The sequence below is a fragment of the Rana temporaria genome, chromosome 3, assembly GCF_905171775.1.
Source record: "Rana temporaria chromosome 3, aRanTem1.1, whole genome shotgun sequence".
NCBI classification, from domain to species: domain Eukaryota; kingdom Metazoa; phylum Chordata; class Amphibia; order Anura; family Ranidae; genus Rana; species Rana temporaria.
In genome coordinates, this window is record NC_053491.1 from 197,344,734 (window position 1) to 197,633,091 (window position 288,358).

General features: G+C 42.3%; 1 protein-coding gene across 2 annotated transcripts; it reads left to right on the forward strand.

Moving 5' to 3' along the window:
• The first annotated feature begins 82,609 nt into the window (after nt 1–82,609).
• On the forward strand, nt 82,610–231,763 carry HMGA2 (high mobility group AT-hook 2). Of its 2 annotated transcripts, XM_040344092.1 has the most exons (6): nt 82,610–83,130; nt 86,585–86,674; nt 120,369–120,419; nt 206,493–206,519; nt 207,139–207,176; nt 227,727–231,763. In XM_040344092.1, exons 1-5 carry the CDS (start codon nt 83,026–83,028, stop codon nt 207,154–207,156), a joined length of 291 nt encoding a protein of 96 aa, XP_040200026.1. In that variant the 5' UTR covers nt 82,610–83,025; the 3' UTR covers nt 207,157–207,176; nt 227,727–231,763. The 2 variants fall into 2 exon arrangements, with proteins under 2 accessions (XP_040200026.1, XP_040200025.1); XM_040344091.1 differs by lacking the exon at nt 207,139–207,176 and having other exon boundaries at nt 82,618–83,130.
• Nucleotides 231,764–288,358: the final 56,595 nt, after the last annotated feature.

Sequence of the window (288,358 nt, forward strand, 5' to 3'; positions counted from 1 at the left end):
GCTTCCATCATTGCAGTGAGAAGAGGCGACGTGTCAACATCGGAAGAAGGGAGAAGAAGAACATGACGTCACAGAAGACCGCGCTGGCTGCCTGCTAGTAATTGAGCTAACACACGAAGATAGCAGGCAGCCAGCGCTGAAGAAGAAGGCACCGGACAGCTGCAGAAGAACCGGGGTGCGCCGAGTCAACAGCGGAGAGCCGCGAAGATAGAAGAAGACCCCCGGAGAGTGGAAGAAGAAACCCCCCCGGAGAGCGGAGAAGACCCCCGGAGAGTGGAAGAAGAAGCCCCCCCTGGTATTAGAGCTAATAAAGAAGACAGGGGGGGCCTCCGGAGCAGACTAATAAATTATTTTAAAAACCCTTGTGTTGTGTGTTTAATAACTTTAACTTTTTGCCTCCAGGTGAATGGGTAGGGGTACGATGTACCCCATATCCATTCACTTAGGGTGGGGGGCCGGTATCTGGGGGCCCCCTTATTTGAGGGGACTCCCAGATTCCGATAAGCCCCCGCCCGCAGACCCCGACAACCAACGGCAAGGGTTGTCGGGAAGAGGTCCTGTCCTCATCAACATGGGGACAGGGTGCTCTGGGGTGGGGGGGCCCGCAGTGCGCCCCCCTGCCCCAGAGCACCCAACCCCCCCATGTTGAGGGCATGCGGCCTGGCACGGCTCAGGAGGGGGGGGGGGGCGCTCGCTCGTCCCCACTCCCTTTCCTGACCGGCCGGGTAGCGTGCTTTGGATACGGGTCTGGTATGGATTGTAGGGGGACCCCCTACGTCGAATTTTCGGCGTAGGGGGGGTCTCCTTACAACCCATACCAGACCTAAGGGCCTGGTATGCTCCTGGGGGGGAACCCATGCCGGTTTTGAATTTACAAATTGCCGTGGAGTTCTCCCTCAGGAATGCATACCAAATGCCGTCGCTTGAATGGGCCTTTACAAGGTGTGACTAATTTTCCACATTGTAAAACCAGCCCTAGTTTTGCGCAAGCAAATCGGAACTTACGCAGAAATCACAATGCTGAAAAGCGTTGTGGATCTGCTTAAGTCCTCATTTGCATACTCAAAGCTGCATTTCAATGAGAAATGCCCCCAGCGGCGGATGCGGTACTACATCCTAAGATCTGACCGTGTAAGTGTCTTACACATGTCAGATTTTCTGCCTAACTTTGGAAAAAGCCTTTTGAGGATCGTTTCCAAAGTTAGGCACAGACTGAACAGCAGTTCCGCCTGCGTATCTCTTTTGGGAATTTGGCCCTATAAATTTTGCGCAAACCTAACAATAAACGCTTATTGCGATTTTTTTTTACCAAAAATAGGTAGAAGAATACATATCGGCCTAAACTGAGGAAAAAAATAGTTTTTTTTATATATTTTTGGGGGATATTTATTATAGTAACAAGTAAAAAATATTGCATTTTTTTCAAAATTGTCGCTCTACTTTTTTTTTTTGTGCAAAAAATAAAAACCGCAGAGGTGATCAAATACCACCAAAAGAAATCTCTATTTGTGGGAAAAAAAGGACGCCAATTTTGTTTGGGAGCCACATCGCATAACCGCGCAATTGTCAGTTAAAGCGACGCAGTGCCGAAATGCAAAAAGGGGCCTGGTCCTTTAGCTGCATTTTGGTCCGGGTCTTAAGTGGTTAAGCCCTGTACACACGGGCCAGAATCTCGTCAGGAAAAAAACATTGTTTTTCCTGACGAGATTCTTGGCAAGAATCTCTTGCCGCCCGAGTGTACAGACACTCCTTTTTTTTTTTATAATATTTTATTAACGTTCTTCAGTAAAGAATAAGGATGAGCCGAACACCCCCCTGTTCGGTTCGCATCAGAACTTGCAAACACACCAAATGTTCGTGTGAACTTTAGAACCCCGTTAAAGTCTATGGGACTCGAACATTTGAAATCTAAAGTGTTAATTTTAAAGGCTAATATGCAAGTTATTGTCCTAAAAAGTGTTTGGGGACCTGGGTCCTGTCCCAGGAAACATGTATCAATGCAAAAAAAAGTTTGAAAAACGGCCATTTTTTCAGGAGCAGTGAATTTAATAATGCTAAAAGTGAAACAATAAAAGTGTAATATTACTTTAAATTTCATACCTAGGGGAGTGTAAAGTCAGCATGTGAAAAAGCGCATGTTTCCCATACATAGAACTGTCCCTGCACAAAGTGTAATTTCTGAAAGAAAAAAAGGCATTTAAAACCGGCTTTGCGGCTCTAATGAATTGTCGGCTCTGGCAATTCAGAGATGATTCATTCATAAAAAAAATTCCATTAACACACCCTTCAGGTCTGATATGGATATTAAGGGGAACCCCGCCGTCAATTTAAAAAAAAAAATGACGTGGGGTTCCCCCCAAATATCCATACCAGACCCTTCAGGTCTGGTGTGGATTTTAAGGGGAACTCCACTCCAATTTTTTTTAAAAAAATGGCGTGGAGTTCCCCCAAAAATCTGCACCAGACCCTTATCCGAGCACGTTAACCTGGCCGGCCGCAGAGAAGAGGGGGGGACAGAGTGCGGCCCCCCCCCTCTCCTGAACCGCACCAGGCCACATGCCCTCAACATGGGGAGGGCATTTCGTCCGTCAAGTTCCTCGGTCGTGTGTACGAGGCTTCATACACACGCTCGGTATACTCGGCAAGAAAGCTCTGCCAGCAGTTTTCTTGCTGAGTAAACCGAGCGTGTGTACGAGGCTTAAAATAACTAAATGTAAAAAATAAATAAATAAATGCATTACTGTGAAAAAAGATTAAACTAGAAGAAGCCTGTAAAAGTATAGTACTAATAAGCAATCAGGCTATCTCACTCCAGTCTCTGCAGAACTATAGCCTCTGCTGGTATCTGACATTTCCCAGTGTGTCAGATTTTTCATTTAATGATGCACACTATGGCCCTGATTCACAAAGCACTTACGCCGACGTATCTCGAGATACCCCGCGTAAGTGCAAACTGAGGTACGCCTGAAAATAGGCTTCATCCGACCGATCTAACTTGTCTACGCCGGCGTATCGTGGGCAAATATTTACGCTGGACGCATTTGGCGCTCCCATTGATTTTCTATTCACATATGCAAATGAGGGAGGTACGACGATTCACGAACTTCCGTCCGTCCGACGCAGTGCACGTAAAGTCATACATCCGGCGTAAAGTTATGCCCCATAAAGGAGGTGTAACTCAGCAGCATCCATGCAAATGGCTGCACCAGGGAACACAAGCTGACGTATTTTACGTAGTTTACGTAGGACGTGAATATGACTAGGCGTAGGTTACGTTCACGCCATAGGCAGTGATCCGGAAAATCTTAGGGAGTAGTTCCGACATGATTCTGAGCATGCGCACTGGGAAGCGTCCACGGGACGGCGCATGCGACGTTCATTATACGTATCTGTCTGAGACTCAGCCCATCATTTGCATGGGGTCATGCCTCATTTGCATGACTCACACCCACTTCCACATATGCCGGCTTACGCCTAGGAAACCCAGCGCAGATTTGGCAGCACTGGCTTTGTGAATCCAGTGCTTGCCTCTCTGCGCTACGTCGGCGTAGCGTAAAGGAGATACGCTACGGCGGCATAAATATGCGCCGATGTATGTGAATCCGGGCCAGTGTTTCCAACATCCCTGTCCAACTCTGTCCTTAAAAAGTATGGGAACAGCTTTTGAATGTCTGGCAGTGAATGATAAGGAACAAGCACTGAGTGATGATGGAGGAGCAATGAGTAACATAAAATGAAGATGAACAAATAAGAAAGAGTAGTGAGTGATGAGAGTTTTATGGATGGACAATAACTAATGAGTTATGACACGCTGTACTTCAATCTTTATAGGTGTCACTAATTAACATCCTTGCCTGATGTTACTAATTGAACTAAACCCTCTTTGGCTCATTAGAAAAATATGGCGAGGGAAAGTTATTGTGTGATGGGAACAGCTGTTCTCCTGAGACAAGGAGCTGCAAAAGAGAAGACCAGAGAGTAAAAAGTGATGTGAGATGTCTCACCTGGTTGTAACATTACATTTTCTCTCTGTAGCTTTTTTCTCTCCTTTAGGGCTGGTTCACACAGGTCGAAATATGTTCCAATTTTGAGAGCGCAAGTTGCATGACATGTCAAAATCAATAGTTCCCTATGAGAGGCGTCTAAACTGGCCCGACTTGTGTTGGCCCGACTTTAAAAAAGGGTTCCTGCACTACTTTGGTCCGACTTGGGCACAATTTCAGCCCATTGATTTGAATGTAAGTCAAATACAACTTGGATCATCATCTTAACTGATCCAACTTGTGGCATGTAAAAAAAAAAACAGGTGAGCCCCCCCCCCAAAAGACCATACTGGACCCTTCAGTTTGGTATGGATTTGGAGGGGAAGACCCACTCCAATTATTTTTTTTAAACGTAGTGAGGTCCCCCGAAATCCATACCAAACCAGGCCATATGCCTTCAACATGGGGGGGGGGGGGGGTGGGTGCTTTGAGGCAGGGGGGCTCTGTGTTCCCCACCCCAAAGCACCTTGTGCCCATGTTGATGGACATTATGTCTCTTCTGCAAAAAAAATCTTGGCTGATCACCATATTTAAAAAAAAAAAAAAACACAGTTATATACATTCATCATCGATCACAATGTAGATCCACGTGAATTCTCATGCCTGGCAAAATTCCTGAAGGTCGACAATGCGTCTGATCCCATCACAAACTAGCGCCTAATGAAATCTTCTGGGCCCTGTCGCTAAAACTAAACAAAGGGCCCTCCTGAGTCTCCTCAGTTGGGCCCTTTGTTTAGGTTTTTTTGGGTCTCCTGAGTGATGTCATTGACCAAATATGATGAGTGATGTCACGCTTTCCCTGCCCTTTGTTTACATGGCTAAGAATTCAATCTTTCAAATAAAGATCTAACTGTGTATAGCCAGCTTGAGGACATTCTGATGCATTACACACAGGGTAATGTCTCTTTTCAACTGCGTTGGGAATTTATTAAGGCAATATTTAAAGCTGAACTACAGGCATTTATAGAAAACACAGATGAATGCATTTCTTTATTGCATAGGGGAGACAGCAAAGTGATAGAGATATAAGCTCATCTGTCTTTTGCTTCTCTAGACTGTTCAGTCACAATCTGGGGGAGGGAAAATATCTCTAATGCCGCGTACATACGCTTGGAATTTCTGACAACAAATGTTCGATGGGAGCTTGTTGTCGGAAATTCCGACTGTGTGTAGGCTCCATCGGACATTTGCTGTCAGAATTTGCGACAACAAAAATTTGAGAGCTGGTTCTCAAATTTTCCGACAACAAAATCCGTTCTTGTAAATTCCGATCGTGTGTAGGCAATTCCGATGCACAAAATTCCACGCATGCTCTGAATCAAGTATGAGATGGAAGCGCTCGGTCTGGTAAAACTAGCATTCATCATGCTGTAACGGCGGACTGAAAAGCACGAGGCTGAAAAGCGCAAATCGTCTCTCACCAAACCTCTACTAACACGACTGGTATTGAACTTCCCTTTAATAGTGCTGTCTTACATGTTGTACATGACCGCGTTCTTGGTGATTGGAATTTCTGACAACATTTGTGCGACCCTATGTATGCAAGACAAGTTTGAGCCAACATCCGTCTGAAAAAAAATCGATGGTTTTGTTGCCGGAATGTCCGATCGTCTGTACACGGCATAAGTGTAACCTGTAACTGCAGCACAGCAACATCAGTTCTCCTGTTCTGTCAGACAGGACTGTCTTGAACGATGGGTTCAAATCTCAGAACTCAATGGAAAGAAATAAAACAGCTCTCATATCTGGATCATGTGTGTATTTATTTGTTTACCTGTAGTTCAATTTTAGGATACTATTGGTGTGTCCTGGCATTCTTCACATATTGTGGTGGATTGTACGACCCAGATAGGTAAAATAGACTGTGAGGCATCCAGCACGAAGGACAACAAAGATCTCAGCACACTTGAGACAGGTAAGTATTTGGTAGGGGGTCTGGGAAATGGAATCAGAGGCCTATATAGAGCACTTTCTAAATGTAAAGTTATTCTGCAAAGGGATGAGTAAATCTGCCAGCGCTTGGTTCTCAAACTGCTTTATGAATCATACTCGAAGTTCGCAAACTTTGTTGGCAAACCCTAATAAGGCCTATGGTTGAAGAGTGATGATCTTGATATTTAGTTCTAGCTATTTGCAGGTCTTATAAGCAAGCTATTGTCGAAAAAGACCTGGACAGTTGGGTGCTTTCTCCAGGGACATGTATCAGTGCGAAAATGTAATAATTAAAAATAAAATAAAAGTACGGGATTGGATGAGCAGTGATATCTTGACTTTTACCTGCTTCCTTGCATATTTTTGGCAGAAAATTAACAGTTGCTCTTTCTTTAGGGCTTTTTATGGTACAATCTGATAATAAGTAGTTTATTATTTAAGAAAATTAAGAAAATATTTGGTTTTATTTACGACTCGTCACACTATGGGATTGATTTACTAAAACTGCAAAACCTGGTGCAACTCTGATTAGAAACCAATCATCTTCCAGGTTTTTTTGTCAAACCTAATTGAACAAACTGAAGTTAGAAGCTGATTGGCTACCATGCACAACTGTACCTGATTTTTCACTCTCCAGTTTTAGTAAATCTACCCCTATGCGTTCCGATAATGTACATCACATCTAGCACATTTTTGAAAAGCGTACTCCAGCCCAGGTTAGTTCAGTACTGCCCTTCAATGCACATCTACCAGCAAGTGTGTTGGGGTGTCATTCATTGTCATATTTAAATGAATTGCATCTCATTTCATCAATACTTATAACATTGTTTTTTTTTTTGTTGTTGTTGATGGTACAATAACAAAAAAAAAATGTAATTGAATAATGCTTTATCAAAATCATATTTAGATTCTGGTGTGATTAAATAGTGTGTTTGAGACATGAAGAAAGAATTCCTTTGTGTTCCAAACCTAGCATCCTATAACTGTTTTTGTTGCTATTTATGTGGCAAACCTCAGTGAGTGATGTGAGCCAACTGCTGTAATGTGATTTTATCCTAAGTCTTGTTAGAGCACTTGCACTAGCAGAAGCTATACATTACACTTGTATCTAAACATAGAGGGCACTTGAGGACATAACATTGTATGCCAAGGAACTACATACTGACTTGAGTGTATGATTTTATAGACTATTAAATGTTTCCTAGAGGATTTAAGATGTATTTATGCTAAACTAGCAGAGCATATCGAGAAAGGGAGTGAAGAAAATCCCTTTATGTGTAGCCATACAGTCATGCAGGGTTTCTGCTGGGTCAGAGTATTACATGAATTAATACTGTAAACCTCCCGAGACCATACTAACAGAGCTATAAGACTACATAAGCAGAAAATGCCAGTCATGAGGTTTCACATTTAATAGGGACCACCAAAGTATTGTTTAGATGATTGATATTCAATAAATTAGGTAATACGTGTACATTCATATCTAGTTCTGGTATATCTTTTTTTATACAAGTTATCGTAAGGTTGTTAAGAGGAAGGTATTTGGGAACATAAGCAATTGTTGTTGCAGGTAAAAGCAGCAAAGGCTGCATGATGCTTTATTACTGTAACTGGAAATGATCATAACTGCCAAAACCTACTGAAAAATGTAAGTGTCATTAAACCCAGACTATGAAAAACTCTCAGTACATGCTATATAACAGCGTGTTCATACTAACAAAGCCACTAAAGCATTTGTTTTGTGTAGAGTGAAATATACCTGTTGATCTCTCCTTCATCTGTCCCTCCAATCCTCTCTGTATCCCTACTGGAGGTTGAAATTGTGTAGATCAGCTAGTGTTATCTACGGAGCCTGCTCTATTTCAGTTCCCTTCTGAGATCTTAATTTCCATCTTTTTCTTATATGTACAGCCCTCATGACTATAGAGGCGCACATGTGGGTATATGCACAGTGGTAAATTGCACTCCCCTTCCTCTTCATGTCCTCCCATTGCTAAACACTATGGGGGTGAGATATAGCATGCTGATTAATAGCATTTACTAAGAAACACACAAAAATGCTTAGTTTTAATATAAATCAGTATTAAATATATCTAATACTGTATAACTGCTAATACCTGTAAAGTAAAAAGAAAAAAAAAATGAGCCACGAATGCAGATGCCATTTAAATAAAAAGAAAGCAAGTGTCAGTCATCTTTTACTCCTTCTACACCAGTGGTTCTCAACCTTCCCAGTGCAGTGACCCCTTGATAAAGTTTCCCAAGTTGTGGGGACCCCTAACCATAAAAATAATTTTCGTAGCATGGGTTGTCAGCACCCAAGGCACGACAAGTAATTTGTGCCCCTAACCCACAGACATTTAGCGCTCCCAGAGTCCCTTTCACTTATACAGTATTAAAACCCTTTATGGTACGTTTTTGGATGTACCACTCTTTCTTTGTTCTCCTTTCTTTCCCTTTTATGTCTCTCTATCCTAATTTGCCCCCCCCCCCCATCCCTCCAGGGACAGCCCTGCTGGGCAGCCACCAAAAAGGCTGGGAGAGCGATGCGGGCTTCAGGAACAGCCCAGGATTTGGGGACCCCTGGCAAATCGTCATTCGACCCCCGAGGGGGTCCCGACCCCAGGTTGAGAACCACTGTTCTACACCATATTACTGCACAAAAAAATACACTTTTGATGTTCAATAAAGATTTATAGAGAGTTGTAAAATAGTTTTTTGATATTTAGAATTGTATTTGAATTGCTCTTCTAAAACAGTTTCCATGGTCATGTGACTGACACAGCATTAATCAGGGTTGGCCAGACATAGACTCACACTTTAGAGAGCACATGGCATGATATATATATATATATATATATATATATATATGATTTATGTACCTGAATATGGCAATTAACACTTTTTCATTTAGTATCACTTCAAAGGAAGCTTCCCCAAAGCCTCTTCCAGGACAGCTACATGAGAGATGACTGGCTCCACCCTCTACAGGAAACACAATTCCAAAAACAGTTAAAAAAAACTCCCACCTCCTGTTCGTCCAGGAAGCCACACTGTTTCTGTTTGTTGTTTTCTGTCCAAGGTGGGTAATTGTGGTTCCCTGCCTCTCTTTCAGGTTGACTGGTCTGCCTGTGGGTAAGGTTCCACACCTCTTTGCCTGGATCTCACTCCATCTCTTGGTGTGGACTGACTCCAGATGCCTCTTAGTTCTCCCAGATGTGTCTTGCGATGTGAGTCGCCTGGTGTGGAGGAGTCCCAAGATGGTGGCTTCAGTGGATGGAAAATTTCTATGGTACCAAGCTAGATGGTTTTACGGGTATAAAGAGTGGCAGTGCCCACGTCCGAGGTAGCATCTTGCACTATCTTTGCCTGCTGGCTGAGACCCTGGGCCTCCTTCGCATCTATGGTGCACCAAAATGGTGGACGATCTTCACTTCAGGACAGGAGATGATGTAGCTCCAGTAGATCCCACCTTAATTGATCATGTGTTGCAATAAGGCAGCCACTGCTACTTCAGGCACCGGGGGGGGGGGGGGGACGAACTTCCAGTTGCCGCAGAGATATGCCGTGGCTGCATTTTATATGAGAGGACCTGCTTTCTGTGGGAAGTGGTCGGACTTGGAGGCAGCCTGGATGCTCTCTATATTTCTTCCTAAAGCTAACCTAATCCCCATCTTTGACCTAAACAGAATAAGGAGATTGGTGAAACACTGGATGTTCCAGCATGCACGAAGGGGGTATAGTGGACACCAATGGAAGTCCTCCTATTTGAGAAGTTTTTAAGTTCTCAGACTTTTACACTAAGAATATATGTGAAAAGTGTATTGTGTTGGTGGTGGGGTCAAAGTCAGTCTCCTTAAAGGGGAGCTCCACCCTGGAAAAAAAATCCAAAATGCTGCAAAAAAATAAAATACATTTTCTTATACATACCAGAAGTGCCAGTTGCTAGGCAGATCGTCCTAATCTGCCACTTCCTGATCCGTGGTCCGTCTTCTTTCTTCTCCTCCTCGCGTTGCCTCTTGGGGAATGGTGTAGCGGTGTCTTCTGGGACCTTGTTTGTGTCCCAGGAGACATCGCCCATTCACGTAGCGCCGCGCAGCTCGTGCATGCGCAGTAGGGAATCGGGCGGTGAAGCTGCAACGCTTCACTTCCTGATTCCCTCACCGAGAATGGCAGCAGGACAGCCGAGACCCGAGCGATTGCTCGGCTTCGACTGCCATCATCGCGGGCACCCTGGACAGGTAAGTGTCCTTATTAAATGTAATTATTATTATTTTTTTTCGGACCTCCGCTTTAATGAAATAAAAGAAGAAATTACATTTTGCTTGTTTAAGAAAGCTATTTCAGATTTCGGCACAGTCGCTTTGTATTATCGGCCTTGAACACTCAAACAATTTGTTTCCCAGGCTTTTTTCAGATTTAGAGGAGGAGAAGGGTCTCCTCCCTCCTCAGGGGAAGGGAGTTTACAGATGGAGGAAAAAGACCTGACGGGAAGCTTTTCTAGTGGGTTCATTTTTCCAGTGGAGGAGACTGATCAGTTGGTGAAAGCCATTTACGGATCTGAACAGATTGAGGTGGATCAGCAACCTCAGTCAGTGCAGGACCTTATTTACAGGGGATTGCAGAAAAAAAAAGGACAGAACCTTCCCTATGCTTAAGTCTTTAAATTATATAATTCTTAAGGAATGGAGCCAGAAAAGAAACAGTTTATTTTCAAAATCCATAGGTGTAGATTTCCTTTCAGTACCGAGAAATACATTTTAAAGTTAGATGCCCCCTATCCCAGGTCTCCAAGAATGATGATCTCTCTTTTGGAGATTCAAGGTTAATCAAGGACCATATGGATAAGAAGGCAGAGTCGTTGTTAAGCAGAGTTTGGAAAGCTTCTGCTTTTTTCCTAGGTCTGGCCCTGGCCTCCAGCTGCTTGGCCAGGAATTTCGGCCTGTGGGTTGGTGGGTTAAGCAAGCTCCTTTCATCCAACATGCCCATAGCTGGGTATCTATGTCAGTGGCATTTCTGGCAGATGTGGCACTAGAAAGTGTCAAGGCCACTGCAAGAGATACAGCACTGCTAAATTCTTCCCAGAGGGCCTTTTGGCTAAAGGTCTTGGGAAGGGGACTTGGCATCCAAATTCAAGCTTTGTAGCATCCTGTTTGAGGGTTTTCTCCTACTCAGGACAATTTTAACTCAGTCTATGAAGAAAGGAGCAAGTTCCTGATTATGATTTTTTTTTTAGGAAACCAAGGTTCCTTTCAGAATCGCCCAAACAAGTCTAAGTTTAATGCCAAAAGGGCTCATTCAACTAAAAATCGCTGGTCCTTTGACAAGGGCAAAAAAAAGAGGGTAGCCTATTCACTTCTCGTATTCCTGACACTAAGGCCCCTTTCACACGGGGCAGCGGAGGTACGGTGGTACGTTGTATTTACCACGATATTCGGCCAATAGCGGTGCGGTTTTAACCCCTGCTAGCGGCCAAAAACGGGTAATACCGCCGGCAATGCGCCTCTGCAGAGGTACATTGCCGGCGGTATTACCGCGGTTTCCCATTGATTTCAATTGGGAAGAAGCGGTATAGGTGCGGTAAACACCCTGCTCCTATACCGCTCCAAAGAGCTTCAGTGCGAAAGCCTTCCTGTACAATTCATGGTTTGAACTGGCCCAGAGAGTGTATTGGTGCTGAGACATTATAGGTGGAGTTACTTATGGGTGTGCATACTGCTAAGGTAATTACTGGACTATGTTACAAGTCCAGCATTGAGGAGGAAGAAACCCAGCTTCTTACACAGAAAGAAAGGGCTAGAACAGCGGTAATAATGGGAGATATTTAGCTACACTGAAATTGAGTGGTGTAATAGTACAGTAGAATGGTGGAAATGTATAAACTTATACTGGACAATTTTTCGGGACAATTTATAGAAGCCCTAACTGGAAACAATGCTCTGCTTCACCTGTTAAAGTGTAACTAATCCCAAAAACGATGATGGTGGCTGTATTCAATTTATTTAATTTTTAGGCTAAGAACTTTTTGAACAAGTATCGAAATGATGTGATGATGATCTTTCTAGAAATGCAGAGTCCTTGTAACGTCATGTGAACTTAACAGAAAGAAAAAACAAGCTCATCTTTCTTCTGTAAACGAATCCCGTCATCCTCTATTTATTGGAGATGAACAAAGGCTGACCTGTTTGAAGTCCAGCCTGGGTATATCTTTAACCTCCCTGGCGGTATGATTCTTTCAGAAAAAACATGCTGAAAGCGGTACCATTATTTGCAAGGAAATTTGGCGTTTTATATTGTAGGCCTGTAATTTTTAGAAATAACTCACTTAAATCTGACCAAACAAGATTCTAATAGGCATCCCGGGTATGACATTTTTTTAAAAACAAAATTATAAATTATAATATAATAAATAACTATAAATAATTATAACAAATAATAATATAATTATAATAAAAATTATTCAATAATGTAATCAAATCAAAATCACTGAAGTTGCAGAATTGTCGTTGTCATTATTTTTTTTTTTTTATGACAAATTTCCCCACAAATCGCTATCGCACAATTCTGCAAGTGATTATAATTTATTATCGCTGTTTTCTAGCTGATCTAAAACTATTTTTGACATAAAGGGACACTTTTGGTTGCTATGGACAATCTACAGTTTGCAGGGAGAAAAAAAGGTTTTTATTATATAAAATGACATGCAGGACACTGGGCAGACCACTAGGGACAAGGGGGGTGTGTTTTTTTTACATACAGTACTGTAATCTATAAGATTACAGTATACTGTATGTATTGTGTTTGTTTACCTTTTTAAATTTGGCGCCGTTCTCTGTCCCCGTGCGTCGTAACGTCGCAGGGAACGGAGATCGGCGGCACAGGAGGACGCTGTGTGAATCGAGCGAGGTCCCGCTCGCTCACACAGCGCGGTGGCATCGCTGGATCCAGGGACAAGGTAAGTAAAACTCCCTGTACATCCAGCAAGGCAAGCCCAAGTCTGAATCGGGGTTACCGATCCTAGCCCAAAAATCTCACCCCGAGTCAGACTCGGGAACACCGCCCAGGAGGTTAAAGCAGTGAAAATGTGACTTTTACCAAACATTCACTGGTGGTGAATCAAACATTCATTTAAAACACATGCACCTAGAGGATTCACCTGCAGTGAATGTTAGATTCACTGCTTTTAAAAAAAATATCCCCCTAAATTTTGAGAAATTTTCCAATGCTGAAGGCCGCTCCTCAAAACGTATGCTGCATACTCACGACCGTTTTTCCGGTTCTAAAAAATGAAGTTTTTAAGGGTCTAGAAAAAAACTTTTTTTTTTTTCAACCCGATCATTAAAACGGCCTTGCCTACACACGATCCTGAAAAAAAATGCTCTAGCAAAGCGCAGTGACATACAACACGTACGACGGCACTATAAAGGGGAAGTTCCATGCGGATGGTGCCACCCTTTGGGCTGCTTTAGCTGATTTTGTGTTAGTAAAAGACGATTTGCGCTTTCAGTCTGTTACTGCGTGATGAATGTGCTTACTACGAACGGTAGTTTTACCAGAACGAGCACTCCCGCCTCATAACTTGCTTCTGAGCATGCGCTGGTTTTTCACGTCGTTAAAGCCCAGACACGACCATTTTTTACAACCTTAAAAACGACAACGTTAAAAACGTTGTGAAAAAATAGAGCATGTTCGAAATTTTTAATGCCCATTTTTTAGATCGCGGAAAATGCTCTGGAGCCCCACACACGATCATTTTTAATGACATAAAAAAAAACGTCATTCGTGTGTACGCGGCATTAGAGTGGGGGAAAATATTGTCATAACAAAACACAAAAGAGAAATTAGGTTGTTTTAAATTGACTTTATTTAAACACATTGCCAAATTTCTTTCCATGAGCAATTTGTTTTAAAGGCTAAAAATAAAAGCCACGTGGCTCATATCATATGTTAACAAAAGCCATAAACAATAGTATACAGCATTTAAAAATATAAAACTAAGGAACACTTACATGATTGGAAAACTAGAAAGAATACAACAATTTTAATTGAGATGACAACAATTAAAAATAAATGACAGATTAATAAACAGTAAAAAAAACTCCCCAAAAAATCCTAAAATATATTAATAGTGAAAAAAAATGGATCTGAGCATGTAGGCCCTGTAAACAAAAATAGTTGGTCACTGAGGAAATCCCTGTGTTCTGTATTTACAAATGAGGGCAGTGGAGCTAATGTACAAAATGGGGAAGGTATTAGTACAATTTTAATACTGATATGGTCCAGAAACATGCAAAAAAGAGGAATAAATGACATGGACTTGATAGCTCACACCCATGTGTACTCAAAGAACTGAGCTCAGTTTTTATTCTATTTTATTTAAACCAGAAAGGTAGATTCCCTGTACATGCGGTCCCTGGGTTACAAACAAGATAGGGTCTATAGGTTTGTTCTTAAGTTAAATCTGTTTGTAAGTTGGAACAGGTGCTTTTTTTAAGTGTAGCTCCAGCCAAAAAAACTAATTTTAAGCTTTTTGGACAGCATAGGGAAGGGTTAACACCCCTGTAACATTTGTTTTTCTGTCTGTGCCCCTGTTCAGAAGACTTCACCTTACTTTCTGTCCCAATGACAATTGGATTTTAAAATCTTTGAGAGGAATTATAACCAGCACCACCATATAGTTTCCCAGTGTATTTCTCTGAAGATATTGAAGAGTGGCCCTTGAACAGAAGCTCATCCCTCAAAGAGAGCTCTCCCCTCCTCAGAGTGGACAAGTCTTGGAATACTGTTCCCTTTGATGCAGTAAGGATCAAGTCCTCCATTTTATTTATGTATTCCACTTTGTGGAGCCAATGTTTAACGGTTGGTGGCTGCGGACGTTTCTAAGTAAGGGGAATACGCGATTTAGCCGGATCAAGGATATGTCGTACCACAGAGCGTTTGTTAAATTGTAGCAGAGATAGTGGAGGCGTGGAGAAGAAAGAAAGCCAGATCATCCAGAACAACATAATCCATGAGTTTTTGAACAATCCTCCGCACCTCTTTCCAGTAATTTTCAAATTTGGAGCAGGACCAAAAAACGTGTAGCAATGTTCCTCGCTTCTCCTGGCATCTCCAACAACGATCAGTAGTGTTTGGGAAAAATTTGTGTAGCTGAGACAGTGTCCGATACCATCGCGACAGTACTTTAAAGTTTGTTTCCTGTATTTTTGTGTAAATAGAGGATTTGAGAGTGAACCTAATAATATGGTTCCTCTGCTTTGGCGTGAACATGCAGTCTAGGTCAGTCTCCCATTTCATCACCCAGGGCAACCGGTGTTCCTCAGAAGGTTTGATCAGCAAGTTATATGTGTGGGGCAGTGTGCCTTCATCGATACAATATTCCTCAAAGACAGTAAGGTGACATCTGTAAGTACTTGGAGATGTTAGAGAATGTAAGAAATTATGCAATTGAAGAGCTCTCCAAAAGTCTAAAAGAAATGGGCCTGAGGATCTTGTAAGGGACGGTACCGATGGCCAAATGTCCGCTACCAGAAAATGAGAGGCCTGAAAATGACCAGAGACAAGTAGGGCACAAAAGATCTTATCCTGAAGACCCAGTAATAATTGTGGGTTTCCCAGGATTGGGAATAATGGAGAATATTGGGAAGAAAGCAAAGCATTGGCAAATAATTGCGAGCATATTCGTTTAGTAGGTCCTATCAAGGGATGAGCTTTCAGGTTATGCGGTAATGATTTATAGCACCCCGGTGCTCTGGTAAGCTGAACATCATTTTAAACCTGTTCCAGTTGAGGCCAAAGCTTGTTGCTTTGGTGATGGCAGCAATCAATTAGTCTACTCAAATGGGACGCTTGACGCTTGAGTATTTATGTACATCCTAAACTGCCAATCCCCATATTTCTTAGGAAGTGAGATTAGTCGTCTTTGTATCTGAGTTTGTTTTTGGGCCCATATGAAGTCAATGAATAGAGAGTGAACTTGTCGGAAATAGTGGGGAGTGATTACTATCAGTAAGGCTGAAAAAGATAAAAAATATTGGGTAAAATACTAATTTTAATGATATTACAGCGTCCAAACCGAGTGAAATCCGTGATGCCACTTCTTAAGTAAAGAACGTATTTTGATTAATAGCAGGGGAAAATTGAGGTCAATCTGTGACAATCTGGACGGGATGTAGGTTCCCAAGTATTTCAGAGCGGTATCTGTCCATTTGAATTTAAACTGAGCTGCATATTCTGAAGGAGAGATCTCAATTCCCATCTTCAGATTTGGTAAAAGAAATTTTCAAGTTGGATAAAGCTCCATAAATATATCAAACTTGTGAATAAGGTTTGGTAGGGAAATTGATGTATTCGTTAGGGGAAAAAAACATGTCATCAGCGTATGCCGATATCTTCCGCTGAATCCCTCCTACCTCCAGTCCAGTAATGTCCGGGTGTAGATGGATCTTGCATAGGGAAGGGTTCAAGTGATAGGGCAAAGAGGAGGGGAGATAGGGAGCACCCCATGTCTTGTCTTATTAGTGATCGACAAGGGCTCAGAAAGAACACCATTTACCTTGACCTGTGCAGTCGGGGATGACAAATACCTTAGAGATCCAATTGGGCACAGTGGGGCAGATCCAGAGAGAGAGTACCCCGGCGTATCTACTGATACGCCGGCGTACTTTCAAATTACCCGCGTCGTATCTTTAGTTTGAATCCTCAAACCAAGATACGACGGCATCTGAGTTCGATCCGACAGGCGTACGGCTTCGTACGCCTTCGGATTGTAGATGCAATACTTCGGCGTCCGCTGGGTGGAGTTTGCGTCGTTTTCCGCCTCGGGTATGCAAATTAGCTTTTTCCGACGATCCACGAACGTACGCCCGGCCGTCGCATTCTCTTACGTCGTCTCTAGTCGGCTTTTTCCGACGTATAGTTAAAGCTGGTATTTTGCGGCGTATAGTTAGATTTGCCATGTTAAGTATGGCCGTCGTTCCCGCGTCGAAATTTGAATTTTTTCTTTTTTTGCGTAAGTCGTCCGTGAATCGGGATGGACGTAAGTCACGTCTAAGTTTAAAAAATGACGTTGTTGCGACGTCATTTCGCGCAATGCACGGCGGGAAATTTCGAAACGGAGCATGCGCAGGTCATTCGGTGCGGGGACGCGCTTCATTTAAATGAATCACGCCCCCTAATCGCCGATTTGAATTCCGCCGCCAGAAATACACTAGGCCGCCGTAACTTACAGTGCAAAATCTTTGAGGATTTGATAGGACGCCAGGTAAGGTACGGCGGCGTAGCGTATCTCTGATACGCTGCGCCTATCCATTTCTATGTGGATCTGGCCCAGTGTCTCCAAGCCTGCTATATCGTAGGACAGAGAACATGAACCGCCAATGCACCCGAGTAAACGACTTTTCGGCGTCCGTTCCCAAAAACACATCATATTGGCCATATGCACCAGATTAGGGGCCTAATGCCTTGTACACACAATCAGGCTTTTGCCCGGCCAAATCACTTTCGAAATTCCGACGGAATTGCATCTGAGTAAAATAGAACATGTTCTATATCTAAACTCTGACGGAATTCATAGGAATAACCGATGAAAAAACTCAGATGGGGCTACACACGATCGGAATATCCGATGGAAAAAGTCAGTCTGACTTTTTCAATCGGAAATTCCGATCGTGTGTACAAGGCATTAATTGTATTATCCCTAGCTTCTCGGGATGGTATAAACCCTACCTGATCTAGATGAATTAACTGTGGCAGATGATGTTGAAGCCATGAAGCCAATATCTTGGCTTATTGACTGGCTTGATACCCATGGACTTGTGCTAAGAAAATATGCCAATAAATCAAAAATGTGTGCAAAACGATATTGCGCTAGGTGCATATAAAATAAATAAGTGACACAGGTGATCCATGACGGACAGCAGCTCTCACAAAAATGTACACCTCATAACAAAAAATCTAAATCAACGTGTAGCCCTGTCAAAAATTTTTGAATTTTTGAATAAAGTGCAAAAGTCCATCTATTATGTTAAAATAAAGATGAAAATTAAAAAGGGAAAAAACAATAATAGTCAAAATATTACTGTTGATCCAATATTCAATCAGTGAAGATACCGGTGCTCCGCACAAGATAGATAGGGCAAATATATCTTCTTATCAGATTTAAAGACCTCCCAAGGTCTATGGGCCAAATCCTCAAAAGGGATACGCAGGTGGAACTGCTGTTCAGCCTGCGTATCCCTGTGCCTATCTTTGGAACTGATCCTCAGAAGCAGTTTTCCAAAGATAGGCAGAAGATCTGACATCTGTAAGACACTTACACTGTCAAATCTTAGGATGCAGTACCGCATCCGCCGCTGGGGGCATTTCGCATTGAAATGCCGCTTTGCGTATGCAAATGAGGACTTACGGAGATCCACAAAGCTTTTCAGCTTTGTTTTTTCTGCGTAAGTTTACGTTTGCATACGTAAAATTAGGGCTGCTTTTACAAGGTGTAAACTGTTTACACCTTGTAAAAACAGACCTTTTTTTCGATCGCCGCAATTTTTTTTAAATTTTGAATTTTATTTTTCGGCGCGTAACTTTTTTTTTACCCGACGCAACTTTATTGTCCCGTCGCAATCCACAAAGCCCGGCGTAACGTAATTTTGCGAGCTGCCCGTCGGGAAAATGACGTCACGAGCATGCGCAGTACGGCCGGCGCGGGAGCGTGCCTCATTTAAATTGTCATCGCCCCCTGCAGAAGAGGACCGCCTTGCGCCGGAGACATTTAAGTTACACGGCCGAAAATTTCTAGGTAAGTGCTTTGTGGATCGGGCACTTAGGTAGAAATTTTCCGCCAGTGTAACTTAAATGGTAAAAAGTTAAGTTACGCCGCCTGGCTGAGGATTTGGCCCAATATGCGCATCAGTGAGCTTTCACCCCTCACTGCTGGTATAACCGCATCAGCTATCAAGCCTGCTTGGTTGAATCCCAGGGAACTTCAAGTCCGGTCACACAATGTACATATGGAAGAGGAAGATATACTCATTGCACAACATTTTTTAAAAGTACACAGGGTTTTTTTAACCTCCCTGGCGGCATGATTCTTTCAGATTTTTGATGCTGAAAGTGGTACCATTATTTTGCATTAAAATTGGGTGTTTTATTTTGTAGGCCTGTAATTCCTAGGGAAAACTCACTTAAATCTGTCCAAACAATTCAAAAATGTTCTCATATGGGAACAGAATTAACGATTTTAACCACTAAAGGACCGGAAGGATTTACCCCTTAATAACCAGGCCATTTTTTGCAATATGGCACTGAGTCACTTTAACTGATAATTGCGCGGTCCTGCGACGTTGTGCCTAAACAAAATTGACATCCTTTTTTTCTCACAAATAGAGCTTTCTTTTGGTGGCATTTGATCACCTCTGTGGTTTTTATTGTTTGCACTATAAACAAAACCTTTTGCTATAATAGATATACCCAAAAATGTTTTTAAAAAACGAATTTCTTCATCAGTTTAGGCCAATGTGTATTCTTCTACATATTTTTGGTAAAAAGAATTGCAATGAGCATATATTGATTGGTTTGACCAAAAGTTATAGCGTCTACAAACCATGGGAAAGACTTTTGACATTTTTATGGCATTTTTATTATCAATTTATTTATGTTTTACTAGTAATGGCAGTGATCTGCAATTTTTAGTAGCACTGCGACATTGTGACAGACAGATTGTACACTTGTAAAACATTTTTGGGATCAGTGACATTTATACAGCTATTAGAGCTATACAAATGCACTAATTACTGTGTAAATGTCACTGGCAGGTAAGGGGTGAACACTAGGGGGTGATCAATGGGTTAAATGTGTTCCCTCATGAGTGTTTCTTACTGTGAGGGGGATGAGACTGACTGGGGGACGAGACATATTGTTGTTTGTAATTACTACAAACAGCATATGTGTCTCACATCAGGTCCCCCCGCCGTGCAGCGGGCACATGCCTGCTATGGCTCTTAAAGGGGAAGACGGTCCCATACAACGATTTGCGTGAATGTGCCACTTTGCCAATGTATATCGGCGTGAGCAGGTCGGTAAGTGGTTAATATGTACCATTTTCGTAAAAATTTCATACAAGAAGAATCAGAAAAGAAAGACTGTGCATGATCAGAAAAAAAAGCCTTTGTCGCACAAAAATTTTGTATGAATTTACATTCATCGGTTATGATTTGCTGTGAAGCAACGAGTAAAACCGGATGATCATTCACCTGGTTTTCTTATAGTGTGTCCCCTTCTTAAGACATTTGATGTTGGATGGTTAATTATGCAGACACAATCTAACAACCTTGAGGACAAGGACTACCGAAATACCAGATTACACGTCTACAAGTCGTCCAGAACACGGCAGCCAGACTGGTAACTGGTAAAAAGCCGTGGGAACCAATCACCCCGGCCTTGAGGTCCCTCCACTGGCTGCCCGTACAGGACCGGGTGACATTCAAGACTCTCTGCCTCACCCACAAATGTATACAGGGTAAAGCTCCTCAATACTTAAGCGAGAAAATAAAACCCTACGTCACCCAGCGCGTGCTCCGATCAACCAACCAAAACCTTCTCCAAATCCCCAAATCTCGCTACAAATCTAAGGGAGAACGTAGATTCTCGGTCCAAGGACCACGGCTCTGGAATGCTCTACCCACGACTATCCGCTTGAAAGAAAACCATCGGGTTTTTAGGAAAAAACTGAAGATCCACCTCTTCTGAAGACCTGTACAACTCTGGATGCCAGCGCCTTGAGGCGATTAAGTTCGCATTTGTTTGCGCTATATAAGTTTCTCACTCACTCACTCACTCACTCACAAGCTCTCATCAGAGAGTACTACAGAGAGATCTAATAACTTGTAAACTCTGCTTGGCTATATCTTCAATGGAGAGAGGAGAAGATAGAGAAGGTGGCATGAACATTGTGCAGGCTTATCGAGGAAGAACAATAGCAATTGGAACAGGTCTTCTAGCCTTCCCAGTTATCTGCTTTGGTTTACAGCAGCTGTCCAGCAAGCTCAGGGGCCAACACACAGACATGAGATCAGGTGACTGTCATCTCAATTTATATGGGTATATGTAGATCTGTCTGCTTTTCTTTCGCTTGGTAAGGGTATTCCCCACAGATCTTAAATTTTCTTTAGAAATTGCTTTATTTTGCTAGAAATCTCTAAATAATATAGACATGATAAAGAAAGATAAATCTAATCAGACAGTAAATGTTGCTTTAGACATAAGAAAATCTTTTCTAATTTCAGCAAGATCAGGCAACGATTGTTAGATTTTTGAACAGCGTGTAATATTTGCAGACGATCACTGGTGCTGAAAACCTTGAAAGTCATCAGGTAGAGGGTAGACAAAGTGAGAAAAAATAGCTACACACCAACATCCGTCCAATAGGTGTATTGAAAGACTGCCACCAGGACTAAAATAACAGAGTGACAACGTTTCAAACATACATTGTGCTTCTTCAAAACCCTGTATTACTATATTACTTACCTGGAGCAGCGATCTGTCTCATTTCTCCTAACAGTCGAAGGGTGCAGTAACTGTAAAGATTGGTGAATAGGTTATAAATGAGGAGTTAGCATTAGCTGGATAAAAAAAAAAAAAAAACACGAGATGCAGTGACTTTTCTGAGAATTTGGGATGGTTTTTGCAAGTTAGTTATGGGTGCATGACTGCAGGATTAGAGAAAGATGCCAGGCGAGCGTGAGAAGCTCTGATATCACATCATCTGATATCATGTGTTCCTTTATCGCCATTTACTACATTCTTTGGACTTATATATTTCAGAGTCAGATATATGTCAGGTGAGGTCACACATCCAGCACATGTTTTTATCATTCCTATGTAAATGCCATTATAGGTTCTGGTCTTGAATAAACGTAAAACCTCCAATTAGTTCAATACATACCAATACTGTGTTGTTGTAATTATGTAGTAATACAACTTAAATTATTTAATTATTTCAGTCTTTTACTTACTTGCTATATCTTTTTTTTTAGAGAATGTTTAAAAAAAAACAGAGTCTGTTCTCCTATTCCTCTGGCAAACTTCCTAGAAAACAAATTGGTTGGCAAGCCAACAGTGTTGTAAATCCAAATAGAGAATATGCCGTGGATGCTTATATCATAGATATTTATTGCAGTGCTGTTATTACAACATATTTATAGAGCAATAACCATGTAAACTGTTTATTTACTATTTTTGGACACACGGGTTTAGTTGAGTTTCAAACACTGAAAGTGTAATTCTCTTTGGAGTGCTTTCAAGAGCAAGATACTGCAACGGTGGAGCAAACATTTTTTGTTGTAATAGGATGTGATTTCTGCATTGTACTACCGGTAGTTTCTCTTTTTTGTTTACAAAGGTGATGTCGGTCTTTGAAATGTACGTACATCCACTTGGATTTTTTTTTTAATTATCACCCATAAGCATATGAATTAATTAATATGTCCATGCAAGGACATGCAGTGGGTCCAACATATAGTGCAGGAGGTGGAATTTCACATATGGTGTGATCCACCAGTACAGTTAAAGGGTCAGGTAAAGTTGATCCAGGGTAAATCCGATTGCCTCTCGGGGGATCAGGAAGGAATTTTTTCCCCTGCTGTAGCAAATTGGATCATGCTCTACTGGGGTTTTTTGCCTTCCTCTGGATCAACTGTGGGTATGGAGTTGGGTGTATAGGATTTTACTGTGTTTTTTATTTTGTTTTTTTATTTTTTGTGCTTGAACTGGATGGACTTGTGTCTTTTTTTTCAACCTGACTAACTATGTAACTATGTAACTAAACATTTTATTTTTTTGCTAAATAGCTTCCTTTACCTTACTGCAGTCCTGGTTTCATGTCCTCATTGTTCGTTTTTGCTCTGATGTTGCTGTAATCCTTCTCTGTTCTGAACAGTCTGTTTCCTGATGAAAAAAGTCATGGGAGATTTCTCTCTGTGGTCACTAATCAAGGAGGTGTGATTACTGTGTGTCTAAAACCCCTCAACACCAATCAGTTTCGTTTTACAAACCATCACTGCCCTGTATTGGCTCTTTGTCTCTGTTCATCACAGAAGCATGAAACAGCATGCAAAAACGAAACTGAAACTGTAGGTACATTATATGATTGATTTTTATCTATTTTTAATCATTTTTAAAAGGAATCAGTTAACTATTATGTCTCTATACCCTGTAAACAGTCATTTCAGCAAAAACATGTTTTTCCTTTACAACTCCTTTAATTCACTCATCACTGAATTGTAAAGAGCTTCCTTTCCAGTTCATTAAACTGCTTCTTGCTATGTGTTTGAAAACCTGTGGTCAGGGCTAACTGCTCTTTTGTTTACAGAGAGAAATAACCAAATAGCAACCTATATTTTTTAAAGATTGCTTTGCACGTGGTCTTAACCCTCTGTGCGGTATTCCCGAGTCTGACTCAGGGTTACATTTTTCTGCTGCGATCGGTAACCCCGAGTCAGACTCGGGCTCGCCTCACAGCATTCGCAGGCAGTGTTTACTTACCTTGTCCCTGGATCCTGCGATGCTGCCACGCTGTGTGAGCGAGCGGTGACCTCCTCGCTCGATTCACAGTGCCTGTTTGCCACCGATCTCCGTTCCCTGCGACGTTACGACGAACGGGGGGCGGAGAACGGCGCCAAATTCAAAAAAGTAAACAAACACATTACATACAGTATACTGTAATCTTATAGATTACAGTACTGTATGTAAGAAATACACCCCCCCTTGTCCCTAGTGGTCTGCCCAGTGCCCTACATGTTCTTTTGTATAATAAAAACTGTTCTTTCTGCCTGCAAACTGTAGATTGTCCATAGCAACCAAAAGTGTCCCTTTATGTCAAAAATGGTTTTAGAGCAGCTAGAAAACAGCGATAATAAATTATAATCACTTGCAGAATTGAGCGATATCGATTTGTGGGGAAATTCATCATAAAAAAATAAAAGTAATGACAGCGACAATTCTGCAACTGAGCAAATTTCAGTGATTTTGATTTGATTACATTATTGAATAATTTTTATAATAATTATATTATTATTTGTTATAATTATTTATAATTATTTATTATATTATAATTTATAATTTTGTTTTTAAAAAAATGTCATACCCGGGATGCCTACTAGACTCTTGTTTGGTCAGATTTAAGTGAGTTATTCCTAAGAATTACAGGCCTACAGAATAAAACGCCAAATTTCCTTGCAAATAATGGTACCGCTTTCAGCACCTAAAATCGAAAATAATCATACCTCCAGGGAGGTTAAATTTTTTTTGATATATTATGTAATTACCTTTTGAAATTTATGAGGTTTTACAAATAGGGACTTAGTATTAATAAGTTATAATATGAGCAACTACATCAATTGATGATGCTGTGTGCTCACAAAGCTATGTGCTGCACTATCTGCAAGATGCTGGGATTGCAGCTGGCACAGACAATGTAACTCCTGTGAAAATATGTAGGGGTTACATATGTAGCAGTCACTCAGTGGGCAGAGATGAGCTGCATGGGACCTGGAATATAAGGCCGAGAAGATGGCAGATCCAGTAGAAGATCTGTAAGAGACAGCTTTGGTCTGTCATCGCTGGTGGAGAAAACGGTCTGGTGATTTGAGTTCTACTTTAATATTCACTTGGAAATAACTCATGGCCCCTTACATACAGGCACCACAGGATATTGGACCTTTCTCCTTTACTGCTTTGTCTCACCTTATCCTTTGTCAGACCTTTAATGCTTTGTCATATTGTTTGCCTATAACATTTAAAGATTTTAAAGGATAAGTTCACCTTTTGTAACATGTTACACCTTACACCCATATTCAGGGTGTAACGTGTAACATGATACAAATCCAATGGACCTTCTCCCCCTACTCTCTGTCACACTCTGCAATGAATGTGGTGGTGTGGTGCTCCGCCGGCCTGGCCGCATCATTCACTCACAGCAGGCATGTGCAGTGAGGTCAGTGGCTGGTGAGGCACTGGCTAGTATCAAAGCCAGATACACACAGGTTCCATACACTGTAATCATTTGAGGGAGAGCAATAATTCTAGCACTAGATCTAATTTGTAACTAAACATGTAACCTGTAAAAATACTTACAGGTACAGCGTTCGCCTATTCGCCTATGGATATTTTTAGGTACCGAAGTTTGGTGCCATTAAACAAGTGTGCGCAATTTAAAAGTGTGGCATGTTAGGTATCTATTTACTCAGCGCAACATCATCTTTCACATTATACAAAATAATCGGGCTAACTTGACTGTTATTTTTTTTATTCTTGAAAAAAAAACGCATTTGAAAAATTGCTTTGCAAAGACTGTGTTTACCATTTTATACCCTAGGGCAGGGGTGTCAAACTCAATTTCATCGAGGGCCGCATCAGCAGTGTGGTTGCCCTCAAAGGGCCAGTTATATCTGGGTCGCACTACATACAGAGTGCAGAGTTTAGGATTACGTCAGGATTATGCTACGTACAGAGTGTAGGGTTCAGCAGTGCGTTACGTACAGAGGGTAGGAATTCAGGGGTTTGCGACGTACAGAAATTCAAGGGTGTGCTACGTACAGAAATTCAGGGGTGTGCTACAAATTCAGGGGTGTGCTCCACGTACAGAAATACAGGGGTGGGCTACGTACCGAGTGCAGGGATTCAGGGGTGCGCTACGTACAGAGGGCAGAGCTTAGGGGTGGACTGTGCCCAATGTGCAACATCTCACTTTCACCCCTCCTCCTGGGTTCTAACCCTTGCACCCAGCACTCTGTCCCCAACTCCCACCTCTACACGCATCTTCCTACACACCTCCACAGTCCCCCCCCCACCTCCCAAAGCAAACCAGGCAGGTCAGGAGAGCATGCACCAGGGAGGTGAGGAGAGCACACACCAGGGAGGTCAGGAAAGCATGCACCAGTTAGGTGAGGAGAGCACACACTAGGGAGGTCAGAAAATCATGCACCAGTTAGGTGAGGAGAGCACACACCAGGGAGGTCAGGAAAGCATGCACTAGTTCGGTGAGGAGAGCACACAACAGGGAGGTCAGGAAAGCATGCACTAGTTAGGTGAGGAGAGCACACACCAGGGAGGTCAGAAAATCATGCACCAGTTAGGTGAGGAGAGCACACACCAGGGAGGTCAGAAAATCATGCACCAGTTAGGTGAGGAGAGCACACACCAGGGAGGTCAGGAAAGCATGCACTAGTTCGGTGAGGAGAGCACACAACAGGGAGGTCAGGAAAGCATGCACTAGTTAGGTGAGGAGAGCACACACCAGGGAGGTCAGGAAAGCATGCACTAGTTAGGTGAGGAGAGCACACACCAGGGAGGTGAGGAGAGCATGCACCAGTTAGGTGAGGAGAGCACACACCAGGGAGGTCAGGAAAGCATGCACCAGTTAGGTGAGTAGAGCACACACCAGGGAGGTCAGGAAAGCATGCACTAGTTAGGTGAGGAGAGCACACACCAGGGAGGTCAGGAAATCATGCACCAGTTAGGTGAGGAGAGCACACACCAGGGAGGTCAGGAAAGCTTGCACTAGTTAGGTGAGGAGAGCACACACCAGGGAGGTCAGGAAAGCATGCACCAGTTAGGTGAGGATAGCACACGCCAGGGAGGTCAGGAAAGCATGCACCAGTTAGGTGAGGAGAGCACACACCAGGGAGGCCAGGAAAGCATGCACTACTAAAAGTGGGGTATGCCTGTAGTTAGGTGAGGAGAGCACACTGCAGAGCACACTGCTATAGTTGTATCCAAAGTATCACCTTGTGAGGATACACAATAAAAATGAGCCCTTTTCCAAGACTCCAAGCTGTCCATTGAGCTCAGTGCCTCTGACAAGAAGTGAGGAGAGGCACAGTGAGCTCATCCTCTCAGTCTGCTGCAAACAGAGTGTGCCAGCTTGTATTTAAACTGCCACTCTGTATGTAGCTTCTGATAGGCTGTGCAAATAGCCCCGTATCTCCAAAACCATAGGTTGTAGGAGCCAGTGGTGGGGTAGAACTTCCCTTACCTACCCCCCCCCCCCCATGTGCATTTATTTTTTTATTCTTTTAAAAAGGTGAAGTTATTCTTTAAAGTGGAAGACCATGCTAAAACTAAAATCCCAGCATCCATAGACACCCACGATCTAACACTAACCTATCTAGCCCTGCAGAGCTTCTGCCACTGGAGATCGGGTCGGATCTAGGGTGACCATGTGTCCCGGATTGTCCGGGACAGTTCCGCATTTTGCAGGTCTGTTCCGGACACCTTCATTCCAGGACAATACAGAGTCCTGGAATGAAACTGACACAGCCATCCCCTGGGATAATCTGATGCCCCCAAAAATGGGCGCCACATCACTGCTTTACTCACTGAGAGTACTTGCCTGGAGGAGCACAATCCCGCCCCATGCTTGTGATTGGAGAAATCATAAATCCGCCTCTTGTGTCCAATCACTGTGCTGTGATTCGTTACAGCACAAGCGGATTTTTGGGAAGGGGGGGTGTCACTGAATGGTAGTTTTGAAATGTGGTCACCCTAGTCGGATCGGCTTCAAAAAAGGTATGCATACAAATTTTTTCTTTACAGGGCTAGATAGGTTAGTGTTAGATTATGGATGTCTATAGATGCAGGGATTTTAGTTTTAGCATGGACTTCCACTTGACTTAGCCACCCTCTTTGGGTATGCCCACTTTTGATAAGTTGGTCTGAGCAGTGACAGGCTGACCCCCCAACCCATCATCCCCTGCAGCAATTTTGGCAGCACTCATATGTCTATTTCCCAAAGACAAACTTTGGATATGACGCGAGCACATGCATTCAACTTCTTTGCTCGACCATGGCGAGGCCTGTTCTGAGTGGAACCTGTCCCGTTAAACCGCTGCATGGTCTTGGCCACCATGCTGGAACTCAGTTACGGGGTCTTGGCAATCTTCTTATAGCCTAGGCCATCTTTATGTAGAGCAACAATTCTTTTTTTCAGATCCTCAGAGAGTTCTTTGCCATGAGGTGCCATGTTGAACTTCCAGTGACCAGTATGAGAGAGTGAGAGCGATAAAACCAAATTTAACACACCTGCTCCCCATTCACACCTGAGACCTTGTAACACTAATGAGTCACATGACACCAGGGAGGGAAAATGGCTAATTGGGCCCAATTTGGACATTTTCACTTAGGGGTGTACTCACTTTTGTTGCCAGCGGTTTAGACATTAATGGCTATGTGTTGAGTTATTTTGAGGGGACAGCAAATTTACACAGGCTGTACACTCACTACTTTACATTGTAGCAAAGTGTAATTTCTTCAGTGTTGTTACATGAAAAGATATAATAAAATATTTACAGAAATGTGAGGAGTGTACCCACTTTTGTGAGATTCTGTATGTCCTGCAGGACCAAGGGTGAAAACAATAGCCGCCTGACTGAGAGATCACTCCCCAAGTGAGTCACATATGGGCAACACAAGACTACCCTTTGTAGGCTCCTAGAGGGGAGTCTAGGTTTAATTACCCTGGCGGTATGATTCTTTCAGATTTTAGGTGCTGAAAGCGGTATCATTATTTTGGCGTTTTAGATTGCAGGCCTGTAATTCTTAGGAATAACTCACCTAAGTCTGTCCAAACCAGAGTCTAGTAGACATCTCGGGTATGATAAAGTTTTAAACACAAAATCATAAATTATAATATAACCACTTAAGCCCCGGACCAATATGCTGCCTAAAGACCCAAGGGGTTTTCACAGTTCGGGACTGCGTCGCTTTAACAGACAATTGCGCGGTCGTGCGACGTGGCTCCCAAACAAAATTGGCGTCCTTTTTTCCCCACAAATAGAGCTTTCTTTTGGTGGCATTTGATCACCTCTGTGGTTTTTATTTTTTGCGCTATAAACAAAAATAGAGCGATAATTTTGAAAAAAATTCAATATTTTTTACTTTTTGCTATAAAAAGCAATGGTAGGCTGCATTTGGTGGGCACTAATAAGACTGCAATTGGTGAGCACTGGTAGGCTACAATTGGTGAGCAATGTTAGGCTGCATTTGGCGGGCACTGGTAGGCTGCATTTGGCGGGCACTGGTAGGCTGCATTTGGCGGGCACTGGTAGGCTGCATTTGGTGGGCACTAATAAGACTGCAATTGGTGGGCACTGGTAGGCTACAATTAGTGGGCACTGGTAGGCTGCATTTGGTGGGCACTGGTGAGGCTGCATTTAGTGGGCACTGGTGAGGCTGCATTTGGTGGGCACTGGTGAGGCTGCATTTGGTGGGCACTGGTGAGGCTGCATTGATCTCTTGTACCATGTCTGCAGTCTCTGACCATCTCTTGTATAATGTTGGAAGTCTCTGACCATCTCCTGCAGTATGTCTGGGGGCTCTTTCTAAACAGACTCTCTAACAGAGGCCCTCTCTGTGTCCATTAGAGAGACCCCCCTCCAGGTCCAAGAGTACTCTGCTTCTCTTCCTGTATTTTGTTTATTGTTAAGAGATCGTGGGAGGATCCCAGGGCAACAATGACTCCTTAGGGGAGCATCTCTGTGTTTGAATCGTTGCCATAGAAACATTTGTAAAGGGGGAGGAGTTAGTAAGGTGACCACGCCCTTGTAGGGGCGCCAGAAATATTTCTGCACCCAGGCGCATATGACCCTAGGATCGGCCCTGTTTATACCTAATTAGTACAGTGTGAGTGAGCAATGATGATAAACAAGTAAACAGATAAAACCATCACAGTAAAGAAATAGGGAGAGAAGGCATCCATTTCACTGATATTTGCATTATGTGATAAAATCATCAAACCGATTAGGTGAACGATTATGTATGATTTGTGTAGAAATATTCAGCGCAATTGAAAAAAAAAAATTAATTGAGTTATTATTAACCCTCCTGGCGGTGTTCCCGAGTCTGACTCGGGGTTAGATTTCTGTGCTACGATCGGTAACCCCGAGTCAGACTCGGGCTTGCCTCGCAGCATCCACAGACAGTGTTTACTTACCTTGTCCCTGGATCCAGCGATGCCACCGCGCTGTGTGAGCGAGCGGGACCTCGCTCGATTCACACAGCGTCCTCCTGTGCCGCCGATCTCCGTTCCCTGCGACGTTACGACGCACGGGAGCGGAGAACGGCGCCAAATTCAAAAAGGTAAACAAACACAATACACACAGTATACTGTAATCTTATAGATTACAGTACTGTATGTAAAAAATACACACCCCCCTTGTCTCTAGTGGTCTGCCTAGTGCCCTACATGTTATTTTATATAATAAAAACTGTTCTTTCTGCCTGCAAACTGTAGATTGTCCATAGCAACCAAAAGTGTCTTTTTATGTCAAAAATGGTTTTAGATCAGCTAGAAAACAGCGATAATAAATTATAATCACTTGCAGAATTGTGCGATAGCGATTTGTGGGGAAATCCGTCATAAAAAAATAAAAGTAATGACAGCGACAATTCTGCAACGGAGCAAATTTCAGTGATTTTGAGTTGATTACATTATTGAATAATTGTTATTATAATTATATTATTATTTGTTATAATTATTTATAATTATTTATTATATTATAATTTATAATTTTGTTTTTTAAAAAAATGTCATACCCGGGATGCCTACAAGACTCTTGTTAGGTCAGATTTAAGTGAGTTATTCCTAAGAATTACAGGCCTAAAGTATAAAACGCCAAATTTCCTTGCAAATAATGGTACCACTTTCAGCACCTTTTTTCTGAAAGAATGATACCGCCAGGGAGGTTAAAGATAAATTAAAGCTGCTCCTCTGTGACAAAGTGTATACTTGCAATGTGTGAAGGTAAATATAGAGGGCGCTTATGTATGATTAAAGAAAGAGGAGAAAGGAAAGTATGATAAAAAAAAAAGAGAGAAAGGAAGAGAGAAAGCTAGAGAGGAGAAATTCAGGCTCTCACATGGCCAGGCAATGAAGAGATAAGGAAAAATAATTAATAGTTAGGAATATACACTAATAGATTAGTTATAGAATGGTTTTAAGTGTAGAAGAGGTGGAGAAGTGTAGCCACACACACCATAAGATTTTGAACTTCTCAAAGGTATCGCTATCCAGCGCGAGCATCTCCTCCATTCGCATAATATCGTTGACGACAGTGACAGTGGAGGGGACTTGTCTGTTTTCCAATATAGAGGAATTATTTGTCTCGCTGCAGAAAGAAAGAAGCGCAATAAGCTTTGTTTCTGAGGCGATATCAAACATGGAAGTATTGATAGGAATGCTATTTCTGGGGTTGGTGTCAGGGAATTCTGATAGATTTTATTATAAACGGCAAAGACTTTGGACCAAAAAGGGGGTATCCCACTGCATTCCCACCAGATATGTAAATAATTCCCATAGGCTGGCATCTCTGGGAACATCCTATGTATCGACAAGGGGTTCCTGTACCATCTAGAGAGGATTTTAGAGTTATTTTCTTGTGCATAACAAGAAATCGCGAACTTGTGTGTAAAGCGAAAAGGAGGTCTGCCAATCTTTAATCGTAATCTCTTTCCCCAGAGCCGCAGACCATGAGACATCATGTTTTTATGTCACTAGTTAAGAATAACCATCAGCCATAAGTGGCAAAGCTATGAGTCAGAACTTTAGTCAGCCAAAGCAAACAAAACAAAAACACATGTATTTTTATTTATTTTTTTACAATTATAGTCATTCTTATATGGCAAAGTATTACAGTTGACTGCAAAATTGAATCTGAATAATGACTTCCAAGTAAAATATGTCCGTACCCTTGTTAATGAAGGAATATTTTTGACAAATAAAATAAATGATGCCAAGCCATGCATACATACAGGGGCCCCAACCTACCTGCCTGTGCCTTTTTTTCCTTGAGATTAGTGTTTAGTACCATGCCACTCTAGTGTCAAAACTCAATATTCAGTGATATGCTAAAAATCTGGAAATGTAAAGTTCAGGTGAGGTAATTAGAGCTCTGACAATTGTTCTCCCAATGTGTGCTCTGCCACAGCATTAATGCCTGGTACGCACAATGAGGTTATCGGACAAATGATTGTGTTTTTTTTTTTTTACATGCTAATCTCATATTGAAAATTAAGAGTTTACTAAAGTTAGGAAAAATCTAATACAACAGATTGGAAAATTGGAAGTGGTATAATTGGGGTTATTTACTAAAGGAAAATCCACTTTGCACTACAAGTGCACTTGCAGTCCACTTGAAAGTGCAGTCGCTGTAGATCTGAGGGTGACATTCAAGGAAAATAAAAAACAGCATTTTAGCATCCACATGATTGGATGATAAAATCAGCACTGCTTCCTCTCATTTCAGATCTTCCCTTCAGATTTACAGCAACTGCACTTTCAAGTGCACTTGCAATGCACTTGTAGTGAAAAGTGGATTTGCCTTTAGTAAATGACCCCCATTGTGTTGTAGTAAATTTGTATTTTATTTTAAAATAACTGAATAAATGAAAAATCATACGAGAAGAATTTTCGTGCTTGTCCCATAGGATACCATCAGATGAACTGTCGTGATCATCTCTCGAAAGCTGTGTGCTAATGATTAAATTATCGTACATTGCTTCGAAAGCAGTATTCTTCATACGATTTTCTGATCATGTGTACAGGCCATAAGATTGCGTTATTTGGCATGATGCAAAGAAAGGATCAAATAGGATGCTGGATTCAGATTTTCTAAGGTTCACTGAATTGTCAATGGGCACACTGGCTCCTGCTCAACAGCAATCTACAAAATGGGGACCACCTTCAACAACTGGGGAAGGGACCCAAAGTTGAGAATCTGCAAAGATATAATCCAATGAGAGCACCAAATAAACATCCAAGAGTCCAAGGTAATTTAAAGTGGAGGAACTTTAGTCAGAAACTTAAGTCCTGCTAGATCACTATAGGCTGGCTCTTTTTGCAGGTATACCTATGTAAAGCATAAATTAAAATCCAGTAATACACTGTCTCACCCTGCTCTGCACATACTCAGTTGCTCTTTATTTTTAGGCACTATACTGAATGTGTATATGCAAGAAGAAACCGGAACAACGCTGGAGGCAATTTATAGCACACACAAAAGAAAAAAGTGGCACATATTGGAACTACCTGAATTTGGTGCACGAGTTGCTGTCAGAACCAAAGATGTTGCAAATGCTTCATAATTTTGGTGCAACCCATTAACAAAGGGGAATTAACGCCAGAAAAGTGGTGCAGCAGCTTTATTGAATTCACCCACCCACCACCAGATGTGTTTCAGGGGCCAAACACACACCCATCCAGAAGCCAAACACACATCCTTTCACCAGGGCTTAAACATTTTGACTTTTCTTAAATTAACCACTTTCCGACCGCCGCATGTATATGTACGTCCACAGAATGGCACGTACAGGCAAATGGGCTTCCCCGTGCTTCACTGTGGCGGCTGCATCGATTGAGTGATCCCTTTTATAGGGAGACTCGATCGATGACGTCAGTCCTACAGCCACACCCCCCTACAGTTGTAAACACACACTAGGTGAACCCTAACTCCTACAGCGCCCCCTGTGGTTAACTCCCAAACTGCAACTGTCATTTTCACAATAAACAATGCAATTTAAATGCATTTTTTGCTTTGAAAATGACAATGGTCCCAAAAATGTGTCAAAATTGTCCGAAGTGTCCGCCATAATGCCGCAGTCACGAAAAAAATCGCTGATCGCCGCCATTAGTAGTAAAAAAAAACTATCCCCTATTTTGTAAACGCTATAAATTTTGCGCAAACCAATCGATAAACGCTTATTGCGATTTTTTTTTACCTAAAATAGGTAGAAGAATACGTATCGGCCTAAACTGAGGAAAAACATTTTTTTCATACATGTTTTTGGGGGATATTTATTACAGCAAAAAGTAAAAAATATTGCATTTTTTTCAAAATTGACGCTCTATTTTTGTTTATAGCGCAAAAAATAAAAATTGCAGAGGTAATCAAATACCACCAAAAGAAAGCTCTATTTGTGGGGAAAAAAGGACGCCAATTTTGTTTGGGAGCCACGTCACACGAGCGCGCAATTGTCTGGTAAAGCGACGCAGTGCCGAATTGTAAAAACGCCTTTGGGCATTTAGCAGCATATTGGTCCGGGGCTTAAGTGGTTAACTGAGCCGATATCAAATAAATCTGGGATTTACTGCTTGGAACAGTTTCAGGAGGGCGGGTTAGGTACTGTTTGTGAATGCAACAAAAGGTACTGATATGATATCTGTTCACCTGAGTCTGTTTAAAATGTCTGTTCAAACTTCTTAAGCCCTGATGAAGTTGGAGTGTGTTTGGCTCCCAAACTGGGCTGGCTTTATTAAATTACCTTATACTCTTGGACATTTGTTTGACACTGTTTTGGATTACATGGTATTGGGCATTATCAACTTATGCCAAAAACAATGGCCCTGTACCATGTGATTGCTCTGACCAATCCCTGCGATCACAGTAATAAACAATGGCTGCAGCCAAACATTGTTAGAATTGATTGCTTACACAGTGACTGTATAAACAATCACATTGTAAAAAAAGAGAAGTGCAGTGTTTCTATACGTATGTATATTGTAACATTTTTTTTTTTTTTACTTACTTACTGTCACCAGAGCGAGTGCAGTGTCACTATGGTGACATTGGACTGCTATGACAGTGATCATGTACAATGGGTGGGTGTTCTGATATCACTATATGTCAGTGCCAACAGCCTCTGATCAAAGCCAAAAGCAGTACTATTTCACCAGACCAGTGCTGCCAGACAGTGTCTCCATTCACCACCACAGCAGTTACTGTGTCCCTGATCACCACCACACAAGTCACAGTGTTCCTGATCACTGCCACACCAATTAAAATGTCCATGATCCTTGCCACACCAGTGCCAGTGTCCCTGATCACTGCTACACCAGTCTCAGTGTCCCTAATTTCTAAAATGTTCTGTTTTTTTCCTTTACATAGCAAAAAAAAGAAAGCTCTATCTGTCTAAAAAAATGTATTAAGACATTAATTTGGGTACAGTGTTTGATGATATAAGTAGTTATCATTCAAAGTGTGACAGCACTGAAAAATGGCCTGGGCAGGAAGAGGGTGAAACAGTCCAGTGTTGAAATGATTGAAAAGTCCCATTTCCCCCCACATGATCCCCATCATTCTATTCATCTGGGTGTCAAAACCTGAATAAGGTTCATGATAGTGCTGAAGCTTACACAGAAATACTGATTCTTTAAAAACAGTCCAAAACTGATATACCATATATGTTTGGGAAAAATGAACTATTTGGGGTCCACAACCCTGCAAAAAACAATTCCTCTCACCCAGGCTGGTGAACAGTTATTCTGACTTGATGAAATCACCTACAGGATACAATTTGAAGGGAAATTTACACTGTATCAAGAGACCAGCTCAATGTTAGAAAAAAAGGATTTATATCAGCTAAAGAAAGAGATTATTAAACAGGCAAAAACCCTAAAAAAAAAAAAATTGTCTGTTAGAAATAAGCCCCCACATATCGATAAGTATCCTAGATTTATAAGACATTTTCAGTATTATTTATAGTGAGTTGTCTTTTCCCTCTTTCTGAGACTTGCTGTTGCAAAATAGAGTTATTTGCAGAACACCTTTAATAGTAAAAACCTGTTTTAACATGAAGAAAGACAATATGTCTCAAAACATTTTCTAAAGGTAAAATAAGGACAGTAGACCCCTGGAGAAACACTCTGTGCTGTATTCTGCATTGCCGTCTTTTGTAACTTGGAAGCAGTTTATTCTCAAAACATTCTATTATTTATCCCATAGCAGCTGTCCCTTTTATAAATATTTGTCTTTTTGGTTTTGGTGAGATAAGTCAGAGTATTTTTATATTTGTTTTGTATTACCTTTTCTAACATTTGTTATCAAGACAGGTGTATATTAGTATTTTTACAGGACACATTTTAGTGGTTTGCTACCAGCCAGTACCTACTTTTTTAGTTATTATTTAACCCAGCCATAGACGGATCAAAATTTGGCCTGGTTAAGCAGGAACCAGCCGAATTTCAATCCATCTATGGGCAAGCTGGTTGTACTGAAGTCAATCCTTTGATTGACTTCAGTACAACCAGCCTTTGTTTTTCACATGATTACTACTATATATTTTCTACTATAGCTGCCAGTTCAGCAGTGACCATTGTATTCTGCCAATGGGGCGGGCTCCCAACATTCCCCATCGGTAGAACCCCATAGCGCTGCGGGAGGGATTTCAGTGTCAGTCAGTTTTGATGGTCTGACTTAGCGTGATTTATGGGCGTGACTTAGCTATTTTGTCCTGTTTATTTGATCACAGTTTTGTGCATCATTGCTACACTGCGGAACACCACAGGTTGCAGGAAATAAATTTGCTCCATTCCCCCATCAACACAGACAGTGTTGCGGGAATCCCTCCTGCAGGGTCATTATCTACTTCTGGCGGGAGGGCAAGGAGAAGAAAGTGATTATTGCTAGTGGCTATAGCAGCCACTAGCTATAACCGCAGCTAAAACCCGGCATGCCGGTTGTACCTAAGTTGATCGATCTATCAACTTGGCACATTCAGCCTGCCCGTACATGGTTTGAATCTTGGCCGGTTCCTGCTGAATCGACTGAGATTCGAACCATGTATGTATCAGATTTTGCACTCTCCAATTTTAGTAAATTAACCCCATAATATCCTTATATATAAAATCTCCACATGCAACAGTGATTAAGAAATGTCCCACAAAAGTGTCCATATAAAGGATCTTCGGGAAAATCAAATATTAACAAGAGTGTTGACTAAATAGGCATTACGTTCTACTGGCCTCGAACCGTCAGTAGGTTTTGGTGATAGCTCAATAATAGTTCATAGTACCACTTATATGTTGCAGCTGGCCATCAAGGCATACCTGCTGTGCTGCCACATGTATGTGTAATACTGTCATAAAGGGGTTAAATAGCAGTTTAGATTTTCTAATCTGACAGTTTAAATGCAATGTTTGTTGGGTGCTTTAATATTTTTGGGCACCTTAGAAAATGATTCAGTTTTCCAGGAACTGCAGTTTGTCAATGAATATTCCTATGTCCACCCAAATGTTGTTTCTGTATTGCTAGAGGTTGGTAAAAGTTATGGTAGAAAAAATACATATTTTCATTTTATAGGTGTTTAACCTGCCTGGCGGTATTCCCGAGTCTGACTCGGGGTTAGATTTTCCTGCTGCGGGCGGTAACCCCGAGTCAGACTCGGGCTTGCCTCGCTAGATCCACAGGCTTGGTTTACTTACCTTGTCCCTGGATCCAGCGATGCCACCGCGCTGTGTGAGCGAGCGGGACCTCGCTCGATTCACACAGCGTCCTCCTGTGCCGCCGATCTCCGTTCCCTGCGACGTTACGACGCACGGGGACGGAGAACGGCGCCAAATTCAAAAAAGTAAACAAACACTTTACATACAGTATACTGTAATCTTATAGATTACAGTACTGTATGTAAAAAAAACACACACCCCTTGTCCCTAGTGGTCTGTCCTGTGTCATGCATGTCATTTTATATAATAAAAACGTTTCTTTCTCCCTGCAAACTGTAGATTGTCCATAGCAACCAAAAGTGTCCCTTTATGTCAAAAATAGTTTTAGATCAGCTAAAAAACAACGATAATAAATTATAATCACTTGCAGAATTGTGCGATAGCGATTTGTGGGGAAATTCGTCACAAAAAAAAAAAAATAATGACAGCGACAATTCTGCAACTGAGAAAATTTCAGTGATTTTGATTTGATTACATTATGTTTTTAAAAAAATGTCATACCCGGGATGCCTATTAGAATCTTGTTTGGTCAGATTTAAGTGAGTTATTTCTAAAAATTACAGACCTACAATATAAAACGCCAAATTTCCTTGCAAATAATGGTACCGCTTTCAGCATGTTTTTTCTGAAAGAATCATACCGCCAGGGAGGTTAAAGAATCATGGCTTTAAGTTGGTAAGATATGAAAAGACACAATTGTCAGCTGTTAACAAGAAATCCAATGCAGGATGTTAAACTGTAGGTTGTATGTCTATATTTATTCTTATAAATGTTTGTCTGTTAAAGAAATTGGGCAAGTTGGAAGTTTTTTTCTGCAATCCTTCATTCATCTGCAACCATAAGAAAGAAGTAACTGATAGTGACTAAGTGGTTAATGTTGACCTTCCAGTGCTAGATTTCTGGGTTCAGCACCTTACTAACAGGAAGTCTGAATTTTCTGCTTGTTTTCCAATCTGGATCGAAGACTAATGGACTAAAACCTTAAGAAGTATGAGAAATGGCAAGAATTGCTGGAAAGTGTTGGCTTCACCAGAAAGGTATGGTATTTTCTTGCCATTACAATTTATATAATCTGTTACTAAATCTTAAACAGGAAAGGTGCTTTGGGTCTTTGCTGGCATACTTGTACTGAGGGAAATATATCCTTACCACTGTAAGAATCTCCAGATGGCTATATAACCATAGAAACACAAATTCGTTTTTTCTAGGTCTTAGCAATAAAATGGAGAATTACAGTCTATAGCTCATTCCCCTTATGTACTGTTGAAGACAAAAATTCAAGTTATTATTATCATTCTCTTAAAACCAAATAAGGATTTGCACCTTTATAATATCATATGCACTAATATTAAGCCCCATGCACACTGGGCTTAAAAAAAACAAAGGTCAGTTTCCTTGGCAGAAAAAAAGGTTCACATAGAGCGTTTTTGTATACAGTTTGGACGTGTTTAGGACAGTTTTGTGTTTTTTCTTCCAGAAAGCTCCACTTAGAAACGCAAACCAGAGCTCAAAATATTCCTATAATCGTTCTAACGTGCATGGACACACAGGATAACATTGATTAGCTTCTATAGGCAGAACACAAAACTCCTGTAGAAGCAGCAACTTTTAAGCCAGTGTGCATGAAGCCTGACTTCTAGAGTCTAAGGCCCTGTACACACAGCCGGGAATCCCATCAGGAAAAAAACTTTGGTTTTTCTGACGGGATTCCTGGCAAGCTTGCCGTGCATACAGATGGCCATTCAAAAGAACCGCCATTCTTTTGAATTGCTAGAACGTGGTGATGTCATCGACTACGATGAGACGGCACTCGTCACATTCAATGCCATTGCCGCCATCTTGCTACACCCCACACTAAACTTGTATGCTACCGCGCATGCGTCAAAATCTTATCGAGCATGCGCCGGTTTACCTGTGACAGGTAAGCATACAGACGGCGAGAAAATAGAGAGCAGGGTTCTCTATTTTGCCGTCGGGATTCTCGGCTGTTTTCCTGATGGGGAAACTGCTAGGGAGCATACACATGGCCGGGATTCCCGGCCAAATGCTCTCCTGGCAGTTTTCCTGCCGAGAAAAACCGGTCTTGTGTAGGAGGCTTAAGATAAATATCTTGTCAAAAACATTTGTTTCCCAACCAAATAATGTTATCCTCTCTCACACAAACCATGATCAGTATTTATGCTAGCCAAGACAATGGCATTGAACATTTGATGGTTACACCTAAACTTAGAAACTGTACACACTGATACCGGAACTAGAATAGGGTCCTCACTTGACGCCGCTATAGTATTTGAATCTTTTGAATGTAGTAACTTGGGCCATACAATAACATTTGTCAGAACGTATAATAAATTACACTTGTGTGCTGTATTTATCCCTTAATGTGAGAGTGTTCCTTAACCACTTCAGCCCTGGAAGAATTTACCCACTTCCTGACAGGGTCATTTTTTGTGATACGGCACTGCCTCGCTTTAAATGACAATTGCGCATTCGTGCGATGTTGTACCCAAACGAAATTGATGTATTTCCCCCCCCAAAAATAGATCTTTCTTTTGATGGTATTTGATCACCTCTGCAGTTTTTATTTTTTGCACTATAAACAAAAAAATCGAACATTTTGAAAACAATTTTTTTTACTTTTTGCTATAATAAATAACCCCAAAAAATGTAAAAAAAAAAATGTCTTTCTCAGTTTATGCTAATATGTATTCTGCTACATATTTTTGGTGAAAAGAATCCCAATTAGCATATATTGTGCAAAAGTTATCGTGTCTACAAAATAAGGGATACATTTATGGTATTTTTATTATTCTTTTTTTTTACTAGTAATGGTGGCGATCTGCAAAAAGATAGCGGGACTGTGACATTGCAGTGGAAAGATAAGACACTTTTGACACTTTTTTGAGGCCAGTGACATTATTTATACAGCGATCGGTGCTATAAAAATGCACTGATTACTGTATATAAAATGACACTGGCAGGGAAGGGGTTAACCAAAGGACATTTTGATTTTTAAGAACTTTGTTTTGCATTAGGAACTTGTAGCATAGAGAGAAAAAGAGTAGTTAAAGCGTAGTGTATTTACTGTTCTTTTTTTCCCCAGGATATGCAATAAAACTGAAACAACTATAGAACTAAATTTAAAACTAGTGTACAAAAGAGACCCATAAAAAAGCAGATTTTAGGAAACAAGAATTTTTTTTTACATTACGAAGCAGTCACATAACGGAAACAAGGATGTGCCTCCATTAAAAGACATGCAAAGAAACATCTGCCTATATAGAGTATGATCTGTTTGATCTGAGTGCCATGTATGTAACATACACCATGCTTCCGCTTTGTGTGCATGTTGATACTTTTTTAATAGTATATTGGGAAATAAATAAATATTTTATACTTATTAGAAGCTGTAATTTACAGGGCTTTTGTGGCATGTTTACTTTATTTCTCATGTTCTTTTCCCATGCTTTTATTTGGATTATTTTTATAATATCATTTATCAATAAAACAAATGTTTACTGTTGCATAAAAGCTGATTTTATATAATTTGTGAAATGATTATGGAATCTTTAAGATACATACCATAACATATAAATATGCAATTCACTAACAAACACAACTTTTATATTTGTTGGTATTAACTCATTTGATATATCCTTCCTAGTGAAAAGGTTATTAACTTCAGCATCTAACCATAGTCAATATTATTTTTAAAGGTATTGCTCAGTCTGCTCAAGGGTAATAATTGTGGTTTTGGGGCAGTTTTCTTTTAATGTTTTTTTTTTTTTTTAAGTGGAATTCCAATACAGATCTAACTAAGCTTATAACAATACCTACAGTTGCAATAAAAGGTTACAACAATAGACAATAACAGTCTACTTAAACTAATAACACACAAAGAATTAAATGTTACCATGTTTTTATTGAACACACCATGTAAACATTCACAGTGCAGGTGGAAAAAGTATGTGAACCCTTGGATTTAATAACTGGTTGAATCTCCTTAGGCAGCAATAACTTCAACCAAACTTTTCCTGTAGTTGCAGATCAGACGTGCACAACGGTCAGGAGTAATTCTTGACCATTCCTCTTTGTAAACAGTTCTGTAGAACTGTTTCAGTTTAGCAATATTCTTGGGATGTCTAGTGTGAATTGCTTTCTTGAGGTCATGCCACAGCATCTCAATCGGTTTGAGTTTAGGACTCTGACTGGGCCACTCCAGAAGTTGGAGTATTTTCTTCTGTTTAAGCCATTCTGTTGTTGATTTACTTCTATGCTTTGGGTTGTTGTCCTGTTGCAACACCCATCGTCTGTTGAGCTTCAGCTGGTGGACAGATGGCCTTAAGTTCTCCTGAAAAATGTCTTGGTAAACTTGGGAATTCATTTTTCCTTCGATGATAGCAATCCATCCAGGCCCTGATGCAGCAAAGCAGCCCCAAACCATGATGCCCCCACCACCATACTTCACAGTTGGGATGAGGTTTTGATGTTGTTGTGCTGTGCCTCGTTTTCTCCACACATAGTGTTTCTTCCAAACAACTCAACTTTGGTTTCATCTGTCCACAGAATATTTTGCCAGTACTGCTGTGGAACATCCAGGTGCTCTTGTGCAAACTGTAAACGTGCAGCAATGTTTTTTTGGACATCAGTGGCTTTTTCTGTAGTATCCTCCCATGAAATCCATTCTTGTTTAGTGTTTTACGTATCGTAGATTTGCTAACGGGGATGTTAGCATATGCCAGAGACTTTTGTAAGTCTTTAGCTGACACTCTAGGATTCTTCTTCACCTCATTGAGCAGTCTACGCTGTGCTCTTGCAGTCATCTTTACAGGACGGCCACTCCTAGGGAGAGTGGTAGCAGTGCTGAACTTTCTCCATTTATAGACAATTTGTCTTACTGTGGACTGATGAACAGCAAGGCTTCTGGAGATACTTTTATAACCCTTTCCAGCTTCATGCAAGTCAGCAATTCTTAATCGTAGGTCTTCTGAGAGCTCTTTTGTGAGAGGCATCATTCACATCAGACAATGCTTCTTGTGAAAAGCAAACCCAGAACTGGTGTGTGTTTTTTATAGGGCAGGGCAGCTGTAACTAACACCTCCAATCTCATCTTATTGATTGGACTCCAGTTGGCTGACACCTCACTCCAATTAGCTCTTGGAGATGTCATTAGTCTTGGGGTTCACATACTTTTTCTACCTGCACTGTGAATGTTTACATGGTGTGTTCAATAAAAACATGGTAACATTTAATTCTTTGTGTGTTATTAGTTTAAGCAGACTGTGATTGTCTATTGTTGTGACTTAGATGAAGATCAGATCACATTTTATGACCAATTTGTGCAGAAATCCATATCATTCCAAAGGGGTTCACATACTTTTTATTGCAACTGTATATGATAACTACATGTGAATAATTCAGTAATACGTGTGACAAAATCACAGAGATTTGAAGTATAGATCGAAACCCAATGTATAATAATATAAACAAAGTTCCAATTAAAGTTTGTAATAATTATTAACACTGAGAGCATCCATAAACCGAATCTGGGTGTCTCCACATTCCCACTTCCTGTTAGAAAGAGTTCATTTCTGCCACCAGATGACACCAAATAAAGGGGCCTCTTACCAGAAGGTGTTGACCATGAAGTTATAAATGGTCATAAATGCTCAGCTATGTTCTCTGGACCAGGAATGACTGGACTCCAAACACGACTACTATCCAGTTTAATTCGCTAGCATCGCATGTGTGTCAAAAAATAAATGATGGTGCAAACCCATAGTGAAGTGTGTAAAAAAAACTTACTTTAAAAAACACAATGGACTTCTTTAGAATGCAGCAAAGTTGTAGCAATATGGCTGTATGGTGAACACACATACCATGTAGCCACTATGGGTATGCACCGTCTTTTATTTTTTGACACACATGCGATGCTGGTGGATTAAACCGGATGATGGTCATGTTTGGAGTCCAGTCATTTCTGGTCCAGAGGATATAGCTGAGAACATAGAAAATAACTCCCCTAGCATATGGCTCAGAGGAATGTACAAACAACAACATAAATGAATAAGCAAAAAGTATTTATTAGTATCAAAAGCTATTAAAAATTATTGAAAAATTATTACATACAATACATGAACAAATTGTTAAATGTTCGGAAGCCACAGGCAGGAGATAAATCCACTCAGTGGTAATATTGGAGATTGATACAGAAAACCATAACCAACACGTTTCGGAGTCTTTAGAGCTCCTTTTTTAGGGAAAGTTTTAACAATCTTGTTAAATACAATCTATAAGACAGAACACATGTTAGCGCATTCATTGCTAATCATTGATGGCAAGATGAGAACATAAAGGGAAAGCAAAAGGGCAGGGCCGGTACTAGGGGTGGGCAAGAGGGACAGCTGCCCTGGGCAGGATGATTTAGTGTGAGAAGAGGGCGCAGTTTGCCGGGTACAGCACTTCCAATTACAAAATATGCTGCAGAATGTAACACAGGCAGAGAGCGGCTTTGTCCCTGCATGTAGATTGTAGCACTGCACCCACCCCCCTGCCTGCACAGTGCACAGCACACTGTACTAGTCTTTCGGCAACAGTAGTGGAGCAGGCAGGGCACGTGAGTTTGGGAAGGTATCAGCCCTGTCCTGATTCAGTGTACAACTATAAAACTTTCCCTCTCCTGGACATCGGCTTCTCCCCCCCCCCCCTCCCCAGTCATTTCTCTCCTGCTTTCACTTTCACAGTGTCCTGATGTCTGTGGGAAATCTCCACCGCCGCCCCCCCCCCACCCCCCAGCCTTGTGTTATCTCTCAGCCTCCTGTTATCTCTCCCTGCTTTAGACGATCTCAGAGCCTATTCCTGCTCTGTATAGTGACCCCCCCTTATCTCCTGTGCCCTTCTCTTGGACCCCCTCCTCTCTACATGCACAGCCAAACTGAGTGATGGACTCTCCTGCCTGTGCTGCTGAACCTGTCTCTACTCAGCCAACAGGTAACAGTAACTGACTTTTAGGCTTCATATCACTGCTAATTGCTGTGGAGACAACTGTTATTTTAGATTCTATTTTTAGTAAGGGCCCATTCTCAAGGGGTGCAAACATGCATCTCCCATGCAGGGCTGTTGTTTATCAGCAGGGGGATACATAGGTGTTGTGTGCATCCCCGTGCCAGCACCCCATTTATATCTACTGGGACATGGGGCTGCATGGACTCAGCCTTTGTATCCTAATATGACGTGCGGGTCCCAATAGACGTGAATGGGACGCTGGCACAGAGATGGCACACAATGCCCGTAAATCCCTGTGCTGATTAGAGAGGACACACGCGTCTGCACCACGTGTAAATGGGCCTTAAAGAACTTGTGTACATGGAGGCTTAGTGAGCTCCCCAGGCATAAGAAAACAGGAGCTACTAAACCCGGCCATAGATGGATGGAAATGTAACCGCTCCAGCAAGGACCGGACAAGTTTCAATCCTTCTGTAGTCATTCTTGTTATAGAGACATCAATTTAATCATCAACTTCTCTCAAACCAGCAGAAATGTTTCCTTAGATCCACAGCACCAATATCGATGTCTCAGCAGAAGGGATTCCCTCATCCACCTTAGTTGTGTGGATTGGGGGGATCCATTATTTTTTTCGATCACATGAAAAAAAAAAAAAACGATCTATGGCCATCCTCAGCTTACCATACGTTATACAATCTGATTGTACAATATCTTTTGGATCTACCACCAACACTATGTAGTACAAAGGCCTGCCTGATTGGATACTACTTAAATTAATTGTTTAGGTTGTCCATATATTACAAAGTTCGTAAATCTAAAGGAGATTGTACAAATCATAAAAGAAATAACAAAAAAGAAGCAGGCGCCACTAGGTGAACTGTACAGCTTTTACTCAGTGTTTGAAATAAAAGTACTCACATTAAATTAAGGAATTCAGGCATGTAGTTGTTGTCCTGCGATTCGTCCGGGTCCAACCGATAGAGGTGAGTATCCTGGGGTCTCTATCACAGCGCTGGTGTTGGGCTGTGTTTGTAGGTGTAACCTTGCTGGGTCCATACACTTGATTGTAGGGGTAGTAGGTGCACAGATGTGCCGATGGAGACGCCGGAGCGCACGCTTGTGGATGCTATGGTTGCGGGGAGAAAGATGACGTCATCGCCTGGGGACAGCAATGTGCGACGCGTTTCCGTGCATGTGCTGTGGTTCGATGGGAAGACGTACACACAGCGCGCACCTTTGTCAAGCTGCTATTTGTATATAATTGATTGATATAAAAAATGCGCTTTTTGTATATAATTGATTGTACAAATCAGACTGTATAGTGTATGCTATACCTACAGTATATTATTCTTATTCATGAGTATTAACAGTGACAAATGTTTTCCCTGTTATCTTTATTCTCACCTATGTAGATTTGTTTGCCCAGGAGCTTTGTCTTTGTTTTTATTAAACAACCTGACACATTGTCTAAAGCTGGGTACACCACTCGGCAGGGGTGCCCTTTGTCGCCCCTGTTGTTTGCCCTGGCTCTTGAGCCACTGGCCATTCACATTAGAAACAGGCAGGATATAGTGGGGTTTCAGAGAGGTCCCAGAAAAGATGTGGTTTCCCTTTATGCGGATGATACATTGATATATCTGGGGGATACGGCAAGCTCCCTGCAAAACGTAATGGGCCTGATTGCTGACTTTGGTCGGCTCTCGGGGTTCAGTATTAACTGGAATAAATCAGTTATTATGCCACTAGACCCTCTGCCAAGCCCTCTGCCGGACTGTGCGAAGGACATTGCAATAGTAAATGAATTCCGTTACTTGGGCATACAGGTCACGCCTAGTCCATCCCAGTACCTTGACAAGAACTTATCTCCACTAATGCAGAAACTACGGCTGAAATGCTCAGCCTGGAGAAAGCTACCTCTATCCGTAACCGGTAGAGTTAACCTAATTAAGATGGTATGGGCACCTCAACTTTTATATATTTTTCACAACTCCCCGATCTGGATCACTCATAAATGGTTTACCCGCATAGACTCTCAATTTAGAGAGTTGATATGGAGGGGGGGGTCGGCCCGTATTAGTTTGCATTCTCTGCAATTACCAAAAGATCAGGGAGGTATGGCAGTTCCGCATTCTCGGTTTTACTTCATAGCGTCGCAGCTCCAGCAACTTGCTAACTGGGGAATAGCAGATGAATCTGACCCGATAAGATCACTGATAGTACCAGTGGACTCAACCCTTCCGGCGCTGGTGTATCTAGAGGCAGGCCTTACTCAATTCCCTACTGCACTGCCCACAATTAGTCTATTAACCAAGTTATGGGACTATGTAAGGTCCATTTTTAAGATCAAGACAATGTGCCAGTTCACCCCAATATGGAGGAATAGACATTATTGTGAACTTCTTAAGTTGAAGGGATTCGGTTCGTGGGAGGGGTTGGGCATACATTATATCGCCCAGCTGTTCTCTGGAACTACACTTAAATCCTTTGCGACTCTAAAAGGGGAATATGGTTTATGTAACTCCCAATTTTACCAATACCTGCAACTGAGACACGCTGTACAATGCGAAAGCAGACTTACTCGACCAGCTGTAATGGTACACCCTCTGATGAGAGATGTGCTCATTGCGGATGACCGGGCGGGCATGATATCTAGAGTCTATGCAAGACTAATCCAATCTACACATGATGCAAGTAAGCTCCCCTGCAGACAAGGATGGGAACGAGATTTGGGGCCTGTAGACGGTGAAACATGGGAACTGTGTCTGACGTCCGCCCCACTGGTGTCTGTATCGGCGTCACAGAGGCTTTCTCACTTATATTTGCTACATAGGGTATACAGAACCCCGGCTAGGCTACATAAATGGGGTCTTAGAGAGACACCTTTGTGTCCAAAATGCAATGCGCATACTGGAGATCTCTTGCACATGTTCTGGAAATGCCCGAAACTCTTTAGGTACTGGAAGTATGTCCTTGATACCATAGCTCAGGTATTTCAGATACCAGTAATTACTGACCCAGTGGTCTGCCTCCTTGGCGCGTTGGAGTTACCTGATCTGTCACCAAACGGTCACACGGCGGTGCTACGGTTGCTCTACCTAGCTCGCAAGGAGATTGCGAAGATGTGGATTACGCCTAGGGTACCAACGGGCACATTATGGGTGAAACAGGCCAATAACTTACTGATTCGTGAAAAACTAACATACCAACACAGGGGTGCTTCGAAAAAGTTTTATTCATTATGGCAGCCCTGGTTAGATGTCCCAGGATTGGGACCTCTTCAGCTAGTGAGGGACAGATTACTACAGGGATGATCACTCAAAACAAACGACGATAAGTCAATATTGAATAGTGTAATTGTATTAACAGTGGGGTATGAGGAGTGAGAATACCACGCTACCCTTTGCTATACTAGGTGGAGGATGGAAACATGTTGAGGACCACAGTCCTAGAGATAAAGATCCTCTCCTTCTTTTTTCTCTTTTCTTTTTCTTTCTTTCTTTCCCCCCCCTTTTTTTTTCTTTTTTCTTCTCTTTCTCTCCCTATTTGGTTTTATCTTTCTACATCCGGAGTTAAAGAGTTACTATTGAAATACACAGTCAGACTGAACTAAAGTGGTAATGCCTTGTGTGATGAAGTAAGTTATACTATCATACTCATCCTTCTATAAGTCTGGAGTGTAGATATTGATTCGCTCATTTAATATTTGTCTTGGCATTACTTAAAGATTTGGATGTTTGCCACTGTGGGAGTACATTTGTATACTCCCTTTACCATTCTGATGCACTTTCTATTGATCTGCCTGTGTATGTATATATGTTTGTATTGATACAATAAACTTATTTTTGATTTAAAAAAAAAAAGCTGGGTACACACTAGGGTTGCACCAATACCTGTTTTGTACCAACAATACTTGTGCTCAAGTACTCGCTGATACCAGTTTCCAATACCTTTGCGGTGCGATTTGAGCTATACAAAATTAATGGGCTCAAATCGCATTTTAAAGAACTACACGTGATTTGAACAGGAATGTGGTGCGATTCCTGTCTGAATCACATGTGGTTTCCCCCGCACCACTCCTGTGTGAACCCAGGCTGAAGTCATTATGACAAGCCTAGGTTCACACAGTGTGTGAGAAACAGCATGTGAGTCAGACAAGAATCGCACCACATTCCTCTTCAAATCACATGTGGTTCTTTACAGTGCGATTTGAGCCCATTCATTTTGTATGAGCTCAAATCGCACAGAAAGTGTTGGTTCTAGATATTGGAGTGTTTGCAAGTACTCTTGCAAATGCTTAGTATCAGTAACAATGACAACGGTGATGATCAACGGTGACGATAATTGGGGGGGGGGGTGTAGTTTGCCATCTTCGCCCTGGGCACCAAATGACCTTGTCCCAGCACTGCAATTGGGTAAGAGGGGAGGAAGGAGCAAGACAGCAGCTACTGCATCGTAGAACGTGACCCGAAAGTGGGCGGCGTGTAGCGGCCAATGAGATGCAGGCGGGGGTAACACAAAGGGACATGGCCCCAAGCTTCAGCGAACACCTGAATCTCACCGGCCCGGGCGTGCCAGGTGCACCATCCAAACCGGTCGCCCGAAGCCAAGCAGGAGACCTAGCAAATAAAGTGAGATAAAATTAAAGCAAATTAAATAATGTAAATAAACTTAAATAAAATAAAATAAAAATAAATAAATAAAAAATAAAACATTTAAATAAATCAAATATTTTTTTTGTGAGAAAAAGTAAATAATGGTAAATAGATTGGTACCTGGAAACTATGGTACATATATGTAGAGAGTAGTAATCATCATATTGATGATGATAGTAAAGCTTCACCTTAGGCTGGCATGCATGCCATCACAAAATCGCAGGCACATAGTCATAGCAGGAAAGGTGAAATGGGGAGAAGGAGAGGAAAAGGCAGTGGGATTAATGTTCCATACCCCCCCCCCCCCCCCCAGAAACAAAAAACTTTCAAAAAAAGATTTGACAGCCTTGTTGAGGCCTGAGTGTGTAGTGGCCCTTAGCAGGTGGATCCACCTCTGCTACCTCTGATGGAGAAGTTTATTCGAATCCACCACCGGAAGCAGGGGTGGATCCGATCCAACGCCCAAAATCTGACCCTAGGAAAAATCCCCTCATGCATGACTCGGACGTGTCAGCAAAGAGGTATGTCAGGGTTAGAAAACTTGCATACTAAGTATATGTCTGTAAATTCTCTTACCCATCACTATACTACAATTACATCTTACTTATACTTTTGTATACAACGTACACTTTTTATTTAGCGTTTTTCAGTGAACGAGATTAGTGCTTGGACACTCAGATCCTGGATGTTACACCTCGTGTAAGACTTTACCAATGTGAGCACTGCTCAAGCCCTTTTTTGTTTGGGATACCTGCTGATCAAGGGAGTTGTAAAGGCACTAACAGCCACCTTCTGAACCAAGGCTCCTTTGGTTTCTTATGGGGTAATCTCCTCTAAGATAAGGTACGTGTATGTGTTTTTTTTTTTACATCTCCGCCATACTCCAATTAATATAAATATATATATATATACAGAACTTCCCCCTCCCTTTCCTTCCATTTATACCAGGTATTTCCCATGCACCCCACGTGGTATGCCCGTTAGCCAAGATGACCTCTCATTTTACTTTTCTGCACATCTGCTTTACCTGGATTCAATACAAATATTGTTTTTACCTTTTACCTTCGGTTGGCCATGCATGTCCGTTTTCATCAAATCGCTCCATAGGAGACAGCGGTGCCCGACAAGCCCCTCCCCACTCAGTGAGCAGAGAGGAGCTTGTCATCCGTCGGCTCAGCGGAGATCTGCGGACTGATCTCCCGCCGAGCTGGCGGACTCCGTAGCGACGGAGTCCGCTTCGTGTGAATGAGGCCTAACCCTTTTGCTTTCCCCTTATGTTCTCATCTTGCCATCAATGATTAGCAATGAATGCTCTAATATGTGTTCTGTCTTATAGTTTGTATTTATCAAGATTGTTAAAACCTACCCTGAAGAAGGCGCAAGACTCCGAAACGTGTTGGTTATGGTTTTCTGTATCAATCTCCAATGTTACCACTGAGTGAATTTACCTCCTGTCTGTGGCTTCCAAACATTTAACAATTTGTTCATGTATTGTATGTAATAATTTTTTTATTATTTTTAATAACTTTTCATACTAATAAATACTTTTTGTTTATACATTTGTTTTGTTGTTTGTACATTCCTCTGAGCCCTAAAAGTCCCATATGCTAGGGGAGTTCTATTCTCTTAAATCTACAAGGGATGTGGCCATATTTAAAGAAAAAATGTAAACCTCTCTTTTTTTTCATAGCTGAGAACACGTGACCATTATATCTTGATGGTCAACACCTTTTGGTAAGAGGCCCCTTTATTTGGTGTCATTTGGCAGCGGAAGTGCACTCTTTTTAACTGGAAGTGGGAACATGGAGACACCCAGATTCGGTTTATGGATGCTTACAGTGTCATTAAAGTGGAAGTGGTCCAGTCAAAAATGAAAAATGTTCTATTAATTATATGTAAAATATCTTTATCTTTGACACTATTATTTTTTTGTATAGCTGATTGTGTCGCTTATAAAGTCTAATCAAAGCCAATCAGATTCTTCCTGTTCTTTAGGGACAACCTTACTTCCTTATTTCTGAATTCTGCATGGGGGCCTCTCACTTCCTGAAAACGTTGTCCTTCTCTTCTACACGCCCCCACCTCTACCTCTCCTTTTTTGACAGACATGCCTAGACCTGCCCAGCCACACCCCCACCCTCAGCTCTCAGCTCTCCCCCTGTTTTCACAGCCTTGTTTTGGATAGCAGTTTCTCCTGAGTGAGGGGGAGGGCAGGTTTTGGAAGTATGTTCTGTTTGTTAGAAACTGTAATATAGATAACAATGCAACATGCTGCAGATTTTCTACAGTGTACAACCACATAGTTGTTTCTGCATGGCACTGTGTGCATGGTGTGGCGCACACCGAGCTGAGGGAACTATATGTGAGTAATGAGTTTAAGGCTCCGTTTCCACTAGTGCGACTTGTCATGTAACCTTGGACACATAAAGTCGCATGACAAGTCACAACCCATTGATTTCAATGGCAAACATTTCCATCTATGAAACTTTGAAAATGGCATCACTACTTTAACCCCCCTGGCGGTATCCCCGAGCGTGACTCGAAGTTGATTTTTTAGGCTGAGATCGGTAACCCCGAGTCACGCTCGGGGTAGCTGTGCAGAGCCTGCAGCGCGCGCTGGCTTACCTTCTCCTGGATCCAGCGATGTCACCGCGCTGTGTGAGCGAGCGGAACCTCGCTCGATTCACACAGTGTCCTCCTGTGCCGTCGATCTCCATTCCCTGCGACGTTACGATGCACGGGAGCGGAGATCGGCGCCAAATTCAAAAACGTAAACAAACACTATACATACAGTATACTGTAATCTTATAGATTACAGTACTGTATGTAAACCCCCCCCCTTGTCCCTAGTGGTCTGTCCTGTGTCATGCATGTTCTTTTATATAATAAAAACCTTTCTTTCTGCCTGAAAACTGTAGATTGTCCATAGCAACCAAAAGTGTCCCTTTATGTCAAAAATGGTTTTAGATCAGCTAGAAAACAGCGATAATAAATTATAATCACTTGCAGAATTGTGCGATAGCGATTTGTGGGGAAATTCATCATAAAAAAATAATAATAATGACAGCGACAATTCTGCAACTGAGCAAATTTCAGTGATTTTGAGTTGATTACATTATTGAATAATTTTTATTAGAATTATATTATTATTTGTTATAATTATTTATAACTATTTATTATATTATAATTTTGTTTTTAAAAAAATGTCATACCCGGGATGCCTATAACTCAGGGGAGGGCTGGCAGGGGGGGCAGGGTGGAAATCTCCCCCCGGGCTGGTGACACTGCACAGCCACCGGCCGCCACTAACAAATGCTGTTTTTGCAGAGCAGGAATATGCCTGCTGGAGCTCTGTTAACACAGGTCATGGCCGCTGCTCACCTCCCACTGTGTCAGCTCCGAGGTAGATGGCTGCAGAGCTGAGCTATGTCTCGTCTCACACATAGCTCAGCCTCAGCACACACCAGCGCTGACATCCCCTTCTCTCTCTGCACAGACACAAGGAGAGATAGAGCTCATCTGCTCCTCCTCCTTCTGAGTCTGCCCTGCCTACACTCCCCAGGCATGTGTGGACAGAAAGTTTGAACCCAAAAAAGCATCAGCCTGCCTGTGCCTCAGCCTCCATCCTGGTAAGCTCACCCTTTCTAGTCTCTCCTGCCTCCCAGTGTATAAAAAGGGGTGCTCTGTGGACTTTGTTAAAGGGGAGGGGGGGCAGGCTTTGGTGAGCAGAGACCCTCCTTACACAATAGTCCACAGCATGCACCCTTAAATTAAATTTCCCAGAACACCACTTACGTCAGATCTGATGTATATGGGGTCTGTGCGGACTCTGATGTATATGTGGTCTGTACGGACTCTGATGTAAGGGGAGGCCTCTGTGCGGACTCTGATGTATATGGGGTCTGTGCAGACTCTGATGTAAGGGGGGCCTCTGTGCGAACTCTGATGTAAGGGGGGCCTCTGTGCGGACTCTGATGTAAGGGAAGCCTCTGTGCGGACTCTGATGTAAGGGGAGCCTCTGTGCGGACTCTTGTGATTATGAAAAATCTTGGACTGTTTTCCTCGATCCATCACTCTTTTCCACGCTCTATGGGCCACTTGACTGAACTTGCCCCCCAGGCCTAAGGCTGTCAGCCCTCCCCTGCTATAACTATTGGTTTGGTCAGATTTAAGTGAGTTATTCCTAAAAATTACAGGCCTACAGTACAAAACACCAAATTTCCTTGCAAATAATTGTACCGCTTTCAGCATGTTTTTTCTGAAAGAATCATACCGCCAGGGAGGTTAATGCTACTTTGATCCAGAGTGTAAAGTTGGATCAAAGCTACACTCAAAGTCGCACAGCTTTGGAGTCGCACTAGTGGAAACATAGCCTTAGTCTAGAGTGCGACTTTGGAGTGTGACTTTAATGCAACTTTACACTCTCTAGATAAATGTTGCATCAAAGAATTGCAGGTACCCTTTCAAAGTCACTGATTTTTAAAGTCACATAGATGGGCTGTGACTTGTCATGCGTCTTTATGTGTTCACAGTTGCATGGCAACTCATACTAAAGTTGAGATTTGTATATTAGAATGTCCAAGGATTCTGGGCCCATGGGTCACCTACAAATATCTGCTTTTGCATTAATGGGCCAGTTTAACCACTTAGGAACCCCCTCACGCCGATATACTTCGGCAGAATGGCACAGCTGGGCACATCAACGTACCTGTACGTTGCCCTTTAAGCGCAGCCGTGGGGTCGGGCGCGTGCACGCAACCCGGTCCGAAGCTCCGTGACCGCGGCCGCGGGACTCGCGGACCCGATCGCCGCTGGAGTCTCGCGATCGGTCCCCGGAGCTGAAGAACAGGGAGAGCTGTGTGTAAACACAGCTTCCTCGTTCTTCACTGTGGCACTGTCATCGATCGTGTGTTCCCTTATATAAGGAATCACAATCAATGACGTCACACCTACAGCCACACCTCCCTACAGTTAGAAACACAGATGAGGTCACACTTAACCCCATCAGCGCCCCCTTGTGGTTAACTCCCAAACTACAATTGTCATTTTCACAGTAAACAATGCATTTTAAATGCATTTTTTGCTGTGAAAATGACAATGGTCCCAAAAATGTGTAAAAATTGTCCGAAGTGTCCGCCATAATGTCGCAGTCACGAAAAAAATCGATGATCGCCGCTATTAGTAGTAAAAAAAATGTTTTTTATAAAAATGCAATAAAACTATCCCCTATTTTGTAAACGCTATAAATTTTGTGCAAACCAACCGATAAACGCTTATTGCGCTTATTTTTTACCAAAAATAGGTAGAAGAATATGTATCGGCCTAAACTGAGGAAAACATTTTTTTTTATATATTTTTGGGGGATATTTATTATAGCAAAAAGTAAAAAATATTGCATTATTTTCAAAATTGTCGCTCCATTTTTGTTTATAGCGCAAAAAATAAAAACCGCAGAGGTGATAAAATACCACCAAAAGAAAGCTCTATTTGTGGGGAAAAAAGGACGCCAATTTCGTTTGGGAGCCACGTCGCACGACCGCGCAATTGTCAGTTAATGCGACGCAGTGCCGAATCGCAAAAACTGGCCGGGTCCTTTAGCTGCCTAAAGGTCCGGGTCTTAAGTGGTTAAAGTGATTGTAAACCTTTACATATACCTAGTGAAGTGACTGATACACAGCAATGAAACAAATCCTCCTTCATAAGTTGTGCCTGTTTATCTACAGTCTTCAAAGTACAGAATTTATAAAACTTGTCTAAACCGTCAGAAGAAAGGGGGCGGAGAGCTGAAGTTACCCTCTGCAGAGCTCAATGAGGGCTGATTGGAGGGAAGGGACACACCCCCTTCACACAGTACACAGAGCTGAGGCTGTCAGTCAGCTGGGAATCCCTCCCCTGTCACCTATTTCTCTTGGTGTCAGGAAAACTTGTCAGACGTGATTCATGCTAATAGCAGAGGAAGAAGGCAGCAGACAGAAATTACACTTAGTGCTCTGGATTAAGACAAGTACACATTATAGAGGGATATGCTTTGTTTGATTTCGTGTCTGAGGTTAACAATCACTTTAAAGGAGTTATTAAGCAGTCAGGGGAGGCAGGTAAGGCAGAGACTCACCTACCATGAACATTAAAAAAAATAAAAAAATCGAGCTCCGAGGGTCGTAGCTTGGGGGGGTATGTAGCCTAAGTCCTACCCCACCACTGGTAAAAATTTGGGGCTCCTACAACCTATGGTTACAGAGATACAGGGCTCTATAATGCGTGCCTCTCCTCACTTCTTGTCAAAGGCACTGAGCTCAATGGACAGCTTGGAGCCTTGGACCAATGGTAAAGTACCATTAGCCCCAGCTGTCCAATAAAAATGCTGCAGTGGAGGCACGTCTCTCACTGCAGTGTCATAGAAGAGGCAAATGCTCCCTTCCAGCCCAGCCCTCTTAACTTGAAGGAAATAACATATGTTTATGTGTATAAGATTTACCCACAATCCCATGTTTTTCTCACACAGTTAAGAGGGAGAATGAAAATCTACTGCTGTTAACCACTTGACAACTGGGCACTTAAACACCCTTAATAACCAGACCAATTTTCAGCTTTTGGTGCTCTCACGTTTTGAATGACAATAACTCAGTCATACAACACTGTAACCAAATGAAATTTTTGTCCTTTTTTTCCCACAAATAGAGCTTTCTTTTGGTGGTATTTGATCACCTCTGCGTTTTTTTTTTTCCCGCTATTAATGAAAAAAGAACGAAAATTTTGTAAAAAAATGAATTTTTCTTCATTTCTATCATATCATTTTGTAAAAAAGTAATTTTCCTCATACATTTGGCCTAAAATGCATACTGCTACATATTTTTGGTAAAAAAAAAAAAAAAATTTGGATATTATTTAGTCTGGGTGAAAGTTATAGGGTCTACAAGCTTTGGTACCAATTTCTGAAAATTGAACAATTTGATCACACCTGAAGTACTGACAGCTTCTCTCATTTCTTGAGACCCTAACAAGCCAATAAAGTACAAATACCCCCCAAATGACCCCTTTTTGGAAAGTAGACATTCCAAGGTAGTTAGTAAGAGTCATAGTTAGTTTTTTGAAGTTGCCATTTTTTCCCACAATTCTTTGCAAAATTAAGATTTTTTTTTGTTTTTTTTTTTTTCATACCAATATTGTCATTATAACAGGTTATTTCTCTCACATGGCATGTATATTCCACAAATGACACCCCAAAATATATTCTGCTGCTCCTCCTGAGTATGGCGATACCACATGTGTGAGACTTTTACACAGCGTGGCCACATACAGAGGCCCAACACCGAAGTAGCAACTTCAAGCATTCTAGGAGCATAAATTACACATCTAATCTCTCAACCACCTATTACACTTTTGAAGGCCCTGGAGCACCAGGACAATGGAAACGCCCACAAAGTGACCCCATTTTGGAAAGCTAACACCCCAACGTATAATCTATGAGGCATAATGAGTCTTTTGAACAGTTCATTTTTTTGCAGATGTTTTTGGAAAATGTGGAAAAAAAATGAAAACGCATTTTTTTTACACAAAGTTGTCCATTTATAGGATATTTCCAACACATAGCATGTACATAGCAAAAATTACACCCCAAAATATATTCTGCTGCTCCTCCTGAGTATGGCGATACCACATGTGTGAGACTTTTACACAGCGTGGCCACATACAGAGGCCCAACACCGAAGTAGCAACTTCAAGCATTCTAGGAGCATAAATTACACATCTAATCTCTCAACCACCTATTACACTTTTGAAGGCCCTGGAGCACCAGGACAATGGAAACGCCCACAAAGTGACCCCATTTTGGAAAGCTAACACCCCAACGTATAATCTATGAGGCATAATGAGTCTTTTGAACAGTTCATTTTTTTGCAGATGTTTTTGGAAAATGTGGAAAAAAAATGAAAACGCATTTTTTTTCCACAAAGTTGTCCATTTATAGGATATTTCCAACACATAGCATGTACATAGCAAAAATTACACCCCAAAATATATTCTGCTGCTCCTCCTGAGTATGGCGATACCACATGTGTGAGACTTTTACACAGCGTGGCCACATACAGAGGCCCAACACCGAAGTAGCAACTTCAAGCATTCTAGGAGCATAAATTACACATCTAATCTCTCAACCACCTATTACACTTTTGAAGGCCCTGGAGCACCAGGACAATGGAAACGCCCACAAAGTGACCCCATTTTGGAAAGCTAACACCCCAACGTATAATCTATGAGGCATAATGAGTCTTTTGAACAGTTCATTTTTTTGCAGATGTTTTTGGAAAATGTGGAAAAAAAATGAAAACGCATTTTTTTTACACAAAGTTGTCCATTTATAGGATATTTCCAACACATAGCATGTACATAGCAAAAATTACACCCCAAAATATATTCTGCTGCTCCTCCTGAGTATGGCGATACCACATGTGTGAGACTTTTACACAGCGTGGCCACATACAGAGGCCCAACACCGAAGTAGCAACTTCAAGCATTCTAGGAGCATAAATTACACATCTAATCTCTCAACCACCTATTACACTTTTGAAGGCCCTGGAGCACCAGGACAATGGAAACGCCCACAAAGTGACCCCATTTTGGAAAGCTAACACCCCAACGTATAATCTATGAGGCATAATGAGTCTTTTGAACAGTTTATTTTTTTGCAGATGTTTTTGGAAAATGTGGAAAAAAAATTAAAACGCATTTTTTTTACACAAAGTTGTCCATTTATAGGATATTTCCAACACATAGCATGTACATAGCAAAAATTACACCCCAAAATGTATTCTGCTGCTCCTCCTGAGTATGGCGATACCACATGTGTGAGACTTTTACACAGCGTGGCCACATACAGAGGCCCAACACCGAAGTAGCAACTTCAAGCATTCTAGGAGCATAAATTACACATCTAATCTCTCAACCACCTATTACACTTTTGAAGGCCCTGGAGCACCAGGACAATGGAAACGCCCACAAAGTGACCCCATTTTGGAAAGCTAACACCCCAACGTATAATCTATGAGGCATAATGAGTCTTTTGAACAGTTCATTTTTTTGCAGATGTTTTTGGAAAATGTGGAAAAAAAATGAAAACGCATTTTTTTTACACAAAGTTGTCCATTTATAGGATATTTCCAACACATAGCATGTACATAGCAAAAATTACACCCCAAAATATATTCTGCTGCTCCTCCTGAGTATGGCGATACCACATGTGTGAGACTTTTACACAGCCTGGCCACATAGAGACCCAACATCCAAGAAGCACCATCAGGTGTTGTAGGGACACAAATTACACATCCAATTTCCTTACAATCTATCACATTTTTGAAGGCCCTTCATATTTCTAACACAGCATGTACATACCAAGAATTACACCCTAAAATACATTCTGCTGAGTAATGGGTACAAAAAAAAAGGATTACCTGTGTTTTTAGTAGTGCAATTGTCCACAGGAGGAGAGCCCTGATCCAGGCAGCAGGCAGGGACGTGGTCAGCGACAATGAATGGAATTGTCCAGGCAGCAATATTGTTCATAGTCGGTACATAGCCAGCAGTGCCAAAATATTGGTCCTGGTAGTAAGGCCAGGAAAGAATGGGGACAGGGGTAGAGGCTTCTCCCACCCAAATCTCTTTGAAGCCTCCGGGCAACCAGACCCTAATCTGGGAATGAGAAAACTAAAAAATTAGTTTTTTCATCCAGAAAAACAATTCTGGAGCCCCTCACATGTGTGAGACTCCTGTGTTCCCACTAGCATAGCAGGGTAAAAGATCAATCCAAGGGGCAGGCAAAAAACGTGGTCAAACAGTCCAGGGTCAATTCCAGAGCAGGCAGATGTAGGTACAGTTTAGGGTTAGGCAAAAGAGTGGTCGTATAACAAGCCAGGGTCAGTTCCAGAGAAAGCAGAGGTATTTTTAGCATTAGGCAAAATCGTGGTCGTATAAAACAGTCCAGGGTCGGTAACGGAGAAGGCAGAGGTAGGTACAGTGCAGTGGCATAAGGGGTGTGGAGGAAAATGACAGGGAATTTGAATTTTGTTTACCTAATAATTTTCAATAGTGTGGTAACGGCGGAAACATGCACCTAAACAGAGGCCTGGTTGGGAGGGACAATCGGGACAATAAACTGTTGTGTCTCTTCTGACTCCTCCTCTGGCGCACACCCGACATTTCTTCTGACGGGCTGCACCTGTTCGACGGGGGGGGATTTTGTCAGGAAAGTGCCGTTCGTGAAGTCTGCTCACGCAATCAGTGCGAAGAATGTCTGGTGGCATTTCAGGGAACAAAAGGGCGGTGATAACGTCTTCTTGGTAGAGTAGATATGGAACGGGATTCTGTGTTGCTTTTTTGTAGATAACATAAGAGTTATAGAAGGCCAAACTGAAAAAGTAAATGGACACTTTTTTATACCAGTGACGGGATTTTCGGGAGGGAAGATAGGGTTCAATCATCTGGTCATTGAAGTCTACGCCACCCATAAATAAATTGTAGTCGTAGACACAAGATGGTTTCTGCACTGGGCCGCTTCTTTTGGGGACTTCCACGTAGGTGTCATTGTGGATGGTGGTGAGCATGTGGACATCTCGTCTGTCCCTCCACTTGACAGCCAATAGCTCCTGGTTCCGTAAAGACGTCGTCTCTCCTCGTCTCAGCTTCTGATTCACCAATTTTTGGGGGAAGCCCTTTCTGTTTATTCTCACTGTGCCACATGCTGGGGTGTCTCTCCGGTAAAGATTTCTAAACAGGGGCAAGCTAGTATAAAAATTGTCCACGTAAAGGTGGTATCCTTTTCCAAGTAGTGGATAGATGAGCTCCCAGACGACTTTTCCACTTGTTCCGATGTATTCGGGGCATTCGGGGGGATGTAGTTGGGAGTCCTTCCCTTCATAAACAATGAAGGAGTAGATGTACCCCGTGTCTCGGTCACACAGTTTGTACATCTTCACCCCATATCGGGCCCTTTTGCTTGGGATGAATTGTTTAAAGCCCAGCCTGCCGTGGAATTTTACAAGGGACTCATCTACTGATATATTTTGTTGAGGGGTATATAACTGGGGGAATTTTTCAGAAAAAAAATTTAGAAGTGGCCGAATTTTAAATAATTTGTCAAAAGCAGGGTCATTTCGGGGAGGGCACTGGGTGTTGTCATTATAGTGGAGGAACCGTAGAATCATGAAGTATTGGGATCTGGGCATACGGGATGAGAAGACGGGCATGTGGTGGATGGCTTTGGTAGACCAATAGGCGTACCCTTTGTTTTTTTTGAGAGACCCATATTGAAGGTCAGGCCTAAGAATATTTTAAACTCCTCTACGGTCAGGTCTCTCCAATGAAAGGGGCGGGCATAGCTGGAATCGGGGTTGCTTAGAATAAATTGCTGAGCGTAGAGATTGCACTGGGCCACAATAGATGACAATAATTCGTCTGTAAAAACTAAATGAAAAAAATCAATCGTGTCAAAATTATCGGTGTTCACCTGTACACCTGGTTGGGCGGTGAAAGGGGGGATACTTGATGCTCCAGAATTCGAAGGCAGCCACAGGGGGTTTTGAAGGCCATAGGGAAGGCTGGCATGGCCCCTATCCCTTTGGGGCAGAGAGGACACCCTACTGGTGCCTGACCTTTGTTGCACTGCTTGCGGGGTGGACGGCACTGCTTGCGGGGTGGACGGCACTGCTTGCGGGGTGGACGGCACTGCTTGCGGGGTGGACGGCACTGCTTGCGAGGTGGACGGCACTGCTCGCGAGGTGGACGGCACTGCTTGCGAGGTGGACGGCACTGCACTAGTAGTAGGCTGCTCCACGCCAGAACGCCTTCTTTTAACGGGCACAGGTTCCTCCTCTGAATCAGTATCAGACCCGCTTCCTGTTACGGGCTCATAGGCCGAATCGGAATCGGACAGAGACTCCTCACAGCTGTCATCAGACGCCCATAGTTTCTGGAAGGCCTGCTCGGTGGTAAAAACATTTTTTGCCATACTGGTGGCTAGTGAGGCTGGACTGCAGAACACTGGTGGGCACTAGTGGCACTGCAGTGGCGCAGGTGTAACTGATGGGCAAATGTGGCACTGGTGTGGCTCTGGTTGCACTGCTGTGGCTCTGGGGTCACTGATTAGCAGGCGGCACTGGTGGGCACAGGCATCACTGCAGTGGTGCAGGTGGAACTGGTGTGGCACTGGTGGGGCACAGATGGCATTGGTGGGGCACAGATGGCACTGGTGGGGCGCAGATGGCACTGGTGGGGCGCAGATGAGCACTGGTGGGGTGCAGATGAGCACTGGTGGGGCGCAGATGAGCACTGGTGGGGTGCAGATGAGCACTGGTGGGGTGCAGATGAGCACTGGTGGGCACAGGTGGCACTGATGGGCACAGGTGGCACTGATGGGCACAGGCGGCACTGATGTGGCTCAGATGACACTGGTGTGGCACTGGTGTGGCTCAGATGACACTGGTGCGGCACTGGTTTGGTACAGGCGGCACTGGTTTGGTACAGGCGGCACTGGTGTGGCACAGGTGGCACTGATGGGCACAGGCGGCACTGATGGGCACAGGTGGCACTGATGGGAACAGGCGGCACTGATGTGGCAAAGATGACACTGGTGTGGCACTGGTGTGGCTCAGATGACACTGGTGCGGCACTGGTTTGGTACAGGCGGCACTGGTTTGGTACAGGCGGCACTGGTGTGGCACAGGTGGCACTGATGGGCACAGGCGGCACTGATGGGCACAGGTGGCACTGATGGGCACATCAGTGGTTCAGATGACACTGGTGTGGCTCAGATGACACTGGTGCGGCACTGGTTTGGTACAGGCGGCACTGGTGTGGCACAGGCGGCACTGGTGTGGCACAGGCGGCACAGGCGGCACTGGTGTGGCACAGGCGGCACTCGTGGGCACAGGCGGCACTCGTGGGCACAGGCGGCACTCGTGGGCACAGGCGGCACTTGTGGGCACAGGTGGCACTTATGGGCACAGGTGGCAGTGTTGTGGCACTGATGTGGCAGTGTTTTTACTTTTACTTTTTACTTTTGTGGCACTGGTGTTCACTGGTGTAGGACAGGTGGCACTGTTGGGGCACTTGTGGGGCACAGGTGGCACAGATGGCACTAGTGGGGCACAGATGGCACTAGTGGGGCACAGATGGCACTGCCTGGGGCACAGATGGCACTTCCTGGGGGACAGATGGCACTTCCTAGGGGACAGATGGCACTGCTGGGGTAAAGATGGGGCACTGCTGGGCACTGCTGGGGACTGCTGGGGATTGCTGGGCACTGCTGGCACTTACTACTGATTTGAAAAATCTCTCTCCTCTCACGCTGCAACGGTGTGAGGAGAGGAGAGAGATGACCTGCATCTGACCCAGCCGCAGGGTTTGTTTACAAATGTGATCGCGCCGTCATTGGACGGCGCGATCACGTGGTAAGGAGCCGCGTCCATTGGCTCCTTACCGCGAGTGCTGTTGCTGCGGGTCCCGTAGACCCGGCGAGCACCGGCGATCGCGTGTGCGCGCCCGCTCGGGCGCGCACAACGCAGTCTCTGGGAGGACGTACATTGACGCCCTCCTAGAGTACAGTAACCGCTCTGTAGCCGTATTTTGGCTATAGGGCGGTTACCAACTGGTTAAAAGGGTACTGTTATAATCAAGCTAAATCTTATATTATTATCCTATATGTTATAAGATAACCATTTATTATTTATCTATTTACTGTGAAATTACTGGTTTGAAGTTATAACTTCAAACTTCACTAATTTGTCCGTTAAGCCACCTGCTTGAGTACAGATTTTGAAAATATAGTAAATTACCTTAAAGCAGAGGTCCACACAAAAATGGAACCTCTGCTGTACGGATTCCTCCCCCAAGGCTTCACTTCCTGATTCCCTTACCAAAGATGATGGCGGCAGCGTCCGAGGACCGTGGCACGGGTCAGCCTCAGGTGCTGACATCGCGGGTGCGCTGGACAGGTAAGTGTCCTTATTTTAAAAGTCAGCAGCTGCAGTATTTGTAGCTTATGACTTAAAAAAAAAAAAAAACGGCGGACATCCGCTTTAAAAACAATATATAATAATTATTTGCATATTACTTATGGTAATTAACCCCTTGTCACCCAGGCCAATTCTAAAACTTCTCTCCTACATGTAGTAATCATAATTTTATTTTTTTTGCTAGAAATTGCTAGAATACAATATATATATTGTTTTAGCAGACACCCTAGGGAATAAAATGGAGGTCGCTGCAACTTTTTATGTTACACTGTATTTACGCAGCAGTTTTTCTAACTTTTTTTGGGGGGAAAAAAATTGTTTCATGAATATAAAGAAAAAAAAACCACTAAAGATAACCTGTTTTTCTTTTTGTATAATGTGAAAGATAATGTTGCGCCGAGTAAATAGATACCTAACATGTCACGCTTTAAAAATGCACACACTCGTGGAATGGTGCCAAACTTCAGTACTTACAAATCTCCACAGGCGACGCTTTCATTTTTTTTTACAGATTACATGTTTTGAGTTACAGAGGAGGTCTGGTGCTAGAATTATTGCTCTTGCTCTAATGATCGCAGCGTATGTAACCTGTGTGTATCTGGCTCTGATACTAGCCAATGCCTTACCAGCCACTGACCTGACCGTACGTCCCTGTTTTAAAGGCAGAACGTTTTTTTATCTGAATGCATTCTATGCATTAGAATAAAAAGCCTTCTGTGTGTAGCAGCCCCCCTCAGCCCCTCTAATCTTTACCTGAGCCCCCTCTCTGTCCAGCGATGTCCACAAATGTCTCAGCCGTCCGAGACTCTCCCCCCTGATTGCCTGAGACACAGCAGTGGCTTCAATCAAAGTCAGTTAGCCAATCAGAAGAGAGAGAGGGGGCAGGATATGGACATACGGAGCTGCGGCTCGATTTGGGTGCCCCCATAGCAAGCTGCTTGTTGTAGGGTCATTCGTCAGGAGGGAGGGGCCAGGAGCAGCGAAGAGGAACCTGAGAAGAGGAGGATCCTGTTCAAAAAACATTGCACAGAGGAGGTAAATATAATATGTTTGTTATTTATTTTTTTAAATAGACTTTACAATCACCTTAAAGGATCACTAAAGGAAAATATTTTTTTAGCTAAATAGCTTCCTTTACCTTACTGCAGTACTGGTTTCATGTCCTCATTGTTCGTTTTTGCTTTGAAGTAGCTGTAATTCTGCTGTGATCTCCACACTTCCTGCTTGTCTGGCTCCTTATGAAAAATCTCATGGTAGCTTTTCACTGTGGTCCAAGCTGTGTGTCTAAAACTTCCCAGAACCAATCAGATTAATTTTAAAAACAAAACACTGCCCTGGATTTGTTTGTTTTTGTTCTGTGTCTCTCTCTACTTCACAGAAACATGAAACCAGTTTAAAAACGAAAGTGAAACTAGAGGTACATTATATGATTGATTTTGATCTATTTTTAATCATTTTTAAAAGGAATCAGTTAACTTTTATGTCTCTATACCCTGTAAACAGTCATTTCAGCAAAACAAATTTTTTCCTTTAGTGACCCCTTTAAAGCGGGAGTTCACCCGAAAACATTTTTTTAACATTAGATTGGGCCTAATTACTGGAAGCAGAATCTGGTGTTTTGTTTAAAATCAATGCAGTACTTACCGTTTTCGAGATAGATGTTCTCCGCCGCTTCCGGGTATGGTCTTCGGGACTGGGCGTTCCTATTTGATTGACAGCCTTCCGGCGGTCGCATACAGCACGTCACGAGTTGCCGAACGTCGGTGCGGCTCTATACGGCGCCTGCGCACCGACGTTCGGCTACTTTCAGAAACTGGTGACGCGCTGTATGCGACGGGCGGAAGCCTGTCAATCAAATAGGAACGCCCAGTCCCGCAGCCCATACCCGGAAGCCACGGAGAACATCTATCTCTAAAACGGTAAGTACTGCATTGATTTTAAACAAAACACCTGATTCTGGTTCCCGTAATTAGGCCCAATCTAATGTTAGAAATAGATTTTTTGGGTGAACCTCCACTTTAAGTATTTGTCTGTGTATTTTACAGGAAAACCTGGTGAAAATCCTGACAATTAAACAGCTGCAGTATTTGCTAGTTATTACTAAGGGTTAATTTACTGATGTCATTGCCTAATCTTATTGATTGATCTTTAAACTCTGTTCAGGCTAAAAACAAGCACATTTTGTCCTCTGTATGCTTTATTTCCTAAAAGCATGTTTTTTTTTTCTTTCAAATGCATAATATATACAGTACATTGTTTTATATTTTACAAGGTGCATATAAAAGTATCTTTAACCCAAGAATAAAAATGTAAGATGTTTCAGTTTACCACCTCTTAGGCCCCTTTCACACCTGCGGACCATATGTCTGCTTTTTCATCCATCCGTGTGCGGATGAAAAAGGGACATACATTGGTCCCTATGCACCCGATCTCGTCCGCTTCCGCAATGCTCCGATTCTGCAGATGGAAGAAAACCCTAATTTTCCTTCCATCTGGGGATCGGATGAACACGGACATACGGTCCGTGTTCATCCGATCCCCCCATAGGGGAGAGCGGAGAAAAGAAAGGGCGGTCCCTGCACAGTGTGCGGGGACCGCCCTGTCATCCGCCGGCTCAGCGGGGATCAGGGGAGCGATCTCCGCTGAGCATACGGAGGTTCACGGGGCGGATCATTACTGATCCACCCCATGTGAAAGGGCCCTTAGGTGTAGTGAGTGCATTCGATTTCCTTTTGCAGACTACAAACATTTTCAGTAAGTACATAAAATACCTGTTCATCTTGCCTGAAAGGCAGTGTCCTTGTCAACTGTGAGCTGACCAGAAAGCACAAACAATGTTAATCTGTTGTAAACTACTACTCTCCACACCTCCATGTAATGGAAATGAAGAGAGGAAGACATATTTGAAGTCCAGCCTGAGTGACAACCATGACTACCTATGTGGAGTGAGTATAGCCACCCAAGGAGAGGAAGTGTACAGGAATATCTGGTTAAAATAAAGGGAAAAACACAAAAAAAATGAAAATTAATACAGGCCAAGGTAATAATTATTTTTTCTTTTATGTTACTGTGTTTCCCCGAAAATAGGATCTACCCCGAAAATAAGACCTATCGTTATTTTCCAGGAGGGCTGCAATATAAGTCCTACCCTGAAAATAAGCCCTAGTTTAAAATGCTTGTAAAATCCTATAATCCACTCTATTACAGTAGTATATAATGTACAATGTGTGTGTTTCTGTAATATAATTGCGGGAAAGAGAGCTCTGGCGGGTCACAGACGCGCAGAGCGGCACTATAATGAAGGTATTTGGCACAATTATATTACAGAAACACACATATTGTGGATTATAGTATTATAGGATTATACAAGCATTTTAAAAGAAGTCTGTTTTTTTTTAATTTGCTACTCATACTTCCCTCGGTGGATGCAGCATCAGACTGATCCCCCAGCGTCTCTGCACTGAGAACCGCGCCATCGTACACCACCAATGGCTCGGTTCTCACTCCTCCCCGAGCAAAGCGATGCTGACTGTCAGCATGTCTTTTGCTCTACTTCTCAGCGCTCATTGAAGCGCTGAGCAGTGAAGGGGTGGGGAGCGGCCATCTCAGCATCTCAGAGGCTCACTGAGATGCTGAGACTGCCATTAATTTAGGGCAGCTGGCGGATCCAGACTTGGAAGTCGGGATGACCCGCTGCCCCCGACTGATGGCAGTGATGTCAGTGGAGAGTGGACTTCAGACTACTCTCCGCTGAAAACGGGTCACAAGAGTGCAAAACCAATTGCAGTCCTGTGTCACGTATCAGATAAGACCAGAACTGTGTGGACTGCAACAGACATGTTTAAGTAAAATATGATAAGTTATTAAAGATAAGTGAAATAATATAAATACAACCACCTCCAATACCACACAGTGCACAACAACCAATACAACATAACCCACAAATAATAACAGTAACAGACCAATATGTACAGGTAATGGGTACAGGTAACCAGAATCATAAACAGGGCCAGGCCAGGGTCATGATCGGGAGGTCAGCAGCTGGGGAAAGGGAAAACAAACAGGACAAGGAGAGGATGAATGGATCACAGGAGGGACGGGTACAGGAACAAAGCACAGGGTTCAGGGTTCAGATAACAGACAGGATCAGGATCAGGTACAGATGCAGAGCTTCTCAGGTTCAGGGTCAGGGCGCAAGGAGAGATACCAAGGCAAAGTATGATTGTGTCTGTCAGGTGTTTGTACACATCTCCTGCAATCGGCCTCAGGTGATGCCTGATTGCAGGAGATGTTGGCCCCACACTGCCAGGAACCCCCCGCTGGTGGACGTCAGTACTGCGGCCCAAAGATCACATAATACCACCACCAGGGGAGAGCTCCCCTGGCAGTTTCAGACTGCCAGGAGACACTTGCTGGTGGACCACAGTACTGAACGCCAAATATCAGGCAGTGTCACCAGCGGATGGAACCCTCTTCTGACATCCTGTGATACTTAGGAGAAGCCCAGCCTAAAAAGCTCAGGCTGTACTTCTCCTTTAACTCAGTTCACACTGGGGATTCCTGTCAGGCAGGGAGAGAGAGGGGGGGAGAGAAAACCGCACAATACATGGTAAGAACTACCCTGAAAATAAGCCCTACTGTATCTTTTGTTGCCAAAATGAATATAAGACCCAAGCTTATTTTCGGGGGAAACACGGTAGATACATGTTAAAACAGTCGTTGCACCAAAAGGCAATTTCAGCTAAGTACATCAGGCCTCCCTTGTAGATCTGCAGTATTAACCACTTCCGGACCGCCTCCTGCACATATACGTCGGCAGAATGGCACGGCTGGGCACAAGCACGTATATATACGTCCTGTACTTGTACCCAGCCGTGGGTCGCGGGCGCGCGCCCGCGGCGCGCTCCCGCGACCCGGTCCGAAGCTCCGGGACCGGGAGTCCCGTGGACGCGATCGCCGCTCGAGTGCGGCGATCGGTCCCCAGAGCTGAAGAACGGGGAGAGCCGTGTGTAAACACGGCTTCCCTGTGCTTCACTGCGGCGGCGTATCGATCGCGTCATAGGGGAGACACGATCAATGACGTCACACCTACAGCCACAACCCCCTACAGTTGTAAACACTCACAAAGTGAACCCTAACTCTTACAGTGCCCCCTGTGGTTAACTCCCAAACTGCAACTGTCATTTTCACAATAAAGAATGCAATTTAAATGCATTTTTTGCTGTGAAAATGACAATGGTCCCAAAAATGTGTCAAAATTGTCCGAAGTGTCCGCCATAATGTCGCAGTCACGAAAAAAATCGCTGATCGCCGCCATTAGTAGTAAAAAAAAATAAAATAAAAAAATGCAATAAAACTATCCCCTATTTTGTAAACGCTATAAATTTTGCGCAAACCAACCGATAAACGATTATTGCGATTTTTTTTTACCAAAAATAGGTAGAAGAATACGTATCGGCCTAAAGTGAGGGGAAAAAAAATTATATATGTTTTTGGGGGATATTTATTATAGCAAAAATTTTTAAAATATTGCATTTTTTTCAAAATTGTCGCTCTATTTTTGTTTATAGCGCAAAAACTAAAAACCGCAGATGTGATCAAATACCACCAAAATAAAGCTCTATTTGTGGGGAAAAAAGGATGCCAATTTTGTTTGGGAGCCACGTCGCACGACCGCGCAATTGTCTGTTAAAGCGACGCAGTCCCGAACTGTAAAAACACCTTGGGTCTTTAGCCAGCATATTGGTCCGGGGCTTAAGTGGTTAAAGTGGGAAAAAAATATGGAAAAAGTAAAAAACTATATTTACCTGTTCCCTGGCTTTTACACAAAGCACCTACACAAGGGTGATTTAACGCTCTTTCAAGCAAGATTCTGGGAACAATGAGTATCCCGAATCTTGTGAGAAGATGCTCCTGCATTGTGCTGTGCTGCATTGAGTGTCTTTTCAAAATATGAGGCATACTTCGCATTCCCATAATCTGGATGTCACCCTCTCCCTTGCAGAAATCAGAAGTCAGTCCCGCTAAAAAATGCAGATCGCTGCCATTAAAGTAAAAAAAAAAATTCCATAAAAACATCCCATAGTTTGTAGACGCTATAACCAATCAATATACACTTATTGATTTGTTTTACCAAAAATTTGTAGTAGAATACATATTGGCCTAAATTGGTGAAGAAATTCGATTTTTTCTATTGGGTATGTTTTATAGCGGAAAGTAAAAAAAATATATATTCTTTTTAAATAAAAACTGCAGAGGTGATCAAATACCAGCAATTGAAAGCTCTATTTGTGGGAAAAAAAGCACAACAATTTTATTGGAGTACAGCGTCGCAATTGTCAGTTAAAATAACACAGTGCCGTATTGCAAAAAATGGCCTGGTCAGGAAGGGGCGGGGGAGTGACTCTTTTGGGGATGAAGTGGTTAAAGCAGTTGTAAAGTCACTACTGACAAATCCTGCAATCCCCTCTCTTACAGGAAGATCTAATGTGCAATATTTAGTTTTTTTTAAATATTACGCAAAATACCTTATTTTACAGCGCAGCTGGGCACTCACATGACCTGCCGGTGCTCTCCTTTCCTTATAAGAGCACTACAGCAGGAGGGGTTGAGATTCCCAGCTGACATCAGCCAGGAGGAGAGGAGGAGATTGGTGGGAGGTCACGTGAGCGCCCAGTGGCGCTGTCTAGAGTGATGGTGAACACTCCTACTTCCTGCAGACCCCGGAACTTAGAACCGAATCCTGCAGAGATACCCTCATCCCTCAATTGAACTATAAATGGCAGGTCCCACAACACTGTTCCTGACTGCCGCAGTCACCACCCGGGTACAATCTAAACATAAAAAACATATTTAAAACACCATAAAATACCTCTTACTATACATATGCTCCTTTTTACCTCTCATATTTCATAAGACCTTTTTTATTAATCAAACTCATCTACATGTATCAAAACCTACCTATTATCTAGTAGAATAATTCCCAATATACATGTATAAATTCTATGCAAATATACCTTATAAAAAAATATTAAAACTATAAATCATTATAAGAGTATATAAAAGTATATAAAATTATATATATATGTGTATTTTCCCCTATATACCTACTATATTAGAGCCCTTAACCCTCTATATATGTATTAGAATAAAAAAAAATGGTGTAGAAAACCTTCATATTCTTGTAATAGGTTAACTATTATTAATGAAGCAATTTAAATCAAAGTCTACATTGACACCCTTAGGTGCTAAGACTTGGGTCTCATATATGCAGAACGACTCATGTTGACTGAGAAATCTGATAAAATTGCCCCCTCTCCTGTGGTTATTAATCTTTTCCACCCCTCAAAACGTCAAGCCTTTGGGGTTCCTGTTGTGGACCTCTCTGAAGTGCTTAGAGACACTGGGCCAGATCCACAAAGCGTTTATGCTGGCGTATCTATTGATACGCCGCATAACTTCTAGTTTGCTCCGGCGTATCTTTCTTTTGTATCCATAAAACAAGATACACCTGAAGCTGGGCTAGATCCAACTGGCGTACGTCTTAGTACGCCATCGGATCTAAGGTGCATATTTACGCTGGTCGCTAGGTGGCGTTTCCGTCGATTTCCGCGTCGAGTATGCAAATTAACTAGATACGGCGATCCACGAACGTACGTCCGGCCGGCTAATTTTTTTACGTAGTTTCCGTAAGGCTTTTTTCGGCGGATAGTTACCCCTGCTATATGAGGCGTATCCTATGTTAAGTATGGACGTCGTTCCCGCGTCGCATTTTGTAAATTTTACGTCGTTTGCGTAAGTCGTTCGCGAATAGGGCTTTGCATAGAATGACGTTCACGTCGTAAGCATTGGCTTGTTGCTGGTTAATTTCGATGGAGGGGATGGATCACACACAGACTCCCGAGCTGACAGGCAGGAGAGAGGGGGAGAGAGAAGGGAAGTGGGATGACGAAGCCATGTATACTGACCAAGGATCAGCAGGATCATGGATCAGCAGTCATAATTACCACAGGAACAGGCAGAACCAACCAGTTTTTTAGAGCAGTGGTCCCCAACCATTTTGGCACCGGGGATCGGCTGTGTGAAAAAGAATTATGTCAAGGCCCGGTTGGGGGGGATTGGTACGCGGGGGTAAGCGATTTTTCTTGGGCAATTTGTCAGCGCATTATTTCTATTATTACATAAAAGTAATAAATTAAATAGTTCAACTCACCATAATGCAAAATTAGTGGGAGCCCTGAGTGTGTCACTTGCCACGTCGCCTGCAACCAGATGCAGAATATTACTCTCACATCACCTGCCACCAGATGTGTATTGTCACTTGCCACATCACCTGCCATGTTGCCTGTCACTAGATGCGGAATGTCACTTGCCATGTCATCTGCCATGTTGCCTGTCAGCAGATGCAAAATGTCACTTGCCACGCTGCCTGCCACAAGATGTGGAATGTCACTTGCCATGCTGCCTGCCACTGCATTGGTGGCAGCACTGGTCCATTTATCACAGAGGGGTGGCCTAGTGAAGGCAGGAGAGCGGTGAGAGATGATGTCACTTGCCTGCCACAAGATGGGGAATGTTACTTACCATGTCACCTGCCACGTTGCCTGCCACAAGATGGGGAATGTCACTTGCCACATCACCTGCCACGTTGCCTGTCAGCAGATGCGGAATGTCACTTGCCACGTCACGTACCTTATCTCTCTGCTCCCCGCCGCACCTCCGACATTAAGGCTGACAGGGTGGAAGAGCAGCGATGCAGGGGCAGAGAGAGATGATGTAATCTCTCTGCTCCAGGCCCCGTACACACGTCCGAGGAATTCGACAGGCAAAACACATCGTTTTGCTCGTCGAGTTCCTTGTGAAGCCGCCGAGGATCTCGGCGAGCCAACTTTCCTCATTGAACAACGAGGAAATAGGCCCCGTACACACGACCAAGTTTCTCGGCAGAATTCAGCCAGAAACTCGATCGGAGCTGGATTCTGCCGAGAAACTCGGTCGTGTGTACACTTTTCACCGAGTTCTCTATTTCCTCGTTGTTCAATGAGGAAAGTTGGCTCGCCGAGATCCTCGGCGGCTTCAACACAGAACTCGACGAGGAACTCGATGTGTTTGGCACGTCGAGTTCCTCGGACGTGTGTACGGGGCCTTAGAGAACATGTTCTCTATTTGGCTCGCAGAGGAACTCGTCGGCTTCCTCGGCCGAAAGTGTACACATGCCGGGTTTCTCGGCAGAATACAGCTCCGATCGAGTTTCTGGCTGAATTCTGCCGAGAAACTCGGTCGTGTGTACGGGGCCTCACAGAGGCAGAGTGCCATTCTGTCTCTACAGAAGACATGGATCCTGTGTCTCTGCTAAGCAGAGGCACCGATCCATGCCTTCTCCTAGTACAAGCACCTCCCTCACTGTAGTAAAGCACTGGTCAGGAACACATTTAACCGTTTGATCGCCCCTGATGTTAACCCCTTGCCAGCCAGTGTCTTTAGTACAGTGACAATGTGCCGGAATATGGCGGTCCCACTTTTAGTCGCTGATCGCCGTCATTACTAGTAAGAAAAAATATCATAGTTTGTAGACGCTGTAACTTCTATGCAAACCAATCAATATATATGCATATTGGGATTTTTCTAACAAAAATATGTAGCAGAATACATATTGGCCTAAATTGATGAAGAAATTAGATTTTTTTTTTATTGGATATGTTTTATAGGAGAAATTAAAAAATATTGTTTTGTTTTTTTCAAAATTGTCGGTCTTTTTTTGTTTATAGCGCAAAAAAAGAAAACCGCAGAGGTGAACACCAAAAAAAGCTCTGTTTGTGGAAAAAAGGGCATAAATTTTGTTTAGGCACAGCATTGCATGACTGCGCAATTGTCAGTTAAAGTAACGCAGTGCCATATCGCAAAATGTGGCCTGGTTGTGAAGGGGGGTAAACTTACCGGAGCTGAAGTGGTTAGGATAATTTGTTTTAAACAATTTGTGGGGTTACAACCACTTCAAGTGTATTTTGTTTATAATATGCAATTTTTGAAATGTATATTATGTCTATACATTTTGTTCCAGACAAATTAAAGACCTGGGCAAATAAGAATTATAAAATAAGAACCCTGTTACTGTACTGAATAAATCTGTGACTTAAGACAGCATAAATAAGATTATAGAAAGAAGAAAAACACAACAAAATTGCAAAATATTCTGTTAGAATGCTGATGACACCACACGATTAGGCCTCATGAACACTAGGCACTTTTGAATGCTCCTGACAGAAGAAAAGCAGTGTTAACCGCATGAGGACCGCCGCATGCAGATATACGTCTGCAGAATGGCACGGCTGGGCACAAGGGTGTAAATGTAAGTCCCCTTTAGGATCCCAGCCGTGGGTAGTGAGCGATCTTCTCCGTGACCGTCTCCGTGGGAACAGCGGACCCGATCGCCGCCGGTGTCCCGCGATTGGGTCACAGAGAGGAAGAACGGGGAGAGGTAAGTGCAAACAAACCTCTCCCCGTGCCTCCTAGTGAGCCTGTCAGGCCCCGTACACACGACCAGTTTCCTCGGCAGAATTCAGCTTCCGACCGAGTTTCTGGCTGAATTCTGCCGAGAAACCCGGCCGTGTGTACACTTTCGGCCGAGGAAGCCGACGAGGACCTCGGCGAGGAAATAGAGAACATGTTCTCTATTTCCTCGTTGTTCTATAGGAGCTCTCGGCCCGCCGAGGTCCTCGGCGGCTTCAGGGCTGAACTGGCCGAGGAACTCGATGTGTTTGGCACGTCGAGTTCCTCGGCCGTGTGTACGGGGCCTCACTGATCGTCTGTCTGTTCCCTGTCATAGGGAGCGACGATCAGTGACATCACACGCCCAGCCATGCCCCCCCACAGTAAGAATCACTGCCTTAGGGCACACTTAACACCTACAGCGCCCCCTCCTGGTTAACCCCTTCACTGCCAGTGTCATTTTTACAGAAACCAGTGCATTTTTATAGCACTGTTTGTTGTAAAAATGACAATGGTCCCAAAATAGTGTCAAAAGTGTCCGCCATAATATCGCAGTCATGATAAAAATCGCTGATCGCCACCATTACTAGTAAAAAAAAAATTTTTTTATAAAAATGTAATAAAACTATCCCCTATTTGGTAGACACTATAAATTTTGAGCAAACTAATCAATAAACGCTTATTGTAATTTGTTTTACCAAAGATATGTAGAAGAATACGTATCGGCCAAAAGTGAGGAAAAAAAATGTTTTTTTGTATCTTTTTTGGGGATATTTATTATAGCAAAAAGTAAAAAATATTGAATTATTAAAAATTGTCTCTCTATTTTTGTTTATAGCTCAACAAATAAAAAGCGCAGAGGTGATCAAAGACCACCAAAAGAAAGTTCTATTTGTGGGGAAAAAAATTATGCCAATTTTGTTTGGGAGCCACATCGCACGACCGCGCAATTGTCAGTTAAAGCGGCGCAGTGGCGAATCGCAAAAAGTGGCCTGGTCCTTTAGCTGCATAATTGTCCGGGGCTTAAGTGGTTAAAATGCACCTAAATCCACATTTTTCAAATGTATTTAGATGCTTCAAGCATTTGGGCACTCATTAATTTCATTAGTTATGAAATGAATAAGCGCTGAAGTGCTAAATGTGTCCTTTCTGCCCAAATGCTCCTCTCTTGAATGTGACTTTTGTGCGTTCAGATTTCTGCCCCTAAACACCCTGGCCCGGATTCACAAAGCACTTACGCCGTTGTATCTCGAAATGCGCCGCGTAAGTGTAAATATGCACCGTCGTATCTATGCGCCATGCCCACAGAACTAGATACGCCTGAAAATAGGCTTCATCCGACCGACGTAACTTTCCTACGCCGGCGTATCGTGGGCACATATTTACGCTGGCCGCCTCATTGCAAATATCCAATTGAGCGAGATACATCAATTCATGAACGTAGTTGCGCCCGGCGCATAATATACGCGGTTTGCGTAAGGCTTACGTCCGGCGTAAAGTTATTCCCCATCTATGAGGCGCAGCTAATGCAAAGGTATAGACCAGGGAACAGCTGTCGTATTTTACATTGTTTACTTGTAATACGTGAATAGGGCTGGGCTTAGGTTACGTTCACGTCGTAGGCAGTGATTCGACGTATCTTAGGGAGTAGTTTTGACGTGATTCTGAGCATGCGCACTGGGTTGCGTCCACGGGACGGCGCATGCGCCGTTCATTTTAAGCACTTGTCTGTCACTCGGCACATCATTAGCATGGGGTCACGCCTCATTAGCATGGCTCACGCCCACTTCCACCTACGCTGGCTTACGCCGAGGAAACCCAGCGTAGCTTTGACAGCGAGTGGGAGCGGAGTGCTTTGTGAATACTGTGCTTGCCGCTCTGCGCTACGCCGGCGTAGCCTAAAAAAGATACGCTACGTCGGCATAAATATGCGCCAATGTATGTGAATCCGGGCCCCTGACTCTAAAGACCTGTAAATGCCTATGCGTGCATGGACACATAGGCTAACACATACCTCCCAACTTTTTGAGATGGGAACGAGGTACACCTATTAGGAAAAGTATGTAGGCATGGGACACACCCCTACCACGCCCCCTTAAAGTAGAATTATAAAAAAAAAAAAAAAAAATGTTACCACTAATATTCCATAATACTGGCTTTAAAATTTTACAAATGCAGCAATTTAGAAATTGGATGAAAGGCTTAGCACTGGGAAACACTTTTTGAAAGATAAAAAGTGCATTTTATATACAACTATATAGATCAGACGAAAATGAGGGACACATGAGGGGGAAATAGGGATGGAGGGACAGTCCCTCGGAATCAGGGACAGTTGGGAGCCATGGCTAACATAGAGGGGCGTTCATGGGCAGACAGAAAAACAACAAATGCCTGAAATATGAGTGTTTGACAGCTGGAGTGTGCACGAGGTCTTATGGCATCAGTTTCCTTTCACTGTCCTTTTAAATACTCATTTAGAACATACAATTAAATATACAAAGAGTTTTGACTTGTGAATTATGAGTCACACTTAGCCTTTAGCAGTTGTACAGAACAGAAGCATGAGTCAGTGCTTAGTCACTTATATATTACACAAAACACTAGCATGCACAAAGAGTGAAGTCCAATATTTATGAAGTTTGACATGCTGGCATCAGATTAGAGTACTTTAGTACTTATCTGCCAATCCACTACAAGATCTACAAAAAATGTTCTTAATATTTCCATATATACTTCGGAAGTACTTAATGACATTATTTTTATGTACACACGCAGAAACGTATATTTCCGGAGAGAAACCGAGAGCAAATATGTATATGAGTCATATAGGTTGGCTTCATATAGTTAGAAACGTGCCAACTGGCAATTCAAATCTTATGTTCTAATGTCTCCAATTTAACACTTTGCAGTCATCAGATATTAACTTCTTAGTAAATAAAGAGGCTTTTTTGCTTTTTTATCAATTTACGCACAAGAAAAATTTAATGCAGAACACTAGACTGAATACAAAAATGATTCCAGTTATATATTCATAAAAATATATATATAAATATATTTTTAAACTAGCACAAGGGATGGTACTTACATTGAATGAGAAGTGTCCCTTATGTGCTGGTGGCTGCTATGTTCAGTGAAATCTTCATTCCTCTGTCCCACCTTTTATTGAACCAGGGGGGTGGAAATCCACTCTGATGCATAGTAAAAAAACAAAACAAACATTGCTTCGAGAGGCTGTAATCTTAACACCATTATGATGCATTTAAGACACATTCATTAAAAACTTTCCTTGCTTTAATAACAATTATGTCTGCTTCTTCTGCAGGTTACATGATGGAGCTCTGGAATTGTTATTAATTAAAAACAACAAAAAGGTACTTTTTTTTACTCTAAATAGGAATATCATATACTATTGTTGGCATTCGGCTTGGATTAATATGAATCATGAATTTTAATGACAGGTTCACTGGGATAGCTTTGATTAATTTATGTTTTTTTTTTTTTACCTAATTGTGAAAATGAACATTTGTGTTTCAGATTGCTTTGGCAAGACCAATAGAAATTATCTGTAGAATATTAACCACTTGCTTACTGGGCACTTAAACCCCCCTCCTGCCCAGACCAATTTTCATCTTTTAGCGCTGATGCATTTTGAATGACACATACAACACTGTACCCAAATGAAATTTTTATCATTTTTTTTTTACACAAATAGAGCTTTATTTTTGTGGTATTTGATCACCTTTTTTTTTTTTTTTTTTTTTACACTGAGAGACAGGAAGTGAGAATAATCTTCACAATGGGGACACAGACAGCAATACAAAATTGACAGAGTTTTAACCATAACCTTTTCTGCACACAACACAAAAAAAATATATTCCACCTGTCTGACCCACTGCTGTATCTTTCCAAATATGTAACATAAATGTCACCTTCCCTACTTAGTTGTTACACAAACAGATATTGCTTAGTGGGTTAGAATCTGCATCTGATCGCATTTGGACCATTGCATGTCTGTTTAGATGAAAAATATCCAGATCTATCAAATATTGCTATATCCAGATCAGATTTAAAAGTGGCTCAATGAAAGAAAGTATTATGTTAATGTCCTCTCATTAGATTGCATTTTAAAATTGATCATACTGTATATAGGATAGCTGCCTGGCCATAAATATAGGAGGGCAGTTGGAACTGTGACCCGTTGTATCATTATTGTACTCAATTCATTGATAACTAAAAACACTGCAAGAAGAGCTAATTGGAGTTTTTTTTTCCCCACACCTATCAGGATTTCCATATATTGGCAGAAAACTCCCCAATAATGACAGGAGGAAAGTATCTACACTTACTCTGACCCAATTGAGTGGTGCAGTCACCATAAATCTTGCTTGATAGTGACAGCAGCGCACTTGTGGTGGTTTAATCCTGTGTTTTTAAAAAAAAATTCAGTCAAGGCATCCTTTAAAATTCTGCACAATCTCAAGTAGATGTAGACCGATATATCGGCCGATATTTGGCCATTTTTGATAAATCGGCTACGCCGGCGTAAAACCTTTGTGAATCTGGCCCAGTATGTGTGCTGTCCAATGTATACTGTGCTATGTGTGTACTCTCCTGTGTGTACTGCCCTTTTTATTCCGTGTCTTCTGTCCTATCTGGTCTATGTGTGTACTGTCTTGTGTGCTGTATATATGCCCTGTTCTATGTGTATTCTGTCTCATGTGTTCTATGTCTACTGTCCTATGTGCTGTATTTATGTCCTGTTCTATGTAGTGTCCTACTCCTCTGGTGGAGAGTTTGATATCCATTTTTGCAATATGAGTTTCTGTGCCATGTACATAGTTCTCAGCCACATCTCTTGCACCTCATCTGGGAGAGTGTCTATCGGCATGCTACTTTTGGGTCAGGTTGTACCCGTGTGGAACACAAGGGGGGTTATTTACGAAAAGCAAATCCACTTTGTACTACGAGTGCAAACTACAAGTGCAAAGTGCACTTGAAATTGCACTGAAAGTACACTTGTAAGTGCAGTCGCTGTAAATCTGAGGGGAAGATCTGAAATAAGGGGAAGCTCTGCTGATTTTATCATCCAATCATGTGCAAGCTAAAATGCATTTTTTTTTATTTTCCTTGCATGTCCCCCTCGGATCTACAGCAACTGCACTTTCAGTGCAATTTCAAGTGCACTTTGCACTTGTAGTGCAAAGTGGATTTGCCTTTAGTAAATAACCCCCAAGGAGTTCAAAGTATCAAATATAAACTGCAGTTTGGGGCAGCACCACAACACATGTATAAGTGTACCAGTATCGTTTATACATCATGGGCAATTAGATGATAGTGAGCTCTATGAATAATAAAAAGTTGAGTCATACATTGTGCAGAGTGTAAGGATACCTTAACCACTTAACCCCCAGAGCACTTTTTGCGATTCGGCACTGCGTCGCTTTAACTGACAATTGCGCGGTCGTGCGACGTGGCTTCCAAACAAAATTGGCGTCCTTTTTTTCCCACAAATAGAGCTTTCTTTTGGTGGTATTCGATGACCTCTGCGGTTTTTAGTTTTTGCGCTATAAACAAAAATAGAGCGACAATTTTGAAAAAAAATTTATATTTTTTACTTTTTGCTATAATAAATATCCCCCCAAAATTTCCTCAGTTTAGGCCGATACGTATTCTTCTACATATTTTTCGTAAATAAAATCGCAATAAGCGTTTATTGATTGGTTTGCGCAAAAGTTATAGCGCTTACAAAATAGGGGGTATTTTTATGGCATTTTTATTAATATTTTTTTTTACTAGTAATGGCGGCGATCAGCGATTTTTTTTCGGTACTGCGACATTATGGCGGACACTTTTGACACATTTTTGGGACCATTGGCATTTTTATAGCGATCAGTGCTATAAAAATGCATTGGATTACTATAAAAATGCCACTGGCAGTGAAGGGGTTAACACTAGGGGGCGGGAAGGGGTTAAGTATGTCCCTGGGTGTGTTCTAACTGTAGGGGGGGTGGACTCACTAAGGGAAATCACTGATCTTCTGTTCATACGTTGTATGAACAGAGGATCAGCATTTCCCCCCCTGACAGGACCGGGAGCTGTGTGTTTACACACACAGCTCCCGGTCCCCGCTCTGTAACGAGCAATCGCGGGTGCCCGGCGGCGATCGCGCCCGCCGGGCACGTTGCACGGGTGTCGGGGGCGAGCGCACCCCTAGTGGCTTGCGAGAGAGCCGACGTAGAGCTACGGGCTCTCGCGCAGGGGAGCCGACCTGCCGCCGTAAAACTACGGCGGCAGGTCGGCAAGCAGTTAAATACGTTTTTAAAGGCTTGCCCAAATTCCTCATCACTAAGGCCCTTTTCACACTGGGCCCAGGTGGTGCGCTGGCGATACCGCAATATTTTTTTTTACCGCGATATTCGGCCACTAGCGGTGCGGTTTTAACCCCCGCTAGCGGCCGAAAAAGGGTTAATACCGCCCGCAATGCCAGCAGTATTACCGCGGTTTTCCATTGCTTTCAATGTGAAAGAGTGACGGAGGAGTGGTAAACACCCCGCTCCTTCGCCGTTCCAAAGATACGGCTAGCAGGACTTTTGGAGCGGTCTTGCTAGTGCACCGCTTCAGTGTGAAAGCCTTTGGGCTTTCACACTGAAGACTGCAGGGCAGGATTTTTTCAGGTGGTATTTAGGCGCTATTTTTAGCACTATACCGTCTGAAAAACAGGTCAGTGTGAAAGGGGTTTCAGTGTCTCTAGATCTCTTCGCCACCGTCCAAGGCTACCTTCTTGTGAAAGTAAAGTAATTTTATTCAACTTATAAACTGGGGTCCAAAACAACATTTTTCTGAACAATACCACAAAAAGTCCCATTCTATACTATCAAAAGCTTTAGCTGCATCAAGCAACAATATATGTCCTCTTTTATGTGCGTTCTGTCCCATGTGCTCTATGTGTGTTCTGACCTTTATGCTGTATATATGTCCTGCTCTCTGTGTTGCTCTATGTCCTGTATACATGTCCCATCCTATGTGCTCTATGTGTGTTGTGTTCTGTCCCGTGTTCTCTGTGTGTGTTCTGCCCTATGTGCTGTATATCTGTTGAGTTCTGTTCTATGTTCCGTAATGTGTGTTGTGTTCTGTCCTATATGCTGTATGTGTGTTCTGCCCTAGGTGTTGTATATATGTCATGTTCTATGTGTGTTGTGTACTATGTTATGTGTATGTTGTGTTCTATCCTATGCACTGTATATATGTTGTATCCTATGTGGTGTATATATGTTGTGTTCTATGTGGTGTATGTGTGTGTGTTATGTCCTATGTGTGTCCCATGCAGTGTTGTGTGTGTGTCCTGGCTCCTCACCCGTGTTTTGTCCTATGTGTATGTGCAATTCAGTGTTGTGTCCTATGTGTGTGTCCCGTGCAGTGTTGTCTGTTTTGTCATATGTGCGTGTCCTGTGCAGTATTGTGTCCTATGTGTGTGTCCTGTGCAGTGTTGTGTCCTGTGTGTGTCCCGTATTGTGTTGTGTTTTGTGTCCTGTGTTGTGTCCTATGTGTGTATCCTGTGTTGTGTCCTATGTGTGTCCCGTGTTGTGTCCTATGTGTGTATCTGTGTTGTGTTCTGTGTCCTATGTGTGTGTCCTGTGTTGTGTTTTGTGTCCTATGTGTGTGTCCTGTGTTGTGTTCTGTGTCCTATGGGTGTGTCCCGTGTTGTGTCCTATGTGTGTGTCCCCTGTTGTGTTCTGTGCCCTATGTGCGTGTCCAGTTTTGTGTTCTGTGTCCTATGTATGTGTCCGTGTTGTGTTTTGTGTCCTATGTGTGTGTCCCGTGCAGTGTTTTGTGTTGTATCCTATGTGTGTGTTCCGTTTGTGTTCTGTGTCTTATGTGTGTGTCCTGTGTTGTGTTTTGTGTCCTATGTGTGTGTCCCGTGTTGTGTTATGTGTGTGTACCGTCTTGTGTTTTGTGTCCTATGTGTGTGTCCAGGCTCCTCAGCCGTGTGTCCTTTTGGTATATATATATATATGCGTTGTGTGTCCTATATGTGTGTCCCCTGTCGTGTTTTGTGTTCTATGTGTGTGTCCTTGCTCCTCAGCCGTGTGTCCTTTTGGTGTATATATGTGTTGTGTTTTGTGTCCTATGTGTGTGTCCCGTGTTGTGTTTTGTGTCCTATGTGTGTGTCCGGACTCCTCAACCATGTATCCTTTTGGTATATATATATGTGTTGTGTTTTGTGTCCTATGTGTGTGTCCGGGCTCCTCAGCCGTGTGTCCTTTTGGTGTATATATGTGCCGTGTTTTGTGCCCTATGTGTGTGTCCCGTGTTGTGTTTTGTGTCCTATGTGTGTGTCCGGGCTCCTCAGCCTTGTGTCCTTTTGGTGTATATATGTGTTTTGTTGTGTGTCCTATGTGTGTGTCCCGTGTTGTGTTTTGTGTCCTATGTGTGTGTCCGGGCTCCTCAGCCATGTGTCCTTTTGGTGTATATATTTGTTGTGTTTTGTGTCCTATGTGTGTGTCCCGTGTTGTGTTTTGTGTCCTATGTGTGTGTCCGGGCTCCTCAGCCATGTGTCCTTTTGGTGTATATATGTGTTGTGTTTTGTGTCCTATGTGTGTGTCCCGTGTTGTGTTTTGTGTCCTATGTGTGTGTCCAGGTTCCTCAGCCGTGAGTCCTTTTGGTGTATATATATATATATATTGTGTGTCCTATATGTGTGTCCCCTGTCGTGTTTTGTGTTCTATGTGTGTGTCCGGGCTCCTCAGCCGTGTATCTTTCTCTCTGGTATATATATATATATATATATATATATATATATTGTGTTTTGTGTCCTATGTGTGTGTTCCGTGTTGTGTCCTATGTGTGTGTCCCGTGTTGTGTTTTGTGTCCTATGTGTGTGTCCGGGCTCCTCAGCCGTGTGTCCTTTTGGTGTATATATGTGTTGTGTTTTGTGTCCTATGTGTGTGTCCCGTGTTGTGTTTTGTGTCCTATGTGTGTGTCCGGGCTCCTCAGCCGTGTGTCCTTTTGGTGTATATATGTGTTGTGTTTTGTGTCCTATGTGTGTGTCCCGTGTTGTGTTTTGTGTCCTATGTGTGTGTCCCGTGTTGTGTTTTGTGTCCTATGTGTGTGTCCCGTGTTGTGTTTTGTGTCCTATGTGTGTGTCCGGGCTCCTCAGCCGTGCGTCCTGCCCACTCCTCATGCAGCCTCCTCCTCTTTTTTCCACCCACGGGTAAAGGTGTTTTTTCTAGCCATCCCACTGTAATCCGTGGGCCGTCCTTCTATCACATGCCCTACTCACACAAACACAAGCCCTCCCTTAACCCCCAAATCACACACACGTGTGGGCATCCCGCAATACTTATACGTGCAGCGCTAAGTGGAAGTGTAGGAAAGTGGTGTCACCAGTTTCCATCCTGTGACCTGAACTGTCCCAATCATCAGATCCCATAGCAGTGTCATTGATCGGCGGCTGAGTGTTCTGTGTCTAGTGAAAGCCCCCCGTGCTCAGTCCATACATACAGATCCCCCCGATCTCCTCCTCTCCCTTCTCTGGCAGCAGCAGGACGTCCGGTGCGGCGGCGGCAGCGGCTCCTCGCGTGGATCCCTCAAGGTGCAGCAGAGAGAGCACATCGCTGGGCTGTGAGGACTCAGTCACCATGAGCTCAAGGGAAAGTGCCCGCCAATCCACCTCCGTGGAGCAGCCTGCATCCCCCGAAGAGTCACCGAAGAGGGCACGAGGGAGACCCCGGAAACCGCAAAAAGTCAGTACCCGCATCTTCCTGCACCCAGCATCACACACAATGGAGCCCACACTGCACTTCCATCCACCCCTCTGTGTGTGTGAGAGAGTCGGTGCATGCTGCACTCCCATCCACTTCAGTGTATGTGTGTGTCCTTATGGGGGTCAGTGCATGCTGCAGTCCTAGTCACCTCTGTGTGTGTTCTTATGGGAGTCCTTGCATGCCTACAGCCCCGTTAACCCATGTGTATGTTCTTCTTCACCCATGTGTATGTTGTTCTTCTTCACCCATGTGTATGTTCCTCTTCACCCATGTGTATGTTCTTCTTCACCCATGTGTATGTTCTTCTTCTTCAACCATGTGTATGTTCTTCTTCTTCAACCATGTGTATGTTGTTCTTCTTCACCCATGTATATGTTCTTCTTCACCCATGTGTATGTTGTTCTTCTTCACCCATGTGTATGTTCTTCTTCTTCACCCATGTGTATGTTCTTCTTCACCCATGTGTGTGTTCTTCTTATTCACCCATGTGCATGTTCTTCTTCACCCATGTGTATGTTCTTCTTCTTCACCCATGTGTATGTTCTTCTTCACCCATGTGTGTGTTCTTCTTATTCACCCATGTGCATGTTCTTCTTCACCCATGTGTATGTTCTTCTTCTTCACCCATGTGTATGTTCTTCTTCACCCATGTGTGTGTTCTTCTTATTCACCCATGTGCATGTTCTTATTCACCCATGTGTATGTTCTTCTTATTCACCCATGTGTATGTGTATGTTCTTCTTATTCACCCATGTGTATGTTCTTCTTCACCCATGTGTATGTGTATGTTCTTCTTATTCACCCATGTGTGTGTTCTTCTTATTCACTCATGTGTATGTGCTTCTTCTTCACCCATGTGTGTGTGTATATTCTTCTTATTCACCTATGTGTATGTTCTTATTCACCCATGTGTATGTTCTTATTCACCCATGTGTATGTTCTTCTTATTCACCCATGTGTATGTTCTTCTTATTCACCCATGTGTATGTGTGTGTTGTTTTTATTCACCCATGTTTATGTCTATATTCTTCTTATTCACCCATGTGTATAATCTTTCTGATTCACCCATGTGTATGTGTTCTCCTTATTCACTCATGTGTATATTCTTCTTATTCACCCATGTATAAGTGCATGTCCTTCTTATGGGAGTTCTTGCATGCCTACAGTCCTATTCACCTATGTGTATATTATTCTAATGGGAGTTCTTGCATGCCTACTGTTCTATTCACCCATGTGTATTATCTTCCTTTAATGGGAATCCATACATGCCTACAGTCCCATTCACCCATATGTATGTGTGTGTTCTTCTTATGGGAGTCAGTGCAGCCTGCAGTCCCATTCACCTGTGTGTGTTCTCCTTATGGGAATCCTTATATGCCTGCAGTCCCATTCACCCATGTGTATGTATATGTTCTTCTAATGGGAGTCCTTACATGCCTGCAGTCCCATTCACCCATGTATATGTTCTTCTTATGGGAGTCCTTGCATGCCTAGAGTCCCATTCACCCATGTGTGTGTTCTACTTATGGGAATCCTTACATGCCTACAGTCCCATTCACCCATGTGTATGTATATGTTCTTCTTATGGGAGTCCTTGCATGCCTACAGTCCCATTCGCCCATGTGTATGTGTGTGTTCTTCTTATGGGAGTCGTTGTCTGCCTGCAGTCCCATTCACCCATGTGTATGTATATGTTCTTCTTATGGGAGTCCTTGCATGCCTGCAGTCCCATTCACCCATGTATATGTATATGTTCTTCTTATGGGAACCCTTGCATGCCTGCAGTCCCATTCACCCATGTGTATGTGTGTGTTCTATTAATGGGAGTCGTTGTCTGCCTGCAGTCCCATATGTGTGCCCTCATGGGGGGTCAGTGCATGCCTGCAGTCCCATTCACCTGTGTGTCCTCGTTATGAGGGTCTGTGTATACATGGGTCCTCCTTATGGTATTCTGTTTTCATATGTGTGTGTTCACGTTATGGGGGTCTGTGTATACATGGGTCCTCCTTACGGTATTCTGTTTTCATATGTGTGTGTTCACGTTATGGGGGTCTGTGTATACATGGGTCCTCCTTACGGTATTCTGTTTTCATATGTGTGTGTTCACGTTATGGGGGTCTGTGTATACATGGGTCCTCCTTACGGTATTCTGTTTTCATATGTGTGTGTTCACGTTATGAGGGTCTGTGTATACATGGGTCCTACTTATGGTATTCTGTTTTCATATGTGTTCACCTTACTAGGAGTGAGTGCATGCAGGGGGTCAGCCAGACCTCACTTGTCCTTTAGCTAAGCGACAGGAGATCGCACAGAGCGAGTGCAAGCGAGAGAGGGGCTTTACCTTGCCATGCTTGCCGCCTCTGCACAAAGCTTCCCTTGCAGACAATGGGAATTCCCCTCTTTGTAGCATGCATGTTGCGCTTTGATGCGATTGCCTGTGTAAGTTGGATGGCAAAGCCTCCCTTGCCGTGTCGATCTGCCACAATAAATGTTTCATGCAGTTCTGTGCTGAGCTGCTGCCTGCGGCTGCTTTCATTCATGGCTTCATTTCAGCTCCTGTGTGCCCAGCTATGGGCTATGTGTGGTTTTGCTTGGAGGGAAAATACATTTACACACAGTTCTCACCAAGCCAAGCTATCCCTGGTGCTGTAATTCCGCACAGAACTTTCACATCGGTGCTGGGACTTTTAAATAAAGGGCTTTAAAGGGCTATGAAGATTTACTGTCGAGGCAGTGCTTTTATCCTGATTATCATACTATGTTGTAACCAAGTCACATGATGCAGTATCAGCAAAGTATGTTTTTTGTTTTGTATTGTGTTTTTTTTTACAAAAACATGCTGACTTGTCCTGAGTAGAAGGTCTTGTTTACAAAAGATTGGTGTTGTTGCAGTTTTTTTTCCCATGTCATAAAATAGTTCACAACATTCTCCTTCCAGACCGATGTCATTCACTGTGCCCAGAATTCGTCACAGTTGTTTTTGGTCTTTTTGTTTTGTTTTTTTTATATATATTGAAGTATCAATCTTTGTTTTGGAGAAACCACATGTGTGTGCTTGGAAATGTTCCCTTTTGGATTGCACTGAATAAAATGCATTTTCAGCATTGTAAGGATTACTGTTAGGTCACATGCTCATTGTTTTTCCTATTTCAGGCTATATATTGTAATGAGCTTTATGTCATTGGTTAGGAAAAGTTCCAGCCCAGAGAGCACAACTTCGATTTTTATTACCTATCTCAGTGTGTAAATGTTTTCCTTTCCTTCAAATCATTGGGATTTCGTACATTAGTTACATATGTTTCCTTGTAAGGGTTTTTAATAGTACAGTATATCATGGCAAAAGAAGGTTTAGCTGCCTTTTGAGATTTAGCAGTGTAGGAGATTTTCCCATGTTAAATTCTTTCTGCTATATCAAGTTTGTTTCTGTATTTAGGAGCCAGCAACTGGAGAGCCTTCTCCTAAAAGACCCAGAGGAAGACCTAAGGGGAGCAAAAACAAAGGTCCTTCAAAATCTGCACAAAAGGTGAGCTTAGCAGCACATGCTCTCGAAATGTGTGGCCAAAGTGTGTGATTTCTATGGAGCTCTGCTATTTCTCTCATTTAAAGCCCATGCACATTTACTGACATGGTAAATGTTAAAAACCCAGAGACTGTTATAAAGAATAATAATAATAATAAAATCAGACTGTTATAAAGACTTCACAACAAAAAAAATTAATCAGAGACTGTTATAAAGAATAATAATAATAAAATCAGAGACTGTTATAAAGAATTCACAAAAAAATTATAATCAGAGACTGATATAAAGAATTCAAACATAATAATAATATAATCCAACTGTTATAAAGAATTCACAAAAAAAAAATAAAAAAAAATCAGACTGTTATAAAGAATAATAATAATAAAAATAAATCAGATAAAGAATTCACAACAACAACAAAAAAATATATATCAGAGACTGTTATAAAGAATAATAATAATAAAAAACAAAAATCAGATAAAGAATTCACAAAAAATAAAATAAAAAAATCAGAGACTGTTATAAAGAATTCACAAAAAAATTATAATCAGAGACTGTTAAAAAGAAATTCACACATAATAATAATACAATCCAACTGTTATAAAAAATTCACAAAAAAAAATCAGAGACTGTTATAAAGAATAATAATAATAATAATAATAATAATAATAATAATAATAATAAAAATCAGATAAATAAGATAAAGAATTCACAACAACAACAACAAAAAATATCAGAGACTGTTATAAAGAATAATAATAATAAAAAACAAAAATCAGATAAAGAATTCACAAAAAAAAAATAAAAAAAATCAGAGACTGTTTTAAAGAATTCACCAACAAAATTAAATCAGAGACTGTTATAAAGAATTCACAAACAATAAAAAAAATAAAATTAGAGACTTATAAAGAATTTGCAAAAAAAAAAAAAAGACTGTTATAGTAAATCGCAAAACCTTAGCCTCTACCCCCCCCCCCCCCCACTTGACTAGTGTTCAACTTCTGCAGCATTGTTTTGCTGTCACCACTTGTATTTATTTCATGCTTGAAATAGCATATAGTAACCAAAAGGTCACATTTCTGTATAAAACAAACCTATATGTTGTGTAGATGGTTCCCCTAAAATGGCCCATTATTTATCCATTTACACCAGTAAAGCAAATTTCTCTAATGACAGCTATCAACAAGTAACATTTACATAGTTGTCATTCTGTGAAGTAAGAACAGTTGTTCTTATCCTCATTTAACAGAATAATTGGAACATTTGAGATGTTCCAGGTGGCTAACACTGTGTTGATATTTTTCTACATTCTTATGGTTTGAGGTCTAATTTGATTGTTCAAGTTGCCAGAAGCACACAACAATGCTTTGTTTTATTTTGGGAAGTAAGAGCAATTACACTGTATATAATAAAGTAAACATGTGCATTATCTTTTTACATGATGACTGATAACTAGCCAAATCTTACATCCTTCCTTGGTACCTCTGGAAAACACCTTTACTGTATTCAGTTCCAGCTGTCATTATTTTCAGAAAAGAACCCCCCCCCCTCCCTGAATGGTAGATTATATTATTTGAATACTTGGCATTCTTGGAGTCAGTAACATTTTTACAGGCATATACGCGTGTAAACACGCAAACTATACAGACCATACCAGCGTTTTTGGCGCAATAACTTTTTGCTGGGAAAATTAAGTGATCGAACAATTAAAAATAAACTGAAAGCAATCAGTTTTTGTAAACACCACATGATTGACATAAAAGCAATGGGAATTTTTAACCTGATTGCTTTTTTTGTCAATTCAGTCATAAAAAAACTAGTGAAAATGGTTCTGACTTGATCAGAGTAAGGCCCTGTACACACGTCCGAGGAACTCGACGGGCAAAACTCATCGTTTTGCTCGTCGAGTTCTGTGTGAAGCCGCCGAGGATCTCGGCGAGCCAACTTTTCTCATTGAACAACGAGGAAATAGAGAACATGTTCTCTATTTGGCTCGACGAGGAACTCGTCGGCTTCCTCGGCCGAAAGTGTACACACGGCCGGGTTTCTCGGCAGAATACGGCTCCGATCGAGTTTCTGGCTAAATTCTGCCGAGAAACTCGGTGGTGTGTTCGGGGCCTATCAAAAAGTCTGTTTGCTACACAGAAAGTAATGACATATGTTAACTTGTTTGAATCATTGTTTAATCTAAGGCTTGTATGCCTTTTGTGTTTTTGTTTTCTACTGTTGTCTACACGTGTATTCTAATTGTAATCTGGGGGTACAATATGATTTGGAGCCTCTGTAACAATCAGTTAAAAAAAAGGTTCTTGGATGCATTAGTCTTCCATTGCATGATGGTCCCCTTACATACCCCTCCTAGAGAAGGCGGACTTAAGCATTTTTAAGAAGCTGAGCAGAGGGAGGAATGGTGTGCACCCTGTGTTCATAAATGAACTCTGTGGAATTTACTACTATGTCCACAACATGGAATCTGAGCGAGCAACTTTACAACCCTCTTAGCAGGCATGATATGTTTTTCATGATTAATTGATTGGGTGTCCTCTCGCGAACAATTACACATCACAATTAAAAATGTATGTGACCTGTTAGGAAAGCAAATAATACAAATTCAAAGAATAATATTTTTTTTTTATCTGAAATGTATGCCCCTTTAAAAATGGAATATAACCAGAAACTGTGTGTGTGTGTGTGTGTGTGTGTGTGTGAAATGTTGTGTCAGTAGGAGGCAGAGAGAGAGAGAAATAACCTGATCTTCCTAGCAAGGGGATGTGCCAGCACAAGCCTTAGTTGTTGGAGGTAAGGCAGGCTGTGCCAGCACAACAATGTTTTACCATTCCTAGCGTGGTCAGTTTGAAATAGGAAAGCAGGGGGACTGGAAAGATCACAAGGTATTTCACAGGTATTTCACACAAAGGAAGCAATGCAAAAAAGAGAACAGAAATACTTTTTAAAGTGGTTGTATAGTCCATGTAAGGCAAAAGGCATAATGAGCTAGTATGCACCGCATACTAGCTCATTATGAAATACTTACCTCAGAACGAGGCGTCGGTAATTTACCTGGTCCACGCCAAGGTAGCTGACATGTTGCCTCGGCATGTCTTCTGGGTATCGCGGCTCCAACGATGTGAGTGGCTGGAGCCGCAATGTCGTCACTCCCGCGCATGCACGGGAGACTTCTTTCCGGCAAGGTCCAACGTCTACCGGGCGTTCAGCCGAGAATCCCCTGTGCACATGCACCGCTGCAGTCAGCGGCTCATTGCGAGGGGAATATCTCCTAAACCGTAAAGGTTTAGGAAGTATTTTTTTTTTTACTTACAGGTAAGACTTATTATAGGCTTACCTGTAGGTAAAAGTACAAAAAAAGACTATACAACCACTTTAATATAAGTACTGTACATGGTACAACAGACACATATAAGGAATAAGAAATGTTGGGGTACCATACATTTTAAAGTAAAACTTCAATGTATTAAGCACCACAAACTGGAAATGCATTTTAATAACTTTTTAATATTCAAAGCAAACTCAACCTTGTTTCCATGCTTTTTGTTGTGAGATCTCTTTGAACCCACACCCCCTGGCATTTCTAGCAGCTGTTTATCTTGAGTAAGGGCAGATGATAGATGTAGCATTTATTTCCAGGAACCCATCTGCCTTTAGCTCAGGCCTGTATGCAGTAGAGTGTGCCTAGCTGTGAGCCCCTCTAGATAAAAGGAAATAAATACAACAGGAAAAAGCTGCAAGGAATAATGTAAGGTAAGAAAAGCAGCTAGCAGTATAGGATATTCTATACAAACAGGATAGTGATATATGTTAAATATACCAAATATACATCAAGATAAATAAAATAAAAAAATGATGTCAGAAAGTCCCAAGTGTCCATAATAAATACACCACAGTGACTACTTGAGTGAACACCAGGGATAAAACTGTAGTATGTTTCCACCTTAGATACATAAACAAGCATAGTAACACCACAGGTGTTATTTACTAAAGGCAAATCCACTTTGCACTACAAGTGCAATGTTCACTTGAAATTGCACTGGAAGTGCAGTCACTGTAAATTTGAGGGGAAGATCTGAAATGAGGGGAAGCTCTGCTGATTTTATTATCCAATCATGTGCAGGCTAAAATGCTTTTTTATTTATTTTTCTTGCATGTTCCTCTCGGATCTACAGCGACTGCACTTTCAAGTGCACTTTTCACTTTTAGTTTGCACTTGTAGTGCAAAGTGGATTTGCCTTTAGTATATAACCCCCATGTGTCCTCCACTAAACGATCTATGGGGGTTATTTACGATATGCAAATCCACTTTGCACTACAAGTGCAAACTAAAAGTGCAAAGTGCACTTGAAATTGTACTTGGAAGTGCAGTCACTGTAGATCCAAGGGGGACATGCAAGGAAAATAAAAAACAGCATTTAATTTTAGCTGCACATGATTGGGTGATAAAATCAGCAGAGATTCCCCTCATTTCAGATCTACCCCTCAGATTTACAGCAACTGCACTTCCAAGTGCACTTTCAGTGCAATTTCAAGTGCACTTTGCTCTTGTAGTGCAAAGTGGATTTGCCTTTCGTAAATATCCCCCTATGGCTTACTAGAGATTTTGTGACTGAACAGAGAAGTCAAACAATGCTTGTTGCCACTGTAGCAGTCAATCCCCATAAAGCTCTGTACATCACATAGCGATTCCCTCCTCCATCCCAATCACCATATGAGCATATAACATGAAAGAGAACCAAAACCACTTCTAGTAGTGTAAATGCGGCAGATATGTTTATTAAAATCGGTTAGAAACACTTACATGCATGCTAGAGTTAAAGCGGTGGTTCCCCCTAAAACTAATTTCTAACAATAGATTCGTAAGACCCGTTACACTGCGGGTAGGCTGGCTTTTTTTTTTTTTTATTCGTACATACCGAGATCTCCCCGTCTTGTCCCTAGGCGGTGGGCGGAACTAGTTGATTGACGTTCCTCGGACGGGCGCGTACGTGACGTCACGACTTTCCGAAAGAAGCCGAACGTCGCTGCTCATGCGCCGTATAGAGTCGGCTCTATACGGCGCATGCGCAGCGACGTTCGGCTTCTTTCGGAAAGTCGTGACGTCACGTACGCGCCCGTCCGAGGAACGTCAATCAACTAGGAACGCCCACCGACAAGGAACGAGACGGGGAGATATCGGTATGTACTAAAAAAAAAAAGCCAGCCTACCCGCAGTGTAACGGGTCTTACGAATCTATTGTTAGCAATGTGTTTTAGGGGGAACCACCCCTTTAAAGACGCATTAAAACGACAACATCCAAAATCCTTAGCGATGTGCATGCGCGTTGACGTTATGACTTCCTGTCAAAAAACACCTGACTGCCATCCGATCCCGATCCGCTAGACGGAAGGGGAATGGATTGGATGTAGGTGGGTATAAATGGACACATATCCGTTTACATCCACCACTTCATAGAGAAGAATGAAGGGCTAGATCTGGCCTGCCTGAAAAACTGAAAGGCAGACCCCATCGGCCCACTCATGTGAAAGGGCCCTTTCTTTTTAGAGAATGTCACACATTTACTTTCTTGAATTCTGTGAGCAGGCAATGCCTTATGAACTGCAGAGATTCTGAGAGTAGGAATTTTAGGAGGTGGAGTCAGTACAGGAATCGCTTGCAGGTAGCAAGGTACCATGGGATATGTAGTCCTTCGAAATTGAAAGTAAACAGCAGAGGAGAAGCTTCAAAGCATGCAGGGCAGACAGGCAGAATGCACAACATGAAAAGAGATTGTTCAAGTAAGTTTATATTGGATTGTCAAATATAGATCCAATTTATATTGCTATTTCAATGCTCATATAAAATGAAAGTGTATACTATGACTATAGCTTTTTTTTAAGTGTTTAGTTTGTAAAGCTATATGCACTGCACTCTTAAGGGTATTTATTTGGTTAGATTAAACAAATCTATTGCTTTTAAGATGTAACAAGTGTTATTTTTATAGCACAGTTATATCTCTTGGTACTGAGCAAAGTGCTAGATAAACTGTATGTTAGTCAGCACAATGTGATTTATTTATTCATAAGAAGAAACATATTGCTTTAGAATATTTCTTAAATCTCTTCTGTATAGAATGTTGGACTTGGATATTACCAATTCCTGATTTATTAAAAATTTAACTCTCAGTTGTTTAGAAAAATTATTTGTAATGACTTTTCTACACTTCAGAATGTTGGAAATTCGCAGGTTTTAATCTTTTTGAGACTATTAATGTACCCTAAGAACTAACCAACAATTAGTGAGTGGGCATTGTTTGCTGGTTGAATGATGTATGTTGAAATAATCATGGTTACCTATTTGAAGTTTATATCGCTATCCAGATGCTTAAGAAACTAGACACTTTCATAGTGTATTACAGTATTTTGTGATGGGTCCATTGAAAAACCAGTAAAGAAAAGCCAAAATTCGCAGTCAACACGTAGCTTATAGACATAAATGCAGGATGCAAGGGCAAAAATATAACTTCATTCTTTGGGATAAATATATATATTTTTCTTCCTGGTTACCTATTTGTATACAAATGTAAAAGTTTGAAATACACTTTGGAAATGAGGGGGAAAAAAATCTGATTTGTTTTAGGGCAAGTTCACACCGTTGAAACGCAGTCCAGGTGCGATCAGATGCTAAATATTAATAATATTTTTAGCTATGTGATCGAATGTTACACTTCTCCTCACATTTCTTTTGTCCCGTCACTGTGATGAGCTGGCCTACTGGCACAATATAGAAGGAGGTAGTTGAGTTTCAGCACTATGAGGATGTGCCAGGGCTTTGTCTGCTGGTACAACTCATCAATAAGCCTTATCTGCATGGTATTAGAAGTTACTGCAAATTTTGTGCAGAAACCCTAGGTGCCTGCACTTCATGCCTACAGCAGTTTTGTGTTTTTGTTCTTCAGCTAATATCCTAAGTAAAATCACTGATTACTACTGGTTGCTTACCCTTTTAATTGATGTCATTCCAGTTGTGATTCAGGCAACTACACTGTATAAAAAGTTAAGGGTAACCTGCAAACATTTTATATGAAATGCCATAATGAGAATTTGGCATGATAAATAAGTACATATGTGAAAGCAATAAAAAATACTTGTTAGACAGAATTTGTGTACTTTGAAAATAAATGCACTGCTTTATTCATTAAAGAAGGGTGTTTTTTTTTTTGTCTTTTTTCTTTCTTTTGTTTTTTTTTTTACAGTTACCCATAGCAACTTATAAGAATGCATTGGGGGTTATTTACTAAAGGCAAATCCACTTTGCACTACAAGTGCAAAGTGCATTTGAAATTGCACTGAAAGTGCACTTGGAATGCAGTCGCTGTAGATCCAAGGGGGACATCCAAGGAAAATAAATAACAGCATTTTAGCTTGCACATGATTGGATAATAAAATCAGCAGAGCTTCCCCTCATTTTCGATCTACCCCTCAGATTTACAGTGACTGCACTTTGCACTTGTAGTGCAAAGTGTATTTGCCTTTCGTAAATAACCCCCATAGTATAATGATCTAACCTAAACTAAGTGAACTCTGATTGGTTTTTATAATTGGTAGAGAAGAATACAAACTTCTTTAATTACATCTTACAGTATAACATTAAGTCTAAGTTGGGGAACTTCTACACTACTATAAAAAAAAGTGTTAATGTGTGTGTGTTAATAGACCATCAATGGCTAGGCAGATGCTTACTCTGCTCCTACAGTAGGCTCTGAAAAATCCTATGAAATATGTGATTGGAGTTTTACATATAAATAGCAGCTACATTGAGAGTAATCTGTCATGAACCAAAATACAGTACATGTGTGAGAAATCTCAAATGTAAACAGTTTTTGGATCCCTGGTTAGAGGCCAGTTTCAGGGCTGTGACATTACTTGCAGCGAAGCTGAATAGATTAAACATCACTACTTCAAAACTAGCATGGTATGTAGCCCAGGAATCAAAGAATGGCAAGTTCCATTTAAAGTCTTGTGATTGACAGGTTCCTGTATGTTAGAGTAGTTTATGACATAAGAGAAAAGGAGTTCGATAGGTTTCATGATTCATAAAAAGGTGTGCAGCTATACAATTATAATTGTATTCAACATATTATGAATATAGTGTACTATTGGTCTTTACATCTTCTCAAGATCCGCAATTTGGGATTGGCTTTAGTAACCTTGAAGATTGTTAAGACTGTAAAAAATGCATGTGTAGGTATAATGGCTGTTCCTTCTTCATCAATGGTCTTATAGACAAGGCCATGCCCACCATTCACAGCCATAATCTAATTTGCTTTGCCCCTAGCCATGCCCAGATTTTATTTTATGTGTGGTTTGTCATAACTTAGGACTGGCATCAGTACTAAAGGGATTTGATTTTCGTATGTGGATAAAAGATGGCCTGTAAGACAGTTTAGGTATTCTTTCCGTAAAATGGCCTAAAGAATGTATGGCTAGTCCCGGTAATCCTCTAATATTTACATTAGACATGTATACAAAGTAAAATGGTAACATGGCATGGTCACTTAAAAGGAATATCGGCATTTTGAAAAGAACAGGATGGAGACAAGATTTTAAATAGTGTTCTTACCACTATTTCCTGTTCAGATTTTCTGTAAGAACATTAAATGTAAATAAGGGTAGGGGATCATGGAGTTGCTGACCCAGTATATTGTTATAGAATTCAGCAACCATCAGCCAGAAAGTATCATGCTTTTGTGGACATCAATGCAGATTTTACATGGACCCAAACTCACAATAGTAGGTATACCTTATACAATATAGTGTTAGTACTACCCCAAATGGTGCTCGGGAGTGAGTCTGCATGCCCCCCCCCCTAGAAAGCAGCTTTTTATGGTGGGCACTCGCCATAGAGGAAGAGTCTGTAGCGCTGGTGGGAGTCCCCAGAAGAAGAGGATCAAGGCTGCTCTGTGCAATACCATTGCACAGAGCAGATAAGTATGGCTTGTTTATTATTTAGATAAAAAAAGTTGAATCTTTACTATCACTCTAATTTCAGGGGTATAAGTTTGCATTTGATGTGGGGGATAGGTAAGATGACACAATATCATGGCTTTAGGTCAGCTCCAACGTAAACCTTACCTGAAGAAAACATGTGGCTTCCAATATTGAACAACTACTGCTGATGCTTGTTAAATGGCTACTACACAGACCTATTGGCTTTAATTTTTGGAGTCTGTGACCCTATACAGGCATACCCCACTTTTAAGTACACAATAGGGTTTATTTACTAAAGCTGGAAAGCGCAAAATCAGGCTCACTTCTGCATAGAAACCAATGATCTTCTAACCCCAGCTTGTTCAATTAAGCCTGCTAAAAAAAACCTGGAAGCTCATTGGTCTTTATGCAAAAGTGAGCCAGATTTTGGGCTTTCCAGCTTTAGTAAATAAACCCCATTGTGTACTTAAAGCGGGAGTTCACCCATTTCTAAATTTTTTTTTTTTCTTCCCCTAGATTCCTGCTCGTTCGGTCTAGGGGAATCGGCTATTTGTATTAAAATAGGTGCAGTACTTACCCGTTTTCGAGCTGCATCTTCTTCCGTCGCTTCCGGGTATGGTCTTCGGGAGCGGGCGTTCCTTCTTGATTGACATTCTTCCGAGAGGCTTCCGACGGTCGCATCCATCGCGTCACTCGTAGCCGAAAGAAGCCGAACGTCGGTGCGGCTCTATACTGCGCCTGCGCACCGACGTTCGGCTTCTTTCGGAAAATCGTGACGCGATGGATGCGACCGTCGGAAGCCTCTCGGAAACCTGTCAATCAAGAAGGAACGCCCATTCCCGAAGCCCATACCCGGAAGCGACGGAGAGGATGCGTCTCGTAAACGGGTAAGTACTGCACATATTTTAAAATAAATAGCCGATTCCCCTAGTAATAACGAGCAGGAAGCGAAGGGGGAAAAGTGCCCTCTAAGGGTGAACCCCCGCTTTAAGAGTGGGGTATGCCTGTATATTATATTTGTTCCATGTCAGTGAATGAAAGTATTTAACTAAAGGGTACACTGACCATTTTAAATCATTACATTTGCATAACATTGCTACACTGGACACAACTAAATGTTAACAATACTTTATGTAGGTGCAGCTTTTAAAGCAGCAAACTCATTAATCTTGCCCCAATTCAGCAATGCATTGACTTAATAGGTGTGCAAAAGAGAACTAACCCTGAAATGTCCCTGACCTTACAACCATACACCATGTAGTGTGCAATCTCTAAATTTCAGTTTTCGTAGTTTGGGCTGGTCACCCTCTAAGGCTTCATGTACACATAGCCTATTATGACTGTCAGGTTAAACATGACAAAATTATGCTTCGATTCCACCACCTTTTGCGGCCAACGGTCAAAACAGTCCTATCCTGAGTGCTATTCTTCCGCGTTCAGGAGAGGGAGGTTGAAGGTGGTTGACCCTCCCCTAACCGCAGCTCCTAAACTATCCTAAAAGCCTATGGGGTTGATTTACTAAAGGGAAATCCACTCTGCACTACAAGTGCACTTGTAAGTGCAGTCGCTGTAGATTGATGTAGATCTGAGGGGTAGATCTGAAATGAGGGGAAGCTCTGCTGATTTCATCATCCAATCATGTTCAAGCAAAAAAAAACTCAGATCTACAGCGGCTGCACTTGAAAGTGCATTTTCAGTGCACTTTCATGTGCACTTGTAGTGCAAAGTGGATTTGCCTTTGGTAAATAACCCCCTATGTGTACATGGACACAGGGGTTGATTTACTGAAGGCAAATAGACTGTGCACGTTGCAAAGTGCAGTTGCACTCTGCAAGAGCAGTTGCTCCAGAGCTTAAGTAATCAGAAGAAGCTCTGCCGACTTCCATCATCTAATTATTTGCAAGCAAAAGTGCTGCTGTTTTTTTTTCTCCTTGCACGTGATTGGGTATTCTTTGCAAAGTGAAGCTTTAGCTCATTTACTAAGCTCTGGAGCAATTGTACCTGCAGAGTGTACAGCCTATTCACCTTTAGTAAATCAACCCCATAGGCTTTAATGGAGTTGAGTTTAGAAGTTTAGTTGAGTTTAGAAGCTTTGGAGTTGAGTTTAGAAGCTTTGGCAAAAAAACTGCAAGAGCTTCTAAACTTTTGATTTAAGATGTTAATTGGCAGCACTTTACATATATATTGTACATTTATACCAGTCTCTGCCCTCAAGGAATTTACAATCTAAAGTATATACACATACTAGGGCCAATTTATACAGGAGCCAGTTACCCTATCAGCATGTTTTTGGAGTGTGAAAGGAAACGCATGCTCCAAACACGCGCTCCTCCCCACTCCCTCTCCATCCGGAAGTGACGTGTCCAGCCGCCCTGAGCATATTCTGAGAACCAGGGATAACCTGGGAGCCACCAGCACAGCCGGGAACATCAGCTGCCTCTCCACCTGCGAGTCTACCTCCTTCCCCCAAGAGTGGATGAACCTTGTATACCTTCCTACATGCACTGTGATCTCTACGATCTTGTGAGTTCCAAATTGTCTGTCCTATATTAAAAATGTTTTAACATTGCTGCACTTAGATGGCGCTGCTCTATTTTGTGTTTTACTGTCTACAGAGCCCCTTCTACCTTGTTATGAGCCGGCAGCCATCCACAGTCAGCCTGTCACCACCAACACACATTGTGCTGCATTTGAACTTTCATACATGGACTCCCTGCTATAGAGACCTGTTTAATTGCCCATTCTCTTTATCGAGCTGACAGAGCGTACTTGAGCATATGTATATAATATTCCTAAGGAGACCGAAGTACCTGGACGTAACCCACACAGGCACAGGGAGAACATGCAGGCTCCAGGCAGTATTATATTTTTGATCGCAATTATTGAAAGTACTCAAAGGCTTGATTGTGTAATCCTCTTTTTGGCAGCACTCAGACTGGGAGAGATGGGCAGTCAGCACTTGAAGCCAGTACAGTTTCTTGAATGTACATGCAATGATGAAGAATGTATTGAACATATGACAGAGCGGAGAGGTGAACGATCAGTCTGTGGGCATGGTGACTAAGCTGTACTGTTTAACTGCAGTAGATAAAAATCAGGTCACCAGGCTGGCTGGGTTGTCTAGAAGGGCTGTCTAAGGCTGGGTTCACACTATTGTGAATTGGATGCAGTTTCTCCCTGCATCCAAGTCGCATGTCGAGCCAGTGACCGGCTCGCAATGGAGCCCGTTCACACAGCTTCAGGACAGTCCTGTGCATCTACTGGTCCATTTCAGGGGTGAATTCAGTCATAAAAATCATGCCAAATAATTGGACCAAAATGGTGAACAGGGATGTACCGGACCCCTGCTGTGAGCCACTTCACACGCAGGTGTACACCAAGCCTAAATCTCAGGATTGGGTGGAAAGAAATATAATTTTTCTCAGACGATAAAGCTTGTAAACACAAATTTGTGGCCAATTTGCATGCACATCTGTAACAGAGTGGTTCTCACTCAAGATCAAAACCTTTAAAGAAAAAAAAAAAAGTGAGCTGCAATGGCTGTATATGTACATACTGCATAAAGAAGTAGCACAAAGGTAGCAAAAGTATGTAGCAAAGTGTAATTAAACAAGGAAGCAAAGGCAACCCATCTGTGTCCCACTGTACTGTGCACAGGTGAAATTGGCAGACATTAGTATATGAGGAAAGTTAATTATATTAGTGCCAAAATGTGTAACATTGTGTTTGTTGCATTCATAGTTCATGTTGCATAACAGGTAAACCTCACATTATATTGCACCAGGTTTTCTGCTTGATGAATGCTAGATGCCTGATGTCTACATTATTAAAAGTGCTCTTATGTGATTAATTGCTTTTAACTGAAGAGGCTTATTATATCCTGCTTTAAGCAACCTTGTCTTTGAATGGCAAAGCAGACGGATTACAAAGCATACACATTTTGCAAAAAAAAAAAATTCTCCATAAACTCTGCATAGCAATCGGTTTTCTTTTTTTTAATATTTATGTGTAGGCAGTGTGGAGTTGATTTACTTAAATTGGAGAGTGCAAAATCTGGTGCAACTGTGCATAGAAGCCAATAAGCTTCTAACTTCAGCTTGTTCAATTAAGCTTTGACAATAAAACCTGTAAGCTGATTTCCGGTTTCCGGTTTTGTTGCAGAGCCGCACCAGTCTTTAGCCTCAGTTTTAGTAAGTCTCCCTCAGGCTGGGTTCACACTATACTACACAACTTTCATCCTACTTTGCTCTGCTACATTGGTCCTACACTGCTCCTACATTCGTCCTACATTTATCCTACATTGGTCCTACATCCATCCAACTTTCATGAACAGGATACTACTTTGATCATACTTTGTCCTGGACTTGAAGTCCAACTTTCAATGAGCAGGGATCAGACTTGGATCCCTGCCAATATCAGGCACTGTGTTTGATATGAATCTTGAGGGGGAACTCCACGCCAAATTTTAACAAAAAAAAACCCCTATGCCAAAAAAACGTAGTACAGGGAGCGCCTTCAAAGTCGGACCGACATATGTCGGACCAGTTAAGACGGCTCCCATAGGGAAACATTGCTTTTCACACGTCATGCGACATGAGCTCCCAATGTCGGAGCATATGTCAGACTAGTGTGAACCCGGCCTCAGTGTGTATCTTACATCCCACCCTTCATCCTGATTTAGTCACCTACCTCATATCAGTTACCACCACATTGAAAGACCAGTTCATCCTGCTTTTACTCACATTACTTACTTCAAGCAGATTCTAACCTGTGTATACAGAAACTAAAGTAAACTTGGGCAAACTGGGTTTATGATAAGAGGGGGGAAGCCCCCCACCCAACACTACCTATACCCACCCTCCTGATCCCTTCTAATCCCTCCCTCCCCTCTAGGCCCGAAGGGCGCGCACCCAATACTGAGCCACTTGACTGTGGCTTCAGTGGGTAAAACCTAATTGGGGGTTTGGCACAAGATGGCTGGGGGAGCTCAGACCTGAGCTCTCCCCTACCCCAGCTCTAAATTAACTACTTTATCCTCCGAAGTCAATCTCCTATTTCAAATATGTCTACTTTAGATTTAATCCAGTCACATCTTTTTATTCTGTTTATATCCTCTTTCAGAATTACCATCCATTCCCTCCCTCTTTCTTTCTCCTCCATCTCTCAGAGGTTCCAGATTTTGTTATCAGGAAACTCTACTATTCAGCTGATGCACTAACTAAACATATATCTTATTTTTAAACACTACACATTCATATTCCTCCGCCCCCCCTCGGGTGGTCACATCCTCCTTGTTTCTACTCTAATATTCAGAACCAGCCACTTTGACTTTAAAGGAAAAGATTCCCTGGCAAAACATATATTTCCCAGGCCTAATATCATACAGCCACCATTAATAAACAAGCAAAGGACCCCCGGTCCATAAATTAAATTTAGACTAATCTTGTCGCCCAATTTCGCATTTATATATGACCACCAAAGTGAGGAAGAGAACATAAATATGCAGTGAAATACATCTATACAAAAATATACTTTCCTAAATTAACATTATCATATCACTTATAAACAAACACGTTCCATTGGTCATAGAGATTATGTCCTAAATTTCCCCCCAAATTCCCCACCTTCCCCCACTCCAAAAAACAACAACTCCCCCCTCCCGCAGGTCCCCCCATGAAAAAGTGCTGTGTCTATATATGTACCCTTAAAAAAAAAAACTACGACCTTATCCTATAAGGAAAGGAAAAATAGAAGTAAGAAAAAATAAGTAAATAAGTGACTATACTTTATGTGTATTGGCTAAATTAACCCCATCTTACAGTATGCCGTGAGTTAATATCTATATTTAATTTTTTTTTTATTTTTTTTGAAAAATGGAGGAAGTGAAGATTACCTCCCTGAATGTTAAAGGCCTTAATGTCCCAGAGAAAAGGAAAATGTTGTTGAATGATCTGAGGCGCTCTGGGAAAGACGTGGCCTATGTGCAGGAGACACATTTTAAAGCAGGTGGACTTCCTCTTCTTCAAAATAGATTTTTTCCTTGCGTGTACCATGCGCCAAATCAACAGGCTAAATCTAAGGGAGTTTCAATATTAATATTTAACCGAGTGCCATGGTCCCTAGTGGATAAACGGGTAGACCCCAATGGAAGATTCCTCTTCCTCAAAGGAAGTATTGGAAATATTAAGGTAACACTAGCGCTACACTCTATGTGCCAAATATACATCAGGACCAGTTTCTAAAGAAAACTCTTTCAGATCTAAAAGATTTTTCAGAGGGGAAATTGATTCTTGAAAGGGACTTCAATATCTCCCTAGATCCCAGAATAGATACCTCCTCAGGAACTTCGGCTATTTCTGGTCGCACTAGAATAAGCATATTACAGAAAATGCACGAACTACAAGTGGTAGATGCCTGGAGGATTTTACATGTAGGTGAACGAGATTATACTTTTTTCTCTAATCCCCATCAAGTGTACTCTCGTATCGATATGTTTTTGATCCCACACTATTTGATTTCAGCTGTTATTGAAACTTGCATTGGAAATATAACCTGGTCGGATCATGCCCCGGTTTCTTTGTGTCTCTCCCTGTCTAACTCGGCCCTCTCACGTGAGAGATGCTGGCGATTAAATGAAAGCCTTCTTCAAAATTCTGAAGTGAGAGACGATGTACTTAAAGAGATGATAGCATTTTTCCAAACAAACGACATCCCTGAGAGTGACCCAGGTATGATTTGGGAGGCACACAAGGCCGTGATCAGAGGAATTTTAATTAAACATGGAGCAATTTTGAAAAAGAAAAGGGAAAAACAGACCAGAGAATTATTAGAAGAGATCCAGGCATGAGAAACACAGCATAAAAAGACACAGACTGCGTCCGTGGGTAGGGAGCTGGGACATCTGAGGAGACAATTGTCGGAGATTTTACGGTTTAAAGCCAGGGCCATAATTCAACGAGGGAAAAGGGTAAACTACGAAACAGGAGATAAATGTGGTAGATTGTTAGCAGGGAAAATTAAAGAAAAGAATAGGTCAACTTATAAATCACAAGTAAAAGATAAAGTGGGACAGTTAAAACAAATACCTAAAGATATTGCCCAGACATTTGTGAAGTTCTATTCTATTCTTTATAATTTGTCACATGCTACTACCCCTCAGTCCACCATAGTAGAATACCTCACTTCAGCAGGTATGACTAGGTTACCCTCGCCAGCACGTCATAGCCTGGATACCCCTATCACGGTAGAAGAAGTGACAGAAACATTAAAATCAATTAAATCCAGAAAATCTCCTGGACCGGACGGCTTCAGTACAAGTTACTATAAAAGGAGAAATTATAGACACAAAAAGTGTCTACACGGTAAATGCGCTGCCAAAAAGCTAAAACTAAGCAGCCAACACCACAAAATTAGATCAATCTTGTTAAAATAGGACACAAACAAAGCAAAAGTGTGGCGCTAAAATAAAATCTAATAACAAAAGTCCATAAGGTAAAACAGCTTCAAATGATGAGATAGACCAGAGTCCACAGTATAATCCAATCCCTGAGGGAGAGGAAGGGCAATTGAATAATACAGGCTCCTGAACAGTGGAAATGGAATAAATATCCGCTTACCAGATGGTGAGACTCGAGTAGGTATATACCTATCAAGTCATGCAGGCTTGTGAGGTTACAAAGAACCTAATGTCATCCATTGAAGGGAAGAGACGTGTGCTGCACAGATCCTTGCTTCTAAGTGGAGCCGGTTACACGATGTCCATAAAGGTTCTCAGATTTGGGATGAATGATTTACCAAAGAAAAATTGAAACACACATAGCGTGATACTGCGTATGATTCAAAATTTATTATAAAAGTAAAAAAGTTACACTCACATGTGACCGGAGTATTAAAAGCGCTTGTACATAAAAACTGGCAGAAAAGGTCAGTGTCTTCTCCCGGGAGAATAAAAGTATTAAAAGCGCTTGTACATAAAAACTGGCAGAAAAGGTCAGTGTCTTCTCCCGGGAGAAGACACTGACCTTTTCTGCCAGTTTTTATGTACAAGCGCTTTTAATACTCCGGTCACATGTGAGTGTAACTTTTTTACTTTTATAATAAATTTTGAATCATACGCAGTATCACGCTATGTGTGTTTCAATTTTTCTTTGGTAAATCATTCATCCCAAATCTGAGAACCTTTATGGACATCGTGTAACCGGCTCCACTTAGAAGCAAGGATCTGTGCAGCACACGTCTCTTCCCTTCAACGGATGACATTAGGTTCTTTGTAACCTCACAAGCCTGCATGACTTGATAGGTATATACCTACTCGAGTCTCACCATCTGGTAAGCGGATATTTATTCCATTTCCACTGTTCAGGAGCCTGTATTATTCAATTGCCCTTCCTCTCCCTCAGGGATTGGATTATACTGTGGACTCTGGTCTCATCATTTGAAGCTGTTTTACCTTATGGACTTTTGTTATTAGATTTTATTTTAGCGCCACACTTTTGCTTTGTTTGTGTCCAAGTTACTATAAAGAATTCTCTGAGCTTCTAAGTAAACAAATGACAAAAGTCTTTAATGCGGTGGGTCTGACTTCCGCATTTCCCCTGGATACCTTGAGAGCACATATTACATTAATTCCAAAGGAAGGGAAGGACCCGGCGGACTGTGGAAGCTACAGACCCATCTCATTACTGAACACAGATTTAAAAATATTCACTAAAATATTAGCGACCAGAATACAATCATGGATTCCCCAAATGACTTAGATCAAGTAGAGTTCATTCCCACGAGAGAAGGAAGAGACAATACAACGAAGGTCCTTAATTTGATCAACCAGGCAAAGGAAACAAAAACACCCTGTGTATTTTTGAATACCGATGCCGAGAAGGCATTTGATAGGGTTAACTGGCGGTTCCTATTTGAAGTGTTGAAACAAGTAGGACTGGGAGAACGAATGATCAGCTGGATCAAAAGTGTTTATACGAATCCTCAGGCCGCTGTAAAAGCAAATGGGGTTCTTTCAAAACCCTTCAACATCTCAAATGGTACCCGCCAGGGCTGTCCCCTCTCACCTCTCCTCTTTGTTCTCTCCTTGGAACCATTATTGAACAGAATCCGACAAAATTTGGATATACGGGGAATTAGGGTTGGGGAGGGAACCCATAAGGTATCAGCCTACGCGGACGATCTGTTGTTCTCCGTGACACATCCACATACCTCTCTCCCTAATCTGCTGGGAGAGATTGAGAAATATGGCGCGTTATCTAACCTAAAAATAAACCAGTCCAAATCAGAGGCTATGAGTGTGTTAGTATCGCCTCTTTCCCGCAATACCATTCAATCAAATTTTGGTTTTAAATGGAGAACAATACTTAAATATTTGGGCACAAACATTCCATCAAAAGAGAAGGACATTTTTAAAATGAACTTTCCGCCAATGTATAACTCATTACGAGCCCTCCTCGACAATTGTAGTTTGGTCGTATTAACAAAATTAAAATGTCCACTCTTCCGAAAATTCTGTATCTTCTTCAGGCCTTACCAATTAGGATCCCGGTGATTTTCCTGCGCCAGATACGTAGTTTATTTATTAATTTTATTTGAGCAGGGAAACGCCCTAGGATCCAACGAGATTTGTTGACTATGCCTAAGGCCTCGTACACACGGCCGAGGAACTCGACGTGCCAAACACATCGAGTTCCTCGGCCAGTTCAGCCCTGAAGCCGCCGAGGAGCTCGGCGGGACGAGAGCTCCCATAGAACAACGAGGAAATAGAGAACATGTTCTCTATTTCCTCGCCGAGGTCCTCGTCGGCTTCCTTGGCCGAAAGTGTACACACGGTCGGGTTTCTCGGCAGAATTCAGCCAGAAACTCGGTCGGAAGCTGAATTCTGCCGAGGAAACTGGTCGTGTGTACGGGGCCTAAGAATTATGGTGGAATGGTGGTCCCTGACATATTTAAGTATTACCATGCAGTACATTTATTCAGATTAGTGGATTGGTGCAGACATATCAGATTTAAGAGATGGGTCGACATAGAACAGCAGCTGAGTACAGTTCCCCTATGTAGGGCACCCTGGTGCTACACAGCATTACCAGCCTCTCTTAAAAACCATCCTATAATCGGCACAACTCTTAAAATGACTGCGCGTATTTGCCAAAACGTGAATTTTTCTTCAATGCAATCACCTTTGTTTCCTATATAGGGGAACCCAAGTTTCAGCCCAGGCGTTGAAAGTGGGACCTTCCGGTCACTTAAAGAGAAGTGAGTCTATCAGGCCTCACACTTTATTAAATTAGAAAATTGGCCATCTATTAAAACATTAACACAAATAGGAGGTCCCTTTGAAGTTAATATTTGGCAAGCTTTGCAAATTAGCCACTTTATGAGATCGTTAGGACCTGGAAGTAATTTTCATTGTGAATTAACAATCTTTGAGTCTTACCTTAATGATTCAGAACCACTATCCTGAGGGATTTCTAAAATGTATGGTCTATTAAATAAACCTTCGGACGATCTTGAGATACCAGGTTTTAATAAATGGGAGAAGGACCTAGACAGGACTTTTACCCCACTACAACGCAAACAGATTATCTACCTGACTCTAAACTCCTCAATCTGTACACGAACCCAAGAATTAAATTACAAAGTCCTGATGCAGTGGTATTACACCCCAGTACGACCTAAAACAATTAGTACCGAAAATTCGGACAGATGTTGGAGATGTGGAGAAGAAAGCAGGACATTGATCCATATATTTTGGTTATGTAAAAAAATAAGATCCTATTGGACGATGATTTTGACAATTTTACAAAAATTTTCAGACTTAAAAATACCCAATGATCCCGCATTCTCCTTGCTTCACCTCTCCCAGATCCCAGTTCAGACTTATAGGAATTCAGTACTTTGTCATATGGTGAATGCAGCTAAAGCAGGGATCCCCTTACATTGGAGAGATACTAGGCCGCCAATGGTTTTAGATTGGATAAATAGAGTTGGAGATATAGAAGCCATGGAAGACTTAGGCCTCGTACACACGGCCGAGGAACTCGACGTGCCAAACACATCGAGTTCCTCGGCCAGTTCAGCACTGAAGCCGCCGAGGAGCTCGGCGGGGCGAGAGCTCCCATAGAACAACGAGGAAATAGAGAACATGTTCTCTATTTCCTCGCCGAGCTCCTCGTCGGCTTCCTCGGCCGAAAGTGTACACACGGCCGGGTTTCTCGGCAGAATTCAGCCAGAAACTCGGTCGGAAGCTGAATTCTGCCGAGGAAACTGGTCGTGTGTACAGGGCCTGAGTCCTCTCAGCTAAGGGTAAGAAAAGTCAATATGAAGAAACGTGGAAGAGCTGGAATCTATTTAAAAACTCAGACGAGGGGAAGAGCCTAATGGCCGAAATGGACAAATGAGGAGTAAGGGAAGCGCAGGGAAACATAATGTGAAGGATAAACTGATCTCTTTACTGGGACATATGGTTCAAAAGAGGGAGAATGGAGGGATCTATTGTTCCTCCCTTTTTTTGGGGGGGGGGGAGTTGGGATAGGGTGAACTCCTCTCTTGTCTCTCTGTGAGAGAGAGAGTGAGGATTAGAAGAGGGTTAGATTGAAAATAGGGTTGTCCTGATACCACTTTTTTTAAAACCGAGTACAAGTACCGATACTATTTTTCAAGTACTCACCACCGAATACCGATACTTTTTTTTAATGTCATGTGACAGTGGCGGTATTTTTTTAATATTTTTTTTACATTTTTTTTTTACTATTTTTTTTTACAGTGATTTTTTGTTTTTTGAGGGGGGGGGTGAATTGTAAGTGTGTTTTTTTTTATTTTTATTTATTTACATTTTATTTTTATTTATTTTTAAAAAATATTTAAGGAAAGACTGCACGGAGCACAAGGGGAGGAAAGACTGCACGGAGCACGGGGAGAAGACTTGCAACTCCCCTGCCTGCCCAGGTATCGGGTGAGGCATCGGAGCATTTCCCCCGAGTACAAGTACTTGGGGAAATGCTCGGTATCGGTACCGATACCAATACTAGTATCAGTATCGGGACATCCCTAATTGAAAAGATGTATTAAAGTGGCCTAAGGGATGGACTAGGGGGAATGTATACGGACATTCTGATAAGATAAATGTATATGTATTTGTTTTTGGTATTGTATTTGTCCTGTTCCTATTCTTATATATTTTTATGTACAATATGGAAAGAAAAATAAACATATAAAGTGAACAAAAAAAAACTGGGTTTATGATAAGAAATGCTTAAGTAAAGGATACTGTTGGTGAAAACAACATTCCAAAATGATTAGTAGATTCGTGGATAGGCAACTGAGTAAAAGCAGCAAAAGTCAAGCTTTGTTCCAGCTATTCTCTGCCTCTAGAGCATCTGTATTGGCTATTTAAAGAGGATCTGAACTGGATGAAATTAAGATTTGCTAGGTTGTAGGGAACATCCAGAAATCTTAATTTTGCCTAGGCTGTACACTGAAAGATTTAAAGGAAAATTTGTTTTTGCCTAAAATTAATGTCTGCAAGGTAGACAGACAGAATAGTGTAATGATTCTGTTAAAAAACGAGTAAATACCTATTAAATTCCTTCATCTATATCACCTCCGGCATTCTAGTTTCTGTTCTCTGATTCACTTCCTGGTTTGCATCGCTCGTTCATGTAAGAACTACATTTCCCAGTATGAATTGTGGCACACCCAGCAATTCACAACTCCTTGAAGTCTCTAACACATAGAGAGCATCCTGCCACACAGATGTAGTTCCCAGGAGGGGGTGAGCACGTTACTGACCACCGCAGTAAAGCCTCCCTTCACGGTGGTCAGTAAAATCAGACAAGCAGGAAGTGAACAGAACAGAGAAGAAATAGAGCAAAAACGAACAATGAGGAAGTGAAAAGAGGAATGTCTGCAGGTAAAGGATGCTTTAAATGTTTATTTTCTCAAATTACTCCTGATTTTGTGGTGCACTTCTTGGTAAGTGGGGTGCCTAGAAACTCCTGTGCCGTTTTTCTCCATAGTTGTATATCTGCAGTGTGAAATTGACAGCTTAGCTTCCTTTTACTGTTAAGATTGTGATATGGTGATGGCTGTCTCCACACAGATGCCCTGCAGAACAAGACATGGAAAGTCAGTAGAAGAGAGAAGATCATAAACAAGGAAATCACAGGCAATAATGGTGACCAGTTTTTTGCTTTCTATCAGCATTTTTGTTCACAGATTTTATAGTTTAGTAGTTCTTTAATATTTAGTACGAATTCAAAAAGGTTGGAAAAAACTAGAGCTTTACAGCAAACTATTGGTCTGTAAATTTAATGTGGGTTTGGGTGCTCCTGCAAACAAAAAAAATGTTTTCAAGAAAATTTGTGCTGCGAGAAATATGTTGGTTGACTTTGCTGACCTAGGAATATTAGTTGCTCTGCTGTCTCTGGCCTTTGTATTTTCAGAGTGACTGAAATAGAACAATTGTAGATTAGAAAGTCAAAGTAAAGTTGAACTCCTGATCTGCATAATAGTATTTGTCTCCCTTGATTTTTGAAGCCATTGGATTAACATTACAGCCAGTCAATACGTATGTAGAGAAAGAGGTCACCAATGACAGCATCCATATTCTTTCAGTACAAGCTTCCTTTAAAGTGAATAAGAACTTAAGATGTTATAGGAGACATTTAGAACTTTAATTGTACCTAAGCAATACTCTTTCTCCTGGAAAATAGCAGTTCACATCTTTATCTGTGATTGCAGCCTCAGACCTTGTACACACAACCGTTTTCCTCAGCAAAATCCATCAAGAAAAATGCTGGCAGAGCATTTTTGCAGAGAAAAATGGTCGTGTGTATGTTTTTCGTCGAGAAAACTGTTGTGGATCTCAACGAGAAAAAAAGAGAACTATTTTTTCTCGTCAGGAGTCTCAATTTCCTCGTCGTGTTTCTCGTCAGGCTGGTTTACGACGAGAAACGCGTTCGTGTGTATGCTTAGAAACCCGCGCATGCTCAGAATAAAGTATGAGACGGGAGCGCACCTTCAGTAAAAGTAGCTTTCATAATGGAGATAGCACATTCGTCACGCTGTAACAGACTGAAAAGCGCGAATCGTCTCTCACCAAACATTTACTTAACACGCAGTAACATGAGATTAGTAAAAGCAGCCCCAAGGGTGGCGCCAGTGGAATCAAACTTCCCCTTTATAGTGCCATCGTACATGTTGTACGTCACCGCGTTTGAGAAAGACGAGATTTTGTCTTGACAGTGTGCACGCAAAGAAAGCTTGACAAGATTCTCGACAAGCCTGACAAGGAACTTGTCGAGCAAAACGATGTTTCTTTTACGACGAGTTTCTCGGTCGTGTGTACGAGGCCTGACGTCTTCTGTGGGCCATAGCTCATTTAAAATGGTCTGTTGCAATGTGGAAAACTGTAGTCAGATGAATTTAAATTTGACATTCTTTTTGACAACTATGGGCGCCACATCTTCTGCACTAAAGAGGAGAGGGAACTTACAGCTTGTTGACAGCGCTGAGTTCAAAAGCCTGCCTCTCTGATGGTATGGCGATGCATTAGTGTGTGCAGAATGGGCAACTTGCACATCTGGAAAGACACCATCAGTGCTGAAAGATATGACCTGGTTTTAGAGCAGCATTCGCTCCCATCCAGACAACACCCTTTTCAGGGAAGCTCTTGCATATTTTAGCAGGACAATGCTAAACTGCATACTGCATCTATGACAACAGCATGGCTTCGTATTAGAAGAGTCCGGGGGCTTAACTAGTCCAGGTGCTTAAAGCGGGGGTTCCGCGGGTTTTCGTTTTTTTTTTTATCCTTCTGCCGCTCTTACCTGTTTCAAACAAACACTCGTGTCTCCCACTCTTTTAGCCCGCACCATTTCTTTTGTCCCAAAAGGATATGTTTTAAAATTCCGAGATGGACGTTTCCATCTTTACTGTGGGCACTGTGAAGCCCAGCAGCTTGTCCTTCCGGGATACGGTGAATGCTGACGTCCCAGCATTCACCGCTCTATCCCGCGCATGTGCAGTGTTGACGGCGAACACTGCACTGTTGCCAGGTATGTCACGCCCCGTCACATGACACGCGAGATATCGCGGGGTTACAGCACAGCGCGTCTCCTGGGATTCTCCTCACTCACTCCCAGGAGACATAGCGCTGGTCGGGGAAAATTGAATACACGCCCACTCCCGCGGGGAAACAATGATTGACGGTAGAGAAAATGCTAAATGCTAAGGTAAAGGCGGCGATAAAAAAAAAAAACGGATTAGGTATTATCGATGGATATTGTTTTAAATCAGCTAAACTTGAAATTTAGGGTGAACCTCCGCTTTAACTAGCCTGCCTGCAGTCCAGGCCTTACACTAATTGGCACATTTTGAAATGAAAAATGCAAAAAAGAAGACCCAAATTTTATCTTGTTTTTTTCTTAAAATGGTACAGTTTCTCAGTTTAACCATTTGATATGTTTTCTTTTTTCTATTGTGAATAAAATATGGGTTTTTGAGCTTTGCAAATCATTGTATTCTGTTTTTATGTAGAATCTACACAGCATCCCATTTTTTTGGAATTAGGGTTGTAGTATTGGGAAAAATAAACATTACTTGGTACCAGGGGAAGAGATCACATCATTTTTCACCATGATGCAAAGTATGGAGATTCAGCTACAACCATGTAATTCTGTTACATTTTTTTCACATGACACAGTTACAAAAGAGACTCTACAAACTTACAAAAGGAAGACATGCAACATGCTTTGTGCAAAATAATATAAATATGAAGCTAAACCTTTTAAAAACAAAAAGTACAACTTAAACTATCAATAAAATGTTTTAATTAAAAAAGTTAAAATATATAATGGCCCTAAATAATTGTATAATGTTTGCAAACTGCACATCTGTGTTAAAATAGTTTCAAAGCAATATATTACATCAGTGGCGGGTGGTGCTCCAAATTTTCTTTGGGGGGTGGGGTGCAAACAAACTGATAAAATATAAAAAAAACACTATTTGCTGCCACTGTGCCCATTAAATGCAGCCACTGTGCCCATTAAACGCAGCCAATGTGCCCAATAAACATAGCCAATGTTCCCATCAAATGCCGCCAGTTTGCCCCCTCAAATGCAGCCAGTTTGCCCCCTCAAATGCAGCCAGTTTGTCCCCTCAAATGCAGCCAGTTTGTGCCCCCAAGTGCAGCCAGTTTGTCCCTCCAATTGCAGCCAGTTTGTGCCCCAAATTGCCACCAGTTTGTGCCCCCAATTTCCGCCAGTTTGTGCCCCCAATTGCAGCCAGTTTGTCCCCCCAATTGCAGCCAGTTTGTGCCCCCAATTGCCGCCAGTTTGTGCCTCCAATTGCAGCCAGTTTGTGCCCCCAATTGCCACCAGTTTGTGCCCCCAAATGCAGCCAGTTTCCCCCAGCCCGGCACTTACCTTCCTCGGGTCAGCACCGTCCTCTCCGCGCTCCCTCGATGTCTTCTCCCGCCATCGATGTCGCTTCAACCAATCAGGTGACCAGTAACCAGACCCGGTGCATCTGATTGGCTGAAAGGCGGGTCAGTGTTAGGGAAGCGAGTCCCAAACACAGCACTGTTTAACCAGGGAACGCACAGCCTGTGCGCCCTCTGGTTAACCATTTGGAAGCCGATTAGAGCCCACAGGCTCTAATTGGGAAGCCTGTTCCAAAACACACCCACCGCTGTTATTCAGATGGCCGGCGCTCAACAGGGGGACGGACACCTGAATTGTGGGCGGCAGTGGCGACAATACATAGATTCATGCAATGCATGAATCTATGTATTGTTGATTAATGGGTGCAGGAGAGATGGGGCGGTGCTCCTGCGCCCACTATGGACGCATCACCACTGTATTACATACAACATATAGCCCAGCAGAACAACTGGATTAAAGAGCTAGCTTTTCATTTTAACATTTACATGGTAATCCTGTTAGTTAAAGTGGTAAACCCTTATATATACCCAGTGAAGGTACTATCCTCAGATGATACACAGAGATTAAACAAATCCTCCTACATAAATTGTACCTGTTTATCTGCAGTCTTCTCTACATCCATTCAAAGTTCTGAGTTTATAAGCTTGTCTGAGAGTTCAGAAAAAAATGGGACTGAAGTTACACTCTGCAGAGCTGAGTGAGGACAGCCACTGCTGGGCTCTGAGGAAGAAGGTATTCCTTCGAAATGCGTCAGCCAGCAGTGGCCCTTGAATATACTCTATTACCATCTGGAGTCTGTTGTCTCAAGATAGATTTTTGTCCCCTGGAGATCACCTGTATCACAAGCTTTTACTATTCGTTAGTATTTATTTTTATCTTACTTGAATAAAACAACCCAAGGATAATGCACAAGGGTGCGCTCTTTCTATTCTTTTCTCGTTTGACTGTTGGGATACCCCTATCCTTGAGGGCAGCAAGGCCTGTGACATTATCCACTACAAGCTTTAGTCCATCCGGTACACACTTGTGCGCTGGAGTGTTTGTTTTTCAGCACACAAACAGAGCTGAGGATGTCAATCAGCTGACAATCCCTACCCTGTCACCATCATTATCTTGGTATCAGGAAAAATTGTCAGAAGTGATTCTTCTGATATCAGAGGAACAAAGCAGCAGACAGAAATTACACTTAGGGGGTTAAAAAGGCAAATCCACTTTGCACTACAAGTGCAAACTAAAAGTGTAAATAGCACTTGGAAGTGTAGTCACTGTAGATTTGAGGGGGACATGCATGGAAAATAAAAAACAGCATTTTAGCTTGCACATGATTGGATGATAAAATCAGCAAAGCTTCCCCTCATTTCAGATCTACCCCTCAGATTTATAGCGACTGCACTTCCATGTGCACTTTTAGTGCAATTCAAAGTGCACATTGCACTTGTAGTGCAAAGTGGATTTGCCTTTCGTAAATTACCCCCTAATGGTTTTAATCGAGACAAGTACACACTATAGAAAGATATGTGTAACACTACCCCCGAAGGAGCTGCTGGTTTGTTTTGGGCGGCATGTTACCTCGTGTTTCTCTGATGTCTAGGGGTGTTTGGTGGAAGTTGTAGTAACGGAATGTCCACGACAGGTGTCTTTTGCTGTGCTCTTTATTACCCAGTAGGGATGAGCTTTGTATTTGAATCAAACTCATGTTCGACTCGAACATCGTATGTTCGATCGTTCGTCGAATTATGAACGTTTTGAGCCGTTCGCGCCAAATTCGAGTGGCGTTTCACGGCCCATAATTCACTGCGGCATCGCAGTGCATTGCTGGCTGATGATTGGCCAAGCATGCACTATGACCCGCATGCTTGGCCAATCACAGCTTGGTACCCCAAAGCATCAACTGTTTTTTAAATGCACTTCTACTACATTTTCCCCCTTTAAATATTTACCCTGGCAGCATTATGTGTAGATGTTAATTATTACTTCATTTTTGTACAGAAATATCTGCTATGTGACAGCCCCCCAAAATCATAAAGTGCAAAGAAATATAATAGAGTATTGGCCAGCCAGCAGTCCAATATAGCATGGGAACTATGAGCGGGCACTCCTACATCATTGCATACAGTGCAGGAAAACTGGTTGCTTCTGGTCCTGCTTTGTACATGATCACATTGGTAGGAGGGGCGGAAACAATAGTAGTTGGAGACCAGAAGAGAGGCTTCAGGGGACTGGACATCCTAACCAGAACAGGCAATGGGAAGGAATACTGCAGGACCTTGGATTTAGGTAAAAGTACCAAGTCTGCCTCACATGGCTTTATCCTTCATAGCATCTGTTTACATAAGTGCATGTCTGCTTCAGGCTCTTTTCACACTTGTATGACTCCAAAGTTGCACAACTGTGGAGTGCACCTTTGATTTAAATTTGATGCAACTTTCACACAACTTTTACACAATTTTTGAGGGTCAACATTATAGTCTATGGTCCTCAATTTGCATTAGTCAGACCAAACTAGTGCATGAACTACTTTGAAGTCGCTACCACTTTAAGTCACACATATATGAATAGTTATCATTGGAAAACATTGGGTACGACTTGCCATGCGACTTTGATGTCCAAAGTCGTATGACAAGTTGCATAAGTGTGAATGGAGTTTTATAGCGAGAACCTGTTTTTCACTGGAATAGTAACCACTTGCTTGATAGCAGACTCCACAAGGAGTCTCATCTTACCCATGCTCTTCTGCTGCTTCAATTCATAGCCCAAAAACATCTTGAACTTTTACAAAGTTGCTGCTTAGAGCTATGCAATCTCCAACTGTCCCCATGCAAGAGTACCCAAGCCTGGCAGTTTACTTTTTTGTACTTTTTCCCCAGACGGTGCGTCTGGGGAAAAAAAAACCTCTATTATACATGCTTGTTTTCCCATGTTTTTTCAGTTTGAAAACATTTTAAGTATAGAAAAAATATGCCTTTATCCTGCCAGAAAACTAGTGAGCTCCTAACTTACCCTGTATAAGTTATCTTTCTGGACTACAGAGCACCTGCCAATTATCAGAGTAGTCCAGCAGGGGAGAACATGGCCAGGACTGACAAAATTGCTTAGAAGTGCAGTGGGCACTATGTTGTCAGCTCAAACAGGAAGTTAGGAGCTCATTGGATTTCTGGCAGATGAAAAAATATTCCTTTAAAAAAAAAAATAAGAGTAAGAAAACAGGGAAATGTGCATGTTTTGCACAAATGTACTGAACATTTTTGTTGTTGTTGCTCATTTTTCCATAAACAAACTCTCTTTCAGTATAGTAAAATATTATTAACCGCTTCTGCCCGAAAGATTTTACCCCCTTCCTGATCAGAGCACTCTTTAAATTTTTTGGCACTGTGTTGCTTTAACTCACAATTTAACTGAAAATTGATACTGTACCCAAACAAAATTTGTGTCCTTCCCCCCCCCCACAAATAGAGCTTTCTTTTGGTGGTATTTGATCACCTCTGCGGTTTTAATTTTTTGTGCTATAAACAAAGAGCGACAATTAAAAAAAATATATATTGTTTACTTTTTTCTATAATAAATATCCACAATTTAAATATAAAAAAAAAAAAAATAATCAGTTTAGGTCAATATATATTCTTCTACATTCTACATTTTTGGTAAAAAAAAAATGCAATAAGCATGTATTGATTGGTTTGCACAAAAGTTATGGCATTTCTTATTTTATTTTTTACTAGTAATGGTTGATCTGCGATTTTCTATTGGGACTGCGACATTGTGGCGGACAGATCGGACACCTTTGACCCACATTTAGAAACCATTGACATTTATACAGAGACCAGAGCTATAAAAATGCATTGATTACTGTGTAAATGTCACTGGCAGGGAAGGGGTTAACACTAGTTGGCGATCAAGGGGTTAAATGTGTTTCCTAGTTAGTGTTTCTAACTGTATAGGGATAGGATCGACTGGGGGTGGAAACATATTGCATATGACATATAACAAATCTCCGTTCTGGCGCACGTGCACTCAATCGCGCCGGTGGCCACTCGCATCTGGACCCCGCTGCGCAGCGCGCGCCCCCTAGCAGCTCCTAAAGGGTACGACGTACCCATACAGGGTTTTGCCCAGCGGTGCAATTTTGACACATTATATAGACATGAGCTGGTAGGGAACCGGTTAAACTCAAAATCTAAAATGTACTATATTTCAACTTGCCAATCCTTGATTGGGATGACTGCATTTATTTTCTTTTCTTACCTGGTGATCCAGCCAATAACACACTAGTTGTCTTAAGGTATCTCGGCACTGGATGGAAGAGCGATGGAGAGACATTTGGACAGCAGCAGGGTCAATCTAAGAAGAGGGTAGTGTTTAGATTCACAAGCAGATTTAAAAATAACAGACTTAAGCCGGCCATAGATGGTTTGAATCTCGGCTGGTTCAGCAAGTACTGGCCGAGGTTCGAACCTTCTATAGGCAGGCTGATTGTACCAATTGACTTGGGTACAACCAGCATGGCTGGATCATCACCAAGTGAAAAAAAGGGAAAAGAAACCAAAAAAGTAAATGAATGCAGCTACCACATGTAACTGGTAAGCTGCAATAAAAAATTCAACATCCACAACTGATCATATTAGCTGTACTTTATATACTTTTCAAGCTTTAAAGCAGGGTTGCCCAACCCTTTGAAGGGCAAGGGCCACTGAAGTGACTTGGTAACCTGCCGTGGGCCACAATGAATGGAGCGGGCAGATGACAGGCCCATGTCCACTCTGCATATGCAGAGCAGACAGGGGCACAGCCCACTCTACTCTATTGGTCCGATCTTCCCAGATGGAAGGGGATGGATCCCTCTTCTGTTTTTTTTTGTGGATCAAGGTAGTGTGTATAAACGACCAGTCCGTTTACATCTGTGGCTCAATAGAGGTGAACGAAGGGTCCAATTGGGTCAGACTGATCGTGTCAAAGGGGCCTAAGGCTGCTTTCACACTGATGCACTGCGGTATACCCACACCGAGGGTGCAAAGTAGTGCACCTGTGGTTTTCCTGCGGTTAGCTGCACTTTGCCATAGACTTCTATTATATCCTGAAGGTGTGGTGCACTTTCTGAAGTGCACCAACCCACAGGTAATAACAGAAGTCTATGGCTCAGTGCAGGTAACCCGCAGGTGTTCTGCATTGCACCTGTGAATCAGTTTAAAAGCAGCCCAGCAACCACTGCAGAACAGATATGTCTATATATATATATATATATATATATATATATATATACACACTGATTTTAGTAATAAACTTACCTTTAATAACAGTCTTCCAATCAGGTATCGCCAGCTGTTGCTGTGACTTATGTCAACCCGTTATACCAGAGCAGGAGGTCGCGGACCACATCAGAGGGCTCTGCGGGCCACATGTGGCACCCGGGCCACTAGTTGGGCACCCCTGCTTTAAAGTAACGTGGGTACAATATCTTGGCTTTACTCTACTCTTCAAAACACCTTTGGTAAATCTTCCAGTTACATTTGCTGTCATAATTCTAAAACATCAAGGCTGTGCGGGCGTCCGCCCACACATCCACTTCATTCATTCGGTTTCCTTTGAATGAATAGACTGCAAGTACAGTCTACCATTGTGGCAGACAACAGCTTGTAGTTCTCAATGAACTGTCAGGGTGCTGGTTAAAGCGGGGGTTCACCCTAAAAACTAATTTCTAATATTAGAGCCAGCATACTAAGGACATTTACTTTCGGCAGGTAATTTTTTTTTTCTCCGTACATACCTTTATATTCTGATTTTGTCCAGGGCTTCCGCGTTCTGATGACTGTGGCACTGGGCGTTCCTATCCCTGCCTCAGGGTTCCGATGACTGCGGGACTGGGCGTTCCTATCCTTGGGGAAGATGATTGACGGCTTGTGAAACAGGTCCCCTGTCGCACAACGCGCGTCACCAGATTTCCGTAAATAGCAGAGCTGCGAGTCGGCACTATACGGCGCCTGCGCCCGCCGTGTAGAGCTGACTGCGCAGGTGCCGTGTAGTGCCGGCTCGCGGCTCGGCTATTTCCGGAAATCTGGTGATGCGCGTTGTGCGACAGGGGACCTGTTTCACAAGCCGTCAATCATCGAACCGAAGGATAGGAACGCCTAGTCCCGCAGTCATCGGAACCCGGAGGCCCTGGACAAAATCAAAATATAAAGGTTTGTACGGGGGGGGGGGGGGGGGGAATGACCTGCCGAAGGTAAATGTCCTTAGTATGCTAGATGTAATGTTAAAATTATTTTTTTTGGGTGAACCCCTGCTTTAATGCTCTTATAGTTCCTTGATCTTGCTCATCTCAAGCAACTGTCTGCCCATGGGAGATACGGGCAGAAAGCTATCCTGAGTGTCTGCAGGAGCCTGACATTGAACCTGCAATCTGTTGATCACAGGTGAAAATGCTTTACAGGCTTCTAAGAAAAATCATTAGTGCACATTCTTATATACCTCTAAAAAAAAATTGCATTTATTTTAAAGGTGAACGTATCCTATAAATGTAGGGTTCCTCCTGTGCTTCTTTGCTCACTGGCTTCCTTTCAAACTACACGCTATGAGGGTAATTTACTAAGACTGAAGCGGGCAGAATCCAGAACAGTTGTGAATGTCAACTAATTAACTTCCAGCTTTCATATCCAAAGCTCAAATGAGCAAGTTGAAGGTTAGAAGCTGATTGGTTATTATACACAGCTGTTTCAGCCTCTGTCTGCTACAGTTTTAGTAAATCCCCCCCTATGTGTTTTGGTGAACTGTAGCATGGGTGCATTGCCAACTGTTGTACTAATGTGTTGCCAAATACAGTGTCTCAGGCCCCATACACACGATAGAATTTATCCGCGAATACGGTTCAGCGGACCGTATCCGCGGATAAATCCTCTCTAAGATTTCAGAGGATTTCTATGCGATGGCGTGTACACACCATCGCATTGAAATCCGCGCTGAAATCCTCTGCCGATGACGTGTCGCGCCGTCGCCGCTATTATGACGCGGCGACGCTGTCATATAAGGAATTCCACGCATGCGTCTATTCATTACGGCGCGTGCGGGGAATCCCTTTGGACGGATGGATCCGGTAAGTCTGTACAGACGAGCGGATCCATCCGTTGGAATGGATTCCAGCAGATAGATATTCTGTGCATGTCGACAAATATTTATCTGCTGGAAATCCATTCCAGGGGAGATTTATCTGCGGATAAATATCCGTTGGCGTGTACACACCATAGGATCTATCCGCAGAAACCCATTTGATGGGATTTATCTGCGGATAGATTCTATGGTGTGTATGGGGCCTGAGTGTTGCATTAACATGCAATAAAATGCATTTTATGTTTCTGCAGTGCATATCTGTGAAGCCACGTGCTTTCTTTGGAATCAAACATGCAAATTGGAAAGACAGAACCCAAGATTTGCATACTTGTCCTATGTCAATGCTGCTAAAAGTATTGAAGCTGTTTGACTAGCATGACCTCCTGGCAACTAGCATTTTCAAAAGAGGTCAGCAGTGTTATTCTCCATGTTCTCTTATTCAGGTTTCCTTTTAGGGCTCTTTCACACGTCCGTTCCGTTCGTCCGTTTTTTGGACGTCCGTTAACGGACCGCAATGCTTCCCTATGGGCTAGCGTCCGTTAGCGGATGAGCATCCGCTAACGTCCATTAGCATCCATCTGCGTTCAGTTCCGTTTTTTTGGACGGAAGAAAACCCTATTTTTCTTCCGTCTAAAAAACGGAACGGACGAAAAACGGACGTTAACGGATGATCCGTTTATCATCTGTTCCGCTAACATCCGTTTTTCCATGTAAAAAGCCCCAAAAAAAAAAAAACGGATGGAAAAACTGATGCAAAAACTGATGCAAAAACTGATGAAAAACTGACGAAAAACTGATGGAAAAACGGATCAACTGATGAAAAAAAAACTGATCTGAAAAACTGAACGGACGTGTGAAAGAGCCCTTAATGCAGATTGTCACGTGATACCATGCGTTGTGTTAAGGCAGTCTATTAATTTTGAATGGGCTGGCAATGCACACGAAGGGACAAAAAGGGCCATGCAGCATTTTTTCCATGCATCGCACCACAAGACACGGTAGTGAGTTTGTGCATCATGGTGTGCTACAACTCGTGTGTTGGGGTGCCATTCAGATGGAACATAATGGTAAGTTGCATATTAATGCACCGCATCACAAAGGTATGTTTAACCCTGACAGTAATTTTGTGACATTTAGTAAATAAATCAACTGATTCTTAATTTATTTATTTTTTTTAGAAAGAAGAGGGTAGTGGCGAAAAACGTCCAAGAGGACGCCCCAGAAAATGGGTAAGTGTACCGTGAAATGTTTATTGGTCTTTGCATGTTGGAAAGCTTGAGAGCCAAGATTCATGCTCTGCAGGGTAAGAATTATGCATTTTGTAAATGTTATTTCATACTTGTTTTCCTGTGATTGTAGTGGCTCTTGAGGAAATATTTTCCTTTTGCAGCAGATTTGTAGTTCCAGCACTTGAATTTTTAGGGATGGAACACTTGTGCAGAGCTGTTAGGAATGTGAATGCTGTGTCTACAGTTCCTTCAAGCTAAGTTTGACCATTTATTTAGGCACACAAGGAGAGTTCAGGAGCCTGTATTTGGATACTGTACATTTATATTTTTATACTAAAAAAAAAAAAAAAAAATGCACTATCTCTTTAAATATATTAATCAAGCAATCCACATACTCATAGATGAGGAAAAATCCAATAAATCCACTAAAGTGAAATAGTCTCTAAAAGTGACGTTCAAATTCATTGTAAATAATGTTAATTCCGTGCTAATCCTGTGCTGTGTATCCACGCCACCAGCATACACAAACTTTTTACGTGAAAGATTGGATCTCGGGCAAATGAGCTCAGCTAAAACACAGATATACACCATGAGATATCCCTTCAATGTGAGCCCTTATACTATCTTCACATTTGTTCTATGGCTCCACCAAGCTGGTTCTCTTTACGCTCCACATCAGCATCAAAAATGGTAAGTATTTATATAAAAGAGGAAGAACAAAACTTCATGGTGCAACCCATAGAAGCACATGTGGAAATCGATAACCCGTTTTGACAGAAACAAAGATGACTCTGCCGGAACTTCTGCCAGCGTGCACAAAAACATCATTGGCCACAAGCTCTACCCAACACATTTCCACACAACTGTTGTCGCTGGTTTTCCCGACACTGACTTCTTTTGGGATTTGCACAGGAATATTTATAATTAATATGAACATCACTTGTAGAGGCTTTATTTCATGTTAGTGGACTTTATTGGATTTTTTCCTCCTCTATGTATATGTGGATTGCTTGATTATTATATTTAAAGAGCTAGTGAACCTTTTTTTTTTTTAAGTATTGTCACATATATTTTGTATTCAGATATTGTTTGTGTGCAGCTGTCATTTTCGTTTTACCCTTGGCTCAGAATGGGTTTTTATTTTTTTTATTTCTTCATTTATATTAAGTGAAAAATGGGAGCTCCCTCTGCTGACTTCGGGCTATATTTACGTAGATCGGCGCATCTTTAGAGCGGCGTAGCGCATCTCATATGCGCTACGCCGACGTAACACAGAGTGGCAAGCAGAGTATTCACAAAGCACTTGCTCCCTACGTTGCGCCAGCGTAACGTAAATTATTCGGCGTAAGCCTGCCTAATTCAAAGTAGGTGGGCGTGATCCATTTAAATGAACCGTGACCTCATGCAAATGATGGGCAGAACGAACGGCGCATGCGCCGTACCGTGGACGCATCCCAGTGCGCATGCTCAGAATCACGTCTAAAATACTCCATAAGATATGTCGAATCACTGCCTACGACGTGACGTAACCTACGCCCAGCCCCATTCACGTACTACTACGTAAACAACGTAAAATCCGACGGCTGTTCCCTGGTCCATACCTTAACATGACTTACCCCTGCTTTATGAGGCTTAACTTTACGCCGGACGTACGACTTATGTAAACCGCGTATATGAATGCGCCGGGCGCAAGTACGTTCGTGAATCGGCGTATCTCCCTCATTTGCATATTCGATTCGTAAATCAATGGAAGCTCCCCTTGCGGCCAGCGTAAATATGCGCCCACAATACGATGGCATAGGAAAGTTACGTCAGTCGGAAGAAGCCTATTTTCAGGCGTATCTAGTTCTGTGGGTATGGCGCACAGATACGACGGCGCAAATTTACACTTACGCGGCGTATCTCGAGATACGTCGGCGTAAGTGCTTTGTGAATCCGGGCCTTCATCTTTAAGATTCAATCTATAGGGTTGTCATCCTTATCCTTGCATCATTAGTCACTTACCTGGGACATACAGTCTCTGGAGTTTGTACCTTCAAAGGCAGTGGCAGCTTTAGTGCTTCTAGTGTTTCTGTATTGGTTTGAAACCCACAGACAAATACTTAACTCTGTTCAATCACTGACAGAAATTATTGCAAGATAATACACATTTTCATACTGATTTTAGGATTATACAGTTTCTGTATTTCATAATAATTGTGTGTTTGTGGCATTGCTAAATGAGTCATATATTGTACTACTACCAAGCTACTGCCTTGGTCCAAGGGCTCACTACTGAACAGAATTCAACGATCACTTGCTGCATTAGTAGTTGTTGAACTTTTGCTGTTAAATGTGTCAGTACATAAGTCATCACTAGTGACTAGCAGCTTTGGGTCCTGGGTTTGACTCTCACAGGGGACCCCATCTGCATAGAGTTTGTATATTTTCTCTGTTTCTGTAGATCTCCTCTAGCTCGCAGTACATAAAAACCCTAGTGGTAGGATAACTGAGAATTGAGCAGATTGTTCTAGAGCTGTGATGGGAACCTTAATTTGTAGGCTCATTTGGGCACAGGGGCTAAAATGGATGGTCCTATGTACTTTGTAAAGCACTGTATAACATGTTGGTGCTTTATATACAAAATGTATGTAAAAAAACTTGTTATAATGAAGGAGTGTTGGATAAGATACACAGTTTAATTATTGCATTTGAAGGTTTTGGTGTATTTTGGATGTGCCATGCTCCCTGAAACTACTTTTATTTTCCTCCCTTTCATTCGCCCACCACTCTGGTTGCCTATGAGTGCAGAGAAAAATACTTACGGATACAAAAAACCCACAGCAATAAATGGAGATTGTGGTGGGCTAGTGCTGGACCCAACAGTGATGTGCCCATGAAATGCCTATGTTGCCAAGGTGTAAGGGCTAATGCAAACTGCAGCTCAAAGAAGATGCTCCTACAGGCTTTTGAGCTTTTATTTTTCTCTGCCTGAAAACTCCCCTCCGTGTTAGCCAATGTGTTCATGCACACTATAGGTGTTTTCAGGAGCTTACCGGCAAAAACAAAACAAAATGTTTGTTCTTTTTTCTTCTGCCTGTAAGCTTATATGCCTGTAAACTCCTGAAAATGCCTATAGTGTGCATGGACACATTTACTAACATAGGGAGGAGTTTCCAGGAAAATAAAAGCTCAAACGCCTGTAGGAGCATCTTTTTTGAAGTTCTTTGAGCTGAAGTGTGCATAAGCCCTAACAAACCATTTGAAGCACTCCAAACTGTTGTTGGCCCTAACGAAATCTATGATGAAGCTAAATAACTTTCCGATGGAGGCTGTCATTTTGTGACTCACAACCTGAATGTTAATTCCAGTGCAGTGAATCATCCATTCAGTATTTCTGTGAGTGAGATAATTGACTTAGAAACTGCCTACTAGTCCCAAGACAGACAAGATAAGCTTCCAGCAGACAGGTGTTTTGCTCTTCCTTTTTTTTTTTTTTTTATGTAATTATTTAATCAAACTAAGCAAGGCATCAACCGTTTTTCATTGCACTCATAAAGCTAACCACTGCTACACTAGGCTTCTTCCAGGGGCAATTTTAAGTTTACCTGTACAGTGGAAGAAGACTACTGGTCCACGCTACGTTATTGGTGGTAGGCACCATAAGGCACCCAAACATACCTTTTTGTTGTTGTGCTAAAAAGTGATTATTTACAGATATCTCCTTGACGCACAATGCTTGGGACTGGAATCAATGTGCCCTTGCATGTTAAAATCATGTCAGTGTGGTTATGTGGAGCTCCCTGGTTACTCTGGCCTCTGGATAGGATGATCTAGTATTGAGTATTACATTGTGGGATGTTCAGAGTGCCTATCTCCTGCTACCATGAAATAATATGCCTTAAATTTTAGGGTGCTTTTGAGCGTTTTTCTGAAGTAGTTGGGCTAGGTGCTGGGATCCTACAAAGCCTAAACCTATCCACCATTTTTGTTTCACCTTCTTTTTTTCCAGTACGAGTTTACTTTAAAATATAATTACGCTTTTCTAAGGATTATGCATTTGCTTTTCCCTGACAATGCACAATAATTTTACTAAAGAAATTTTATTTTTGTTCATGGTGAAATGCTACTTGGATAATGAAACAAACTATATTACAGCTGAACTACAGACATTCACAAATATAGTAACCCCCCCCCCCCAACAACAGCTGATGAACGATTCAATGTTTGTTTTGTTGTAGAGGGTAAGATAACAGAGTAATAGCCAACCAGTGGTCTGAATATCTTCCCTTCAGCACTGAAATGTAAGTGGACACTCCTACGTCATCACATGCAGGGCAAGTGGTGACCTTCATTGCACATGATCACAGTGGCAAGGGAGATGGCAACAATATAAGTGGGAGACCACAGACCAGAAAGAAGAAAGGCATGGGGGGTCCAGACATCCCAACTTGAACAGGTGTTGGGAAGGAAGACCGTGGGACCTTGAAATAAGGTAATACTAGAGGTAGTTGATATAAAGCATATCCAATTGTCTCCTGGAGGATCAAAAGGGCATTTTCTTCCCTTGCTGGAGGATATTGGGTCATCCTTTACTGGATATTTTTTGGCATTCCTCTGGATCACCTGTGGATGCAAGATTGTGTATATAGAGGTTTTTTTTCTCTGTCGGTTGAACTTGATAGACTTGTGAATTTTTTAAACCTGACTAACTATATAACTATTAGGTATGAGAATGTGGAGCGGAAGTGATGTTTTATCGCCGCCATATTGCTACACCCTGCACTCGTCCATAGTAAGGATATAGTGAGAAGTGGGTTAACTGACATCTTTTTACACCCACAGCAGTTTTGTATTTTTACACGTTTTTGTTAACAACAGTAAACTGACTTTATATAGTGAAATACAGTACTTAGAACTCTTTGTGAATGTTTATATGTTGAATTTAAAAAAGCAGCACACTTTTGTCAGATTGACAAACCTGTAAGATCCGCACGCATGTCGCAGCTTTTAAAATTCAACATCTAAACAGTAAAACTGAGTTGTAAGTACTGTATTTGACTATATAAACTCACTTTACTGTCACTTACTTCACTTACCGCATTCTCAGTGTATGCTTACTATGGAAGAGTGCAGGGTGTAGCAAGATGGCGGCAGTAAAACATCACTTCCATTACACTTTCTGACGGGTCGCCATATCTGACGAAACACTGGCTGTGAAACAGGAAGTCACCATAGCCAAAATAGCGGTATAAAACATCTGAAGACCGGTGAAATACTGGCTGATTAAAAGTCTGCAGATACAATATTTGTATTTTTTTGAAATGACTGTAGTTCCACTTGAAGATCGTGTCCGCTTTATAGCAAATCTATTGTTTGCCTGGAATAGTAACCATTTGCTTGATAGCAGAATTCGCAAGGAGTCTCTTCTTTCCCACTCCCCTCTGCTGTTTCCATTCATAACCCACAAACATTTCTGTGACTTTTATAAAGTTGCTTGCTTACAGCTATACAAGCTTCACTTGTCCCCATGTGAGAGTACTCAAGCCTTGCATTTAACTGCTCAGGCACTGCACTGTGGAAAAAACAGGGGGTTGTCTTATCTACAGCCTTCCCCCTAGCCTGCATTCAAACCTTAGTAGAGTGTTAGCATTTAGAAGCATTTTTGAAGCATGTTTTGTTCAGGAAGTTTTCAGGAGTATTACAGACATTATACCAACATTTTTGCTTGTGTATCAAGCTTCAGGAGTTTGTTTCTCTTATTGTCGGAGTTAGCTGTGGAAGATTTTTCTTCCCCATATTGTCATTCTATTGAAGAGGGAGTGTCACGTATCTGACCGGAGACTAAAATGACGAGGTAGGCCTCTCTTGTATCTCCAGCCCAGGTCCTACTGAAGATGTAAAAGAGGGTACAGAGGGACAGGATAAAAACGAGTGCTGGCAAGTGTTGATAGGAATGCTTGCAGCAGGTGATGCAGTCGCAGGCAGGCTGGCAGAACATCAGATCAGGAAGAGTAATTGTGCACAGGTCCTGCCAAAGTTAGTAGGGCTGTTCAGGGTACCAAAACCCAACAGGGTATTCGTACTATTCTGGATTTACAATCTCTCAATAAATTTCTTTAAATTCAAAAATTTCACATGAAATATGCAAGGTCAGTAATTGCCTCTCTAAGTCAAAGGGAATATATGGCATATGTGGACATCCAAGATTGTCTATTTTCATGTTCCCTTTAACTTCCCTCTTTAGTGCTTTCTGCCCTTCGCATTAGCAGACAACCATTTCCAGTTTGTCACGCTTCCCTTTTAGCCTATCCTCTGTTCCCAGAGTGTTCACACCTCACCTTTTCACCTCAGCTTGCCCTTCTCAGAACTCCAGCTAAGTCACAGGCTGCCTAAATGTTCACAAATCTTTTCTCTTTCCTTCCCTTCACATAAAATATTTGGGTCTGGTTCTGAACTCATACCAAGCAAAAATCTTTCTCCCAGAAAATAACGTTTGAGATTTAAGAGACATCCCATGTTAAGATTCACCATGAGAGTTCTTGACCTAATGGTAGCCTCCGTCATAGCAGTACCATTTACCCAATTCAAGAACTCTACAACAAAGCCTCTCCATCATTAATCGCTGGACACAAAACCTGATTGCAAGAGCTTATATTATCAAAGGAAAATTTCTCCTCCTGTACTTTTATTTGCCTATTCCACCAGAGTGGTGAGCATTTCCTGGGCATTTCAGCACAAGCCTCTTTAGCCCAGTTGTGTAAGGCGCCACTGGGTCTTCTGTTCATACTTTTTCCAAGTTCAATTGGTGGACATCTGTTCTTTTGCTGATACAGCTTTTGGCCGCAAGGCTCCGGCAGCAGCTCTGAGATTGGGTCTTCTGACCCTTGTTTGGGCCTGTTAGCACAGCTCTGTTTGCCTCATTGGTGCACTTCCTTTCTATTTAATGCTTGGGGATGTCCCATGGTGTATGAATACTCTGCCTTTGTTCTGTATTTTACGATTCAATATCTTGCAGTACATTACAGGACACTGTTCAATCTCTCTTACATTTCCTGAGGACTCACGGAGTGGGGTGGGGCTATAGTGGAGCCGGAGGCGTGTCCTAAAGCTTTGCCAGTGTCCAATCACCTGAAGGTGAAGGCGTATATGTCCATGTTAGTGGGTTTACAACCGCTTTAAGTTTCCTTGTCAAACCACTCACTGAACAGCACATCTTGAAACCCCAGTCTGCTTTGAAATCTTTGCATGGGAGAGACCTTGCTGATGCAGTATACCTACCTTGTGTAGGTCAATGTCATCAAGAACCCCCTTCAGTGTAAAGAAGAGCAAAGAGTCCTGGAAGTAAAGGTTTGGCCCCACAGAGCTCTGATCTCAATATCATCGGCCAAAAAGTTGTTTTTTTTACTGGAAATCCTTTTATTAATCATTATTTCTCTTCACAGGCATAATCTGACATGGCTATGGCAACTTTATATTAAAGAGGTTCTAAGGGTTTTTTTTTTTTTAAATAACAAACCTCTTACCTCTACTGTGCAGTTTCGTTTTGCACAGAGTGGCATCAATCCTGCTGTTCTGGGGTCCCTCGGCGGCTGTCTTGGCTCCTCCCCGCTAAAGCCAACCCCCAAGGGGAAGCTCTTTCCCGAGGGGGTAAACTTGCGGACACGCTCCCGTGTCATACAGTTGGCGTCCATAAAGGCCGAGTGTATGACTCGGTCCCACCTCCGGCGGCTGCATCATTGCATGTGATTGACAGCAGCCAGCGGGAGCCAATAGCTGCACTGCTATCAATCTATCCAATCAATGGCCAGACTCCGTGGAGAAGAGTACGCTGGGGGACGCGCACAGCAGGTGAACGGGCTGAGGTAATTAAAATGGGGGGCCCATGACAGCCAGGTGTTTTTTCACCTTAATGCATAGGATGCATTAAGGTGAAAAAACACAGACCTTTACAACCCCTTTAAGAAACACATATCCCATCCTTATTTTGAGTCGATTATGACAATATTTTGTTAAATGTAATAAATGTAACCAGTTTAAATAACATAAGCTGTAATTGGTACCTTCAAACATGCAAGGGCATAGAAGTAACTTTTTTCATTTAGCAAAAACTGCCTTTTTTTTTTTTTTTAAAGCAGTTCTTATTTTATGGGACATTTATTCCTTGTGTTCCACTGCAGTAAAATGGTCTTACAATTAATTTTCTATCAAGTTTGTGCAATATAAATGCATATTATACTAGTTACCAGTATGTCTTATTTCTTGGATGGCTTTCCTGTGGTTAGTAGAATTAAAAAAATGCAGATCTAACAGATCTGATCATAACTGTTGGCTAAACACTGTTAACAGAATTATTTCAAATAGAAGCAAATTTCATGTTTGTAAAATGTTGAAGAAAAACTCACCAGGACAATTGCAAAGTTCATTCTATTGATCTAAATGTTTACTTGCATTTTGTTATACAAATGTTAGAAATTTACAGAACATACAGATTTGCTGGAACTCCATACAGCATGGACCTGAGATAAAAATCTTTGAACAAAATATGTGTTTTATCATTAAACTTCAAAGCATTCCTGTTGTCTGTTTGTGAGATCTACTGCAAGGTCAGGTCACCTAAAACCCAATCATCTGTACTGTCGTCATTAAACACCAACTTTCAAAGTGTATGTGTGTGTACACGCATGTTTTTCTTTTCCTTTCCAAAATTCAGACTTAAATTCCCATATACACCATGAGAATAGCAGAAAAAAAAAAATTTGAATGGATTGTCCGAAAATCTGTTCATTAGTACATAGCATATGAGAGGCGATGAAGCAAAAATATCTGAAGGGACAAGCACAAAAATAACAGAACAAACGATTTTGTAATTAGTATAGTATTTGCATACACACGATCGGAATTTCCAACAACAAATGTTCGATGGGAGCTTGTTGTTATAAATTCCGACCGTGTGTAGGCTCCATCGGACATTTGCTGTCGGAATTTCCGACAACAAACATTTGAGAGCTGGTTCTCAAATTTTCCCGACAACTAGTTTTGTTGTCGGAAATTCCAATCGTGTGTACACAATTCCGACGCACAAAATTCCATGCATGCTCGGAATCTAGCAGAAGAGCCGCACTGCCTATTGAATTACATTTTTCTCGGCTCAATGTACGTCTTGTACATCACTGCATTCTTGACGTTCGGAATTTCCGACAACATTTGTGTGACCGTGTGTATGCAAGACAAGTTTGAGCCAACATCCGTCGGAAAAAAAGCCACTGTTTTGTTGTCGGAATTACCGACCGTCTGTACGCGGCATTACACTCCTCTCATACATGTAAAAATCATAATTCTTTTTTAGCTAGAAAATTACTCAGAACCCCCAAACATTATGTATATTTTTTTTAGCAGAGACTCTAGGGAATAAAATGGCGGTCATTGCAACTTTTTTGTCACACGGTATTTGCGCAGCAATTTTTCTAAGTGAAAAAACACTTTCATGAATAATAATATTAATTAAAAAAAAGTAAAGTTAGTCCAATTTTTTTGTATAATGTGAAAAAATTACCGGTATGTTATGCTGAGTAAAAAGATACCTAACATGTCACGCTTTAAAATTGCGCAAACTTGTGGTATGGGGCCAAACTTCAGTACTTAAAAATCTCCATAGGCGACGCTTTATTTTTTTTACAGGTTACAGTTTTAGAGTTACACAGGAGGTCTATTGCTAGACTTATTGCTCTCGGTCTAATGTTCGTGGTGATACCTCACATGTGTGGTTTGAACACTGTTTACATATGCGGGCGCAACCTATGCATGCGATCGGTTCTGGGTGTGAGCTCGCGGGGACGGGGGCACTTTAATTTTTTTTATTTGTTTATGTTATTTTATTTTTTACACTTATCTTTTTACATTATTTTGTTTTTTTGATCACTTTTATTCCTTTTATTTAATTTACAAGGAATGTAAACATCCCTTGTATTAGGAATTGTGTGTGATCTGTCCTCTTTATGGAGAGATATGGGGTCTATCTCCTCCAGGCTGGCAGAGCAAAAAAAAGTGAATGATCTGATGCTTTCCTGCCATGTCCCCGGCATTGTTTTACTTACTTTGGCCTGGATGTGACGTCATAATATCGCATCTGGGCCTCCGAGAGTCATAGAGATTGCCAGGGACCATCCGTCCTTCGAAAATCTCTATGGCTAACGTCCACCAGCGGCAAATTTTTTCACTCGGTCGCGGATTGACTCGAAAGATGCACCGGAGGGTGGCAGGAGGGGGGATGTCCTGCCACCTGTAAGAACGATTAAGCGGCTGAACAGCCGCTATAATTGTTCTTATGGTGAAGGGAATCACCGGCGGAAAAAAACAATATCTGAATGATGCCTGCAGCTACAGGCATCATTCAGATATCCCTACTGAAAGACAAGGATGTCATATGATGGCCAGCTGGTAAATAACCTGTTGGTTTTTGATATGAGACTGACATGAAAAAATTACGATCATTGGTCCGATATTTTCTTTGTTTGTATTATGCTTAAAGCGGAGGTTCACCCATGGAGAACACATTTTCCCCTTAGATTAATGCTCGTTTTGTCTAGGGGAATCGGCTAGTTGTTTTAAAATATGATCCGTACTTACCGTTTACGAGATGCATCTTCTCCGTCGCTTCCGGGTATGGGCTGCGGGACTGGGCGTTCCTTCTTGATTGACAGTCTTCCGAGAGGCTTCCGACGGTCGCATCCATCGCGTCACGATTTTCCGAAAGAAGCCGAACGTCGGTGCGCAGGCGCAGTATAGAGCCGCACCGACATTCGGCTTCTTTCGGCTACTAGTGACGCTATGGATGCGACCGTCGGAAGCCTCTCGGAAGACTGTCAATCAAGAAGGAACGCCCGCTCCCGAAGACCCATACCCGGAAGCGACAGAGAGGATGCATCTCGAAAACGGGTAAGTACTGCTCATATTTTAAAACAAATAGCCGATTCCCCTAGACAAAACGAGCATCCAGCTATGGGGAAAAGAGGAAAAAAAACACAAATGGGTGAACTCCCGCTTTAAGAACCACAATAAAGGGGTTGTAAAGGTTAGTTTTTTATTCTCTAAATAGGTTCCTTTAAGCTAGTGCATTGTTGTTTTATTTACTTTTTTTCTTCGATTTCCCTTCTAAATGTTTTTTTTCTTTGTCTGAATTTCTCACTTCCTGCTCCTTCTCAGTAAGCTGTTCTGGCTGACTAACCACCAGCCAGAACGGCTCGGATGATGGGGGCAAGCTTACTGAATTGAAACAGGAAGTGAAAAATTCAGACAAAGAAAAAAAACATATAGAAGGGAAATCGAAGAAAAGGTAAGTGAACCAACAATGCACTAGCTTAAAGGAACCTATTTAGAAAATAAAAAACAAACCTTTACAGCCCCTTTGAGCCCACACATTATTAATGCCTTTAGAGGTCCTGTACTTGTGTACTGTAATTAATTGTCGAGAGAAGTAAAACTGGGTATAGACTAGTAGATTTTCGAATGAACGTTCATATAAATATTTGTACAAACACTTGTACAAAAATGCTCAGTACATTTGACGTCTTGACAAATGTTGCTCGAAAGTACTTAAAAATCCTGTTTGTTTTTGATGGTTTTTGGAAAGAATGGACTTTACCAAACCAAAAACACATATGCTGTTAGAAATTGATTAATTTTAGGAAACAATTTCCTCCCTACTTTGAATTTCCTCTTGCTGTGGTAAAAAATTTGTGTCAATATGACCCCTACTAAAGTTTAGAAAATCAAAATAATTGAGTAGGAACTTAAAAACACACACACATATATATATATATTCCAAATTCTCACTTTTATTTTGATTTGAATTTTGTGTTTTTTTGTAAAAATCATTTTATTTCACTGATCCCATGGCATTAAATGGCAATCCACTCTTTTGGTAAGCCACTTCACCAGATTTCAGCTTTGAGAAATGTGGCTACTTGTGTACACAAACAAAGGCAACATGGAGATTCTGCATTGTTTATATCGCCACCCTATTTGAAGCCCAAATGTTTATATGAAATGCAGATTATTGCTATGTAATAATGAATTGTGTAATCTATCTGAGCTGTAGCCTATAGGTCATACATCACCTTCCTGGTTGGCTTTGTTGGCACCTTGTCACATTCTTGTAGGCTAGTGGAATTCATTGTTCTTGTTTGAGCTGATAAGAACAAAAAAGGGTTTTCTGCCTGAGACCTTGGGAAATGCAGAAGGGGTGGAATGTTGACATGGAGCAGCAGGGCTGCACTTTCCCAAGCTTTGCACACTGCATTCTTCTACAACAGCAGACAGCTCTGACCCTAGGTGTACTGCTCAGACATCGTACTGTCCAGGAAGAAAACTGAAGATCATTGTACATAATAGGCATGTAAGGAAGTGGATCTGTTGCCTTATTTTTTACTCAAACCGACCTCACTATTATATTTGGTGATTTCCGTGGAACCTATTACCACTTCTGTAATTGAAAGTTTAGAGTTCACAGTCTCAGTGTATCCCTGTATTGTACAGTCTGTTGAGCAGGACATTTTATAGTGATATGTACTAGGAAATGCAGATGTACAGACATCTGCAAAGTGCTAACAGCATTGGAAATCTTTAATGATGATAATTTGTCCATTGGAATTTGGGCTATGTTTAGAAGTTCACTTTTAATTTAAAGAATTGGCTATGATAAGAAAGGGCTGTGGATGTTCACATGATCCTTTCTATAGTTGGTATGATTTCTGTTTAAAAATTATGTACGTGCAAAGTAAATAAAACCAAACAGCCATTGCTGTGTAGATATCCAAAAACAATTCTTCTACGAAGATACCTGAACACTACAATCCAACTAGTTTCCTTTTGAACACTACAACCAAACTAGTTTCCTTACTTACCTTTTAGAGTAGGAGAAATCATGATTAAACTAGCATGCATTTTCCAAGGGTGAGTCATTTGAATACCTGTTAGCTGAGTGGCAAATACCCTTGGGACAGAATTATTGTCCATAACTATTTACCAAACTGCAAATATCTACTAAAATCTTTACTTGGATCACATGTATCAAATATATTGTTGTTTTATGAAGAAAAGTAAAATTGTGCTTAATGCCTAAAAATGAAATGGAAATGATTTAGCAGAATCACAAACATCGAACATAGATTGCCTGTATTGTTGCAGTTGTGTGTTGAACTGCTCCTCTAGTTAGTGTGGCTTGTCCACACTCTCGGATGCTGCCGCCACCATTCGTGGTAAGGGATACCGGTAGTGAAGTCTTTCGGTTTCACAAATGGTTCCACACTGCGCATGCACGAAGCGTGCTGCACTTTATAACTGACGTGCAGCCAGGTCTCCTGGAAATGGGGACAGGTTCCCCCCCCCCGAAAGGTGCCAAATGTGCACCAGAGAGGGTGGAGGAAGCAAATAAGCGGAGCTTCCACTTTTGAGTGGAACATCACTTTAAGGTCTAACTAAAGGCAAAACTTTTTTATTTTTATTTTAATAGAGTGGTGGGGGGTCATGATCACCAATGTGACAAGTAATGAAAGCTAATAGTCTTTATACGTCAGCCAGAATAGCTCACTTTATCCCTTCTTACTCCACTTATTGTTATCAGGGTTGCTCAATGGAAGGTACAATGGCCCATATTTGGTGGACATGTCCTAAGGTATGCAGAGTCTATTCCCTTCTACGTAATATGTTCCATTCCAACCTAAGGAGAGACCCTCTTCCCATCCTTGAACTTCTCTGCCCGGAATGCTAATTAGCCCAGCACCTCTTTAATGCTACTAAGTTGACCATTGCGAGAGCTTGGAAAACACCCGTACTTAGCTTCGAGGCAGTTAAAAATCGCATTAACGATTTTATGTTTAGCGAAAAATTGGAGTCTTTCACCTCTGATACCCACAGTAAATTTCTTAGGGTTTGGCAACCATGGATTTTGAAACACCAACCCTCCAGGTTTGATAGTCAACTTTTCTCAATCTAAGTGTCTCGGGATGCTCCCCCCCCTTTTTTTCTGACCCTCTTCTCCCTCTTTTGTTTCTTCTCTCTCTTGTAGGTCCCCCCCCCTACTCCCTGTAGTCTATCTACTTCTTTTCCTATCTCTGTGTACTTTTTTTGTAAGACTCCTGATGTTTTGGAGTCAATTTAGTGACGATGGTTACATTGATACAGGATACCTAACTTTGAGAGACCAAATGGGGGATACATACTTAACAGCTGTGTTTTTTTGTGTGTTTTATACGATCACAGTACAGTAGAATTATGTATATTTGCACCCCCCCCCCTTTTTTTTTTTTCTCTCTTATTTTCTACTTGTGTCATTGAATGTTGTACAATGTATTTGGCATCCCGCTTGCTGGGATTCCCCTTTCCATTTCATGTTTGATGTAACCATCCCATTGTTGCACTAACCTGATGTGACTACTTTTCTATCAATAACACTTTTGTAAAAGAAAGCTAATAGTCTATCAGCATCTGACTTTTTTTATTTATGGTGATTCTACAGGACAGGAAGTAAAGACTACTTTCCTAATAGGACACAGATGACAAGAAAACTGACAGAAGGCCCCTACTCTTTCCAAAAATTAGGGAAAAAATAAAAAGTTTTGGCTTTTTGATATAATTTAAGTAAGCCCCCAAGTCAAGAAGAAGTTCAAAAATTTTGAGTGAGTTTAGAATTGTCTTGATATTTTAACATGGATATGCCTGACGATCGTGTAGTAGGTTAGTAAGCCTCTGAAGCTAGTCCATTACAGCGCTGAACATGATCCTGCTGAATAAGAGCTGTGGAGGGATGTTTATGAGTTCGGTAGAGACAAAAAGTCAGAAGCAGAATACAATTGTGGCAGATCAGGAGTTTTATTTTACAGAACTGGCTGGTCATTGTATTTTTGCACCTTAAAGCGGTTGTAAACCTGCATGAAATTTTTTATTTTTTTTCCTCCTGCACCGCATATTAGCTCATTATGAAATACTTACCTCGGAACGAGGTGCGTAGCACTTACCTGGTTCACGCCGAGCGAGATTTCATCTTGCCTCGGCGTGTCTTCCGGGTATCGCCGCTCCAGCGCTGTGATTGGCTGGAGCGGCGATGACGTCACTCCCACGCGTGCGCGCGGGAGATTGAAAACTCGGCAAGGTCCGGCGGCTGCCGGTCCTTTCGCCGTAGATCCCCCCTGCGAATGCGCAGCGGCGCATTGGGAGGGGAATATCTCCTAAACCGTGCAGGTTTAGGAGATATTCTCCTTACCAACAGGTAAGCCTTGTTATAAGCTTACCTGTAGGTAAAAGTACAAAAAGTGGGTTTACAACCACTTTAAGTTGAACTCCAGCTTTACCTTGAGTCTTTCACAGTTGTTTAGGCTCCTCTGCTGGACACAAATTACTTACACTGATATTCCTGCACACTATGAGCTTCAGAAACCCATTACACACCAGTGTCCATCATATAGGCATGCTTGCTGTATCTGGATTACCATACAATTCATCCATTGACGTAGTAGAGACTTAAAAAAGCACAGAGTGCTCATCTCCTGTTTGTGATTTCTCAGTTGATTTTTTATTTTTTTTTATAAATTTTGGTAATATAATTTAGTTTTTCAAAACAAAAGACACAGAAAACTAATGCAGTCTATGTATAGACACTCGTTAACAAGAAAACAAGCTAGCAAAACTAGCTGAGCTCCATCCCCTCTCGCCCCAACATAAAAGTTTTGAATAACAAGCTGGCATATTTGATGTAGCTAATGTAACTGACACTTTTTTTTCTTTCTTACTATCTGAAGAGATTCATCCTCACTTGGCCTAGACATAAAATTGCTGACCCCCCCCCCCCCCCCAAATTTTACAAACACACCCAGAGGGAAATGTTTCCATTGGGGATACGTGTACAGGTCACAGCTTGCAGTTCACTTAGCACAGATTTTCTTTTTCTTCCCTTTGTTTCTTTAGGACAGGAAAGTGAAAGTAAATATTCCCTATGGTGACCGGGACACTGGGGTTAGATGTACTTATGCCCAATTTAATAAACATTGTACTGAATTTTTAGAAAAGCTCAGTTATGTTGTCACGATGGGCCTGCTGTCCTAGGAGTTTTTTTTTGCTAGTAAGTCCTTTCATATACCTGCTTACCAACTGCTTGAGGCTTAATTTAGCAGTGGGTCCCACTTGACTGCTGTCAAAGAAACCGTGGTTCTACCTGAATAACATATCTTATATTGTCCGCTTCTTACAAATACTGCTCAGATCTCATTTGCAGCAGTCAAAGATGGCCATAAACTTATATGATATTACCACCCTTGGGCATGTGCATCTTTTTAGTACATTCTAGACTACAAAACGTGGCATGACCTGTTTTTATATAGGGAAAAATACTTCACCTCCTAACATCCCTCAATGAACTTTTACAAAAGGTCTGTTTAATTTTTTTGACCCCTGGCACATCCTATCGGGGAAAAACAATAACATTCAGACAGGGTTTTTAAAAATTTCCTGTTACAATGCACCACAATTAGCTTAAAGTGATTGTGAAGTTTAATTATTATTATTTTTTTTAAAATAATGAACATGTTATAAAGAGGAACCTCGAATGCGAGTAACGCGGTCAAGGAGTGTTTCACAATACGAGCACTGTATTTTTAAAAATCTTGACTCGGTTTGCGAGTGTTGTCTCGCAAAACAAGCACGATTCAAGCCAAAGCGGTGTGCAGTACCGCTTTTGGCCTAAGGTGGGGGGGCGCCGGAGCCGAGCAAAGCCGAACGTCGACCGTTCGCAGCTGTTTGGAAATGCACGGAAAGGCCCGGGGACAGCACGGCTGACCTCAGCAAATCTCGGGTAGGAAGTCTTTGGGCCTTTTCGGCGGTTTCTGAGGCTCTCCGACGCCCCCCCTTTGGTCGCATGCGGTATTGCATCCCATTGAAGTCAATACGGAAACATTTTTTTTTTCGTTTTCATTGACTTCAATGGGGCAGCTCGCTTTGTACTTTGGATCACGAGCATTCTCCTGGAACAGATTATGCTCGTAATCCGAGGTTCCACTGTACTTACCTGCTCTGTGCAAAAAAATTGCACAGAGCTGCCCCGATCCTCCTTTTCTGGGGTCACCCGCAAGCGCTCTTGGCTCTCCTCTTCTCTGTGCACCACCAAAGGAAGCCATCTTCTATTGTGGCGTATCTGTGGCCTCAATCCCAAGCCACGCTGCCTGCGTCTATAGTCACAGGATTTGACTGACAACTGCAGAAGCCAGTGGCTCCTGCTGCCTCAGCAAAGCCTGTGAGAGTGGGGAGAGCTGCCATAGATGGGTACAGCACTGGATCTAGTGAGGGCTCAAGTATGTAAGCTTGATATTTTTTACCTAAACATTTTTTACCTTAATGCAGGAAATACAGGTAAAAAAAGCTAAACATTTTTAGGCTTTAGAACTTCTTTAACCCTTGTCATTGTAAAATGACATTGGCGGGAACCCTCCCTCCGGGTGGATGTCAAATGATGTCCTTGCCTTCCCAGGCGGCTAGGGGGCGCACGCGCGCCGCTTTGCTCAGGACCCGGTGTGCGTGCCCAGCGGCCGCGATGTCCGCCGGGCACCTGCGATTGCCCGCAATTATGGCAGAACCATGGATCTGTGTGTGTAAACATACAGATCCATGTCCTGTCAGCGGTGAGGAGACAAATGTGTGTTCCCAGTACAGAGGAACACACATCGGTCTCCTCCCCTTGTGAGTCCCCCCCCCCTACAGTTAGAACACACTTTAGGGAACATATTAACCCCTTCAAGCCCCCTAGTGATAACCCCTTCCCTGCCAGTCACATTTACACAGTAATCAGTGCCGTTTTACAGCACTAATCGCTGTATAAATGTGAATGGTCCCAAAAATGTGTCAAAAGTGTCCAATTGTCCGCCGCAATGTCACGGTCACAATAAAAAACGCAGATCGCCGCCATTACTAGTAAAAAAATAAAAATGCCATAATTCTATTCCCTATTTTGTAGATGCTAGAACTTTTGCGCAAAAACCGATCAAATACGCTTATTGCAATTTTTTTTTTAAATGTTTTTGGAGTAAAAATCTCTCACCTTGTTGTGTCACCTCCACATCACCAGCTGTCTCATTAAAGTGAATGGGACTGTCGGTGAGACAACAGCGAGTCAGAGGAGGACAGCTGCTCCTAAACCATATGCAGATATACGTCGGCAGAATGGCACGGGCAGGCACAAGGACGTATATATACGTCCCCTTTAAGAAGCGTTATTTTGGACACGCGCGCCCGCCGCAAGCTCTGTGACTCCAACCATGGGTTCCGCGGACTCGATGTCCGCAAGCATACCCGCGATCGTGTCACGGTGAGGAAGAAGGCGGAAATGCTTATGTAAATCGGTAATCAGTGCATTTTTATAGCACTGATTGCTGTAAAAATGACAATGGACCCAAAAATGTGCCAAAAGTGTCCGATGTGCCCAGGATAATGTCACAGTCACGATAAAAATCGATGATTGCCGCAATTACTAGTAAAAAATTATTATTAATAAAAATGCCATAACAATATCCCTATTTTGTAGACGCTATAACTTTTGCGCAAACCGATCAATAAAAGCTTATTGCGATTTTTTTTAACCAAAAATATGTAGAAGAATACGTATCGGCCTAAACTGAGGAAAAAAATGTTTTTTTATATATTTTTGGGGGATATTTATTATAGCAAATAGTAAAAAAAATATTGCATTTTTTTTAAATTGTCGCTCTATTTTTGTTAATAGCGCAAAAAATAAAAACCACAGAGGTGATCAAATACCACCAAAAGAAAGCTCTATTTGTGGGAACAAAATGACATCAATTTTGTTTGGTAGCCACGTGGCACGTCCGCACAATTGTCAGTTAACCTCCCTGGCGGTATGATTCTTTCAGAAAAAACATGCTGAAAGCGGTACCATTATTTGCAAGGAAATTTGGCGTTTTATATTGTAGGTCTGTAATTTTTAGAAATAACTCACTTAAATCTGACCAAACAAGATTCTAATAGGCATCCCGTGTATTACATTTTTTTAAAAACAAAATTATAAATTATAATATAATAAATAATTATAAATAATTATAACAAATAATATAATTATAATAAAAATTATTCAATAATGTAATCAAATTAAAATCACTGAAATTTGCTCAGTTGCAGAATTGTTGCTGTCATTATTATTATTTTTTTTTATGACGAATTTCCCCACAAATCGCTATCGCACAATTCTGCAAGTGATTATAATTTATTATCGCTGTTTTTTAGCTGATCTAAAACTATTTTTGACATAAAGGGACACTTTTGGTTGCTATGGACAATCTACAGTTTGCAGGGAGAAAAAAAGGTTTTTATTATATAAAATGACATGCAGGACACTGGGCAGACCACTAGGGACAGGGGGGGTGTGTTTTTTTTACATACAGTACTGTAATCTATAAGATTACAGTATACTGTATGTAATGTGTTTGTTTACGTTTTTGAATTTGGCGCCGTTCTCCGTCCCCGTGCGTCGTAACGTCGCAGGGAACGGAGATCGGCGTCACACGGAGGCACTATGTGAATCGAGCGAGGTCCCGCTCGCTCACACAGCGCGGTGGCATCGCTGGATCCAGGGACAAGGTAAGTAAAAAGTGCCTGTGGATTCAGCGAGGCGAGCCCGAGACTGACTCGGAGTTACCGATAGTAGCAGGAAAATCTAACCCCGAGTCAGTCTCGGGAAGACCGCCAGGGAGGTTAAAGCGATGCAGTGCCGAATCGCAAAAAAATGGCCTGGTCTTTGACCAGCAAAATGGTCCGGGCTTAAGTGGTTAAAAACGATGATTTAAATCGAGTTTATTTAAATCAAGCCTTTACTAGTGATTTAAATCGACGTGATTTAAATCAAATCCACCCTGCTTCAAACTGTTGCATTCGCATTAACTTGAATGACAAAGTCCAAAGATTTGTGAACTCGTCTCAAACCTAACTTTGCAGGTGAACATCTCATTATGTGTTTAGGGGAGTAATATCCTTATAGAGCTGATACAGCAAGTACAGATGAAAATGATGAATTTAGTGCTAGATGCAACATGATGGCTGGTGTAAACCATGCCATTAGCTTTTTAATTGGCATAGGATCTATGGTATATTGTGTTTTATCCAAACATCTTTTTTTTTAATGCCAGTTGGCTGTTGAAAGAATGACCACTATTTCTCTGCAGTATAGAGTTGAACTTTTACATTTCCTCTACCTTTGTTGTGTATAATCAAGTGCTTAAATGCATCTGTCTTCTCTCGTAACATATATGCACAAACATGTATAGTTTACAGTGTTTTGGGATGACCTCCTTGTATAACATCTGTTGTTGTAATGCCAGCTGACGTTTAGCGTATCACATCCCTAAGCCACACAGATCATGATGGAGGGAGGCGGGGGTTTCCCATGCTCGAGAATGCTCTAGGCTTTACACACAGGCAGTCTTTCACTGCACTCTGCTGGAGAAGCTATGAGGTAGAGCAGCAGATACAAGCGGAGTCCATCCTAAAGCACAGGTGCACTACAGGTCACAGGTTTGTGACACCTTTGAAAGGCTGACAGTGAATGACTTGCAATCCCTTACTTAAAATATGTCCTCAAGGTAAAACTTTAAGGTTTTTGACCAGTGTAGAGAGGCTGATAAATATTTGAACACAAAACATTTAAAAAAAAAGTTGCACCTTTGTTAAAAGACCACTGTATATCTGTGTATCATCACAATTATTTGGGGAATAAAAATAATCTATGGGGTGGATTTACTAAAGTCAAATAAACTGTGCACTTTGGCTTTGTGAATGTGGTGACACTCCACTGATTTCCCCAACAATTATGTGCAAACAAAAATGCTGTTTTTTTTTTTTTATTTACCTTGCACCTGATTGTTTTTATTTTTTTCAAAGTGAAGGTTTACCACATTCTCTAAGCTCTGGGAAAAATTTGTGGAACTGCACTTGCAAATTGCACTTATTTAAATCAACCCCTTTGTCGTGGCTCTAGGTGGATTACAGTGTTCACAGCTTAAGGTACATTGCTTCAGCATATTGCCACTAATAGCCAGATTCACAAAGAGTTACGCCGGCGTATCAGTAGATACGCCGACGTAACCCGGAATCTAAGCCGTCGTAAGTTTAAGTGTATGCTCAAACTGAGATACACTTAAACCTAGCTAAGATACGACGGCCTACGCCGTCATAACTTAGGGTGCAATTTTTCCGCTGGCAGCTAGGTGGCGCTTCCGTTGAGTTCAGCGTAGAATATGTAAATGAAAGATACGCCGTTTACGTAAGGCGTTTTCCGGCGTAAAGTTATTCCAACAAATAGCTGACCTAGCCAATGTTAAGTATGGCCGTCGTTCCCGTGTCGGAATTTGAAAAAGTCGTCCGTGAATGGGGCTGGATGTAATTTACGTTCACGTCAAAACCAATACGTCCTTGCGGCGTACTTTGGAGCAATGCACACTGGGATATGTACACGGACGGCGCATGCGCCGTTCGTATAAAAGGTCAATCATGTTTCCATAAAACACGCCCCCCATCCTCATTTGAATTAGGCGCGCTTACGCCGGCCCCATTTACGCTAGGCCGCTGTAAGTTAGGAGGCAAGTGCTTTGTGAATACAGTGACACTTTGGAGCAATGCACACTGGGATATGTACACGGACGGCGCATGCGCCGTTCGTAAAAAACGTCAATCACGTCGGGTCACCAATCATTTCCATAAAACACGCCCCCCCATCCTCATTTGAATTAGGCGCGCTTACGCCGGCCCCATTTACGCTAGGCCGCCGTAAGTTAGGAGGCAAGTGCTTTGTGAATACAGTACTTGCCTCTCTGACTTAAGGTGGCGTAGCGTAAATACGATACGCTACGCCGCCTTAAAGATGTGGCGCCCTACCTGAATCTGGCTATAAGTTTCCATAACATTTGAGTCTAATTCTGTGAACATGATCTTTTACCCTATGTATTTTCTAATGTTTCCCTATTGAAAAACAACGAAGTATAAATCTTGGGAAGGGGAGTGTTACAGCAACGTGAAATTGCTATTATACCACATGCCTTTTTAAATGAGTTATTGCTCGGCTTTTGGAAAGTGTGTTTATTTTACAGTGGTTTACCAAAAATATGTAAGCGGTTACAAAAATGTAGACTGCAAACGATGGGAGGTGCCACTTGTACGTTCTGACATTAATTTACAAGTTTTAGACAGATCTTTAGATCAATAGGAAATGCTTATTATAAAGGAAATGTCAATTATTTTAGCACTTTTTCAGTGTTACAACTACTTGTATGCATATTGTTAAATTGCATTTATTTTGATCATTTTAGGGCACAGGTGGATCCCAAATTAAAGTGGAATATTTGGAAAAATCAAAGTGACATACGATGCAGTCTGTCATTTGTGTCAACTTTGTTTTCCTGAGTCCCCAGTAACATAGTAGTTTTACAGGTTAGTTCTGCGTGTAGATTTGTTATTTTTTCACCTTTCTTTAACAGACCAAGCTGTCCAGCAAAAGTGGCGGTCAGAGGGTTGAGACCACGCATTACATTAACAGGGTTGCTTGCAATGGTCTGCTTTTATTAATTTAGTTAAAATCTTTTACCCAAATAGAACAAAACTGTTGCTGCAACTCCTTAAAAGGTCACTAAAAGCAAACTTTAAAAATAAAAATAAAATAACAAACATGTTATACTTACCTCCACTGTGCAGAGTGTCCCCTAACCCTGTCTTCTTGGGTCCCTCAGCGGCTGTCTCGGCTCCTCCTCGCAAAAGCTTTCCACCTTCATGCGAGCAAGCTCGCATGGTGGAAAGCTTTTGCGAGCGCTCTCCCGTGATACATAGCCGCCGACTGTATCCTTCGGCCCCGCTCCCCGGCGCGCCGCGTCATCCGCTGTGATTGACAGCAGCGCTAGCCATAGGATGCATTAAGGTGAAAAAACATTTACCTTTACAACCCCTTTAAGGCTACTTTCACACTGTGGCAGGAGGTGTTAGCAGTAAAGCGCTACTAGTTTTAGCAGAGCTTTACCGCTGTTATAGCGGCACTTTTTGTCCGCTAGTGGGGAGCTATTAACCGACACTAGCGGCCAAGGCAAGGCGGAAAATACCGCTGCCGAATCTCTTTGCAGGAGCTTCGGCAGCAGTGCCCATTGGTTTCAATGGCAGGAGCACTGTATACACCGCTCTCTAACCGCCCCACAGATGCTGCGTGCAGGACTTTTTTTCCCGTCCTGCAAGCGCACAGCCCCAGTGTGGAAGCACTCAGGCTTTTAAGCTGGAGCTGCAGAAGAGGCAGCGTACAGGCGCTAGCCTAAAAATTGTGTTGGCTGCAGTCAGGTGTTAGATTGTCATCTATGTAAAGTCCAATCAAGGTCTCATTCTCACAGGCATACTTAGGCGTATGTCCATGCGGGGGCTGTGATCATTAGATGAAAAGAAAAGGGGAAAAGAAAACCTCATGTAGCCTCAAAATCTAAGGCTACTAGAAGCCACAGGTAAATACAGAATCATCTAAGCTGTCTGCCATTTGTTGATCTTCTGTTATTTTTACTATACTCGCTTCCTCCACTTTACCCCTTTGACTCTGCCAAATGAAATATTCCAAGAGTGGGTTTATGTAATATATTACATTTAAAGTGGACATACTGTAGAGGGCAGATCCACAAAAGAATTACGCCAGCGTATCTATTGATACGCCGGCGTAATTTGAAATTTCCCGCGTCGTATCTTTGTTTTGTATCTTCAAAACAAGATACGACGGCATCTCGGGTCGATCCGACAGGCGTACAGCTTAGTACGCTGTTGGATCTAAGATGCAATTTTTCGGCGGCCGCTAGGTGGCGTTTCCGTCAAATTTCGCGTTGAGTATGCAAATTAGGTAGTTACAGCGATCCACGAACGTACGTCCGGCCGGCACATTTTTTTATGACGTTTGCGTTCGGCTTTTTCCGGCGTATAGTTAAAGCTACTGTTATGAGGCGTACTCAATGTTAAGTATGGCCGTCGTTCCCGCGTAGAAATTTGAAATTTTTACGTTGTTTGCATAAGTCGTTCGCGAATAGGGATTTGCGCAGAATGACGTCACCGTCGGAAGCATTGGCTTGTTCCGGGTTAATTTTGAGCATGCGCACTGGGATACCCCCACGTACGGGACATGCGCAGTTAAAAATAAACGTCATTTATGTTGGGTCACGACGTATTAACATAAAACACACCCCCATCACAGAGATTTGAATGCCGCGCCATTACGCCGCCAAAGATACACTACGCCGCCGTGACTTACGGCGTGAATTCTTTGAGGATTCGAGAAAAAAAAGGTAAGTTACGGCGGCGTAGTGTATCTTAGATACGCTGGGCCATATTCTTAGAGATCTCCGGTGGCGTAACGTATGTGCTTTACGTTACTCCGCCGCAAGTTTAACTGGCAAGTGCCTGATTCCCAAACCACTTACCTGTAAACTTGCGGCGGCGTAGCGTAAAGTCCACCCGCGCAAGCACTCCAAATTCAAATGATCCTGGTAGGGGGCGTGGATCATTTAAATTAGGCGCGCTCCCACGCCGATCGTAATGCGCATGCTCCGTCGGGTAAATTACCCGACGTGCATTGCGCTAAATGACGTCTCACGGACGTCATTTGTTTTGACGGTAACGTAAATGGCGTCCATCGCCATTCACGGACGACTTACGCAAACGGCGTTAAATTTTCAAATTTCGACGCGGGAACGACGCCCATACTTAACATTGAGTACGCCACCTAGGGGGCATGTTTATCTTTACGCCGCGTATCGCTTACGGAAACGACGTAAAATCACTACGACGGGCAAGCGTACGTTGGAGAATCGGCGTGACTAGTCTTTTGCATATTCTACGCTGACCGCAAAGGAAACGCCACCTAGCGGTCAGCGTAGATATTGCAGCCTAAGATACAACGGCGCAGGCCGTCGTATCTTAGGCATGTTTAAGTGTATCTCAGTTTGAGAATACACTTAAACATAGGACGGCCTTAGAATCGGACTTACGTCGGCGTATCAGCAGATACGCCGGCGTAAATTCTTTGAGAATATGGCCCGCTATGCCCGGCGCAATAATGTGCCGCTGTACGTGGATCTACCCCCGTATATACAATATTGCATGTTTATTGGTTAGTTTTGCACAAATCACATGCCACCATGGCTTACTATTGAATACCTTTGACTTCCATTTCCTGACCTATACCAATGATTAGAATCCAAGGCTGGTAGATAGAAATGTTTTTTTCCAATGCTCAGTGGTTCTGCTTCTCCAAGATGATGGTGTTTGACGGGTGACTGCACTTCATATACGTAAGTATTCTTATAAAGTAGAATGTGAGTTTTGGTTTTAGGTTGAAAATTACATTTTGAGAAGTCAGTTATTTACTGAATATCCACCACTCTCGGTTCTTTGCTCCCTTTAGCAAATAAAGAATGGTAAAACAGGGAGTGTGGAGGGGATACAATTCTACATCAGATAAAAAATATTTTGAGCATAAGTTATACTTTTTAATGACAATGTTTTTAATGTGGAGAGCCTTGCTAGAACAAGCTGCAGCAAGGGATGTATTGTTCTTTGCCAGTTGGCTTTAGTCCAGGGTTAGAATTTGTACAGACAAGAACATTGCACAGAGGACAGACACTTCTCGGGTAACACTAGGTGAAGTGTAAATGATCGGCATAATGCATAAGTATATATGCAAGCATGCACAAAACACAACGATAATCACACACATTTCTTTTCTAAATATACATTTTTTAAGGGAGAACTTGCTTGTTGACTAATAGACTGGGTTTGGTGCCTCCTCATATATAAGTGGTTATATATAGTCTTCAACCCACAACAGCAGAGGTCAGCCGCCTCATTAATATATTGAAGGTTCTGTGACTTTAGCCAAGCAATACTAAAATGTTAACAGCCCTAAGACCAACTGAAAGCCATTTTTGAATTGTTACTATCAAGGTGTGCAAAATTTCATATGTGTTATGAACTTAATCCATATCGGTTTGATAACAAATAATGTTCTTTAACAAAATAACATACATTCCACATGACTAAGTCAAGTGACTATTGACGTAACGCGTGGGGGAGGAGTTACGAGCGGGACGGATCTAGGATTCGATCTAGGATTCGAATGAGGAGAGGAAACATCATATGAGCTGAGCGGCTTAATGAAGGATCGGTGTATTGTTGCTATATGCGGCTTTTAATCGGTGGATTCGTGAGTGTGCCATTGCTAGAGACCATCTATCCTCCTTGTATTGTTTAATACTCAGCTGCGCTATGAGAGTTTCTCTCTTTTGTTTTCCATGAGCTGTGGTTAATGTGGAAGAGGCGTTCTACTTGTGAAGCAGGAGCACGTTGTTTGAGATCACATCACACCTTCCTTTAACCACTTGCTTACTGGGCACATAAACCCCCTTCGTTCCCAGGCGAAATCTCAGCGTCCGGCACTGCGTCGCTTTAACTGACAATTGCGCGGTCGTGCGACGTGGCTCCCAACAAAATTGGCGTCCTTTTTTCCCCACAAATAGAGCTTTCTTTTGGTGGTATTTGATCACCTCTGCGGTTTTTATTTTTTGCGCTATAAACAAAAAAAGAGCAACAATTTAAAAAAAATATATATTTTTTTTACTTGTTGCTATAATAAATATCCCAATTTTTTTTTAAAAAACTATTTTTTTTCTCAGTTAAGGCCGATACGTATTTTTCGACGTATTTTTGTAAAAAAAAAAAAAAAAATCACAATAAGCGACTGGTTTGCGCAAAAGTTATAGCGCCTACAAAATGGGGAACAGAATTATGATTTTTTTTATTATTTTTTTTTTTACTAGTAATGGCGGCGATCTGCGATTTTTATTGGGACTGGGATATTGCGGCGGACGTATCGGACACTTTTGACACAAATTTGGCGCCATTCACATTTATACGGCGATCAGTGATATAAAAATGCACTAATTACTGTATAAATGTGACTGGCAGTGAAGGGGTTAACACTAGGGGGTGAGGAAGGGGTTAACTGTGTAGCCTGGGTGTGTTATAACTGTGTGGGGGGAGGGGGGTGACTGGGGGAGGGGACCGATGCTGTGTCTCTATGTACAAGAGACACAGATCGGTCTCCTCTCCTCTCACAGCACGTGGAGCTCTGTGTTTACACACAGAGCTCCACGTTCCTGCTGTCACCTACCGTGTCACCGACGATCGCGTGTACCCGGCGGACATCGCGGCCGCCAGGTACACGCATCGGGTCTTCGGCGATGCGTCGGGACAGTTTTTACCCGCCGCGCGCCACCCAGTGGCGCGCGCGGGTAATGCACATAAAGGCCGTTTTTAAACGGCCACTTGGCACTTGAGAGCCGCGCTGCGGACGTATTTCGTCTATAGCGCGGATCTCAAGTGGTTAATCATCACACTGATCTGGGTGTTGTTTCATTGAAAACCACTGGTGTATATTTATGCAATTGGACTTTATTTGTATCTTTTTGCCTATTAATTTGACACTTGATAGTTTCTTTTTAATCACTTATCAGCACGATTTGCATTTTCTAAGTTAATATTCAGCGCAAATTAATTTATATATACATTCCACATTAATAATTATGCTACCAAAATTAGTGTGTGCTGTAAATTGCCTCCAGCATTGCTCCTGTTTCTTCTTGCTGGAGGCTGCCAATTTGTTAAGCAGCCAATTCCTGATTGGAAACTCTACCCCTCTCCTTGGTCTCTTCAATTAAATTATGTACATTTCCAGCCTTGATTGTATGTCTTGGTTCAGATAGAGAGGAAGGCTGATAGAAGCTTTACAGTACTGAAGTTCACAGGCTGCCCATGGGAGTGAAGGGAGAGAGAATAAGGGATATAAGAGACTATACTATCCTTGTAAGTTTAACTTATTTGTGTCACCCAGGCAGCAGTTCTTACTGTCCTCTCTCCTGTTTTTCTTTTCTCCCTACCTGAGATATCCTTCCATACAGGCTGTGTCATTCTTGTTGCTTTCCTCTCCCTTCATCCAAAAGTGGAAGTTCCGCTTATCTGATTGCCCCCCACCTCCGGTGCCACGCCTCGGCGATGTACATCAGAAGTTTGGCCTCCCGCCTCCTTCCCCTGCTGTCGGGCCAGTAAGAGAGCACTGCGTGCTTTGCGCATGTGCAGTAGGGACCTGGCTGTGAAGCCGCAAAGCTTCATTGCTGGGTTCCCTTACCAGTGATGGCGGCGGAAGCACCAGATAGCCAATGGAAACATCAGCTGGGGTGAAGACATCGCTGGATTCCAGGACAGGTAAATGTCCAAATATTAAAAGTCAGGTTTTTGCCTGAACTTCCACTTTAAAGCTGTCAGGTGATTAGCACAGTGCCTAAAAATAGAGAACAACTGAGCATGTGCAGAGTAGGGTGAGACAGTACATTGCTGGATTTGAAACAGCATAAACACTTATTTTCAATTCAGTAAAGGAGAAAAGGATTGGGACTATATATAAGGCCAGGACAAAGGACGTCAAGTACCTCCTTCCCTAATTGCTATTAGCATGAGGAAAAGGGTTGGGACTTTATTTGAAGCATGTGGCCGAAATAGCAACATGAACATGGAATGGCTGGCAGATATATAATAAAGGATGACCTAATGACAGTGTGTCATAACATATAGATAATAGCCTAGCATAAACAAGTATAATAAAAGTAGATTTATTAATACATATCACATAATAACATGGTAACATTTCGCATGATAATGACACAATAATATTACAAACACCAGAGTCTAAAAACCGTGGGCCAGATTCACAAAAGAGATACGACGGCGTATCTCCTGATACGCCGTCGTATCTCTGTTTTAGGGCCGTTCTAACTATGCAACTGATTCATAGAATCAGTTACGCATAGCTAGCCCTAAGATCCGACAGGTGTAATTGAATTACACCGTCGGATCCTAGGATGCAATACTTTGGCCGCCGCTGGGGGGAGTTTGCGTCGTAAACCAGCGTCGGGTATGCAAATTAGCAGTTACGGCAATCCACAAAGGTTTTTCCCGTCGTTACGTCGGCGCAAGTCTTAGTTTCCCGTCGCAAAGTTAGGGGTACTTTAACATGGTGTAAGATTACTCCACCATGTAAAAGTATGCCCGTCTTTCCCGCGTCGCTTTTGAATTTTTTTGTTTTCCCGGCGTAAGTACGTTACGCACGTTGCGATTCTCAACACGACGGCGCGTCGTAATTTCGCGCAAAGCACGTCGGGAAATTTGTGAACGAGCATGCGCAGTACGTCCGGCGCGAGAGCGCGCCTAATTTAAATGGTACCCGCCCCATTTGAATTGGGCCGCCTTGCGCCGCAAGTTTACAGGTAAGTGCTTTGTGGATCGGGCACTTAGACTGAAAACTTGCGGCGGTGTAACGTAAACGGGTTACGTTACGCTGCGTCGCAGGTACGAGAATCTGGCCCCATGTACATATGATAGTAACAAAACCATATAACATTGGATTAAGCCAGTATATATTGAATGAAATAAAGGATAAAACTCTTGAATAATGATCATAATAGCATCTAATTATCTCAACGCGTTTCATGAATAACTTCCAATCTTCAGAAGCAGATACAAAGTCAATATGAAGTTTTTTTTATTGTGTCATTATCATGCAAAATGTTGCCAGGTTATTATGTGATATATATTATTACATCTACTTTTATTATACTTGTGCTATGCTATTATCTATATGTTATGACACACAATGTCATTAGGTCATCCTTTATTATATATCTGCCAGCCATTCCATGTTCACATTGGCTATTTCGGCCACATGCTTCATATAAAGTCCCAAACCTTTTCTTCACACTTTTTTTTAATGTTTTACAAGGCTATATCTGAAAAGGGGCCAGCCTAAAAAGGGATTTTTAATACAGCTTACCTGTAAAATCCTTTTTTTGGAGTACATCACGGGACACAGAGCGGCATATTCATTACTATGTGGGTTATATGGAGTACCTTCAGGTGATGGACACTGGCAATCTCAAACAGGAGGTGCCCCTCCCTATATAACCCCCTCCCATAGGAGGAGTACCTCAGTTGTGTAGCAAGCAGTTTGCCTCCCAAAATGTTCCCCAAAAGAGGGGTGGGAGCTCTGTGTCCCGTGATGTACTCCAAGAAAAGGATTTTACAGGTAAGCTGTATTAAAAATCCCTTTTTCTTTATCGTACATCACGGGACACAGAGCGGCATATTCATTACTATGTGGGATGTCCCAAAGCAATGCTTTTAATGAGGGGAGGGAGACATCTTCCCAAGACAAAGGATTTAATTTAGAGGTATACTCAAATAATAATAATAAATCCAACTTAGTCGAGAAAAATTTAATTTAAATTTTAACTCAAGGGTGCCCCCGATTCTGAGGGTCTTAAATTGCAGCCTGCAGCACTGCCTGCCCAAAGGCTGTATCAGTATTCCTTCTTACGTCCACCTGGTAAAATTTAGTAAACGTGTGGACTGAAGACCAGGTTGCCGCTTTGCATACTTGAGCCATAGAGATCTGATGGTGTGCTGCCCAGGAGGCGCCCATGGCCCTGGTAGAATGAGCCTTTACTGACAAAGGAGGAGGCAACCTCTTCAAGCCGTAGGCCTGAGTAATTAACTGTTTAATCCATCTCGAGATGGTGGATTTTGCAGCTGCCTGCCCTTTCTTGGGCCCATCCGGTAGAATGAACAACACATCTGTTTTCCGAATCTTCTCTGTAGCTTTAAGATAGGCCTTCATGGCCCTGACAATATCCAAGGTATGCAGCAACCCTTCCTTTCTGGAAGTAGGCTTCGGAAAGAAGGATGGTAGTACCAAATCCTGGTTCAGGTGAAAACTGGATATAACCTTTGGTAGAAAGGAAGGATGAGGACGGAGAACCACCCTGTCCTTATGCAGAATAAGATATGGCTCCTTACAAGATAAGGCTGCCAATTCTGACACTCTTCTGGCGGAAACTATTGCAACCAGAAATACCAACTTCCTTGTCAGTAAAACCAAAGGAATCTCAGCCAACGGCTCAAAAGGTTGTTTCTGCAGAGTTGACAGAACAAGATTTAAATCCCACGGACAAAGTGGTGACTTAACCGGAGGATTAATACGTAAGACCCCCTGTATGAAGGTCTTAACCAGCGAGTGGGTGGCCAACGGCCTCTGAAACCACACTGACAAAGCTGAAATCTGTCCTTTGATTGTGCTTAATGCCAGGCCTTTATCCACTCCTAGCTGGAGAAAACTTAACACTCGATCAATGGTATACTTGCGGGAAAGCCATTTCTTGGACTCTACGTAGGCCCTACGTAGGCCTTCCAGACCCTGTAATAAATCACCCTGGAGACCGGCTTTCTAGCCCTGATCAGGGTAGAGATTACCTGCCTAGACAGCCCTCTACCCCTGAGAATCAGGGATTCAGCCGCCAGGCCGTCAAATTTAGACGCCGTAATGCAGGGTGGAGGATCGGGCCTTGCGAGAGTAGGTCTGGCCGTAGAGGAAGCGTCCAAGGGTCTCCCACTGCCATCCTTAGGATTAGTGAGTACCATGCCCTCCTGGGCCATGCTGAAGCTACCAGGATGACTGGTTTGTGCTCCACCCTGATCCTGCGTAACAGGCGGGGTAGCAACTGTAGCGGGGGAAAGGCATATAGGAGTTTGAACTGATGCCAAGGGCAAACCAACGCATCGGCTCCGCAGGCCATAGGGTCCAGAGTCCGGGACATGAACCTGTCTAGCTTCTTGTTGAATCTCGATGCCATGACATCCACGTCCGGCATCCCCCACATCTGGCAGATTACCTGAAAAATTTGCGGATTCAGAGACCATTCCCCTGGCGACAGAGTCTGACGACTCAAGAAGTCCGCCTGCAGGTTGTCCACCCCGGGAATGAATATTGCCGATATGCAGGGCACATGAGCTTCTGCCCACAGGAAAATCAAGCTCACCTCTCTCTGAGCTGCCTGACTCTTGGTCCCCCCTTGGTGGTTTATATATGCCACAGCTGTGGCATTGTCCGATTGTATCCTCACCGGGAACCCCTGCAATTTGGCTGTCCAAGCCTCGAGGGCTAGCCGAGCAGCTCTGAGCTCCAAGATATTGATGGGAAACTGCCTCTCCGCCTGTGCCCAAGTACCTTGGCGAGTGCAACCATCCAAAATCGCTCCCCAGCCCCTCAGGCTGGCATCTGTGGTCACTATCTTCCAGGCCACGGGGCTGAAAGATTTTCCCTTCAGTAGATTCTGAGGATTTAACCACCAGCACAGACTTTGCCGAACTCTTGATGAGAGTGGCAAAGGAAATTCCAAGGCCTGTGGCCTCTTGCTCCATGCTGACAGAATGGCTGCCTGTAGGATGCGAGTGTGGCTTTGAGCGTAAGGTACCGCCTCGAACGTGGCCACTAGCTTGCCTAGTAGTCGCATACATAGGCGAATAGTTGGTTCTCTTTTGCTTAGAACCAGATGTATCAAGTCTTTGATGGCCTCGACCTTTACCAGAGGCAGGAACACTCTTTGCTGCTCTGTGTCTAATGTCATGCCGAGGTATTCCAACCGTCTTGTGGGTTGGAATGCTGATTTTTCTCGGTTTAGGATCCAACCGAACCTTTCGAGGTACTGGACCGTGAGGGCCACTGCTCGTTCCAGGCAAGGAGACGAGTGATCTATGACTAGGAGGTCGTCCAGGTAGGCTAGGACCGTGACCCCTTGGATCCTTAGACTGGCTAGGATCGGAGCTAGGATATTCGTGAATACCCGGGGGGGCGTAGCCAGCCCGAAAGGGAGCGCCACAAATTCGAAATGACGCTGGGCCACCGTGAAGCGGAGAAATCTTTGATGTGGCTGAAAAATTGGCACATGAAGGTAAGCATCCTTTATGTCTATGGACGCCAGAAAGTCGTCCTTCTGGAGTGCGGCGGCTGCAGACCGAACAGATTCCATCCGGAAAGAACGAACCCTTAGGTAAACGTTTAAACCCTTTAGGTCCAAAATTGGCCTGACATCGCCGTTGGGCTTTGGAACGGTAAACAGATTGGAGTAGAACCCTAGCCCTTGCTCTTGGGCTGGTACCTCTACTATCACGCCCTGGCAAAGCAGATGATCCAACGCCGCCAGTAAAGAGGCCTTTTTTGTTGGATCGTTCGGTACCCTTGACTCCTGATAATGAGGTGGAGGAAACTCTAGAAACTCTAATCTGTAGCCTGTGGCCACAGAAGACCGGACCCATCTGTCGGGGATATCGGCTTCCCAAACCTCCGCAAAAAGACGAATCCTTCCCCCCACCTTTGTGGGTGGGGGCGCCCCTTCATAAGGCAGATTTAGGGGCTGGCTTTGCTGGCTTACGATACCACTGCTTTTTGCCCCCAGAGGCCTGTCCCTGCGACTTATTGCTAAAGTTTGATCTCGCAGGAGGCCGTCGATACTGCCTGGAATTGGAGGGCCCCGGAATAGGGGAGAGCTGCCTTTTGAACGCAGGTCCCCGAAACTTCTTTTTGACTGGTAAAAGGGTACTTTTGCCACTCGATATAGTCTGAATATATTTATCTAGATCCTCTCCGAAGAGTCGACCTCCATGGAAGGGAAAACCTGCCAGAAGTTTTTTGCATGGGGGCTCAGCCGCCCAGTTCTTTAACCATAAGAGCCTTCTCATGTGTACTACAAATAGTGACAAACGAGACGCCTGCTGAATGGAGTCCTTTATAGCATCCACCGCAAAGCACAGGGCTCTAGGAATATCCGATAATTCTTCTGCCTGCTGGGCAGGAATGTCTTTAAGCATCTGTTTTGTCTGGTCTGTTAACGCCTGACAAACCCCAATAGCAGCCACTGCTGGCTGTATCACTGCACCTGCCGTAGCAAAGGATGCCTTTAAAAGTGTCTCAAAACGCTTATCCACCGGTTCTTTAAACATCTGTATGTTTTCCACCGGGCAAGTTAAAGATTTATTTACACAAGAGATGGCGGCATCCACAGCTGGGAGAGCCCACTTCTTGGAAAATTTTTCTTTCCATAGGGTAGATGATGGAAAATCTTTTAGGTGGTAAAAAGATTCTATCTGGTCGTATCCAATCCTGAAAGATCAGTTCCTCTAAAAGAGGATAAAAACAGCGTTGCTCAAAGGCGCTTTCAATGAACCTAAGGATGATACCGCCGAAGCCTGAGGCTCTGGTAAGGGCAACTTAAATGCCAGGCGGACCATGTCTGTCAATGACTGAATCCACAAACTTTCTGCCTGGGAGGCCGAGACTGGTTCCTCATAAGTAGACTCCTCATTCCCTGAACCCTCATGGTCCTGGTCTGAATGATTTTCCTGAGCTTCTAATTCTCCAAGGGAGAGAACCTCAGCATCTGGGGGTACACCCCCAGGTGACGGAGACCTAGTCCGCTTCTTGCCCGACATGGAATTGACTATCATAGTTGCCAATCTCTTCTCTAGTCCCCCTAAGGAAAGGGCTAGCATTTCCTCTGTGACAAACACAGGGTTGGGTGGATCTGATCTAGTCTCAGCACCAGACGCCCCTAATGGCTCAACCAAGGCACCCACTACTGGAATAATTTGTGGGGAGAGTACAGGCATATCCTGACTCGAACCTTCAGAATCTGAGGGGGAACCCTTTTGTCCTCTGGCACCTCTTGCCATTTCCCCTGATCCTGATGCTTTGGAAGCCATGGTACAATACCGAGGTACCACTACTTACAACAACCAACTGATGTAGGTAGGAGAAAAAACTATGCGGTTTTAAGGGGACAGTAGTGAACAACTAATGCCCAAAAAACCCAATGGGGAGACCAGTATGTGTTCCCCCTTTTTCTTGTCTTTTTTTTTTTTTTTTTTCAATTATGCATATATTTTTTTTTTTTTTTTTTTTTTAATTTTTTGGGATTTTTGGATCCTGAGTCCCTTTTCCCCCTTTTCTATGGAATCACATTGTCTCCCCACAAGAGAAATTGCAAGAATCCACCTGCTGTAAGGAATTGTTTAGGCTAGATTGAAAAGCTAGTTCTGTTTGTCAGAACTGCAATACTCCCTTGCGCCACCGGGTGCCACTGTGCATCACTGTGTCCTCCTCTCCTGAGCTCAGAAACAAACTGAGCTAATACAGCATAGAGGAAGGGCCGCCCCTTCCTTATGAGATCCAACGTCCCGCCCCCCCCTCTGAAAAACGGCGCAAATTTATTTATTTTTTTTATATATCGCCGTGCACGCGCCCGCGCGCGTGCCCGTGACACGGGGGGGCCATGGTGGAGGCAGCATGCTGCAGGGACGCTGGAGAAATGGACAGGACACAGAGGAAACATCCGCACGGCACCCGGCCAGGTAAGAACTTCCAGGTAGGCCCAGACACCTCCCTAGTTCAGGGTAAAGAGTAGGCACACACTAATACCCCACCTAGCGCCCAGCCAGATAGAACCTGCAACACATAGACCAGGGAGATCACACATATGGGGAGTAACAACACAGACCATCCTGTCTTACACAGACATAGTGGCCCCAGACTGCCAATGCAGGAGCATACTCAGGCAAACTCCCCCAAAAGATCCCCCTGGAGAGCCTGCTGACGAACCAAGTCCCGCAGGCCCCCCCTTCTTACCTGCTCCATGCCGCAGGACCTTGCACAGCAAGTGGTCCAATCTTCCCCCATCTCCGTGGGTGGCGTCTAGACCTTCAGGCCCTGGGGTCCTTTGAAGGAACCCACTGTCCTGGACCCATATAGCATCCTGGCAAACAGGGACTTTAGGCACCCCGAAAGGTTCTAAGTCCTGGGCCCAGGATCCAGCTCTCTGAAAGAGAAGCATTATGGGCAAAACCCCGTAGTTAGGGGCCCGGGTACTGTCCACTTTGGCTCTGAGGCACCTTGGACAGATCCGGTTAGCCTGCCTTGATCCCAAGGATGTGGAGGCAAAGCTATTCCATGACCAACACCTAAGACACTGGCGAAAAAACTGAGGTACTCCTCCTATGGGAGGGGGTTATATAGGGAGGGGCACCTCCTGTTTGAGATTGCCAGTGTCCATCACCTGAAGGTACTCCATATAACCCACATAGTAATGAATATGCCGCTCTGTGTCCCGTGATGTACGATAAAGAAAGTGATCTATCAGGGCTTTGTTTTCAGACTAAAAGTTCCACTTTAACTAAACTCTGATGCGTTTAGTTAACATACAGAAATCTAAATGTGCAATGACCTTACAATACCTTTTCATGGTATTTTCTGTATTCATTCCACAAATTCCATGTCTTTTTTTTTTTTTTTTGCCACGTTAAATGTACTGCATGCATTCAACACATATATCTGTAGCTTGTACAGTCTATTTATAATGTGGTTTTAACAGAACCAAACACACTTTGATATATCTGCATGGAATAGGGCCAAGATTTATACGTTCATTCAAGGATTCTTGTCTTCAGGAAAGTGCTATCTTGCAAGTTTTTTTTTTCTTTTTGCACAGACTTCTGCAAAGCCTTGAATTATTCTAAAATAGAACAATGTAAAAATGTTTGTGTATTCCCGTCATAATGTCTTCCTTCCCTCAGCAGTTTGAAACGTTTCAGTAAGTAGTTAAAACAGAGATTTAAAATTCTCTTTATGGAAAATTACATTTGTTCAAAGCTCCAATCTTAAAAAATTGGGCATGCTTTCACAGAACGTTGTTCACTCCGACTTTGGTTCATAAAAAACATGCTTCCTTTGGTGAAATGCACTGATAAACATCAACTTCGGTTGTCATGCCCACATAGGGCAGGTTAGCGCAGCTTTCTTCTTAAAGTGAAACTTGATTTAGAAAGTGAAGATTTTCTATAGTAGAATAAACATTTAGAAATGTTAATTGTGCCTAAGCCGTATATCTGCAGTTGAAGATGTAAGACACGGTTGACTCTGAGTGCTAGTCTCAAGAGATCTGAAGTGAGATAAGGTGCTCTCATTACAGTGATGCTCATTGTACTCCTTGTTGGAGGTTCTGAAACAAGAAAGCAAAGTTCTGCCTCTACCAAGATGGCCAACTCCCTACAGAGACACAGTACAGGACAAGAGGACAACGCATAACTCCATAATAGCAAAAGGTCAGCCACAGGGAGACCAGAGAAAAAAAAGTGGTGGCTAGACCTTTGCTTTCTGCCTGCTTATTTTGGGCACAACTTCCAGAGTTCAGTTCCCCTTTTAAGCCCCACTCCGGGATAAAAACCTACCAACCCACCTCTAGCTAATTGCTGCATTAAAAAAACATAGCCCTTTCTAAAAGACCTTTTAACTTACCTGTAGCTGCGGTTCTGTGACAATCCGTAGCGTGGCTACCTGACATTTCCTATTTGATGGGCTGCAGTGGGGTCCTCTCTGCATCCAGAATTGGACAAAGTCATCAGAGGGAGATGTTGTAGGAGAAGGTAGGAAAAAAAAATGTTTTTCTGCAGAATGGGGCATTAAGATCACAGCACTAGACTTCACTGCCTGAACATGCCACACTGAATTTTTAAACGCATTCAATGCTGTAGAGGATGTTGGGCAAATTTTGCCTTTGTGTCTCCGTATTTTGTTACAATGTAAAAATTATTGGTGCACTAGAAGTGACAAAGTTGGGATCTGTCATACACATGCAAACCCCTCCTTTTGCATTCTGTACTTTATACATTTTCTTCTTGAAAACAAAACACAATGAGTGCTGCCTGTTTGTTTCATTAAGAAAAAGAAAAAAGATTGCCTCCCACTTGAGCACTCCAATTGATCTTGGCAAGAAGACAAATGTTGTTGGCAGCACTCAGAGACAGTCATAGTGGTAGCAGAAATAAGGAATTTGGCAGGGATCTAAGCCACATGATTGTGATTCATTTTGTACTCTTGAAACAGGGAAAGCTTGGAAAGGATTTTTCTGTCAGAGCAGTGAAGATACGGTCACACACAGACATCACATGCTTTTTATAGCACAGGCATGCCTCACATGCAAAATATTTTAATTCATTCTAATCGTTTTTTAAATTACAATCTCCATCTCCTTTGTATGCCACCTCCATACATAATCAATAGCCAGTTGCTTGTAGGAAACATTCTGTTAAACTTTGTGAGATTTATTTTCAGTTTACAGTGTTTTTCTGCCAGACGTTGAAGGAATACTGTGAGTAGTATACACTTCTGCCGCGTACACACGATAATTTTTCGGCATTAAAAAAAACAACGCTTTAAAAAAATGTCATTTAAAATGATCGTGTGTGGGCTTCACATAATTTTTCGGGTTCTGAAAAACGACAATTTTTTTTCCGAACATGCTGCGTTTTTTAACGACGTTTTAAACAATGTCGTTTTTCGGGTTGTAAAAAATTATCGTGTGTGGGCTAAAACGGCGTTAAAAACCTGCGCATGCTCAGAAGCAAGTTATGAGATGGGAGAGGTCGTTCTGGTAAAACTAACGTTCATAATGGAGTAAGCACATTCATCACGCTGTAACAGACAGAAAAGCGCAAATCGTCTTTTACTAACAGGAAATCAGCTAAAGCAGCCCCAAGGGTGGCGTCATCCACATGGAACTTCCCCTTTATAGTGCCGTCGTACGTGTTGTACGTCACCGCGTTATGCTAGAGCATTTTTTTAAAACGATCGTGTGTGGGCAACATGTGTTGGAAAAAACAACGTTTTTTTGAGATGCTGAAAAACTTCGTTTTTTTCATGCCGAAAAATGATCGCGTGTACGCGGCATTTAGACTTTCATAAAAAAATATCCGTGACTGATTTAGCACCATGTATGATGCATGATTTCTGGATCTATTTTGTGTTGAACTGTGCTATGCTCCCTAAAGTATAATATTTTGCAGCTTAACAGTCCTTAGATGTGGTGGCTACCTTTGTTTTCTTTTTCAGGATTTTAATTTATTTTGACAGGGTGATCTTGCCATTAAGGCTGGCCATACACGGAGGAAATTTCTTTCCTGCAACCACGGGTTGCAGGAAAGAAATTCACTATATTCCCCCATCAACACAGAACGTGCTGATGCAGGAATCCCTCCTGCCGGGCCATTGTCTTCTCCCAGCGGGGGAAGCTGTCCCTGCTGGGAGAGGACAGTGATTATTGCTGGGGCTATAACGGCCGCTAACGATAATTGCAGGTAAAACCCAGCATGCTGCTTGTAACCAAGTTGATTGTCTGAGTAAACTCCCATTTTCTACTGAGGAGCTGCCGGTGACTGTGTGTGCAATCCCCATCCCCCTGTGGAACCATCCATCCTGTGGACTTCTCCTTGATATCCCTTACTACTATGGACTGTATAGACTAATTCTTATTAATTCATTTTGGGTATATCCCCCCCCCCCCCGTTACTGATCCCTTATGGTCCACCTTATAGCTGTCAGCGAGACTTGCACACTACCTGACACTTCTGTGTGATATATTCCAAGCTGAACAGTCGATCAACTTGGTACATTCGGACTGCTCATGCACAGTTCGAGATTCGAACCCTGTATGGCCTGCCTAACACACTTCCTGCGCACTGTACTGTATCTATGGATGAGCAATCTCTCTAGATCACTGCTCCTTCTCATTTATGTTACATAGGATGTGTTCTGTAGTTTAAAAAAATGGGCAGGGCAGATAACAATGCAAATGCACTGGAACTTACATTCTCATTCTGGATTTCTGACAATCAATATTTTTTTTCGCGCAAAAACGTATAACAAATGCTTTAAATTGTTTATTTAACAAATCAAAAGGTCATTGTTTGGGTTAGCATACACTTTAAAATAGTTTTTTTTTGGCGCTTGACTACAGTAATTTGTGCCATTTTCAGAATAACTGTGACCTTTTGACTGCTGCCAACTCTAAGGATTAAGACCCCTTTCACACTTCTTCGACTTGTCCTGCAACTTGAGACTGCAAAGTCACATGACAAGTCGTTCCACATGATTTCCAATGACAACCATTCATGTTAGTATGACTTCAAGTCATGTCGACTTCAAAGTAGTCCCTGTACTACTTTGGTCTGACTTTGATGCAAGTTGAGGTCCATAGACCTCGTCTCCCTGAAATCGCGGCAAAATCACGGCCTCGACTTTGAAGTTGCGGTAGTGTGAAAGGGGCCTAAATCAGCTGCAACACTGAGGCCCTGTACACACGATCTGTCCATCCGATGAAAACGGACTGAAGGCTGAAGTCTGATGGTCTGATGTGCCTACACACCATCAGTTCAAAATCCGATCGAGTCCAAAGCGGTGACGTAAAACACAACGACGTGCTGAAAAAAAAGAAGTTCAATGCTTCCAAGCATGCGTCGACTTGATTCTGAGCATGCGCAGGTTTTGAACCGATGCTTTTGCGTACTAACCATCAGTTTCAACCTATCGGTCAGGCGTCCATCAGTCCGATTTTAAAGCAAGTTCTAAAACTTTGGACTGAAGGACAAAAGTCTGATGGGCCATACACATGGTAGGTTTGGACTGATGAAACTGAACTTCAGTCCGTTTTCATCAGTTTGGACTGATCGTGTGTACAGGGCCTGACATGTAAATGTTTTATTTTTTCTTCCAAACATTTTTTTTTGCAAAAACATAAATAAAAACCCAGTGGTGATAAAATACCACCAAAAGAAAGCTCTATTTGTGTGGGGGAAAGAAATGATAAATATTTCATATGGATTAATATGGATACAGTGTTGCATCTGTCATTCATAGTGCAACAGGGCTGAGAGCTGAATATTGGTCTGGGCAGGAAGGGGGTAAAAGTTCCCAGTAGGCAAGTGGTCAAAGGTTAGATTATTTAAATGTTTAATTTAATAATATATTAATTTAATATTTATTTTTTCAGGTCCCTTGCCAGCACTCCTTGCTCGTCCTCTTCTTCAAGTGCCCCCTTGCTATTGTATGCTCGCACCTGAGCCCATCTGTATGTCCATAAGACACACAGAGGAGGGCTCGGCCCCTCCCCCACTCTCTCCTCATTTGCTTACTCACTGGGATTGACAGCAGCGGGAACCAATGACTCCTGTTGCTGTCTCTAAGCCTATGAGGAGGCAGAGACCTGAGAGAGCAGCTGTTCTCATGCACATCAGCTGCGGGGGAAACTGCATACTGAAGGTTTTTTGCCTTCATGCATAAAATGAATGAAGTTAACCTTAAACCTTTACAACCACTTTAAAGCTTTAACCCAGGCAAATACATTCAATCACTATTAATAAAGCTAGTGTAAGAACCATAATCTAGCCTAATATGGGCCTACTGTAATATTCTGTTCAGCAGCACTAAGAATTAGAGAAGGCCAACAGTGAACCAGAGTAAGATCGTAACTTGTTAGTTAGTGAATCCAAGATCAAGTTGATGGCCCTGAAGGCTGTTTTAAGGCCAAACTAGACATGGAAGCTACCTTATTTATATTCACACGGATTTTCTTCTAGCTTGTATAAACAAAACAAAAACTGAATTTATTGCAGTTTAGCATGCCTTAGATTTGGTGGCTGAATTATTTTTCTCTTTTCAGTATTTTTTTTTCTTTGTCATCTGGTGATCCTGCGAGTAAAGTGATACCTGTCCTAGGGTGGTTGTACTCACTCCATAGTATCTACAATGCATCCAGAAAGTATTCACAGCGCTTCAGCATTACAGCCTTATCCCAAAATTAAACAAATTAATTATTTTCCTCAAAATTCTACAAACAATGCCTCATAATGACGACGTTCAAGAGATTTGTTTGAAATCTTTGTAAATTTATAAAAAAAAAAGAAGGAACAAAAAAAAATCACATGTACATAAGTATTCACAGCCTTTGCCATGGCACTCAAAATTGAGCTCAGGTGCATCCTGTTTTCACTGATCATCCTTACTTGATTGGAGTCCACCTGTGGTAAATTCAGTTTATTGGACATGATTTGGAAAGGCACACACACCTGTCTATATAAGGTCCCACAGTTAACCGTTCATGTCAGATCACAAATCAAGCCATGAAGTCCAAGGAATTGTCTGTAGACCTACGAGACAGGATTGTATTGGGGCACAAATCTGGAGAAGAAAATGTTCTGCACCCAATGAGAGCACAATGGCCATCATCCATAAATGGAAGAGGTTTGGAACCACCAGGACTCTTCCTAGATAGGGGTCGCCTGGCCAAACTGAGCGATTGGGGGAGAAAGACCTTAGCCAGGGAGGTGACCAAAAACCGAATGGTCACTGACAGAGCTACAGCGTTTCTCTATGGAAAGAGGAGAACCTTCCAGAAGAACAACCATCTCTGCAGCACTCCACCAATCAAGTCTGTGGCCAGATGGAAGCCACTCCTCAGTTAAAGGCACATGACAGCCCGCCTGGAGTTTGCCAAAAAAACCTGAAGGACTCCGACCATGAGAAAAAGATTCTCTGGTCTGATGAAACAAGGATTGAACTCTTATGCCGCGTACACACGATCGGTTCGTCTGATGAAAACGGACCGTTTTCATCAGAAGAACCGATCGTGTGTGGGCCCCATCGGTTTTTTTTCCCAACGGTGAAAAAACTGAGAACATGTTTTAAAATTATCTGATGGTTAAAAAAACGATAGAAAAAAACGATCGTCTGTGGGGAAATCCATCGGTTAAAAATCAACGCATGCTTAGAATCAAGTCGACGCATGCTCGGAAGCATTGAACTTCATTTTTCTCAGCACGTCGTTGTGTTTTACTTCACCGCGTTCTGACACGATCGTTTTTTTAACTGATGGTGTGTAGGCAAGACTGATGAAAGTCAGCTTCATCGGATATCTTCTATGCGCCACTTCGGCAGGAGTGGCGCATAGAAGTGTTACGTTTGGGAGCAGGACTGTTTCCTATCCTCACGCCTGAATCTGTTATTCTCCCTTCTTCTTCAACTTTACTTTCCCCACCATAAGTTTATTTTTTTTACCCGGCTGGGTAATAAAGAGCACAGCAAAGAGCACCTGTCGTGGACATTCCTTTACTTCTACTATATGCAATACGCATCATTCACCCCTAGGAATTCAGAGGAGCCATGAGGTAATGTGCCGCCCAAAAATCCAGCAGCTCCTCCGGGGGTAATGCTACATGCAGGAAAAGGTAGTTGACCTGTATAAAACAGGAAAGGGTTATAAAAAGATATCCAAGGAATTCGGCATGTGAGTCAGCAGTGTTCAAACTCTAATCAAGAAGTGGTAAATTAGGGGTTCTGTTAAACCAAACTACGGTCAGGTAGACCAACTAAAATTTCAGTCACAACTGCCAGGAAAATTGTTTGGGATGCAAAGAAAAACCCACAAATAACTTCAGGTGAAATACAGGACTCTCTGAAAACATGTGGTGTGGCTGTTTTAAGATGCACAATAAGGAGGAAGAAAGATGGGCTGCATGGTTGAGTTGCCAGAAGAAAGCTATTACTACACAAATGCCACAAAGTATCCCACTTACAATACACCAAAGGTGCTTAAACAAAGTATTGAGGCTGTGAATACTTCTGTACATGTGATTTTCTTTCTTTTTTTTTATTTTTAATAAATTTGCAAAGATTTCAAACAAACTATATTTTACGTTGTCATTTTGGAGTATTGAATGTAGAATTTTTAAGAAATAATGAATTTTAGTACATTTTGGAATAAGGCTGTAACATATAAAAATGTGGGAAAAGTGAAGCGCTGTGAATACTTCAGATGCTCTGTGTAGTTGGTTACAACTTAAGCAGGGACCGGATGAGATTTAAACCATAGACTGGTAAATTGAAATGTATGTTCTTGGGTTAAGATATCCTATTAAAGTGTGTATTTTTTAAAGCAGACACATCAAATGGTGCATATTTCTTAAAAAAATTGGTAGTATTCCATGTTACATCTAAAACAAAAAACTTTTACATGAATTGTCTAGATGCTGTCTGCTCAAATGAACATCAGCTTTGAATCTGTGTGTGTGAATAACGAAAGTTTTTAGTTGTGTGTACTGCAGACATTCCTTTTTCTTATTACTTGTGCCTATGACAGATTTATATTGATTACTATGCCGCACTGCATTCACAGACTTCTATTATATTCAAGCTCCAGCAAGCCAGCCCCTGCTTCCTGTTTAAGGTGAGAGGAGGTCTTGTATGAATGAGGGGTGAAATTACAGCTGAACTTTCTAATTGCTGTTAGTACAGCACAACTTTTAACAAATACAGTATAGCAAGACTATTGTGTGAGTTCTCTCCTCTGAGTTCTTAAGTCTCTCCTGCTGAGTTTTAATTCTGTGTGTGTTTTTGCACGGTTTTAAATGACAATTTTCCTACATTTTAATCAATGGCACAGCCAATGTTTCTGTTTAAAATATGAGGTTTTCAGAAAGTGAAGAAATTAAGTACTAGTCACTTTGTTAGTAGGGGTGATATTTTTCAGGATAACCTAAACTTTAGCTTCTCCACATTCCCACAGTGTTTGCTTAGCTGTACTGTCTTAGCTGCAAGTGGTCGTATCTGCAGATAATATGATTAATTTACACAAGGTGGCACCTGTCACTTTGAAAGTAATTTTGCGTTTTTGTGTTTCAAGTTTGTGTAGGTGTCCAAGTGAAGGTTGATGTGCAAGAGTTATGAGTCTACAGAGCTTGACACCTGCTGATTATGTCCTGCTCTGGCATGTATGTGGGTGCAGAAAATCTCCTTCCCTTCTGTGGAGAACAGATGGGTTCATATTCACATATTATCCCTATGTTAATGATCAGCCCCCTGCCAGAACAGTGATCAGCATTTGCAGCCATAGAATGTATATATTCATAACTATTTTCCAGCATTCTATGACATCAGCACATTCTTATGCTTTTAAGATATATACTGATTGCTCTGGAAATGTAATTGTCATCCTCTTCCTTAACAATGGTATTATTTACACCTTGTACCTGCGTTTAAAACTTCTGTGTTTGAATCTCTATTATCCCTATTTTAATGATCAGTGACCATATTCTCCACAGCCCTCAGCTCAAATCTGTTAATATCTTACAAATAAAAAACTTTTATAAAAGAAAAAACTAGGAAAATGTGACTGCAATGGGTAACTTTGCCCACACTTCCCCCAATGGTTTGAGGAACAGATTACTGGTATCTGGATCTGGTGCCTAGATTTTAGCGTCTGAGCCTCCTATTTCAATAGGATCATCCTCATAACAGGTTCTGTAGCTCTGTTGTCAGTGCTAGAGACCTGTACTGGGTTTTAACAGGTCTCTAATAACTTCTGACTTGTGTGAGAGTGTGTAAACTTATCTGCAGATTCTGCTAGTGTAATTTCAAACAACACGCTAGCCTCATCTAGGGTGGATTTCTACTTTTCAGCATTATCTGACTGATTCAGAGCCTTTACAGTCTACTTTCACAGATGAGGTCCAGAATGCCTTTGATATGCACATGGCTGTTTCCAATTTAATTGATACAGTATGTTGGGCAACCCTTTTATTAAAAGAGAAGTCTGAGTTTTTATTTTATTTTTTGCTAATCATACTTACCTTGGTGGATGCAGCAGACTGATCAGACTGCATCAGCATCACACTGTCTCCCCGGCACTGAGAACCGAGTCACCGAACACCACGATCCTCGGTTCTCACTCCTCCCCGAGCAAAGCAATGCTGACTGTCAGTCAGTCAGCATTGCTTCTGCTCTACTTCTCAGCGCTCATTGGGGCGCTGAGCAGTGGAGGGATGAGGATCGGCCATCTCAGCACCTCACTGAGACTGCTATCAATCAGGGCAGCTGGCGGATCCCGACTTGGAAGTCGGGATGACGCACTGCACCGACTGATGGCAGTGACGTCAGCAGAGAGTGGACTTCAGACCGATGTCTGCTGAAAATGGGTCACAGGAGTGCAAAATGAACTGCACTTCTGTGACCCATAAGAGAAGCCCAGCCTTAAAAGCTCAGGCTGGACTTCTCCTTTAAAATTCACTTTCATAAAGGGAGCTTTCAGCTATACTAACACAAGCACCTTCTCTACCTAAACGTACTTCTTTGAGAATTGGGGACTACCATTAAAACCATGGCTCGATTTTGTTTGCATGCTGAGGTGTTTTTCCCTTTTCATGGGAAATTTCTTGGCTTTAATCTCCAAAAATGGAAAGGTTTCTTCGAAGTAAGAGCTGTGAAAATTTGGTCTCCCTCAAGAGGTGGTACTGTCCAGCTCAATAGATTGCTTTTAAAAGGCCTTGATTGTTTTTTCCCCCTAAATCTACATAATATAACTGGATACTAGACATGTGCACTGACGAAAAATGTTTTTGTTTTCATTTTCGTGTTTTTTTCCCAGGTCATTCGTTCTGATCAAAATTAATTATTTTGAATTAATTCGTACATTTTGGAAAATTCGATTTTGCTAATTTCCATTCATTTATATGCGGGTTTCGTTATTTCGATAATTGGGAAAAATCCAAAATTCAAAAATCTGAACTAAAAACCAATAGTCACTAACTAATAAATTATAGGAATAGGAATTTTCTTTCAAATTTGGCTGTTAGTGAACGTAACGAATACAAATTTATCCAAAGTTACGAATTATCTGAAATAATGAATGCCGCATCTAAACGAATAGAACGTAAGAAATTAATACTATTAATAATAATAATAATAAAAGTTTATATTATTATTATTTATTATTATTACTAATTTGTTACGTTCCATCCGTTTAGATGTGGCATTCATTATTTTGGATAATTCGTAACTTTGGATAAATTTGTATTCGTTACGTTCACTAACAGCCAAATTTGATAAGAAATTCCAATACCTATTATTTAATAGTAATAGTTATTATTATTATTAGCTAGTTAGTTATTTAGGATTTTCAGGTTTTCAAATTTTTTGATTTTCGTTCTTATTTTCGGGTTTTCATTCTTTTGAGTCTTCAGATTTTCATTCTTATTTTCGAAATTCAGAATTTTCTAATTTTGGGAAAAATTTGTTAAAGCGGATGTCTGCTGAAAAAAATATATTAAAAGCCAGCAGCTACAAATACTGCAGCTGCTGACTTTTAATATTAGGACACTTACCTGTCCTGGAGTCCAGCGCCGTCCGCAGCAGAGGATGAGCGATTGCTCGTCACTCTGCTGACCCCCCCCCCCCCGCCATACTCGGTGAGGGAACCAGGAAGTGAAGCACTCCGGCTTCACTGCCCGGTTCCCTACGGCGCATGCACGAGTCGCGCTACGCCTGCCGATTGGCTCCCGCTGTGTACTGGGAGCCGAGTGTTCCCAGAACACAACGGGGGACGGGAGGTGACGTCATGCCCGCAGTCTGCCCGAGACTGTGTGGCCGGAAGTGGGTGCAAATAACTGTTATTAGACAGGTATCTGCACCCCCCTCCCCCTGAAAGGTGTCAAATGTGACACCGGAGGGGGGGAGGGTTCTGATTAGCAGGAGTTCCACTTTAGGGTGGAGCTCCGGGTATATTTTTTTATTTTGTTTGTTTATTTTTTTTTATTTATTTTTTTGTGGTTGAACTGGATGGACTTGTGTCTTTTTTCAACCTGACTAACTATGTAACTATGTAACTATGTAAGTGGGTTTTCGTTAATGCTGATATTTCCAAATTTGACAAATTTAGTCGAAATACGAATTTGAAACAAAAATAATTGCACATGTCTACTGGATTCTAACATTTATAGGTAAAGTTAATCCATGGAATATCTGATTGCCTCTTGGGGGGTTTGGGAAATAATTTTTCCCCCTGCAGGAGCAAATTGGATCATGCTTTGCTATTTTCTTTTTGCCTTCCTCTGGATCAACTGTGGGTATAGGATTGTAAACTTTCCCCCCCCCCATTTATTGGTTGAACTACATGGACTTGCATCTTTTTTTAGAATAACTATGTAAATATGTAACTTGTACATTGTGAGCCCTTATAGATTTCATCCCTTAAAGTGGAGTTCCACCCATAAATATAACATTACATCAGTAGTTTTAAAAAAATGTCATTAGTCCTTTATGAAATATTTTTTTTTTTTTAGATGCTTTCAAAGTGTTGTTGCTAGGCAGAATAGTTAATCTTCCCACTTCCTGCACCTGGGTGCTTAAGCTTCCTAACCTACACCGCACAGACTCCTGGGAATGTAGTGGGTGTAACTTTCCAGGAGTCTGTGCACTCCCCAGTCTCGAAGAATCATGTGACTTGGACAGCACAGGTGCTGAAACCTGATCTGACACTGCTTGTGCAGCACTGAGCATGTGTGAGGTCTGCAAGGCTGAAATCCAGGAAGTCATACAGTCTGGCTTCATGATGCCCACACTTAAGATGGCCCCAGTCAATTTCTATTTTATAAAGTGTCTAAATGCTGTAACAACCTAACAAAACGGAGTTTACAGACTAACTTTACTAGAATACATTAAGCTTGTGTATTACAGGGGTATTTATATTTAAAAAGTGAAATTGTGGCCGGAACTCCGCTTTAAGATGACTCTGAATACAATGAAAGGACACTACTGTGTGTGTGGGGGGGGGGTTATGTGAAGAGGACACATCGTTTGGGAAGGGCCACCCCCATAGCAGTGTCCTCTACTGGCCTTCACATCACCCCCACATCACCCCCTCCCCCGAACCCTGTATTCTGAGCACAATGCATTTCTGAACCCTGTATTCTGAGCACAACACATTCCTGAACCCTGTATTCTGAACACAATGCATTCCTGAACCCTGTATTCTGAGAAAAATGCTTTCCTGAACCCTGTATTCTGAGCGTAACGCACTTCTTTGAAAAAGCACAAAAGTTTTTTTTATGGCAGAATCGTACGTTTTTTTTGGTCCCTTAGGGCTCATTCAGAGGGGTGAACAGTCCCATCCTCTGTACATAGCCGCTGGTAGGTTTAATTCCATGTTAGCACTTTGAAATAAATACATTTTTGTCGCTGTTTGGGCCCTCGGGTTCAAAAAGTTTTGCCATCACTGAACTATAAGCCTTAGTACTTTGTTGCCGTTTAGAATCTGCCCCTTGCTTTAACTACATATTTCGAAGTCAGTAGCATTCTGTTTCAGGATACAGCTCCTTCATCCTTTGGGTCCCTTGGACAGCTACTTCCTTTCAGTTTGAATGCTCAGGCTTCTTCTGAGAGATCTCTATATTTAAGAACGACAGCACTTTGTTCCTCCTTTTTCTCTCTCAATCTACTAGTTCGACAATACTGCTATTGCCTTCTCGAATTAATCCTGAAACAATCTATTCCTGAAGACGTCATCTCGATGAAACAGGTATTATTGGACATGACTTCATCCCGTACATGGGTGCTTACTCGCAGCCTGAGTGTGTGTGACTGGAGCTGGCATGGCTTAAAGATACGTATAGGCGTGTCAGAAGAGACACTTAATCCATGTAGGTGCAATGTATTGCTTTTAATATTCTTATAAAAATAATGTTTTTATGCAATGGAGCATTTGTTCTTTGCTTTTTACCAGTATTCTCATGAATTTTAACGGGAACTTGGAATATGATAAGAGAGCTTTTTTTTCTTTTTTTTTTTTTAAAGAGAGCTGAACCTGGGGAGTATTTTGTTTTGAGCAAGATAAGACTGATCATCCACTGTAATAACTTTCCTATGGTAAGTCATTACAGTTAAAGGTGGGGAATTCACAACGGTGTGCACTTTGAATGAAGATGGTAAAGATTTTGCACTTTATTGAGGCACTGGACACTTTTTAATGCACTGGACACTTTAATAAGTTTTATTTACGATATGCAAAGTTTGATAAGTTTTTATCACACATGGTTGCTGTTTATGTTCTATATGAATTTGGTGCTAATATTTACAGTGGCAAGAAAGTATATGAACCCCATTGGAATTAACTGTTTTTGTGTCGTAATTTGCGGTAAAATGTCTAAATGATCTAAATCACATCAATAGACAAACACAGGGTGCTTTAGCTGATAACACACAACCAATCCTAATTGTTTGTATCTTTATTCAACACACCCATTAAACATTCACAGTGCTAGAGGAATTATTAGGAGTTATTAGATGGTTGAACCTCCTTGGCAGCAATGACTTTAAGGGGGAATTTTTGACCATTCCTCTTACAAAACTGGTTCAGCTCAGACACATTTGTAGAATGCTTGGTGTGAACGGCTCTTTTGAGGTTATTCAACATCTCTAAGGTTAAAGGGTCACTAAAGGATTTTTTTTTTAGCTAAATAGCTTCCTTTACCTTACTGCAGTCCTGGTTTCATGTCCTCATTGTTCGTTTTTGCTCTGATGTTGCTGTAATCCTTCTCTGTTCTGAACACTTCCTGGTTGTCTATTTCCTGATGAAAAAAGTCATGGGAGCTTTCTCTCTGTGGTCACTAATCAAGGAGGTGTGATTACTGTGTGTCTAAAACCCCTCAACACCAATCAGTTTTGTTTTACAAACCATCACTGCCCTGTATTGGCTCTGAGTCTCTGTACATCACATAAGCAGGAAACAGCATGCAAAACGAAACTGAAACTGTGGGTACATTATATGATTGATTTTTATCTATTTTAATCATTTTTAAAAGGAATCAGTTAACTATTATGTCTCTATACCCTGTAAACAGTCATTTCAGCAAAACAAATGTTTTCCTTTACAACTCCTTTAAGGTCTGGCCTCTAACTGGGCCACTCTAAAAAGCAAAATTTTTTTTTTTCTGAAGTCAGTCGGTAGGATTGGCTTTGATGCTTAAAGGGGTTGTAAAGGTTCAGTTTAAGAAAAACAAACATGTCATACTTGCCTCTGCTGTGCAGTTGGTTATGCACAGAGTGGCGCTCCTGGCTCCTCCTCTTTCCTAGTTCCCCTGTCGGAGAAGCGCTCCCCTTCGTGGACAAACTGTGTTAAAAAGAGTGTTTTTACGCAATGTGCTTTTTTCACCAGTATCCTCTTGAATTTTAACGGGAACTTGAAATATGATAAGAGAGCTTTTTTTTTTTAAAGGGAGTATTGTGTTTTGAGCAAGATAAGACTGATCATCAACTGTAATAACTTGCCTCTGGTATGTAAGTTATTACAGTGGGTGGTGGGGAATTCACAACGGTGTGCACTTTGAATGAAGATGGTAAAGATTTTGCACTTTATTGAGGCACTGGACACTTTTTAATGCACTAGACACTTTAATACATTTTATTTACAATATGCAAAATTTGATGTTTTTGTCACACATGGTTGCTGTTTATGTTCTATATGAATGTATGAAGGTAAAAAACGTTGTACCATTACAACGTTTTTAGGCTGCTTTCACACTGAACGTGCCTGGGCGTAGTTTTTGCGTCGATTTTCGGCCGCTGGCTGGGCGCTTTTAACCCCCGCTAGCAGCCGAAAAATGGTTAAAAGCGCCGCTGCAGTGGCGCTTTGCTGGTGGTTCAGCAGCGCTGCCCATTGATTTCAATGGGCAGGAGTGTTTTAGCAGCGGTGAGTTCACAGCTCTTAATGCGCTGCAAAGAAATCCCTCAGGTTTTCACACTGGAGTGAATGGAGCTGCTCTTTCAGTGCACTCTGCAAGCACTATTTTTAGCGCTATAGCGCCTGCAAAGTGCTTCAGTGTGAAAGGGGTCTAAATGACACAGGCCATTATTAAATCCAAGACTGATGTCTAGTGGCTAAAAAAAAACGGGGCAGATTCAGATTAAATGAAAGTATTGCAGCATAAACTGCATTTTTTTCATCTTAAGTGGACTAAAATGTATATTTTCTGGGCTGACAGAAAAAATACTTTAGTTTTACAACATATTTAAATGTTGTTAATTTCAAAAACAATGGGAACTAGAGGGAACTTATAATGGTTTTGAGTGATATTTTGTTTGCTTTGTTTTGAAAACAATTTTTTCCCCACTATATGTATACAATCTGTCAGGTCACCTGTGGCCAGGTGACAAGTGCACCCCGTTGGGGTCAGGGATGCACCACAGGGTAGTGAACCCTATAGCCGACTGCTGCAAACAGAGAGGAAGCGTGAGCCCAAGATTCCCCAGCGCGCGGAGTCTAAGACCCAACTTGGTTTTCACCAGAGCCTCTGGTGGTGAGGATGGCCTTCGCTGCAGCTGGATCCAGGTCGCGACCCCTGGGGTCCCCTGGGTCATGCTCCGCAGGGAGAGAGGGGAAGCAGCAACCAGGACAAGCGATAGTGATGGGTAAGCTGAGGTCAGGGCAACAGGCAGACAAGGGTAACCGAGGGACAGGCAAAAGGTCAGGGAAACCGGCAAGCAGGAATAGTCAGAGAAGAGCCAAAATTGGTACAAAGGAAGGTAAACTTAGCACACAGCAGACAGGAGGTTGAACAAAGGTTGAACAGCAAAGCAAACTAGCAGTGTAGTGGTTCATATAGGCTTCCTGGTATGGCCTGGGGTGGAGCCATACAGGGAGGAAGGTGATAAAAGACAGCCAGGAAGAGAGTCAGGCCTCTAATGAACACATGGAGACAGGTAAGCTGCCAGATTTTATTGCATATCCTTGACACCATCATTCTTTTACAAGTATCTATAAAGAGAAATCATAGCAGACACTGTTTTTGGCTTGCCTTGTCAGATTGTAATCTCAGATCCGTCCAATCAGTTATGAATCACTGATCTGTCTTAGTCACATGTGTATAAGCTAGCGCTATTGAGTTCTGTGAACAGGTGGCAAGTAGACAAACACAACAGAAACCTAAAGCTCGTTTTGTTGGCCGGACAGACTATGAAATAATGCAGTATTTCATGTGTACTGACAAAAAAAAAATAGGTCAGGTATAGTCAAGGCTTTAATGAAAACAATATACAGTACACAAAACCACTTTACATTCCCTTTAAAAATGAATCAAAATGATCTGTATGCCACGTTGTAGTGCAGCACCCGCACCCTATACTCTTAAATTACTTAAAATACATTTTTAAAGTGTCTGACTTAAAATAACACTAGACAAAAACTAGACTGGATTATATACAGTATCTCAGAATGATGATTCTAAAGATTGTATATTATGCTAAACAGATTGATTCAGTTAACAGCAAGGAATGTTTAAATGAACCCTTTGAACATTTTTCCAAATACTTATTGCATCTCAGATCCCTTTTTGTGCCTTTATTTGCTCCAGAATACCACTAGAGTTCCAACAAAGGAGGACCTGTGCTCCCAGGAATTCACTGCATTCCATTTTGGAGTAGGCATTTTTCTGAGCTACAAAGGCCCTTTGGCAAATTCTCTCTAATCACTAGATTTATCCTAGAGTCTGATAGGTGCCATTCATAAACATAGTCTGCTATGTGATGGGGCACAGGCATTGAAGGGATCTTTTCATAGTACAGAAAAAAATGTGTAACATTACTGGAGGAATCACAAAGCCTCAGTTGCATGAGAGTGAACTGTTCCCCTCCCTTCTCCTTTCGCCGCTTGCTAGTTCTAAGCTATCCCAGGCATGTTTTCCACAATTATCCACCACCCCCCCTCCACCAATCGCTTGTAGTTGTGGTCTGTGTGACCTGCAATGAACCCAGCAAATTAGTGGGCCAGTTCAAAGTCAGTGTCTAACCCTGAAAGACAAGCAAATGGAAGAGCTGGATCATATATACAGTAGGTCACATTGAAGTGTCATCAGGTTTTTAAAGATATTTTAGCTTGTAATACATTACAGCTTACCATTGATTAGATGTGGTGGCTGCATTCATTTTCTTTTTTCATGCTTTGTTTACCATTATTTTCACCTAGTAACCATTACTGTATCCATGAAGGAGCAGTGTCGCCACTCTAGGACAGGACTACAGACCCCCCTCCCCATCTTTGTCCTAACACGAGGGTGGCGTTTTCTAGTCTACAGAGAGAACTGGACAAAATGTTGACTAAAGCCTCGTACACACAATCCGATTGTTGGCCAACCGAACGTCTGATTTTTGTCCAAAGGGCGGGTGCCTGGATCTTGTCTTGCATACTAACGGTACACAATTGTTGGCCATCAAACAAGAACGTAGTGAGGTACTGTGAGGAATTTCAGCTCTTGTGCGCCACCCTTTGGGCCCCTTCTGCTAATTTGGTGTTTGGCGAGCACTGATTCCGAGCATGCGTGTTTGTTCTTTCGACTTGTGTACAGGCAATACGAAAATTGGACAACCGACCATGTCCACAGAAAATTTACTAGCCTGTCATGTTGGCCCGAAAGTTGGACCACAATTGTCTGAAGGAGCGTACTAACGGTCTGATTTTAGGACAACAGTCTGTCAACAGACAATCCCCTGCCAGCAATTGGATCGTGTATACGAGGCTTAAGGCTCCATGCACACTAGCATTTTTCATAAGCTCAAAAAAAATGCTGGACAAAAAAACGCTGGATGAAAAATTCTGGTAATAGCATTTTTGTGCTGGCTTTTAGTAGCTTTATAAATCTTTTGTGTTTAGAAGCATTAGGACATGAAGGAAATAAAAAATGCTTGAAAAAAGCTATGTTAGGAGCATTTTAGTATAATTTAGAAGCATTTAGGGTTTTTACTGCTGGGAAAAATGCTCCAAAAAACTCTGCAAAAACTATTTTTGTGAAACTATGTGTTTTTCAGCTCTTTAGCGCCACACTTTGGGCAACTTCTGCTAATGTGTTATGGTAAGCATTGCTTCTGAGCATGCATGTTTGTACTTTGGAGTTTTGTCTGACAGACTTGTGTACACACGATTGGAAAATCGGACAACACACAACTGTTGGCAGACAATTTTAAAGCATGCTATCCCACATTTGTCGGCAGAAAGTCTGACAACAGTTGTCTGATGGAGCGTACAAAAACGCGTGATGACAGCCTGTCATCACACAATTCGATCGTGTGTATGAAGCTTAACAGTGTAGCAGGCAACAGCCATGTAGCAGACAACAAGTACCAATATGGTAACAACAATATAAAAGAGACAGAAAGGTAGAAGCTCATTGGATTTCTGCAAGGATGAGATGCCATTAAATATCCAACTGGTTTTCCTGCCTAATGTCAGCCTGTTAGAGATGTATGCAGCGAACTAACTTTTATATAGACAATGAATTTGCTAGAAAATATTGGACTTTAACCACTTCAGCCTCGGAAGGATTTACCCCCTTACCGACCAGAGCAGTTTGTGCGATACGGCACTGTGTCGCTTTAACTGACAATTGTGCGGTCATGCGACGTTGCACCCAAAGAAAATGGACGTCCATTTTTTCCCACAAATAGAGCTTTGATCACCTCTGTGGTTTTTATTTTTGCGCTATAAACAAAAAAAGAGCAACAATTTAGAAAAATAGCAATATTTTTTACTTTTTTCTATAATAAATATCCCCAAAAAATCTACAATTTTTTTTTTCCTCAGTTTAGGCCGATATGTATTCTTCTACATATTTTTGGTAAAAAAAATTGCAATAAGCGTATATTGATCTGTTTGGGCAAAAGTTATAGCGTCTACAAAATAAGGGATAGATTTATGGCATTTTTTTTTGTAGTAATGGCGGCGAGCTGTGATTTTTATCGTTACTGTGACATTGCGGGGGACACATCAGAAACTTTTGACACGATTTTGGGACCATTATCACTTATACAGCGATCAGTGCTATAAAAATGCACTGACTACTGTGTAAATGACACTGGCAGGGAAGTGGTTAAACACTAGGGGGCCATCAAGGGGTTAAGTTTGTCCTAGGGAATGATTCTAACTGTAGGGGGGGATGGTCTCACAACAAAATGACGGAGATCACTGCTCCCAATGATAGGGAGCAGTGTATCCCTGTCATGTTACTAGGCAGAACAGGGAAATGCCTTGTTTTCCGTGGCACGATCGCGGGACATCGGCGGAGATCGAGTCCACGGGACCCGCGGTCACGCAGTACGCGACATGCGCCCACTAGCCCGCAAATTAAAGGGGCTGTACAGGTATGCCCATTTGCTCACCGCTGCCATTCTGCCAACGTATATCGGTGTTCAGCGGTCGACAAATGGTTAAAGTCACGTATCATACAATTTAACAATTTATTGATCTACATCAGGGGTCTTAAAATGGCAGCTGTTTCAAAACTACAAGTCCCATCATGCCTCTGCCTTGGGAGTCATGCCTGTAACTGTCAGTCTTGCAACGCCTCATGGGACTTGTAGTTTCCCAACAGCTGGAGGGCCACTAGTTTGAGACAAAAATAATAAACAAAAACATCTAAAATGTTGTTGGAGAACATGTGGCTCCCCTCGGGGATATAGTACCATATAATATAGTCATACAGATCTTAACCCCTTAGTGCCGTCCGTATGCACATATGCAGCTGCAGGCATAATCCTGACACGTTTTTGGGGTGGGTGGTCGGCTCTTCAGGGATAACAGGCACTCGGCCGCCTTGCACTGCTCTTCTTGGGCCTCCCGTCCCACCAGGAGACCTGATCCACGACCCGGCACTTCCACCTTCTAGAGTGAGACTGGAAGGAAGCCGTTTCCAGTTTCCTATGTGTAAACAATGTATTACTGAAATATAATCACACGCATAGGTTGGACTTGATGGACTTGTGTCTTTTTTCAACCTCACCTACTATGTAACTATGTAAAAACGGACGTGGCGTCACAACGTTACTTCCGATTTATGACATGTAAGGTATCTATTTACTCAGCATAACACCATCTTTCACATTATACCAAAAAATTGGGCTAACTTAACTGTTTAGTTTTATTTTGTTTTTTAATTCATGAAAGTGTATTTTTTCCCAACTGAGAGAAAACTTCTCAGTTTAATAAATGTATACCATAGTGTTCTGTGTTTTTTCCCTCCAAAAAAAAACATTGTTTAAAATGGTTAGAAAATCATCCAGCTATGGTAACTCTCCCAGGTCCTGTATCCACCTCAGCTGCTGGTGCACACCACCTCCAGGATCCTTCAATTCCTGAACAAACGTTTTTAGTACAAACATGAAGCCACATATCACTGATCCAAATAGCTTTAAACCATTTTATTGATCCAGAAAGAATGGCACGCCATCCACGCCTCATTCTGACACGCTTGACACCCTGTTGGTGCCTCATAATTGAGCAAGGAGTCATGGGAGAAGTAGAAGTATTTATGCATACATGGGAACTACTGTCATTTCTGACAAGATCACCCAATTCATTTTCATCCTCTGTGAACCAATAACTTTCATTATCATTAATGATCTCCTTCGATCTACAATGTGTGGGTGAAATTTCCTGGTTTGTGCTGTATAAGTTTATTTTAAGCTAAATTACAAATATGGATATTTTTGCATAGTTACACTTTGCTAGTTATGGAACACGCACCTCAGTTATGCGCAAATATCCATACCTGGAATTCAACTTTGAGCTGTTTGGATTAGTGGTGTGTGGCTTTATGTTTGTACTACAGACGTTTTAAAGAGTGAGGAGTTTGATGAGATAAACGACTACAGTAATTTACAGATCCAACTATCACCTTGTAAAACAACCCATTCTGTTTAAAATAGAAATGAAAGGCATTGAAATGAAAATGTATAGATATAAAAAAAATACATAAATGATCACATAGTCTTTGTTCTCAGCTCTATAAGAGCTGGGGAGGAGAATCAGCAGCACACTGAGCTTGTCAGTGAATGGCTGTGCAGCGGGGGCATGTAAGGACAAGTCTGATTACTGGAGGAGAGTGCACTGAGTTCCCAGCATAGCTAGAGAACTGACCACTATGTGTTCTCATGCTTAGTGTGGTCAGTTTTTAAAAGAAAAACAAGGGGACTAGCAGGAACACCAGGAATTTTACATATAGGAAGCAATACAAAGAGAACAGGATACTTTCTCATGCAAGTACATGGTACAGCAGGTACATATGGAAAATATTAAAGGGTCACTAAAGGAAAAGAAAAATGTGCCTAAAATTAATGTCTGCAAGGTAGACAGACAGAATAGTGTAATGATTCTGTTAAAAAACAAGTAAATACCTATTAAATTCCTTCATCTATATCACCTCCAGCGTTCTAGTTTCTGTTCTCTCATTCACTTCCTGGTTTGCATCGTTCGTTCATGTAAGAACTACATTTCCCAGTATGCATTGCGGCACGCCCAGTAATTCACACCTCCTTGAAGTCTCTAACACGTAGAGAGCGTCCTGCCACACAGATGTAGTTCCCAGGAGGGGGTAAACACGTTACTGACCACCGCAGTAAAGCCTCCCTTCACGGTGGTCAGTAAAATCAGACAAGCAGGAAGTGAACAGAACAGAGAAGAAATAGAGCAACATCTGAGCAAAAACGAACAATGAGGAAGTGAAAAGAGGAATGTCTGCAAGTAAAGAATGCTTATTATGAAAAAAAAAATTTCCTTTACAACCCCTTTAAGTGTTGGGGTAAAAAACACTTTTACACTTGCATAATCTAACTTGTGAATGTGCTTTGAGGCAAATGCAATTAATCTCTTTTAATAGTTAAACTTGTTCCTAAATGTCGCGTGTCTTACCCTGTGACTTTGCCAGACAGCTTCCTGGCGATTTGCTGACGACTTGATGCCACTTTAAAGTGGTTTTCACGGAATGCATGGGTAATCTTCCTATGTCGGATCCAAATCGCATCAATATAGATGGGGATCCGACTTTTGGCGACTCCCATTAAAGTCTATGGGCACAAGTTGCATAGAAGTCACCTTGAAGTAATACAGGACCCCTTTTCTAAAGTTGGAGAGACTTCTGTAGTGCTAATTAAGACAGTGCTCATTGACTAACATGGCATTTGACATGTCTTGCGACTTGGGGCCTGAAGTTGTGACTGTGTGAACTGAGCCAGGACTGTCATCTAACTCTTTCTGGGCTCCCTGTGATAAAACATAGACTTGTCAGCATTTTCTTATTACCAGAGCCTGCAACAGTGATACATAGCTTGTATTGGTGGCCATCAAGACTGTATTCTGTTTAATAGCTTAAAAATGCAAAATAGTGCAAATTGTGGCCAAACACATTTATCTGAGAATTACCGAATATCTATAAACTAAGATTGTGCCTCTTTTTGTGAGAACAATTTTCAGACATGCCCAAAAAAATCTGTACTTTATTGCTTGAAAAAGCAATTTAGCCATCACGTAATGCTGAGGAGATTTAACTGTTTGCAAAAATCGGGTTGCTCGGTTTTCATTGTAGTCCTGTTTTGCATCACAAAATTCAACCTGCGATTTAATTGCTCTTTTAATTATAAGTATACCTCCTGGAGAAGAATTAAGCAAAATATAAATAGGTGCCCCAATTAGGTTGTACTATGTGTACTCAAGGAGCCCCCACAACTTGAAAGGTTGACCTTAAAGTGGAGTTCTACCCATTTTTTTTTATGTTTGTCTGTGCTGCATGCCCTAATCTCATAGTGTTCAGAATGGACAATTTTTATTTATTTTGTTGCTTGTAAATACCTTTATTTTGTAGTCCTTCATTACTTCCTCCTCCTTATTAGCCTAGGCTATTAAATCACAAGGCTATTCGCAAGGGTTTCTGGGATAGGCATCATGTATCCCAGTAGTTCTTGCAAATAAACCTGACTGAAACCTATTACATCGCTTGTGCAGCACTGAGCATGTGCGAGATCTGCAAGGCTGAAATCCAGGAAGTCATACAGTCTGGCTTCATGATGCCCACACTTAAGATGGCCACGGTCTATTTCTAGATTATAAACTAACTAAATGCTCTAACAACCTAACAAAACGGACCTTAGTTTACAGACTAACTTTACTAGACTACATTAAGCTTGTGTATTACAGGGGTATTTATATTTAAAAAGTGAAATTGTGGGTGGAACTCCCCTTTAAGGTCCCTTTCACACATGCAGACCATTTGTCCGTTTTTCATTCATTCGTTGACGGAAGAAAAATGGACATTAATGCATCTCAATGGAAAAATGTATGTAAATGGATGATCATTTATATCCGATTCTGTCAACATCCGTTTTTTGGAACTAATCAAAGCCCTAATTTTCTTCCGTTAAAGAAACAGATTGGATGAAAAATGGGCAAACGGACAAACAGATGTAAAAAACTGATGTAAAACCGATGTAAACTTCATACATTTTTTCTTTGAAAAAGTGACTGAACTGATCAAACAAAGGGTCCGCATGTCTAAATGGGGTCTTATCAGAACTGATTGTGGCATACTGCAGTTTGAATAGATGAGAAATTAGCAATGTGCTTTTCAAATGAATTGTATAATATACAGCATATTATTCAGGAAACAAATACATAAAATGTCAAACAGTGTGAGGGGCTTTGTCTTTCCAAGCTTAGCTAGAGTTTTTGCCACCTTAAGTTGCTATTGTTAATGCAACTCTGCAAATGTGTCATCTGATTCTCCTACTGAGAGAAGTTGGAGATAATTGTGACTAATGAGTTAAGACTTGCCTTATACCTAATACAATTACCTGTGGAATCTAGGAAATTGTAAGGTGTAGCACAGCTTCTAGGCAGGAAACTGAAATTATAGCTTACCAATTTATATAACAAATGGTTATATCAGGTAAAAGCATGCAAAACAAAATAGGCCTAGTAACCATCTTAGCAACTTCCCAATCACCTAGGGAATGCCTGTCAACTAATATTTTCCTGATGTTATAGAAACCTGATGTATTTCAATTGTTTGTATATAAAAATAATAGACTACATTCGCTTTTTGGAATTGGATTATACAATTTTTTTAGCACAATTAAAAAATGTCTTAAATTGCATACATTTTCTCACAAACTCTGAATATATATATATTCAGATATCTTTAACTCCAGTTAACTGAAATTTTTGCTGTTATGCATATTTGTAAAATAAATTTAAAGAGAACCTCAATCAAGTCATCTTGCCTAAAAAGCAGGTATATATTTTATTTTTTTTTGCTTTTCAGCACTGTGCTACTTTAATTGGCAATTGTGCAATCATGCAATTCTGTACGCACACAACAGTCCTATCACTTTTTTCACACAAATTCTTTTGGTGGTATTTGACCACTGTAACCTAAATGTAAGAGTATGATTGCCATAGCAAGATGTAATGTCATCTGTAGGAGTAGCATAATTGTAGAGTAGTTTAAATTTGGGTTATTAAAGATATATAGCTAGATTCATAAAGACTTACGACGACGTATCAGTAGATACGCCGTCGTAAGTCCGAATCCGCGCCGTCGTATCTTTAAGCGGTATGCTCAAATTGAGATACGCTTCTCTGTTGCTAAGATACGACCGGCGTAAGTCTCCTACGCCGTCGTATCTTAGCTGCATATTTACGCTGGCCGCTAGGGGCATGTAGGGCGATTTACACAGAGAATATGCGAATGAGCAAGATACGCCTATTCACGAACGTACACACGCCCGTCGCAGTAAGATACGCCGTTTACGTAAGGCGTTTTCAGGCGTAAAGATAAACCACCAAAAAGGTGGCGCAGCCAATGTTAAGTATGGACGTCGGGACAGCCGTCAAATTTCACGTCGTTTACGTCGTTTGCGTAAGCCGATTCAGAATGGGGCTGGGCGTAGGTTACGTTCACGTCGAAAGCAAGGAGTATTTGCGACGTGATACTGAGCATGCGTGCGCATGTGCCGTATGATCGGCGCTTCATTTACATGTATGGTAATGAATCGTGAATTCATTACCATACAACACGTCCCCTACCAGCCTATTGTGAATTAGGCGGGGTTACGCCGGGCCATTTGCGCTACGCCGACGTAACTTAGGAGGCAAGTGCTTTGTGAATACAGTACTTGCCTCACTATCTTACGTCGGCGTAGTGCAAATGGGATGCGCTACGCCGACCTAAAGATAGGCGGCTCTACCTGAATCTGGCTAATAGTTTTCAGTATCAGTCATACACATATGTTCTTTCATTAGCATTTGAAATGACAGGGCCAGCTCCAAGGATCGAGTTGACACCTAGATGCCAATAAAAGTTTGTAAACATAGATTGTTACTTTCGCAAAGCCTCAAAAGGAGAGGCCTAGTCATTCCATCTACAAGAATCAGCAGGGGGCAATAAGAAGCCCCGAACGGTCTGCCTGGTATCAACAGATCTAAGGAATCTATTTTATCTCTCATAAAAGCTAAAATATTAGTGGCAGAGAGATGAAAATAATTCCTTCTGATGGTACACGTGTTGCGCTACATGTACATCCATATTTGTAGCTTGTGTAGAGTACAAGAGAAACACATTAAATAAATTATATGGCACCTGATTTTGGCGGGCAGGAAGTGATTGATACTGTTGTGATCGGACCAATGCGCTGGTGTCGGAAATCCTATACCTGACACATCGATCAGCGTCGTTCTGGGCCAATTTGATTCTGGTAGTTTCAGAACCTGAAACATCCTGTGGGCTGAGATGGGAACACCCCCAAGGTTAATTGGACAAGGGCTAAAGTCCAGCCCACATCCATATTTCAATAAATTGGGGAACCTGAGATATGGACGGTGATTTTCCACAAAGCCAGTTCAAAACTGAGGAGCCCTCACACGGTTTCCGGCATGCTTCTGCCAAAGGATAAACTTCTGTAACGTTTATTTCTGTTTTTTATCCCTTTTTATTTTCATAATATATGTAAGATTCGTATCTGGCTCTTTGTGGTCAGCCAGCCGGTCTGGAGTGGAGTCTTCCTCTAGTGGTGGCCAGAGGTAGTGCGGGCTGTAAAAGTGTATCACCTCCAGTCTTACTTTCTCAGTATGAGTTCCTCCTTATTCCTTTATACACCCAGTAGTGGAACCACATCCCGGTTAGCTAGTTTAAAAACTTTAAACTTTTAAAAATGTAAGCCAATATTATGCTACATGTCTTTGGTAAAAAAAAAAATCACCCTAAAACTGTATCTTAATTAGTATGTGTGAAAGTTATAGCATTCACAAACTATGCTATATATATATATTTGAAAAATTATCAATTCTGATGTAGTAATGGCCGATCTTATTTCTTGAGGCTCTTAAAATGTCAGGACAGTACACATACCCCCCAAATTTCCCCTTTTGAAAAGTAGACAATCTGAAGCCTGGTACACACGGTACGATTGTTGGCCAGCCGAGCATCTGATTTTTGTCAAAAGGGCGTGTGCCAGGATCTTGTCTTGCATACTAACATTACACAATTGTCGTGCCACAAACACGAACGTAGTGACGTACTATGTGGAATTTCAGCTCTTGAGTGCCACCCTTTGGGCCTCTTCTGCTGATTTAGTGTTTGGTGAGCATTGATTCCAAGCATGCGTGTTTGTGCTTTCGACTTTTGTGTAATTGATTTGTGTACTGACCATACGAAAATCAGACGTCAAATCATTGTCAGCCAAGAATTTACTAGCCTGCCATCCAACATTTGTTGCCCGAAAATTGTCAAAATGAGCGTACTAACGGTAAGAATTTAGGTCAACAGACAATCCCCTTCCATCAATCGAATCGTGTGTACAAGGCTTTAGACATTTAGTAGGAGGCATGGCAAGTTTTTTAAAGTTGTATTTTTTTGTCACAATTTATTGGAAAATTAAGAAATTAAATAAAATTCATTTTTTTTTCTTGATGTTTTTTTTTTCAATGCTGTTTTTTTTTACATACTGTCACCAGTGTAGTACAATAACATGTTATTGTTATTTCAAAAGCATTTTATTATTTTAAAGCCACGTTTATTAAAAGAATACATGGCAATCCTACCATGAAGGTCTTTGTTCATGCACCTTCTGTTATAGGCTGACCTGTCTTTCACTCGTGCTCCTGGATTGTCACCCTGTCACATGGGGCTTCCAGTGGAGAGTACAAGCAGCCATGAACTATAGTCATGGCATGGAAAGGTGTATTCTGCATCATCTGAAACTTTCACTTTCAGACCACCAAGAGAGGAGTATCACAGTCACACAACACTGCTAATTACCTAACGCCAATCTCTTGCAATTTGTCACTATCCTTCAAATGCTTAAAGATTGTTTTTACTGGGACTTAAAGTGGCTGTAAATCTCAGACATGAAATATGAACAAAGCATATCCTTCTATAGTGTTTACAAGTTTTCCTGACACCAATAGGTGTTAACAGGACAAGGTAGGAAGCTCCACCACACCCTGTGATTGACAGCCTCAGCTCTGTGAAGGGAGTCATGTCCCTCCAATCAGCTCTAATTGAGCTCTGCTGTGTATAACTTAAGCTCCCTGCCCACTACTTTCTGGAAGCTTATACAAGCTGTATAAATTCTGCACTTTGAATGAATGTAGAGAAGAGAAGACTGCAGATAGATAGGTAACCACCGCAATACAGGGCACTTTCATCCCCTTCCTGCCCAGGCCATTTTTTCAGCTTTCAGCGCTGTCACACTTTGATTGACATCTGTAACTATGTGACATTTTTATCATTTTCTTCACACAAATAGAGCTTTCTTTTAGTGGTATTTAATCGCTGCTGTGTTTTTTATTTTTTACCAAAAATAATAAAAGAACAAAAATGTTGAAGGAAAAAAAAGTTTTTCTTTGTTTCTTTCAGTAAATTTTGTAAATAAGTAACTTTTCTCCTTCACTGATGTGCGCTGATGACGCTGTGCTCGCGGGATCGACCATTCGGGTGCTCCGTCATATGATGGTGGGTGGGTGGCAACTGATTAAAGGATAAGTTCACCTTTTACAGAAAAATCTGTAAGGTAAACTTACACAGGTCCCCCTCTCCCCCCAATCCCGCTGACCTAGAGCACGGCAATCACCCGCTAGGAGACATTGGGTCACTGCCTCACTGTCCGGGGCTTAGAAATCCCCTGCAGCTTAATCTCCAAAATGTACCTCATCTGGGGGTACATTTAGGAGCATTCTAATTAGTCAGTGCCATCACATGGGTGGCGCCAACCAATCAAAACCTGCGTAGACCATCCTGTCACCGCAGGAGAAGAGTTTAGAAAGCCGCAGGGATTTCAAAGCCCTGGCCGGTAAAGCGGCAATGCGATCTGTCAGTGCGGGGGATCCCTGAACTTCAGGTTAGCGGGACCGGGTGTAATGGGGAGGGCGTCCAGTGTAAGTTCACCTTACAGATTTTCTGTAAAGGTGAACTTAAACTTTAAGTATATACATCAGTTATTCAATTCTAATGAGTCTGAATCCTCTGAACAGAATGTTCTGCAACAAATGTAATCCTCTGAACAAATGTATTGCATTAACCACTTAGCGTAAATCGCTGCCATTGTGCGTCTGTATTTTGGCGCTAAATACTGTTATTACAGCAGAAAGCTGCCATAACCCCGGTATTTTCTACAATGGCGTGCAGCTGGCTTCAGATAAAAATGGTCTCCATGGCGCATTTGCTGCAAGATCACTTTTATTGTGGACAGGAGAGGGGCCCCCCTCCCGCCACATTCCGGTCATCTCCGCCTCTTACCGGAGCGGCCGGTAGCGGCGAAGATGACCGCACCGCAGTCCTTTCTTCCCTGAGACATGGAGCTGAGTGAGGGAAAGATGGCCCCCGCTCATCTCCATAACATGGAACGTCACTTCTGCCCAACGGTCTTAAAGGGGAAGTTTTTTATTTTATTTTTTTATTGCATTTTAGTGTAAATGTGAGATCTGAGGTCTTTTTGATCCCAGATCTAAGGCTGGATTCACACCTATGCATTTTTAGTGCTTTTTGCATTTTGCAGATTTGCCCTAAAGTCCATTTAACATGGTTTCCTATGGAACATGTTCTGTAGTATAAATCTGCAAAATGCAAAAAGCACAAAAAATGCATAGGCGTGAATCCAGCCTAACATTTAAGAGGTCCTGTCATGCTTTTTTTCTATTACAAGGGATGTTTACATTCATTGTAATAGGAATAAAAGTGACCCAAACATTTATTTTTTAGCCTAGGTTCACACTGCTGCGAATTCAAAATCGCGGTAAAATGCACGATTTTACCGCGATTTCGCAGCTGCGATTTTGCCGCGATTTCGGCCGCAATTTAATGTAAATCGCGGCCCGAAATCGCAAAAAGTAGTACAGGAACTACTTTTTGAAATCGCAGATGCGGCGTCGCACTGATTAGGACAGTGCCATTGCCGACAATTGCCGCCGATTTGAGATGCGATTTGACATGTCAAATCGCATCTCAAATCGTTCCAAATCGTACCCAGTGTGAACCAGGGCTAAAAAGGATAGTTTAAAAATAAAAAGTGAAACAAATAATAATAAAAAAATGTAAAGCGCCCCGTCCCGCTGAGCACGCATGCAAAAGTGAACGCATAAGTAAGTCATGCCCGCATATGAAAACAGTGTTCAAATTGCATATGTGAGGTATCGCCGCAATCGTTGGAGCGAGAGCAATAATTCTAACAATAGACCTCCTCTGTAACTCTTAACATGTAACCTGTAGACATTTTTAAATGTCGCCTATGTAGAGTTTTAAGGGTCAAAGTTTTGTCGCCATTCCATGAGCGTGCGCAATTTTGAACCATGACACGTTGGGTATCAATTTACTCGGCATAACATTATCTTTCACATTATAAAAATTGGCTAATTTTACTGTCTTTTTTCTTAAGTCAACATGTTTTATTTTTTCCAAGTAATTTGCGCTTGTAAGACCGCTGTGCAAATACAGTCTGACATAAAGTATTGCAACAACGATTTTATTCTCTAGTGTGTAAGAAAAAAAATATTTTTTGAGGGTTCTAAGTAATTTTCTAGCAAAAAATACTAATTTTAACTTGTAAACCACGAGTGTCAAAAAGAGGCTTGGTCCTTAAGTGGTTAAGCGAAGAGCTGCCTTGATGGTTCCACTGCACCCTGTCAATGGAAATTTAACTATCTATTTGTCTTCCACTGCAGATTTAGAAATGTTAGAATGCTATGGGACATTGATTATAGTTTCTATCAAATTATTATTATTATTATTATTATTATTATACAGGATATATATCGCCAACAGTTTGCACAGCGCTTTACATCAGGGAAGACAGTACAGTCACAATACAAATCAATACAGGAGGGATCAGAGGGCCCTGCTCGTTAGAGCTTACAATCTAGAAGAATCAAATAAAAAGGTCCAGTGTTTGAACAGTAGCTCAAGGAATTGGGCACCTATTTTCGATGGGAGGTGATTTAGACAAAAATTCCCCCAAAATGTTGGACCCATATATTGCTAAGTAAGGGGATATATAACACAAGCTGTCCTCAGATGTCACTAAACCTGGGAGATGAGTTTCTGTGCTCATCCATTCGTTTTACATTCTGGCATTAGTTACGTGTTTAGCATTTAACTTAAGCATTTAGCATAAGCTTTTATTTGAATATTTTTTTTTTTTTGCAGCTTCTGTGAGAAGTGCAGGTGTTAGACAAAAATGTGTTCTGCCTACAAAATACCTTGAAAAGTGTGAGCATGACCAAGTGGGAACAAGGTTTTGCAAATTACTGGCACCTGCAATTTTTATAGATACCACAAAACAAAGCTATTCTATCAACCACCAGGATTTTACAGGTCTAATTTATAATTAGTTTGTTTCAGAGAATCTGTACCATTGTACCACATGACATTTTTTTTTTTTTTTTTAGGTAAAGGATAGTTTACAGCATAAACACACTGTACTTTATATGAAAGTACAGTTATCCATCCTGTCTTGGATTTATACTTGCCTGAATCAAACAATATATACTTCTTTGGGGGTTGTCTTTCAAAGCAGGAGGCACTTTAAATCCTGCCACAGATGGCATGATTTTCTTTTCTGCAACCACGGGTTGCAGGAAAGAAAATTGCTCGATTTCCCACATTGTTATGATTAGGCACTTAATTGTGTGAAATGCGTCAACCGCTTATCTGTTCTGTGTGCTGAATGCTCTGACATTAGATCAATAAAGATTTTTTGGATCAAGTCTGGGTGCAGCCATATCTTCTCTTTACTTAAGCATATACGCATAAGTATTTAACCACTTGACCACTGGGCACTTAAACCCCCTTCCTGACCAGACCAATTTTCAGCTTTCGGTGCTCTCACAATTTGAATGACAATTACTCAGTCATACAACATTGTACCCATTTGAAATTTGTGTCCTTTTTTTCACACAAATAGAGCTTTCTTTTGGTGGTATTAGATCACCTCTGGGTTTTTTATTTTTTGCGCTATAAAAGAAAAACGACAGAAAATTCTGTAAAAATAAATAAATAAAAACTTGTTTCTGTCATATTCACAGGTTATTTCTCACACACAGCATATGCATACCACGAATGACACCCCAAAACACATTCTGCTATTCCTCCCGAGTATGGCGATACCCCAAGTGTGCGACTTTTACACGGCGTGGCCACATACAGAGGCCCAACATGCAGGGAGCACCATCAGGCGTTCTGGAGCACCCAGGCCAATTCTGACATTTCTCTCCTACATGGAAAAATCACCATTTATTTGCTAGAAAATTACATAGAACCCCAAAACATTATATATGCAGAGTATTGGGGTATTGCGGAGTATTGGGGTATTGCGGAGTATTGGGGTATTGCGGAGTATTGGGGGCATTGCAGAGTATTTGGGTATTGCGCAGGGTATTGGGGTATTGCAGAGTATTGGGGTATTGCAGAGTATTGCGCAGGGTATTGCAGAGTATTGGGGTATTGCAGAGTATTGCGCAGGGTATTGGGGTATTGCAGAGTATTGGGGTATTGCAGAGTATTGCGCAGGGTATTGCAGAGTATCGGGGTATTGCAGAGTATCAAGGTATTGCAGAGTATGGGGTATGGCAGAGTATGGGGTATAGCAATGTATGGGGTATGGCAGGCAGAGTATGGGGTATGGCAGGCAGAGTATGGGGTATGGCAGGCAGAGTATGGGGTATTGCAGGCAGAGTATGGGGTATTGCAGGAAGAGTATGGGGTATGGCAGGCAGAGTATGGGGTATGGCAGGCAGAGTATGGGGTATGGCAGGCAGAGTATGGGGTATGGCAGGCAGAGTATGGGGTATTGCAGGCAGAGTATGGGGTATTGCAGGCAGAGTATGGGGTATGGCAGGCAGAGTATGGGGTATTGCAGGCAGAGTATGGGGTATGGCAGGCAGAGTATGGGGTATGGCAGGCAGAGTATGGGGTATTGCAGGCAGAGTATGGGGTATTGCAGGCAGAGTATGGGGTATGGCAGGCAGAGTATGGGGTATGGCAGGCAGAGTATGGGGTATGGCAGGCAGAGTATGGGGTATTGCAGGCAGAGTATGGGGTATTGCAGGCAGAGTATGGGGTATTGCAGGCAGAGTATGGGGTATTGCAGGCAGAGTATGGGGTATTGCAGGCAGAGTATGGGTTATTGCAGGCAGAGTATGGGGTATTGCAGGCAGAGTATGGGGTATTGCAGGCAGAATATGGGGTATTGCAGGCAGAGTATGGGGTATTGCAGGCAGAGTATGGGGTATTGCAGGCAGAGTATGGGGTATTGCAGGCAGAGTATGGGGTATTGCAGAGTATTGCGCAGGGAAGGATGGCTGGATCTGTGACTGCAGTTGTCACAGATCCAGCCACAGCACTGCAGACACCCGCTCCCCCCCCCTCTCTGTACCGAACGGTACAGAGAGGAGAGGGAGGAACCGGCGTCATCAAATGACGCCGGTTTGTTTGCAAGTGATCGCTCCGTCATTTGACAGAGCGATCACGTGGTAAACGGCCGCGATCAGCGGCAATTTACCGTCATCCGTGATGCGCCAGGTCTTCTAGACCCGGCGAGCATGGACACTTCCGCGAGCGCGCCCCAGGGGACGCGCAAACGCGGAAGTGCACGAGGACGTCCCAGGGACGTCCTGTCAGAGTAACTCGACCGCGCTGTAGCAGTATTTTTGCTATAGCGCGGTCGGCAAGTGGTTAAGCATATAAGCCCTTAGGCATATAAACATTTCCTTCCCTTTCCTTAAAGGGTTTGTAAAGGATTTTTTTTTATCTTAATAGCTTCCTTTACCTTAATGCAGTGCTGTTTTCATGACCTCATTGTTCGTTTTTGCTCTCAATTTGCTGTAATTCTTCTCTGAACTCCACACTTCCTGGTTGTCTGTTTCCTGATAACCACAGTACTGGGAGCTTTCTCTCTGTGGTCACTAATCAAGGAGGTGTGATTACTGTGTGTCTAAAACCCCTCAGCACCAATCAGTTTCGTTTTCCAAACCATCACTGCCCTGTATTGGCTCTGTGGCTCTGTACAGCAGAGATAGGAAACAACATGCAAAAACGAAACTAGAAACTACAGGTACATTATATGATTGATTTTTATCTATTTTTAATCGTTTTTAAAGGGAATCAGTTAACTATTATGTCTCTATACCCTGTAAACAGTCATTTCAGCAAAAACATTTTTTTTATTTACAACTCCTTTAAGCAAATACGGTGGCAAGCCAGGGTTGGCACCTACACAGGACTGCAGCATAAGATACTCACCTGAGTGGTGCACATCTCGTGTTTGGACAAAGAAGGGGATGGGAGTGTGGTAAAGAACCATCTTTCAAATTGAATTTAGCTTTTGCATAATACAAATTTTGTGGAATCTTCATTACATTCTGCTAGTTAACGTTCTTAACCACTTAAGGACCCCTTATACGTCAGTAGGTAGAAGGGCACGGCTGGGCACAGGCACGTACCTGTATGTTGCCTTTAAGAGCCCAGCCGCAGGGTCGCGAGCGTGCCGCCGCTGGCGCGATTGCGACCCGGTCCGAAGCTCCGTGACTGCGCCCGCTGGACCCGATCGCCGCCGGTGTCCCGCGATCGGTCACAGGAGCTGAAGAAGGGGGAGAGGTGTGTGTAAACACACCTTCCCCCTTCTTCTGTGTGGCAGTGACACTGATCGTCTGTTCCCTGATATAGGGAATGACAATTCGTGACGTTACACCTACAGCCACGCCCCCCTACAGTAAGAATCACTCCCTAAGAGCACACTTAACCCCTTAGCGCCCCTAGTGGTTAACCCCTTCACTTCCATTGGCATTTTCAAAGTAATCAGTGCATTTTTATAGCACTTTTCGCTGTGAAAATGACAATGGTCCCAAAAATGTGTCCGATGTGTCCACCATAATGTCGCTATAAATTTTTCGCAAACCAATCGATAAACGCTTATTGTGATTTTTTTACCAAAAATAGGTAGAAGAATACGTATCGACCAAAACTGAGGGAAAAAAATGTTTTTTTATATCTTTTTTGGGGATATTTATTATAGCAAAAAAGTAAAAAATATTGATTTTTTTTCAAAATTGTCGCTCTATTTTTGTTTATAGCTTCCTGATTATCGGTGAGGGAATCAGGAAGTGAAGCGTTGCGGCTTCACCGCCCGATTCCCTACTGCGCATTCGCGAGCCACGAGGTGCTACGTGAATGGGCGATGTGCCCTGGGACACACACAAGGTCCCAGAAGACACCACTCCCCCATTCCCCAGGAGGCAGCGCGAGGAGGAGAAGAAAGAAGACGGCCCGTGGATCAAGAAGTGGCAGATTAGGACGATTTGCCTAGCAACAGGCACTTCCGGTATGTATAGAAAAAAATATATATTTTTTTCTTTTTTTGTAGCATTTTTGATTTTTTTTCAGGGTGGAGCTCCACTTTAAGATATGTACAGATTTGCTTTAAAGTGGAATTATTACCGTATTTTTCAGCATATAACATGCACTTTTCCCCCCTTAAAATAGGGGGCAAATCATGTGTGCGTGTTATATGCAGATATAGGGCTGCTTCAAAGGAAACGAGTGCCACAGAAATAGACAGAGCTGGATCTCCTGCGTACTTGGCTCGGCTCCTAGTCACACCCATTTTCCACCTCCCAGACAGCTCCTAGCATTGACGTCCTGGCATTGGACCGGTGTTATGTCCAACATAGGAGCCGGGCCAAGGGGTGGAATTGGGCATGACGCCGAGCCAAGTACACAGGAGATCTGGCTCTGTCTATTCTGGCAATGGTATGGCTGCAGATGGGCACTGATCAGGCTGCAATGATAAGCCACGCTTCAGATGGGCACTGATCAGGCTGCAGATGGGCACTGATCAGACTGCAAGATGTGCACTGATCAGGTTGCAATGGTGGGCAAGGCTGCTGATGGGCACTGATTAGGCTGCAACGATGGGCAAGGCTGCAGATGGGCAGTGATTAGGCTGCAATGATGGGCAAGGGTGCAGATGGGCACTGATTAGGCTGCAGTGATGGTCAAGGCTGCAGATGGGCACTGATCAGGCTGCAATGAGGAGCAATGGCAAGGTTGCAGGTGGGCACTGTTTAGGCAGCAGTGATGGGCAATGGCGAGGTTGCTGATGGACACTGATCAGGCTTCATTAATGGGCAATGGTAAGGCTAGCAGATGGTCAACGATGAGGCTGCATTGATGGGCACTGACCCTTATTTTGCTTTAAAATTCTTTATTTTATTTCATTTTTTTTCCTGAAACGTCCTCTTTCAAAATTAAGGTGCGTGTTATACACCGGTAAATATGGTAATTGAAGCACATTTGCCAAATCTGCTACTGTGAGCTAGCTTTTACTATCCTTGCTACAGTCAGCTTGAATACAAATTAAGTCATATTTGCAAGTGAGCCAACATACCTACATTGGAGCTATCTTGTTTAGTGCCAATCACTTTTTTCCAGGTTGCATGGTTCTCAGTGTCTTAAAATACCACACATGCGTAGATGTAAAACTACTGTACCCAGGGGCACTAATATTGTGCCATTTCAGGAATCTGGCAGAGGAGGAACATTGATGTCTGTTGTGTACTGCTGGATCAATCTACATTCCAGCAAATCCCTGATACCAAAAATATGCAAAGTGGGGTGCATGTGCAGTGTGTAACGCTGGAATTTCCAAGCTATGAAAACTGATACTTTTCTGATAAGTAACAACCTTTCCTTTTTTTTAAGCATTCATGATTCATAACATGATTTGTGAAGTTAAGGCTAGGTTCACACTTCTGTGATATGATTTAGATCAGATTTTTGCTGTCATTATGTAGTGCGTCTTGTTTGCAACTTGGTTGAATTTTTGTGATGTGGTTAGCATATTATATGGGGCAGGGGTCAAGTCCTGGGGAAAAAAGTGTGGGAACTCCCACTTCCCCACCAAAAAATAAATAAATTATACGCTCATATGCATAATTACTAATACTCAATACTAATATTTTTTTCGATCCACTGTACCTTGGTAATCCTTTATGTTACTGGCCGCTTCCTGTATATGGATTAATTGGGTAGTGTGCGGGTATTCCGTCAATTCCTCGATGCCGCAATGTCTCCTGGGAGCTTTTGTCATTGTTCCCAGGAGACATTGCGGAGGTCTGCAAGTTCTTTCTAAATCCCGCGATAACTCGGGATAAGGTTTTGCCTGCCCCTGACAGTGACTCGAGCTGGGCATCGCCGCTTAGTGAAGGATTGGCTCGGGCGGCTCGGCTGCTCTAGATTCCCGCAGGACTTGAGCCCTGATATGGGGCCAAAATAACGCTGGAATCGCACCAAAGTAGTACAGGACCCGTTTCCAAAATCGTGCCATGCTGAGTTGCATTGATGTAAACAAGCACCATTGAAATCCTCAAGGTTTTTACCTTAATGCACTCTCTGCATTAATGTGAAAAACCTGTGTCCTCCAGCCCCCCTTATACTTGCCTGAGTCTGGTATCGATTCAGTGATATGCATGAGGGCAACGCCTCTCTCCCTCCTTTCTCACTGAGCAGATTGATAGAAGCGTGAGCCATTGGCTTCTACTGCTGTCAATCAAATCCTTTTGAGGTGAGAGCAGGGCAAAGCCCCACTGTCTTTGTTTATGTATTCAGGCAGCGAGGCTTGCAAGCGAGCCCACATGAGTACCCCCCCTAGCAAGCGGCTTACTAGAAGGGATACTCAGAAGGCAGGTGGAGCCAGGAGTGCCAGCGGGGGATCCCATATGAATAGGATAGGTGCTGCTCTGTGGGAAACCATTTTTTCCCTTTTTTCTTTTTCTTTATTGAAAAATTATTCCAGTATAAAACAGACCCACATTAGTATAAGAAAAATTTCAAGCAAAAAAGGAACAACAAAAATATAAACTTACGTCTTTCCTTGATTATCCCATTACCCATATCAATTTAAAGCGGAGGTTCACCCTAAAAACATCTTTCTAACATTACATTGTGCATACTTCCAGCATTAAGGCCTCGTACACGCGATCGGTTAACCAGAGGATAACAGTCTGATTGACCGTTTTCATCGGTCCAAACCGATCGTGTGTAGGCCCCATAGGTTATTTAACCTTCGGTTAAAAAAATGGCAACTTGCTTTAAAATTTAACCGATGGATTGCTAACCGATAGGTCAAAACCGATCGTTAGTACGCACAACCATTGGTTAAAAATCCACGCATTCTCAGAATCAAGTCGACGCATGCTTGGAAGCATTGAACTTCGTTTTTTTCAGCACGTCATTGTGTTTTACGTCACTGCGTTCTGACACAAGCGTTTTTTTAACCGATGGTGTGTAGGCGTGACAGACCATCAGTCAGCTTCATCGGTTAACCTATGACAACGGTCTGTCAGTCTGTTCTCATCGGATGGACTGATCGTGTGTACGCGGCTTTACAGTATGCTGATTTTTTATTTATTTTTTGCTGTACATACCGTCTTATAGCTATTTTTCACCCGGCTTCCGGGTTCTCACTCCCGCGGGAGTAGGCGTTCCTATGAAGAGGCGTAGTGTCATGTGGGACTTCGCCCAGATGATTGACGTCTTGACAAAAAACTTCCCCCCGGCGGATAAGGCGCGTCACGAGTTTCCGAAAGAAGCCGAACTGCGAGTCGGCTCTATATGGCGCCTGCGCAGTCAGCTCTACACGGCTCTGTGAGCCCAGTGTCCTGTGAAGATCTATATGCAGTTATCATCACTATGTGATTCACTATATTGCCAGCTATTTTTGGATTTATTCACATATGGACATATTTTTAGTTGTTCAGTTGCAGTTTCACTCTCTGCATATGTTTGGTTTCCCATTCACTGCATAGTTTCAGTCATATTGATTACCTTCGGTTTGTCATTAGATTGATTTTGTTTTTTCATTAATCTGCACTCCCTCTCAGTGTTACTGAGTCCTATTACTTTAGCTCACAATTGTGCTCATTTATACATCTTTATCATTTTGTTTGCATATTTATCAGTGTTTCACTGACCTACGCTGTTTAGTGTTCCAGTTTGCGCTCATCACTCCCCCTTTATTCCACTGTATATACAGCGTTGTATGAACTCAAAAATGCCTCTCCACTTCTTCAGATTCAAAAGGGTACATAAAGGCATCCAGCGACTGGTGCTCAGATATAGAGGTAGATAAATCCACAATAGTGTAATACCGTGTAAACTTTTTATTTAAAACCTCTCCCCTTTAAAATTGCACTTACAATATATAAAAAATTCAAAGGCAATACACCACATCAGGTTGGTGCAGCGGGAGCATATCAGGGCGATGTTTCCGTGCCACCGTAGTCCAGCCAAACCACCAAACAAACACACTTCCGTGTATCGCGATCTGCGTGATCATGTCACCTAACTGACAGCTACTACAACCAACCCAGACGCGTTTCGTCGGTCATCTATATCATCTGAAATATTGGCAAGGAGTGATTATTTTCCTATTTCTTCGTCCTCCCCTATTCTGTTAAAATAATTACATAGTTCTGGGACCAATAGTTCTTTAAATTTTTTATAGTACTTAATCGGGAATGCATCCGGACCTGGGCTTTTTCCCCCTGACGTTTCTTGGAGAGCTTTGTATATTTCCTCCTGGATAAATGGGTCTTTTCTCTGAGCTCGGCCTTCTCTTGGGGGATCTTTGGTAGATTGACTTCCTCTAAATATTCCTGTATTTAAATTTTTCTACTTTTCTCTCCCTGTCGGGTTTTATTTGTTCTAATGGAATATAGTGTGCTGTAATATGTCTGAAAGACCTTTGTCATTTCAGATTATACTTCATCTCTCCTGTCTGGTTCTTTATCTTTTCTATATAGTTTGAGGTTTTTTTTCTTTAGATAATCTGGCCAAATATTTGCTGGGTTTAGTCCCCCATTTATATCTTTCTTTTATTACGTTCTGAAATACTTTTCTAGTTTCCTGTTCCATCAGGTTTCTAAGTTGGCCCCTCTTAATTACTATCTTTTGATGTGTTTCCCTTTCTCTGTAGATTTTATGTTTTTGTTCAAGTTCATGTAATTCCTTTATTGTGTTTTTCATCATTAGTTCTCTTTCCTTCTTTTTCCCCACCCCTATGGAGATCAGTTTGCTCCTAATGTACGCCAAATGGGCTTCCTATTTTGTTGCCGAGCTCACTTTTGGTGTATTATTTATCCTAAAATATTGTTCAATCTCCTTTATTGTTATCTTACTTCTGTATCATCTATGAGATCTTCGTTCAAACTCCACGTCCCCTTTTTCTCTATTTAATTTTTACTATTACCGGGCATGATCCGAGATTGATATTATACCTATTGTAGTTTCAACTACAAATTTCAAGATCCTATGTTCCACCATGATGTAATCAAGTCTCGAGTACGTATTGTGCACCAATGAGAAATATGTGTAGTCCTTTTTATTTGGATATGTTATTCTCCATTGATCTATCAATTGCTGATTATGCATTTTTTTCCTAACTAATTTTAATTGTTTACTATCTCACATCGGTGTACCAGAGGTACTGTCGAGCTTGTGTTCCATTGAGAGATTAAAATCTCACGCAAGGATTACATGACCTTGTTTAAAATCTGTTAAGGCATTCAAGATCCCCTTCAGGTATTTTTTGGGGTGTCTGTTAGGGCAGTATACATTTGCTAGAGTATATTTTTTCCCTTGGAGTATCCCTTTCAAGAACAGGTAGCGACCTTCTGGATCAACTCTCCTCTCCTCCACTGTGAGGCTGATGTTTTTCCCCCACTCCTATGGCAACTCCCTTTGCTCTTTTATTTAGGGAATCTCCATAGTACCAGGTTGGGATTGCCCAAGAATAGAGTTTTACGTTGGACTCTATGTGGGTCTCCTGCAAGAAGACTATTTCTGCGGAGTACCTTTCCATCTCTCTTAGTACCATATGTCTTTTTTTTCTGGGGAATTGAGGCCTCTAACATTATATGTAATTAAATTTACGTCTGTCATCTGTTTTTTATTTTTTATTTTTTATTATTGTTACAGATTTTTTTTATTCTGGGATGTGCAGATCCTAATCCCCTTCTCCATTTCCCCCCTCTCCCACCCAACCGCCCCCCTCCCAGGCCTCCCAGGCCTTTTTGTGAACTCAGACTGAAAGACTTCAGGAGCTCCCAGCTCCTTCAGAAAAAAATAAAAGTCAGCTACTACTGTAGCTGCTGACTTTTAATATTAAGACATTTACCTGTCCACGAATCCAGTGGTCTTCACCCGAGCCCATTTTTGCTTGGTGCTTTTGAGGCTGTCTCGGCTAAGGAAAACCGGCAGTGAAGGGGGCTGAACTTTTGGATGAGTTTGCCTGTCAAAACCAGGTATATGCCCCCCCCCCCCCTGAAAGGTGCCAAATGTGGCAGCGGAGGGGGGGGGAGGAGGCAAATAAGTGGAGCTTCTCTTTTTGGGTGTAGTTCCACTTTAAGCTGGTCATAGATGGGTCCTTTTTTCCCCTTCAGCCAATGGAATTCTCTTGTGTGGATGGAGGAAATCCTTTTGCCGTTGTGGTATTCTGAAAGCAGGATTCTCCACTATCAGAATACTGAAGTGTTTTTCAGCATCTTCGGTGATAGTTTAAATGACAAGTACTCTGCCATGTAACATGGTACACAAATTAATTTTAGATTATTTTCTTGAAAGCAATAGAGCTTTTCCTTTGGTGGTATTTAGAGCCGACCGTCACCTTCTTTACCCTACAAATAAGAGTAGTTATTGTTACGTTTTGCAAACATTTTTTAATGGTTCTACATGAAGAGATTTCACTTAAAGCAGTTGCATACAGCTGGGTGCATTCTTTTCCTGACTGCAAGGTAAAGTCATAATGTGCTAGTATGCATCGCATTGGTCAAATGAAGCAGCGCAGCCATTGGCTCGTGCTGCTGTCAATCACAACCAATGACGCTGTGTGCCGGGGGCGGGGCCAAGTGATATAGTCAGCGGCTATGGCCGTCGGCTGTATCACAGAAGCACGCCTGCAAGGACTCCACACCATGCGAGTTTGCTTGCATGAATGTGTGGAGTTCTTGCAGGGAGGACCAGAGACAGCCGCCAAGGGACCCCAGAAGACGTGGATCGGGGCCACTCTGTACAAAACGAGCTGCACAGTGGAGGTAAGTATAACATGTTTGTTATTTTTTAAAAATATAAATTTTTCCTTTACAACCCCTTTAAGGCACAGGATTCTAAAGAAATGGCCCGGGTGACCATTCCTTCAGAGCGCATGCGCCAAAGACTGCATAGGCTGCATATATATAGTAAATATCTCTGAGACAGTGAAACGGTGCACGTTTAGGAGAGATTTACAGTACTTATAGGTAAGTCATATTATAGGCTTACCTATAGGTACAAGTCAAAGACTGAAGTTTATAACCACTTTAATGCCAGCTTCTTTTGGTTCAAAACTATATGACTGCCCACAAGGTTGTATAACTGTGTACAGATTTGTTCAAAGAGACAGTATTTTTCTACCTGTAGGGTGGTTATCCAAAGTGCTAAAAGCTACCAGGATATTCTCAGAGCATAGCTCACAAGTAGAAATGTGAGTGTGTTGTGGGTTTTCCTTGGGTTTAATAGAAAGGATGCTTTATAAAATAAGAAAAACAAGACTCTTTAAAGAAAGGAGGGAGAATGATTGATTGTTTTTAAATTTTCTATAAAAATACAAAGCAAATGGGTAGATTCAGAATATATGTTCTAGAAAAGAAAAAAGAGAAATGCTAGTTTTGTTTTTTCTCCCAGTTAAACTAAGGTCAATTTATAGTGTGTTAAATGTACTAGAAGTTCAAGAGCATACCATTCATAAATCTAGGAACAGATGAAAAAAAAACCTTCGCGTAGTGTCTGGAGCCATTTGGTGCCACAAGCTGGAAAAACATGCACACGGTTATAACCCTGACAAGCACTGAAATGTTTCATGGGTCTGTTTGTATGTTGGTCTGAAAAGTATGGAGTTAATTTTATTTTATTTTTTTAAGAAGGGCAACTTTCAGAATAACTGTGACACATACTGGGCAGTGTGCCAAAGCTGGCCCGATTTCAGACATTGTCTTCCCCCTCATTGAAGTGTCAGAAAGTAATTCATGGAACATTTGGTTGAGCTGGCTCTTTCATTGAGCTTCAGTGTGGCAAAGTCACATGAGTTCAGGACCTGAAGCAAGAGTAATGCACAAAGATTTATTTACTGAGGAACAGAGACAGTTGGGCTACAAAAATATCTGTTTGATGTTGCTTTTATATTATTTCAGGTGTGATTAAAATTGCAATAATGCAGGAAAAATATTATTAAAAATTGTACATTTTGTAACATAAAAAATATTGGTTACATAATTTTAAATATTTAGTTATAATGCATAGAATTTTTTTCATATCTTTTGTTTATCTTGCTTTATTTCTGCTCCTCTTTGGGCTTTTTCTTAAACTGGTGTTCTTTGGCTTTGTTTTAGCTCAAATGAGTTATTCATTTAGCTTTACACACAGATAAAACAGGCTAAAAAACAAAGGTGACCATACACCAGTCTCCGAAGGGTACCTTATGGCTAGGCAAGATATCGGCAGGCACAGTGTTAGATGGGGATATAACTCCATCTCTATAAGCACACACCAAGAGATACTAGAGCACATAAAAGTAAACAACCTCAATTTATACAGCAAGAAGGGAAAACATTGTAGTATTAAACAATTAATCAGACACCGTGTTCATATCATTTACTCAACTCTCTCCCGCACACCTTGTTAAACTTGTCTGGCACACCTCTACTGACATAGGTAGCCTCATTTAAGGGTAGGGTCTTGTTAATTAAAGCCTTCCAGGCAGATATTGGCAGAGCCATTGGTTTCATCCATGACAATATAATGAGTTTTCTGGTGTAATAAAATAATGAGAGTAGGTTGCTGCCAGTTTTTTCGGGGCTAAGGTGTCCACATTGCAATGGAAGGTTGAATATGTATAGTTGTGACCGCCTGAACACATTGCATGACATGCAACCAAAATTGTTGGATAGCCGCGCAATTCCAAAATATGTGAATGAAACCTGCCTATGGGGCAGCACAGCGCCAACAGACAGAGGACTGAGGGGGAAAGAACTTGGCTAATCTGGTCGGGGTCAAATATTCCCTATGAAGAATTTCAAATTGGATAAGATCTCTAGCTGATATGAGTCTAGTAAAGAAAGCATCCCATAAGTTGTCCCAGTCATCTCCATCCAGTCCACCAGCCATTCGTTTCTACATGCCGACATGATCTTGCCAGTCAGTAAATAATTGCCTATAGATTACAGAGGGTGCCTTGGATAGGTCACCATCACGTAAAAGATCCTCAAGACCTTAACTACTAATGTGGCTGTGCCAAACTGGGCATAAAACACATGCCTAAATTGTTGTTAGCGGAAAAAAATGGAAATTTGGTAAGTGAAATTGGGATTTAAGGGCATCGAATTGGAGTAATACTCTCTGCCTCACCACATCCCGACCCTCTTAATTCCGCACTTTGTCCAGATGATCGGATCATTGTATATGTAGAAATGGGGCAACTGAGGTTTTCTCCACAACAGAAGGGTGATATAATGATATCGTCCTGGATACCCCCCTGTCTGGTCACCTCGAATAACCGAATGCATTAAAGTTGTAATTGGATAAGGTTCTTTACCCCCTATAGATACTAGATGTGACAGCACCTCATAGGAGCCAGTCACAGCGGCCTCCAGGGACACTGCCGCATCGTCTTCAGGAGGCGTTAACCATCTGTGGGCATACCCTAGCTGACCCGCTAGGAAATAACCAGAAAATGTGGGCACTGCCAACCCTCTTCCTTCCACAGTTGCTGGAGCACCTGTAGTCTAATGCATGGAGAGCCCCTTTTCCATAAAAAGGTTGAGATTAAGATGGTCTATGCTGTGAAAACTTTTCTTGGGGATCCACATCGGTGAGTTTCTAAAAATATACAGAAAAAGGGTCAGGAATTACATTTTAAGTAAGTTAATCTTTCTATTCAAGGATAAGGGGAAGTTTTGCCAGGCATGTAATCTACAATTAACGGTTTGGAAGACAGGGGAGACATTCAAAAAAATTAAGTTTGATACAGAGTTAGAAATGGGTCTTAAGAGGCAAAATTTGATACTTCCACCAATTTACCTTAAGGCCAGAGAAAGTAGCGAAGGTGTTTAAATGGAACGGGGCTGTAGTAAGCAAGGCGTAGAAAAAGAATCATGCCATCAGCATAGCCCACCATTTTTTCCTCCAGATTACTCACCTGAATGCCCCATACCTCCTCAAATACCTTTAAACAAGAAAAAATTGTATTTTCTTATGTTTCAGTACTACAGAAAAGAAAAATCAATAGTGAATTTTCTCTGGTTTCCCAGCCCCTGTTTTACACCACAGTTGAAGATAACATGTTAGTTAGTGACCAGTGCTGTAGTGCTGTTTCTTCCCTAACCAGACCAATTAAAAAAACACAGGCCTGCACATTTCTTCAAAGGCTTTTAGATCTTGCAATCTATGGCTGGTTTCTTGCAGTCAGTTTTTTGTTTCCCCTAGTATTTTACTGATGGATAGCTTACTGATAGAACAGTTATTTTAAGCGGAATATACACCGATCTGCCATAACTTTGACCACGCACCTAATATTGAGTAACTCCCCCTGACCTGTTGAGGCATTGATGCCACTAGACCTCTAAAGGTATACTGTGGTATCTGTCACCAAGCTGTCAGTAGCAGATCATTTAAGTTCTGTACATTGAGAGGGGGGCCTCCATGGATCAGACTTGTTTTTTCAGCACATTCCACAGATTCTCTATTGGACTGAGATTTGGAGGCCATTACCTTGAACTCGTTGTGTTCCTCAAACTATTATTGAACAATTTTTGTAGTGTGGCAAGGTGCATTATCCTGAAAAAAGAGGCCACTGTCATCAGGGAATACAGTTTCCATGAAGGATTGCGCCTGGTCAGCAACAATGTTTAGGTAGGTGGTACATGTCAAGGAACATCCACATGAATGACAGGACCCATGTTTCCCAGCAGAACATGAATCAAAGCATCATGCTGCCTCCACAGGCTTGCCTTCTTCTCATGCTGCATCCTGGTGCCATCTCTTCCTCTGGTTAGCGACGCACCCAGCTATCCACATGATGTAAAAAAAAAAAAATTAATTCATCAGACCAAGCCACCTTCTTCTATTGCTCTGTGGTCCAGTTTTGATGCTCATGTGCCCATTGTAGGCGCTTTTGGCAGTAGACATAGGTCAGCATGGGAACCCTGACCGGTCTGTGGCAACACAGCCCCATATACAAAAAACTGTGGTACCCATTTTTCCTGCTTTAATTACATTAGCTTTAGGGACATGTTCACTCGCTGCCTAATTAAACCCACCAACTTTCAGATGCCATTGTAACAAGATAATCAATGTTATTCACTGTATTGATTTGTTTTGGATTATAACATATTTTTTGGGGGGATTTGAATCATTGCATATGAATGTATTATTTACTATTAGAGCAAGCAAATCAGTTCGTTGACTGCAGTATTTGCTGCTAAACTCTCAGCAGCTTAAAGTGATATTAACCACTTGGGATCCGCGCGCCAGAGCGCCGTCAATTGACGGCCGCCCCTTTGGGCGGTCCCCGCGCGCACTCCAGAGCGCGCAGCGGGGAAATTTTGTTTTGGCCGTGTCCCTTGGACACAGCCAATTAGAGATCGCCGCAAACGGCCAATCAGAGTGGCCGTTTGCGATGCGATCTGGGCGGCCAATGAGAGGAGATCTCAAATGTAAACATATGAGATCATCTCTCATTGCCGCCTCTCCCTCCTCACACAGAGACAGCGTGTGAGGAGAGAGAAGTGAGTGAAAATAGTTACAGTATTACAGTTACAAAGTGTCTGCCATCCATCCCAGTCCCATCCACCAGTGCCATCCATCCCAGTGCCATCCACCAGTGCCATCCATCCCAGTGCCATCCATCCCAGTGCCATCCATCCCAGTGCCATCCATCCCAGTGCAATCCATTCCCAGTGCAATCCATCCCAGTGCCATCCCAGTGCCGCCAATCAGTTCCCACCTGTGCTGCCAATCAGTGCCCGCCTGTGTGCCAATCAGTGCCCGCCTGTGCCGCCAATCAGTGCCTGCCTGTGCCGCCAATCAGTGCCTGCCTGTGCCGCCAATCAGTGCCCGCCTGTGCCGCCAATCAGTGCCCACCTGTGCCGCCAATCAGTGCCCACCTGTGCCGCCAATCAGTGCCCGCCTGTGCCGCCAATCAGTGCCCGCCTGTGCCGCCAATCAGTACCTGCCTGTGCCGCCAATCAGTGCCTGCCTGTGCCGCCAATCAGTGCCCACCTGTGCCGCCAATCAGTGCCCGCCTGTGCCGCCAATCAGTACCTGCCTGTGCCGCCAATCAGTGCCTGCCTGTGCCGCCAATCAGTGCCCACCTGTGCCGCCAATCAGTGCCCGCCTGTGCCATCCACCAGTGCCATCCATCCCAGTGCCATCCATCCCAGTGCCATCCATCCCAGTGCAATCCATTCCCAGTGCAATCCATCCCAGTGCCATCCCAGTGCCGCCAATCAGTTCCCACCTGTGCTGCCAATCAGTGCCCGCCTGTGTGCCAATCAGTGCCCGCCTGTGCTGCCAATCAGTGCCTGCCTGTGCCGCCAATCAGTGCCTGCCTGTGCCGCCAATCAGTGCCCACCTGTGCCGCCAATCAGTGCCCACCTGTGCCGCCAATCAGTGCCCACCTGTGCCGCCAATCAGTGCCCGCCTGTGCCGCCAATCAGTGCCCGCCTGTGCCGCCAATCAGTCCCTGCCTGTGCCGCCAATCAGTGCCTGCCTGTGCCGCCAATCAGTGCCCTCCTGTGCCGCCAATCAGTGCCCGCCTGTGCCGCCAATCAGTGCCCATCTGTGCCGCCAATCAGTGCCCGCCTGTGCCGCCAATCGGTACCCGCCTGTGCCGCCAATCGGTACCCGCCTGAGCCGCCAATCTGCTCTGGGCAGGAGGGGTGTTTAAGTGCCCAATAAGCAAGTGGTTAAAGGTCTGGCTTTCTTTTTTTTTTAAAGAATAAATATGTCATACTTACCTGCTCTGTGCAGTTGTTTTGCACAGAGCAGCCCCGATCCTCTTCTTCTCAGGTCCCTCGCCTGTGTTAGGCGACCCATTAGAATTTGTAACGGAAGTGATGTTTCATCGCCGCCATCTTGTTATACCAAGCACTCGTCCACATTAAGGATACAGTGAGAAGGCGGCAAGCATTTTGTTACACCCACCCGAGTCTTGCAGTTTACACTTATTTTTAACAGTAAACTCCACTTATATAGTGAAATTATGTCTTTTGAAATCCCTCAGACTGTTTTCATGATGATTTTTCAAAGCAGCAGTGTTCTGTCAGATTAGCAAACCTGTGAGATTAGCTGGCTTGCCGCTGCTTTTAAAATTCAGTATCTAAACAGTCGGATGGATTTTTAAATACTTTGTTTACTGTTTAAAATAAGTGTGAAATGCCAAACTCTGGTGGGTGTAACAAGATGCCCGCTTGCCGCCTTCTCACTTTATCCATACTGTGGACAAGTGCAGGGTGTAGCAAGATGGCGGCGACGGAACGTCCCTTCCATTACAAATTCTGACGGGTCGCCTAATCTGATGAAACACCAGCGCTCCTCCCCCTTGAACAGTGCTCTCAGTAGCAAGCCGCTTACTATAGGGGCACTGGTGCATGTGTGTCTTTCATCTGCTGCATTAAGTTTCTGCATCTACGGTCTTCAACGTTGCCCGTTTCTTTGTGCTTCTTCAGAAGAGCTTGAACAGCACATGTTGAAACCCCAGTCTGCTTTAAAATCTTTGCCTGGGAGAGACCTTGCTGATGCAGTAAATCTACTCTGTCCTGTTGCTGTGCTGAGGCTTGCCATGGTGTGTGACCTGTGACATGAAACTGTCTTCCACAACCACACCTTAGTAGCAGAGTTTGTATGTTCCTCACCCAATTTTAAGCCTCCTAAACACTTGCTTCAGTTAAAGACTGTTTCAACCTACGTATGAAATTGATGATCATTAGTATCTGCTATAAAATTGATGCTGGTTTAAAGCCGTAGGCTAGTCACACAAAATATTGATTAGAATTTTTTAATTCTATATTTCCTTGAAATATGTTAGTGGCGCATGATTATGCATGGTTCAATTGACCATGATAGTTAAAGTCCCACCGTTACTTGTGACAAAGGAAAATTACGTGTATTTTTAGTGAGCATACATTTGGAAATAATGGGGCCAAGTCAAAACGCAAAGTGGATCTCGGTAACGTTGGTCAGTGCAGTATTATCCCATGTTGCATGAATTTTTTGACCCACTCATATAAGACAGGCCACAGTGTATAACTTTCCCTGTCATGTGGTTTTCTCCCTGCTTAACGCTGTATTGGAGTTCTATTTTTTTTTTCTTGTTTGAACATTGCTGTACCTGCTGCAGAGTTTCTGCTCACATGTGTTTAGCTCAGCACTGTAATTTATAATTTTTTTGTTGTTTGCGTAAGTCTTTCGCGAATAGGGCTGTACGTAAGTTACGTTCACGTCTAAAGCATTGACGATTTGCGGCGTAATTTCGAGCATGCGCACTGGGATTGTTTCACGAACGGCGAATGCGCTGTTCGTAAAAACGGCCAATACATGGGGTCACATGTAATTTAAATAAAACACGCCAACATCATCCACATTTGAATTAGGGGGGCTTACGCCGGACAACATACGTTACGCCGCCGTAACTTAGGGCGCAAGTTCTTTCTGAATACGGAACTTGTGCCCTAATTTACGGTGGCGTAACGTATCTGAGATACGTTACGCCCGCAGAATATTACGCCGGGCTATCTGAATTTAGCCCATATATGTGTAACAAAAAACAATATTGAAACATTTCTGTTTAGTTGAATTTACTATGCAGATGTATTGTTGAACGTTTTCTGTAGAGATTCAATTGGAGACCTCACAAGTACAACAGTTTGAATGGGTTTTTAATAAACAAAATATATGCCCAAGTACATGAATGATAAGTGTCCAAACATAACTTGTTGAACTATTTTATACAATCTAAACATGCTTATTTGGTGATTTTGGGGTGTCATTTTGCATATGTAAGTTTAATATTTGTGAACTGCAGAAATCAATGTTTTTTTTTTTTTCTTGCAGCCACAACAAGAGAAAAAATCTAGTCAGGTAAGAATAATTTATATATATTTTTGTATTAGCATATCTGAATAAGAATCACTTTTTGTCTGTTATGGTCTCCATTGAATAAGCATGCATTGGCATGCAGCTGCCCAAGTCAAGCTAAAACTTTATTAGATTTTTATTGAAGTCTTACTCTTTATCTTTGTGACAACAGGACAATAAATGCAGGGAATTGTGAGGCATTGATTACCATAGCCAGTCCATCCTCCTTCTCTCTGCTTCTTGGCACCACGGTGGTTGATGGGACACGTTTCGGGAAAATCCTTTTCTTCTTTAGCCTAACTAAGATAATAGAATACCTCCGAGATAGGCAAAAACTATCCGGTGGAGGAGAATGGACAACACTTTCCGTGAAGCACAGATACCAGCTGGGTGCAAAGCTCTGTATGCCAGCAGACAATTTGCACAGAATTGAACCATATGTCAGGTGTCTCGGTGGTGCTTATAGTGGACTGTGATTAATGCTGCCTGTGTCCTCCAGCATATTGTGAGTGCATTTCTTGTTCTGTGTCTAAATTTATTATATGAGTTGAATAAATTGTGAATTTTCTTGCTGTACCGTAATACTCTTTTGCTCCCTTTATCCTACCTTATCATTACATAGAAGTGGAAGGCTAGGTAGACATTTAAGCAAGTAAAAAGGTAAGCAACAATTTAAAATATTTTTTTCAAGTTATGCTTTGTCAATGAGAGCAGATATAAATGAGATGATATCCCGATTTGTCAGCAAAAAGTGTAAGCAGTTGTACAAAGAGTTTTTAAGATGAGCAGATACAGTAGCTGTATTACTGGCATTGGCTATTCTGCTCAGTTAAGATCCAGTGTAGCAATCTCCTTATAAAGTTGCCTGCATTATGAACACAGACCATTTGGATGTATGTTAACATTTCCTGGCAAGATTACCTGTGCCAAGGATATGTTAATGTACACTCTCCCCTTTTAATCACCAGCAACTTTTTTCTGTGTTCTCAATACAGCTGTCAGTGACACCTGGGGTGCTCACTATGTGAGCTCTGATATAGTGATCACATGAAGACTGAAGGCTCCCTTGACAAAAAATAAATCCTTCAGCCTGTAGGTTTTAACACAGATCTTTTGGCTGCTGGTGTTCATCTGCAGCCATATAATTACCAGTTTAGCTGTCAGATACAGTGGCACTAGTAAAATAATGTAAAAAAAAAAAAATCAAGTATACAATTTAACAATTTTTGGTGCATTTGTAAGCCTAAAATAATAAAACAAATTAAACAATGTATCAAATAAAGTACGTATGTGTATCTGACAAGATGTTAGCTATGTAGCTGGGGATTTTACAAACACTGATGCTGTCTGATTACATTTATATGATGTGTAAATTCTGTAAATCTTTTTGTATTTTTACCCACTTCATGCCCTTATGACCTACCTGTACACCCTAAGGGCCCTTTCACAAGGAGCGGATCAGTAATGATCCGCCTCCGTGTGTCCGTCAGCTCAGCGGGGATCGCTCCATAAAATCCCAGCTGAGCCGTCGGCTGACAGGGCGGTCCCCGCGCCCTGTCTTTTCTTCGCTTTCCCCTATGGGGGGGATCGGATGAACACGAACCGTGTGTCCGTGTTCATCCGATCCGCAGACGGAAGAAAAAATAGGATTTTCTTCCGTCCGCAAAATCGGATCTTTGCGGAGGCGGGTGATTACGGGTGTCAGCGGATGTTCATCTGCTGACACCCACAATCACATAGGGACCAATGTATGTCCCGTTTTCATCCGCAAACGGATGGATAAAAATGCGGAACCTGCCCCCACGTGATGCAAGGATTTCATCACTTTGGTTTGTTTTTACCAGCTTGCAAAGCATCTGAGTATCATCTTACTCAAAATATAAATCCAAAAAAGTGCACAAAACCATGTAAAAACTAGTCTGTGACTGAATATACCTGTGCACTACAAAATATATAAATATATTTATTCTGTGTTTACAAAAAATCATTTAAAAAAATCACGAATTACATAAATATAAAGTACAATCAAAAGTTAATTCATACAATTGTTTATAAAACATATGTGAAAAGTTGAAGACCACAACCGGTGTCCACAAATAGCCCAAATGGCTCTGTCCAAAGTTTTTTTTTCTTTAAAAAGTCTTGCAGCAACTTTAGAAACACAAAATTCACCTCTTCTCCTAAACTGCCCTTAGTGTTTGGGACTGAATTAAATTCAGGGTTATATTATTCAGAAGACTGATTACATACTGTTGGTGTAGGGCATAACTGGCCCACACTGTGGGGAAGAGTCATTATGGCACTCTGCACTCCTAGTATAATGATGCATCATCCTGCATCGTTAAAGACTGCCCAGTGCAGAGAAAATGACATTGCACTTCAAGTGAGCAGCCTTTTTTTAAAAAGGTAACTATACAAAAAAATATAATAATACACATTAATTTTTAATTATTTCAGGTACTTATATAGCGCTGTCATTTTATGCAGCATTTTACATATTCATTGTACATTCACATCAGGAGCTTACAATCGAAGGTCCCTAACTTACATTTATACATACACATACTAGGGCCAATTTAGACAGGATCTAATTAACCTACCAACATGTCTTTGGAGTGTTCGGTCGTGTGTACGGCCGACCGGACAGGTTTCCGGCGGACATTTGTCCAGCCGACCGTTTTCCAGCGGACAAAAATTTCTTAGCATGCTAAGAAACATGTCCGCTGGAAGACTGTCCGTCAGACATGTTCGGTCGTCTGTACAGACTCACCGTACATGTCCGCTCGGCCACCATCCCTCGCATGCGTCGAAGTGATTCGAGGCATGCGTGGAAGCATTGACCTTCCAGGGCCGCGCACGTCGCCGCGTAATCGTCATGGCGACGGCGCGGCCACGTCACCGCGTATCGTGTACGCGCAGATTTCTGTCTGATGGTGTGTACAACCATCAGACAGAAATCTCCGGGCGGACATGTCCGCTGAAAACGGTCCGGCGGACCTTTTTCAGCGGACAGTCCGTCTGTGTGTACGAGGCCTTACAGTAAAGAACCCTTTTGGAAGTTAAACCACCTTTCTTCTAGCCTCAAATCAAATCACGATCATGTGTCCTCTTCAAGGACCTTAGAGTAAACCGTTTATAACAGTTACTGGAGTCACCCTCCATTATTAATTTTGTTGTCTTTTGTTGAACCTTTTTGTAATTCAACAATGTCTTTCCTGACGATTGTTTTTTTGTAAAGGGGTAGAATTATTCATTTTTCCCTTAATAAATATGCAATTTTTATTGCATGAGAGTATTTTGCTAACTTCGTTAGCTGGGGCTTGGCATTGCATAATATTGCTAAGTCTGTGATTTACAAGCACCCCCAGATTATTTCTCATCACTGATTCTCCCAGGGAATTCACTCTTAATGTGCATTTTGCATTAGTATTTTTGGCATCAAAGTGCATAACTTTACATTTCTCAATATTGACTGTTATCTACCATGTTGCTGCCCAACCCCCTATTTTATCAAAGTTTTCTTGCAATGATGCCACATCATTTGCCAAATGTATTTCCCTTCATAATTGCATATCAACAGCAAACACTGAAATTGAGCTTTTATTTCCAACCTCTATATCAGGGATCTCCAAAATTTTCAAACAAAGGGCCCCTTTAATTGTCCTTTAGACTTTAGGAGGGCCAGGTTGTGGCCAGCAGGGGCAGAAAATGTCAGTGAGCATAAATATGCCCTCGGGGTTGGTGGTCAATAGGAGGAGGAGTATTCCCCCTATTAGTAGGAGGAATAGTATCCCATCATTGGTATCAGTGGAAGATATAGTGCCCCATTGTTGGTGCCAGTGGGTTGAATAGTGCCTCATATCAGTGAGAGAAATTGTGCCCCAAAGGGCCGAATAAAGGCTAGCAAAGGGCCACATCTGGCCCTTTGGGCCGCAGTTTGGAGACCCATGCTCTTTATCTTTGTTAAACAAATTAAATAGCATTGACCCCGAGAGAGAACTCTGGGGCACACCACTTACAACTTTAGACAATGCAGAGAATGAGTAATTTATCACTACTCTCTGGACCCGTTCATGAGACCAATTTCCTGGACACATACATACAATTTCATCTACTCCAACACACCTTATTTTATACTTGAAATGTTCATGTTCATGCTCTGTCCACTGTACTTATACCATTCAATTTCTTCCTTCCTTAATGAATAATAACAGATTGGGCTGAGGAGAAAAATTTGAATCAAGTTCCTTACAATACCCTTAAATGCCTTACATACTATTGATGTTAGGATGACTGATTTGTAGCTTCATGACATATATCTCAGTCCTTTTGTTAATTAGTACTACATATGTTCCAAGCCAATCAGTTGGTACTACTCCAGGCAGTAAAATGTATTTTAAAAAGTGAGAAATAGTGGCTTGGCTGTAACTGGGCTATGTTCCCCAGGGACTCGTGGGTGTAAGACATCTGGACCTGGCAAGTTGTTCACATTAAGTTTCTCTAGTCTCTTTTGTACCTGGTTTTCTGTCAACCACAGAGGTACTTTCCATCAGAATTTAGTAATGTAATTTCAAGTCATTTTCAATCTATTTATATCTGCAGCTTTTATTATAGTACTTGGAAATCCTACAATAAAGGTGCTTGTCAAACAGTTCCTGTTATAGGATGACAACGCCAGTGCTTTAGCACCATCCACTTAGAGTTTTTATCTTCTTTAAATATTGCATAAGAGTAGTATATAGAAGGGCTTAACCTCCCTGGCGGTATGATTCTGTCTGAAAAAACATGCTGAAAGCGGTACAATAATTTGCAAGGAAATTTGGTGTTTTATACTGTAGGCCTGTAATTTTTAGGAATAACTCACTTAAATCTGACCAAACAAGAATCTAATAGGCATCCCGGGTATGACATTTTTTTAAAAACAAAATTTTAAATTATAATATAATAAATAATTATAAATAATTATAGCAAGTAATAATATAATTAAAATAAAAATTATTCAATAATGTAATCAACTCAAAATCACTGAAATTTGCTCAGTTGCAGAATTGTCGCTGTCATAATTTTTTTTTTTTTATGACGAATTTCCCCACAAATCGCTATCGCACATTTCTGCAAGTGATTATAATTTATTATCGCTGTTTTCTAGCTGATCTAAAACCATTTTTGACATAAAGGGACACTTTTGGACAATCTACAGTTTATAGGCAGAAATGACATTTTTTATTTTTATAAAAGAACATGCAGGACAGTGGGCAGACCACTAGGGACAAGGGGGGTGTGTATTTTTTACATACAGTACTGTAATCTATAAGATTACAGTATACTGTATGTAAAGTGTTTGTTTACTTTTTTGAATTTGGCGCCGTTCTCCGCTCCCGTGCGTCGTAACGTCGCAGGGAACGGAGATCGGCGGCACACGGAGACTGTGAATCGAGCGAGGAGGACCCGCTCGCTCACACAGTGGGGTGGCATCGCTGGATCCAGGGACAAGGTGAGTAACTTGCCTGTGGATCCAGCGAGAAGGTAAGCCGCGCCGCTGCACACTCTGCACGTCCACCCCGAGCGTGACTCGGGGTTACCGATCCTAGCATAAAAAATCAACCCCGAGTCACGCTCGGGTTTACCGCCAGGGAGGTTAACTCTAAGGACAGATAGCAAAATGGTTGCGTTTTCTGATGCATACCTTCATTGCAGACAAATCCCTTTAACTTGTACAAACCCACCTTCATCCTGCTAAGCCCCACTCTTTACACTTGTGCCATGGCTTCAATGCTACATAAAATCGGGGCTAGTGGAGGAACTGCCCTTCCTACATCTAATCAGATTGACAGGTCGTTCTGTACATCTGTCGCTTTATGAGGTAAACTCTTATTTCTAAACAAGTTAAGAAAATCCCATATACACTCCTTTGTTTGATTTAACTGGGCTGGTATTTATCAGATTTGCTTGAAATTAAAGCAAAATAGTTTTTTCATCTAGTTACTGTTTGGGAAATCTTGCCTGATATCCCTAGTTGTTACTAAAAGGATGTTGGACACAAATTGTAAACTTCATAAGCCATGTTCAGTCAGCACCACAGTTCTTTTGTTTTAAATGAGTTTCCCTTTAAAGGAGAAGAGTTCAGACTCAAAACTAACAAGGACATGAGCTCATAAGGACTTCCTAATCTGAACAGTGTAAGGAAATAGTGATAAATTATGTAAACATGCAGACTACATGGAAGTTCATGGAGAATAATGTATATCTTAAACCCATTAACAGGAATCTTCCTTTTTTTCCATCTATTTCCTTAAGAATATCCTATTGATGTATTTTCCATGTGCTAGTGTGAAATTATTTTGAAGTTGATGCTGTTTATGACAATACGGGTTGGTGTTTCACACTTCCATTGACAGTTTAGTTAATTTTCTAGTTCATGTAAATTAATCTTATTTGAACCACATTTTTCTTTTTTTTTTTCTTTCAACAAATTCCCTATAGTAAAATTAGGCTTCAACCTCTTTGACTTAGCTATTTTTTCACAGGTTTTGAAAAGATTTTCTTTGAATTTGAAGGGTATTTTCTCCCGACTGCATGCTTTAACTCTAGATGTTTGATGGGATTCAGATCAGGGCTGATGGATGACCATTTGGTTTTGGGTTTAGAAATATTTTTTTGGGTGCATTTAGGTATGTGTATTTCATCATTATCTTGTTGAAGGACTTATGGGAGTGAGCTTCCTGATACTAAGCAGTATAAGTATATCCTAAATTATTTGATAATTTTGAGATTTTATTGTGCCCTTCAAAGATTCAAGGCATATCCATAACATAACCAAGCCATCTTTTCCAACAGGTGCTGTGTTTTTTGTTTAAAAGATTCATTTATTTTGTATGTGAGCATAAAGCTGATGTGATCAAAAAGATCTAGCTTTGTCTCATCTGTCCAAGAACATTCTCCCAGAAGTACTGTGGTTTGTCACTATGTTTTTTGCAAATTGAAAATGGATTTTTTAAGTGTGTGTGATCAGACACTTGTTATGTAGGTTAGATCAGACACTGATTTACTTTGATTGTGGAGTTTAGCTTGTATCTTTTTAGAAGTTGTCCTTGGCTTTTTGTTTACCATATACACTTTACTTCTGTTCAACCTGGAGTCAATGGTCCTCTTGTTGACACATCTAGGGAAGTTGGCTACACTAACAAAGACCTTAAACATAATATTTGCAACTGTAGTTTCTGGAACATCAAGTTGCTTTTAGATGATCGTAAAGCCTTTACAAGTTGCTTGTAGATCAGTGGCGGTGCGTTTATAGAGGGCGCAGGAGCGCCGCCCCCTCTCGCTCCTGCACCGCCACTAAATACAATACATAGATTTATGCATTGCATGAATCTATGTATTGTCGCTGCCACCCACTATTCAGATGGCCAGTCCCCTGGTGAGCGCCGGCCATCTGAATAACGGCAGCTGGTTGGCTTTGGAAGTGCCTATCAGAGCCAGCTCTGGCTGTAATCGGCTTCCAAATAGTTATCCACGGGGGGTGCGTTCCCTGGTTAACACTGACAGGCGTCTCAGCCAATCAGGTTCACCGGTTCTGGTTACCGGTAAACCGATTGGCTGAAGCGTCATCGAGGGCGGGAGAAGACAACAAGGGACGGTGGAAACAGGATGGCTGACCCCAGAAAGGTAAGTGCCGGGTGGGGGAGGGGCATTTTACAGGGCACACTGGCAGCATTTTACAGGGCACAGTGGCAAAAATTATTGGGCACAGTGGCGACAATTGATGGGCACAGTGGCGACAATTGATTGGCACAGTGGCGACAATTGATTGGCACAGTGGCGACAATTGATTGGCACAGTGGCTGCGTTTGATGGTATGGCACAGTGGCTGCGTTTGATGGCACAGTGGCTACGTTTGGCATGGCACAGTGGTGACAATTGATGGACACAGTGGCGACAATCGATGGCACAGTGGTGACAATTGATGGCACAGTGGCTGCGTTTGATGACATGGCACAGTGGTGACAAATAATGGGCACAGTGGCGACAATTGATGGCACAGTGGCTGCGTTTGATGGCACAGTGGCTGCGTTTGGCATGGCACAGTCGTGACAATTGATGGGCACAGTGGTGACAATTGATGGCACAGTGGCGATAATTGATGGCACAGTGGCGACAATTGATGGCACAGTGGCTGCATTTGATGGGCACAGTAGCTGCGTTTGATGGGCACAGTGAGGCTGCAATTGTTTTGTTTTTTTTGTTTGTTTGCGCCCCCCCAAAAATTTTGAGCACCACCGCCACTGTTGTAGATGATCGTAAAACCTTTACCTCCAAACATGCTGGGCTATAATTTTCTATTTGATCTCCGCAGACAACTCTCCATTGCTTTCTCTGGTCTGTGTTCAGTATGATGATTACAATGATACTGTAAGGGCTTACCTTGGCTGGAGTCCATATTGCAGTGTTGTATGCTCACCCTTACAAATACACACAGCCCACAGTAACGAAGTAAGAAGCTACCTGGGCTGTGAGTCTGTGCGCGGGGGCTTGACAGGGATTTGCCAAAGGATGGTCAAAGTTAAGCAGTGGTCAGGGATTCCAGCATTCAGAGTACACAATGAACATAGCCAGGGTCAGAAGCCAGAGTCAGTCTTGTAGCTGAAACAAAGCACAGGAATACAGGAACCTTTGGCAATGACAGGACAATCACAATGAACTGACAACTCCCTCAGAGTGAGGCAGTGTTTTATACCCTAGTTAATTGGGTAACCTGCCTCAGCTGGACCAGGAGAGACAGGTATTGCAAGGAGATCAGCACATCATTCAGAACCACCTTAGCTGGAAAGCAAGCAGAATACCAAACTGAGGAGTGGCTCAGAGGTAAAGAACTGAAGCAGCAACAGAGAGGTCCCAGGTTCAATACCACCCAGAGCCACTTGGGGCACGACCACGCCTCGCTGTCTGCTTGGTACGGTAATAACCGTGACAGATACTAAACAGACTACTTTTCTTTATTTCAATAGGCTGACTGATTACAAGATTTAAGACTTGAGACGAATGACATACGTTTCTAATATCAGCTTCTGTGTGCTGCTCCCACCAAAGCCCCCCTAATACACTTGAGCCACCTCTCGATCCAGTGATGTGCACGTCGCATGTCCCCAGGTGTCTCTCTCCTCATTGTCAATTACAGCCAGTGAGTCAATGAGGAAAGAGGGGGGGGGCACTGCGGAAGTATACAGAAATAGGAATGCAAACACCCTGAAAAATATATTCCCGGGGGGCGCATGCGTGAAGCCGTCTCGGTAAGACATGTTTACCTAGAGCTCCACACCGACTGGGACATGACAGCCTGATGTAACGAGCCATACTGGGTAAAAATTATACACACAGCATCTACAATTATGTAAAAAAAATATATTTTATTTTTATATATTCATAGGGGAAAAAAAGACAGGTCTGAGCATTTAGGTCCATTACAGGATAATTTAGAGTTGACAACTAGAGACAAAGAGAAGGGAAATTTAGTAAATATCTTCTTCATCTCTGTGTATACAAAGGAAAAATGTGGATCCTCATAATAGGGATAGAATTGAAATGATCCACATAGGCTCAAAATTGATATGGTCCAGAAAAATGTACACAAAGTAAAGGTGAATAAAGTACCTGGACCAGATGGCTGACGTGTCCTCAAAGATTTGAGCCCTGTTATTTCAAAGCCATTGTTTCTCATTTTTAGAGATTGGTGTGGTACCACTGGATTGATGTAGGGCGATTGGTGGCCCCTATATTTAAAGCGGGGGTTCACCTTAAAACATTACATCCAGCATACGAACGACATTTACATTATGCAGGTCTTTTTTTTTTTTTTTTCGCCGTACATACCAATATAGTGTGATTTTCTCCCCAGCTTCCGGGTTCTGATTCCAGCGGGACTGGGCCTTCCTATACCTGGGTTAGGTGATTGACGTGTTGTGAAAAAGTTCCCATGTCGCACAAGGCGCGTCACCAGTTTTCCGTAAATAGCCGAGCTGCGAGTCGGCGCTATACGACGCCCGCGCCCTCCGTGTAGAGCTGACTGCGCAGGTGCCGTATAGCGCCGACTCGCAGCTCGGCTATTTACGGAAAACTGGTGAGGCGCCTTGTGCGACATGGGAACTTTTTCACAACACGTCAATCATCTAACCCAGGGATAGCAACGCCCAGTCCCGCGGGAGTCAGAACCCGGAAGCCGGGGGGAAAAATCACAATATAACGGTATGTAAGGCGGAACAAAAAAAGACCTGCATACTGTAAATGTTGTTTGTATGCTGGATGTAATGTTAGAATTTTTTTTAGGGTGAACCCCCGCTTTAAAAAGGGATCAAATTCTTTACCAAGTAACTACAAACCAGTTAATTGGGCTTCTATAGCTAGGAAGATATTTAAGCAATAGATAGCATAGATTCATAAAAGGATAAAGTTGTCCAAAAAATCTGCCTTTTCTTATTAGGAAATAATGTGCCAATTCACAAAAAGGATATCAGAGAACTGGAGAAGGTGCAGAGAAGAGCAACCAATCTGATAAGAGGCATGGAGGAGCACGGTTATAAGGAAGGATTAGCTGAACCATTTAACTATTTAAGAGGCAATTAGGACGAATATAATCACCCTGTTAAAAAAAAGGTAAATTATTGAAACTGGTGTTGGTATTCATTTTCGGGGCATTACATAGGACAAGGGGCACTTATTTTCGGGAGAAAAAACGAGATTTAGGCTCAGTTCACATACAGTATATGCAAATTGGATGCGTTTTGAACCACATTTGATTCGCATAACATGTGAACCGAACCGGCTTTCTATGGAGCGGTTCGCATACAGTCATGGGCAAAAATACTGGCACCCCTGCATTTCTGTCAGATAATGCACCACTTCACCCAGAAAATTGTTGCGATACAAATGTTTAGGCATTCTCATGTTTTTTTTTGGTATGACACAAAAAGTGACAAAGTGGAGAATGCACTGGAGAAAATTATTTGCACCTTCTCAAAATTGTAAGAAATAAATGCAATCCAGGTTTCCAATTCTCCTGTAATTTGTAATTAAAATCACCTGCACCAATTAACAGGTGCTGACAATATAGAAATCACACCGTTTAAAATGTTGAAAATTTTACTTAATCTATCTGTTGTGTGTCTGGATTTGAGAGCAAACGTTGTTAAAAAGCATTGACTATTTCAAGGAGATGGACTTGTAACTACAAGTCCATCTTCAAAGATATTTTTGTCTCTGTGTCCACTGTGCGCAACATTGTCAAGAAGTTTACAGCCCATGGCACATAAGCTATTCTCCCTGGACATGGACGAAAGAGAAAAATGTATCAAAAATGTTGCCAAAACTTTCCTGAGAAAACCAAAATCTTATTGGAAGAATGTGGACAGACAAAACAATGTTACAGCTTTTTGGTAAAGCCCATTATTCTACTGTTTTCAGAAAAAGAAATGAGGCCTTTAACCACTTCAGCCCCGGACCATATTTCTGGTCAAAGACCAGGCCACTTTTTGCGATTCGGCACTGCATCGCTTTAACTGACAATTGTGCGGTCGTGCGACGTGGCTCCCTAAAAAAATTGGCGTCCTTTTTTTTCCCACACATAGAGCTTTCTTTTGGTGGTATTTGATCACCTCTGCGTTTTTTAGTTTTTGCGCTATAAACAAAAATAGAGCGACATTTTTGAAAGAAATCAATATTTTTTACTTTTTGCTGTAAAAAATGTCCCCCAAAAATATATATAAAAAAAAAATTCCTCAGTTTAGGCCGATACGTATTCTTCTACATATTTTTCGTAAAGAAAATCGCAATAAGCGTTTATTGATTGGTTTGCGCAAAAGTTATAGCGTTTACAAAATAGGTGATAGTTTTATGGCATTTTTATTAATATTTTTTTTTTACTAGTAATGGCGGCGATCAACGATTTTTATCGGTACTGAGACATTATGGCGGACACTTCGGACACTTTTGACACATTTTTGGGACCATTGGCATTTTTATAGCGATCAGTGCTATAAAAATGCATTGATTACTAAAAAAATGCCACTGGCAGGTAAGGGGTTATCACTAGGGGGCGAGGAAGGGGTTAAGTATGTTCCCTGGGTGTGTTCTAACTGAAGGGGGGTGGACTGACTTTGGGAAATGACTGATCACTGTTCATACATTGTATGAACAGACAATCAGGCATTTCTCCCCCTGACAGGACTGGGAGCTGTGTGGTTACACACACAGCTCCCGGTTCTCGCTCTGTAACGAGTGATCGCGGGTGCCTGGCGGTGATCGCGCCCGCCGAGCACGCGCGCCAGGGCACGCGAGATGGCGTATAGCTACGTGATCTCGGCCAGCAGAGCCAAACTGCCGCCATAAAACTGCGGCGGCTGGTCGGCAAGTGGTTAAAGAAAATGATTGGGGTTCACTGATGTTTTGGGGTTGCTTTGCTGCTTAAGGCACTGGATGTCTTGACTGTGTGCATGGCATTATGAAATCTGAAGACTACAAAAGAATTCCGGTGTGCAATGTTGGGCCCAGTGTCAAAAAGTTGGGTCTCTATCAGAAGTCATGGGTCTTACAGAAGGACAATGACCCAAAGTACACGTCAAAAAGCACCCAGAAATGGTTTAAGACAGTACTGAACTGACCAGCAATGAGTCCAGATCTAAGTTCCATAGAGCAGCTGTGGAGAAGTGTAAAAACAGTAGTTGGGAAAAGGAATCTTTCCAATCTGAGAGACCTGGAGCAGTTGGCGAAAAAAAAAAGAGTGGTCCTAAATTACAGTAGAGAGGTGTAAGAAACTCATTGATGGTTACAGAAAGTGAATGATTTCAGTTATTTTTTCCAAGGGGTGTGCTACCAGATATTAACTTGAGGGTGACAATATTCTTGTTCAGTCCATTTTGTGGAGTTTTGTGTGGAATGTGTCAGATTTGGCTTTTTGTTTTTCCACTTTTTTTGCGTCATACCAATACAAACAAAACAAATAAACATGAGAATGCCTAAACAAACCCATTTTCTGGTCGATACATTATCTGACAGCAATGCAGGGGTGCCAATATTTTTGACCATGACTGTATGTGCGGGCCGGCCACAGTGAATTTTTAAAAAGAGTCCTTAGATCTTTTGATTTTCAGTCCAGTTCAGGTGCGATTTCAAGTGTCATTTTCGCACCTGAACTAGTAAACGAAATTGCACAGGATTCCATTTAAAAATCACAATGAAACCATGCCCCTGACATATGTAAACCGAGCCTAAAAGTGCTTGTAAACCTCAGACATGAAATCTGAACAAAGCATCTCCTTCTATACTGTGTACTTGTGTCTATCTAAAGCTCTGTGTGTGATTTCTCTCTGCTATCTTGTTCCTCTGTTATCTGTATTGCCGTGTACACACAACCGTTTTTCATGACGTGGAAAATTACATTTTTATGTCATTAAAAACGATCGTGTGTGGGCTCCAGAGCATTTTTCATGATGTGAAAAATGGGCATTAAAAATTTAGAACATGCTGTAAATTTTCGCGTTGTTTTCACGTTGTCGTTTTTCACGTCGTGAAAAATTACTGTGTGTAGGCTTTAACGAGGGAAAAAAACATGCATGCTCAGAAGCAAGTTATGAGACGGGAGCACTCATTCTGGTAATGTCTGAAACGCGCGGGCTGTTTTACAGCTCTGTACATGTATTTAATAAAGGAATATTAGAATATTATTTTGGATGTCATGCTGAGTGCCGACCATCCCTTTCCTTATTCTGAGACCCCCATCCACAAGATAGTCCATATGTCTCAAAGGTGGAAACATTCCTTGTGTTTTGGTTTCTTGTTTTTACTAAATTCATGTCCATGTCTTGGTCTGCTGCTGTTCCCAGCAGGTCTTTTGCTATTTATTTTGAAATCCTCTCCCACTGGGTGGTGAACCACTCACTGAAAAAGAAAAAACGCCTTATCCACATGTTTTTAGTACTAGACATCACTGATTTGGTAGCAACACCATTGCAAAGCTAGACATGTCATGTTTATTATGTGAAAATGTAAGCAGCATATGAATACCTTACAAGCTGACTAATGGCTATGACAAAAGTAATTACAAAGCAGAAATAATGTTTTATTCTACAGTGCAATGATGGTACTGCACTGGCAGAGGAGACTACTTTTTTTTTTTTTTTTTTTTTTTTTTAGACACCATTGTACTGAATGCTTTGTCCTGTCTCCCAGGCTTTCCCCATAGCATTCTATGGAACAGAGATTAACTTGACCCTGGAGAGAGACTACCAAGTCCGACAACCAGCCTGGCCATCTGTCAGCCTGTTCTGTAAGGATTGCTTGTTAAAGTAGCATAAAAAGCAGTGTTGTAAGAGGTTTAGTAACATATAACAACCAGACATTTGTCCCTCACAAGTTTGGGGAAGGGGCGGGGGGGTGACCTCAGTAGTATATAGATCTTTATAATGTGCATAATGTGAATCTGATAGTTTCCTTTTAAGCTAATTCAGTAATAACATTATTTATTTTTAAATAAATTATTACCTTGTTATGTTCTGGGTTGCAGAAAAAAAATATGTGACATTGCAGCAGAGCTGAAAGCAAGCACATCAAATAACATTATGAAAAATAAATCAGAAGTATTATCTTTAATATTTAGCAGTAAGTAATAGTACATAATTGATGATGCTGAATAGGTCTTGTTGAACACAGAAAATGCCAGAGCACAAAGGGTTCTCAGAGAACGCTACCTATCCCTGCTTCTCGCAGACTCACAATACCCCCACCTAAAGAATGTTCCTTGCATTTCTGCAGTGTTCATTTTCTTTGTGAATTGGTTGTGGAAGTGACTGTGCAAGCTGTTCAGTTTTCAGCAGCCCTCATGCCTGGTACTCATAAAAACATCACTGTGCACTTCCACTTTGAAAGGCCCTTTTATGTTACTTTGCTGAAGTCCCTTTCCAATGGTTAAATACCTTGACCTGGAAGCTGCAACTTGGCCTTCCAACATAGCTAGATTTTAATGAGGTGTGTATGTATGTCTCCTGGTTACAGATTCTCTCCCATTTTTTCAGAACTCTTCTTTTTCAAGATCTAAAATGTGGATCATTTCATAGTAAGCAATGTGGCATATATAACATTAAGGAACAAAGCTAATGGCAGTCTGCATGAGGTTCGGTAAATCAAACCTTTAAAGACTGGATCAAACTTCCTAGAGTGCAGGCAGCTGTCAGTTTTTTACTAGGGGTAACAAAGTGACACTTTACGGATGTCTCCACACAGTGGTGCTGTGTACTGCTGTGTGGTGACATGTGATTCTTACCTGTATGTTGTGGTAAAATGCTACATGTTTGCATTTTACCGCAGCTCACCTCACCTCCCATCTGTGTTGCAGTGTGGATGGGGCACATTGTTTCTATGTGCCCTAGCAGTGACTGGTCTTTAACCAGTGCAGAAAACCGCCAGTTACTGTACTGGCACTAGAAACAAGTCCTTACTGAGCACAGACTGCTTGATATTTTTTCAGTAAAACTATATAGTAGGTTTCAAGCAAGAATACCCACTTTTCACATATCTAAACCCTAGGACAAAAATTGTATCTATTGCAGTTTACCAATCATTGGATTAGGTGGCTGAATGTGATATTTTTTTCTTATAATCCTGCCAGTAACATCTTGCTGAATTGTATCTATTGATAAGCACTCCTAAAAGATCTTTAAATCTGAACTCCGGGGAAGAAGAAAATCCACCCTGTATTGGGGCCCCCACCACACTGCAAGGATGAAATTCTCACCAGTAAAAAAGGTCTTTTACTTTTCTAAGAAATTCCTGCAGAAATTCTCCAAGCCATCCTACTGGCCCCTAATGGCTTTTTCAGTGCTCCAAAAGTTGCAAGCACTCTGACATCATCAAATACAGTGCAAAATGTAACTGGCCATAACACTATACAATTTAGAAATATTTGCATTACATGGACTATGCTGCTGTCTTATGCTGTGTACACACGATCGTTTTTCATGTCATGGAAAAAAACGAAGTTTTTCTCGACGTGATTCCTCTCAAGCCTGCCTTGCTTACACACGTTCGTGATAAAAAATGCTTCAGCAAAGCACGGTGACGTACAACACATATGACGGCACTATAAAGGGGAAGTTCCATTCAAATGGAACCACCCTTTGGGCTTGTTTATGCAAATTTCCCTTCTCATAACTTGCTTCTGAGCATGCAAGCCTACACACGACCATTTTTCACGACGAGAAAAACGACAATGTGAAAAACGTAGAGAAAAAATAGAGCAGGTTCTAAATTTTTAATGGCCATTTTTCTCGTCGAGAAAAATGCTCTGGAGCCTACACACGATCGTTTTTAATGACCAATTTAAAAAATGGCATTTTTCTCGTCATGAAAAACAGTCGTGTGTACGCGGCATTATACCTATTAAGTAGTGATCAAACATAAAACTGTAAAATCTATATTTTGTTAAATTAATCCAGCAAGAGTCAAACTTTTTCTATAGTATTAATTACACACTTTATAACATCCAAAGAAAAGAAATATACCAGCAAATATCCCTGTGTTATGATCAAGAGTAACAAAATGTGCATTTACATTTTTTTTTCTTTTTAGGAACCTGGAAAGCATTGCACCAGTGATCAGCAGATTTCTGGTGCCATGCAGGACTCCTGCAGACTGTCAGTGTAAGCATCGTACAGGCATGCAATTTCACACTGACTGGAAGAATCAATTAACTACCTTAGCGCTCAACAGCACCGTGGTAGTTCATTGAGTACTACAAGCCAACATCCGCGAAGCATGTTGGTACTTGTAGTTGATTCATTCACAGAAAGTTGCTGTAACACAGGGGGGCTCAGATCACTGAGCTGCTGCTAAAAATGGGTGGAACATGTAACATGTTCCCAAAGGTGAACTTATCCTTTCAAATTTTAGTTAGGGTAAGAAAAGAAAGGGGATTAAAAACCCTTGTGTCTAAATTTCTCTTTTAAACCTGGGCATAGATGTACTTGCCTTGCTAGCCAGTTAATGAATGTGACCTAAGCTGGAATTTTTGTAGGATATTTTGTCCCAGAAAGGGCTTCTTTTCATCCTCGTTATATTTCCCACATTAGTACAGGCTGACATTAGTACCAGCTAGTGTGAAATTTCACAGCTTGATGCTGTGGTCCTATCTATGCAGCTGTCAACCTTTTCTGTGCGTGTTTATCCTCACAGTATATGGTGTTTCGTGCTTTGAAGGGGTTTCTTTTCTGTCACAACAAAGACAGTGTTTTTCAACATATTGCACAAGGTTTTTGGGCAAGTTTTAAAGGCCAGAGCTTTGTTTTGTATCCTTAACCAGGGTGCCCTACTGTAGCAACGTCACACGTGGTAACGTTTAGCAGCTCTTTCACAGCTGAAGTGTTTCAAACACTAATGAATGAAAGCCTGCTCATGTAATGCAGAGAAACTTGAAGGCGTGCTTTATTGAATGGGGTAGTGTAGCAGCCTGGGAAAGGAAGAGGGTTATAAATTCTGTCACTTAGCCACCCAGACAAAATAAAGCCATGTGGAAAATTAAATATATTTAAAGTATGAAGACTTTAATAATCTGGTTTAGCTAGTGGCGAAGGAGATTATTTTTTGTTCTATTTAGGTAAATGTGTTTTTACTAGGTTTCTCACTGTGTACATCATGATTAAAAAAGGAAAAACTAAACGGCTAGCCTGGTATCTTAATGGGCAGGCTCACATTCCAGTAAAGGACCCACTGACCATTTTACAATGTAGAATCTAACTAAAGGGCCTGCTTGGCTTATTTTATCATATTCCCTAAATTATAGGGAATATACTTAAAGGTACAACTAAAGTGTTTTTTAATAATTTTTTCTCAATGTTTCAGAATTTACTGGCAAATGGAACTGCTGAATGGTTGTATTAGTACATGTTTTTATGTGTCTATATACAGATGTACAATTGCTTCAGGACAAAACACGCTATTAAACATAGTATATTAGATTTTATACACTTTGTAATATTTCTATTGCTATCTGTCTAGGTAATAATCAATGCCTAGCTCCCTGTTAGGCAATCCAGAACACTTTAGTATATTGGACAAATTGGACATGGTATAGTAGTAGATATATTATTTCATTATTAGTTCATTTTAACAAACCAATGTAATTTGCATTCACTCACCGTTTCATTCAGAATGTAATTTGCATTCACTTATCATTTTCTATTCAGAATATCTATAGTGGGTGTTAAGTTTTAGAGCCAACTGTATGTAAAGGAAGGATCAAATGGATTACAAAAGCACAGATATAAAAGATATTACCTACAGTTTCAGTTTTGACATCAGAATTAGGGTTTCATGCCAGTCTTGTTTGTTTCCTGTTTGGTATTAGGAACAAGTATCCATTTAGACAGTTGACAGATGTTTGAAGATTAAAATGCATATCAACTTTAGTTGTGTTGCTTGTATGACCAGTTTTCAGTTTGTCTTTCCATTTATTTTACAATAAAAACCTCAATCTTAGTCATTAAAGGCTTTAAATATATAGCATAGCAGTTTTTTTCAGAAACCGATGTGTTCGCAAAAAACACTAATTCCAGTTTGAGCCACCTTCAGTTTATTTTGCTGTTATTCATCCAATGTTTAATAATTTAGTAAATACACCAGTCATGGTCCAATGTGTGAACATTTATAAGACCTTTTTAATACATTTTTACATGCATCTGCACCTGCATTTCCTATCCTGTTCTCCATTGCTGTGTTTCATAGGACTCATCGTGTAACATCAAGGCTTTCCAAAAATGAAGGTAGAAGTTTAGAAACTATATCTCCTACCTTTTAAATGCTGCTGCCCTCCATTGTGCTGCATACATGTCCCCTTTGCGTGAGGTTGGTAGGAGGAGACTGTCTTCTTCTCTGACAACACCAAGAGCAGTGGATGCAGGTGGGTGATATCACTGCTCTACGGAATTCCACCCTGTTATCCACCTTGCACATTAGACAGAGAGACTTTGCAGTCACGTGACAGCATGGAAAATCAAAAGAAATATATTTGCATTTTGATTTGTGCTTCATTGTATGCAGCACGCATGGGAGGGAATTGAAAGTGGCAGTATTTAAATAGTACAAGTTATTTTACCTAAAACTTCTGTAAGTGATTTTATTTTTATTTTGAACATTTTGATTCTACGTATGATTTGTTATTTTTCATTATGAAGGATCTAGGACCTGTTTCACAATGATTTTATTTTACTGCTTCTCCAATCTATGATAAGCCATGCCCTCCCTTTGTTGTGGATATCATGTGTTAAAGGGTAACTTCACTTTCCTGGGGGGAAAAAATAGCAAATTCAATTGCTACACAAGTCATATTGTAGTTGAATGTTTTAAAAAAAATGACCTTTTTGTTTTTGATCTGCAGGGCTGTAATTTTCTATAAAATGCAATGCAATATGGCAAACTGTAGACATTCCATACACAGATGGTGTACAGAAGGCCCCCCAGATATGTCATTCCCTGCTTGTTTCGTTGGCTTACTGATTTTCCCAGGAGTCTGCACTAAGATACAAGTCAGATTTTGGGCATCCCCTGCAAAAAAAAACATTTTTGGTGATATACTTCCAAAGGAAAATCACATCTAAAGGAATGCAGACCCTGCCACTTTCCTTATTAGAACCCTGCAAGTGCAGCAGCTAATTGATAATTATACAACCATTTCTTAGATGGACAGAGGCGAACAAACAGCTATTTCTTCAGAATAACAAAGGGTAGTAAGCTGCAACAAAGTTTATTAAAATCCTTGCAATGTACAGAGAATGTTGCGGGAGAGAGTCAGTCAGTTAACCACTTGAGATCCACGCTATGGTCGAAAGACGTCCACAGCGCGGCTCTCAAGTGCCGGGTGGACGTCCTGTTGTTGTTGTTCCCTGTGCGCGCCGCTGGGGGCGCGCAGCGGGGAAACAACGTGCCCAGTGCATCGTTCGGGAGCCGATGCGAGTGCCTGGCGCCCGTGATGTCCGCCAGACACACGCGATCGTCAGGGACAGCAGGGACAGCAGGGACGTAGAGCTCTGTGTTTACACACAGAGCTCCACGTGCTGTCAGGTAGAGAGGAGACCAATCTGTGTCCCTTTACATAGGGACACAGCATCGGTCACCTCCCCCAGTCACCCCCCTCCCCCCACACAGTAAGAACACAATGAGGGAATACATTTAACCCCTTCCTCACCCCCCAGTGTTAACCCCTTCACTGCCAGTCACATTTATACAGTAATTAGTGCATTTTTATAGCACTGATCGCTGTATAAATGTGAATGGTCCCAAAATTGTGTCAAAAGTGTCCGATACGTCCGCCGCAATATCGCAGCCCTGACAAAAAAATCGCAAATCGCCGCCATTACAAGTAAAAGAAAAAAAATACATAAATCTATCCCCCATTTTGTAGGCACTATAACTTTTGCGATTTTTTTTTTTTTTACAAAAATACGTCGAAAAAAACGTATCGGCCTTAACTGAGAAAAAAAATATTTTTTTTAAAAAAAATTGGGATATTTATTATAGCAACAAGTAAAAAATATATATATATTTTTTAAATTGTCGCTCTTTTTTTGTTTATAGCGCAAAAAATAAAAACCGCAGAGGTGATCAAATACCACCAAAATAAAGCTCTATTTGTGGGGAAAAAAGGACGTCAATTTTGTTTGGGAGCCATGTCGCACGACCACGCAAATGTCAGTTAAAGCGACGCAGTGCCGGAAGCTGAAATTTCGCCTGGGCACGAAGGGGGTTTATGTGCCCAGTAAGCAAGTGGTTAATTTAGTAGGGCTATAGTCTAAAGATTATGGACAGATCTCATTGACCGTCCATTCCTCATTTAAAACATATCTGTAAAGAAAAACACTGTTCTCAGTTAGTAGATCTGATTGAAATCTGAAATATATTGTCCCATCAACGTTCACAAGTTCAAAAGTTGCATCTTTTTAAAATTCTGCAGCGAATTTAAGTCCAAACACTAATCATAGTTGTCAGGATATCTACTGATCTAAAAAGGTGCCGCATGCAAAATCTGTGGTAAAGAAATTAAAATACAGATGATATCAGTGATTAACCATATACTTATAATTTATAAAGATGTTTTTTTTTAAACAATAGTGGTTCTGTACTTTATAACACATATCAATAATTAACCTTGATCTTGTCTTTTGTAAATTTTAGAAAGAAACTGAAGAGGCCTCCTCACACGAATCTGAAGAGGACTAGACAACCGCCAACATGAATTTCTACCTCAGACAGCAGTTTTTCTTAGATTCAGATTCAGTCCCTTCAACTTTTCTGGATCTTGGAAATAAAAAGACGCTGCTTTGACCACTTAATTTGTACTACCCCCATCTCTCCACTTGTTGCCTATTAGGCAGAATTCAAAAATGATTCAACCTCTCCAAAAACGTCTTCATTACTTTATTTCTAATCCTTTTCACTGTCCCAGGTTTAGTTCTAAAATACTGCTGTAAGACAGGGGATACAGATAAATGCTGTTTTTATCTTTAACTTACTAATTAATAACGCTGTTGAGAAAAGATGTGTGGGTCAAACATTCTTGAATCAGGTTTTAGTCATTGTCACTCACTGCACTGCATACACATAAGGACAAAATGGGCATTGAAATGGGCAAAGCTTGGTGTGCAAAGATGAGTATTTCACACCAGCTAAAACCCAAACTTGACAAAACTCCCTTAGAACACCAAAGATGAGGGATTTTTTTCCCCCAAAGCTTCTTGTAGATCTTTACTTTTTGCTTAGTAGCTTCATATGTTTCTGTAAGGAAGCAACATGCGTAAAACCTGTGTTTCTAAACAAAATGGTCCTACCATATGGTTTATGACAAAAAAAACGTCATTACATATTCAGTACAAGCTGAAAAATTATAATTTACCCTAATGGCCATTTTTCATTAAAAAGAAATGGGCAAAAAAAGGATCCTTGAGCAGTCATATACTTTTGTTGTTGGGCTTGAACCTCATAAAGGTTTTGTCATTTTAATACTAAAGGCGCTTTAATGCTTGCGAGGTATCAATTTTTGAAGGGAATGGGCACAGATATTTTTCTAAATATATTTGAGTGTTTATATCTTATAAATTCCAATATTAGGGTTATTTAATGGCCACAAAATACAATGATTGCTCATATTTAGAATTTTTAGAGTTCAGGATTCTCTGATTTTTAATATACATGTTCTTCATAATACATCACTATAATGGAAACCAAAGTGCAAATTTCAGCACTCCACACAACTGTTGACACTTGTTGCCAAGTATGACCTTGAAAATGTTGTTATAAGTATCCTATTTACTATCTGAAAATCGTGTTATAAGTATCCAACTTACTATCTTTGTTTTAGTATATTGGCGCGAGATTGTTTTTTTTTCTTTTTTACAATTTAACCACCTTTACTAATATCCATCACATTACAATTAGCTATACAAAATCCCTCACCTTGCCAAGCATTATGGGTGTAGCGTTCTGCAGATAAGGTAGAGGGACTATTAATTTGTCTTTTAAAAAGACAATGCATTTACATGTTTATTTCTGGTTCATCAAGTAGGTCTCCGATAAGCAGTACGAATCAGAAAATTGAGAATAAGCTATGCTGATGAATTTACTTATCTTGGAAGGCAGGGTGGGTGAGGGCAACACAACCAGGTTTATTTATCAATGTTTTCCGCCCAGGATTCAAACATTTTTTTTCTAATTAAAAGGATGATAAAGCTGTGAATTTTAGGTGAAAACATTTATAAATAGACCAAAAAGTCTTATGCTATCTTTTTATGGCTCTGACTGGTGATATAAGGATTGGTCTTCCTGTAACACTAATTGAATGTTTCCAAACACATAACATTTGAAAGCCTATTGGTTAAGAAAAAAAAGATCTTTTGAATTTGCCCTACTAAAAGGAGACTCGTTTGTCCCGTTGTTATAGATTAAGCAGAATTCTGTAGGAACAAATTGGGAGATGTTGTTATTTTTTGTTTATGGTTGAAAATGCTTGAATAATAGACTACAATATACAGGTAAAATTGCTTAGTAAATCTGCAATTCTACCAAGATCTGGACCTCAGCAAAGCTAATAACACAGCAGAAGCTTTACTTATTTTATATGTTGACCATTAATGTTTGGTTAAATAAGTCTTAAATCTTGTTGTAATGATCACTTAAAGCAGAACTAAACTCTACGTTCCCTTACAGCCATGGAAGCTGCTGTCCTAGCCCTTGCTGCTATGGTGCTGCACTCATGATCAGCTATGATACCAGCCATTTGAGAGCTGACATAAGTACACTAGTAACTACAACAGTTATCATTCAAGGCATGCCTTAGATATAACTGTTTTGGGAAACTGTTTAATTGGGGGTTTAGTTCCCCTTTAAATGAGATTTCAACCTCCAGTGTCTTGGTCCACTGGTGGAATGTAATTTAATATCTTTTGGCTGTGAAATATTCAAATTTAACCCTCTGAATTACTCCATGAAATTAATAATTCAGAAGGTGAGGTTTCTACCTAGTTTATTGAATCTCTGTGCAACAGTAAAAGAAGCCTCAGAAAGAACCAAGGGGGGAGTATTATGCCTCACAGGTTTTATAGCATGAAACCCCTTAAGTGAATAACATGTCTTTGTTAACCTTCTGGAAAAAAATTTAAAATGCAAACTGAATCGTCTTTAACCAAAAGTACTGCAAATGCGTGCATCATTTTTAGTAAAGATTCTTTCTTTTTTGACAAACATCCAAGATGACAAAAGGAAACCCCATACAACAATTTAGTAAGTTATGTATTTTCATAATTTAGTCCAATGTAAAAATGTATGGTTTAACTTTCAGGGTCATGTATTAAAAAGGATGTGCCTATCACATGCCGATGCTTGGCAAGCAACATTTATACCCTTCACTTCTCATGACTACCTCTGAATTTTACAGATCCCTACAGCCTAAAGACTTAATGCTGCTATACTCTGCTATACATTACAGAAAATGTTAATAGTACAGTTAGTTATCCCTTTTTATCAGTTTGTCTACCTAAACACCTTAATACAGTTATGCAAAAAATCTTTGTTTAGCAATAACATTTTGTTCCTTTCAACTTCGTATTTGGATCTCTGTATATTGAACTGTTAACTTGAATATATTTTTGTACTGAATTCTTTTTAAGGTTTTTAAGGAGAATATTTCTGATTTTACACAATACAAATGTTAAGCCTTTTGTTGAAATATTACTGTCCATATATTTACCTCAGATTTGTATTGTTAAAAGAGAATGGACTCATTTACAAAAACAACAGTACCTCCAGACATCAGATACTATTAAAATATTCATACTTTTAGGACTGCAATTTTTCCCTCACCATTGTATTTCTGTAGGACTTCATACGAAGTAAATACACATATAGGTCTGTGTTTATTGCAATGGAACCCAGACTAAATAAAATGTTATCCCTGCTGGAGAAATTTCTGCAACAGTGCAGGGTTTCATTATGTCACATAGCTTTAATTGTGCTACGTTGATTGACTGAGACCCACTGGAGGTCTAAAATAGGGCAAAAAAAAAACACACACCTTGCCCATGGAGATCACTGTTGGGCCTCCTTTTTATTTACTGTTCACAATGCAATGCAACTGCACTGCTGGCAAACAAATTCCACTTTAGTCTGACTTTTGAAAATAAGCCTCATTTAATGTCACTGGTTGCACTGCAATACTAGGTTTCACCACCTTGATGGTTAAAATTAGGGTGGGTGAGCTCTTCAGAGGGGGGCCTCCAGCAAAATAAAAATGTTGCTTCACCCTGTAGAATTCCTACTACTTTTCAGTTACTATGAGTTGAGAACAATGTAATTTCATAGCACTCATAAGCATGGACCTCAATGCCTTCTAACAAAAACCTTCAAAGAAACTTGAAGCTTTGTAGGCGGGAAGATGCAAGCTTTGCTTTTGCATAATGCAATCATAAGTATGTGTTTAATGTAGTGGATTGAATTGTATTTTCATGTATTTTACACAAATGTGATTTTCTTTTATATTGAGTTGCATTAAGATGTATTTTGAGTTCTCAAGTAGAATTTTATTCTCTGTTTAGCCAGTATTTACAAGTTCTTAACATTGTATTAATAACTGGGCCAGAGAGAGAGTTCCTTGGGGGTGCTTATAAGTGCCTGGTTTGGTAAACATGGACACAAATAAAGCTGTATTGCATGTGACAGAATTTAAAGTGGCATACTTTGTAATGGTACAAAAGGGCTTGGGAAAAAGGAAAAACTTGATAAATTCTATTCACTAGTTATTGACTCCTTTTTAGTGTCAACATTTTTCCATATGACCGCATCTGCAATGCTTCATCCCTGCTTTTTTCAAAACTGTAGTCAATTTGGAATTTAATGTTTGCAGAACATTTGTGAGAAAAGGCTTACATCTATATAGTGTTAAGGACCTTGTTATATAAAAGCTTATAGTGCCATATAGATGCATTTAATATGATGCAGAAGATTCCTGAGCAAAACCTTGTTACATTTTGTCCAATATAAAACATATAACATTGTAATTTTTTGATAATTTTTTTCGTAAGATCAAGGCTGGTTGTACATGGGCAGTACTGTCAGTCACTGAATCATCCGATATAAAATTAATCTGAGCTTTCACGAGCTTCATAGGTGTATAAGTGTTATATTATGTATTTCAGTTATTCCAGTGCCAACATACGTACATGGGGTTGCAGTTTTTTTTATACATCACTGCTAAATATTTGCTGAAATTATTTGGAATGTTCATGTGTTTAAAATAAGCCAGTTTTCTACTGTCTTGCTAACCTTATGATTTTAATTCAGTAAAACCCCAGAAGGTAAAATATTACTGTATTTATCGGCAGATAACACTCACAGGCGTATAACACGCAACTTCATTTTAAGAGGGAAGTTTCTGGAAAAAAAAAACATACATTTTAAATAAAGAACTTTGAAGCAAAATAAGGTTCAGTGCCCATCAATGCAGCCTGATCAATGCCCATCTGCAGCCTTAAAATTTCCCATCAATGCAGCTTGATCAATGATCGTCTGCAGCTATACAATTGCCCATTAATGCAGCTTGATCAATGCCCATCCACAGCCTCACAATTGCCCATCAATGCAGCTTAATTAATGCCCATCTGAAGCCTCACAATTGCCCATCAATGCAGCTTGATTAATGCCCATCTGCAGCCTCCCCATTGCCATGAATGCAGCCTGATCAATGTTCATCTCAGGGAGTGAAGTGAGATGAGCACCGTCAGATTACATACAGCGAGAATCTCCTGTTTACTCAGTGGGCTCTTTAATACAAAGTCCCGCCTCCTGGCCCAGCTTCTATGATGGACAGAACATTGGTCCAATGCCAGCCCAGGAGACAGGACTTCCTATTGCAGAGGCTGCTAAATAAACAGGAGCCCAAATTACAGTATCGGCGTATAAGACGCACACACTATTTGCAATCAATTTGCAGGGTGAAAAAGTGAGTGTTATACGCCAATAAATACAGTATTTTGTTTTTGTTTTTTATATAATCACCTTTGCTGACCTTTTCTCAGCAGATCTGCTTCAAGTAGATTGAAGTACTGCCCATGCATATGGTCAACATAACATTCCTTGACCTTATGAACAGCTCTACATTTTAGAGCAAAGCTGTTCTTGCTACACCAATTTGATTGAAATTTTGACAGTCACAGACAACGTAGAGCCTGTCTGTGGTAAGCTTTGGCCTTCATGCATAGGTTTCAAACCCTGAGGAGCTCTCATCTCTGTAGCACCTAACCGTATGTTTTTCCTTGTTTTAGTACAATCAGAAAAAGACATTACTACCTCTTAGGGCTTACTATACCTCATTTTTTTCAGACTGAACAAAAGCAGCTGGTGACCACTCAGACAGAAAGAACATTATAAATTTTTATACATATAGTTTATTTTTGTGGGAGATAAATTTTATAATACTGTTCTTTGTTGTCCCTGGTCACCTGTAAACAAGACTGGACATTTTACTTTCCGGTTCCTCTTGTCACATTAGTGTGATTAAGGGGAAAAGTATCAAGATGCTTCAATATGACGTTTTCTATTAATTTTGTTTGTCTTCTAAACTTTGCCTTGCTCTTTGCATAGACTTTGTCTGTGATTGTACTTTAAATTGCTTGCTTATTGATCATATTTCTTAAATAGTTTATCATGTTTCTTTAGCACAATAAACATAATAACCTCTGTTATCCCCATGTTGACTATATGTTTTTGTTATTTCTTCTGATTTTCAATTGCAATTTTTACATTTTCTGTATAAAGTAAATCTTTGGCAAGCCTACAGAAATTCAAATATTTGTGTTTTCTTAGTAAACAGCACAAAAGCTTGACAACAAGGCATTGCTTACCTCTGTAGCTACAGGCACTGTGGCATAATTCATCCTTAGTTCTGCTACCCATTTTTAGTAGTTATTCGGCAGCTTGCCTGCCAACCTTCCAATTTCAAATGTCATTCTACAAATCCTGTATAATATTAATAAAAACATAGGTTAAGTTGTGTATGTGTGTGTGGGAGGGAGAGCTGAGCTTTGTGGATGAATTGCTTTTTAGTGTTTCTGGAGCTTCAGATGTCAGAAAAGCCTTGTTTTAAAGCTGTTACTGCATATTAAGAATATGTAAATATGTGTTCATATCTTGGACACAGTTTAACATTAAACATGGGCTACCATTTTCAAATTTCTTATATTACTGGTCAAATGTTAGAGGTTGAGACAGGGTCTGCTCTTTTCTGATTCGCCAGCATGTGAAGATATAAAAAAATCTGCTTCTAAACGCCTTCAGGTAATAGTAAGCTTTTTACTGATATGCATACTGAAGCCAATGGCTAGGAGTAATGGCCAAGCAGCCAGACTTGAATTAGTCAGAACTAGCCTTAAGAATATAATCTGAGTGGTATAGAACTCAAACAGGATTTACATGTACTAGATCAAGGATTGAAATTTGCCCCAAAAAAGTCACTGAATAAGTTTGATATATGTAGGAATTAAACAATTCATCAGAAATGTGAATATAAAAAAAATTATGCTATGCATCCAATTATTAGAAATGCCCCAACTCAAGATACCAGAACATACATACATCTTACGAATGATTCCACATTTAACCATTCAGGAAATAGATATGTGGATATGTTGAAAAACTTGTAAGACAAGATCTAGAGATATTGAAAATCAAAATACAGACAGGTCAGCATCATATCAAAGAAGGCAATGGTTATTAGGCCAACAGACAGGGGAGGGGTGGTTTGGAAGGAAGATCAGTATAAGGGAGTGATGGAAGATCTATTAAAGGACAAGGAAACATACAGAAATTTTAAGGGGAACCCTACTAAACAGTTTAAAAAAGAGCTGGAAATATTAATCAAGGAGGGGAAAAGTAAAGGGATATTGAATGCTAAGGAAGCAAGATACCTTTTACCAGAGACATGCAGCATTCCTGTTATTTATGCTACCCCGAAAATTCACAAAGATAGTACCAACCCCCCAGGATGCCCCATAATTAATGGGATTGATTCCTTAACTTCTAGATTAGGACAATATATAGACTGTTATCTACAGCTATTAGTAAAAACTACCCAAGCATATTTAAAAGATAAAAAACATATATTACATATCATGAAAGACACTAATACTTCAGATAATACTATTATGATAACTGGAGATGTAGCATCATTATATACCAATATTAATCATGAAGGAGCTATTAATGTGGCTAAATGGGCTTTGATCAGAGATAAAGATAATGATGGAGTAAAAAATACATTTATTGTTGACTGCCTAGGATTTAGCTTACAACATAATTATTTTTGGTTTCAGGATCAATATTTTTTACAAATTTATGGTGCTGCAATGGGTGCTAGGTTTGCACCGAGTATCGCTAATTTAAATATGGTGAAATGGGAGGAGGAGATCATTTTGGTAAATTCACCTCAACAATTGGGTTTGTACAATAGATTCATAGATGACCTTATAATATTCTGGGAAGGAAATTAAGGAGATTTAAAACATTTTTTGAAGGGTATGAATATCAATAATAAGAATATACAGTTATCTTGGGAATACAGTACAGTAATAAGAATATCCACTTTCTTGACTCGAAAATTACTAAAGGTCAAAATGGTATTAGGAATAAAACGTTTTTCAAAGGAAACAGATAGAAATGCGTATATACCAAAAAATAGTTGTCATCATAAACCATGGTTGATTAATGTACCAAAGGACAATTCCATAGGGTTAAAGAAATTGTACCCATAAGGAAGAATATGATCATCAATCTAAGGAAATTTCTAAGAGATTTATAAATGAAGGTATAATTGTGATCATATAGAAAAAGTAAGGAACATAATCATGCCGTGTACACAAGATCAGAATTTCCGATGAAAAAAGTCTGTTCCGATCGTGTGTGGGCCCCATCGGACCTTTTATCGTCGGTGTTTAGAAATAGAAATTCCTATCGTCTGTGTGCAACTCGGACGGAGAAAAAAAACATGCATGCTCAGAATCAAGTCGACGCATGCTCGGAAGCATTGAACTTCATTTTTCTCAGCTCGTCTTAGGGTTTTACGTCACCGTGTTTTGGACGGTCGGAATTTAGTCTGACAGTGTGTATGCAAGGCTGATGGAAGTCAGCTTCATCGGAATTCCGATGGAAAATTCCATTGGATTTTATCCCATCAGAAATTCCGATCGTGTGTACGCGGCATCGGAGACATGGATAGGGACAGATTATTAGAAAATAAAGATGTTCGCCATGAGACTATACACCTATGGCCATGATTTTAGATTAAAATTTACAGTTTAAAAAAATTATTACCAAATATTGGAATGTACTTAAATATGATAATCTGAAACCTATTATAACAGGTATACCACATTTTATATATAAAAGAAGCCCCTAATATTAGAGATAAACTAGTTAAAAATGTGATAGAACTCCGAAAAATAATAGTATCTCCCTTTTTGATGGTATAGAATTCTATGCTTGTGGTAGATGTTATAACTGTAAGGAAGTTAGAAATAATGATAGGAGAAGGAAAACTTAAATTAATTATTTTACTGGTAAGGAGTATAAAATCAGGGATTTTGTATCATGCAACACGGTGTAGTTTATGCTTTAGAATGCCCATTTGGCAAGATTTATGTAGGTAGAACTAAGAGAGCAATGCATGAGAGAATTAAAGAGCATGTATTCCACATAAAGAAACGCAAAAAAGTACATTATTTATATCAACATTTCTCTTATCGTCCATGGATGGACACAGCTCCTTAAATCTTGACAAGTGGGTTATGTTCCCTGTTTACAGGAGAGGACTAGGCAGAAACATGTTAGATACTTAAATACATGTTACATTAACAGAGTTGAACAGCCCCGCCCAGGGGGCGGTCCCTCCAGACATAACCCTCCTCATGCAGCATGTAGCCTCAGTTTCGTTCTGCCTAGCAAAGAAGAAGGACGTATGGCTCCCTTTGGGCCCAGCGCCCTGAGGAGAAATTTTATTTTCTTTTCTTTTATTTTAATTTTTTCTTGAAGGATCTTCTTTCAACTGTCGGCTGAGAGAGGCTGGATAATATAGATCCTTGTAGTCTACTCAGTCCGACCAGCGAGCGTGGGCACACCTTTGCAAAGAGGCTGGGTCTGCCAAGCCATACCCCATGACTCCTGGGGTGGCCAGTGAGCTTTGCTCCGAGGTTCACATATGACTGGGCTGTGGTGTTGTCTCACTCACAGTGGACCAGGCCGACAGCTACCTCCATTGCAGTTGTAGTTCTGTCAGGAATGTGTCAGCGAGTCCTCGCTCGGACGGGTAAGTACAGTCCCTCCCGCTTAGGTGGGTTGGTACGGCTGGGCATTCCTGGGGTTCGGAGGTCCTCTTCTCCTCCCTTCCCTGCTCCTTTCCCCCTGCTGCATTGTTAACATTTGCCGCTGTCAGGGGGGGGGCCTTCCTGAGGGGACTGTGTATCTGGCCTGAGTTTTTTGTACTGGGGCTTTCCTGTGAGGGTTTTTTTTTCTTTTTTGGCACTTTTAAAGCCCTAGAAGGCTTTTACTGTTTAAATGCGGCATTTTGACGCCATTCTGTCGATGCTGGCGCCATTTTTTGGGTGTTTTTTTAATTGTATTGAAAACTCCCATTGGCTGCCATTTTGTCGTAGCCGTGCCATGTGCAGCTTACATTGCGGTCGGCCATTTTCCTGTGGCCGCGTTCTGAATGCTCGGCGGCCATCTTTGGGTAGTCCTGACCCCTAGTGCTGAATCCTACAGCGCACACAGGTCCCTTTGGCTGCCGCAAGTTACCTTGCACTTTTTTTCCTCCCCACACGCCGTGTGCTATGGGCGGATGGCAGCGCTGGGAAGTCCCCTCCTGAGGTGAGTCCCCTGGGTACCCTGATCAGAGCTGCAAGGAGTGAGATGCCCTGAATAGGGCCTGGGAGCTTCCGTTTTTTGTGGTGATATACATACACACTATGTGTATGTATTTCTAAACTTTTGGAGTCAGTATCCGGTCCTTCCCCAACATGCTTGTGGTGGCAGCAGGTGTTTAGTGCCTGGGATTCCCACAGATGCTTTTTATTGTTGGTCTTGGACACTTTGGTACCAGGGTACCTGTTATCCCCTGGGGAATGCTCTGTCATGGAGCCATGGACCAGGTACCTGGGTCTGCAGGATAAGGCATTTATGGGTGCGCTTCTCACTGCTGTAAGGGACTCTCTTTAGCTGGGTAGTGCAGCTGGGTTTCCGCTGAGGGCTCGGTCTTTTTTGGAATCACACAAATCAGACCGCTCTGTGTAGGTTTTTTTCCTTCTGTGCCCTTCTTTGCTAATTTCTAAAGATGCGGAATGAGAAAAGTTGCTGAGGGCTTTTGTAGTCCCTCACCGCCTGGCGGTTCAGTGCCCCTTTGAGAAGAGCCTTTTTAAGAGAGCGGACTTCTCCTCCGGTGGTGGACCCTCCGGTTGTCATGTATAGGTGACCACCCTCCCTATTGCGGGAACCCCTGCTTGTATGGATCTGACTGATAGAAGATCCGAAGTACTGACCTGTTCCATGTCTATAATGCTGGGGTCTGCCTTGTGGCTTATTGTGGCCACTACGCTGGGGTCCCAGTCACTCACGGAGTGAGCATTTTGCACCAGACAGTGGAGAAGCACCGACTCTCTCCCGAAGTTATTAGGCTAACTGACCAGCTGGTCCAGTGCCTTGTATATGTCTGATGTTTCACTGGGCGCCGCACCCTTGGTATCCAGGGCTTCAGTTTCAGAGATGGTTGCCGCCTTCTTTGGTTGGAATGCTGGTCTGCTGGCCCGGCCTCTAACATACGCCCTGGCAGATTTACCCTTTATGTTTGGGAGACCATTTGGGTCCTCGCTGAAAGACATTATCAAGGATGTCACTGGAGGGAAGAGAACTCGCCTCCCTCACGCTTCCAGGGGGAAGGAGCCCCGCCGTCGGCCAGGTCCTTCCTTTCCCACACCAAAGTGGTATTTTCGTCTGTCAGGGTCCGCGGGCGAACCCCCCAGGCCGACAAAGGCTCAGCTGGGGGACTAAAACGTCCCTGGGCACCCGAACCCGCCAATGTATGTAACTTCCCCTGCCCATCTCTGGGGTGGGGGGTCGACTTTGCTGTTCACAACTCGTGGAACCTCCCTGTTCTCCGACCAGTGGGTCTGCGAGGTGGTATCTTCGGAGTACTAGATAGGGTTCCTTCCGATCCACCAAACAGATTTCTTCCCTCCTGTCTCCCTCTCTCGGCTCGTCGGTCTGCCTTGGGGCAGTGTGGGACTTGCTGAGCAGCGGGGTAATTTTACCTTTACCCTGCAGGACTAGAGGTGTGGGGGATTCTATCCAAATCTGTTCTCGGTCCAAAGATGGACAGGGTCCGTCCGATTTTGGGCCTCAAGGGCCTAAGATGCCTTTGTGAACGATGGGTAGTTCCGCTCGGAATCCACTTGTTCGGTGGTAGCTGCTCTCCACCTGGGGGACTTTCTGGCCTCCTTGGACATCACGGACGCATACATGCATGTCCCACTTTGCGCGAGTCACAGAGGTTTCTGTGCCTCGCGATGGGGAGGCCCACTGTCAGTTGTGGCCCTTCCTTTTGATCTGGCGCCAGCACCACAGGTTTTCACCAAGGAGCTTGCACTTATTCTAACCTTGTTGGGACAGCGAGGATTTGCCATCGTGGGCTACTTAGACTTAGACAACTTTCTGACTCAGAATTAGTGGTCGTGTCGGTAGCTTTTCAGACTCTCCGAGAATTTGGGTGGGCTTTAAACATTTGGAGTTGGTCCTGGTTCAGACTCAGTTTTGGAGTACCTAGGGGTTCCGGACTCCACGGTGGCGAAGGTCTTTCTTCCCCTGGAGAAATTGCAGACTCTTCAGTCTGCGGTGAAGGTATTGGCATCACGCAATCGGTCTTCTCTTCGTTTGCATGCAGATCCTAGGTCTGTGGGTAGCCTCCTTCGAGGCGGTACCGTATGCCCAGTTCCACGCTCGTGTTTTTTCCAGAGGGAAATACTGTCCGAGTGGTACAAATCTCTTGTCTATGAATCATCAGATTCAGGTGTGCCACCTAGTCAGTGTCTCTCTGAATTGGTGGCTGAGATCCCCGACTCTTCGGTCCGGGAAGTAGTTTCTTCCTTTTTGTGGACGGTGATTACAACGGACGCCAACCTCTCGGGTTGTGGGGACGCCTGGGGGGTCCAGTCGGCCCAGAGTCGCTGGACTGCCGCAGTTTTTTCTTTATCCCTCCATAGGATTAGGTGGTGGTGTGCCTGCGACCTTCCCTTCTTCCGCCTGGGAATACCAGGTGCTGTAGACCCTGTCTACCGTTATTTGTCCTAGTACTTTGGGCAATCAGGCTATGCCTCTCCTCGTGGTCGAGGAGGTTGCAAGGTCGTCTGATCTGGATTCAGCTTGACAACGCCACGGTCGTGGCTTCGGTCTACCATCAGGTACACCGGCAGGCGGGCTACTGGAGTCGCCTGATGCTGGACCAGGAAGACTGGTCTTGGTATTTGGAGTCAACTCCTTTGCAGGAGGTGAGTCTCACAGGGCATGGATCTCCTAGCCACTCGTCTCAGCCGCAAGGGTGTCAAAGTTTGTGGCCAGGTCTAGTGATCCTGTACAGACGCGTCAGTCGCGTTGGTGGCCCTCTGGGGTCTGTATGCCCTTTCCTCCATTGTAGTGGCCTCTCCGGCTGCTCCACAGAGTGGAAGCTGGGGAATCCCGATGATTCTAATCGCTCCAGATCCTCAGCGTCCTTGGTAGGCCGATATCGGGCACCTGGTAGCGGAGGTACACTGGCGGTTGCCAAGGCGGGAGGTCCTTCTGTCTCGAGGTCCCATACTTCCTCCTGTTGTACAGTTACTGGCTTGCTCAACATGGCTATTGGAAGCCAGATTTTAAGAGACCGGTGTCTGTCCGACTCGGTCATCTCAACCATGCTGAGGGCACGGTAGTCTTCTTCTGGAGGATCTGCCGTTGCATCTGGCAGGCCTACATCTCTTGGTGCGAAGAGATGGAGTGACGTCCACGGACATACTCGGTGTCCAGGGTCCTGCTGTTTTTACAGCTTGAAGTGGATCTAAAAATTGCTTAAAGCACCGTTTGGGGGCAGATTTCAGCCTTGGCTGTGTTCTTTCAGTGGCCTTTCATGCCCGTTCCCTGGTGGGTACCTTTTTGTGCAGGGGGTTTGTCCTATACTTTCCCCTCTTGGCCCATCTCTTCCCCCATGAGTTTTGACTCTGGTGCTCTCGGTTCTTCAGGAACCTTCCTTTTGGAAACATCAGGGAGATTTCTCTAGACAACTATCTCAGAAGGTGGCCCCTTTGGCGGCCTTTACCTCTGTTAGAGGGGTTTCTGAGTTGGCGGTCTTGTCTTGCAAGCCACCATGCTTGACCCTCCATAGGATTACAGTACAGAGAAAACTGCGCTAACCAAAACAATAAGGCAACGATGAACCAGAAGGCTGCAATTACGTGGTATAAACACAAATAAGATAGATAAAGAAAAAACTGCGCCAGCGAAAATTTACTAGCAAACGAAAGCTAGAAAAAAAGTAGATACAAATAAATCTAGATATCAACCACATAAATGTCAACCACATAAATAAATTGATTGAATAGATAATGTCCCAAATGTGTTGATTAAACTCTTTGATGTCCACAATCAAGACAGACAGCACCACAGTGAGTTATGACATCCGTGAGAAACCGCCACCACATGGAGAGCCGCTTACCAAAATGACAGGCTTAAACAGCATTAACCACTTGACAACCGCCCTATAGACAAAGTATGTCTACAGGGCGGTTGCTTAACTCCGGGAGGCCGTTAATTAACGTCCTCCCAGAATCGCGCTCCCGTGCGCCCCCCTGGCGCGCACACGGGAGTGTCCAGAGGACCCGACGGATCACGGTAAATCGTCGTTGATAGCAGCGGTTTACCACGTGATCGCTCCGACCAATGACGGAGCGATCATTTGTAAACAAACCGGCGTCATGCGGAGGCAGCAGCAGTGCTGTGGGCTGGATCTGTGACAAATGTAGTCACAGATCCAGCCATCCATCCATCCCTGCTCAGCCATCCCTGCCCAATACTCTGCCTCATACTGTACAATCCCTGCAATACCCCACAGTACTCTGCAATACCCCACAATAATCTGCAATACTCTGCAATACCCTGCAAAACTGTGGACACCAACGAGTTTAATCAACACATTTGGGACATTATCTATTCATCAATTTATTTATGTGGTTGATATCTACATTTATTTGTATCCACTTTTTTTCTAGCTTTCGTTTGCTAGTAATTTTTTGCTGCCGCAGTTTTTTCTTTATCCCTCCATAGGATTAGGTGGTGGTGCGCCTGCGACCTTCCCTTCTTCCGAGGGTGGTTTCGGCCCTTCGCCGGAATAAGGACACTGTTCTTCCATCTTTCTGTCCTCGGCCGGCGCATCCTACGGAAATTGCCTTTCATACTTTAGGCGTGGTACTCGCTTTGCGGGTGCACCAGCCTGCTACAGCTCCATTTCGAAGATCTGACTCTCTTTTGTGTCGGTGTCTGGTCCACAAAAGGGCCTGGCGGTCTAGTCGACCACCTTTTTTCGGTGGATCAGGCAGGCTGTCATCCAGGCCTACGCTCTTAAGGGGCAGGCCCCCCTTGCCGGTCACGGCACTTTCGACCAGGGCAATGGTGCTTCCTGGGTTTTTTCCGACAGCATGCGTCGGTATCACAGGTGTGCGAGGTGGCGACTTACTCGTCCGTTCACGCTTTTTTTTTTCATGGTTGCTGTGAGTGCATCTTCTGATGCTTCTTTCGGCCGCTAGCTTTTGCAGGTGGCTGTTTAAAGTTGCACCTCCTCTGTTGAGGAGTTCTGCTTGTTTTGGGCTGAAGTTAAAATTGGTTTTACTGATATATTTCCCACCCCTCGTTTTTTGATACTGCTTGGGGACATCCCACTTGTCAAGATTTAAGGAGATGTGTCCGTCCATGGACGATAAGGGAAAGTAGGATTTTTTGTACTCACCGTAAAATCCTTTTCTCTGAGTCCATGGACGGAAACAGCTCCCACCCCTCCTTTTTAGGTTTGTACTGCTTGTTACGAACTGAGGCTGCATGCTGCAGTGAGGAGGGTTATGTCTGGAGGGACCGCCCCCTGGGCGGGGCTGTTCAACTCTGTTAATGTAACATGTATTTAATTATCTAACATGTTTCTGCCTAGTCCTCCCCTGTAAACAGGGAACATAACCCACTTGTCAAGATTTAAGGAGCTGTGTCCGTTCATGGATTTTTTTACGGTGAGTATAAAAAATCCTATTTTTTTAATGCATCACAATAAAAATCTGTCTGGAGTGAAATTTTGAAGTTTGGAGAAAGATAAAAGTAAGGGGAGGGGTAGTAATGAGATTAAAAGTCTAAGCCAAACGTGAATCATGGTGCATATACAAATTGGGGTCTATGGTGCCGAGGGGCTTAAATAGAGAATTTTAATGCAATTGTTTTATAAATAACTATAAAGCCCTGTGCACACGATCGGATATCTGATATAATCTAATCCGATGGGTTTTTTCGTCGGATATCCGATCAAGCTGACTTTCATCAGTCTTGCCTACACACCATCAGTCAAAAATCTGACCGTGCCAAAATGCGGTGACGTAAAACACTGCGACGTGCTGAGAAAAATGAAGTTCAGTGCTTCCGAGCATGCGTCGACTTGATTCTAAACATGAGTGGATTTTTGACCGATGGACTTCCACACAATCGTTTTTTTCTATCAGTTTTTTATCCATAGGACAATCTTAAACATGTTCTATTTTTTTTCACCGGAGGAAAACAAACCGATGTGGCCCACACACGATCGGTTTGTCCGATGAAAACAGCCCATCGGTCTGTTTTCATCGGATGAACCGATCGTGTGTACAGGGCTTTAGTGTTTTTAATACAGTTTTATATATATATATATATATACAGTATATATATATATATATATATATATATACACACACACACACACACAATCTATGAATTCTATGTTTTATCTTCATGTCTTTTTTATTTCTAGTTTATTTTAAATGTATTTTGTTTAATTATATATATATATAATTTTCATATACATTTTTACTTATTGTGTTTTAATATATATGAGATGATATTATAGTGCCAAAAGTGTAAAGGATTGTAGATCTATGCACATATGGTTAACTCTGAGGAGAAAGACACAGGGATACATGGTAGTAATCCACAATAAAATTATGATATCTAAACCACAGTAATATGGATATAAATAAAGCATTTGAAAATGGCGGCCATATATTAGATTAATGGGCTACGAGAAAATGGCGGATTTTCGAGCTATAAATACGATGGGAACAGCGTCAGCCTATCACATCTCCCTGAGGAAGTCACGAGGTGTGACGAAACATGTAGGAGATACCCGAGAGGCTGACGCAGAAAGGATTACAAGAGGTGCAGGGTAGTTTACGACCCACTGCTAGTACAGCAGGACTGGCGGGAAGTAATTAACCTGGCTACTATATATCCTTATGTTCCATGATGTCAATGTAAGTGTTCATTTGGCACATGTGTATTAAATAAAAGTTTTTTTAAATGATAAAGTACTATCACATACCCGTATTATCTTGTATGATCATATTGAGCCATCGAGCTAGAGATAGTTGTATGCAGAGTGAGGAGTGTTGGGCATGCTGACAATTAACCCAGTAATGATCGATATATAAGACTAAGGATTAGTCTTAAAGGCATATAATCCTAACATATTAAGGTGAGGGCACATCTTAAACAGTGGAGGTGGCACATTGTTTGAAGTAAAGGATTAAGCATGGTGGAATATAATGAACATATTTATTAAGCACTAACTAACCATATTGTGTCATGCTATGTAAACAATATCATTAATCCTCCAATATGATAAACTAGTACTTATAAAGTGCATAAAACTCATGCCATATATTCCAATAAAGTGCCACAGTGCTCAAAATTCCATATTAAACATGTGCAAATAATGCTTCATAGTGAGAGCCCATATTATAGTGATGAATGTTAGATATATGCCAAAGAATAATCCTTTGTGAGAGGTGCTCCAAACTTTAAAGAAAGTACCAACACTCCAGTGCCCCCCCCCTTGAATGCCCTCACCTCAAGGCGTGTGACCGCACAGTTAATATATGCTGACAAACCGCTGCTCGGGTGTTCTGGATCAGGGAGTGTGTCGACACGCATTGGGGGGGGGGATGGGACTGCGTTTGGTAGCAGTATTAACTCATTGCTAGCTGCGGAAACTGCTGAAACGGAACGGTAGCCCTACAGGAATATTTTATTCTGCCTGTAACAGTCTGGTGCGTTGGGATTTTTAATTAAAGCAAGTTTAAAACAGTATTACACTATCCAGTCTGTTTTTTCCATTATCATGAGGATACCACTTTAAGAGGACCCAGGACACCTGAGCAGCCTTTCTCATAGAACCCAGAGGCAGTTCGTCAGCGTGTATTGACCAAACTTAAAGCGGAAGTAAACCCATCGATCCAACAGTTTCAAAAAGCAGTTACATTTCCGGCATGCCGGGATTGCTAACTGTCACATTGGTTGTGCTCTCAACCATACTGTCAAACCATCCAATGGCTGGTGCCATAACTGATCACATGTGCAGCATCATGGCAGTTGAAGATTAAACATAGGCCAAGATGGCAGCTTCCTTGCCTGAAAATGATAGGTGGGTTTACTTACACTTTAACTGTGCGGTCACACGCAGTGAGGTGAGGGCATTCACAAAGGGGGGAGGAGTGTTGGCACTTTCTTTAAATTTTGGAGCACCTCTCACAAAGGATTATTCTTTAGCATATATCTAATCTTCATCACTATAATATGGACTCTCACTATGAAGCATTGTTTGCATGTTTAATATGGATTTTTGAGCACTGCAGCACTTTATTGGAATATATGGCATGAGTTTTATGTACTTTATAAGTACCACTTTGTCATATTGGAGGATTAATGATATTGTTTGTTTAGTTAGACAATATATGGTTAGTTATTATTTTGCACATATGGGACTGTGAGCAGTGTCAGCAGCTAAAAATTATAGATATATGTGAATTCCATGTGTATATATATATATATGCACATTTGGATATTATACTGGTAGTATCCCTGTGATAGCTCGCAAGACCTTTATTTTATTGTTAATCTATTAAAGACTGTTTAGTTGCACAGAGAAACTGAAATGATCTCTTTTTTTGCACAAAGGCGTTTTTTTGCCGTTTTTTTCAGAGACATTTACCATATGTGATTGTGGATGTGTTTGGTTGTTTATATACAGTATCTCACAAGTGAGTACTCACATTTTTGTAAATATTTTATTATATCTGTTCATCTGACAACACTGAAGTAATTATACTTTATTACAATGTAAAGTACTGAGTGTACAGCTTGTATAACAGTGTAAATTTGTTGTCCCCTCAAAATAACTCAACACACAGTCATTGATGTCTAAACCACTGGCAAAAAAAGTGAGTACACCCCTAAGTGAATATGTCCAAATTGGGCCTGATTAGCCATTTTTCCTCCCCGGTATTATGTGGCTTGTTAGTGTTACAGGGTCTCAGGTGTGTTAAATTTGGTGTTATCGCTCTCTCCCTTTCTCATACTGGTCACTGGAAGCTCAACATGGAACTTTGGCACCTCACGGAAAATAACTCTCTGAGGATCTAAAAAAAAATTGTTGCGCTACATAAAGATGGCCTAAGCTATAAGAAGTTTGCCAAGACCCTGAAACTGAGCTGCAGCACAGTAGCCAAGAACAAACAGCGGTTTACAGGACAGGTTCCACTCAGAACAGGCCACATCATGGTGGACCAAAGAAGTTGAGTGCACGTTCTCAGCATCATACCCAGAGGTTGTCTTTGGGAAATAGACATATGAATGCTGCCAGCATTTCTGCAGAGGTGGGGGGGTCAGCCTGTCAGTGCTCAGCCAATACGCCGCACATTGCATCAAATTGGTCTGCATGGCTGTCATCCCAAAAGGAAACTTCTAAAGATGATGCACAAGAAAGCCCGCAAACAGTTTGCTGAAGACAAGTAGACTAAGGATATGAAACCATGTCCTGTGGTCTGATGAGACCAAGATAAACTTATTTGGTTCAGATGGTGTCAAGCGTGTGTCACGGCAACCAGGTGAGAAGTACAAAGACAAGTGTGTCCTACCTACAGTCAAGCATGGTGGTGTGAGTGTCATGGTCTTGGGCTGCATCAATGCTGCCGACACTGGGGAGCTACAGTTCATTGAGAGCACCATTCCAACATAACAACCCCTAACACACCTCTAATGCCGCATACACACGATCGTTCCATCCGATGAGAACGGTCTGATGGACCGTTTTCATCGGTTAACCGATGAAGCTGACTGATGGTCAGTCGTGCCTACACACCATCAGTTAAAAAAACGATCGTGTCAGAACGCGGTGACCTAAAACACAACAACAAGCTGAAAAAAACGAAGTTCAATGCTTCCAAGCATGCGTCGACTTGATTCTGAGCATGCGTGGATTTTAAATCGATGGTCGTGCCTACTAACGATCGGTGATTGGTTAGGTATCCATCGGTTAAATTTAAAACAAGATTGCTTTTTTTTAACCTATGGATAAATAATCGATGGGGCCCACACACGATCGGTTTTGACCGATGAAAACGGTCCATCAGACCATTCTCATCGGTTTAACGGATCGTGTGTACGCGGCATCAGATGACTGCTCCGTTGCTAAAAAAGCTGAGGGTAAAGGTGATGGACCGGCCAAGCCTGTCTCCAGACCTAAACCCTATTGAGCATCTGTGGAGCATCCTTAAACGGAAGGTAAAGGAGCACAAGGTCTCTAACATCCCTCAGCTCCGTGATGTCATCATGGAGGAGTGGAAGAGGACTCCAGTGGCAACCTGTGAAGATCTGGTGAACTCCATGCCCAAGAGGGTTAAGGCAGTGCTGGCAAATAATGGTGGCCACACAAAATATTGACACTTTGGGCCCAATATGGACATTTTCACTTAGGGGTGTACTCACTTTTGTTGCCAGCAGTTTAGGCTGTATGTTATTTTGAGGGGACAGCAATTTGACACTGTTATACAAGCGGTACACTCACTATTTTACATTGTATCAAAGTGTCATTTCTTCAGTGTTGTCACATGAAAAGATATAATAAAATATTTACAAAAATGTAAGGGGTGTACTCACTTTTGTGAGATACTGCAAGTTTGTATGTATTATAATATAGACACCTTTTCACTTTATTAACCACTTCCTGCCCGGTCAATAGGAGATTGACGTCCGGGAAGTGGTTCTGAAATCCTGACTGGACGTCTATGGACGTCCTGCAGGATTTCATGCCGCGCGCCCGTGGGGGGCGCGCAGTGCGGCGATCGGTGATGCAGGGTGTCAGTCTGACACCCTGCATCTCCGATCTCGGTAAAGAGCCTCCGGCGGAGGTTCTTTACCACGTGATCAGCCGTGTCCAATCATGGCTGATCACAATGTAAACAGGAAAAGCCATTGATGGCTCTTCCTCACTCACGTCTGACAGACACGAGTAGAGGAGAGCCGAAAAAGCAGTAAAAAAAAAAAGATGCCAATCAGTGCCCACAAATGGGCACTGACTGGCAACATGTATACATCAGTGCCACCCCACAGTGACCATCAGTGCCACCCCACAGTGTCCATCAGTGCCACCCCACAGTGCCCATCCATGCCCAGTCCCCACCTATCAGTACCCATCTGTGCCACCCATAAGTACCCATGAGTGCCCATCTGTGCCGCCTATGAGTGCCCAGTGCCGCCCATGAGTGCCCATCAGTGCCGCCCATGAGTGCCCATCAGTGCCGCCCATGAGTGCCAATGAGTGCCCATCAGCGCCGCCAATCAATGCCCATCAGTGCCACCTCATCTGTGCCCATCAGTACTACCTCATCGATGTCCGTCAGTGCCATCTCATCGGTGCCGCCATACCCGTAATTGAAAGAGAAAACGTACTTATTTACAAAAAATTAACAGAAAAAAATAAAAACTTATTTTTTTTCAAAATTTTCAGTCTTTTTTTAGTTGTTGCGCAAAAAAAATTGCAGAGGTGATCAAATACCACCAAAAGAAAGCTCTATTTGTGGGGAAAAAAGGACGCCAATTTTGTTTGGGTACAGTGAAGCATGACCGCACAATTGCCATTCAAAGTGCGACAGCGCTGAAAGCTTAAAATTGGCTTGGGCGGGAAGGTGCGTAAGTGCCTGGTATGGAAGTGGTTAATAGAGCTGCACTATAAGTACCAAATTTGCCGGCGTATAAGGTGACCCCCTATTTTTCCAGTGAAAACTTTTTTGGGCTATACTCGCCGTAGGCAACACCATTTTAAAAAAAACATTAGACTTAAAGTGGTAGTAAACTCTGTACTGCCACTTTTACCTACAGGTAAGCCTATAATAAGGCTTACCTGTAGGTATAAAGAATATCTCCTAAACCTCTACGGTTTAGGAGATATTCCCCCCGCAATGAGCCGCTGATTGCAGCGGCGCTTGCACAGCGGGGATCCTCGGCTAAAGGCCCGGCAACTTTGCCGGAAAGAAGTCTCCCGCGTGGGAGTGACGACATCGCTGCTCCAGCCAATCACAGCGCTGGAGCGGCGATACCCGGAAGACACGCAGAGGCAAGATGACATCTTCCTCAGCGTGGACCAGGTAAGTTCCCCACACCTCGTTCCAAGGTAAGTATTTCGATGCATACTAGCTCATTGTGCCTTTTGCCTTTCAGGTGTGTAAAAAAAAAAAAAAAGCTGCTGCGAGTATACAATCGTTTTAACATCAGATTTGAATTAAATACGGTAATTTTAATGAAAATCGTTGACTTACTGGTACTTAACCACTTGCCGTCGCCGCACCGTCATAATACGTCCACAAGGTGGCTCTCCTGGGCGAGATCACGCGCGCCCCCCCATCGTTCCCGATGATCAGATTCGATGCAGAACTGATCAATCACCAGGTCCAGGCCAATAAAATCTGGCCTGGACCTGGTGATCGCTCCAACCAATGGTTGTCTTCCCCTGGCAATGTTTTGTAAACATTGGCAGGGGAAGTACTGCTCTCTCCCTCGTGTCGGTCTTTCCGTTCCAGACCGAGAGGGAGAGAGCATCTGAAACGTGAGTTGCACAACACTACTCTAACACCAGGTCACATAGGCACACATTTAACCCCCTGATCACCCCCCGATCACCCCCCAAATTAACCCATTCACTGCCTGTCACTGTGTCACCCAGTACAGCAATCAGATTTTTTTTTGATCGCTGTACTAGTGTCATTAGTGACAAAAATAAGTGTTAGGGTCATCAGTCTTAGGCTCTAAATAGTCTAGGGACCCCCCCTAACCCCCCCCAATAAAGGTTTAACCCCATCATTACCCCCTGTCACCAGTGATCACAGTATAAGTGTCACCGGTGACGCAGTTTAGCTAGTTAATTTTAATCAAGGCACCCGCCATATTTTTTGCAATAAAATTTTAACCCCCTGATCGACCCGGCGGGTGATCAAAGTTTGGTTTTAGCGCCAGATAGGGTCTGCGTCGCCCCAGGCTGCGGCCAATAGCGCTAACACCCACGCACGCACCATACGCATCCCTTTAGTGGTATAGTATCTGATCGGATCGATACTTGATCTGATCAGATCTATACTAGCGTCCCCTGCAGTTTAGGGTTCCCAAAAACGCATGGTTAGCGGGATTAGCCCAGATACCTGCTAGCACCTGCGTTTAGCCCCTTCGCCCAGTCCAGCCCACCGAAGTGCAGTATCGATCGATCGATCACTGACACAAAACACAAAAACACATAACTGCAGCGTTCGCAGAGTCAGGCCTGATCTCTGCGATCGCTAACAGTTTTTTTGGTAGCGCTTGACTCGGTCACTAACAGGTCAGGTGCTTTTTTGCCTGTGAATCTCACCACTGTACCCCTAAATTTAGAGCCCAAAATGGCAAATCGATGGTACAGTGATGAAGAGGCCTACTTGTTTATGAGCCTGACGGATAGTGATGAGGAAGTCACGCATCTGTCAAATTCTTGCTCCGAATACGATCCTGTAGACGACAGTGGCTCCCTGACAGATAGCTCTGACGACGGAGTGGTCCCTGCTAGGGTCAGGCGTACCAGACCCCGATCTTCTGCTGTCGCTGAGGTGCAAGAACCGCAGGGCTCTCGTATGGAGGAGAGAAGTACTAGCGCCGCTATTCCTTCTGGTGAACTGGCAAGCACCAGCGGCCTAGTACATCCTGGTCATATATCCAGCACTGCAGTAACACTTGGTGACGTGGCGAGTCCCATAAGTGCAGTTCAAGCTGGAGAGGTGGCAAGCACTAGTAGTGTCCCGCTGCCACCAAGAAGAAGAAGACAACAAAGACAGGCCCGTCCCCATAGTGCCCTTCCTGCTGCATTCGCCAATCCTGATTGGGTACCCACCACTTCTGCAGCACCCGTACTTCCCCCATTCACTGGCCAACCCGGAATTCAGGTGAATACAGTTGATTTTACGTCACTGGATTTTTATTCGCTGTATTTCACGGAAGATCTCTGTAGATCTATTGTGGACCAAAGCAATTTGTACGCTGATCAATTCTTCGCCGCTAATCCCCAGCTGTCCCTTGCCAGAGATTGGAAGCCAATTACGGTTTCCGAATTTAAGATCTTTCTGGGCCTTTCCCTCATCATGGGCATTACTAAAAAGAGTGAGCTGCGGATGTATTGGTCCACGCACCCAGTTCACCATATGCCCATTTTCTCTGCCTCCATGACCAGGACACGATACGAGCAGATCTTGCGGTTCATGCATTTTAGTGACAATGAACTCTGTCGTCCTCGGGGAGACCCTGAATTCGATCGGCTCTACAAAATTCGGCCCCTCGTAAACCACTTCAACGAACGGTTTGCAGCCTTGTATAATCCCAATCAAGTTGTCTGCGTTGATGAGTCCCTGGTTAAGTTTTCTGGCCGCTTGTCATTCAAACAATTCCTTCCCAGCAAGCGTGCCAGATACGGGGTCAAGTTGTATAAGCTCTGTGACAGGGCAACAGGCTATACATCTAGCTTTATGGTTTACGAGGGAAAAGACAGTCACGTAGAGCCGGAGAATTGCCCTGATTACATAGGGAGCGCTGGTAAGATAGTGTGGGAATTGGTGTCACCCTTATTCGGAAAGGGGTACCACTTGTACGTGGACAATTATTACACAAGCGTGCCACTTTTTAGTCACCTTTTTGATTATGGAATTGCCGCATGTGGCACCGTGCGACCTAATCGCCGGGGCATCCCCCAACGGCTTGTAGAATCCCGTCTTAGTCGGGGGGAGAGAGCCTGCTTACAGTGTAATAATTTGTTAGCAGTGAAGTGGAGGGATTCACGGAATGTTTTCGTTCTGTCCACGCTTCACGCAGACACGGCAGTCCAAATTCCTACGGCGACTGGTGTTGTGGAGAAACCCCTCTGTATCCACGAGTACAACCTTAACATGGGAGGGGTGGACCTCAATGACCAGTTGTTGGCGCCGTACCTAATTGCCCGGAGGTCCAAACGCTGGTACAAAAAAGTGTCAGTGTATTTGTTTCAATTGGCTTTGCTGAACGCTCATGTGCTATACAGAGCTTCAGGACGGACTGGATCCTTCCTAAAATTCCAGGAAGAGATCGTCGAAGCCCTTCTGTTTCCAGATGGTGCTGTGCCCCACCTTCCCAACGCAAATGCAGTGAGCCGGCTGTATGAGAGGCATTTTCCTTTTGTCCTCCCTGGTACCCCTACCCAAAGATCCCGCCAAAAAAGATGTCGTGTCTGCAGCAAACTCGGATTTAGGCGTGACACCCGCTTTTATTGTCCCGACTGTCCTGACCAACCTGGTCTCTGCATTGGTGTATGTTTCAAACGCTACCACACACTAATTGAGTTTTAGCGTAGGGTACAGCACCACACAGTCCTAGGCACACCAACACAGGGTCTCGGAATATGTGATGGCCATCACATTTTGAGAGACCATAATCTGCAAGGTTCAGTTTACAGTTTTCTTACAGTTTTTATAAAAGTGAAAAAAAGTGGATTTTTTTTTTAAAAAACTCACACAAAAACACAAAAAAAATATAAAATAAAAAATCCAAAAATAGTTGTGGTTGTATTTTTCTCCTCTCTTTATTGTTCTCTTATGTTCACTCTCTACTGTCCACTCACTATTGTTCTATATCTATTCTCTCTATTTTTACAATGTTTTATTGTATTTGCTTTGCAGGTATGGTATGTTATACTGTAATGTTTGTTTTATTGTTAACCATCATTTGTTTAGCAGGTACGCCATTCAGTTGCATCGCGGATTTATTTAGCGTGACAGCAACAGCGTTTGCTCCCACGATTTATAAAGCTGTGACTCCAACGCTGTAGGAGGTGATTTCACCACCACGGTTAAAAAAAAAGCATATATGCCGAAGCATGGGGGCAGCAGGGGCGGAGGAGCGATTTTGCTCCTAATGCCGCGTACATACGGTCGAAATTCCGACGGAGGCTTGCCCATGGAAAAGTTCGACCGTGTGTATGCGGCATAACTTTTTATGCGGGAGGATGCCCCCATGCTTCGGCATGTATATTTTTTAGGCACAGGTTGCGTTAAAAAATGTTTTATTTTTTACTGTATTTATTTTTTTGGTATTTGCTTTGCAGGTATGGTATGGTAAGATCTTAATGTTAAAATGTAATGTTACTTTGTTATAATGTTTAACCATCATTTGCTTAGCAGGTACGCCATTCAGTTGCAGCACGGATTTATTTAGCGTGACAGCAACAGCGTTTGCTCCCACGATACATAAAGCCGTGACTCCAACACTGTGGGAGGTGATTTCACCACCACAGTTAAAAAAAGAGCATATATGCCGAAGCATGGGGGCATTAGGGGCGGAGGAGCGATTTTGCTCCTAATGCCGCGTACATACGGTCGAAATTCCGTCGGAAGCTTGCCCGTAGAAAAGTCCGACCGTGTGTATGCGCCATAACTTTTTATGCGGCGTACATACGTGTGTGAGCGGCATAACTTTTTTGCGGGAGGATGCCCCCATGCTTCGGCATATATAAATGGTGCGTGTATGCCCATCATTAGAAGTGGGTGGATGAAGGGAGGTATTCTAATGGTGGGCATACCCACCGATCAATCTTTTTTCCGTTCAGCCAACAGGCTGCATGAAAAAAAAAAAAGATTACAATACATGTCCAACAAGAACCATCAACGTATGGTATGTTGCTGGACTTTGAATGGTTATACCAGAATGATGCCTGCGGGTTTAGGTATCATCTTGGTATCATTCTTTTCAGCCAGCGGTCGGCTTTCATGTAAAAGCAGTCCTAGCGGCTAATTAGCCTCTAAACTGCTTTTACAAGCAGTGGGAGGGTATGTCCCCTCCCCGGATATAAACTGCGCCATTGGGAAAGTGGGAAAACATTTTATCACACCGATCTTGGTGTGGTCAGATGCTTTAAGGGCAGAGGAGAGATCTAGGGTCTAATAGACCCCAATTTTTTCAAAAAAGAGTACCTGTCACTAACTATTGCTATCATAGGGGATATTTACATGCCCTAAGATGGCAATAAAAATTATAAAAATAATAAAAAAAAGTAAGGAACAGTTTAAAATAAAATTAAAAAAGCAAATTAAATAATAATAAAAAAAAAAAAAAAAAAAGCACCCCTGTCCCCCCCTGCTCTTGCGCAAAGGCGAACGCAAGCGTCGGTTTGGCGTCATATGTAAACAGCAATTGTACCATGCATGTGAGGTATCACCGCGAAGGTCAGATCGAGGACAGTAATTTTAGCAGTAGACCTCCTCTGTAAATCTAATGTGGTAACCCGTAGAGGCTTTTAAAGGCTTTTAAAAATGTATGTAGTTTGTCGCCACTGCGCATTTGTGCGCAATTTTAAAGCATGTCGTGTTTGGTATCTATGTACTCGGCCTAAGATCATCTTTTTTATTTCATCAAACATTTGGGCAATATAGTGTGTTTTAGTGCATTAAAATAAAAAAATATGTATTTTTGCCCAAAAAAATGCATTTGAAAAATCGCTGCGCAAATACTGCGTGGTAAAAAAAAATGCAACACCCACCATTTTAATCTGTAGGGCCTTTGCTTTAAAATAATATATAATGTTTGGGGGTTCAACTTAACTTTCTTGCAAAAAAATAATATGTTTTTATGTAAACAAACAGTGTCAGAAAGGGCTTTTTCTTCAAGTGGTTAGAAGAGTGGGTAATGTGTGACATAAGCTTCTAAATGTTGTTCATAAAATGACAGGACAGTTCAAAACCCCCCCAAATGACCCCATTTTGGAAAGTAGACACCCCAAGCTATTTGCTGAGAGGCATCTCGAGTCCATGGAATATTTTATATTTTGACACAAGTTGTAGGAAAGAGAATTATTATTATTTTATTTTATTTTTTTTTGCACAAAGTTGTCACTAAATGATATATTGCTCAAACATGCCATGGGCATATGTGGAATTACACCCCAAAATACATTCTGCTGCTTCTCCTGAGTACGGGGATACCACATGTTTGAGACTTTTTGGGAGCCTAGCCGCGTACGGGACCCCAAAAACCAATCACCACCTTCAGGCTTTCTAAGGGTGTAAATTTTTGATTTCACTCCTCACTACCTATCACAGTTTCGGAGGCCATGGAATGCCCAGATGGCACAAAACCCCCCCAAATGACCCCATTTTGGAAAGTAGACACCCCAAGCTATTTGCTGAGAGGTATGTTGAGTATTTTGCAGATCTTGCTTTTTGTCACAAAGATTTGAAAATTGAAAAAAGAAAAAAAAAATATATATATATCTTTCTTCATTTTCAAAAATAAATGAGCGCTGTAAAATACTCACCATGCCTTTCAGCAAATAGCTTGGGGTGTCTACTTTCCAAAATGGGGTCATTTGGGGGGGTTGTGTGCCATCTGGGAATTCCATGGCCTCCGAAACTGTGATAGGCAGCGAGGAGTGAAATCAAAAATTTGCGCCCTTAGAAATCCTGAAGGCGGTGCTTGGTTTTCGGGGCCCCGTACGCGGCTAGGCTCCCGAAAAGTCCCACACATGTGGTATCCCCGTACTCAGGAGAAGCAGCAGAATGTATTTTGGGGTGCAATTCCACATATAACCATGGCATGTGTGAGCAATATATCATTTAGTGACAACTTTGTGCAAAAAAAAAAAAAAGTTTGTCATATTCCAGCAACTGGTGGCAAGATATAAAATATTCCATGAACTCAAAATGCCTCTCAGAAAATAGCTTGGGGTGTCTACTTTCCAAAATGGGGTCATTTGGGGGGGTTGTGTGCCATCTTGGCCTTTTATGGCCTTCAATACTGTGATAGGTAGTGATCGGTAGTGAGGAGTGAAATCAAAAATGTATGCCCTTAGAAATCCTGAAGGCCGTGCTTGGTTTTCGGGGTCCCGTACGCGGCTAGGCTCCCAAATAGTCCCACACATGTGGTATCCCCGTACTCAGGAGAAGCTGCAGAATGTATTTTGGGGTGTAATTCCACATATGCCCATGGCATGTGTGAGCAATATATCATTTAGTGACAACTTTGTGCAAAAAAAAATAAATTGTCATATTCCCGCAACTTGTGGCAAAATATTAAATATTCCATGGACTCAACATGCCTCTCAGCAAATAGCCTGGGGTGTCTACTTTCCAAAATGGGGTCATTTGGGGGGGGTTTGTGCTATTTGGGCATTTTATGGCCTTCAAAACTGTGATAGGTAGTGAGGAGTGAAATAAAAAATGTGCACCCTTAGAAATCCTGAAGGCGATGCTTGGTTTTCGGGGTCCCGTACACGGCTAGACTCGCAAAAAGTCCCACACATGTGGTATCCCCATACTCAGGAGAAGCAGCAGAATGTATTTTGGGGTGCAATTCCACATATAACCATGGCATGTATGAGCAATATATCATTTAGTTACAACTTTTTGTAATTTCTTTTTTCTTTTTTTTTTTTTGTCATTATTCAATCACTTGGTACAAAAAAAAAAATATTCAGTGGGCTCAATATGCCCCTCAGCAGATTCCTTGGGGTGTCTACTTTCCAAAATGGGGTCATTTGGGGGGATTTTGTGCTATTTGGGCATTTTATGGCCTTCAAAACTGTCTTAGGTAGTGAGAAGTGAAATCAAAAATTTGCGCCCTTAGAAATCCTGAAGGCGGTGCTTGATTTTCGGGGCCCCGTACGTGGTTGGGCTCCCAAAAAGTCTCACACATGTGGTATCCCCGTACTCAGGAGAAGCAGGAGAATGTATTTTGGGGTGCAATTCCACATATAACTATGGCATGTGTGAGCAATATATCATTTAGTGACAACTTTTTGTAATTTCTTTTTTTTTTTTGTCATTATTCAATCACTTGTTACAAAAAAAAAAAATATTCAATGGACTCAACATGCCTTTCAGCAGGTTCATTGGGGTGTCTACTTTCCAAAATGGGGTCATTTGGGGGGGTTTTGTACTTCCCTGCTATTTTAGCACCTCAAGAATTGAGATAGGCAGTCATAAAATAAAAGCTGTGTAAATTCCAGAAAATGTACCCTAGTTTGTAGATGCTATAACTTTTGCCCAAACCAATAAATATACGCTTATTGGCATTTTTTTTACTAAAGACATGTGGCTGAATACATTTTGGCCAAAAGATTTTTCTTATAACAAAAAGTAGAAAATATCATTTTTTCTCAAAATTTTCGCTCTATTTCCGTTTATATCGCAAACATTAAAAATCGCAGAGGCAATCAAATACCATCAAAAGAAAGCTCTATTTGTGGGAAAAAAAGGACGCAAATTTTGTTTGGGTACAACATTGTATGGCCGCGCAATTACCAGTTAAAGCAGCGCAGTGGAAAATTGTAAAAACACCTCTGGTCTTAAGGCTGACAAATGGTCCGGTGGGAAAGTGGTTAAAATCCTTCAAAATCTTCTTCATGTTCATCCTCTGACATCATAAGTTCATCCATGACATCTTGTGTTACATTTGTAAGACAGTCATCATATGGATCTAATTCCACATCAGCTGGTGTGGCTTTAGCTTTGGCTTCCCCTTCATCTTGCCACAAGTACTCGTCTTCCATACCATCCAATGAATTTGATATGCCACACCTCTTGAAACACTTGATTACTTTTTCTGCATCAATATAATTCCAGGCTTTTATGACAAAGTTGCACAAAACATCCAACTTCGGAGCACGCATGTTTCCTCCTTTTTGTGAATGACTTTTTGCCGCTAACCATCTACTTGTCAGGTCACCCGTAGCCAGGTGACAAGTGCACCCTGTAGGGGTCAGGGATGCACCACAGGGAAGTGAATCCTATGGCCGACTACTGCTAGCAGAGACGAAGCGTGAACCTAAGATCACCCAGGGCGCGGAGTCTAAGACCCAGTCTTGTATTCACCAGAGCCTTTGATGGTAAGGATGGTCTTGGCCGCGACTGGGTCCAGGTCGCATCCCCGAGATTCCTCAAGTCACACTCCGAAGCAGTCAGCAAGACAAACAATGGTGATGGACAGGCCGAGGTCAGGGCAACAGGCAGACAAGGATAACCGTGGAACATGCAAATAGTCAGGGGCACGGGCAGACAGGGAAGTCGGGGACAAGCCAAAACGGTACACGGAAGATGATCGTAGCACTCTGCAACCAGGAACTAGCAATACACTGCAGACAGGAACTGAGCATAGGAACACTGTTGAACAGCACTGCAGACCTGTAGAGCAACGGTTAATATAGGCTTCCTGGGATGGACTAGGGTGGAGCCATACAGGAAGAGGAAGTGATAAAAAGGGGAACCAGAGCAGGATCTGCCTCTAATGAACACATGGAGATCAGGTAGGCAGACAGGCTTGATGCATATTCATGACAGTACCCTCCCTCTTAAGGCCCCTCCCCCTCCCCAGCCTGGAGCCAGGGCTAAAGGGGAATCCCAGAAGAAACCTCTTCGACAAATGGGGCGCAAAGATCTCAGATGCAGAAATCCAAGACGCCTCCTCAGGACCAAATCCTCTCCAAAGCACAAGGTACTGAAGAACGCCTCTGCGGAGACGAGAATCCAGAACTTGAGTATCCTCATTGACCAGAACCGAAGTAGGGACAGGAGGAGAGGATTTATTGAGGACCAAAGGCCTTTTAGGAATAAGTAAGGGCATGAGAGGGTCAACAGGAATCCGAGGAGGATCAAGCAGACCCTTAAAGATGAACTGGGGATTAAGCACAGGACCATCAGACTGGGCAGAGGTCAGAGGAACCCTGAAGTCAGGTTGGTTAGAAGGTGACAGGGCACAGGAGTCAAGCTGGATAGCAGGGAAACCAGCAGAATGCAGAGAGCCCTGAAAACAAGGTAGAAAACCCCATTTGGCCGACGATGGCAATCTATCCAAAGGATGGATTGAGCCCCTTAGACAGGTTGCAGGAGGGCCTGAACAAGAAAAGGTAGGAGGCTCACTGGGCATGGGCTGACCTGGCATAGCTGATGCAGAGGCCGATTGAATAGCATATTCAGGTGTAGCGATTACCCGAATCGCATCACAAGGCGTAGTGACTGCAGAACTCGCAGACAAGTTAGCCTGGCTGTGCGTTTTAGGGACAGTCAACGGTAAACTGGAGTGAATGATCGGCTCAGGTTCACAGACGGGCTCCTCATCCAGAGTGCTACATTGGCTAGAAAGTGCATCAGCCTGACTATTGCAGGACACATTCCGGACATCACTACATGTGGTGGGACGAGCAAAAGATTCTGGAATGGTGGCAACAGGAAGTTTCTCTTTTGGGGCAACCTTGGGTAGGCAAGACGTGGAACAGGAGGGACCCCAAGCCAGGATCTGTCCGGCAGTCCAGTCAATGTGAGGAGAATGGAGTCTTAACCAAGGAAGACCCAAAACGATAGGAGCTGAGGTCTTAGGTAGAACAAGGAAGGATATCCACTCCTGGTGAAGTGTGCCTACTGACATCTTAACAGGGACCGTCTGGAAGCGAATAGGACCCCCCGGGAGAACAGTGCCATCAATCGCCGAGACCACCAATGGTGTGGTGAGGGGCAAAAGGGTAAGTCTCATGGACGATGCGATTTCCCAGTCTATGAAATTGCCAGCGGCTCCGGAATCCAGATATGCCGAGACCGAATGAGAAGAAGCACCAAAATGAAGGGACACAGGAAGAAAAAGACGAGAAGGTGAAGAAGATATTTCTGGATCCAATACTCCACCTTCCAGATGTATTGAACCCGAGCGTTTCTCGGGGCGAAGAGGGCAAGTGTCACGAAAATGACTTTTGCCCCCACAGTATAGACACAGGCCTAGAGTTCTGCGCCTGGCACGTTCCTCAGGGGATAGCCTGGTCCGACCCAGCTGCATGGGTTCCTCAGTTGGCAAGGGATGCTCCACGGGTCGAAGAGAGGGGAGCTCAGGCTGACTAAGGGCCAAGGAATGTTGGCGTCGCTTTTCTAGGGTCCTTTCCTGAAAGCGAATATCGATCTGATTACACAAGGAGATCACTCCGTCCAGATCAGTGGGGATGGTTCTTCCTGCTAGTTCATCCTTCACTCTATCAGATAGGCCATGCAAAAAGGTTGCGACTAAGGCCTCATTGTTCCAGCTCAGTTCAGCTGAGTGGATACGGAACTGCAGAGAATATTGTCCCACTGAACGGGATTCTTGGCGGAGACGTAAAAGGGCGCTGGCTGCTGAAGAGACACGAGCCGGTTCTTCAAAGATATTCCGAAAAAGTTTCAAGAAAACAGGCAGGCTAGAAACCACTGGATCATTCAATTCCCACAGAGGGGCAGCCCAGGCTAAGGCCTCCCCGGAGAGGAGAGAAATGATATAGGCTATCTTGGCCCGATCAGACAAGAAGTACTGGGGCAGGAGCTCAAAATGAATAGTGCATTGGCTAAGGAATCCCCTGCAGGCTTTGGAGTCTCCAGAAAAACGGATTGGAGGTGATAACTTCAGTGAATGCGACTCTGCGACTGGTGCAACAGGTGCAGCTGCTGGTTGTACTTGGGGTTGCGGATTCGGGGTTCCCAGCGAGGTCTGAAGCTGATCAAAGCGGGAAGCCAGATCCTGAAGGAAACGCATCACCTGATCCTGATTAGCTTCATGCGTCTCGAGTCTGCGAACAATGCACTGTAATGGATCATCTGCGGGGAGCGGCATGTCGGCCGGATTCATGGCTGTTCAAACTGTCAGGTCACCTGTAGCCAGGTGACAAGTGCACCCTGTAGGGGTCAGGGATGCACCGCAGGGAAGTGAACCCTATAGCCGACTACTGCTGGCAGGGAGGAAGCGTGACCCAAGATCACCCAGGGCGCGGAGTCTAAGACCCAGTTTTGTATTCACCAGAGCCCTTGGTGGTAGGGATGGTCTTGGCCGCAACTGGGTCCAGGTCGCGTTCCCGGGATTCCTCAGGTCACACTCCGCAGGGAGAAGGAGGAAGCAGCCAGCAGAACAAACAGTGGTGATGGACAGGCCGAGGTCAGGGCAACAGGCAGACAAGGATAACCGTGGAACATGCAAATAGTCAGGGGCACGGGCAGACAGGGAAGTCGGGGACAAGCCAAAACGGTACACGGAAGATGATCGTAGCACTCTGCAACCAGGAACTAGCAATACACTGCAGACAGGAACTGAGCATAGGAACACTGTTGAACAGCACTGCAGACCTGTAGAGCAACGGTTAATATAGGCTTCCTGGGATGGACTAGGGTGGAGCCATACAGGAAGAGGAAGTGATAAAAAGGGGAACCAGAGCAGGATCTGCCTCTAATGAACACATGGAGATCAGGTAGGCAGACAGGCTTGATGCATATTCATGACACTACTCATACTCATGAGCCCTGAATGTATTCCACCTGGTCGTCTACTCCATACATTTTCAAGTCATAGCTACCCCTTCTTCATCCATCCAGCCTTTTTCAATAACATGTACAAAAACAGGAAACATGATTTTCAGCATTGTTTTTCTTTTGAAAATAATCATGAGTCTTAGTTTGGCGCAATCAGCTGTACATGCAAGTACCACTGTAAAACTGGACTTCTCATGGCCTGTTGTTTTAATTCACACGGTTTTTGCACTTTTTGAATTGACTGTTTTATTTCCAAGAGCCTTATGCCGCGCAGATTTTAGGCTGTAGTCGGTGTAACGAGGTTCCTGAATCAGGAGCACTCGTTACACAGGAGCAAGTAAGCAATTGCGCAATGTAACTTATGGTTACACGGGCGCAATTGCTTCTTGAATCTGGGCCACTGTGTCTCTCTCTATCTCTCTCTCTCTAACTGACTGACTGTTCTTTTCTTTAACAATGCCGCAACACACTACACGCGGCCGCCTTGCAGGCGGCCTAATATAGTGTGGGGCGTGTACTAAACCCCCTGAGCCATAATTGGCCAAAGCCACCCTGGCTTTGGCCAATTATGGTTCTTCTTTTTTTGCGCGCTGTGATTGGCCAAGCATGCAGGGTCATGGTGCATGCTTGACCAATCATCAGCGCGCAATGCCGCAGTGAATTATGGGCCGTTGCGCGTCACTCGAATTTGGCGCGAACGACCCATTTTGTTCGAAATTCGTCGAACGTACGAACAGACAATGTTCGAGTCGAACATACGTTCGCATCGAACACAAAGCTCATCCCTAATGGAGAGCATCTGAACAGCAATTTTAAAGTCTTGCTACAGATTCTCAATTGGATTTAGATCTGGACTTTCACTGGGCCGTTTTAACATTAACCACTTCAGCCCCGGAAAATTTAGCTGCCCAATGACCCGGCCATTTTTTGCCATTCGGCACTGCGTCGCTTTAACTGACAATTGCGCGGTCGTTCGAAGTTACACCCAAACAAAATTTAAGTCCTTTTTTTGCCACAAATAGAGCTTTCTTTTGGTGGTATTTGATCATCTCTGCATTGTATTTTTTTTTTGCGCAATAAACAAAAAAGAGTGACAATTTTGAGAAAAATGTATATTTATAACTTTTTGCTATAATAAATATCCCCCAAATATATATAAAAAAAACTATATATTAAAATCGCAATAAGAGTATATTGATTGGTTTGCGTAAAAGTTTTAGCGTCTACAAAATAGGGGATAGATTTATGGCATTTTTTTTATTATTTTTCTTATTAGTAATCTGCGATGTTTATCATGACTGTGACATTATGGTAGACACATTGGACACTTTTGATGCTATTTTGGGACCATTGTCATTTATACAGCGATCAGTGCTATAAAAATGCACTGATTACTGTGTAAATGACACTGGCAGGGAAGGGGTTAAACACTAGCGGGCGATGAAGGTGTTAAGTGTGTCCTAGGGAGTGATTCTAACTGTGGGGGGGCTGGGCTATAAGGGACATGACAGTGATCACTGCTCCCAACGACAGGGAGCAGTAGATCACTGTCCTGTCACTAGGCAGAACAGGGAAATGCCTTGTTTACATAGTCATCTCCCCGTTCTGCAGCTCCGTCTACAGGTACGTCCCTTTGTGCAGCCGTGCCATTCTGCCGACGTATATCATCGTGCAGTGATCGGCAAGCAGTTAATATGCTTTGATCTAAACCAATCCATTGTAGCTCTGGCTGTATGTTTAGGGTCATGTGAACCTCCGCCCCAGTCTCAAGTCTTTTGCAGACTCTAACAGGATTTCTCTGTATTTGGTTCAATCCATCTTTCCATTAACTCTGACCAGCTTCCCTGTCCCTGCTGAAGAAAAGCATCCCCACAACATGATGCTGCCACCACCATGTTTCACAGTGAATTTAAGCCAAAAAGTTCCATTTTGGTTTCATCTGACCAGAGCACTTTCTTCCACATGTTTGCTGTGTCCCCCACATGGCTTCCCCAAACTGCAAACGGGACTTCTTATGGCTTTCTTTCAACAATGGCTTTCTTCTTGCCACTCTTCCATAAAGGCCAGATTTGTGGAGTGCACGACTAATAGTTGTCCTATGGACAGATTCTCCCACCTGAGCTGTGGCTCTCTGTAGCTCCTCCTCTTGGCTGCTTCTCTGATTAATGCCCGGCCCATCAGTTTAGGTGGACAGCCATGTCTTGGTAGGTTTGCAGTTGTGCCATACTCTTTCCATTTTTGAATGATGGATTGAACAGTGCTCCATGAGATGTTCAAAACTTGGGATATTTTTTTTAACCTAACCTTGCTTTAAACTTCTCCACAACTTAATCCCTGACCTGTCTGGCGTGTTCCATGTCCTTCATGATCCTGTTTGTTCACTAAGTTTCTCTAACAAACCTCTGAGGGCTTCACAAAACAGCTGTATTAATACTGAGATTAAATTACACACAGGTAGCAATTGGTTCCACTAGATTTTATTTAGGGGTATCAGAGTTAAGGGAGCTGAATACAAATGCACACCACACTTTTCAGATATTTATTTGTTATAGAATATGAAAACCATTTATCATTTTCCTTCCACTTCACAATTATGTGCCACTTTGTGTTGGTCTATCACATAAAATCCCAATAAAATACATTTATGTTTTTGGTTGTTACATGACAAAATGTGGAAAAATTCAAGTGGTATGAATACCTTTTCAAGGCACTGTAAATTTTGGTTCCATATGCTTAGAGAAGCAATCAACTTGCAGAAACATAGCATGTGCAGTTTTAAGCAACATGCACAGCACACATTTTGTATTTTCTTGATTGGTTCCAAAAAAGCATCCCTACTGTCCAGGAGCAGAATTGGTTTTATTAGCTGTTCTCTTAAAGTGCAACAGCTGTTGTCTCACAAAAAAAAAGAAGCTGAGCACATCAGTTTTACCATCGAAGGCTCTGACATCTGTGTCAACGTTGCCAGTAGGAATATATTCGACTTTAGGCTGGGTTCACACTAATGTGAATTGGATGCGGGTTTCTCCCGCATCCAGTTTGCACAGCAGGAGATTGTGACCGGCTTGCTATAGAGCTGGTTTCAGATATCTCCGCAGCGGCTCCAGTGCGATTTGCACAGGAGTCCTGTGCGTCTTTTGGTCTCTTTCAATTCCAAATTTAGACAAAAATTCAGGCTGGAATCAGACCTGAAACAGTGAACGAGGATGCACCGGACTCCTGCTGTGAGCTGCTGTGTGCTCATTTGTGAACCCGGCCTTAATTAAAGGGACTGTTGGAATCACAGTCAATTCTATGGAATAATTACCAGCTCAGCTGGGCATGTAAAAGGTAGCTTTCAGTTGTAAATCCAGGTTACAAGTGCAATCCGTCAGTGAACTGGAAACATTACCCAGGACACACTGCTCCAGTACCTAAATCAGAGATTCCAATCAGTTTAACTCAAAGTGGACCAGTATATGTCCATGTGGACTGTATTCCCAGGCTCAATTGGAGAGGTAGGGAGTCTTTTCCATGTGGAGGCCATCCTTTTGCCTCTTTTGCACGCAGCCATGCATATTTTACAATATCTTTATATTAAGTTGTGACATTAATATGTCTTCTCTTTTCGTTTTGTACACTTAAAGCTGATTGAACAATGATCCTTTCTATGTATATGAAATTATAACTTCCTTTCCTGATGAAGCCACCCCGGCGAAACATGTTGAATTAAATGGACAAGAACATGTATGGAATCACAGGAATTCATTGATATTGATAGGATGTTTTGTGTACACCTATGTCCTTGAATACACTGTTTTTGCATACTTTTATGTTTATGTTTTTCAAATAAACAATCTTGTATACTTTTATACTAAATTACTTTTGAAGTGATTCTATATATATATGGTGCACCTCACAAAGACCCACATCTCCAATGCCATTTTTGTCTTCATTATATGTCCAATTTAAGCTCAGTTTTATAAAGTTTAGCTTTGTAATGTACTAAAAACACCAGGTGGTGCTTGAAACCATAAACAAAGTGTCCTCCGTTTTGCAAGCTTAAATTCATGCTATGTTATAGTAGTGGCCCCATAAAATTTACAATACCCAAAAATATAGTTTTATATTATTATTACATAGTTACATAGTTAGCCAGGTTGAAAAAAGACACAAGTTTATCCAGTTCAACCTTAAAAAAAATATATCATACAATCCCATATACCCAATTCTATACCGGCAGTTGATCCAGAGGAAGGTGAAAAACCCCAGCAGAGCCTGATAAAATTTGCTAGAGCAGGGGAAAAAATTCCTTCCTGATCCCCTGAGGCATCGGATTTTCCCCAGATCAACTTGACCTATAAAAGTTAGTACCCAGTTATATTAAGTACATTTAGGAAAGTATCCAGGCCTTTCTTAAAGCAATCTACTGAGCTGGCCAGAAATCTTTCCGTATTTGGAGATGAAATCTCTTTTCCGCCTAGACGTAAAGAGTGCCCCCTTGTCCTTTGTGTTGACTGTAAAGTGAATAACTCAACACCAAGTTCACTATATGGCCCCCTTATATATTTGTACATATTGATCATATCCCCCCTTAATCGCCTCTTCTCAAGAGAGAATAAATTCAGTTCCTCTAATCTTTCCTCATAGCTGAGCTCCTCCTTGCCTCTATTAATAATATTATTATTTAGGATTTATATAGCGCTTTACATTATGGGGGCAGATAGTACAGTTACAATACAAATCAATACAGGGATCAGAGGGCTATACTGACCTTACCTCAATATTATGCCTAAATCTCAAAGTGAAAAATGTGCTTCAGCTATGCCTTTTTTTCCCCCTGTTGTGTGAGTTTCAAATTGTGACTTGAAGCTTACACACAGGTACTCTCTTACTCTCTTCAAACCCCAGTGTGACAGCGGCGGTTGCCTGAGCGGCCAATCACCAAGCACTAGCACTGTCATTTAGGAGAGAGGGGAGTGAGTCACATGCTCTCCAAACCTGGAGTGTTTCTTTTCACTCCCAGTCATGCAATAAGATTTTAATTCCCTTGCCTCGGTGCAATGCATCAACTTCTGGGAGTTGAACAACCTGGAGAAAAATCATCATTAGATGTTTGCCTGGCTTCCCTGAGTATTGTGCTTGACATAAACAGGCTTTTTTTAGGCAAAATGTTGGCGTTATTAACATCATGATGCTATAGTATTTTTTTTTCTTTTCACTGTCATAAAGGGGTTAAAAATGCACTACCAAAACTGATTTTTTTTTTACCTGTGAGTAACGGGTGAAAGTTATTGAGAAGTGAGTCTAGAAATACATAACAAGAGCATAGCAGACCCCAAGTCCTATTCATTGGAACATCTCTGCTTGTGGTGCTGCATTGTTCACACCTTTCCAGAAAGGAATGGCTTTCTAAACTTCTGCATACTAAGTGGTTATCATATTTAAACATATAACACATTAAAATGTACTTTAAAAAAGGACTTTTACACTAAGGCCTTTTTTCCCCCAACGAACATGTCCGCTGAAACTGGTCCGCGGACCAGTTTCCGCGGACATGTCCGACCGTGTGTACGGCCTAGCGGACAGGTTTCCAGCGGACAAAAGTTTCTTAGCATGCTAAGAAACGTATCCGCTGGAAACATGTCCGTCGGACATGTCCGATGGTTAGCACACCTAATCGGACATGTCCGCTGGTTATGACGTGTAACCAGCGTCCCGAAATCCCGCGCATGCGTCAAATTGATTAGACGCATGCGTGGAAGCATTGCACTTCCGTGTTTGAGAACGTCGGTGTCTTCTACGTCACCGCGTTCTCTGTCCGCGGGGATTTTGGTCTGGTGGTGTGTACACACATCAGACCAAAAGCTCCCAGGAGACATGTCCGGTGAAAACGGTCCGCGGACCGTTTTCATCGGACATGTCTCCTCGTGTGTACGGGGCCTAAGAGGCAAAAAAAAAATTTAAAGCGGTGTAAGCAAAACTCAGTCATATTTCATAAAGCATACTGCAGATGCTTGATGAATATTTAAACATGGTGGTGCATTGGTTGCATGGAGCACAAATTAAAAAATAGCATGAAATCCATGTGTCTGCCAAAGGAAACTAGTGACTTTCAGTCTTTCAGTTATGTGTCTTCCACTTTATCTTCAGAAGAAAATAAAAACTTGGAAAGTGATCCAAGGGAATACAAAAATAATGTATTGCTCACATACAGTTACATAGATTGCTCCAGCACCCTAGACAAAGTGCATGTTTGGCTTCCCCTTCCCCTCCCGCTTTAGAAGGGAATGGAATGCTTTGGAGAGCGATGTGTTCATCCCCACCCCATCATTTAGGCTTTTAAGGAGTGGAAGATTTTGATTACCACTAGCATTCAAGCAGTGCTGTCATTAACCTAAGTTTGGTAAGTGCTCCCTTGCAGAACATCTTCATATTTTAAGCCAACTATTCTGTCTTGAAAAGTATTTTATGCCGTAAAATATTGTACAGTGTCATTCACACATCATTAATTTTAAGTATTTTGACATGAAAAGATGTGAACATATTTTTCTGAAGTTTGTTACAACTTCCCCAAAAAACATAATCTGCCATATAAAACCAAGAATCATAATTCATAGTAATATCCTGTGTGTTTTTTTCCCCCTAAATGTTCCATAGGGATATAACATTTAAGATTAAATATTCTTCATAAAACACAAATACATTTGGATGGATGCCATGTATAGAAAACCAGCAATATTGTATATTTTAAGTCAAGAAAGTTATCTGTTTTGGCACTTAAAGAAATACTTAACATTTGCTCAAAGAAGTATATAACATACTCAGTTTCTACATAAGGGTTATTAAACAATCTGGAAAGTATATCATTTCTAAAATTGTCAAATTTAAAGGTAGTTTCCCATCAGTATAACAGACAGGTGTTATGTACACCCCAATTCCTGTTCTATGTCATTGATTCATTGCTTTCCCCAGAAATCTGAATTAAGATACAAGTGAAGTTTCAGACATACCATGCAATGGACAATTAATTTGCTTCTAAAGAATGCCGACACTGCAGCTTTTCTAAATACAACACTAAAGCTGGATACACACTATCCAAATTTTCTGCAGATTTTTGTCTTCAGATTTATCAAAACTATATAATATTAGGTCAAATCTTAAGATTTTCAATTTGTATGCAATCAGGCAGGCCCTTGCATTACATGGTTTTGGTAAATATTAAGACAAAAATCTGCAGAAAATGTAATAGTGTGTATGAGGCCTTAGGCTGGTCAAAAAATTATACAATTTTCTTGTACAATTTTCCTTTAGATTTACCAAAACCATATAATATGAGGTCAAATCTAAACTCTTTCGATTTGTATACAATCAAGCAGGTGCTTGCACTACATAGTTGAAGGTAAATCTAAAGGAAATTGAATAATAAAATGGTATAATGTATGGCCAGCGTTAGATTGTACCAGATGGCTAATCTATAATGAAGGTATACTCTCCCATTCAGAAAACAGTTTGAGAAAGTACAGTCTAATTGCAATATCTTAAAGTGATTGTAAAGTCTTGTTTTGTTTTTTTAATAACAAACATGTTATACTTACTTGCCCTGTTGCAGTGGATTTGCATAGAGCATCCTGAATCCTCCTCTTTTTGGGTGCTTCTTTGCTGATCCTAACTCCTCTTCCCTGCCAAGTGCCCCCACAGCAAGTAGCTCTCTATGGGGGCACCTGAGCAGAGCTGCTGTTTGGCCCCGCCCTCTCCCTCCTGATTGACTATCTGACTTTGATTGACAACCACGGGAGCCAATCAGGAGGGAGAGCCTCGGACGGCCTCGGACTAATGGATATCGCTGGATTGAGGTAGGGCTCAGGTAAGTGTTAGGGGTCCTCGGGGGTGGGGGGGGGTGCTGCACACAGAAGGCTTTTTATCTTAATGCATAAAATGCATTGAGATAAAAAAAATCTGCCTTTACAACTCCTTTGAGAAAAGAAAAAGCTATGAAGCTGCAAAAATCTTTGTCAAATTACTTATAACCTTGTAATGTGTAAATAGTTCACTAGAGTTGATTTTTTTTTTTTTTTTAACAAAAATGGTGATTTTCTTTAAAGTGGAGGTTCACCCTATAAAAAAATTCTAACACTGCATCCAGCCCAGTTGTGCATATAAAATGACACTGACCTTTAGCCGTGGAATTCACCGCGGCTTCCGGGAAGGGAATCCCGCGGGAGTGGGTGTTCCTATTGTCATGCCAATTGATTGACATGCTAAACGACGGCGCACACAGCGCGTCACGACTTCCCAAAGGAAGCTTGGGTCGGCTCGGCTCTATTCGGCGCCTGCGCAACGGTGGGATTCCCTACCCGGAAGCCGTGGTGAATTCCATGGCTAAAGGCTATCTACGGAAAAAAAAAAAAGGTCAGTGTCATTTTATATGCACAACTGGGCTGGATGCAGTGTTAGAAATTTTTTATAGGGTGAACCTCCACTTTAAGTGAAGGGACCTGAGCATTGCAATACTTTCCAAGGTGAGCAAGCACATAATAGATTGCAATAAGGAATCGTAAACTGCCTTGGATTAGTGATAGCAGTGTATGCCAGTCTTTTTGATTCATTTTTTGTTTACATTTAAATAACCCAGATGGTTGCACTGTGCTGTTATTTACTTTTCTCTGATCTGGGAAGGAAACATTTGGCTTGGGGGACAAACCCAACCGACTGGCCCTTTTCACAAAGTGTGCCACATTGCCACACTTATGGGTATGGTAAAAGGTGGGTGTTGTCTTAACCACTTGCTTACTGGGCACATATACCCACCTGTATGACGCGGCGCACGGCCGGAGGCCATATATAGACGGCCTCCCGGCAGATCAGAGCCACCTTGCGGCCATATATAGTCGGCCGCAGGGTGGGAAGTAGTTAAAGAGCATGCGTTATTGTAATATGGCTAATCCCAGTGGCGGAATTATAGGGGTCGCTGAGGTCGCCATGGCGACCGGCCCCTTGCTGTAGGGGGCCCTCGAGGGCCCCCTGTATACAGTGCTTTGATACACGAGAATCGGAGACGAGCTCCCGTTCCCAGGCCGAGCTGTAATCGGCACTGTGCGGGGAGCTCGTCACATTCATTACAAAGTGAAAGCACATTGAGTGCTCTTTGTCTCCCCCTACAGTGCAGTACCCGGCAGGAAGAGCTGCTAAGGTAAGACTGCCATTGTTTATCTACTGTGTGTGTGTGACTTCCTTTATATAAAAACTTCCACTTTATGTGTTGCATAGCATGGTTAGAGGCAGCAACTTCTTGTCAAGAACAATGCAAGTTACAAACCCAGCAGTGTTTGTGAAGCCAGCCAGACCTGCTGCCAGTGTTAAATGTGCCCCCTGGTAACTTCATAAACAAGCAGTCATTTCCAGGACAAGTGAAACTGGCCAAATCTCCTGGATCAAGCTCCCTTTTCTGGAATAAAACATACCACCATATAAAAAGAGTAGCATTATCAAGTTCCACTATTTGCAAGGCTGTAAAAAGGTACACAGGGAGCCTGTGTGTAAACTATAGGTAGGACATTGGAAAGCATAAAATATAGAACATTTTGTGTGTTCATGTGTGTGTGTGTGTGTGTGTGTTCATGCGTGTGTGTGTTCATGCGTGTGTGTGTTCATGTGTGTGTGTGTGTGTGTTCATGCGTGTGTGTTCATGCGTGTGTGTGTTCATGTGCATATGTATGTATGCGAGTGTGCATGCCATATGTGTATGAATGTGTGTGTGCATGTGAACATGTATGTATGTGAGTGTGCATGTATCTGTTAGTGGCGGTGCGTCCATAAGAGCGCAGGGCATCGCCCCCCTCTCTCCAGCCACCCCCTGGCTGTGTTTGATGGCACAGTGGCTGCGTTTGATGGCACATTGGTTGCATTTGATGGGCACAATGACTACATTTGATGGGCACAGTGTCTGCATTTGATGGGAACAGTGGCTGCATTTGATAGGCACAGTGGCTGCATTTGATGGGCACAGTGGCTGCATTTGATGGGCACAGTGGCTGCGTTTGATGGCACAGTGGCTGCATTTGATGGCACAGTGGCTGGATTTGATGGGCACAGTGGCTGGATTTGATGGGCACAGTGGCTGCATTTGATGGACACAGTGGCTGCATTTGATGGGCACAGTGGCTGCTTTTGATGGGCACAGTGAGACTGCAATTTTTTTTTTAAGAATTTTATCAGTTTGCTTGAACCCCCCCCCCCCCCCCAAAATGTTGAGCACCAGCCACCACTGGTTTATATATGTGTGCATATGTGCATTTATATATATGTATTTAAACAGTGTATGTGTATGTATGTGTGTTTACATGACCCCCTATACTGTATGTGTACAATCAGAACTGATTTATTTTTTATTTTTTGCTTGTTCATAGTACCAGCAAAAAAATGCTCTTCCACTGAAAAGCAATCCATGTTCAGATCGCTTTTCAGAGGCATTTGACAGCTGGTAAAGAGGCAATGTGTTGCCTCCTGACTGCCTGTTTTAACCCCTTAGGCCGTGTACAGACGACCAAATATGTACGATGAAAGCGGTCCGCCGGACCGTTTTCAGCGTACATGTCTGCCCGGGGATTTCTGTATGGTGGCTGTACTCACCATCATACAGAAATCAGCGCGTAAAACAATACGCGGGGCGTGGCTGCCAGTTCAATGCTTCCACGCATGCGTCAAAGTCATTCGACGCATGCGAGGGATGGCGGGCGCTCGGACATGTACGGTAGGTCTGTACAGACGACCGTACATGTCCGAGCGGGCAGGATTCCAGCGGTCTGTTTTAAAACAAGTCCAGAAATATTTGCCCGCTGGAAAAAGGCCCGGCGGGCAAATGTTTGCTGGAATCCTGTCCGCTCGGGCCTACACACGACCGAACATGTCTGCTGAAACTGATCCGCGGACCATTTTCAGCAGACATGTTCGGTCGTGTGTACGGGGCCTTAAATGCATCATCGCTAAGCTGCAATGCACACAGTTGCAGGGTGGTTGCATTGCAGCCCCATTCACCTAGGGCAGTGATGGCAAACCTTGGCACCCCAGATGTTTTGGAACTACATTTCCCATGATGCTCATGCACTCTGCAGTGTAGGTGAGCATCATGGGAAATGTAGTTCCAAAACATCTGGGTTGCCAAGGTTCACCTTCACTGACCTAAGAGTATACTTCAAGTGTGCCCTGGCTGGAAAAATATTGAGAAACACTGGCATAGAGGAACCAATCTCTCCATTTTCCTCCTGCAGCCGCTGAATGCCTGCGGGAGGGAGAGGGGGAGAAGCAGGGGGAATGGAGAAATCGGTTCCTTTATATGCAACCACCCACTAGCAACCGGGTCCTGTTGTTCCGCCACCGAGCTCGGAGAAAAGAGCCCTGTCCAGGGGGGTCAGGGGGGCCCTTCATGGTTTCTTGCATCGGGGCCCTGAAGGTTCTAGTTACGCCACTGGCTAATCCGATATATATATATATATATATATATATATATATATACAGTATTTATATATATATATATATATGTTCAGAATGAGCAGGCATCCCTGCTGTTAGCAGGAAATTCCCGCTGACAGCAGGATGTAAGCAAAAGAGTAGACACACACAAAAAAAAATGTAAACGACCCCTGGGTCTTGGTTTATGAAGGAGACCCCACACCAAAAAAAAAAGGCAGGAAGGTCATCTCAAAATCCATACCAGACCCTTATCTGAGCATGCAGCCTGGCAGGCCAGGAATAAGGAGGGGATGAGCGAGTCCTCCTCCTTCTGAACAATATACCAGGCCACATGGCCTCAACATGGGGGTGGGGGGAATTTTACCCTGGCATGTTGATGAGCGCAAGGGCCTCTTACCCACAACCCTGGCCTGGGGGGGAGGTTATCGGAATCTGAAAACTCCCTTTAAGAAGATCCCAGCATCCCACCCATGTGAATAAGTATGTGGTACAACAGAAAAATAAATAAAAAGTAAATAAAAACACAGACTGTTTTTAAAAGTCCTTTATAAAAAAAAAATTCAACTATGAACACTGGCCGCCGAATGCACAAATAAAAAAAAAAGACAACCGCTCCGGCCACTTAACACTTGCTAAATGACTGCAACACTTCCCCCTCGCTACTAAGTAAACAAAGGTGTGTGGTCACCCAGTGATATCACTGGATGACCCAGCCCCTAGGATGTCCCTCTGAGACCCAACCCTATGATATCATGATATGATATAGATGACTATGCCCACTTGTTTACTTAGGGGGGCAACACTCTCATTCAGCAAGTGTCAAGCAACGGGAACGGTCGTGTTCAGGAGGCGGCAAAGATTTTTTTTATGCAGGTTGGCAGCCAGCGTTCATCATGATTGAGGATTGATTTACATCAGGGGACAATTTTTTTTTTTTTATAAAGGACTTGTCAAAAACTATATTGTGCTTTTTTTATTTACTTATTTTTTTTTTGTTGAATAAGTTTACTCATTCTGGGGAGATTCCAAAAAGCTACCCCCGCACCTGTTGATGAGGACAAGGCCCTCTTCCGCACAGCCCTGGCCTGATGGTTGTGGGCAAGAGGCCCTTGTCCTCATCAACATTGGGAAGGGTGCTTGGAAAAGTGACCTGGTATGGGTTAGGAGGGGGAAGGTGTTTTCTCCTCCCCCTTTCCTGGACTACAAGGCTGCATTCTCAGATAAGTGTCTGATTTTTAGGGAACCTACACCATTTTTTTCTGAGGGTCCCCTTCAAAATCCATTCTAGACCCTCAAGGTCTAGGGTGGATTGGGACTCTTTTGTTTACATTTTGCTGTCAGCATGGTTGTTAGGACAGCGGTGGGTGCTAGCTCCTTAACCACTTAAGGACCGCCTCCTGCACATATACGTCGGCCGAATGGCACGGCTGGGCACATGTACATATAGGTACGTCCTGTACTAGTACCCAGCCGTGGGTCGTGGGCACGCGCCCGCGACCCGGTTCGAAGCTCCGTGACCGCGGGACCAGCGGACCCGATCGCCGCTTGAGACCCGTGACCAGTCCCCGGAGCTGAAGAATGGGGAGAGACGTGTGTAAACACGGCTTCCCCGTTCTTCACTGTGGCGGCTGCATCGATCGTGTCATCCCTTTTATAGGGGGACACAATCGATGACATCACACCTACAGCCACACCCCCCTACAGTTGTAAACACACTTCAGGGAACACATAACCCCATCAGCGCCCCCTTGTGGTTAACTCCCAAACTGAAACTGTCATTTTCACAATAAACAATGCATTTTAAATGCATTTTTTGCTGTGAAAATGACAATGGTCCCAAAAATGTGTCAAAATTGTGCAAAGTGTCCGCCATAATGTCGCAGTCATGAAAAAAATCGCTGATCGCTGCCATTAGTAGTAAAAAAAAAAAAATTATAAAAATGCAATAAAACTATCCCCTATTTTGTAAATGCTATAAATTTTCCACAAACCAACCGATAAACGCTTATTGCGATTTTTTTTACCAAAAATAGGTAGAAGAAAACATATCGGCCTAAACTGAGTAAAAACTATTTTTTTCATATATTTTTGGGGGATATTTATTATAGCAAAAAGTAAAAAATATTGAATTTTTTTCAAAATTGTCGCTCTATTTTTGTTTATAACGCAAAAAATAAAAACTGCAGAGGTGATCAAAAACCACCAGAAGAAAGCTCTATTTGTGGGAAAAAAAGGACGCCAATTTTGTTTGGGAGCCACATCGCACGATTTGTCAGTTAAAGCGACGCAGTGCCGAAAAGGGGCAAGGTCCTTTACCTGCATTTTGGTCCGGGTCTTAAGTGGTTAACCGCCGATGACTCATCCCAGCAGGGAAGTGTCACAGGTTGTTTGGACATCAGCGGGTGCCTGAACCTAACAACCAGCACAAGTCACACACAAAAACGCATTTAGATGCAATTTTGATGCAGATCTACAGAAGTCTATGACCACAAAATTGCACTGCTTCGCACCAAAATAGCACGGGACCCTTCCACAAAGTTACATGGCAAGTGCGCTGCTTTGATATGAATGGGTACCATTGAAAGCAGTTATTTCCATTTTCATGCAGTTTAGTGAGATTGGTAGAGTGACTTCTGTACAACCAGCCTGCCCATACATGAATGGAAGTTCAGACGGTTAAAATGGCCAAATTTTGATCCATGTAGGAGCGGTTTTAGGTAAAAAGAAAGATAGCACTGTCAGATTTCTTAATTTTGGAAGGCTGAATGTGGTAATGACATGTGATGCCTATCTCTTACCCAGAATTGCAGAGTCATTGGGCATATTAGGGAAGGCATGATTTTTTCAACCCTAGATTGGCAATTAGTTACTGGCAAATCTCTGTGACAGAGAAAAAGCCACCAAAACCGCCTATATAACCCCCATGAGATTGTTTCAATTCAAATGAAAGCCGTTCACACTTGTGAACACACCTGCCAACTTTAATTTAATTTATTATCGCTTTATTACAGCCTCAGCCTGCCTCAATTTTTCTTACGGAAGCAGAGCTGAAAGCATATACTACAAGTTGGAAGACTTTTCTCAGGGGGTATTCAGAGAACCCAGGGGAGATCACATTCGTCTTGTCAACCAATCACCGACCAGATTTTCCATGATAATTTAGACTTACTGTCTCCTGCCCCATATGGCGCAGGTCCCAATCTAGTGCTCAAGGCAGCTATTTATCTGAGTTTCTTTGGATTCCTCAGATCCCAGGCTAACTGTCATGCACCTGTTCTGCTCAGAGGCTGTCTCATCAGGTTCCCTTATATACCCCGTACACACGACCGAGTTTCTCGGCAGAATTCAGCCAGAAACTCGAACGGAGCTGAATTCTGCCGAGAAACCCGGCCGTGTGCACACTTTCGGCCGAGGAAGCCGACGAGTTCCTCGTCGAGCCAAATAGAGAACATGTTCTCTATTTCCTCGTTGTTCAATGAGGAAAGTTGGCTCGCCGAGATCCTCGGCAGCTTCACACAGAACTCGACGAGCAAAACAATGAGTTTTGCCCGTCTAGTTCCTCAGACGTGTGTACGGGGCCTGAGAGTTACAACATTCCAATAACAAAAATAGAAAGACAGGTCAGGGGTTTGTGGTAAAGTACTACAGAACCAACAGTAATTGGTGCCGGTTGGAGTGTTTGATTTTCTGCAATCTTTTCGCAAAATCCAAAGCAATTTTCTGGACATTTGTTTAGGATCAAACAAATGTTTAAGTCCCTGCATATATGAAGTAGATGGGGCGCTGGAGGTCCTCCTGTTAAAGCAGATACATACCCGAACCCCGTACGGAAGTCAGCAGAGTGTTCGCTACTTTACTGGACTGATTGTTGTTACCTGTTTTCATTAAAGCTTTTTCATATCTCACCTACCTTTGTGTCTTTTGTCCACTTTTAGGCATACTGACCAGCTAGATCAGGGAACATTTCAGGTCTTGGTAGTTGGGGTTATCGCATTTCCAAGTGAAGACTGTGGGCCAGATTCACATAGAGATACGACCAGGGCTTTTTTTCTGGGGGAACTTGGGGGAACTCAGTTCCACCACCTCTGGCTCAGACCCTTTGGTGCCTGCTCACTACAATTACTTGTAAACACAGAAGTCTGGTTTCTGTGTTTACAAGTGAAAGCTCTGCACTCTGTGTGTAACCCCCTGAACTCTGCACCCTGTATGGAATGCAATTCTGGTATTTAATGCCTCTTTAAGACCCTTCTACTGTTTTTGAAATCTGAACAGGGTCGTGGTTGAGTTCCTGCACCTATTTTCTGAGAAAAAAAGCTCTGGATACGACGGTGTATCTCCTGATACACCATCGTATCTCTGACTTAGGCCAGTCGTATCTATGCGACTGATTCATAGAATCAGTTACGCATAGATATGCCTAAGATCCGACTGGTGTAACTGTGTTCTCGCTGATTTACGCTGAGAAATATGTAAATCAGCGAGATACGCCAATTCACGAATGTACGCGAGCCCGACGCAGTGTTGTTACGCCGTTTACGTAGCGGTTTTCCCGGCGTATACTTACCCCTGCTTCTATGAGGCGCGGGCAATGTTAAGTATAGCCGTCGTTCCTGCGTCAAATTTTTTTTTTTACGTCGTTTGCGTACGCCGATTCTCAAACGCGCTGGACGCGAGTTACGCCCACGCCAAAACCAATGACGTCCTAGCGACGTCATTGGGAGCAATGCACGCCGGGAAAATTCGCGGACGGCGCATGCGCATTTAAATCGGCACGGGGACGCGCCTGATTTAAATGCTACACTCCCCCTAGCCGCGGAATTTGAATTCCGCCGGGGGATTTACGATCCGCCGCCGCAAGTTTGGAGGTAAGTGTTTTGTGAATTACCCACTTGCCTCTCAAACTTGCGGCAGCGGATCTTAAATCACATAGGTCACGCGTATCTAAAGATCCGCTGATCTATGTGAATCTAGCCCTCTGACTACAAATAAATATCTACTTTATAAAACAGGTAATGTTGTACACACTAATTTTAAGTTCCCTTTGAACCTTCATGATAACCTGGGTTTCACTGCCTAGTCGGTAAGCCAAGAAGAAACTATAGATTATATCTGTCTTCTATCCTCATCTGATTTTTTTTTTAATTAGACTGACCGGATAATTTCTGTAACATAAGATTATTACTGCTTCTGGGGCTGGCTGGGAGCTACTGAGATACTGAGCTTTACATTTCTGCTTGATATCTCATTTGTTCCCAAAAAGCCAGCCCCAGAACCTTTTTATATGACAGCTCCATTTATATCATGATTATTAGGAATTTATTATCTCATCTATATACAGTTGTGCTCATAAGTTTACATACCCTAACATCATTTATGATTTCTTGGCCATTTTTCAGAGAATATGAGTGATAACACAAAAACTTTTCTTTCACTTATGGTTAGTGTTTGGCTGTGTTTACTCTTTTTAAATCATAATGACAACAGAAACTACCCAAATGACCCTGATCAAATGTTTACATACCCCAGTTCTTAAAGCGGAGTTCCACCCAAAAATGGAACGTCCGCTTTTCCGGTTCCTTTCCCCCATTCTGGTGTCACATTTGGCACCTTTCAGGGGGAGGGGGAAGCAGATACCTGTTTAATACAGGTATTTGCTTCCACTTCTGGAGATAGATCGCCGCAGATTCCGCTGTGATCTACGCCATGTTCGGCCCCTCCTCCGTCCCCCTGCTGTCTTCTGGGAGACACACAGGTCCCAGAAGACATCAGGGACCAGTGAGGATGTGCAGCCTGACTCATGCATGTGCAGTAGGACACCAGGCTGTAAAGCCGTAAGGCTTCACCTCATGATTCCCTTACTAAAGATGCCTGCACCCGGGAGCCAAGGAACAGATTAGCTTCGGGTGAGGACATTGCATGCACCCTGGACAGGTAAGTCCATATTTTAAAAGTCAGCTCTAGTATTTGTAGCTGCTGACTTGTAATATTTTTTTTTCTCAGGACTCTGCTTTAATACCGTGTATTGCCCCTTTAAGATCAATGGCAGCTTGAATTCTTTTGTGGTATTTCTTGATGAGGCTCTTTATTTTCTCAGATCGTAAAGCTGCCCATTCCTCTTCCAGTTCCTGTAAATTCATGGGCTGTCTTGCATGAACTGGACGTTTGAGATCTCCCCAGAGTGGCTCAATGATATTGAGGTCATGAGACTGAGATGGCCACTCCAGAACCTTCACTTTATTCTACTGTATCCAATGACAGGTCAACTTGGCCTTGTGTTTTGGATCATTGTCATGTTGGAATGTCCAAGTTCGTCCAATGCGCAGCTTCCTGGCTGATGAATGTTCCTCCAGTATTTTTTGATAACATACTGCATTCATCTTGCCATCAATTTTGACCAAATTTCCTGTGCCTTTGTAGCTCACACATCCTCAAAACATCAGCAATCCACCTCCTTGTTTTGCCAGAAGACAGGTGTACCATTCATCATAGGCCTTGTTGACTCCTCTCCAAATGTAGTGTTTATGGTTGTGGCCAAAAAGCTCAATTTTGGTCTCATCACTCCAAATGACTTTGTGCCAGAAGGGTGAGGCTTGTCTCTGTGCTGTTTGGCGTATTGTAAGCTGGATACTTTGTGGCATTTGCGTAGTAATGGCTTTCTTCTGGTGACTCGACCATGCAGCCCATTTTTCTTCAAGTGCCACCTTATTGTGCATCACCACACCACATGTTTTCAGATAGTCCTGTATTTCACCTGAAATTATTTTGTGGGTTTTTCTTTGCATCCGGAAAAAAATTCTCTTGGCAGTTGTGGCTGAAATTTTAGTTGGTCTACCTGATCGTGGTTGGGTTTCAACAGAACCCTTTATTTTCCACTTCCTGATTTGAATTTGAACACTGCTGATTGGCATTCTCAATTCCTTGGATATCTTTTTAGATCGATTTCCTGTTTTATACGGTTCAACCACCCTTTTCCTCAGATCCTTTGACAATTCTTTTGCTTTCCCCATGACTCAGAATGAAGAAAAGTCAGTGCAGCACTGGATGAAAGATGCAAGGGTCTGTCAGTAGTCCAGAAACTCATTGACCTTTTATACACACACACTAAATCGAAGCAAACAGATCACAGGTGAGGATGGTTACCTTTTATAGCCATTCAAAACCCTTTGTGCAACTTGTGTGAATGTCATCAGGTCAAAATCACCAGGGTATGTAAACTTTTGATCAGGGTTATTTGGGTAGTTTCTGTTGTTATTATTATGATTTAAAAAGAGTAAACACAGTTGATTTGATAATAAATGGCTTCAGCCAAACACTAACCATGAGCGAAAGAAAAGTTTTTGTGTTATCCTTCAAATTCTCAGAAAAATGGACAAGAAATCATACATTCTGCCAGGGTATGTAAACTTACGAGCACAACTGTGATCTATAACCAGACTCAAGTATGCCCAAAACACAAATATGCTGTTTAGTTACACAGAATGAGAGAGAAGACAAAAGTTTAAAAACCAGCTAGTCAACATTTTCAATAGTTGCTATCCAGAGGTTATATTTTATAGTATATCTTTGTAAATCACTGAAATGAACAGGCTTTAAAAATGTTAAAATGATTCCCACATTGCACAGAGCCAAACCTTAACACTCATCCATATGGAAGTTCCTTTCCAGGATAAAGGAATGCATTGTTTTTCGCACTAGTCATTATACACCTAATAACTATATTATCCAATCCATCTTACTCATAATATAATAAAAGACATGTAGCATATTCACAATTCATTTGCATCTATTTTGGCATTCATTACTTAATAAATTGTGTCCATATGTTTTATAGTACATACAAATAAGTACCGGTACGCATATTCAAAGCCAAATGTGTGTGCCTACAATTCCTATTTCATATTAAAGCGGGGGTTCACCCTATAAACCCAAAAAAAAAAAAAAAAAATCTTCTACCATAAAATCAGGCATTGTAGCGCGAGCTACAGTATGCCTGTCCCGATTTTTTTATCCCCGTACTCACCGTGTACTCGTACATCGAAGATACCGACTCCCCTCGGGGAATGGGCGTGCCTATGGAGACGGAGGATGATTGACGGCCGGCTCTGGCGCGTCACGCTTCTCCGGAAATAGCCGAAATAGGCTTGGCTCTTCACGGCGCCTGCGCATAGCCTGTGCGCAGGCGCCGTGAAGAGCCGAGACCTACTCCGGCTGTCTTCGGGGAGAGTGACGTGCCAGGGCCGGCCGTCAATCATCCTCCCTCTCCATAGGCACGCCCATTCCCCGCGGGAGCCGAAATCTATAATGTACGATTACACAGTGAGTACGGGGGTAAAAAAATCGGGACAGGCATACTGTAGCTCGCGCTACAATGCCTGTCTCGATGGTAAAATCGTGTCACTGAGGGTGAACCACCGCTTTAATATTATTTCCTTAGTATTATCAGATATGTTTTACTGTAAGCTCTGATCACCTGAGTGGAGATATCACTGTTTATCTACATTAAGTGGAAACCTAGAAGCAGAAATGTGTTATACTCCAGCTTACCAATTCGTAGATGTGGTGGTTGCATTCGTTTTCATTTTTAGACTTTTTGTTCTTCTATTTTTACCTGATGTACCGGTCATTAAGTCTGTTGTTTGTTTAAAAATACAGGGCCAGATCCACAGACGAAGTACGCCGGCGTATCTACTGATACGCCGGCGTACTTTCAAATTTTTCACGTCGTATCTTTAGTTTGAATCCTCAAACCAAGATACGACGGCATCTGGGTAAGATCCGACAGGCGTACGGCTTTGTACGCCTTCGGATGTTAGATGCAATACTTTGGCGCCCGCTGGGTGGAGTTTGCGTCGTTTGGGTATGCAAATTAGTGATTTACGACGATCTACGAACGTACGCGCGGCCGACGCATTTTCTAACGTCGTCTGTAGTCGGCTTTTTCCGGCGTATAGTTAAAGCTGGTATTTTGTGGCGTATAGATAGACTTGCCATGTTAAGTATGGCCGTCGTTCCCGCGTCGAAATTAGAATTTTTTTTATTTTTTCCGTAAGTCGTCCGTGAATAGGGATGGACGTAACTCACGTCTAAGTTAAAAAAATGACGTCCTAGTGACGTCATTTAGCACAATGCACGGCGGGAAATTTCGGGACGACGCATGGGCAGTTCATTCGGCGCGGGGACGCGCTTCATTTAAATGAAACCCGTCCCCAACCCACCCAATTTGAAATCCGCCGCCAGAAATACACTACTCCGCCGTAACTTACGGCGCGAACTCGTTGAGGATTCGAATATACGCCAGGTAAGGTATGGCGGCGTAGTGTATCTCTGATACGCTGCACCGATCGAAATGTATGTGGATCTGGCCCACAATCTCTTGCAAATTTATCAGCAATGGGGATGAGACAAACCATATATCACTGACAAGTGGTGCTTACAAAGATCACTTTTAATTTATTTATGTAAAACCTTTATCCCAAAAATAAACTATTGCCGTACAATATAAAATATTAGCTGGAGTTTGGCTTCAATTTGTTAGTGTATTTAAATCTGCCAATACATCTAACAGCCCCTCCCCCCCCCAACTGACAATGTTGCTGTCCAAAGGTGCCCCAGTCCTTCATCCAGAGTGGGGAACACTAATACAGGAAGTGTGTTACTGGCTAGATCATAAGGTGAAAACGGGGGGGAAAAAACGAAAAATAAATGAATAAATAAATAAAAATAAATGCAGCCACCATAACTAAAGATTAGTAAGATGCAATATATTATATTTTTGGTTTTGGGTTTAATGCCACTTAACTTCATATTCCAAAGACTGCATTGTTGTCCACAGTACAGATGTTTGACATGTCAAGAAATGCAGGTATACTTTTATACATACCAACAGCTTTGGTAACATAGGAGAACAATTTGAGGGATCCAAGGACAAAGCACCACCCAAAGGGAACTGCAGTATTTTAGAATTCAGGCAGGTGGTCCCCACAAAAACTGAGTCTTTTGGAGAAGATGCATGCTATTGGGTTCTGGTATGGCTGCCTGTACCTTAGTTCTGATAGTAGAGAACTCCTGCCTGATTGCAGATCACTTGCCTAGCTACATTGTCTATACCTTCCTTATACGCATGTGCACAATGTATATACTACATTAGATTGTATACATTGAGCTAGATTCACTGAACACTTACGCTGGCGTATCTACAGATACGCAGTGTAAGTGAACAGATGCGCCTTCGTATTTATGCGCCCTATCCTCTATACTAGATACGCATGAATTCTGACCTCATCGGACCAGTCTCCTACGCCGTCGGATCTTGGGTGCATATTTACGCTGGCCGCAAGGGGCGCTTCCATAGATTTCCGCATTGAATATGCAAATGACCTAGATACGCCGATTCACGAACGTACTTGCGCCCGTCGCATTAAGCTACGCCGTTTATGTAAGGCGTACGTCCGGCGTAAAGTTACCCTTGCTATATGAGGCGCAGGTAATGTAAAGGTATGGACGTCGGAACAAGCGTCAAATTTTACGTTGTTTACGTAAGTCGTACGTGAATGGGGCTGGGCGTAGGCTACGTTCACGTCGAAAGCATTGAGCCGACGTATCTTAGGGAGTATATGCGACGTGATTCTGAGCATGTGCGAACATGTGCCGTTCGATCTGCCCTTCATTTACATGGGGTCACGGTTAATTTAAATGAAGCACCACCACTACCTGCCTACTTTGAATTAGGCGGGCTTACGCGGACCATATTACGCTACGCCGCAGCAACGTACGGGGCGAGTGCTTTGTGAATACTGCTCTGGGCTCTGTGCACGCCATCGGCGTAGCGTATATCCCATACGCTACGCCGGCAAAACTATGCGCAGAGCTACCTGAATCTAGCTCAAAGTCGATATCTTTACTAGAAAAACATGTCACTTCACCATACACATTGACTAAATCTTTAGTACACACATTAGTACATTCTACACATCATCCCATCATCTATATCTTCTCTACACACACTTCACTCCACCATACACATCATCTATACCCAGGCCCGGATTTACTCCCTGTGCCGCCCCAAGGCCGGGTCCTTCAATGACGCCCCCCCCACACACACAGTGGAAAAGTGATACAGTTAGCTGCTATAGCCGCTGTAACAGGAGTCACTTTTGGGCACAGATTGAGCCAGGAAATAAAGAGACATATATTGGATTTTTTTAACATGGACATTAATCTACCATATATTCTTTAAATGTCTGTAAAGAATATTGTGACCCTACCAGTCAATAGTGACTCATTTCTATGATTAGCCCTGGCTAGTGAGTTGTTAAATGAGCCTGGCTCTTGAAAGGCCTTCCATTGTGTGAGGCTGTTGAGATGCTAACTAAGACTGCTTCTGTGGATTGAAACTGAGAGTCAGCCTGGCTACTAGACCTTTCATTATGTATACTGTTTATGTGTGGAATGTACTTGTCGGAAACGCAACGTCTGGGGGATAATTAACTCTAAATATCATTATGTAAAAGAATGTGATTGAAGCCCCCCATGGTGTGATGAGGGGGGTGGACAGTTTGATTGTTCCTGTGATTTCTGTAACCTGTGTACTGCATATAAGCAAGCTAAGAAACCATTAAAGTTGTCATTCATTTTGAAACCAGTACCAGAGCTGTGTGAGTGTCGGTTATTCTGGGAAATGGAATGGATCGGGTCCTGTTGGTTGGAGTGTCGATAAGCTGTCTTGGATGGAATGGAATATCTTGAACGGATTTAACCCCTGTCCCATTTGGGGTTCCGTTACAGCCACCGACTGAATAACGGGAGCACGCCCGCAAGAACTAAGCCATATGCGAGAGAGCAGCTCCCCCTTTTTTTTAAAATAAATTAACTAGCAAGCCCCCACTAAAAAGTAAAGACAGCATTACAAACCCTAGAAAAATCTACTAAAACTGTCACTGTAAAAAATATAAACTTAGCCTTCCTTAAATGTTAGCTTCAGTGAGAAACTCTGCATTCACAATTTTTTTCATCTTTGGGGAGCAATTGGTTACCCCCACATGTCTGATGCCGAAGTTTATCATGAAAGCATATGATCTGATACTGCAGGCTGATTTTCTTGAATAATTTCAGGCCTGACTATCTGCTCCGATTTCTGGTCAGTGCAAGCAGTTTGTAGGGTGGTGTACAGAGGTGAGTAGTAGACAGGGCAGTGTACAAAGGTCAGTTGTATGTAGGGCAGTGTACAGAGGTCTGTGGTATGTAGGGCAGCATACATAGGTCAGTAGTATGATGGTAGGGGTCGGGGGGCATGGAACAGGGAGGTCAGGAGGGCAAGCTATGGGGGGGTTGGGGGCTCGGTACTGGCGGGGGTCAGAAGAGTATGGTACTGGGAGATATGGAGGGCACAATACAGGGGTATCAGGAGGGCTGGGGTCTCAAGGGGCATGGCACTGGGGGACAGAAGGGTATGGTATTGGGGAGATCAGGAGGGCATGGTATTGGGGGGAGCAGGAGGGCTCGGGGTACAGGAGGGCATGGTATTTACTGGGGGGATCAGGAGGGCTGGGGGACAGGGGGCATGGCATTGGGGTGGTCAGGAGGTCTGTGGTGGCAGGAGGGCATGGTATTGGGGGGGGATCGGGGGGGCTGGGGTGGAAGGAGGGCATGTATTGGGGGGATCAGGAGTGCTAGGGGGACAGGAGGGTATGGTATTGGGGTGAATCAGGAGGGCTGTGATGGCAGGAGGGCTCAGGTATGTACAGAAGATGCTTTAACTGCATAGTGGCGCAGGGAAGGTGCAGTGGTGCTGATCCCTGCCTGCGTAACAACGGAAATCTTCTCTCACCTTTCCATCTTTGATCGCGGAGGAGGGTCAGTGGCGAGGGGCATGCAAAAGCAATATGAAGCGCTCAGGCGTGTTCAGACAGGAGCCCGAACCCGTCCAAGCTATTCCCGACTGTCTCTGCAGACTAGGATTGGTGAGTGTGTGCGCACACACCGCTCCAGAGCAAGGACCGAGTCGGCAATGGCAGGACATCTTCGCGATCTAGCTGTTACCTGTTTGCGCAGACAGGTAGCCCACGACCGACGGGTTGCCGACCCTGTTCTAAACCTTCTCTGTAGCACATATATTGTCTTTACCTTCTATACACATCATCATATCATAGACTGTGTCTATACCTTCTCCACACACACGCACACACATTACTTCACTATACACATAGGGGTTGATTTACTAAAGCTGGAGAGTGCAAAATGTGGTGCAGCCCTGCAAAGAAACCAATAAGCTTAAAGTTTGTTTTCTCAAAGCTCAACTGAACAAGCTGAAGTTTGACTACCATGCACAGCTGCAACAGATTCTGTACTCGTTTTAGTAAATCAACCGCGTATTTTTTGCGCTATAAACAAAAAAAAGACTGTCAATTTGGAAAAAGTAAACAATATTTTTTACTTTTTGCTATAATAAAAATCTTCCTTAAATTTCTTCCTTAGTTTAAGCCAATACGTATTCTTATACATATTTTTGGAAAAAAAAAATTGCAATAAGCGTATATTGTTTGGTTTGCACAAAAGCAATAGCTTATACAAAATAGGGAATAGATTTATGGCATTTTTTTTTTTTTTTACTAGTAATGGCCGTGATCGCGATTATTAGCGGGATTGTGGCAGACTGATCGGACACTTTTGACATGTTTTTTGGAACCAGTGACATTTATAGAGCAATCAGTGCTATAAAAATGCACTGATTACTGTATAAATAACACTGGCAGGGAAGGGGTGATCAAGGGGTTAAATGTGTTCTAATTGTGTTTCTAACTGTGTGGGGAATGTACTGACTGGAGGAGGAGAGAGATCTATGGGCCAAATCCACAAAGAAATTGCGGATCTTAGTTTTAGGCAGAAAAGTTACACTGGCGCAATTTTAGTATTTTAGGTAGCGATCCACAGAGCACTTACCTCTAAAATTGCGCCAGTGTAGCTGATCTCCTTGCATCTTAAGCGATCCCTAATTAAAATGGGCGATTCCCATTTAAATTAGGGCGCGCTCCCGTGCCGGACGGACTACGCATGCGTGTGACGTCATTTTTCGCGCATACGTAGTTTACGTCGGGCTTTGTGGATAGCGACGGGTTTGTAAAGTTGCGACGGGAAAAAAAAAAGTTACGCGACGAAAAAAAAAAATCAAATGTAAAAAAAAAACGCGGCGATCGAAAAAAAGGTATGGTTTTGCATGGTCTACTAAAGTTAGTCCATATAAAACCAACCTTAGTTTTGCGCAAGCAAATTCGTAACTTACGCAAATCACACAATGCCTAAAGCTTTGTGGATCTCCGTAAGTACTAATTTGCATACGCAAGGAGGGATTTCGACTCGAAATGCCCCCAGCGGCGGATGCGGTACTGCATCCGAAGATTCAACAGCGTAACTAAATTACGGATGTCGGATCTTCTGCCTAACTTGGGAAAAATCCTTTTGAGGATCGCTCCCAAAGTTAGGCACAGAGATACGCAGGCGGAACAGCAGTTCCGCCTGCGTATCTCTTTTGTGGATTTGGCCCTTTGTTCCTGATCACTAGGAACAGACGATCTCTCTCTACTCCCCTGACAGAATGGGGATCTGTTTATTTACATTGACAGATTCCCGTTCTGGCTCTCTATGGAGTGAACACGGGGGGCTGGCAAACATCGCGGCCGCCGGCCACACGTATCGGCACCGCTGCGTGCGCGCCCCCCACTGTATCTATTACGCGAACCGATGTACAGCTATAGCGATTTGCGTAATAGAGCCAACCTGCCGCAGTATAATGACGGCGGCTGCTCGGCAAGTGGTTAAACACATATCACTGCACCACACACATTGTCTATACTATCTGTACACACACAGAAACACAAATGCCACAACACCCAAGTA

Bases quoted from the DNA above. Each gene is read 5' to 3' on its own strand.
- HMGA2 (XM_040344091.1), top strand. From the start codon at position 83,026: ATGAGCTCAAGGGAAAGTGCCCGCCAATCCACCTCCGTGGAGCAGCCT. The intron at 86,675-120,368 runs GTGAGCTTAGCA...TATTTTTTTTAG, and splicing joins CTTCAAAATCTGCACAAAAG to AAAGAAGAGGGTAGTGGCGA. The intron at 206,520-227,726 runs GTAAGAATAATT...TGTAAATTTTAG, and splicing joins AAGAGAAAAAATCTAGTCAG to AAAGAAACTGAAGAGGCCTC.